This window comes from Scophthalmus maximus, chromosome 14 (assembly GCF_022379125.1).
Source record: "Scophthalmus maximus strain ysfricsl-2021 chromosome 14, ASM2237912v1, whole genome shotgun sequence".
Classification (NCBI taxonomy): Eukaryota; Metazoa; Chordata; class Actinopteri; order Pleuronectiformes; family Scophthalmidae; genus Scophthalmus; species Scophthalmus maximus.
In genome coordinates, this window is record NC_061528.1 from 5,003,623 (window position 1) to 5,288,508 (window position 284,886).

The 284,886-nt window shown below is 44.0% G+C and overlaps 15 protein-coding genes and 5 long non-coding RNA genes across 45 annotated transcripts in view; 10 read left to right on the forward strand and 10 right to left on the reverse strand.

Moving 5' to 3' along the window:
* Positions 1-6,573: 6,573 nt before the first annotated feature.
* On the reverse strand, positions 6,574-9,455 carry LOC118283196. Of its 2 annotated transcripts, none has more exons than XR_004784452.2 (4): positions 9,336-9,455; positions 7,504-7,610; positions 7,166-7,247; positions 6,574-7,078 (listed from the first exon to the last, which is right to left on the reverse strand). It is a non-coding gene; the product is annotated as an uncharacterized LOC118283196 (long non-coding RNA). The 2 variants fall into 2 exon arrangements; XR_004784451.2 differs by having other exon boundaries at positions 6,574-7,088.
* creb1b (cAMP responsive element binding protein 1b) lies at positions 8,582-18,284 on the forward strand. The gene is made up of 8 exons (XM_035604930.2): positions 8,582-8,755; positions 10,987-11,093; positions 11,279-11,425; positions 11,541-11,641; positions 11,787-11,938; positions 12,884-13,063; positions 13,286-13,439; positions 14,053-18,284. The coding sequence occupies exons 2-8, from the start codon at positions 10,995-10,997 to the stop codon at positions 14,195-14,197; spliced, it is 978 nt and encodes a 325-aa protein (XP_035460823.2). The 5' UTR covers positions 8,582-8,755; positions 10,987-10,994; the 3' UTR covers positions 14,198-18,284.
* Positions 18,285-19,543: 1,259 nt separating this feature from the next.
* On the forward strand, positions 19,544-28,039 carry ccnyl1 (cyclin Y-like 1). Its single transcript, XM_035604928.2, has 10 exons — positions 19,544-20,564; positions 22,277-22,351; positions 22,672-22,715; positions 23,278-23,378; positions 23,768-23,803; positions 23,913-23,964; positions 24,493-24,612; positions 25,030-25,196; positions 26,931-27,093; positions 27,464-28,039. Exons 1-10 carry the CDS (start codon positions 20,402-20,404, stop codon positions 27,578-27,580), a joined length of 1,038 nt encoding a protein of 345 aa, XP_035460821.2. The 5' UTR covers positions 19,544-20,401; the 3' UTR covers positions 27,581-28,039.
* A 66-nt stretch (positions 28,040-28,105) lies between these two features.
* On the forward strand, positions 28,106-37,901 carry LOC118283194. The gene is made up of 6 exons (XR_007032065.1): positions 28,106-29,334; positions 29,545-29,615; positions 29,751-29,948; positions 35,598-35,664; positions 37,053-37,123; positions 37,250-37,901. It is a non-coding gene; the product is annotated as an uncharacterized LOC118283194 (long non-coding RNA).
* Positions 30,226-34,902, reverse strand: fzd5 (frizzled class receptor 5). Its single transcript, XM_035604927.2, has one exon. The coding sequence runs from the start codon at positions 34,079-34,081 to the stop codon at positions 32,327-32,329; it is 1,755 nt and encodes a 584-aa protein (XP_035460820.2). The 5' UTR covers positions 34,082-34,902; the 3' UTR covers positions 30,226-32,326.
* Positions 37,902-39,842: 1,941 nt separating the features above from the next.
* On the reverse strand, positions 39,843-71,717 carry plekhm3 (pleckstrin homology domain containing, family M, member 3). Of its 2 annotated transcripts, none has more exons than XM_035604926.2 (8): positions 71,668-71,717; positions 68,647-69,655; positions 64,412-65,527; positions 56,985-57,130; positions 56,339-56,532; positions 52,355-52,418; positions 45,430-45,587; positions 39,843-43,716 (listed from the first exon to the last, which is right to left on the reverse strand). In XM_035604926.2, exons 2-8 carry the CDS (start codon positions 69,170-69,172, stop codon positions 43,551-43,553), a joined length of 2,370 nt encoding a protein of 789 aa, XP_035460819.2. In that variant the 5' UTR covers positions 69,173-69,655; positions 71,668-71,717; the 3' UTR covers positions 39,843-43,550. The 2 variants fall into 2 exon arrangements, with proteins under 2 accessions (XP_035460819.2, XP_035460818.2); XM_035604925.2 differs by lacking the exon at positions 71,668-71,717 and adding an exon at positions 69,867-71,072.
* LOC118283195 lies at positions 43,578-46,389 on the forward strand. The gene is made up of 3 exons (XR_004784450.2): positions 43,578-43,753; positions 44,464-44,493; positions 44,709-46,389. It is a non-coding gene; the product is annotated as an uncharacterized LOC118283195 (long non-coding RNA).
* A 4,415-nt stretch (positions 71,718-76,132) lies between the features above and the next one.
* On the forward strand, positions 76,133-78,807 carry dnajc15 (DnaJ (Hsp40) homolog, subfamily C, member 15). 2 transcript variants are annotated; one of them, XM_035604144.1, is made up of 6 exons: positions 76,133-76,292; positions 76,515-76,566; positions 76,671-76,750; positions 77,564-77,640; positions 77,741-77,811; positions 78,301-78,807. In XM_035604144.1, exons 1-6 carry the CDS (start codon positions 76,188-76,190, stop codon positions 78,369-78,371), a joined length of 456 nt encoding a protein of 151 aa, XP_035460037.1. In that variant the 5' UTR covers positions 76,133-76,187; the 3' UTR covers positions 78,372-78,807. The 2 variants fall into 2 exon arrangements, with proteins under 2 accessions (XP_035460037.1, XP_035460038.1); XM_035604145.2 differs by having other exon boundaries at positions 76,671-76,744.
* A 238-nt stretch (positions 78,808-79,045) lies between these two features.
* On the reverse strand, positions 79,046-94,112 carry sestd1 (SEC14 and spectrin domains 1). Of its 2 annotated transcripts, none has more exons than XM_035604142.2 (19): positions 93,830-94,112; positions 92,461-92,530; positions 92,244-92,352; positions 91,525-91,615; positions 91,308-91,421; positions 88,508-88,621; positions 88,312-88,406; positions 88,173-88,228; positions 86,831-86,923; positions 85,587-85,744; positions 83,601-83,723; positions 83,185-83,379; positions 82,951-83,065; positions 82,679-82,844; positions 82,459-82,540; positions 82,247-82,369; positions 81,863-82,054; positions 81,641-81,744; positions 79,046-81,354 (listed from the first exon to the last, which is right to left on the reverse strand). In XM_035604142.2, the coding sequence occupies exons 2-19, from the start codon at positions 92,528-92,530 to the stop codon at positions 81,066-81,068; spliced, it is 2,289 nt and encodes a 762-aa protein (XP_035460035.2). In that variant the 5' UTR covers positions 93,830-94,112; the 3' UTR covers positions 79,046-81,065. The 2 variants fall into 2 exon arrangements, with proteins under 2 accessions (XP_035460035.2, XP_035460034.2); XM_035604141.2 differs by having other exon boundaries at positions 93,751-94,112.
* Positions 94,113-94,877: 765 nt separating this feature from the next.
* Positions 94,878-100,959, reverse strand: LOC118283067 (solute carrier family 22 member 5). The gene is made up of 11 exons (XM_035604722.2): positions 100,354-100,959; positions 99,003-99,209; positions 98,627-98,730; positions 98,240-98,394; positions 97,858-98,029; positions 97,631-97,757; positions 97,456-97,556; positions 96,853-97,067; positions 96,463-96,645; positions 96,170-96,305; positions 94,878-95,847 (listed from the first exon to the last, which is right to left on the reverse strand). Exons 1-11 carry the CDS (start codon positions 100,561-100,563, stop codon positions 95,745-95,747), a joined length of 1,713 nt encoding a protein of 570 aa, XP_035460615.2. The 5' UTR covers positions 100,564-100,959; the 3' UTR covers positions 94,878-95,744.
* Positions 100,960-104,830: 3,871 nt separating this feature from the next.
* znf385b (zinc finger protein 385B) lies at positions 104,831-140,228 on the reverse strand. 3 transcript variants are annotated; one of them, XM_035604642.2, is made up of 12 exons: positions 139,900-140,228; positions 138,295-138,373; positions 126,495-126,632; positions 126,245-126,388; positions 126,017-126,130; positions 110,485-110,621; positions 110,234-110,344; positions 108,518-108,695; positions 108,003-108,383; positions 107,715-107,899; positions 107,447-107,542; positions 104,831-107,171 (listed from the first exon to the last, which is right to left on the reverse strand). In XM_035604642.2, the coding sequence occupies exons 3-12, from the start codon at positions 126,628-126,630 to the stop codon at positions 106,905-106,907; spliced, it is 1,749 nt and encodes a 582-aa protein (XP_035460535.2). In that variant the 5' UTR covers positions 126,631-126,632; positions 138,295-138,373; positions 139,900-140,228; the 3' UTR covers positions 104,831-106,904. The 3 variants fall into 3 exon arrangements, with proteins under 3 accessions (XP_035460535.2, XP_035460534.2, XP_047193399.1); XM_035604641.2 differs by having other exon boundaries at positions 126,017-126,133; XM_047337443.1 differs by lacking the exon at positions 138,295-138,373 and having other exon boundaries at positions 126,017-126,133.
* A 4,206-nt stretch (positions 140,229-144,434) lies between these two features.
* cwc22 (CWC22 spliceosome associated protein homolog) lies at positions 144,435-155,010 on the reverse strand. 6 transcript variants are annotated; one of them, XM_035604502.2, is made up of 21 exons: positions 154,904-155,010; positions 153,830-153,883; positions 153,495-153,724; positions 152,975-153,249; positions 152,591-152,845; positions 152,198-152,326; positions 151,814-151,982; positions 151,309-151,362; positions 151,046-151,181; positions 150,714-150,920; positions 150,545-150,607; positions 150,353-150,448; positions 150,015-150,096; positions 149,264-149,324; positions 147,281-147,358; positions 146,628-146,780; positions 146,235-146,362; positions 145,990-146,091; positions 145,719-145,882; positions 145,039-145,286; positions 144,435-144,996 (listed from the first exon to the last, which is right to left on the reverse strand). In XM_035604502.2, exons 2-21 carry the CDS (start codon positions 153,879-153,881, stop codon positions 144,694-144,696), a joined length of 2,985 nt encoding a protein of 994 aa, XP_035460395.2. In that variant the 5' UTR covers positions 153,882-153,883; positions 154,904-155,010; the 3' UTR covers positions 144,435-144,693. The 6 variants fall into 6 exon arrangements, with proteins under 6 accessions (XP_035460395.2, XP_035460396.2, XP_035460397.2 ...); XM_035604503.2 differs by having other exon boundaries at positions 144,435-144,990; positions 145,033-145,286; XM_035604504.2 differs by having other exon boundaries at positions 144,435-144,954; positions 145,024-145,286.
* A 277-nt stretch (positions 155,011-155,287) lies between these two features.
* Positions 155,288-190,602, reverse strand: itprid2 (ITPR interacting domain containing 2). The gene is made up of 22 exons (XM_047337076.1): positions 190,437-190,602; positions 186,435-186,563; positions 185,511-185,675; positions 184,658-184,700; positions 182,609-182,658; positions 182,330-182,383; positions 178,651-178,690; positions 178,214-178,309; positions 175,483-175,630; positions 175,077-175,137; positions 168,512-168,619; positions 168,022-168,424; positions 167,624-167,843; positions 167,338-167,389; positions 166,191-166,273; positions 163,738-165,576; positions 161,047-161,106; positions 160,602-160,726; positions 160,402-160,498; positions 159,787-159,849; positions 159,311-159,661; positions 155,288-158,914 (listed from the first exon to the last, which is right to left on the reverse strand). The coding sequence occupies exons 2-22, from the start codon at positions 186,454-186,456 to the stop codon at positions 158,807-158,809; spliced, it is 4,188 nt and encodes a 1,395-aa protein (XP_047193032.1). The 5' UTR covers positions 186,457-186,563; positions 190,437-190,602; the 3' UTR covers positions 155,288-158,806.
* A 3,689-nt stretch (positions 190,603-194,291) lies between these two features.
* neurod1 (neuronal differentiation 1) lies at positions 194,292-199,150 on the forward strand. Its single transcript, XM_035604506.2, has 4 exons — positions 194,292-194,449; positions 196,397-196,677; positions 197,663-197,892; positions 198,002-199,150. Exons 2-4 carry the CDS (start codon positions 196,409-196,411, stop codon positions 198,562-198,564), a joined length of 1,062 nt encoding a protein of 353 aa, XP_035460399.1. The 5' UTR covers positions 194,292-194,449; positions 196,397-196,408; the 3' UTR covers positions 198,565-199,150.
* A 3,029-nt stretch (positions 199,151-202,179) lies between these two features.
* On the forward strand, positions 202,180-222,832 carry cerkl (ceramide kinase-like). Of its 2 annotated transcripts, XM_035604505.2 has the most exons (13): positions 202,180-202,548; positions 203,308-203,420; positions 207,549-207,779; positions 213,316-213,444; positions 214,395-214,458; positions 215,945-216,075; positions 216,196-216,270; positions 218,147-218,324; positions 218,540-218,605; positions 218,748-218,879; positions 218,990-219,086; positions 220,608-220,813; positions 221,058-222,832. In XM_035604505.2, exons 1-13 carry the CDS (start codon positions 202,226-202,228, stop codon positions 221,134-221,136), a joined length of 1,824 nt encoding a protein of 607 aa, XP_035460398.1. In that variant the 5' UTR covers positions 202,180-202,225; the 3' UTR covers positions 221,137-222,832. The 2 variants fall into 2 exon arrangements, with proteins under 2 accessions (XP_035460398.1, XP_047193139.1); XM_047337183.1 differs by lacking the exon at positions 221,058-222,832 and having other exon boundaries at positions 218,990-219,064; positions 220,608-220,791.
* A 548-nt stretch (positions 222,833-223,380) lies between these two features.
* Positions 223,381-241,932, reverse strand: itga4 (integrin alpha 4). Its single transcript, XM_047337184.1, has 28 exons — positions 241,733-241,932; positions 241,341-241,459; positions 240,590-240,690; positions 239,272-239,404; positions 238,438-238,505; positions 237,986-238,118; positions 237,087-237,172; positions 236,830-236,892; positions 236,602-236,742; positions 236,333-236,441; positions 235,282-235,376; positions 234,889-234,979; positions 234,733-234,778; positions 234,295-234,449; positions 234,017-234,171; positions 233,763-233,912; positions 232,861-232,937; positions 231,894-232,035; positions 231,548-231,649; positions 231,154-231,230; positions 230,954-231,043; positions 227,350-227,437; positions 226,857-226,964; positions 225,821-225,946; positions 225,193-225,318; positions 224,899-224,997; positions 224,377-224,496; positions 223,381-224,017 (listed from the first exon to the last, which is right to left on the reverse strand). The coding sequence occupies exons 1-28, from the start codon at positions 241,930-241,932 to the stop codon at positions 223,916-223,918; spliced, it is 3,102 nt and encodes a 1,033-aa protein (XP_047193140.1). The 3' UTR covers positions 223,381-223,915.
* Positions 238,114-242,197, forward strand: LOC124850990. 5 transcript variants are annotated; one of them, XR_007032104.1, is made up of 5 exons: positions 238,114-238,904; positions 240,616-240,679; positions 240,936-241,000; positions 241,284-241,598; positions 241,709-242,197. It is a non-coding gene; the product is annotated as an uncharacterized LOC124850990 (long non-coding RNA). The 5 variants fall into 5 exon arrangements; XR_007032106.1 differs by having other exon boundaries at positions 241,293-241,598; XR_007032102.1 differs by lacking the exon at positions 240,936-241,000.
* Positions 242,198-263,958: 21,761 nt separating this feature from the next.
* Positions 263,959-266,535, forward strand: rpl8 (ribosomal protein L8). Its single transcript, XM_035650927.2, has 5 exons — positions 263,959-264,136; positions 264,238-264,379; positions 264,905-265,123; positions 265,230-265,345; positions 266,338-266,535. Exons 1-5 carry the CDS (start codon positions 263,999-264,001, stop codon positions 266,494-266,496), a joined length of 774 nt encoding a protein of 257 aa, XP_035506820.1. The 5' UTR covers positions 263,959-263,998; the 3' UTR covers positions 266,497-266,535.
* Positions 266,536-268,069: 1,534 nt separating this feature from the next.
* On the forward strand, positions 268,070-270,141 carry LOC118320326. Its single transcript, XR_004796290.2, has 3 exons — positions 268,070-268,373; positions 269,355-269,453; positions 269,544-270,141. It is a non-coding gene; the product is annotated as an uncharacterized LOC118320326 (long non-coding RNA).
* Positions 270,142-271,998: 1,857 nt separating this feature from the next.
* usp9 (ubiquitin specific peptidase 9) overlaps positions 271,999-284,886 on the reverse strand; it is a 37,212-nt gene continuing 24,324 nt past the window's right edge. For 5 of the 10 annotated variants that reach the window (XM_035650917.2, XM_047337485.1, XM_035650921.2 and 2 more), the window contains 19 exons: positions 284,683-284,829; positions 284,406-284,552; positions 284,102-284,309; positions 283,783-284,003; positions 283,401-283,588; positions 283,140-283,313; positions 282,912-283,053; positions 282,044-282,800; positions 280,244-280,367; positions 279,921-280,146; positions 279,596-279,725; positions 279,290-279,475; positions 278,762-278,982; positions 278,574-278,662; positions 277,915-278,071; positions 277,488-277,700; positions 276,656-276,685; positions 274,813-274,911; positions 271,999-274,287 (listed from right to left, as the gene is read on the reverse strand). In XM_035650917.2, coding sequence (XP_035506810.2) covers positions 274,000-274,287; positions 274,813-274,911; positions 276,656-276,685; positions 277,488-277,700; positions 277,915-278,071; positions 278,574-278,662; positions 278,762-278,982; positions 279,290-279,475; positions 279,596-279,725; positions 279,921-280,146; positions 280,244-280,367; positions 282,044-282,800; positions 282,912-283,053; positions 283,140-283,313; positions 283,401-283,588; positions 283,783-284,003; positions 284,102-284,309; positions 284,406-284,552; positions 284,683-284,829 — 3,747 coding nt within the window. In that variant the 3' untranslated portion in view covers positions 271,999-273,999. Of the gene's footprint in view, positions 274,288-274,426; positions 274,472-274,586; positions 274,640-274,812; positions 274,912-276,655; positions 276,686-277,487; positions 277,701-277,914; positions 278,072-278,573; positions 278,663-278,761; positions 278,983-279,289; positions 279,476-279,595; positions 279,726-279,920; positions 280,147-280,243; positions 280,368-282,043; positions 282,801-282,911; positions 283,054-283,139; positions 283,314-283,400; positions 283,589-283,782; positions 284,004-284,101; positions 284,310-284,405; positions 284,553-284,682; positions 284,830-284,886 lie in introns of all 10 variants that reach the window. The other 5 variants (XM_035650920.2, XM_035650926.2, XM_035650924.2 and 2 more) reach the window with 4 other exon arrangements.

The window sequence follows — 284,886 nt, forward strand, 5'->3', positions numbered from 1 at the left end:
TTGTGAAAGGTGTCCCGGCCGCCATCCACGCTCCTCCACCGGGGCCATGAATAATGCAGGATTCACATTTTCGTACCACTTCCTCTTCCCTCCCTCCGTCCCTCTGCCTCCCTCCTCCCCCAACCTCCTCCCCTTGTGCCGTAGTAAAAATAGAACCGTAGACCTGCAAGCTTTCACTCTGGTGTTTATACCGTCGTGACCCTCCCCATTGCTCTCTCCCTCCTGACAGTAGGGTTATTGCGCTCATTCATCTCAGCCCGCGCTCGCCATCCTCCACGGGAGCCGAGAGGAGCAGAAACAAGGGAAGAGGTTGTCGGGCCAGACCGGGAGCAGAGAGACGGTCCTCCGGTAGCATATAGATGCTTCATCTCCATATCTTTATTATGTGCCTCGTAAAAATAGCCCTGCTTAGGCCTGCGCCGCTGCCTCCCCTCACCTCCCACTCCTCCTCCGCCGCGCACTCAGTCTCTGCTCAGGGGAAATGAGGAGCCGCTCTTCCCAGACATTAAATGGAGAAACTCGGGAAGCGCAGACAGAGAAATGAGACGCCCGCTCCTTCTCCGCGGATGCAGAGCAGTAATAAAGTTCCTTGTCAGTACATGAACGTAGTCGGCGGCTAAGTGGGATGTGGAAAAACCCATGTGAACTCATTTTATCTAGATTTGTGTTTGGTAAATGGAGTGTGCTCGACTTTGAAATGATATGGGATGTGTCAGCTTGTTTTTATATCATGCGTTATGGTAAGTTATTACTTAACCGGTTAACTCATGGAAGGGATTTTCTTGTGGTAACTAATTATGAAGAGTTTTGGAGCAGAGGCAGTCATAATATCAGAATAACTAACGAGATGAGTGCTTTAATGTCAATGAAAATTAGCAATTTAGATTTTGTGGCATGTTAAAACTCGTCCAATCATAGTTTAGCAACCGTAACTAGGCACGGTAGGCTTGTCAAGTCATGCTTGTGCAAAATCAAGACCACTGTGGTGTCCCAATTCAGGGGCCGCCTCCCTCGGAGGACGCGGTCTACGAAAGGCAGCTGGCCTTTTGTCGGCCACGTAGATCGCGGAGGCCATACCGAATTTTGACTGTCTGGTCTACGGCCGTACCGTTGTCGCCGAGCAATGGACCTCCAGTTGCCCACGGTGCGAGAAAAGCTCTTCACCGATGGGTCTGGTTTTCCGAAGGATCCACCCGTCGGATGCCTCTCGAAAATGGGAGGAGCCGAATCCTGCCAACGCAATCGGTCCGCCAATGAGGCCTCTGAAGGAGGCGGCCTTTTGAATTGGGACACACACACAGCACAAGAGTGAAAGTGAACGGTGTTCGTCTGCTCTAATGTGAGCCTCTGACAGTAGCATGTCTGGCTGCCTCTGCCGAAGTAACCCATACACCCATAGACAGCATAGGCAGCGACTTGCTGTGAACACAAAGGTATAGGTTTGGTGCCACCGCGACATCTAGAGGCAATCACAAATCGTATATATAACCTTCACATTTGATGCTTCCTTCTTTCCACTAATTTCTGAGCTTGCTTAAGATCTCATAGAAGTCATAAATGATGAGCTATTTATACAGCGGATGGGATAGAACAGCTTTTCCGCAGCAGGGAAGATCTAGTTAGTGAACACTCCTGGGTTTTTTTTGTGTGAAGGAGACAGACAAAGTGGGGAATTTATGAAATGAGGACACACTCCAGTGATAAAAGGTCTCGCTTCTTCTCCTCCTCCTCCTCCACTCTTTTAAAAGGTCACAGTGGAAATAAGGAAAAGATAGATGAAGCAGATGAAGCGACTCTTCTGGAACACCGTCTCTATTCTCTATATTGAAGAGGCTCCCGCTCCGCACAATTTACTCAACACACACACACACACACACACACACACCATGACAAAGTGAATGTCAGACTGTGACTTCAGGTATGTTGGTACAAGATGAGTGTGTTTGTGTGTTTGTCAGACAGTCCGCCACTATTAGAGCCCATTAATCAGTTTGGAAATTCTAGCGAGCGCGGTCGGCTACACATTGGGGAGAGAGGGAAACAAGATCATAATCTATGGGACCCATAGATTTTAAAAGGATGGGTGTTGTGTTCGCCATTGCTGAGCAGTAGTTTTGTTTAGTGTGCGTCCTCGCTGTTATGATATTTATCTCTATGTTAGTTTATCACCTCCGCCGATGAGGTGAAGTTTTCATCTGCGCCTTTTTTGTAAGTTCAAAGCTGCTAAAACATTTTTTTTGTGGAGGGCTGAGACATGACCCGAGGAAGAATCCATTCAATTTGTGGAATATGGATCAACAGGCAGATGCAAGATTCAGAGCGTGAGCCATTGGCTTTTCGTCTGCGGGACAAATTTACTGTAGAGGACCCTTGAGTTCTTTAAGGTGTCCCGACGTTTTCTCCAGCGCTTTTGTCTTGTGGTGTTTATTCTACCAATGCGATAGCAAGGACTACCAGAGGCATGGCAATATTATCCATATCGGTGGTGGGAACATTTCGCCCGCTGCTCATGTCCGTAAGCGTCTGCAGACTACGAGCGGGGCTGAAACCACGTGATCTCTTCACCTCAGTCCTCTGCTGTTCAGTCTGTTCGCACAACGCGCCGCCACGCTGTTAACAGAACTATCCGGTGACCTCAGATTCGTTTGGCGCTGAAGAGGCCGTTAAAGCACAAGAGGCAGCAAACGGGGGGGGCGGGGGGGCTTAACCGTTACCAGGACTTTTCCATCTATGGTGCCGAATGAAAAATGCTTCCACATGTTGCCTATTGTCCTTATTACCTGTCCAGCATGACGCGTAGGATTGCCAGGGCCAGTGGATCGAGTCGACCGCGTTTTTCCACGTTCAAACAAAACTTGAAATAACGCACTGCAACGTGAATTATGATCTGTTTCTGTGCCGATCCGTGTTCATGTTTCCTCTCTGTCTGTGCTACTCTCTGTGTCTTCTTTGTACACATGGAGGGTCCACAGGCCCGGACGCGTGGACGTGGATATGAGTCGAGGACATTCATATCGTGCTGATCTGCGCTTGGCGATTGCAGACATCGAAATTCCAGCTTGCGAGTCCAGCACACAGAGGGAATTTTAAACAGACACCTGTCTGTGTTAGAAGACTTCAATAATTAATCTGGTTTGATTTACTTTAGGGTTTTTTTGGGGGTTTATGAATAGTGTGATTCAGATTTTTCTTCAGGAAGTTCTCACCGGAATATATGTACATGTCTCAGAACAGCTTTTCTGTTTTTTATTTTTATATTTATTAAATACCAGGCTTTTATAATGTGGTCATATGATACTGTATAGCTTGTCCGAATCTTTTCCATCTTTTTAAGTTTTGTTTTTGTTCCGTTTGGTTTCCGACAAAACACGATAAAACAATTGATCTCAATAAAATATTTCTGCCACGAGGCGGCACGGCGTTTGATCAGTCGGCTTTTGTTCTTTTCTCTTCTTTTTTTTTCTTCATTCCCGGAGATTCCTTCGTCGGGACCCTTCAATTCCAAACCTCTCAGTGCTTCTTTTTTTTTTAACCACCGTGGCCAGTTGAATGTTGTCAGTGTTGTGCTGAATGAACAGGATGCCGTGGTTTTAAAGTGATGGCTCCTTTCATCTGCAAAAAAACCCATCACAATTTCAAATTGCCCCCCCCCCCCCCCCTTTTTTTTTGTCTCTGAACCATGTGATTCTGGAGAGAGGATGAAAGCGCCGGAGCAGAAAAAGAACGACACACGCAGATTCAAATCACGGCAAGTTACTGTAAGTGCATTTCCACACATTGTGGGGAATCGACATCTGTGGCTTCGTTCGAAAGGCCAAGGAAACGCTCGTCTGCAACACGGCGCACTGAAGCATGCTGGTACAAGCGTTTCGAAGGAATCAAAGCACTGTTTTCGCCTCCTGTGTGAATATGAATCATATCACAGATAGACTGTCACACCTTCTCTTTGACCATTTACCACGGCTGCTTTTTTCTCCTTTTTTTCTTTTTTTAAATCACCCCCCGGACATCCTGCCATCTCCAACGCTTTTCAAAGAGCCTTTAGTTTGGCATTTGATTCCCTGTTCTCTGTTCCGTTCTCTTTCATGCAGAGCACCTTGGCTGCTGAAAAGGAGTGTCGGAGGAGTCCACATTTATTCAATGTGAAGAGACATGACATGCAGGGAGAGGAGAGGAGAGGAGAGGAGACTGGATAGAATAGGGACATGAAAGGAGAGGAGACAAGGAGACAATGGGAAGGGAACGGATACAGAGAAGGAGGAAAAGATGAAAGGGCGCAAGGTGGTAAAGGGGGAGAGAGGAGGAGATAAGTGAGAGAAAGGAGGAGAGGAAAGAGGGAGGCAAAATGGGAAAGGGAAGAGACAGATGAAAAGAGAAGAGATGAGAGGAAAGTAAAGAGGATGGGAGAAAAGAAAAATGATAAGAGAAGAAGAAGAAGAAGAAGAAGAAGAAGAAGAAGGAAGGAAGGAGAGGACAGACGGAGAATGAGAAGCCAGTCGTCCTTTACCCAGGGGGGAGGCACAGCGTGGGGCGGGGGCGGGGGGCGGGGGGGACGGGGGAGGTAGGCTTCTCATCCTCCTCTCCTCCAACTGAGCCTCCTTTCTCAAGGTCAATCATGCTCACACACACACACACACACACACAAGTATACGCACACAAGCATGCAGGTTGGCAGACGTGGTACACACGCGCACACACACACACACATGCACACACACACACACACACGCGCACACACACATGCACACGTTTCAGTCGAGCTCGAGTAGAAAAGACGCCTTCTGCCTGCTTTTCTCTCTCTGACTCTCTGTACCAACCAGCCAAGTCTCAGTCAACCATCTGGAGATAAAAAACACTATTCTTCCCACACACACACACACACTGTGTGTGTGTTTATGATAATAGACCAAATGCCGCTATTGATTCTCCCTCTCTTTCTGTGTCTGTCTGCGTGTGCGCATGTGGAATCGGTTTTATTTCTACACGGAGAGCACTTCCCGCTCTCCTCCTCTCTTTGAAATATTCCCCTTCGCTTCTTGTTTGGTCAAAAATGCACCACTTCTCCATCTTAATAAGTCATTCTCACTGTCTATACTCCCAGAAAGTTCATTTCCATAGTAACCATCTGAATATGGAACCTTGGAAAGAGGAAAAAAAAATGTGCGTTTGAAGAAAACCCCGGTGATCAAGTATTTTTTCATGAGGTTCTTGCAACAGACACATTTATAAAATAATGGTGCAAATTGAAAGAGGAGAGTCCAAGATCTCCTGGCTTTTAGTCTTTCTATGGACCAAGCTCAGGGAACACTATCCAACACTTCCCATAATGCAACTGGATGGAGGCCTTTCATTTAGATCCTGGCATTTTTTTTTTGGTTCAATCTTTGGAAAGCTCCCTTTTAGCGCTGCAGAGGGCATCATTCATCTGTTTCAATGGATTCGGTAGTTCTCCGTGTAACAAGTAGATTGAACTGCATGTGAAGAATCTGCAGCGCGTTTGCCTTTAATGCATAATGCACCGCTATTAGAGCTGGATTGCATAAAACCACTTCATGGCTTCTCCGATGGCTCCACTGTGTGCATTAATAACTCTGCAATCTTGTTTTATCTTTTTGTCTTTGTGTTGTGTCCCTGTGTCTTCCTGTCCCTGACTCTAGCTCTTCACAGAGTGAGCCTGGATGTCGTCATTCATCCAAACGAGCATCCTTTATTGTCCTTTCTTCTTTTAGATGTGTTCTTTGTCCTGGTTGATACAGATTGAGAGGTTAAACGGTGCGATTGAAAGCACCGCCGTCGGTCCCTGACACGGGATTAGGTGTCGCCTTCTGAGCAGACGCCTCAACGTAGTTCCTGCAGGAACTCTTGCGGAGAACGGCGGCAAACAAATGCAGGAACCCAGGCAAGTAGAAAGTGTTGGTTCACCGCAAACATCCCGAACGGCTTCAATGCTCCTATGAGATAAGCTCTGAAAATGTCTGAACCATCCTCATTTCTGTTCTTCTTTTCCTCTTGTTGGTTTCCTGCTTTGTACCACTGCAGTAATCCAACAGATGGTACATCAAATAAATACATGTCTGATTACAGAATGCCATTTAGGCAATAACGTTTTTGTGTTTTTCCATACAGCTCAGTGAATGTTGATCCATGGACGATTACTCTGCAAAGCCAGAAAAACAGCAAAAAAAGAAAAGAAATGTGCATTGTTGAAGCGTCTAATGGAAAGTGGAGAGGCTTCCTCCCCCCTCCTTTAAAATACAAAATATTCCTCCTCTCCTCTCTGGGTCAAAATGGTCCAACCCCCCCTGAACCTCTCCACCCTCCCCTCCACCACCCCCTGTCTTATTTTTTATTTTTTTATAACTAGCTGCAAAATCACTGCTGTTCATTACCCAGGCAGGGTCAATTCCCCAAACAATGTGTTTGGTGTCACAATAAAAAGGCTGTTTTTTATGGTGTGCAGCAGTAAAATGCTATTAAACAGATAAAACACCGGCAACGAGCATCAGGAGGATTATAAAAGGAATTGCCTTGATAAACTCCACATATCTGCGTGATGACACACCGGCAGCCCTGTCGCCGGGGAGGGCGGAGCGAGGGGCCAGAGAGACTTGGGGAGGAGCACATGGTCGACAGGGTCGACGTAGCTTTACAGCGCCACCATCTGGTGGAGGTAAACAAAACAAAAGAACAGCCTCGACCTTTTTGCTCTGGTTCCAAAGAGAGATAAAAAAAAAACACAATCATGTGTGAAATCTTCCATCATGTGAAGCAGAGACTTGAATTCAAAAGTAAACGTCTTGCTTATGGACAATATTTTCAGAATTCGCTGAATTCTCAAAATCAGTGCAAGCGAGTTCCATCCATCTTTGGTGTTGAGGATTGTATTCTTTTTCTTGTAAGCCTTTCTGAATTTCTACATCACATAAATTTGTCACATCTGTACACTGTTAATGTGTTGGTGGAGGTGTGAATGTGCAGCATTGGTGTTTCTTTGTCAGCCCCTGTGAAAGACTGTCGACCTGCCCCGGGGTTGTATCCCGCCTCTCGCCCAATGTCAGCTGGAATTGCCTCCAGCCCCCTGCGGATACCTCAAAGGATAAGCATATAGATAATGAATGAACGAATGAATGAAAATTTCATGTGTGTAAATCCATTGTACAGATACCTGCAGATCCCACAGTGTGCATCAAATTGGTCTTCTGCTGCTCCCTGGTGGTGACGTTGAGAACGGCTTCACCAGAACAGGCCTTTATAACAGAAGACTCAGAATTATGCAAAAAAAGAAAAATAAACAGAACACCAAATACAGCGAGCGGCAGTTTCTTGGACAGAAACGCCTCGTTGATGAGATCAGGTCAGAGCAGAACGATCAGCCCAGTTGGAGCTGATAGAAAGGCTTTGGTCATTCTTCATCAACTGTGCAGAAAAATGCATCTCAGAATGGACAACATGTGGAGCCTTGAGGTGGATGAGCTACCACAGCACTTTCACTCACAGACTCACCAAAGCTGCAAACTGGAAAAGCGGTCGCCTGCTCTGGATTTCTGCTGAGGCTGCAGATGGTCGGGTCGGAATTTAGCATCAGCATGAATCAATGGGCCCAACCTGCCCTGTGAATACAACAGTCCAGACCAGAGGTGGTGTAATGAGTGGGGGGGGGAACAACCTCTGAGCTCTCTTCGATCCCCTTAATACCACTTGCTTTGTTGCTGACCATGTGCATCCCTTTAAGATTACAATTCACCTTCTAAGGGCTATGTATGGCATTGAAATGAACCTACGTCACAGGGAAAAGGTGAAACTTGTATCATGAACGTTGGCTGCACCTCCACAGGAACCACATCGGAGTCCAGTAGAACCTCTGGGGTGTCTTGAAGCGTGGTTGTGCAGCTGAGATATTATGTGATGCGTTCATGTCAACATGGAGCAAAATGTCAAAAGACTGTTTCCAACATCTTGTGTTTTGAAAGGGGAGGATTTCATCTGCTATTGTGCAATATTATAATTCTCAAATATGTATAATGTTTGACTTTGTGTTTTCTATTTATCTGTTTGTTTTTTTAAATGTATTTTTTAAATGTTCGTCTTTTAAGCCTGTTCAGCACTGTCGTCAACTGTGGTTGTTGTCAACGTGCTACATGGAGGTTAAGAGGTGAATCGCCCAGTCATGGAAAAACCCGACTGCTTGATGCTTTTATTTATTTATTTCAATTAATTTTATTAAATTTTTTAATTTTATTTTTTGTCTTTTATATTTGATAAAATATAAAAGACAAATGATGCATGTTGATATAAAGTTCTGAAAAAATTATGTAAAAATCAATAAAGAGATGTTTTAAAATTTAAAAAAAAAACGTGCTCCATAAACTTTCACTTGACTTGAATGAGAAGCGTGGGTCTATTTCTTGAGGAGGAACAGTTTAAATGGCCATCAAATTCGATAATACTATTATTATATTGCTTATTTACTGCTTATTGTAAAGTGTTTTGCCGTTTTGCCAAAAACGCTCCACGAGGCAGGGAGGCGAGCATCGTCGCTTTCCGTCCCCTCTCGGCATTCTCCGGCCGTCTCCGCTCGCGCTTCGGCGATTTCCGGTCGTCGTCGCCATCTGCTGCCTTCTCGTCCTTCTCCAATCTCCGTGTTGTTGTTCCCGGTGACGCGGCGGAGGTGTAGCCTGACGCGGGCTCTTACGTGTCGGCCGGAATAAAAGTGGAGCTCCGGAGGCCCGGGAGTGACGAAGGGGAGTCTCTATCGGTAAGGACGGAGCTGGTGTCCGCGGCCCGGAGCGACGGCACGCGGCCGCGGGGAAGTGTCGGTCTGGTCTGGTCGGGTTCGGCCCGAAGGAAACAAAGAGATCATGGCGCCGCGGTGCGTTTGTAGCAGGACGGAGGGTGGGAGGGGAGGCTGCTGCGGCGGCGGCGGCGGCTTGTGACAAACCGGAGCCAGCGTGCGGCTCCTGGAAGGGAACCAGCGGGACAGTGTGTGTGTGTTAACCCCGCAGATACTGTAACGACACTTCCGCGGTGCTGACACTCGGCTGTCAAACGCCGCGATGGCGGAGAGATCTACGCGCACAGATTCGCGCTGTTTTTCCTCCATGAACGGTGCATTCAGATCCCACCAGCCGCGATATTCTGTTATAAACTCGACGTGATTAAATGTGGACTTTTTTTCTTCTTAATAATAATTCTATATATCTGCTCACATCACCGCCGCCCAGCCTACAACCGGGATGTTGCTAGTTTTATTTTCCAATTATTTACTGTTGTCAGAAATCGGCCCTTGAAGGCCGCAAGTTGAGTTCACGAACAGGGGGCCTGGAGAGGAAACGTACCCACATGTTGGTGTCCGTGGTTCGGGGAAGGTTTTGTCAGTTGTCCGCTCATATCTCCCGGGATGTGACCGGTGAGCGTTGAGGGGGCGTTGCCCGGCCATGTGTCTCTCTGCTGTCACACACACACACACACACACACTCGGTGATTTTTTGAAAAGCAGAGGGAGAAATGCGTAAAGCCAATCATGCAGCGCAGGGAAGCTTACGCACAGTGTGAGATCACTGAGCTCCGTGAACACGTCGCAGGTCGACACCCATCAGTGTGTGCGGCCTCTGATCCAGCAAAACTATAATAATAATAATAATAATAATAAGTTAAAGATACTTGTTATTCCAAGCAAAAGGAATTTAGCAAACTTATTTTCATATAAAATTGCCCTGAAATGTAAGAGAACTAAGAGAAGTTTTTTTAAGCACAGGAAGTGGAGAAACAAATCGTTATAATGCATTAGCTGAAGATTTGTGGTTAAGAAAAGTTTTTGAATTTGACCATTGGATAGAATATAACACCGCTTTTTTTCTTTTTTCTTGGCATGCAAATCAAACAACGTGAAAACATCTGACTTTGATTTGCAATCTCTGTCTGAGCATCTTCATTGTTTGCACATTTTTACCAACCAACAAGAGAGTGTTGTTGTATTTAAGCCAATTTCCTGTTATTTCATCCCTATTCATATATCGTACCTCAGACATATACAAGATTGTTATTTAGTTATTCACAAATATTTAAAGGTTTCACACAAATCAAAAAAACCAACCTAATTATATACTGTATGTTCTTGCAGAATCACACATCTGAATAAACTATACAGATTGTTTCCTCATTTTATTTTAAGGAAAGTACACTACAGATGTGGAGTCGATCTGTATCTCTGATTTGTAATTCCCTGATGATACATAATGTGATCAATCAAACATTTGAGTTGCTTTTATACTTTGTGTTGTAAGTGGGAGTTAGATGGTAAATGTGTCTATATGCTCACACTCGGATCAGTTTTTACTGAAGAACATTCTTGGAAAGGTTGCATAAACATGAGCCTTGATTTATCTAATTCATATACACCTTTATTATAATGAGAATGTACTCAGGTACAAGAGTTGAAATCCCAATACATCCCACATATGTTACAGCTAAACTATGTTTAATCCAATAAGGACAATATATATATGTTTTCCTCCTATAAAATTGTAGTTTGTTATTGTTGGTAAGTTTGCTTTAGGGATTCTTTATGCACATTCCTACTAGAGCCTGACCGATATATCGGTCGATGTGGGGCTTTCGCAGACAAATTGATACCAGAGCTTATGTTTACCTATATAAAAATATTTTATTATACAGAATAAATAATGCAAAAAAATGACATTTATGTTATTTAAAATAGATTGTGTTCATTTTCTTAATTCAAGTTCTATATATTTGGTTGTATTTGTGTTTTTTTTTTTGTTATTTATGATACAGTTTATGGTTAAACTACAATATCAAGCCTCAGTTACATTTCATTGTCATAGAGGTTTGATAAAGACATCTTAGGAATCATTGACAGATTTTAATATACATATTAACAGTTGGTGATCGAGGTATTTTTAGATGCTGCGGCTGCAGCTCCACGTAAGTTAAATTTTGACAACCTTTCTTAAAAATCTCCCTCAGCTCAGCCAATGAAGATGGAGTCGATAGCAGAGGCTCAGCAGGAAACTGCTTTGATTGAGACGGATGGTCAGCACATCACCCAGGCACAGCTCGCTACATTGGCACAGGTAACAAGCGACGTTCATCATTACAAACTACTTTCACTAAGCTCTGCAAGTTTGGTGAAGTTTTTTTGATCTGTTTTACAAAACATATGCTTACTCAGCAAAGTAAGGTAGAAATGTGTGATTTCTCTGAGCGGTTGCGGCTCTACATGACAGACAGCAAGGTCACATCAACTTTTGAATTTCAGGTAACCATGGCAACAGGCCACGGCTCAGCAACGGGTCCCACGGTCACGCTGGTCCAGCTGCCTAATGGACAGACGGTTCAGGTCCACGGTGTCATCCAGGCAGCGCAACCGTCTGTCATCCAGTCCCCACAGGTCCAGACTGTGCAGGTAAAAAACACACACACACACACACACATACAATCTTTATAGATTTAGATGTTTCATATTCTGCCACAGCATAAAGAACATGAAGTTAAAAGTATGGTTTATTTCTTCGTTACAGATCTCCACCATAGCAGAGAGTGAAGATTCACAGGAGTCAGTCGACAGTGTGACCGACTGTCAGAAACGCAGAGAGATTCTGTCACGACGACCGTCTTACAGGTAACTTGTGACAACGGGGCAGGGCTCACTATTCACCTGCATGAATATATTAATATTATTGATAATACAAGATATGATACATTACTGGGTCAAAATTACATTTTACATTTTGTGAATAACTCCCAACGGTTGTTTCTCCCACCAGGAAAATCCTCAACGACCTTTCGTCCGACGCGCCGGCTGTCCCTCGTATCGAGGAGGAAAAAGCGGAGGAGGAAGCTGTTGCGGCCGCCACACACGCGATCACCACCGTCACTGTCCCCACACCCATCTACCAGACCAGCAGCGGCCAATACAGTAGGTGAAAGCAGGTTGATGTAATTCAACCAGTATAATTGGGGTAGTGAACTCACCTTTCGCACTCTATCACAGACACAGAGGAACAGCCTGCTCTTTCATTTCGTGACACCTGAAAAAGTTTGCATATTAACGCTATGAGTTTGACATTAACAGAAACGCACAGGACGGTGAAAACAAAGGTAAACACATAGAGACATATTACGTAATGGGACATCTCTGACTAATTACCTGTCGGGTTGTCAAGGCAGTTTTAAGGAGACATATGATGCTCACATTCAGATTCATAATTTAAATTTTACATACACAAAAATATATATATATTTCTCACACTAGAGAAAAAGGAAAAACCAAAAAAAAACATAATATGTCTCCTTTTAAAGCGAGAGTTGGTGAAGCTCAAGCCAGAAAGAAAAGGTGAAAGAAAAGGATTTTCATATGTCTCACGTGGACACTAAAAATGACTCCAGCGGGATAAACATTACGCTGTGTCTGCAAGTCTGTGTTTCTGTGAGCTTGTTTTTGCAGCGTGGCTCCTTCCCCGGCAGACCAAAATAGAATCTGATAGAGAAATGTGGCGATGATTCTGGGAAATGTTTCAGCTGTCCTTGTTTGGCTTTTAGTTTCTTTCTTGGTGCACTACATGGGGCTAATTGTCTTCTTCTAATAAGCAGCTATTTGTTTGCTTAACATTAAATGTGATGACATCATGCATGAATAAGGTGTAAGGCATTAAAAGCAGACAAAAGTTTAATCGTAATGTGTCTTCGTGCATGTTAAACAAACAGAGCGGGAGAACACATTATTTCCTGGCTTCTTTGTGCTGCTGTGGCTTCCCACCCAAAGTTACAAAATTAAATGTGATTATACCATAATCTGAATATATAACAAGTGTCTAATTATTTCTGCCTGCCGTCTGTCCCTCTCTCTCTCCAAATCGCCCAGTTGCGATCACGCAGGGCGGGGCCATCCAGCTGGCGAACAACGGCACAGATGGAGTCCAGGGCCTTCAAACCCTAACGATGACCAACGCAGGTGCCCAGACCGGAGCCACCATCCTCCAGTACGCGCAGACCAGCGACGGCCAGCAGATACTGGTTCCCAGTAACCAGGTGGTGGTCCAAGGTGAGAGCGGGGGATCCATTATCCTTGATTATAGCCTTTTTATTTTATTTTGCATCCTTGCAGAAAATATTTCTGCCTAATCGGGGCAATTTTCTGCTGCTGGCAGAAAAGACAGAAATCACTCAGCTCCTGTTTAGTCAGTGAACAGGCAAATGAAACTCTGACTGGTTTAATCATGAGGTAAAAATTTAACATCCACTTTCTACCATCTGTACCTTTCAGCCGCCTCCGGTGACGTCCAGGCCTATCAGATCCGGGCAGCCCCCGCCAACAGCATCGCCCCGGGGGTGGTCATGGCCTCTTCCCCCGCCCTCCCCACCGGGGGAGCCACCGAGGAGGTCACCCGCAAACGGGAGGTCCGCCTCATGAAGAACAGGTACGAACCGATCAAGAATCCGTGTCTGTTGCTTCTTAACAATGTATTTGCAATCGGGAATTTCTCGCCCATCCACAGCCGCTGCCATCTGGAACAGATGTAGTGTATTACAAAACATGGAAGCCTGCTGTTACACTCACAGAGAATTTTGTTAGGAACACCTGTTCATATGCTTATCAATGTATTCATCCACTCAGCCAATCACGTGACAGCAGTGAACAGGTCAGGAGCTTCAGTTAATTTTCATATAAGAAGTGGTAAAAAATGTCAGTGACCCAGATCAAGGTATGATTGTTGTGGGCAGTTGGTTGGCTGGTTTGAGTGTTTCTGAAACTGCTGGGACTCTCACCTTCAACAGTCTCTAGAGTTTTTACTCCGAATGATTAAAAACTAAGAACATCCGGTGAGCGACAGTTGTCTGGATGGAAACGCCTCATTGACGAGAGGACGGAGGAGAATAGTTAGAGTGGAAAGGTTACAGTCTCGGATAACCACCTCTTTTCAGCTCGACCATGTTTGGATGGACAACACAGAGGCAGATGAGCTACAGCAGCAGAAATCTGCCACAAAAAAACAAACAAAACCCCATCATTGTGTCTTATCCTTCCTACAGAGAGGCGGCGCGAGAATGTCGCAGGAAGAAGAAGGAGTACGTTAAGTGTCTGGAGAACCGAGTGGCCGTCCTGGAGAACCAGAACAAGACGCTAATCGAAGAACTGAAAGCCCTTAAAGACCTTTACTGCCATAAATCCGACTAGTTTGCGTTTTCCTGAACCACCGAACTGGGCCAAGTAGCATTTCAGTACCTTTTCAAAAATACTTTTGACTGTTTGATTCTGCCCGTCTGGCCTTCCAGTTTACACACAGCTGGCTCTCTTTTTTGACCAAGCTGCCCTGATTCAATTCTGATCAGACTACCATTTTAGTCTGTCGGTGTAATGAATTAAAAGAAAAAATAATAATACCGTCATCCAGGTTGGATGATAGATGATGCTGAACTGAGACTTTATTAAAACAGTTACAGCATCATTGACAGGGTAGAATCAGCTGCTGACAACAGCACTCAGCTTCATCAGTGAGGCCGCAACTTATTGTCGTACTTTGGCTTGAACTCATCACGGTCATTGTGCAGACGCTTCGCTGCCCGTTCAAGCAACTTCACCCTCAACACTGCATTGACCAATACGCCTGTCCCTTCTCCGCCATCGCAGTCCAGCTCCACTTTTCTTAAAACCCTAGTGTTCGTGTTGCTGTAAATTGTGCGGGGGCTGTAAAGTGTAGTTCTGCCTTTTTCTTTCTCGAGAACCGCTTGTCCAAAAAATAGTAATAATAATTCCACAGTCGACACTGCCCTTCCTTGGGTCCTCAGCAATACACAAGCTAAGTTTGACGTTGAAAGAAAGGCACACAGACAGACATTCCTACATTTATAGTTGGATTATGGTTTTAACTTTTAAAAATCTGTTTGACCTCATTAGAGCATTTGTGGTTACAACTGTATGTAAGCAATAACGCACAATAACTGTTCTCCAAGCATCACCGTGGTCGCCACTCTTGCCCGAACTCAGTGCTAAGTATGTTGGCGGTGTTTTGATTCATGATTTTACAGACACATGCCAAAAAAAATCATGAATTAATCTTCTCAGTTGCCAGTGTAATGTTACATTGACGGTGGTGAGTTCAGTGTTTAAACAGCATACTGCCACAGCTACGACAAAAAGACGCAGCCTGCTAAAAATGCTTTGCCTTTGATACAATTACAATTTAAGACATGGAAATTGTGATAGTCTATGTTTTTTGCCTGCTGTATGCTACATGTGACAATGTGTTCAGAACATAGTTAATCCTAAACAGTTTGTATAACGGCTAAGCCTCAGACCTTTGACCTTTCAGGCAAGTCCAGTCAGTTCCAGTTGAAGGTTTTTTGAATGAATTGTCTCCACTTGATCCACGTCCTGATGTGAACCAACTGTTCAACAATGTGGCCGCTTGTATCGGGGGCTCTGCAACCAATTTGGCACAAACAAGTACACATTTTTTATTGCTTTTCAAGATGCTACCAACTGCCGGCGGGGAAGGAAGTGGATGTCAGCAGACAGTGGACTGTTACGCTGTTTTAAAAAAAGACGTATTTTATTAAGACATCACTATTTTCCTTTTTTTTTTTTTTTTTTTATTCATCTCTCCACAACAGACGGTTGACAGAGCTGCTGTTCAAAAGAGATTATTAGCAGGCAGAAGACGAAGCACAGTTTTTAAGAGTGATTGTTTGTTTTCACAACCTGGGGGCCATGTTGTCTTGACAAAATTGTTTAAATCTGAATGCTGATTATTCCAAATGTTGCTGATCCTGGAAAAAAAAAAGAAAATTTAAAGAAAACTTTGCAGGAATACTTCCTGGTTTACATTGATTGGCTGTATTTGCTGCAGTTCAACGCACAAGTGTGTTTTCCAATTTCAGTTTTTAATGGACATGCGCGTGTGTTCGTGGTTTATGTAACTGGGGGTTTGTTTATTACTCACTACTCCCGTTTCTCACAAAAACTGAACTAACATCAGATTCAAGGTCAAACGTCATCTCGTTGTGTTGTCAATAATGATGACCACCACAAAGTTGTCATTTTTACATGATTTCTTCATTAAGTGTTTTTACAGTATCGTGTCTGTTTTGCAGTGTCTGTAAAATTGTGATAAAATAATGGATTTCAACAACATGTGAGGTAAAGGAGCAACATTTCGAGTATGTAGCAGATTGGAAACATTTGTGAAACCTGCGGAAGATACACAGTAGGCGACAGTTACACGAGTTTCAACACTAATAATAATAATAATCCACGAAAATGTGCGTTCTGTCGAATAGAGATGGCTTTTGTGGTTCTTGAGAAGATACATGTTTCGTATTTTTGTCTGTTTATTTTTTTATATATGTACATAGTCTCTACAGCATGTGTAGACCTCACGTATTTCTGTCTATTTGATATGAAAATTTGTTCTTATATGGCTTGTACGAAACAACTTTGCATATTTGTAACATACGTCACTGTATAATAGAAGACAATTGTTTGTGTTATGTAAATCCACCAGGCCTACCACCGTCATGGCAGCTAAGTGTATGAAAAGAAAAAGGGCCTTTGTTGGACGACTATATTTTGGAGTTGTTGTACTGTTTAGGATCGACTGTGTTTATTTGTAGAGAAGAGTGAATCTGTTGAGAGCAGTTGGGGTCCACGACTTATATTAGTCTCAAATTTAACAGATTTGTTTGATGGAATCCTGTACAGACGAGTCCCAAGTGGCTTCAGACTCAGCCACACGTTTGTTTTTAACTGAAAATGCATTTTTAATCTCATAGACCTCAGCAGAAATGGCTCCATTGGTAACATTTTTTTTAAAGAAATATCTGCCAATTTCATCTTGTGAAAGCACACATTTCCTTCCCACTGGAGCCCTTTCTTATGTTTGTTTTATTGTGCATTTATTTTTACTACAAAGTTACATGAGATGTTTTATATTTTTCATTTTTATCTCTTATTGACATTGGTTGCCGGTGGTAAGATCGATGTCAGTTAATCATGCCTCAATTCAGAATACAAGCAAAAGAAAAAAAGAGAAAGAGATACCCTCTGTGATTTTGTTGATATTTCCCCCCCAGCTCACTGTTGATGTTAATAACTGAACATAATCATAAAGTGAGAGTTGTACTGGTAACTTTTAGTTCTGACTGGACGTCAAAGTTAATTATTTTGACTTTGGAAACGAGTGGTTTAAATCAACTTAACTCAAGGTTGTTTCCAATAGGCCTGTCACAATAACATTTTTTTGTTGCACGATATAGTGTCCCAGAAATGATTACGATAAACAATATTATCGTAATTTTAAGACCATTTTTTTGATAATGAATCATGATTGATTTCATAATCATGTATCATATGATACGTTTTAATTATTGTGACAGGCCTAGTTTCAAAACCTCAATTGTGAGCTAAAAGGGCATCTGGGGTCACTAACGGTGGCTCTAACAATCAGTGTGTTGTTGTTTTTTAAGTGTTTTGTTTCTTTTGTATTATTTTTTTTAAATCATTTTTATTTTTCTAGTTTAAACATTTTGATATTGTACAGTATGCACTTATATAGATGATTAAAGGGTTGAATTGGCCACATTGGAAATACACACAGCACCTCACACTTAGAGTAATTTATCATCCAGTCAGACAAACTTATTTGTAAGACTTATTATGTAAAACTTATTTTAGAGGAGAGGAAGCAGCAAATTTGATACCTGTGCCAAAAGTGTAATTCAGAGAATAAAAGTGCTGGTGCTGAAAAAGAAATATCTAGTAATAATCTTTTTTCTGTTGATTTGATATGGTGAGCTCAACTTTGTGATGTGATTACACACAACACTTTCTATCAAAAACCAACAGTTTTTTCGTTTCTGTGCCAGAATAGTTTATACCCGCAGGTCTCATATTTGCATGAAAAAGATTGATATTTCTTGTGTGTAAAAGTATATATACATATATATATATATATATATATAAAGCGAGAAAGAGAGAATTTCTAGAACGGTGATAATAACATTTTTTTCTAACTTTTAATGTGATCGGTTTGTATATGGACACTTTTACAACTCATCAATTTAAAATGCCATGTATTGTATAGTATCTTGTAGAGACGAGATCGCCCGATGATGCATTACGTACTGTTTGGTTTTTAGCCTTGTTACATGATAAAATGATACCAGCCCATTCATTGAAAGTGCTGTTACTCTGACATCACAGTACATCACTCTTTTGTAAACACTTAAGTATGTTGCAATAAACTGCTCTTGAAGATGGTTATGAATTTTGTTGTTAATGGATCATATTTGACTGTTTTATTCATGACGGACATTGATGAACCAATAAGTCATTTTTAGATTTGAAAGAGGTACGATTTTCTTTTGGGGGGTGGGAGTCTAATAATGTGAAGGGAACTTCTAAAATCTTTGTTACGTTTACCTTTATACAATCACAATGAATAATAATCATAATAAAAACTATTTCAATCAACATTTTAAGAGCCCAGAGTATTAAAGTAGCACTATTAAAATGAAATTGAAACTTAGTAAAATATTCATAATGTAGATTGTTTTCTTTCATGCATGGTAATTTTTTTTTTGAATAATAATGTGGAAGTAGCACTTACTGGTGGATCTCATTTTTACTATTTACATTCTGTATGTCCGCGTGTTTGAATCCATATCAATGAATCATGTTTTATGAAGTGATCACATGTTTTCAATGTAAAATATATATATATTTTCATGTAACTACTAAATTACGTCAGTTTAATAGGTACACCTAGCTCAAACTAATGCAGTCTAACCACAACAGTCCTGTTAAACTGTATCATGCGGAGAGGTGTTTGTTATTTGAAACATCTGTCCATATAACACAATACAGTTTAACAGCATCACAAACTACATCCTCCAAAGTTATCATACAATCGAGTCAACACCAGTTATAACGGTAAAACTTATTGCAGGATCGTTGTATTAGACCACATTCGTTTTTAGGCCGGTTTACATTATGAACCGTTTTCATTTAAAAAACAGTTTGGCATGTCACGGGAGAAGAAGCACATGAGCAAATAATGAAATTAACTACATGACCTGTGCTCATGACACATGGGCCCTTCTGACTGGGACAAGTCAAAATGTCTGCTGTGGAAAAGGTTAGTTACAGATAAACATATTCAAGGAAAAAGGACAAATGTACCCACCTTAAATATGCCACCAAGTATGGTACAAGTACGCCAAAATTGTACTCAAGTCAAACATTTTGAATATTGCATGAATCAGGAGGGATGCAGTGATTGACAGGTAAGACGTGCAATAGAGAACCGGCCTCAGTTTTGATTGTCGAAAAAGGGCGTGGCTCGGTGCCGATACAAAAATAGCAGCGTTGTAAATACATTTCGTCGGTTTAAATCGTCTCAAACAGACAGCTCCTTTCAACCAATGGGCGGCTCTAAGAGATCTCCGTTTTCATTTTTTTCAGCCAATGCGATTGAATTAAATTCCCGAGGGGGCGGGACTAAGGCGTCTCCGTGGCCAAGTAGTGCAGTTTGGGAGCGCCGGCCCGGCAACAGATGGCGGCGGTGGCTGGTAGGACATCCAGCACAAATCTGACCGGGTGTAGGCACCGATGTCCGGACCAGCGAACAGAGTCAGTCGTCTGAAGAAGAACCAGGAGACGACTTCCATATTCTGACCTCATTGAGGATTTCTTGACTTGACACTCTTGGATTTTTCCTCCTTTTTTATTTATTTTTTTTTTTTTACCTTCGTTCTCTGCTGGAGGCCGCAGAAGCCTCGGGCTAGATTTGGCGATACGCCCGACCGGGTGCGAGAAGGCATCTGAGGAATTTTTCTTTTAGGGAAAGTGTCATAAAATGTATTTGCCAGGTTTTTACGTGTCGGAGTCGTAACACATGTGTCGTATAGAGTCGGCTGTGTTTACCCGACGGACAAAGGCGAAATTAATGTTGAGCAGAAGAAAGTTAAGTAGTTAGCTAGTTAGCTAGCTTCCATGCTAGTTAGCCACACAGCGGCGAAACTCTTGGGTGTTGAATGAATGAATGAATGAATTGTCGACAGCCCGCATCTTACTATAGCAGCTGATCGTTGTCGTTACACGAAGACGTCGAAAGATACATCGTCCATTAGACGACGGTAATTGTGCCACAACGGGGCGAGCCGAGCACCACATACCCACAGATGGACAGGAATGCGAGTCCTGGGAGTCGGACGGCGGTGGTTCATTAGCGCACAGAGAGATAGTGTAGTGTCGGCACAGACTCGTCGCCCTGTAATGTGTCTGAGGCCGGGCGAGGCTTACTGCAGCTAGCCGTCGAAACTATTTGCACCACTCGGACTCGGCTGCGAAACAAGCGAGAAGCGCACAGCCCGGGTCCGGGCCATGGGGAACACGGTGTCGTGCTGCGTCTCCCCCGAGTCGAGCCCCAAGCTGCCGTCGAGGCAGCCGGCGGAGCGACTGGAGGAGATCCAGACCAGCACCGAGGTGAGCGACGACAACACCGTGCCCTACCTGCAGCACATCAGCGACAGAGAGGTGCCCGACGGTGGGTCGATGGACAGACGCACGCACGCACGCACGCACGCACGCACACACACACACACACACACACACACACACACACACACACACACACACACCTTGAGCTGGAAGTGCATACGTTCTGTTTGTCTATGGGGAGGTTGGCTGTCTTGTTTGATCCAGTCACAGAGAGAAGAGGGAACAGGGATCTCACCGAAACACACACATTCCAAATCCGCCCCATCCATGTGCAAACACACACACACACACACACCCAGTTACTATTGTCATGATATTATATAATCACAACTGCAGAGAGAGTGCACAGCAGACACCCTCCCATGTTGCCACCAGGCTTGTTTACCTCCATCCCTCTTGCCAGCAGTGCACCGTTGATGATGGTGAGGAGGATGATGATGATGATGATGACATTCTTGGCACTCTGGAGCTGAACACTGCATCAAATCGATCACACACTGGCTTCATGTTACCAAGTCAGACATTGACAATGAAAACAAACCACTCATCTGCCCGGCGCCCACGTTAACCACGCAGCCATTTAGCAGTAAAATCAGTTCTTGTCAGTTCATATACCAACCCCTCAGTTTTGTTTTTCCATGGCTCATCAGGCAGTGAGTTATCGTGCTTCTTTAACCAGAAGTGAATTTTGAAATGTGCCAAAGTGAATAACATGCTGTGACCCGTGGCCCCCAACGGTGCAACTCCTCATTGACCCGCAGCGTTCATTACATTCATGCTGTTCTAGGCTATTACACCTTGTATGGGTGCAGTGTGGTGGTGCGACCAGCTGTCGACAAGGCCAAGGGTCAGAATGAGACCGACCAGCAGTCCTCACCGACATTCCTCATGTCTCTCCTCTCGCCTCGTCCCCGCGTCACAAACGCCGCCGTCGCCTAATCCCTCGTCTTTTATGTAACGTGCTGTCTGCACGGATTTGGATGGGGAACAATTCTCTTAAGTCAGGCTGGTGTGTATAATCCAGTCAGTGCTCTATTTTGTTTGCATTTGCTTGACTTTACAGTTGGTACATACTCAAGTTGCTACATTTCACTGTACTTGTATATTTAGTTTGAAGAGTAGCTATACCAGCCACAATAATGTCACTTATTCACATTCAACCTCGGAGGGGGAAATGCTTTTAATACTATACTTGATCACTCACATCTATTTTTGGAGGGACAAAAGGCTGGTCGGTCTATTCTTACTTCAAACACAGTTGCCCACGTGATTGGTGAAACATTCATGCTAATGAGACAACATTTTGGGCTGTTTTTTGCTTCCACTCAGGCAAACTGGATTTGAAATCAAACAGTTCTCACAAGCATAACTTTCCGACTCTGACCAGCGAGTAAACTGTATAGGAACTTTAGCCCTTTTTTTATACACTGTCCATCAGTCGATCCATAAGTTAACATTCATCTCTCAAGTCTGTTTTGTTGTCGTCAACTCACTTTGGTCTTCGACCCACAGATATTATCAGACAAGATTTTCCTGGGCGGTGCTCTCGTCATATCTGCAGTCAGCTTCGCTTCCTGTTTGTTCAGATTGGTTCATGCAGAAGACAGTCCTACGACTCACTAGTTCTTCATGTCGCATAACGACGACTTACAGATTTATGCTCTCACCAGCATAGTTGATCGACGTGTCCTCATCTTTCCCTGGGCTCTTGACGAATTGTCAGTATAATATACTTAATACACTTTTTTGTTTTGATAGAGCTGGCACTGGAGTCCAACCCTTCAGACCACGCCCGAGCGAGCACCATCTTCCTCAGCAAGTCTCAGACAGACGGTGAGCAACGTCAACACGACACACACACTCAGCAGCGATTCACATTAACTGACTTCCCCTAAGATCTTTTGGAGAGCGAATGCACACATCCGAAACGCTTGATGTAGGATTAAATATAATGCTTCTCCAAGGTCCTGTTTTATAGTTGTTACTGTTCATCACTGGCTTCAGTGTGGAGCGCGATGAAGTTGCATCACACACCCACAGGAGCCACAGGCGTCTCTAACAGTCAAGTCCACGAACGAGTAAACAGTTTCTTTCTATACTCAGACTGATGTCTGAGTAATTTAATTTGTTGAACATTTCTCTTCCTTTTACAGTTCGAGACAAGAGGAAAAGCAACCACATAAATCACATCAGTCATGTAAGTGTTGATTATGAATCTGATAGCTGATTTTATCAATGTGCTAAACTATATTGTCTTTACTGACCTGAAGGTGAGTTTACACTGTAATTTAGGCAATTCAGGTTTATGAAGGCTGATTGTATCCATTGTTATTCCAGGAAGTATTGCAACAAATTGGCACTCATCATAAAGGCTAGTACATCTAGTTCTAAACTACGTTAAATAAGGTCAAACAAGACAACAACAATCTTGTTATTGGCAAAACTGATAGCATAATATTTTTCTTTGTGTTGCCTTTTTACCAAATGAATCACAAAAATAACACATTAAATGTGACAAGTGACGGCATAGAGGTAACATAAATCTGCTGAAAGTAAAGATTGTTATAGATTTTTTAAATATAATCTAAAAAAAAAAGAGAGATTGGTGCACTTAACTGTTCACACAGATTTTTTAAAACTCCGAGTCATTTCTGCCCGTTCTTTTCAGCATTGTTTTCCCTCAGTCACAGAAAGGATGACTTCCCCCTACTTTTTTATCCACGGACAAAGCTCTTATTTTGCGGTTCCAATGTCTACAGGTATCTCCTGGTCCACTGTCAAAGAAATACAGCTCCTGTTCCACAATCTTCATAGACGACAGCACCGTCAGCCAGCCAAACCTCAAAAGCACAATCAAATGGTGAGAGAATCGCGCACACACGCACACCGCTGTTGTCCAAAAGTCATTAATTTCACATGATAAAATCCTGTTGCATCACAGCGTTGGTAATCCTTCAGTAATACTCAACGGGTGCGTGACTGAAACAGATGTTCTTACACCTAATTTAGGAAATTAATTTAGTGGGAATCTGGATAATCACAATTCACCGGGATTCACCGGGATTATCTCGGTGGTGTGTTTTTAAGGGAAATCTCCTCGCTGGATGTTTGCAGATGTTTTGTCGCACCATAAGCTCTGCTCTCTGACAACCACACACACACACACATACACATACACAGACATTATAATACCCTTGAGATTGTTTTTATTGAAGCTATAAAACATTCTTTTTTACTCTCTGTCTCCAGTGTCACATTAGCAATATACTACCACATCAAAAACAGGTGAGATTACATCTTTAATTTGATATTTACTCTATAGTATGTGGCACTTTTATGGTGCTGAAATTATTCCGCATTAAAGTTGTGTTGTGGTGTATTGCTTGTTGTTTAGGGACTCAGACAAGTCACTGGACATCTTTGATGAGAAGTTGCACCCTTTATCAGTGAGTATATTGACGAGGTTTCCACAAACTAACAAACGTTTGCCAGTCATTGTCTGTTGACCTGCCGTCCATCAGTAAAATTTCCACAGGCTAGTCATTTTTGATTCGTTGAGTCAAAAAAGATGAAGTGTAGCACTTGGTAAAGAATCATTAAAAAGGGATGATTCACAGCTTTTTAAAAAACAATCAATGAAAAAGAAGGAAAGACACTCCTGTCTCCTTTTCATTGGCAGTCTCTGTAAATGAATTCCATTCAGTTATAGTCTTTGATAAAGAGGCAAGAGTTGTGTCTCATTCCTCAGTGAAGTTGCCAAAGCTCTTGGCTCAGATTGAGGAGGAAAACTCGAAACTGAAAACGAAGAGATAATTCTACCACAAGAGATAAATCAAACATTCTGAACAACTACAGGCCTGTTCGCATCCACACGTGCTTGTAGCCTTGTATGTTCACATTGCAATGAAACGACCATGATGCTTTCAGACGCGGCTTCCCTCACACATGTCTGTGTGTCTTCTCATCCCACACAGAGAGAGCCAGTGCCAGACGACTACTCCCACGTCGACCCAGAACACAAACTGATCTACCGCTTTGTCCGGACGCTCTTCAGTGCTGCACAGCTCACAGCAGAATGTGCCATCGTCACTCTCGTAAGTGGCTGTACATCTGCGTAAAGTTGGTCCAGCATTTTTTAAAGATGCTCTTAAATGTTCATGCAATTGTCCCGTGATTTATAGAACTTTGGTGAAGTGCAGAGCAGCGGTGTGTAGACCACAACACATGTCGGTAAATACTGTGATGTTGGATTGTCCTGTCACCAGAGGGCAGTAAAGTCATGTCCCAAATACAAGTGACGCATGACTGTGGATGATACGGTCAAAATATTGTCACTTTTCATATTGGATAATATCGACGTCAACATTTAACCTTTTAATGATGAAGGAATTGGATTTAGCATTGTTTGTCATTAGGAATTAATAAGGAAATTAATAAGGATTGAACTGCCATGGCCTTTTAATTTTTTTTTATATATATCTTTTTTTTTTTTTATTCCCTTCTTCCACAAGGTGTACTTGGAACGCCTGCTGACCTACGCCGAGCTGGATATCTGCCCCGCCAACTGGAAGCGCATCGTCCTGGGAGCAATCTTGTTGGCCTCCAAAGTCTGGGATGACCAGGCTGTGTGGAACGTCGACTACTGCCAGATCCTGAAAGACATCACGGTGGAGGACATGTGAGTTGTTGTTCTTTTCGTAAAGGGACATGAGGTCGAAAAAGTCGCATCTGTCGGTCGGCCAGAGCGACCGCAACACGTGTGATCACAAGAATGAAACCTGTGGTTTTTGGTCGAAGTTTGGACGTCAATCTAAAGGTGTCTGTCGATCAAGGTGTCTTGTGGGTCACCTGCTGGTACTAGAGGAATGTGAGGAACAGTGGCCACGGTGCACACTCTCTGATTGGGAGTTTCCCTGGTTGGGGTTCTGATTATCATTAACAGAACCTCTAGGTGTAACCAAACAGCCTCGTGTCCATTGGACCATAAAGTCCAGGGAGCACTGCAGTGTTTTGCAATCAAGTGTGAACCGGCTGAGATTAGATTTAGGAGTCAGAGAAAAGCCGTCTCTCAGAGAGAAGGCAGACCTGCACAAGGATCATGTCAAACAGTACAGAGACGGAGTGGGTCTACGAATGACGGCCACAAAAGTGCATTAGAGGGCTCAAACTAAACTCCAAACTCAGACTTTAATAGATCTATATAATGTAGATGTGCCAAGGAGGAAGGAAAGTCCAGGGAAAACCCAGTTCTACTTCTGGCTCGGAACATGTTGGGATTTAACATTCGTCTGCTGACAGTTGTTGGGGCATCTAAGCTCCAGGTATTTTCTATGTTCCTAACAAATAAAGCAGGTTTCTGAAACTACATGTTTCTTCCCCCCCGCCCTAATAGAAGAAACATAACAACAAAGATGCACTCACAGCAGACAGCGGAAGAGAAGTGCCGGGACAGATGGAAGCTGTCGCATCTTTTCTCGCTTGGCTCTACGTGAAGAGGCCAGAGGGCTGCACTTGGAGCAGCCAGGCTTTATTTCCTACAATTGCTTCTCCGTGTATTTGTGTGTAGTTGTATATAAAAGAGGTTGAAAGTGCCTCCTTGTTTTTTTGTGATTTGGAAAGCCGCACTGCCTGCGTGTGTGTTCTATGTCCGAGAGCCCCCTATCTCCCTACCTCCTCTCGTATAGCATTACGTCTGACCTACACTCGCTCTGTTTCCACTGCTGCCATTGAAGTGTCTTTGTGAGCCCCCGGTGGGGTCTGGATGGAGGGATGGGGAAGAAGAGTAGAGAGAGAGAGAAACAGAGAGAAATGGAGGGGAGGGTCTCAAGTGCTCTCACTCCTTGTTCATAATGGCCCTGGCTCTCGCCCACTCCATTAGTTGCCCTGGGAGACCAGACATCACACACACACACACCACCTTTGCTGACCAACAAAGCATCCCGGATGCTGTCTCCTTGACGACCACCTCCCTTCACTCTTCTCATTGCCGTGATGATGAGGATGAGGAGAAGAATGTTGGAGCCTGTAGTCTCAGAAAACAGACGAGCTGTGATCCTTTCGCCGTGCGCTCGGAGAGAGACGCGTCTGATTTACCTGCGAGTGTGAATGTGTTTAACTCTTTCTGTGGAAGAGATTCGATTCCATCTTCATAATTTGAACTTGAAACGAATAACACAAATAAATGCTTGACAGGTTTACAGTGCGACCATTTCTTAAGGAACTGGATGAGATTGTGTTCGTCTTTCACATACTGTACACTGATTGTCTGTGTATTCAACTGACCTAAACCATCATGCATCTGTCCCCCCTCTCCTTGGGTCTCTTATGTATTTTGCTCTGTTGCACTGCTCAGCTCAGTTGAAACAGATCAGAATCCTTGGAATAACCCTCAGGTGTCTCTTCTCGCCTCCAGGAACGAGATGGAGCGTCAGTTCCTGGAACTTCTCCAGTTCAACATCAACGTGCCGGCCAGTGTCTACGCCAAGTACTACTTTGATCTGCGGCAGCTGGCCGACGACAACAACCTCAGCTTCCCCCTGGAGCCTCTCAACAACCAGCGTGCCCAGAAGCTAGAGGTGAGCCTCCGACCCTCGGGACCTTGACCGGTCGTTTACCGGTCTTTGACTTTGACTCATTAGGATTAATCAGTAATATTTAACTTGCCCCCGCAGCGAGCCCTCTGCACTCTCATTGATCCGCCTCTGACCTCAGATTAGTCGCCGTCTCGGTGTAGACGGTGGCTACTTCAAAGTCTGAAGTGAAAAGAGAGTAACTTTTTCTCTACCGTCCCGTTTCCATAGCTGAATGTTTACAACTGAACTAGGTCACGTCACTGATTCTGCTCCGTGCTTGAATTCACAAACCTCCGGTTCGGTAACGATGTATTTACATTTTCTATCAGTTTTCAATTACCTACATCTCTGCTATTTTTTTTCCCTCTTCCAGGCCATTTCAAGACTATGTGAAGACAAGTATAAGGACCTGAGCCGTTCCGCAATGAGACGATCCTGCAGCGCAGACAACCTGATAGGTATACGACGCTCCAATGCTGTGCTGTCATAGGCCACACTACCGCCGCCATTTGCCCCTCTTGATTCCCCAAAGCCCACTTCACCCCGACACAAACACGGCCGCCTCACAGGGTTCGACACAGCCGCACCAGGCAGTAATCAGGCTAGAAATGTTACTGTGTGACTCGCCCCTGGACAGTTGTTCTCATCACAGCCGTAGAGCTGCATGATTGTGAAATCTAAAACTTCCCACACAGCTGTTGTTGTTTTGTTTTTTTTTACAAATCCCTAATTTATTTCTTGATGGCCCCTCATGTCCATGACACAGTGTGGTAGGAATGACTCTGGTGCAGTCGATCACTAAGGAGTAGTCTTGGGATTGTCAGAAAAACAATTTCAAATATTGTCCAAGGTAGCCTTAAAGGGGCAGTAAGTGATCTTGATCCAATCCACCACAAAACACTGTGTGCAGTTTGTAAAAATCACTCCTGACACGTTAAGAGACGTGCTAGCGACAGATGCTACGACTCGGGGTTTTGTCCTCGTGGTTAGCGCGTCCGTCTCCCATACCTGAGGCTGCAGGTTCGAGCCCCGACCAGTGCAGTCAGTAAATCAACAATCAATCAATAATCAATCATTCTACGAAATCGCTTACTGCCCCTTTAAAGGACGAGATTGGTGTTGGACCATTTCTTTTTATTATTCACCAAATCCCATGGGGGAAAAATCCCAACCAACTCTCTGACCGTCCTACCGATCTGTGTCAGTCACTGCAGTCAGTTGTACGGAAGACAAATGATGACTATGGGTAACAAATTCATAATTTAATTCACCCAAAAGGTTCAGAAGTTTTCCTAAAAAAAAAAAACCTGCAGCTGGAGGTTTTATCAAACGTGACTCAAACAGCAGGAAGACACTGGTAATGTGACTATTTTTAAGAGGCAGATTAATGAACATGTGATGTTCTAGTGAGTGTGTGTTGGCACAAACTCAAAGTACACAACAGAGTGTGACTGATCATCTCACTCATATCAGATGTCACACACACACGCAATCGTTCTTAGATCAATTCATTGCAGGTGTTGTTGGAAGAAAACTATAGAATATCACCAAAACACATATTTAGGCGCAACAAATGCAAACTGCTCTTTCTTGTAAACTAGAATTAATACCAAAAGTTACTTTTGAGAGTGTAAATCAAACTTGTTTACTGTTAATACCAGTGGTGTTGCATCCTGTTTGAGTAAACCATGTACCCATTTGGATTTAGCATTAGAGCATGTCTCGGACGAGAAGTATTAAACTATAAATATTCTACAGGAGCCTGCTGAAGTGAGCACACCTTCAGTCGGTCGTTGTGCGTGTGTGTGTGTGTGTGTGTGTCAGGAGCGTCAGTCTGGTGACAGATTACCAATCCCGTGCTCGTCCCAGACCCTGACCGGAGCTTTTGAACGAACTACATAGATAATGAGGGGAGAGAGAAAGGATAAAAAAAAACAAAAGACACTGATGGAATCTCCCCCCTCCTTTTTGCTTACTATGTAGGCCACTAGCTGTGAAACTTGTCTCGTTTTTAATGGAACAAAAAAACATTTGCAGATGGAGTATTTTAAATAAACACTAATCATGTAACAGAGATGTGTTGTGGTCATTGACAGTTGTTTTGTGTGTTTGATCTGTGACCGTGAGAAGATCAATAATGCGTGTCAGTGTTGGACTCCTGGATTCATCCTGCAAACGCAGCCTACGTCACCTGGAGCAACCTCGCCCGAAACAAAGACGACGTCCAATGACATCATGAGAAAAGTAACACAAATACATATGTGTCTTTATGTATATTTACTGCGACCACTGCGTAGGCTGTCTTCTTAGAAGATGGTGCAAAAAGATTTACCTGGACGAGTTGTCAGAATAATGATGACTAACGGGGCTTTCTTCATTTTGTTTTTGTTGTTGTCGTTTTTGTTTTTTATTAATTTGAAATGTTTCTTTTATGATACAAACACTTGTTGAAAGTGAGAACGTGAAGGCACCAGAGAATCGTTCACTCTCCTCTCATCATGAAGATTTGGTCATTGGACCTTCAGGTAATGTACTCAGACAGTTTGTCCATACGACCACAATACTGAGGGGAGCTTTTAGTACGTTTAACTAAACTCCTCTATATCTATTTCTGCAATTATAATTATTATAAACAATATTCTGATTGCTACTCACTACAGAGGTACCAACAGGAGTTAAGTGAATGAATGAGTCAACGTCTGTCATGTCGCATTGGATTCTGCTCTATGATGAGATCATCACTCACCAGTTCGAAGATGGCGGATTCTGCTATGAGCAAGCGAATACCAGTGTGGTTTCACCCTGCCAAGAAGACGACGACACAATCGAGAAGGAAAACTGGAGTCAGCAGAAATTAGGTAATAACAAAAAAAACTTCCATACTTTTGATTAGTCGTCATATTTCGACCAATAAAACTGTTAACATAAGTTTTCCACTGAAATTATTTGAATCAACTTTTCTTCTCGTTGATATTGAGCACAAATTCAAATTTCGGTTGACAAACTAGTGCGCACACGTCTTTATTCTTGCACACTTATTGGAACTTTTTAAAAGTTTGTACGCTCTTCAGTAAAAACCAACACATACAGAACAGAATGTCCGATAAAGAAACAAAAATGTTTACGAGTCGTGCATCAAACTCGAGATCAACTCAGTTTTTTAATTCCACAATATGAATCAAAACCTACAATAATCTTTTTTTCAAATATCTCGTGAGGGAATTTATCAGCGTGAAATCAGATTTACACTTTGACAAAAAAATTTTTTACCATTCGTCGTCACTCACACGATCACATTCACTCAAATCAGACTAATAAATTAGACATGTTATCTAGCACATGGATACGCAGTAGTAAAAAAAAAAGAAAAAAGAACACAACTGGCCAACGACACCGAACGACCACATCACAAAACATCACAGCAGGAGGGAGAAGGCAGGAAACAAACCCAAGATTTAATCTGCTTCTGTTTCTTTTAGTAATTTAATACACAGACTGGTTTTCGATGCTGTGACTGTTTGCAGCGTCTCTGTTTGTAGTTTGTTTCTCTCCGTTTCAGGTTCAGTTATATTAGTACACTTCTAACTCCCGACAGAAACACAAGGCGAGCGGTTCATTCAGTTTATGCTGCTCCTGAAATCAGATGATGCACATTAGACCACAGGTCCCTGCAAATATAACGTTGTTGACAACTGAGAAGAGTTTCGTTGGTTCATACGACTCTGTTGAGATTCACACGTTTCAAGTGTGAAAACAGTCAGTTTTGATTTATCTTCCAAAAGTTCCTTAGATGTTCTTTTTATTTATCAACAAAATTACTGCTCTAAGACATAATTGTCAAAAAAATAACGTGTTGAAACGGAAATAGATTTTTCTTCTATAGATTTTAAGTGATTATCATTTTTTATGAATTGCTTGACCACATATGTTAGCAGTTTCCTTTCAAATACTGAATATAATTTTAAATCGGAAATCCTGATTTCAAAAAATGTTTTTGACTCTCACCTGTATTACACAATATAATCTGGTTTTCATTATCAGTTAATTAGTTGTTTTGCTTGATCTATAACATTGTCACGTTGACATCTCCAAATGTTTCCAAAACTAACGGTATTCATTCAGTTTATTCCGGTTTTAAAGCAAAATTGCAGCAAATTTTTCTTTCTGAGAATCTGAAACAAAGCTGTTGGTGGTTCATTTATCATTCAGTTGAGGATAAACATGTGACCCTTACGTCTTATGTCTGTTCAGCTTCCATGACACGAAATCATAAAAAAAATGTGGAGCAGTGGTTCCCAAAATGAGGCCCGGGTACCAGTTAAGGGACACTGAAATGCTATCTCGTGAGCCCATAGCAGAATCGTGAACAGAAATCAACATTTAAGATGATTGATTTAGCATAAGAATAAGTTTTCCAATGGTAGATTTCACTTTTACCACTCCTTTTTGTAATTCATACTTTGTTTGATGTAGAGTTTTGGTTAAAATAAAAATCTATGGTCTTGTGTTAATCTGTTGGGGGGGTCCATGTTTGTGATCAGTTCCGCTGTGAACCAGCAGGTGGGGGTAAAGGCCAAGGGGCAGTTTCATCCCGTTAGTTCACATGACACATACAAAGTTAGTTCACTTTTTCATAAACGGAGTTGCTCATTATAACGACTAAATTTGGTTCTGTTTGATTTTCACCTGATGTCCAAGTCTGAGAAAAACTTAAACAAAGATTGATTCTCTGCAGTTTCAGTTTGTAGTTGTACAAAACGCACTCGGTCACACTCGGACACTTAATATTTACAACTTTATACAATTCAAATCGAACGAGATTTGATACTCTGGTGTCGTAACACTTCTCGTGTGGCAGTGTCATTGGTTGGTTACTATAACTAAACATCCCACTATACAACTAATCTTTTTTTTTTTACAGTAAATGTATACAATATATACATAAATAAATATGTTTTTCTTTTTCTCAGTGCTCTGGATAAACAGATCTGTTTCAGTTCTATCGCTTAGAAAAGCAGTTTCAATTGCTGAAGACATTTTTTTTTTTTTTTAAATACTTCAAGTTTGAATTTTTATCATTATCCAGGTTTTTCCCTTTTTTCATTAGAGCTGATATTCAGAGTCACAGTCCTGTAGATGTTTGTCCACACTGGATTCTGTATTTCTGAGTCCAGAGAGGCGACTATTCAGGATGTCCTTCTTTTTTTTTTTTAAATGTTTCACCTTGTCCGTCAGTTCATATATGGGACGGAGCGGCTTTATGATAGATCCCTGACGTCAGCCCAGTTCCAGTATGTCCAGTCAAAGCCGTGCTGGCCTCGCTGTACATGGAGGGCGGAGCCGTGGCTTTCTGCAGCCAGCAGGGGCAGCAGCGAGCCACGAACCTCCTCCAGGACTCCAGGGTCTTTCCTGACCAGATCCAGACCCCCGAGGTGATGCCCACCACCAGGCACATGAAGTACTTGAGCATGAAGACGGCGTAGTCCGGGCCCAGGCCCGAGCGCTGGCGTTCGGACAGGCAGGAGCAGGCCAGGGCTCGCTCCCAGCCGGGCCGGTAGTGCTGCTCGTAGACCAGGCAGGCCACCACGATGGTGGCGGGGACGGTGTACAGCACGGTGAACAGGCCGATGCGGATCATCAGCCGCTCCAGTTTGTCCGTCTTGGTGCCACCTTGCTTGATGATGCTCCGGATGCGGAAGAGGGAAACGAAGCCGGCGAGCAAGAAGAGCGAGCCGGTGAAGAGGTAGACCACCAGGGGTGCCAGTACGAATCCCCTGAGGTTCTCCAGACTCTGGTTCCCCACGTAGCAGATGCCCGCCACGGGGTCCCCGTCCACGGAGCTGAGGGCCAGGATCACGATGGTCTTGACGCTGGGGATGAGCCAGGCGGCCAGGTGGAAGTACTGCGAGTACCCCGCGATGGCCTCGCTGCCCCACTTCATCCCCGCGGCCAGGAACCAGGTGAAGGAGAGCACCACCCACCAGATGGAGCTGGCCATGCCGAAGAAGTACACCAACAGGAAGACCAGGGTGCAGAGAGCCGGGCCGGTGGTGTCGTAGAGGATGTGCAGCTGGTCTCCGCCTCCGCCACTGCTGCTGCTGGCCCCACACGCCACCCGCTCGTGACCTGCCACCAGGCGAATGATGTAACCCAACGAGACGAAGAGGTAGCAGGCGGCCAGGAAGATGATGGGCCTCTCCGGGTACTTGAAGCGCTCCATGTCGATGAGGAAGGTGGCCACGGTGGTCAGGGTGGAGATGAAGCACAGCACCGACCACAGTCCCAGCCAGAAGCTGGTGAAGGCGCGTTCGTCCGCCGAGAAGTAGTGCTGGTGGCAGGGCTGGGCGCAGTTGGGCAGGGGCCCCGTCTGGACCCGGCCGTACAGGGCCTGGGACTCCCTCTTGATGGGGACCAGGGGGTCTCGGCAGCGACACTCCCTGTCACACTGCGGCGGGCTCGGGGGTCTGGTCCGGCCTTTGGGGGTGGGCTTGGGGAACGGGGGCGCGACGGTGGTGGCCTCGCTGCTGTTCTGGTACATGCACAGGGTCTCGTCGCCCAGCTGGGGCAGCCGCTCGCAGCTCATCCTCTCGGGCCACTCGAAGCCGTACTGGCTCATCAGCGGCGAGCAGCCGCGCTTGGCCCGCTCGCACACGGAGCGGCAGGGCGGCAGCGGCTTGCGGTAGTCCGGCAGGCAGATCGGCGTGTACATGCTGCACAGGAAGAAGAGCAGGTCCGGCGAGCAGCGGATGCGCACCAGGGGCCAGAACTGGTGCACCTCGAGCCCCACCTCCTCCTGCGTGTCGTGGTTGAACTGGTTGGGCATGTAGGTCAGGTTGTAGCCGATGCCCCTGCACATCGGCACCGTGATGGGCTCACACACCAGCTCCTTGGAGGCGCCCAGCGTGACGCCGGCGCAGCGGAGCAGCAGCAGGAGCACGAGGGGCCCCGGGGGCCCCGGGCTGCGTGGCGCGCGCCTCGCCGGTGATGCCATGTGGAAAATGACAAGTCCAAACTAAGAATCTGGTATATTAATAGCGAAGGAACAGGGGCCAATCAGATTATTCTGCATGAAAGCTTCTTTTCTCCCGGATAAATCACAGTTTCGTTTTGCTCCAAAAGTTTACAAAAAGAACTTGACCGTCGACTTCAGCTGCTCGCGGTTATAGATCCAGTCGGTCGATGCCTCGGGTCCTCGGGGCTGAGCCGCTGGCTGTCAATCATTCACCCGAGGTGCCGCAATCATCGTGGAGAAAGTTCATCTCCGGACCGGTGGTCACGTTCCAATCAATTTAACAGCCCTGGAACGGTTTCACCAGCAGCACCGGTGTGTCCCCGACCCCGCCGGCCGCACACGCCAGGAAAAGTCGCATCGTGAGACTTTGGAAAAGAGAATTAGAGTCTGTCCAGGGAGATTAATAAATAGAAGGAAAAGAAAAATCACAATTTAAGTCGAACAGTCGAGAAGAAGTCGGGTCCGTGCGTCCGGAGCCCGGTGCGTAAAACCACCACTTGACGTCTCCTCTCCGGGTTTATTCCGTCAGTGACGCGAAAGCAACCTGTGCGCGCACGTTTGTTTTTTAATCTCCTTGAGAAAAGTTTCTCACGAGTTCACTTCTCCCGCGACAACAACAACACGCTGATAATCCGACGAGTCCTCCGGGGCCGAGTAGGGAAAGAGGGACAATGCAAAGTTGTCCGGTGTCGTCGCGGTGCGCGCGGCGGCTGCAGCCTCGTCCTCTGAGCCCCGGGACGAATAACGTCCCCGTGAAGCTGCTGCAGCTCCTCATCACGCCGAGGGGCCGCTGCGTTCAGGGCGCGTCGGAAATGTCCCCACTCGAAAACTGGAGACTGGCAGACTTTAACTTCTGACGCCCTCCTCCAAACCAAAATAACAGAAATAGAGATGAGATGGTTATGGATATTTGGCCACATATGTTATTAATCACCCTTTTTTTTTAAATTGTGAATTGTTAGATCTTTGTCACAGACGACATACAACTCAAATCATGTTTATATGTTGGCTATGAAGTCCTTTATATGTGAGGCAAATTAATAAATCAAATTACAATTAAAGACAATGTAAATACATGTTATTTTATATTATAGGCTATCAACCATTTGTATTGATGCAAAAACTCATACAGTTAGCAACATATGTCTAATTTTTAATAAATCATTAAGCTATTTGGCGGTTCATTTTCTGATTCTGACCTGATGGATTAATCAAGCAAATGTTTTAACACTAGTTTTCAGATCAATTTACAGTATATAGTCAAAATCAGGTCCAGCGCAAGTCATCCACATTTAAGTGTTGCGTTAACACAATGTATCATCATATAATAATCCACTAATGTTAATCAGTAATCATGTGTACAATAATTTCAGGTTTCTGGTCTCCATATAACCCCTTAAAATCTTTTAATCCTAATATGGATTTGTCATTGCTGAATGCGATTTGCTGAACATTCAAACAATTTCCTGGATTTTATTCCCTCTTTATTCTGCAGCTCGTTGAAGATGCATCTGCTCAGGTTGTGAACGTCCCACCAGCAGCAGCAGCACGTGAACGCATCGGTGAGTTGTCTTTATGACTTCCTGCATCAGGAGGTCGGAGTTTGCCCTGACGGGAGCTTGAAGGCATCAGATGATGGATAAGGTCTCTCCCACCCACCGACGCCTCTCAACCAAATGACCACACACATTGCACCATTTTTCTCCTCCTCAAAGTTGCAGGCTGTATTTAATACTTTGTGCATTATTTCTTTATGTTTGGGAATATTCTTTACTTCTTTTTCAGATCTTTTCCTCACTCCAGCGCTGCTATAACAATCTCCTGTATGTACATATAACATAATGTGCTGGTCTCAAACAGTCGGTCCCCTTAGGCTGAATTATTAATAATTGCTCATGTTTTCCCAATTATGCTATAGTTTCATCCCTTACACTGAGCCTTTCACGCCGGATGTTCAGGTGCACGTATAGAGGAATATTAATATTTAATCTGTTTTTCAATTACACCTGCAGTCAGTGAAGGTGACACCGGGAGATATTGTGAGGGGAGAAGGTTAAAGAATTAAACAATTTTAGAAAACATCTTTTTTTAACGGGTGTATCTGAGGGCGTGAGTTTGAATTTACAGAACTACATCAGTTTGTGTATCAACTAATATTGCAAAGAAAAGACTCATAAACTCATCATAATTTCCCTAGCTGCTTATAGGATTCTGTATTTTTTTGTATTTCTTGAAATAATCAGTCAACACAGTGTAGATGACAAACCTGATCAGACATTTGTTCCATATTCAGTCAAGTCCAGTTCCCAACATGCAGTGTGTGCGTGCGTGTGCGTGCAGGTGTGCGTGCAGGTGTGCGTGCAAAGTGAATAGGTGCTGGCAGGTGAAGCTTGATGCACGTTCAGAACGATGACGTGTAAACACATCTAGGTCAAAATGATTGAAGAGATCTTCTGACTCTGCTCTCGTTCTCTGTCTCTCTTCCTCTGTACACACATGCAGCAACATCCCACATGGGACAAAGGTCACAACGCTCTCTGGGGGACAAAGGTCCCATAGGGAGTGTGAGTGTGTGAGTGTGTGTGAGTGTGAGTGTGAGTGTGTGTGAGTGTGAGTGTGAGTGTGTGTGTGTGTGAGTGTGTGTGTGTGTGTGTGTGTGTGTGTGTGTGTGTGTGTGTGTGTGTGTGTGTGTGTGTGTGTGTGTGTGTGTGTGTGTGTGTGTGTGTGTGTGTGTGTGTGTGTGTGTGTGTGTGTGTGTGTGTGTAACATATGAGCCAAGACGAGTCTGTTTCGGTCTCATTCACCTCCACTTTGATAAATGAAAGCAAACAGTGAAGAGTTCATGTGTAAAAGCCTCGATGGCATCAATGTCTCATGTGTACACACACACACACACACACACACACGCGCAAATATGTAGATATGTAATTGCCTGTGGTGATTTTCCCAGGTGCCAGGCCTGTTTGACTAAGACTTAGGCAAGAACACAAGGAGACGTGACCTGCATCACTGGCTGATGAGGTAACTATGGGATACACACACACACACACACACACACACTCTTTTGTGTTCACCGATTGACTCACTGAATCACTCGCTCTTGTTTCTCTTAACCAACTCATTTTAACCCCAACACGTGAAAAACAGGCCTTAACTCTCAAACGTCCGAGTGAGGAAGAGCAGATCACCGGCGCCTTGTGCGAGTGAAAACCATCCCGGGACCAACTCGTCACTTGATACACACAATAATGTGGGATTGTACGGATGTAGCCTCGGCACCCCCCCGGCATCAGGACTCCGCGACTTTTTGTCGAGTCAAGGTATGAAGTAGCATGAAATGGCAAAGTACAAGTACTTAAAAGATGTAACTTTCACGACAGAACATGAACCAAAGCCAACGTGCAGAGACTCGGGGGCTCGTTCGACGGAGGTGATCCGTCAGCGTCAGCAAACATCACTCCCGCTTTTGTTGTCGTCGTCGTCGTCGTCGTCGTGGTTGTCGTGTGGCGATGTGTAGTTCCGCCTCCTTACTTCAATCTGTAGACGTAAAAATTTGGGGGCGGGGCCTGACTGAGAGCTCGTCCACCGCGCGCCCACCTTCACCTGCAACCGCGCACCGATTGGACGGAGCAGTTGTCAATGACAGCGTCCACACGCCGATGTGAACAGTGTTTTATCATCTATTGTAGGGCTGCGACTAACGGTCGTTTTCATAATCGATAAGTCTGTCGATTGTTTTCTCGATTAATCGATCAGTCGTTTGGTCCATAAAATGTCCACCGAGATGATGATTTGTTTTGTCCACACCCCAAAGGTATTTAGTTTACTGTCACAGAGGAGCAAAGAAGGTGGGAAATATTCAAATGTAAGAAGCTGAACTCAGAGAATTTCTAACATAAAAAAATCATAAAAAACTACTCGAACCGATTAATCGATTATCAAAATAGTTTGAGTAATTTAGTAATAGATTACTAATCCATTAATCGATCAACTGTTGCAGCTCTAATCTATTTTGACACAGAGAGCATGACCTTAGTATTTGGGGATTTAGCGGTTTAACACCACGAAGAGGAGTTCACGACATACACGTTTTTTATGGACACTTTTATAATTTGACTTGTTTGTTGGCAAAACCTGAATTGATTGAAATAACCACACGTGTACAGAGAGACAGAATTTACAGATCGTACAACTGAACAGCTGAATGAACTTGTGAAACACGGAAATTCTTGATTTCCCTTCAATACGCAGACAATTATAACGGGAAGTTGTTTTATGCTCGATTACAAATTGACAGAGAAACACATTTTAAAATCTGAACAACAGCGGCCCTGCCCTTCAACACGGACAAAAAGGCCCCACAGACAATCTGCTCAGCTCAGACCTGCTGAAAGCCTCGACACGGCCAACGAGCCTCTGAACAACCAGGTCACCGGGAACACGGGGGCCCTGCCGGCTTTTGTGTAGCGGCTCGCTAAATGTCGGGGTGGAGGGGGGCACCGTGTGTGTGTGTGTGTGTGTGTGTGTGTGTGTGTGTGTGTGTGTGTGTGTGTGTGTGTGTGTGTGTGTGTGTGTGTGTGTGTGTGTGTGTGTGTGTGTGTGTGTGTGTGTGTGTGTGTGTGTGTGTGTGTGTGTGTGTGTGTGTGTGTGTGTGTGTGTGTGAGTGAGTGTGTGTGTGTGTCAAAGTCATACACTCTCCTCATGTTGGGAGAGTGGAGGCCCGGCCCTTCCCTCCTCTGTGACCGTTGTCCCTCCTCCCCTCCCTCCCTCCCTCCCTCCTCCCCTTTTTCTTTCCTCCGTCCTCTTTTCCTCCTTAAACTGTCTTTTGTTTTCATTTTCATTGGCATTTCTGCCCCGTCGTTGTTCGGGGCCTTAAATGAGTCTTGACTGGCCCGCGGGCCACTGGAGAAGCACAAAGGACTCCGTTCTACTCGCTACAGTTGATCCATTGTGGGCGTCCCACAATGCGCTAATTGGCGATGACAATTAAGCGCGGTCGACACTCAGCTTCAATTTGCCCGCTGCTCGACATCCATCACGGGCAAAATGATTCGGCCTCCCTGGGACTCCTGCTGCCTCACAAAGACAATATGCGTATTCACTCGGGCAGTTGAAGTGGTTTGGAAGTTTCTGTCTTGACCTTCGGCACCAGCGGTTGACAAAAACGGGTCGCGACGAGAGAGGTCCAGTCGACGACTGCTCTGGAGGTTTCCGATCATATCGCGTGAGTTTGTCCAGTTGTCATGAAATTGTAGATGTTAAAATTGGCGTTTGAATTTCCTGGCTGAAAGCTCGTCCACCTGCTGCCCTGCGCCGATTGGACAGTAGTTTAATTGTCTATTTAACTCTCAATGGGACCACAATTTAAAACACGAGCATCATGTTGTGTTGAAGAAGACTTGAAACTATAGATTCAGACCAAAAACCCGATGAGAAAATGAATCAAGTGATTCATTTTCTCATCGGCCTCGATAAAAACGGACATCTCTTTTTGCATCCAGTGGAGTCGCCCTCTGCTGGTCATCTGAGAGAATATAGGCTTCAGGCACTTCCGCATTGGCTTCCGGTGACTACGTCCATTTTTTAAATATACAGTCTAGAGCGCTGTTAGCTCAACGACGCTAGCAAACATCGCTGTGTGTTATTTAGCTCTACAACTATTCAATTAAATCAAACTTGCATATTAAGAGTGATAAGACAAAACCATATTTGAATGTTTCTCCAGAAAGAATTCGAACACTTTCATCTTCAAGACGTTCGTCTTTATTGGCATCGGTGGCGAGCGAACAGAGGCTTTGAGCCAAACCAGACGCGAGGGAAAGTGCTGATTGAACAGAAGAATCACCTCCCTTGTACTTGCATAAGTATTTGTCTGCAGTGTAAAGAAAACTTGAAAAAATAACTTAAAAAGTGCAAAATAGAGAAGTTTCAGTCCAGTTACTCTGCTTAAATACTGTACAATATATTCTCCCCCAAGCGCCATGTAAAAATACTGCAACGATCACAATGTGCCTGCGACATAAAGAACATTTCCAGTTCTGCACTCATTCAACCTGTAAACACAATACAATGTACTCATAATGAAAATCAAAACTTATCATGGAAAAATTATCTTAACAAAAAAAAAAAAAACAACAAACAGAATTGAAACTTTGTTCATATTTATGCTTCTAAATCCAGATAGGAATAAAAGACACAAGAAAGACATTCAAACAAAATCAACTGAACACAAACCTGCACTTCCAAGTTGTGTGGACATGATGCATAAAACAAATACAAGAAAATTAATTTAAGTTTTCGAGAGAAGTGAGCTGCTGCAGCTACGTAAAGGGAAACTACTCAACCCAGCAGAAGTTGGGAGTTCAATCTGCTTAGGGCTCATTTGTGCATACAAATTAACAATTCATGTTCACTCAATACGGGTTTATGACAGAAAATATGAAGAATTTGTCCCAAATACCTGAGTCTCCTCACCAGGCAATCAGAATTAAAGACGCCTAATACATAAGACATAATTTTAACGCATCTCAAGAAACTCTGTGCTTGTACATGATCTTAAACTACTTCATTTGGATATTTACCTGCCCTCAAAAAACACATTTTACATGGCATCATAATGTTCTAAGACGTATTTCATTAATTCATAATCTGAGAAACTGAAAACGGCGGCCGTCGGGTCGAGGCTGCTTTGCTACGTAAAGCTCCGGACTCGGCCCAGGCTCAGGCTTTTTTCTTCTTATCAGACTAACCAATCACCTGTAACAAATAGTAATGAATGACATAAAGAAAAATTATAGGGCTCCGGTCTGAAATATGGCAGTTACTGAGTCTGGCTCAGTTAGGTTTGTGCAGAACATACAAAACACGGAAACACAAATAAATCCCGACGTCGGTCACACGCATACAAAAATGAAATAAATGATTTTTAAAACACAGCAACAAACAAACAAAACAAATACATATCAAAAAATACTATTTCTTTTATGCAGCAGGCACAACCAGTCAACAATAACTTAATACCACTTCACTTCAGTTTCCCCCGACATGACTTCATCTTCAAAACAAAGTCAAAACAAACTAAAAACACATTAAATTCAACTCTACACGTCAGTGCACTTTTCCTGCCACATTTAAAACTACGGGGTTATTTAGTCTCAGTCTACAGTCTAGTTTCCTACACACTTCATAAACACGAATAACTGTCAGTCTGTGATCTCTGCAAATACATATTTCCCTCATAAACTGGGGTTCGTAAGTCTTGTTCACAAATAAAATTCCCTTTTCTGACCGGTTTTATTGCTCGAAAAGATGGAAAAACAGACGGAGCCTCAGAGTGAAAAGGGAAAAGAATCCACACTGAAATGAAAATCAGGAAAAATGGAAAACAAGTCGCAGGAAGAGGCAGCAGTCACATTTTCATCCAAAATATCGGAAGTTATGGCAAAATCAAACTTTAAAAGCTGCACACCGTGAATCTATTATGATAGATTATTCAAAAATATGTGATCCGACGTTAGCTGGGAGAAGATTTGTGAAGTCGGAGAAACTAACAAAATCAGGTTGTGCAGCTTTTTGAAATTTATTTCTCTTTTCCAAAAGGTTTTAAATTTTTAAACATTTTGGGTCAAATTTTGTTTAATTAAAATCATATTTTAGATTTTTGCAAATTTTCCTTTTGAGTTAGTTTATGTCTTTCAGGAATTCAATCAAATTGATTTCATTTTTCCAACATTTCTGTAAAATGTGTTTTTATAACTGTATGGACACAAAGCCGTCGTGATAAAGTGAAGACAATGTGAACGGGTGTTTCCGGACCTGTACGCGTATGAAAGCAGTGAGTCATTAAAAAAGGCCGTCTAGGTTGCATAGAGATACTAAAAGCTAAAGCCGCTATCAACGTTTGATAGATTCTGCATGAGTCAAGCACAACAGGAAGTGGAATCACAGAGGAGCAGGGAAGGCAACAACGAAAGAGAAGTTACAGTATATTATTGCCCCGGTTATTTTACAGTAAGAACGATAGAGAGAAGAAAATGTGCTCAAGAATTTAAAGTCTTCACATTTCCCATTTACATAAAGAGTAACTGATGAAAATGAGATGAGTTAAACGTCTGTCATTGCACATCTACGGGTGAAATTACTCAGTCTGAAGAGAATGAGATGTGATGATAAAGGAAAGAGGGATTTCAGTACTTACTAATTATTATTATTATTATTATTAGGGCCCGAGCACCAACAGGCGTAAGGCCCTATTGTATCTGAAGGAATTATCTAATGGTTTAAGTTAAATCACAAATAAGCCCAAAATCTCAGAGATTTGAATGTGACTGTTTGTATATATTGCTACATCACGAGCAGCAGCAGTTGTGGTCAGTTTGGATTCAGTCTGTAAGGATCATCTACTACTGCTGGTTAGAGGAGCTTTTTTTCATTTCCAACATTAACAAACAATATTCCCTTTTTTTTTGGTTCCCTTAAAGGTGTTTCCTTGTGGGACAGTAACACAAAAAAGAAGAATAAATTCATTTGGATTTTGTGTTGGACAGTTTGACGAGGAGGAAAGAGATTCTCTTTCAATGTGCATGAGCACGTGACGGTGGTTTTAAGACGGACTTGACTAAAAGTGAACATTTCCTTAAACATTAGATTCCATTTGTCATAACCGACGTGAATCCAAGGGGACGACAGCTGCAAATATCTTACAGCCACACCATCACTTAAACACCCCATGATTATTCTTATTAGATTGATCAGTTGGTAATTATTTAGTCTGTAAACAAAGACAATAAATCCACACGTTCCCAATCAGCTTCTTTTGTTTTCACCAAAAGAAAAAGGAGCAAAGCGTCGTCTTCACCCGACGAGCTGGAACCAGAGAACGTTTCGCCAGAACTGATTGTTCAAACATGTTCGGTTCGGTTTCATCTCTCCTCTCGTGTGTGACCTTGTGAGAAGGGGGAAGACGTTGGCAAGAGTTCTTCAGTTTCCCAGCAGTGATTCCACATGTGTAACCCCCTGGGAAGGAAGTGGGAAGTGGTGAAGGGGATGAGGAGGACGTGGACGATGATGTGTGAAGATGGTTGACTACAAAATACAAGTAGTTCAGTCTGTAGTTGACCTCCCTGCTCTGTACAGTCGGACAAAGCTCAGCTCAGGTAGGGGGGGGGGGTGTGTGTGTGTGTGTGTGTGTGTGTGTGTGTGTGTGTGTGTGTGTGTGTGTGTGTGTGTGTGTGTGTGTGTGTGTGTGTGTGTGTGTGTGTGTGTGTGTGTGTGTGTGTGTGTGTGTGTGTGTGTGTGTGTGTGTGGAACGCGCAAAAACGCAAACCAGATTGTCAGAGCTCGTCCTCCGAGCACAACTGTCCTGGACACACACAAACGCCAATCAGGAAAAAACAGACACTTTGTCCAGCATCATGGCCCGGCGTTACTGTGTCCGAGTGTGTGCGTCTCAGGTGTCCTGGTAGGGCAGGTGAAAGCACCCGGGGCTGTCGTCGTCGTCGGGCGACCAGAAGGAGGACGGCCTCTTGTGGTGGAGCTCCCGGCGAACGCAGCGGGGACACGGCTGGGCTTTCTGACGACACGCGGTGTGGAAAACGGCGCCGCAGCCGCCGCACCTGCGGAACACAAGAACCACACGGCGCCAACGGTCTGGTAAGCTTGCTCATTCATTTTCACTGCTTTACTTTTACACATCGTAGTCTATTTGATGGTGTTGGGGAGTTATACTGCATGAGAAGTTGTAGGAAGTCATAATTAATCATCAGTGAGCCCATGAGGACAATCTTGGGTAAATGTTCCCTCTGTTGTGAACACATCTATCCCGCAAAAACAACGTCCTGCTGCATTCGTCAAACTCCGGAGGATGTCCGGAGCCAGTTTGAGCGTCGTGTTTACCGTAACGTCATCATGCCCCCAGCTCCCAACAGCAAACCAGGGGCCTTGACCGGGAAGCGGGGTTTGTGGTTAGCGAGGAAACTTCGAGTTTAAACCTGGGGTTTTAGTGCAATGAAACCTGTTCACTTCTTACGAGGAAAAAATCCACCAAGATAGCAGATCAAACCACCAAACAACTGACCAATCAGATCACTAGAAAAAACACTTTCATTATTCCTGCAAGATCCTGTCCGGGACAAAAGAGTTTGGAGTGAAGTGATAAGTGGAATCATTTGCTGTTCCAGATTTAACTGAGACAGCTGATAACGAAAGGATATCTTGGACCTGCTTCGTAGCACAGACCGCTGGTTGAGTTGACCCGTACAGTATTATTATTACTGACAGACACAAACAAATAAAACGACCCAGCAGGGTGGGCTGTTTTCATTAACCTTACTAATTGCACATTTCCTGTCCTAAATCAACAGAGCTCGGTGAATATTCGCCGCTCGCTTCCAGTAAGTACAGTAGACGCGGCCGTTATCAGTTAACACCTCCTTCAGGAGCCATAAAACACAACTCAACAAGGTGTGTGTGTGTGTGTGTGTGTGTGTGTGTGTGTGTGTGTGTGTGTGTGTGTGTGTGTGTGTGTGTGTGTGTGTGTGTGTGTGTGTGTGTGTGTGTGTGTGTGTGTGTGTGTGTGTGTGTGTGTGTGTGTGTGTGTGTGTGTCAGTCAATGTTTCCCCTCCTCGGCTCAGACTCTTCTAGGAATCAGTCCTGATCGGCTCTTATCGCTCTGCTGACTTGTCGGTGGCAAAAGCTCTGGACTGTGTTAGCCGTACATGTCGTTCAAATCCCTCGGGCCCTCAGCGGCCGACCGGTGTTACTGACGAGCAGCGGTGCCTCCAACACGAGGGCCAGGAGGGGAAATAAATCTATCTTCATCATTTCTGGTGTCGTATCACTTTGAGTCCTCACACCCCTGTGAGTTTTCCGACGCCCTCTGTTCTGGAGGCTTATTACAGAGGAAAGAGAACATTCGGTGAGTCTCCAGAGAAGCATAAAAAAGTACACGACTTGTTTGATGTACAAGTGCTTTTAGGTGCACTCGGGGAAAAAAAAGAAGAGCAAGGTTCTTGAAACAACTGGCTGCCTTTTGAAGAACCTCTAGAGAAGCTTCTCAGAAGCACATTTTAAAGGTTAACCCTAAAACACATGCTGACTCAGAGTCAATCTGGGCAGCACAAACTACAATAAAGAATATTCCACTTTAGATAGGAATACTTAAAATTGGGTAGAAAAACCGAAAGAATACGTACACGCTGATTGGCCCTGAGACGTGTCTACCTTTGACAAGTTAGAGCAAATAAAATCTAAATCAGACATATGTACAAGGGATATCCAGCCCTAGTAAATGTTCAAACTATATTGAAAGGTTATCCGAGGGTCCGTACCTCCTGGTTGCGTTGTCCTGGAAGGGGTAGATGACCTGTTCGTTGTGGCAGAGCTCGCAGATGAAGCCTTTCTCTCGACACAAACTGCAGCTGAAAACGTGGGAGCTGGCGAACTTGATGACCTTGGACAGGAAGGGAGCCAGTTTGCCATCGATCACCTGGAGGGTGAGGAGAGGACGGTCAACAATAACAGAGACTCTCAGCCGTAGAAAAGTGTCAACCATACAAGTTTTGATTACATTCAGACAATTTTGTCAAATTTTGGGGGGTAAAAGAAATGTATATTGACATATCATCTGCATAGAGGTGACATGATACACCTTTAAAACTACGTATGGAGAAGCATAAATGAGGTAAACAAGACGGGGCCGAGCACAGAACCTTGTGGAACACCACTTAAATGTTCAAAGTCTAGTTCACACTACAGGATTTTTAGCCTGATGTTCCACTCTCCAACAAGTTGTCAGTTGTTACAGGTCAGTTGTGTAGTTTGAACTCGCAAGACCTGTAAGACAGCAAGTCGTGTAGTCTGAACTTAACTTCAGAGGCAGTGTGAATTGAAGACTTGTCTGTATGAACCTTTACTTGTAACAACGTATTCCTATAATATGGTGTTGCCCCCCTTTTATTTGAGTTAAAGTTTTAAGTAGGTCTTCCGCCTCTTCATTTAAAGACCAATTTCAAAATTACCACAAGAAAGTCGTATCCTCTTTGGCTTTGAGGAAAGACTGGAAAACAGGAGGAGAGGAAACTTGAGGGGAAGGAAGGAGGGAAGACAGCAAATGAGGTTGAACGCCTTTTAATGGCAACGCTTGGAAAGTTCCTTAAAGAACTGAGGGCGGGGGGTTTTGGCAGCAGGGGGTTCTAGTTGTACTGTAGTGAATAGACAGTAGATGACTCACAGTTAGTGAAAAGAAAAGGCTGTGCAGAATTGTTCAGAAAATAAACGATAAATATGGTCATAAAGCTTTGTGCTGTCGTGATTATAATGCAGTCAGAGCTCTGAGCGTCGTGGACGAGTGAATGTGAGACATAGAGAGAGAGAGAATGTAACGGAGGAAAGTAAGAGAACGAGTGGCAGAGATACAATATACGAGAGAGAGATCTTGAGAGAGAGAGAGAGCGAGAGCCTGTATTCAGATACAAGTGGTTCCACCTGGCAGAGCTCTGGACCTCCCAATTATAACCTCCTTCATGCTGTTTGTGAGCTCCGAGGACGAGGGGAGAAGAGGAGGACGCGAGATGGAGAGAGGAGGAAGAAACCGCACACAAACAGAGGAGGCATTCTGATCCAGTTCACAGAAAAAATGATACGTCACAGACAAACAATGCTGCACTTTACACTGAGATGACTGAGGGTTTTACACTCAAACAACCCAAACTGCACAAAATACGACATAAGAAGACCACCGATCAGCGTCAGACCAACGTGAGACCGATGTTTTAGACAAAGTTTTCAAAAGGTCACGGGCAATTCTGTTTAAATTGATGCTACTTGGCTTCTCAAAGGGATATTGTTGATGTGAATCAACTTCATTTTTTTAACCAATGAACAGAAAATCAATCTTGTCAGTCAAGTTAGTCGCCAAACATTTAATTATCCCACCTTTTCAAAATAGTTTTTATTGATAGTACATGGAATATCTTTGCGGATTGGTCCGAACCAACTGGCAACCCAACGTTTGTGAGCTGCCGTTTTGAAGACGCTAGTTTCACATTTTGACCAGCGCCGTGTTCGGTTTTTTGAAACAGGACGTAGAATTGGGGGGTGGGTCTGACTGCGAGCTCCACAACCATGCACCAATTGGACGGAGCAGTTGTCGATCACGCTGTATCCACACTTCGGGACGTCTATTTTACTCTAAATGGGACCATAATTTACAAAATGAACATCGTGCTGTGTTGAAGAAGACTTGAAACTAGCGATTGAGACAATGAACTCCTCAGCTAAATGTATACTGACGTTATAAATCAAGGGAGCAGTAGTAGTGCCATTTACTCATAGATTTCTATAGAAACAGTTTTCTTTGCGCAACCAGGGAGTCGCCCTCTGCTGGTCATTCCAGAGAATACAGGCTTCAGGCACTGAACGTACGCATGGGCTTCATTTTCCGGTCCATTTTCATTCGCAGTCTATGGGCCAAACGAAACAACCAATCTGAAGACATCACCTTCAGGGCTTTGGGAAAGTAAACTTTTTTTTTAAAATTTTACAGACTAAACAATGTTGTTGCCTTGAAATTAGCCTCATCGTGCGCAATCAGATGGTCGGTTGAAAATAAACCGGTTTAGGGTTAATAAAAAATTAACTTTCTTTCCCCCAAGTATACGAACTGTGTCCAGCACCGCCCACACACCAAACCTACAGAGACGGCTCAGCCCGGTCCAGCCCAGTCCACATGACGAATGGTTCTCCTGATGGAGGCTGACAGCCGCAGTAATTAAGGTCCTCTATAATTGGACTGGGCAGAATCAAACGACTGGCAGAACAGCTCTGGTGGCTGACGGCTGCTCTGGAGGGACGCCGGTGACGACGGGGAGGGAGGCACAGCAAGATGGATGGAGGGTGACAAAAGTAAAGGGACAGATGAAAAGAGGGGAAAGGGGCAACGGTGAAGAAAACATGTAAATCAAATCGAGCCTCGTGTAGGACGCAATTTTTCATGATCAACACAGAATTACCCCCAGAAACAAAAAGCCCAGGACATTAATTTCTATAAATTCCCGAACCCCTGCTGGGACGGCTCGCTATAAATATCAAGTGGACATTTCTTATTAGCTTAATCAAAGTGGCGCTGACCAGCAGGGTTGACGCCGGGACAACCCACTCAGAGAGCAGAACTTCAGAGTTCAACCCATTTTTAATTTGCACACTCGCCCATTCAACAAAGACGAGGGCGAAGCCAAATATCGATGGTGCCGTTCTCCGAGTGTCTGGGTCAACCAGCAGTCAGACCGCTGGCAGATCTCTCAGCGCTCCGATGGGCGTTCAAGGTCGACTGGGTCGGGTCGACTTCTGTCTCCAGAGTGTTATAAGTGAGAAAGGAGGTCAATTTGCCAATTTCCTTTTCCTTCCAACTTTATGAGGTTAACAGTAATACAGTAACTGCAGATTTTATACAAACACATTAGAGCCGTCTAAACAAACAGGCTGTTTCAAGTTAAATGTCCACCAAACTTCGCCCGGAAAACGAAAAGGAAGCGAAAGAGCTGAGTGAGAAAAAAAGTAGTTGTTTCTAACTGTAACTGTAATTGTTCAATCATGGTTACCTTCCAAAACAGAAATAAATAACTAACAAACATCTGACAGATTGAGATCTCATGAACATCGGCCTACAATGAAGGTCACCTCATCATGCCAACTCAACATTTATTCATGACATTCAACTCAATTATTAATAAAATAAATACGACAGGGTTGTTTAGCTACCGTCATGTAAAAAGCTGTCAATTCCTAAATTCTAATTTCAATACCCGTCGTCGTCAGTCTTCAGATGCTGTAGATATGGGGCCGTCTGAAAGTTGTGATTTGGGTGCTCGCTTACAAGTCAAATTAAATAATTGACATTATTGTCAAGCCCCCTTTCAAACAAACTTTTCACTTCCAAACGGACATAAGTCTGTATTGAACACTCGCTCAATACGGAGAGAAAAATTGCAAAAAAATAGAGGGAAAACAGTTTAATCAGTTTAATAAACCAACAAGCGGATCTTCTCCCTCTGCCCTTTCACCAGATTCCAGATATCGCACGAGCGTAGCCGCTCTTTCTGAAAATGTCCTGTCAGGTTTGAATGAAGTGAACTCCTGAAAACATTTCACTATGTAGATCATGATACTTTAAAAGGATGAAGCAGCAGCAGCAGCTAAATAATTTGGGGAGTTTGAAAAGGTGGAAAATTACTATTCACAGGATGATGGTCACAATATCAATCTAGAGCCGCCTACAGGACAAAGCTCCCAGATGTATTCACATCCTTTAACCTCTTTCCCTCCAAATAACCCACCCAACATACACACACACACGCCGAACACACACACATTTCACCTCCTCTCCCTCCACTCATGCCCTTAGACTCCTCCCCCTCCAGTTCAGCCTCTTTCTCTGCTCCACGTCGAGTCTTTGTGCTCCAAAACCTCCTAATCCCCTAAAACTGCTGTTTAACAGCCGTTCGCCTGCCCTCCTCTCTCTCTCTCTCTCACACACACACACACACTCTCACACACACACACACACACACACACACACACGAACACACACACACACACGAACACACACACACACACACACACACACACACACACACACACACACACACACACACACACACACACACACACACACACTACCGCAGCTCCATTGACAAAACTAGAAAGCCAGCTGGGATTACAGGGCTGGAAAGACCAGGGTGAGCTCTGTTTGGATAACACCCTCTCCCTCTTGCGCACACACACGCACACACACACAGTGAGGTCGCTCTTATCAGGGGGTTCCCAAAAAAAGTTTGGTAACCAATCAGTTGAGAAGTTATATGTAGAAGCAGGACACTTTTTTTGTGGTGATGCCGTCCAAATAATTCATATAATACAAGTCTTTAATATGTGTCTTTATGACAGGAGATAAATGACAATCTAACTTCTGGAAAATGTCCGGAGCAACATTTGCACTCGCACCAACAGGCCCTCTGGAAAGTGTCTGTTCTAAGTAACCCCTTAATGCAGGAAACTAAATTAAGATTCATCCTAAGCTCTTTTATCTTTAAACCTACAAGTTTCAATCTTTCACAATATATATCGTCTTATATATGTTTCAAATTCCCCATGAGAAATCCTGTTTGACCTCATCCTACGGGTCAGCGTCTACAGTCGACCTCACCTCAGGCTCTACCTGAAATAAAGGCCGTGTGGAGAAACTGGAAAATCTTTCTGATAACATGTGTCTCTGTGTGTCTGGACAATCGAGGGGATGCCAGGGTGTCACTGTGGGAAGCCTGTTGCACACACACACACACACACACACACACACACACACACACACACACACATATCTACTTTCCTACTACTTACACCCCTGAGTAACAATCCTTAAAACCAGTGGAGGAAAAGGGCAGAGTGGCTAAACAAACACATATGGTCATTGCAAAGTGAACTGGTTCCTAATAGGGGGATATGGGTGGAGGCTATTTGTTGGGAGGAGTGTGGGCCAGGGGTTTTCGCCAGGGGAGTTTAGCCTCCGCTGACCTCTGGGCCGCAACAAAAAAAGCCATGTTGATTAAGAGCACCATTTTATTCAGGAGGTGAATCAAAAGAAACAAGCTTGTTATTATGGAAAACCAATTAGGAGGAAGAGTGCTTGAGAATCTCCAAGAGGGGAGGGAGGGGAGAGGGGGAGGTTAGAGGGAGGGGGGGGAGACGACTCTACTAAAGTATAAAAAATAGAACTAAATCACCAGTTTGAGGTTTTATGAGTTTATGTAAGTAGAGTGAAGAACACACACACACACACACACACACACACACACACACACACACACACACACACACATATACACACACGATAAACCGAGTGTGTGTGAGGCCGAGGGGGATGTTGGGAAAAATGCAGGGATGTCACGCTTTGTTTTTCTGCCTGTTGATTCTGAATGTGACCAATTAGTGGAGCAGAGAGACACAGATTGTGGGGGGGAGGAGGGGGGGGTCTCCAGTCCCTTTCACCGTGAGACTCTGTGGCCGAGCTCCGAGTCAGAGAGGGGTGAAAGAAAAAGAAATGGGGCAGGGTACAACATAATGAACATAATGACAAACAAAGGAACTTTTGAGTCATTTGTAGTCGCTTTTCCTCTGACGCCCACGCCCCCCCAACCCAGAAAAATCAGTTCAACCACTAGATACTGAACTGCTGAAAGGCCCTGGTGCGTTTCCCCCTTTTTTTCAGTGTTTAATCTAAAAAAAATTAACAAATTTAAACTGGGAGGTGGGCAGTGTAACTGTTACCCACAGCAGGACCAGCGGTAGGGATATGAAAGTTTGCAATATAATGTGCATATATAACATGTGACAATGCACATCGAGAGTTGTTGAGAGATTTTTTTCCTGGATCAGGAGGTAACCCCTTTTTAAATGGGACCATTAGAGGGTATTAGCTGCTCTCGTCACCACTGTGACATGGACACTTGCCAACAAAACCAAAGGAGATGTTGTGTTTACTTAAAGGATAAAACAAGAACTATACTATATTTGTTCTTTCTTTCATTAAATCCCGTGGAAAGACTCAAAATCGACAATGTGTTGGTAGAAATACTTTGAAACCCATCTGTGGCCCGTTTTTGTTCCTATTGAAGGTGTAAAACAGATCACAATCGGAAATGGCCCATAGCACCGCCAAGGCCCGACAGTCTCCTTAGATTCAATCAAGCCGCTCAAAATTATAAATATCCTGGATCTGCTCCAAAATTTGGTGGGTTCTTTCTTGGCCTTCCACCAAGTTTTATGGAAATCTGCTCAGTAGTTTTTGTGTAATCCTGGTGACAAACAAACAAACCGACGGACCAACCAACAAACAAACAAACGGACAGGGCTGACAACATGACCTCCAACAAGGCTCAGTAAATTCCTAAAATAGCTGTCGTAGTGAATTTAGTCATTCAGCAAATTTTAATACATAAAAGGAATTATTGCAACAGCAAGAAAAAAAGTATCTGTATATTTGGTCGAAGTTCAGACCAGAGTTTTTGACTCCTTACCTTATGTATCACTGACACAATTTAAAATGTGTGCAGAAATTCTGAGATCTTGAACTACGCTGCAACACCCAGCGAACATTTAAGTTTAATAAGGCTTAAACGAAGCATTAAACTTTGGATATTCACCTAAAATTTTCCTAAAGTACACATGTATGTCAGGATGTATATGTGTGTATGTTTGTACCTGCTGCAGGTCTGCCATGGAGTATAGGTGAATATGTTGGAGCAGGTATTCCCTGGGGAAGATCCTGTGAAAAGACACAAGAGGAAAGTTTGAATGCATCATATTCTGAGAAGCAGTTCATGCATGAACAAACAATCTACAGCTCTGATTTGTTGAGTGAAACTGGCTGCCTATATCCAGTGTGCAGGCCAGATTTTAAATCAAAGCCTCAGTCTTGAAAAAACACACACACACACACACATGCACACACAAATGGATATATATATATATATATATATATATATATATATATGGAACAATGATCACACACTGTATTTAAATATCAGCAACTCACTTGTTAAATGTTTAACCACCAATGTTTCAGTTCACGCTGCTCAACAAAGTGATGATGTTAATCTTGAGTCAGTGACTTTCCACCGTCTAACGTCAGGTGACAAAACACAGACAGGAGGCGAGTTCGGTTGAAGTGTGTGTGTGTGTGTGTGTGTGTGTGCTCCTCTCAGAGCACTAAGATGGATGGCACCATGTTAAATCCTGTCTAAGCTCTGATGAGTGTCACCAAAACACAAGTATGTGTGTATGTGTGTGTGTGTGTGTGTGTGTTATCCAGACGCCTCACGGTGATAGGCACCACTGATTAACCACTATGTTTGGCACGTTACCAATGGTTACCACCTCAGCATTCATAAGACAACACACACTCGGCTCCAGTAATCAAACACACTCACACACATACAGTACAGTACACACGTACACACACACACGTACACACACACACACACACACACACACACACAGATGTGTGCTGTTTATTGTGTAGTCAGTGCCCAGATGAACACACCCTTGAAGTGTGTGTTGATCTTGATAAAAGCTCTTGAGAAGTAAAACATTTCAGGAATTAGATTACAAACGGACCCACACAAGCTGACGAACACATAATATTTATTTAGGACCTGATTGTATTTAATTCCATATTTCATTTCCTTATTTCCAAACGCTCCTTCCTGTCCAGAAGACACGCCTTTCATTAAACTTCAGTTAGGATTCAGAGGTTTGGATCGTTTACCGAGGGCGCGTCTCACCTGATTGTGTACGTACGTGCGTGTGAACCAACAGTTGTAGGAAGTCCTGTAAATGTGTGTGTGTGTGTGTGTGTGTGCCCAGGGGACAGTGAATCAACACATTACAATCTAATGCAAACCAGGACAATATCTCTGCAGTGGACTCTTATCTGTGTCGTTCACTTTGTGAGGACTCAGTGTCAGAAAAGTGCTGATACATTTGGAAGCTGCAGGTTGTTAACGTTTTAATGACTTGAGTTGTTGACACACACACACACACGAGGTGGATAAGAACTGGGTTTTTGAACGTTTAAGTACTGAGGCACTCTAACTGCTGTTACCATAACTAACACTACTACTATCGAGACCGAGCAATTGGCCGATAATATCGGCCAATGTGAACCTTTCACAGAAATATTGATATCAGTATTTAGGTTTGCCGATTTGCACCAATATGAAAACTTTGATTTTACAAAAAATAAACGATGCAGAAAAAATTGATGTTTACATTTTATGTAAATGTTTATTTTCTTAATTCAAGTTCTATATATCGGGTTGTACTTGTGTTTTCTTTTTATTGAGACTGTCATACATGACACAAGATTAGGATCAATATTTTTTTATTGATATATATACTGTATATGGCGATATACTGGTATCTTTTCAGGAAGTTCAGGAAAACCACTGACCAGAGTGTTAATAACAAAAGACTTCCTTGTTGTTTGTGGCCAAGCATATGAATTTCTAAAGACACTTTCGCCTCCGTGTTACATTACAACAAAGCTCCAGTCGTAGGATTCAGTTTTCAGGATGGCCTCATTCACCACAAACAAAACTACCTGCTATTCTACTGAGATTCATTTACACCTTTGCTGAACCGCGTTGTCAATGATCTCCGATAGTGAAGAACTGCGGCACGGGGTCATAAACACAGTCCTCTCTATATTCACAGCCTTCAGTGTTCCATGTGCTTATTATGTGCGCGACTGTGTGTTTCCGCGGCTCCTCGCCTGTACGCAACAGACATCTCCCCTCAGATTCCCCCTGAAGTAGATGGATGACTAGGGGAAGGTTTTAGCGCCATGGCCCTCATCAATCCTGCAGTGTTTGGAAGTGGCGGGGCACTAGCCGGCACTAGCTAATGGGACAGAAGTAAACACAGAACGGCACGATGCTGCTCTGCTTTGCTTTTGCAACAGGGGGCTGGACTAGTGTGGTTTTTTTTTAGGTAGGTTTGGTTAGAAGCTACTAGTCAAACCTGGGAAAAAAAGGTTTCTGAAAATGTTCTGAAAAATGACCACAAACTAATCAGATTTTACAGTTAAAGCATCTCATGTTGGTATTAATTAAAAGTCTGTGTGTGTAATTCTGCTTCCGTACATTTTCCAAATATAAAAATTAGAGAAAGTAAACTAGATTTTCATCTTCCTCGTAAGTTGCTTTGGATAAAAGCGTCTGCCAAAGGAGAATGTGTAAATATGAATGTAATCGTATCGTTTTATCATTTAATGGATCATCAACGTATGTCGTAAAAAGTGTGAACATCAACAAAAGCTAATTGCAGTCACGAGTTAGCAAAAAAATGTGAGTCATTTTAAATCACTCAAACATTTTGAGTGCATCTGTTGATGTGAACGGTGCCTCGCAGGAAAAGAGATCTCAGACGACGTCCAATCAAGAATTGATGATTTCGCGTGAAGCTGGAAATGGTTAAAAGGTCATCACCAAAAGTTTAGATGTGTCCACAGTTAAACAAACTTGTCTATAAATAGAGATGATTGAGGTCAGTCAGCGGCTGCTCCAACTGCACGGCGCAGCAGAATTATCAGTGAGGGTTAAAAACAACCACAGGGACTTAAAGGAATCACTGGCGCTGGTTAACATCTCCCTTCATGGTGCACGGTGTCTGTGGCAGGAAGCACCGTGACAACTCCAAAACACTACTGTGAAAAATCTATAGGGACTGATGAAACTAAGGATTAACTGTCTGTTAAGAGCATGCAGCTCTACCTACGTACGGGGTGAAGAAGGGAACTGCATACCAACATGAAAACATCACCACAGCAGTGAAGTAAGACGGACGGAGCATCGTGACTCTGGGATTCCTCTGGGCCTGGACAGCTCATCTTCATCAAAGTTAGATACTGTTACTGGTACGTGAGAAAATATGGGGGTTTTTTTGTGTGTGTTTATCGTGATATGATATCAAAAAGAATTTCCAGTCTGTTTGCTGAGGTGGATGCTTCTCCTTCAGACATGGTCCATCACATCAGAGTGTATTAGTGACCTGGACCGGGGGCGAGGAGCATCCATCAGCTCACAGACGAGGCTTTCAGTGTGGGACTCCACTCAGATAAACAGTCACCCCCCCACCTCCTCTTCCTCCTCCATGACCATCTCACTCACACACACACACACACACACACACACACACACACACACACACACACACACACACACACACACACACACACACACACACACACACACACACACACACACACACACACACACACACACACACACACACACACACACACACACACACACACACACACACACTCAGGCGCACATCTTTTGTGTGTGCAGGAATGCACACCATTAAAATTTACGGCAATATACACACATGCACTCAGACATACACACATAAACACATACACAGATCATGCAGGGAGATGTTAACGTTTCTGTGTAAGCAACCATCCGGTCATCAATGGGGGGGAATATAACAAATATTTAAGTTCATCTGTCCGCGTGACTGATGACACAGGCTGTTACCGTTCAACATAAAAATAAAGCTGAGAAAATAACTTTTAACCTTTTTATAACCTTTATTGTCAGTGTTGCCCCAAAGCCCATTATTTTGGGTGTGTGGCCTACACACACATTTCTTGATCACATGCAGATTTCAGCGCTGACCCACCTTCGTCGGAGGTCCTCGGCAATGGTTGCCCTGCAGCTGAACAGGTAGGCCCGCAGCGACTGCAGCTGCTGGCGGAGACGCAGCACCGTGCTGAGCGGCTCGCAGTGCTCGTACAGACAAGGGTTGAGCTGCTGCACGTCGAGCAGCGGCTCCTCGTACACAAACTCCAGGAATTCTTTGGCCTGTTTGGAAACCTGGAGGAGCACAACGGAGTCTACGTCAGGCACAATAATGCAAAAGTTGTCCTATGTTTCCATGGAATGAAAAAGCTAAATTGAATGAGTTGATTGGTGAACATTGAAGGTGTGATCATTTTCTTAACGTTTGGATGAAGCCAGGCGAGCTGTTCCCCATCGCTTTCATTATGCTAAGCTAGGCCAACGTCTCCTGGTTGTAGCTTCAGGTTTTAGTTAGGAAGCAAATATGTAATAATTTGCGAAAAATGTCAAACTGTTTCCTCTCATCTGCAGCGATGTGCACTTACATGAAGTAAAAATGAAACCAGATTTTAGTAGGCGTATAGGAGGCGTTTGATTGTCATCATGTACTTTACAATACATTGTAAGACTCTGCTGATGTTCCAGTCGCTGGTAGACAGCTGGTACAGTAAGTATGTGGAGGTGATGTGTAGTGTGTGCTCTCCCACCTTGTGCTTGCTGGTGTCCCAGTTGTGCAGCAGGCGAGCTGGGATGAGGAAGGAGTTGTCCTGATGGCAGCTCTGGCAGTAGTACCAGCCACTGTAGTAACACACCTTTGCCTTTCCTCTGGACAGGCCGACTGGACGCTGACAACCTGAAGAGAAAGTCATCGGGTAAGAGAGTGTGTGTGTGTGTGTGTGTGTTTTAAAGTATTGGATGATGCTCTAGAGAAAGTCTGAAATTCTCTAAAATCACTATAAAACCACTTTTATGAAAAGTGCGTGTGTGAAAGAGGGATTCAAACAAATGCAACAAACGTCGTCAAAAACAACTCAGACTTATTGGACAACATTTATGGGTCCTAACCTGATAACTGGCCCTCAAGTGTTGCACCAGACAGCTGCTGGTGTCAGCAGTCTGCTGGAGCAGGACGATCGAGAGAACACAAAGGTTGTGGAGCAAATCACTTTGGCGTTAATATGTGTCAGTTTATTGCCCCTCACTACATACCACACTAATCCATCCGAATAAACCTGTAGATAATAAACGAGATAGTCTGCGTCTTAAAAGAAGTCTGAGCCCAACATAATACAATATGCATCTATCACATTCATTTTAGTTATATTCTGATTTATTGCGGGGGGAAAAGACTATTTATAAAAATACTCAGGTGAACAGAAGTTATTTAAGAAAAAGAAACTAATGCATCAGTATGCTTTACATCACGTATTTTTTTGAACTTCAAGATGGAATTGGTAACCAACAATTTTGTGGATGTGTGGACACTTTTCCGCAGTTGATTTCCCAGATATGTGGGAGGTTAAACTGCAAAAGTTAAGAAAAGTTAAGCTGTGTCCGAGCTTCTCTCTCAGACTCTGTTTTTTTTAAATAATCAGCTATACACATGCATATGGACAAACGTTTGCAACACTGTGAATGTTTCAGGATAGATAAAGTGTCACCGTATTATCACCATACTTCCAACAACTACTGCATCTTGCCCCTCTTTATGACAGCCGGCTTCGAGCGTGGCCTTAAGGACGAACAGCTATAAAACTACTTCAGTCACTCATTCACCAATTTAAGTAACCAAAGAAATTGGAGAATAAAACGATATAAAGATCTTAAATTACTGTCATGTTGTATCTTTTATGGTTAAAGTTCAGGCTACAGTAAATGATCTATCTTTTTATATCTCAGATTTCTAATCACAAAACAAAATGTGGCGTTCTTACGCCAACAGTTTAAAATCCAATTTCATCATGAGGTGTCATTTGCTAGTAATGTACACAAGACTATCTGAGTGAATTTGGTCCAATCAGGCCCTAAAACTCATAAAACCCACATGATTGTTCTTCAGTATCATGACTGACCTGCTGATGTTCAATATTTTCCCGACAGTTCATATTCAACACTTCCTCCAATTTCAATTTCCAGGTCTGCAAAAATCTACCTGCCACACTCATCTGAAGTAATCCCTCAGATGAGTGTGTAGTCTCGCCTCCGTCCAGTAGTCACAACAGCAGACTCTCAAGACAAAAAGTGTTTTGTGGAACTAAAAGACCAACAGATCCTCTGCTCTATTCATCCCGATCGCTGCCCCGCGGCCTGCTTTGTCTGCCAGACCCTTTAAAGTTCATTTTCACTGTGACAGGTGTCCCTTATCCTCGCAATCTGGGGAGGGAGGCACATGGGGCCTGGAAGGAAAAACAGCAAGCGAAGAGAGGTGGAGAAGAAAAGAAGACGGGAAAACCTTTATCTCGGGGTCTTTTCGAAAACAGAGGCCTGGAAAGAGAAAAACAGAGAAGAAGAGGAAGACAGAGGAAGGAGGAGGACGTGTGTCGGCCTGTTTTGTCAGTGGAGCTTCAACACAAGAAGCAACCCCGGGCTGAAAGAAGGGAAACAACAGAGAAAAAACCCAGAAAGAATGAGTTGGAGACTGATCGAGAGATGGGAGGAGAGAGAGAATTGAGTGAGAAGAGAAGAAGCGCAAGATCAAACAGGGACAGATAAAGAGAAGAGACTGAAGAGAAGTTAGTTCAGGTCCTGTATCTAACACAGACAAGAATCTGACGTCTGAAAAAAGACAAGTCGTAATCAGCTCCGAGAGCTGGATCCTACTTGATCTGACCAACAGAGAGAAAAACTGTCCTGTTTGTCAGCCGCACATACACGGACTACAGCTGTAACTAATAATCACTGGCACCATTGATTCATCAGATGATTTATTTCCTAAATCACTGGTTAATTCGAATATAACCAGTGGTGATAATTCCTATAATTTTTGTCGTTAAAACACAGACATTTAATAATTTATCCACCACAGACAGAAAATGTATCAACTGTAGAGCTGCAACAGTTTATCAATTAGTTATCAACTTCTAGATTAATCGGCAACTATTTTGATAATTGATTAATCGATTAAAAAAAAGGAAGAATTCTCTGATTTCAGCTTTTTTCACCATTTTATGACATTTTATGGACAAAAAACTGATCGATTAATCGAGAAAATAATCGACAGATACTCGATAATGAAAATAATCGCAAGTTGCAGCCCTAATCGACTGTAAAATGTCCAGCTCGTGTTGACACTACATCATGGGACTTTGTATCTAACAACTGGTATAAATAAGTCTTATCTGTATCTCAATTTTTCCCCATGTTGCGATCACAGTGATCACACATCCAGGGAAGTTAGTGCGGGCGTCATAGGCCTGAGGGACGAGTACAGTTTGCAGGGGGAAGGTCGTGAGACAGATGGAGGCGGCTGTATGAATCTGTAGACGGCCTACCGATGGCCTAACAAAACATCTGCAATTACAGTGCAGAAGGTTTTCCACCACTGGAGCTGACTCAGTGACCTCCGTCAGCCATACGACGGTCGTCATATATCGGTCCCTCGGGAACTTTGCAAAAGCAAAGCTGCTGAATGGGCTCTACTTATTTGATCTTTTTCAGGGTTGCCCGGAGCTTTTGGACGAGTGGCTCGAGTCAGGCGGCCTTTTATCTTAAATGTTTTTCTTGAGAGTGTGGCCAAACTCTGCAAACGGCATTTGCATCTGAGTCCACCTCCCAAAGCCCCTTCAGATGTGGTCTGGCTGTTCACATTCTGCAAAGCTTTCTGCCATTTTCACTGTACCCCAAACAAACCGATGGAAGAGCTATGAGCTATCCACATCCATTTTCACACACTGTCCAAAGTTTAAACAAAGGATGTGTGTTTTCCCTTTGGATAAGCTGGAAAAAGTCTTATCTTATCTTAAGGGAACCATGATCGAACACGTGTGGTACCCAGGCCTAGGTAGGCTAATTATAAGCAGTGAGCTCATGCTGTTGTTGGGGTGGATTCTCTTTCAACAAACCTCAGACCACGGGTTGGGAGCCAGCAGGCAGAGGGGATGGTCACCAGTCAGTAAAAACAAGTGTGTCACTTCGAGGACTCAGCTGACCACCGGGGCCGACGTTCGGGCCAACTGTGGCCTCAAATTTGGTCTGTTCCTCGCACGACCGGAGGAACAAAGACGCATATGTATATGTAGCCTATAAAAAGAAACAACGCAAAACTAAATAACAACCTTTAACCTTAACCTCAAATTCTATATCATGAGGACAAGAGGAGAACACACCCACATGTGCACAAACATGACGGCCAAAGTATACTTCTACCGCAGCGGCAGCTCTGCTCAACAGATGATGTGGGGCAATGGAAAGAAAAGACCTAAACCTCAACAAGTAGCCAGAGCAGGAAGTCTCGCCAATGAGCAGAACTCATGTGGACAGCATGTATTTGTTTAATAATTTCAAATAGGGGGCACAGGAAGAGCCTTAAGGTGCAGCGGTCGTCCTCGAATAATGACGGACAAACACAATTAGCTATTTACTCGACCGTGCATTGGAAAAACAAACGGTTAACTGCTTCTGACTCGACACAAGGCCTTGTGTGAGGAAATTGGTGTTTTAGTGACTGATCAGACAGAGTGTGAGGGACATTGCAATGACGTCGACCCTCTACGGAGAGCGTCCAAGAAGAAAAACATCGCTGCAACGTTTCAAACATTGCCAAAGGAAAAAATTAAGAAACAAAGAAAGAAAGAAAGCCTGATGAATATTGGCAGAACATTCTTTGGTCAGTGATATTAGTTAATTGATCAATAGCAGTATAAACATTTTAATACAAACTAACTTCCTTCAGGTTTGAAGACATTTTATGTCTGAAAAACAATTATCAATAGTTAAACTGCATCCCAAAAGAACACAAACAAGAGGCCAAAATAATATTCTGTGTGCTGTTTTCTTAAATGTTAAGAGAAACCTTTAAATAATACTTTCCGCTGGAAACTACTTCCACTGTTTCCAGCACAGAGCAACAACCGCTTTCTCTGCTGGTCTCTCTCATCTTTTATGGGTCTTTCTGGGAGGAAGGGACAGAGGGAAAGATGAATGGGAATTGAAACGTAGCTCAAAAGGTCTAACGATTGTACTGCGGCTCTCTGTAGTGTGAGAGAGAGAGAGAGAGAGAGAGAGAGAGAGAGAGAGAGAGTCACATTGACCTCCCCAGGGTGAGAGAGAGAGAGAGAGAGAGAGAGAGAGAGAGAGATGACATTGGGGCAAAAAGGGGCTCACGCTTTCATCTGCCCGCCGCTGGTTCAAACCACCACACCTCTCAGAGGACACTGGTGTGTGTGTGTGTGTGTGTGTGTGTGTGTGTGTGTGGGTGGGTGGGTGGGGGTGGGTGTGTGTGTGTGTGTGTGTGTGTGTGTGTGTGTGCGCGCGCGGGCGCGCTCGCGCTATGTACACGTGTGTGTGAATTAAAACTGGAAAGACAAGCGAAGCCCCGAGCTTTGATGTGTCTCATTCACACCGACCAAACACTCAAATGATAATATGCACAAATGGGGAGTACTATGAGTAAGTTCATGAATGTGTGCACGCACGCCCCTTGTGTGTGTGTGTGTGTGTGTGTGTGTGTGTGTGTGTGTGTGTGTGTGTGTGTGTGTGCTTTACTATATTTGTCATTGGGGTCTGACAACCAAACTTTGAGGTTTGAGACTTGGTTTTAGGGTTGGGGGGTTAGGGGGTATGGTCAGTTGTGATGGTTGAGGTTAGTGTTAAGAGCTAGGGAATGCACAATGCCAATGACGGGCCCCCACAAAAATTGTCCAAGGGTGTGTGTGTGTGTGTGTGTGTGTGTGTGTGTGTGTGTGTGTGTGTGTGTGTGTGTGTGTGCGCGTATGTATGTGTGAGTTGAAGAGAGAAACTGTGTCGTTTGATGTCAGCTCACCTCCTACTTCCTCCTTTCCCTCATATCTCCTGACTCCCCACTCCCCCCACTCCCCCCCCCTCCCTGCCACCCGCCACCACCACCCCCACATCCAACAGATTCACGTGGGGTGTCAGGGGCCTGAGAATGTGCTCCAGTGCAACAACAGGGGTCACCAAAACCAGAGCAAAAACTCTACACAATGCTTGTGCATGCGTTTTTGCGTGCAAGGTGATGGGGGTAGCCAGGGTCTTCAAACAAACGAACATGAACTGTTTCCTTTCAAAAGGAATCAGAAACGCAGCGGCTCCCATGTGTAATTAGTTGAATACATTTTAACATTTTGATGTTAAATAACCGATCGCTGGATATGTATGGATGGACGTAGCATGCATATGCAAAGGGGCCGAGCTGAATCAAGTTCAAAGAGAAATGAGTTGAAACGAAAGTAGCACACTGAACATTAGGGCTTTTGCTTGTCGCCACCATCAAGCAGATCTTTCATTAGATTAGTGGCTTCATATATGAATAATCAGATGTGCACTCAGGTTAAGAACAGAGGATGAATGCGTTTGATGAATCAGGCTGATGGAGTTTGGATGGCCTGTGTGAGTGTTTATCATAGATGGACAGGTCTACAGGTCAGACAATATTCTATCTGTGTAAATGTTATTTTTTATAAGACGACAGCAGCCACGTCAAGACTGATTTACCAGTGACGGGAATATTGTAGTAAGTTACAGAAAAAGGCTATGGAAGCAAAGAACATTGGCATAATTTTTTTTAATTGAATCAACATTTGAAATTTCAACACTACTGACAAGTGTTGAAAATTAAATACCACTGAAAGGACTTAAATGAAATATATTAGACTTTGAAAACCATCTGAATTCATGTGGTCTGAATTTGACACTGGGACATTTTCAGGAGTCAATATCAAGTTGCGCAACACAAACAATTCTTCCTTGGTCATCTCAATGTTCTCAAGTTCTGATAGATATTTCACCTGCTACATATTCAGAAGCTCATGTGTTCGGTGAAATTCAGACCTGCAAATTCCAAGATGTAGAATTCAGATTTGAACATCCAGGACACAGAGGAAAAACAAATGAGCCTGCATCTTAATAATCCGACCACTAGCGAGCATGAATGTATTATGGAGAGCTGCATGTCGCATTCAGAGATGGCGCCATATTCCTTTTTATGACAGCTAGATTTCCACGGGTTTTTTCACATCTCAATAAAAATTAGCCAAGAAGAGGTGAGAGTCGGGGGGAAGGGCAGTGGATAGAAAAACAGCAAAGAGCACGATTTATTTAAAATTAAAAAATTGTAATTCTTTAAATTGATAATTTTTTGATCTTTAAGAAACCTCGTGGATTTAGAATACAGTACAATACATTTTTTTCCAAGACCTGCTAAGAAACACTGCAGGAGACGAAGAAGCTCTGAATGAACTGGTGAAAGGAAACCGAAAGAAAGAAAAAAAGGCGGGAAATAAATGGGAGCGAGCGAGCTGAAGGTGTGCTCTGTATAGAAAAATGGACATATCCAGCTGTCCCTCACATCCAGCTCCACCCGGAGACCCTTCAATCAAACAGCCACGATCAGGCCTGACCACCGCCGCCGCATCCCCAGGCCGCTTTCATTCGCTCTCAATTCATTCATTCATTCATTCATCCATTTTTTCCCTCTCCTCCGGTGCTTTAAGCCTCCCAATTATCATCAGTTGCCCCCGGACGGCCTCGGTCCTTGTTCCCATTTCAGCTGGCCTTTCAGGACAGCCTTGCATTAATAAGCCAGTTGTTACAAATAAAAAAGGAGGGTGAGCGGTGATTATTCAAAGCCCTCCTAAGAGAGAGAGAGAGAGAGAGAGAGAGAGAGAGAGAGAGAGAGAGAGAGAGGAAACCCTCATTTCACACCCAGGGAGAGTAAAAGCACCGCCTGCCATTTGTGGGGCTGTCAAAGGGCCTGGTGTGGTGTGGTGACGGAGAGGAATAATAATAATAATAATAATAATAATACTAAAGGAGGAGAGAGGCTGTGATGGTCCTGGATATGAGATAGGGTGAAGACTAAATACTGGAAAAACACCAAGGAAAACGTGCATCTGTTCAACATTATTTAAACAATCATACAACTTTGTATATATATGCGTGTGTGTGGGCCACTCACCTGCACATCTGAAGCTCTGAGCGGTGAGCCCCTTCTCCACAGCCAGACACGTGAGGATACTGAGGAAGCTGGTGGTGACCGACTGCCTCTTGGCTCTCTGGGCCTCCCGCTGCCTCCTCTCACGAGACGGTCTGGATCTTAACAGCACTCCCTGGAGGCCTGGAGCTCCGTCTCCCGACTCGCCCCCTCCTCCTCCTTCTCCTTGTGCAGGCCTCTGCGCTCCCACTGCCTCTCGCAGGGTCTCCACCCATTCCCGCGCCTTGAGGTGATCGTCAGCCCGCAGTCGGAGCACGTCTTTGGGGAAAACTACTTGGAAATGTTCCCTTCTGTCCTTCCACGTCTCTCCGTTCTCCGGTTCCTGATCCTGCTGCACGGCCAGGCAGGAGGCCAGGGAGTACTGGTGGAGAGACTTGGACACGGACCCACGCCCCTCGGTGGGGAAGGCTTGGAGAGCAGATCTGGTCAGGACGAAAGTGAAGCTCCGCCAGTTGTTCTGGTCCATCAGCTGGTGCAGAAGACCTGCTCTGAGGACGTCCTGGCAGCGTTGGGTGAACAGCGGGAGGGTGGTGGGTCTGCTCATGTTGCCAGAGTTAGACTGGAGAGACAGCGAGGCCTCCGCTGAGGTGGGGGTGTCGCTCTCTTCGTCGGGCCTGGTGTCGAGCCCTGAAGGAGAGGGGGACGACGAGGGGGACATGGGTGCAGCAAACTTGACCTGTTGGTGTTCCACCGCCGTCTTACACGGGCGGTTTTCCTGCCTCACCGGTCGGACCGCCTGCACCTTCTCCCACATCAGCCGCCTCCACTGCAGAGCCTCCCATTGGCTGGCCGCCCTCAGCTGGAGACGCGTGCTGTTGAAGAACAAAGCCTGCAACGTGCGCTGATCGGCGGGCTGGCCGATCTGGCCCGGCTGGCCGTAGGGCGCTGGCGAGATGACGCTCTGGCAGTGTGACAGGGAGTAGGCAGTGCCCAGCTGGCGGTTGGCGCTGCTGTCCAGAGTGTAGAGCCGGAGCTCGCACGGCGTCAGCTCAACGTGACAGTGTGTCCAGCGGCCCCGTGGCCCCTCACGCTGCTCCATCGCGCCCTGCTTCACCACACTGCCACTGCTGCTTTTATCAGCTGGACAGAGCCACCGAGGGAAAAAAATAGATGAGTAAATGTTTGTGTTAGCACAGCTGACACAACACAGTTTTATTTTCAATAAACACCTTCCAACCAGGGAAAGGTCTTCAGATTTTCTTCAGTTTTGATTATTTCGAGAGATATCACTTTGGTAGTGGAGAACCTTTTTAGGTATCCAACATTCACCCACTGAAACGTTTGCAGCTCGATACTTTGTGAGTGTTGGCAAAAGCAATTATTTGAAGCCATGAAAAACAAACTTCACCGCACACCACACCACAACGTTTCACATTGCCCAGTTGAACCAAACACTGACAAAGATTTCATCAGTTACAACTAGTTCCTGTTTTGTTTCAATCTCACTTCCCTAGAATGAGAAGCGGAGAGAGAGAGCAGAACCTTCTCCTACTCCTACTCTATAGAACAGGCCAGAAAAAAAAAACTTCAGATAGTGCGGAGAAAAGTGAGAAGTGAAAACATATTTTAAGAGCTGCAGTTCTCTGGTTTGGTAATCATTAGACCAAAAGATGTGCAAGTGTCCAGAATAAGACACAAGTCGCATTCGGTTTTAAAGTCACATTTTTTGACATCATTGTGTAGACAGTATTTCATCAATACGTAGTTAAGTTGTACTTCACATTGAAATACTTCAATCACCACTGTTCCAAACATCAAGACATATTTTGACCTGCAAATCTTTAAATCGGTGCTTAATGGGCAGATGGGTTTACTCAAAAATTACAACAATGACCTCCATCCCTCCCCTCACCCATCCTGATTTAATTGTAAACCCCAAACAGAAGCCGTCTAATTGACAGATATTGACTTTTGTTTCTTTAACGTCCTGAATCACTCGAGGGGGGAAAAGGGAAAAAAAATGCTAAATCCGTCCCAGCTCCTGTTAACTTAAAGGGTGTGCGAGTCAAGAGCCTCATCAATCTTATCACAACGGCAGCGGACGCGGTGTCACTCTGCGTCTCGGACTTTGCATGTTAACAATTTTTCCGCTAAAAGGAACAAATGGATATGCAAATAAGTCGAGCAGGAGTCAAGTCTGGTTGATTGGCGGTCTTCACGCTTGGGAGGGTCGAGATGAGAATATTAGGCATTGTGGCGAAGAGAACTGCTCTGTTCAATTAGCCTTCATCACCACCTGGTAGGTTTTTGACAACGCACTCCGATATTAGTCTAATAAACACATGCAAGCCTTTCAACCAGAATTAACACTTTCCCCTCAGTGCTGCAGAATGAATCTCCAGAACCACTGACTCGATTGACCCCGAGTCAATCAAGACACAAAACCTCCGCTTCAGCCTTAAATAAGCAAACTCACCCACTGATTAGGGAGCCAATCATAATATAACACATTGTTTTTAAATCAGATGGCAGTGGGTTCCTGTATACCAATCTACATAAAGACTGCAAATGAAAAGTGCATCTGCATACACACATCAGTGATATCCATCTACAGTGTTTCTACAGGGTTCACCAAGGGCGCTTTCACATCTCCTGTACCTTGTTTGGTCCGGACTCTGGGACCTTTTAAATTTACTCCAAACCCAAATAACAGCTGAGAAAGGTTCCTCACATCCAGAGGAATGGTATGAGCTGATTTGCTGTAATTCCTTTTTTTCTTTGCAAATGCAGTCCTTAGAGTTCAGTAGGCACTGTTATAAAACATAAAGGAGCTTTAATAAAAGCTAACGATTAAGACTGTTTGGTCTTATATACACGTGCATAGTGTGTATATGATAATAATCATCATTTCCATTTACCATCTAAACATCCCCAGCTGTCACTAATGGAAAGGCAAACCGGACAGGGTTTTTTTCCAGTGTGAATGAAAAGATGAGGGCTGAGCCAAATCACTTTGCCTTCTGCTTATTACCGTCCCTTTTTTCCTACTTCTCTCCTTTTCAACGCACATCCAGCCAAACTAAATAACCTGATGCCTTTTCACACATATGCTAATACTAAATAATCCTGCCAGTGTCAGGAGGCGGGTAATTGGGTTGCCTCTTCTTTCGCCTCATTTGAGTCCATTTGCTGACAGGATTATAGGCTATTATCCCTCAGGATCCCTCAGGATCTCCTTAGGCCGTCGGATTGGCCAAAACACACAAACAAACTGTGTGTGTGTGTGTGTGTGTGTGTGTGTGTGTGTGTGTGTGTGTGTGCGCTCTCTCTCCCCGAGCAACAGACTATCATAGCACAGCTGTGTCATTTCAAGTTATCATCATCTTCTGTCATTATTGCTTTCTCTGAGGATGCTTCAACATGAGTAGAGCATACGCCCCAATCTCCAGCACAAATAGTCCAGGACGTCCGTCCTCCCGAAGCCTCTCAAAGGCTGAGGCGGCCTTCCAGTGAATGGACGGTCGACCACATCACAGCGGCAAGGGGGGGGGAGGTGAGCACGTTTGTGAAAGGCCTTGTTTCTCGTGTTAAGCATAAAGAGATAGTCACCTCAGATGACATTGTATTGTTGTTTAATGAGTCAAAGCAACAACAGCTCTTCACACCATAAATCCCCAATCAGGAAAGTCCAATGCAAATAAAAGGGTCAGTTCACCCAAATTAGAAAACTTAGCTAAATTGCAGATCGTTACAAGGAGGATACATCACTGTAGTGGCTTGATTCAACATGATGTATTGTGATTTTGGACAGTTAACAAAAACAGAACAAAAACACAATACTGAAATTTGCAAACTATTTAAACAAAAAAAGTAAGAGAAAAACATGGGAAGTTATATTAAAAATATATATAATTTACTGTTTAGACACGTGCTGTTTATTGTAGGATTTCACTGAAGATGATCAGTTGTAAAGTTGTTCACATTTCTCTATATCCAAACGCAAAAGGTCTTCGCCTCCACAGTTACTTTATTTTCATGATGAATTCATCTGTTGTTTGTTTTAGATTTCCACCAGAATTTTTCTGAGCTCAGCGGGCATCTACAAATTGCTTGTTTCATCTCCTCAACTGTCCAAAACCCAAAGATCATTTCAGGCCATTGATTAATCTTTTCAGCTCTATTACATGCCTCAAAGATTTGGACTCACAAATTCATAACAACAGCTCACACAGAGACTAACAAGGTGTGTGTGAACTCACCCTCTTGCTGCTGGTGGTTGAGGATCATGTTCTTCAGGGTGCTGCAGTCCACTGTGGGCAGCCCGTTGTCCGTGTAGGCAGACGGCCGGTAATTGAAGTCGGATCTGGACCGGTTGTGTCCCTTCTTGAAGGCCGACTTGGACGAGGTGTTGGCGGTGTTGTTGGTGCACTCCTTGGTGTGGGCGGCCAGGTCGTTGGTGGAGCGCGCCCTGCTCCTCTTGCCGTGCCTCAGGCCCATCCCCAGCCCCAAAACGCTGAAGTTGTCGGCCCACGCCAGGCCTAAAGGCCCCACCTCCGGCTGTTCTCCAGCCAGTAGGCTCCATACGCCGCTGGAGCTCAGCTTCCCCAGTGCGGCAGTGGACACCTCCTGCAGCTGCTTTGGCTGCCTGAGAGGCTGGACGTTCCCTGGGTGAGCCTGGCTTGAGCCTTGGCCTTGTATCCCATCCATGCAGTGGACAAAGTCCTCAGTGGCCTCCAAGGCTGGGCTGATGTCACCCACCATGTCAAGCTGCTCAAGACCCTCCATGGCTGGGTCTCTGTAAACCTCACAACTAGATTGTTTTCCAAGACTGGTACAGAAACCGTGTTGGCAGGATCCACATGTCCAAACAAAGCAAGTCTCTCAGGTACTTTGATGAGCAGACGGCTCCGCAGACGGCTGAAGCCAAGTCTTGCTCCCTCGAGAGAGAGAGGGCCTTCGTCCAGGGTTACAGTCTAACGGCGCGTCTCTACCTCCTGGGGCAAAGCTACTGCGGCATCGTGCCAGAGCTAAACAAGACTGGCAGCAGCTTGGGACTCTTCAAGTCGAGCCAATTTGGGCGGCGAACAAAGATACTTAGCCAGACACATTTTAAGGCTGCGAAAACAGTAGAAATCCCTCTGCTCTGTGTGAGACGTTCAGGTGTGGGAGACAAATTGTGGAGGATGTGAACCACCGGGTTTATTATTGTTCTCTTTTGGCCTGTCAGGTGGCTGTGAGGTCATCGGATGGAGACTGTCTGTGGCTGAACTGTAACAAAAAGGAAGAGAGAATGAGGAAATAGTAAAGAGGAAGCATCCCGAGCAAACACAAAGAATGGAAACACTGCTGACGGATAAAAATACTGTGATCAATCTATACACAAAAACAAACTCATGCTCCAGGCTGCGCTTGCTAAGAGAACAGCGACGCTACAATTTTGAAGTCGAAAGTTTACCAATCAGACCATCAGACTACCTACCAGCCTACAGCATGTCCCACACACGGGGAGCTTCACAGATTCTTCCTCAGCAAAGAGAAACAATAATCCTCCTCCCTCACATGTCCTGATGAAATGAAACTTGACTTCCTCTTCAGCTGCTTATCACACCACTGAGCGGGCGGAGAGGAAACAGGCCTGGGTGGGGTTCCCATCCATCTGCCGGACCGTCTGTCTCTTCTGATTCCCCCCTCTCATCTCATCTCTGTCTGTGTCTCTCTCTCTCTCGTCTGTCTGTTCCTCTTTCTTTCTCATTAGTGCCCTCTCTCTCTCTCTCTCATTGATTTTTTCTCTCTTCCAAAGCGCAGCCCCTTTTACTTTTCCCCACATATAAATTATTTAAAGGCCATTACATCAATACAATTCAATTTCTCAGTCAGCTGGCCCGACGTTGAACATTAACGATTTATTTGCGATTATTTGTCGGGAATACAAAAAAAAGGTACATTATCGAAGATATCACGGTGATTTTATATCCTCTTTATGGATTTTTCCTCTTCTGGGCTGCATCGTGAGTAAACAACACCGACATTAAAACAAAGCAGCTGAGACACACAAAGAATCAATTCCTCTCTATCTATTATATATTTTACATCTAATTCTATTTGCTGATGAACCAAAAACTGAGAGGGCAAAAAAGAAAAATGAAATAAAAAATGCTCTACTCTCTCTGCGACATATTGTCATACTGACATATTTACTCTGACGTCATCCGCCTGCAGATTACAGCTCTGACCTAACTGAGCGTCGTCATCATGGTCGGTTACTCATTGATCTTCTCACTGAGCTCATGTTGACTCAGACATTCTGTCAAGACAATACAGTCAACATGAGCCTGTGTGCACAGATTTGAGTACTTCTGATCAGTGATGAAGTTAACTCAAGAACAAAGCATGAACCCCCCATCCTCTTTGAGATCATGATTACTGAAAACATGAGCCTGAGGTCACCACAAGAAAAACAAAAAAAATATTTTTTTATTGTTCTCCCACGACTACTGCTTACATAGGTGCATTTTATGTAGAGAAAAAAAATAGGAAAATAAAAATTTGTGAAGGGCTTTGAACACACCACCGGTCCTCAGTAAGCAGGACCGGTGGTGATCATCATGATGATGATGATCATCATCATCATCATCTGAATTCCTTAATCAAACGTTATACAATGACACCAACTGGCTCTGACAAGACTAGCTGCACATTGTGTGTGTGTGTGTGTGTGTGTGTGTGTTTGTGTGTGTGTGTGTGCCTCAGCTCCAATATTTGTAAACACACAGTCAGCATCATCTCAGCAGAACACACACACACACACACACACACACACACACACACACACACACACACACACACACACACACACTGACAGAGGTGAGGCCAGTAGCCAGAAGGTCAGTCTGCTGGTTAGCAACATGAACCTGCTGACTGAAACACACACTGCATGTCCGCGCGCGCGCACACACACACACACACACACACACACACACACACACAGTGTGTATATAAATAAGTGAAGTGTTGTGACAGCTGGCCGAAGAAGGCCTGTTGTTGTTGTTTTTTATCCCCCAGCTAATAGTGAAGTGAGCTGAGGCTCGTCAGCTAGCAAGCTAACAGCTAGCCTCTCTCCATCCGTGAAGGATGTGATTTTAACTCGAGATAAAAAACTGTTCTTTCACTCAAATTGACACCGTCCACCCGTGGACCTGAGCTGGGATTGTGTTGTCGTTGTTGTTGTTGTGAAACCAATGACATTATTAACAAGCTGTAGAATGTAAATCGAGACTCACCTTACTTGTGTTTACCATTATGTCATCTGGCGGTCCGTCGGCGAAAAGAGTCCCCCCGAAGGAAGCTGAGGCTTCCGGATAAAGGTTCCGCGCACCGCTTGTGTACAAAACTATTTACACTAGTGATGGAGAGTACTTAGATCCCTTTTCCCCACCGTGTATAAATACTCTGCTACAAGTCCTGCATTCAAGTTGATTTCCTCCACTGGCCAAGAAATCATGTTTACCTTTTTATTACTGCGCCTGAAAATACATTCCCTCATAATATGGACAGAGAAAAAAATGAATGAATTGATTCATCGATACATATGTGATGAATACAAACGACACGTCTGCCATGGTGAAGATAATCTGTACATCGCAACACAATGGCCATCATCATCACTGTCACGTGATAATCGTCCTTCTTATTATCAACATTTGGCTTCTCTTCTTAGCAGCAATTTTTTACTTGACAAAAACATTTTTGGCATATTTAGATTTATTAATTTCATTTCAAATTTCATGACATGTTGGAACTACTCCAAAAAATTGCTGAGTTTTTAATATTGTATTTTCCATTTCCTTGCTATAGATGCCAAGGCTGTGCAAGGATCAAACAAGTTTTACCAAATCTTATGAGCTTTTTACATTTCCCAACACCCGTCCTCTGTCCCTCGCTAATGTGTTCCGCATGAAGCCGATTTTGCTACACACAGGGGCATTTCCATTATTTTCATTATCCTGAAATGGGATAAGAAAAAAAAATCCCTTAAGGACATGGTCAACACTATGGTTAATAGCAGGGGGTGGTGCCTTTATTTAGTCTGACAAAAAGAGGTCGTGACTTCCATCTGCACAGAAGAATCTGACCAAGATGGGAAAAGGACCGGAGAGTGGAAAACAAAGCAGAGGTGGAGAATAGTTTCTCCCTAATGGGCTGCTTGAAGTTGCCCCAGCATCCGCAAGTGTCAGTCCAACAGAGAGAAACATTATCCAAGATGGACAAGGAAATTCTCCTCCAACCTGCGTGTTCCAGCAACAGTATTAAAAACACATATCTGTAAATCAATATTCTCCACCTGTAAACCTTGAGAAAATTAAATTTGAGTATGTTTGGGTCAATGTTGCACTGGATATCTGCATGGATATTCTTATATTACAGTCTGAACCCAGTTTCTACCCATTTTTTTGAATAGTAGGAAATGGATGGTTATCCACAGACTGTCTGAATTACACAGGCTGCTCCTTTTTTGCCTTATTCCATGAAATATGGGTTTTGTATGTAAATGCTTGAACAGGATTTAGGTTAAATGCAAAAACAATTTTTAAAAAGTACAATAAAAATAGAAATGTTAAGGGACTAAGATCATTTCTAGCCATGTATCACACAAAATAAATCTTTGGGGGGGTGAGGGTTGTCAAGAAGAGAGAAAGTTTAATCAGTCAAAATATCAGCCCAAAAAAATATATTTTCAGTAGCTCCAACCCAAGAAATATCATTATCGACTTTCAAATGTCCATTTGAGAAAACCCCTGTTGGACCCCCCTCCTCCTCATCCTTTGATTGCTCTTTGTCTGAATTTGTTTAAAAAGTCCTCCATGGTGAAGAAGAGGAGGGCCCCGCCGCCCTAATGGGCTCCACTGTGTTACTCTCCCAGTTTCATTGTCACGGGATAATAGTCCTACATGTCTTGGATACAAACTGGTAGATTCCAGGGATTCTTTGAACTAATGCAGAACTTATTAATCTACACGGACAAATCATTTTCTGGTTTTAATGAGCAAAGAAACAGTGGTCAACATTTTGGTCCTCCAGATATCAATGATCTTGACGAAGTCGTTGTATTTTAAACAGTGTAGCTGCATCTGAGCTTTAGAAATCCTTTTAAGCGTAAGTGCCTGTGCTTGGATATGGGGATCAGGCAACAAATAAGCTTTAGGAATAAGACGATCTCTGTCCACGAGGCTCCATCATTTTCCATCCAACAGAAATCTCACATCCCCTTTTCCTCGACTCATGCACTCGTGTCTCTCTCTGTTCTGTCAATCCGGCCTATTTACTGCTTTATTTTGATCATACCATCTTCTAGTGATGACTAAATTATGATTAGATTTAAAGATGTGCAGCGCTTTCATCTGTCTAGTGCGTTGTTTAATACTGCTCCCCCTGTAACCCCTCTCGAACTGCCACCCCGACCCCCCAAACATACACAACACAATGGTCGACTACCTCGACTCACTCTCCCACTATTGAAGAACAGAGTGGCTGCTTGGTCCCCATGGAAACACCGCACGTGTATGTGTGTGTGTTCAGTAAATGTATCTCCCTCGCTGAGATTAACCTGGACATGCACACGCGCACACACACAGGCTATTTTTTTTTATATGCAAATAATATGCTTTCCTCTATTGCAACCTGTGTACTGCTGCATTGCAAATCTTCATATGACCTGAGAGGTTAAACAAGGGGAATAATCCAAACACTTTGATACTAGTGACTGAGTGTCATGCTACAGATGTATTTGTTCATGAGAAAGAGAGCTGCTGTTACTACTGCCAGTATTTTTTCAAAAACATTATTTTGAAATGTAAAAATTAAAAAAGTAAATCAACAGTTATTTACAGTATATCTAATATAATTTACATTACAATTTATATTACAATATTTGGTAGGTATACAGTAGGATAACTTTGCAGTAATTATATAGTATATACGAGCGTGTTACTGTTTATTTACAACGGGTAATGAAACCACAAATTAAGAAAAAGCTGACTTGACTATGACCAGGTCCGATTCACTTACAGTAAGTAACGCCCCTCAGTTCAATAAGTTTTGCTATAGCATACTATATTATTCTGGACGATGAAGAAGATATTAAGCTGTTGTCCCGTTCGGTGAGGAGAAGAGCTTTGAAAAAATGATTTGAAAACAAATGTGTGGGACGAATGATGTTTGACATAAATACAGCAATTTCAGATTTATCATCAGTGTGTGTATGTGTGTGTGTGTGCGTGTGTGTTCGTTCAGCCCTGGCACCACACGTCTCATTCACACCTAATGATCGCAGCCTCTCGCACTGGCAGTCATCTCTCCTCCCAGACCAAATCCAATTACTGGGGACAATGGAAACCAGCTCCAGGCTCGAGACTCCATCAGCTCCTCTGTGCTCATGCTTCCTGCCCCAAGACTCCTGGTGGACCCCTAATCATGTCGAGGGTCCACAAGGGCCAGAAAGTACACCTGTACACGCACACACACACACACACACACACACACACACACACACACACACACACACACACACACACACACACACACACACAGAAGAAGCAAGTACAAAGAGAAACACATATACAAATGTATACAAATAATAGCAGTCAACAAATATATACAAACGTATATATAAAACAACATAGGCAGAAAATGCAAACACAAATATACACATACTCATAAGTCTGAATGCTGCTAACTTCCAGTACAACGCACACTACTCAAAATATATCAATACATATTATTCAGGAGAAGCCTTTTTCTTGTTCTGTGAAAGGCATTAACTCATTTTACAGCTCCACACGTTTCACTGATCAATAGCCCCATCTAGTGGCATAAATATGAAATGGCAACTGTTGATTCAAGATGGACAAGGATAAATTCCGGAATCCTCCATACAGAACTGTTAAAAACCCTAACCCCTTCATTTGAAAAACAAAGTGAATAAAAGTTGGAAACAGCAGCTGACAATACAAGAAAGGTTTTATTCGAAGATTAGCTTTGACGGTCACATATCCAGAAACTTTAAACTGTGCTCTCGCAGTGTACTTTACACAACATGACAACTCAGCATTGAGACTGTTCTGTCAAGAGATACATTTCTTTTTGTTGTGGTGCTGATTAAAAAGGAAAAGAGCCCACCAAAGTCTTTACCTTCTTACTCAGACTCTTATTCTTCTATTCTTGCTTTGGTCTATTTCATTGACACCCTCCCCCTAAAAAAAAACAACTTAAAAAAAAACAGCATTAGGTATTCCACCTTATTTTGAACGGTATAACGCGAGAGACAGGTACTAAGAAGCAGTCTGGAACTTGTCTGAAATCAAACACATGGACATGAAAACAATTTTTGCAAATAACTGCGGAAAGTCTGTTTTAAAACATGTATTAATATCTACCTGCAAAATACAGGACTGATCTCAAGGATACAGGTAATACCTAATTGAGCCAGATGGGGATGATAATGCTCCACGTGGTTGCGACTCGCCAGTAAAACAAGAAGAAGAAGAAGAAGGTATAGTGACTTTTCAATAGCTACCTTTTTATTTATTTATTTTTATTTTGTTTTGTTTTGTTCTGGTTGTTTTGGTTCTTGTTTTGAGGAGAAAACACTGCAGTCTCACACTGCAACATAGCGGGTGGCGGTAATGCACCATAACGCTGGTTGCCACCCGCCAAAAAAAGGAAAAGGAAGAAGAAGAAGAAGAAGAAGAAGAAGGAGGTGTAGTGACTTCCGGTTTTGTATCCGGGACACGGGGGAGACAACATGGCGAACACCGGCATGACCGCGGATGGAGGAGATATGATGCGATATGCGGAATATTCTTCTAAATCAAAGGCCAACAGCGACGCGGAGATCGACAGGGGCCTCGTGAGTATCTGTTTTTCACACCGGAAACATTTGTGGAGTCTGTCAAACGAAAAACCAACGTGTGTGTGTTTCACCGGCTACAGTCCGTGTGACGCAACCTCCGTGACCGCTAATGTAACGGCCTGTCACGTCACCTGCACCGGGCGGAGGCGGATCACACATCGTCAGCTGTGATACATGAGTCGTCTAACAGTGGTTTTAAATGGTTTGTGTCGGTGACAGGGAGGGACTCTGGTCGCAGTCGGTCTCGGCGTGGCTGCTGCGGCGTTTGCAGGTAATTAGCAGTAGCAGTTATTAGCATTGTCGCCTAAGCTAACAAGCTAGTTTGTTCTAGTAAACAAACGGCGTCATGTCACGTGTCGTGTGTTTGATCCACAGGCCGCTATGCGTTCCAGCTGTGGAAACCTCTGGGACAAGTGTTCTCCGAGACCGTCAAGAAGATGCCCACGTCAGTGAGTGTGAGTCATTAAAAAAAACCGAATAAACTAAAATGACTACAAAATAGAATTTAAGCTAAAATGTCTGCAGCACTCATATCATATCGGATAGTGTCTAAATCATAGAAAATCAAGTTTTTACAATTTGATAAGTGTTGGCTACATTAGCACTATTGGTTCATTGCCCACCTACGTGAGTGTGAGTGTGTGATGTTCATATTCAAGATTCCTTTATTTGTCATTTTTATGCTCCACCTGAAAATTAAATTGTGTTTTACACGTCCACCATTCAGTAAATCAGTGCAAGACAGAAGACTTTAAAAGTATAAGCTCATGAATAAAAACACTGAATAAACTAAAATTACTATAAAATAGAATTTTTAAAAAATCAATTATTTAGTTTTGGTCAAATATTTTTAAGAGGATCAGTCTCTTGTGTCCAGATCACATTCTGTAGTTAAGCAGTCTGATAGCTGTGGGAAAGAAGCTGGTTAACAGTGATATTCTCAGGTCAGAATAAAATGGAGGATGATCCCCCGCAGCATTAAATGACCCAGAACTAAATTGAAACTGTAGTTTGTTGTGACATACAATTATTATCCAGTTTTCTATGCAGAAGAAAAGAACTTCCCCTGATTGTTATTTTTTTGTGAGCTGAAGGTCTTTCAAGTTCAAACTAAATTCACCTGTCTATTTTTTCAAATTTCAGATTTTGATCAGAAGAGAAATCCCCAGCGTTGTTTCACATTAGATGATGTCAGAAGAAAAATGAAAAAAGACTTGTTAATAATAATAATAATCATCAATGCTTTCATTGCTCTTCTGTCGCCGTAGGCTTTCTCGGCGTATTACAAAGGAGGTTTTGAGCAGAAGATGTCCAAGCGAGAGGCCAGCCTCATTCTCGGCATAAGGTAACAGAATGGGTTGCTGCTGTAAATATTTGACGTTTTATCTTTTTTTATAAAAAGTAAAGTTCTTCTCACATTGATGTATTTTTTTTTTTATGTCCAGCCCAGCCACCACCAAGCCCAAGGTGCGTGACGCCCACCGGAGGATCATGGTCCTGAACCATCCAGATAAAGGTACGTTTAAACTCACCAGTGTGTTGTTTTCTACCTCTGACCCTCAAAATGTCAAAGGCAATACAAAACTTTTCTGCAGCACTCATATCAGATCTGATAAAGTAGAATTTTTTTTAGGCGTAAAGTGTCTAAATCATAGAAAATCAAGCTTTTACACTGTGATAAATGTTGACTACATTAGCACTATTGATTCACGACATTCACGTGAACTCATGTATATTAATACATTTTGTAGTGATGTTGTTTCTTTGTTAATCATTCACTTTGGTTTGGCTTTAATTAAAAAATATATATATTTTTCTTTAGGAGATCACAATTATCCAGTGACACCCATTACCAGTTCACCACGCTCATAAAACACATACGGTCCTAAATTGAAGACTGTAGCCCCTATAGGACATCTTTTTAGAACATTTCTAAAAAGCAATACATTATAGACTTAAAAGTGGCTTGATCAAAGACGAGTCTGTAATTTGAGGTTGTGTGCAGGTGGATCGCCATATCTCGCTGCCAAGATCAACGAGGCCAAAGACTTTTTGGACAAGGAGAGCCGGCGATGACCTTTCATTGGAAACACTTGAAAGACTTTGAACACTCACAGTGCAAAATCTTCTCAGCACTGTATCACTGCTCCATCAACATCAACACCTCACCTGGACGACCTGGGAGATGAAAAGCAAAAATACTACTAATATGACAGCATCCGTTAGTTACAAGCTGGTTACATAATTCATCTTGAACTGTTTTTTTTTTTAAACTTGAAAAGATATAGATATGGATGTCAACCAAGAGTTGATGGCATGTGTTCTGTTATACAGCCAAGACAAATAAGTGCTACTTGGTGTACATACTATGAGTATGTAACGTATTGCATAAAGATGTAATCTGTGTAATTACAATAATACATTTTAATGTTTGTCACGGAGAACCTGGTGAAAACAGATTTTATGTAAATAAACATTCTTTCTTTTATGTTATTAAATGTGGAAAAATCAACCGAATGAACTATTTTACCTCTGAGGGTAAATAAAGAAGAGTCTTCCTTCGTGTAAGGTTTCGCCTTCTACTCTAAATAACAAATAGCCTGTCGATTTTTACATTTTATAAAATGGTTACACGCTGACAGCTGCAGGTAAAAACTGCTTAGAAGTGCTTAAAAGGAAAACCTTATTAGTTGTAGAGTTGACGCTTGTTCGTATAATCAAATCAACATTAAAAAAAACATCTCACTCAGCAACTTCAAAAATCTTCTTTATTTAGGGGATGAGGTCATACTGATGTCGTTGGACTGAGAGGACAGAGCAAGACGCAGCGGTTAGCGGTTACACTTAAAAGCAGCAGTTACTGGTCAAAAACAGCAACAGATTACAACAAGGAGCTGCTTAAAAAAAACATAACATCAAATAAATAGAAAATGAATCTGTCTTATTCTGATGTGGACAAACCAAGTGTCAGTGCAGCCAGTCAGTCTGTGGACTCGACTCCGGTGGAGTCAGAGGTCACTTCGGTCCCTGTGGTCAGTTTGGACCAGTGCGAGCGGCACGCGTTCGAGTTCCATCATGAAGGCAGAGGGGTTTATTTAGAGCAGCGCAGCGGTCGGAGCCTCTGGGTCTGATGTGGCCAGCATGGACACGGTGAAGTCACAACTTTGTTGACTGCAAATCCCAGAGACCGTTTCAACGAGAAACGGGCATAAAGTGGAACTGACATTAAATTGCATTATTTTGTTTCCGCATGTGTATTCATTTGGTCAAATTAGGATTTGCCATAATACAGAGCTCAGGAGGGATCTGTGCACCGAATTTCATAATTCATCCTCTTGACTTATATATCATATTATATAGGTTGTATCATCAAACTTGTTTGTTTTTTTTAACTTAAAAAACAGTCCATTATCCTGTAAAATGCATAACATTTGATTATGTTATGTTTAGCAGCCAAACCCCCGATTTATAGCCACATACATTGATCCAAGATCAAAATAACATCGTATAAAATCCAAGAAAACCGTAGCAGTGGTTTGAAGGCACGCGACGCAGGACCCGAAGTTTATAGGTTTTGCTTAATTGACATTTGAAATTATTAAATTGTGAGCACACTAACCTAAAACGACAAAAGTTAATTTCACTGATGGTTCACCAGTGGGTGTGAATTTCTTGGTACCAAGTGACGATGTCGGCTAAGTTATTTGATCGGTACAATCTTTGAGAATGGAAAGTCGTGGATTATGTCACTTTTTTGGATCGCACCACCTCTTGTAGCGGCGAGGGGTCTGACGCTGTAAGGCACTGCTTGACCCCCATCTGTGACAGATGGCACTACATTTGTTTGACTGTGTTGTGGCACTGAGCTCCACAGCACTAATCTTCACTGAGACTCTTTTGGACAGTCTGGTCTTTTGGGAATAGCACTTTTAGTTTTTTTATTTCAGTTTAACTCAAAAGAGAATACTTCAAATTTGGGGGGGAAGTGACAGTTTTACTTATAGCTGATTGGTTGTTGTTGTTGAGTTTTTGCTCTTTGAACCTTGCAGTTGACTCCTCTGCACAAGTTGCAATGGAAACAGTCTTAAAACTTAAAAAAAAAAAAAAGAGTTCTGTAGGTGAAACATTCAGGACGGTTGATTCGGAATCAGGATCAGGTCGCTGCAGAGTTCATCTTTTGAAAGAAGAGGCGAATAAAAGGAGGGGGGGAGCGACGAAGCAAGAAAAGAGATAAGGAGGCACAGACAGAAACCATGTTAGAACCATGGAAGCTCCACCCACTTGGGTGAACGAGAGGCATGCTGGGAAGGACGAGTATTCTTATCCAAGAAAAAAAAAAAGAGGTTATTTTACAGTCGGTCATCATCGACAAAGCGTCAGGGAACATGGGTTTTCATTTTTCCAGGAAATAATTCCAGTATTTTACAGTTTTGTGATCCAGAAGGTTCCATTTCGAAGGAACAGCAGAACCGTGTTAGAGGGCGCTGGTCTTCCAGCGCAGACAGTGCTGAAGCTTTTACAGGAGTGAAAGCACGATGGAGAAATCACATCCAACGAACATGTTTATCCTCTTGAAGGAAGGGTTAGCATTGAGGCTGATGGATAAGGGATTCGGATGCAGATGAATGGCAGCAGTAAGTGTAAACCTACAGCTGCAGCGAAACAGAAGCAACCGGTCGAGGGCTTTCTTGGCTCGGGAAACGCTGGACACGAATGAGCAGCCCTTCATTGACAATCTTCGTTAAGGCTGCTCGGGTTGAACGTCATCCATTAGCAATCCTGCGTCGCCCTTTCTAATTCCTCATCCTGTTGCCCCACCTCTTCCTCCACATCCTGCTCCACCTCCTCCTCCTCCTCCTCCTCTTCTTCTTTCTCGCTCATTTCCTCTCCGATCACGTCTAGCCGAGACTCCTGCCCGTTCAGCACCTCCACCTCGTCCTCGCTGTGAAGCCTCGCCTCCTGCAGCTGCAGCCGCCGCTCCTCCACCAGCAGGAGGCGCTCTCTGACGCCCTCCGCCGCCGCTGCCGTTTCGCTGGGACTCCCAAAGTACTGCTCGCTCCTGAAGCGGACAATTGGAGTTAGGGAACATGTGAGAGATCAGCTGTTAACAGCAGCCAGGAACACAACTCTGAAAAAATAAATGCTCAAGTTGTCCTGTATGTTTTTTAAATGTATAAAGATCCAAAGGTGATGGATGACATGTCAGTGTGTCCCCGACTTGTTTCTGGTGCCTCCAAGTAGCCAAAAGAAAGGGCTAAGTCTCCATGGAATGAATGTCATCCAATGCAAAGTCATCTGGAGCGAGAAAATCAGGTGTTTGTGTGTGTGCGTGTGTGTGTACGTACCCATCGGGGAAGATGACAGGAATGGTCAGTCTGTCCAGCAGCGTTTTCCCAGAAGAGTCGACTTCATCCAGAAACTCGGCGTCGACACATTCCTGCTGTAGCACCTGAAAGGCGGCAAAAACACACCAGCTGAAGGCAAGTCTATATCTTCAACTGTCTCTTCACTGCCATTCTGTTAACACACGAGGTCTGTGTCCCTCTGTGTCCCTCAGCCTGTCTCACCCTCTCGGCGTTGGTGTGGAAGTTCAGCGCGAGCTCCAGCCTCTGTTGTCTCTCTTCGGCGCTGACGCTGAACTGCTTCCAGATGCGGTTGAGTCTCGGCAGGGTGTCTCCGGACGAGCGCGTCGTGCAGCGCAGGGACTGACAGAGGACGACGGTCGCCTGCAGCAGCTGCCGGCCGTAGTCGTAGGTGCTCTGAGGACAAACAGAGAGACAGAGTTATTGTCAGGGACCCATGAATTATCGGATGGACTGCCGTGAAGTTAGGTACAGACATTCATGTCCCCCTGAGGATGAATCCCACCGACCTTGGTGATCCTCTGATTTTCAGTCAGCAACAACAGTGTGGTTAACAACTGAGGTTTTGAGTCTGGGTTAGTGTCTCACCTGAGCGACGTCCACAAACTTCCTGTGTTTGTCCAACATGGTCCTGGTCTCTTGAGAGTCGTCGCCCAGTCGGACGTGAGTCTTCAACAGGGCGTCCAAAAGCTCGCCAAGCCACTCCACTGACTGAACACACACAGACACACACACATCTCATCAATACAGGAGGCACGTGTGTGTGTGTGTGTTGTGGTTGTTGTTGTTGTGCGTCTCACCTGTAAAGCATCTTCTTCACATTTGAACAGTTGGACCATCTGCAGCATCTTCAGCCTCCTCACGTCCACCATGTCCTCACACCTGCAACAACACACACAAACACACACACCATTAGCTGAGCAATCTACTAGTATCGGAGCTAGAATACAGAAATGCCTTGTCAAGCTTTTGGTTTTACTATTCAGCCAAGAAACCAAAGAAGGCGAAGAAGAAAGTAACCTCTGTTTGCGGAGCTGCATCTCCTCCATCACGGCCTGTATGTGCTGAACGTTGTCCTGCTGTTCTCCGGCCGGACTCTCGCTTTCCTCCGGAGACCACGCCGGCTGGCTGCACATCTGCTCCATCAACAACGAGCCCTTCTGACGCAGCGAACCCAGACCTGCCTCTGCATGGAGGGGAGACGGTTAACGTCACAGGGGTGTAAAAGTTGTAGATGTCCCCGCTTAATACCACAGAAAAAGATGAAAGAGTGACTAATTGGGAGCACGAACCGACGGACTGCAGCTTCTCCTCCAGCAGTTTGAGGTTTTGTTGAATGGAAGCTCCGTCGGACGGAGCCACGTCGGCACAGAGCATGCCCAGCAGACCGTCCAGCTGCTGGGACAACTGCAGAGACAGACACACAGCGTTGATCACTCAGAAACCATCACATTCACTAACTGAAAGAACAGAAAGACAAATGTACAGCCTGTGTGTGTGTGTGTATGTGTGTGTGTGTGTGTTACCTCCTGCGTGGTGTTGTGAAAGCCCTGCGCCGCCTGCAGGACGTTCTGCCGGCTTTCCAGCTGCGCCGCCTGCCGGTAGCAGACGTCGCTGAGCTGCTGCTGCAGCGACTTCAGCTCCATCACCTCCTCCTCCTCCCCGGCACTGAGCAAGGCGGCGATCTGCTGGTTCAACTCCACGTACACCGCGAACCACTCCTGCTCACACACACAGCGATACAGAAGAGGAGTTTTTTTCGGTTTAAATCTGAGCTAATGCTAAAGCGGCTTAATGTAACGCCCCTGACCTTTTCACAGTCGAAACTACAGAGTGGAAGCATCAAAAGATAAATCCCCCCTAAGATCTTTTTTTAACCACAAATCTGAATTATCAGTTTGCCCTAATCGCATGCGTGCACGTTTCATCGTGTTGCATTTACACTGTGCTGGCTCTCGATCTCCTCGTGTTTCTGCTGCAGGGCCTGAGCCGCTCGAATCGAGTCGCCGATCGCCTGGTGGGTCTTTAGCAGCTCTGAACCTGGACCCTGCAACCAGGTCACCACCTGGGAGAAACACAGACAGAGATCATTTTACACTTATAAAAGAATTTAAGTAATTACAGATTTTGTGATCAGACAGAGAAGTGGGAGGAAGTATTTCAGAATATAGGTTCTCGTCCTATGAAAAGTTTATGATTTCCTGCTGTGGCATGCTGTGAAAAAATTATGTTTTTGAGGATCTTCTTCAGTCTCAGTGAAGATTATCAAAGAAGAATGATGAATCTCTGAGCTGCAGTACTGTGGAGCGACCAGCAGGAGGTACTCAGGCTCTACTTGCCTCCATGATGGAGTTCACATGATATCAAGTCATAACCATATCAAGATTTTCTTTGATGTTGACTGTTCATAAATCTTTTGATTTGACTTAATCCACTTCTTATCGTCCTTGATGTGCCGTGGCAACACAGGTTTAATTATTTACATGTAAGAGTGAAGGGAAATTGAAACATGAAATTAAAAAATTGAAGTTGATTTCCTCCAGCTGAAGCACATGGGCTGATCAAAGATCATGACTCGGCTATTGAAGGGGGTTTCCAGAGATTTAGCAAATCAAGTTGGAGAGAGACACAAGAATCTGATTTAAAAATCGCTGGCAACAAGAAGATTTTCTGACTTTCAGTCTCTCGTGTGGGTGACACTCCAAAAACACTGGATACTACATTTCATCAACATGGCATGATTTTTCACAATTTTATGTCCCAACAGCTGCCTGTTCAAAATGTGAAGACTCAACTTCAGTCCGAGTTAACCTAAATAACATAACCTGTGACAAGAAATCTAATCTTCATGTGTGAAATAAGTGGAATGGCCCTTTAAATTTCACTGGTGTAAATGAGTGTGATAGATCTCTGGGAGCAATTGAAAAAAAAATCATTATTTGTCTACATTAATGCTTCCTTTAACCTCTACTAATTGTATTCCATTATCTAATGAAAATATTCCTATTTTCCACAATATTAACAATTTGGGAGCTTTTGTGGAAACAGTGTGAGTGTGTCTTGTTTGGTAACAACTGGATGTTTAGTGGACTCTTATTTGTTCAATAGAGTAAAACTAAATAAAACAAGCAGCCTGTGTGTTTGTCAAATATGAACCAAAATCAATATCAATCAATAAAAGAGTGATTTTGATTTTATCGTGAGTTGAAGGTACTACATAGTACAACATCTGGATCAGTCGAACCAGATGTGCATGTGTCAGTATCATGATCTTAATTGTATTTATTAGGTCAGTGATGCCTTGAAGACCACACACACACACACACACACACACACACACACACACACACACACACACACACACACACACACACACACACACACACACACACACACACACACACACACACACACACACACACACACACACACACACACACACACACACACACACACACACACACACACACAGTTTAGATCCAGAACTAGGCCGCCGCCACCACCAGCCCACCCCCCACCTCAGAAACCTCCAGGCAAGTGACCGATATGTTGAGGTTACCATGGCAACCCCAGGCTCATCTCCAAGACTTAAGTCTCGTTACCCATCAGCCCGTGCGGCTGCTCGAAACCACACACTGCATAGCAGTGATGCTGCTCACTGACACCGTTTCTGAGGGTCAAAGGTCAACGTACGGATGATAAATAAAAGGCCCTAAGAGACTTTTTTTAAAGACTGAAGATTCAGGAACAGGACGATGTCTTCACCTCAAGCAGACATGTTTTACTGATTTGTCCTCCATTCGGGCACAAACTTAAGATGGCCTTTTAAAGAGTAAAAATATTAAATCTGGCTTTATACAGACAGACGATAGTGTGTGTGTGTGTGTGTGTGTGTGTGTGTGTGTGTGTGTGTATGCGCACGCATTACCTGCATGACCTTGGTGTGGATCTCGTCCAGCTGGGTGCGCTTGTTCCGCTGCCTGCAGATCTCCTGGTATCGGGTGTACTGCTCCCTGAGCGAGTCCAGCAGCTTCATCACCCGAGGCTGAGCCAGCAGCTCCTCCTCCATGGGACGCCAAGCCGGACCTGCAGGTCAGAGGTCAGAGAGAGAGGTCAGGGAGCAGACCTGTGGGGGGGGGGTTATAGTCCAGGACGTCTCTCCTAAGATCTGGTTCAATCATACCCTGCAGACTTATATGCAATTGGTGAACATGTCATGAGCATTAATCTGCTGCTGTAACCCCCTCCACCCCTCGGTGTCCAGGCTTAACGGCAGATTTTGAACCTGGCCGCTGTCACGCACTAAAACATCAGTGAGGTCCAACGCTGATGTTGGGTGATGAAGCCTCGCTCTCAGTCTGTGGCTACATCCACACCGCTACGTCTTTTTTCTCATTTTAAAACAAAAAACGATCTCGGTCCAGATGCGCGTTTCAGCTCCTTATCAGTTTTAATCTCCGTCATGGGTCAGGCGGAAGACAAACCTCACTTTGTTCCCTTTCTAAATACAGCACTGTGCAAAAGTGTTTTGCCCTGTCCTTTACGCAACACCATCGAGGAGGTCCGACGTCTGATGTAACTCGGACTGACGTTGACACTTAGTGCCGCCTCTGTGGAAAGTGCTGCTGTGAGAGAGTCACTGTGGATTGTATCCTCGCACTTTACCTCAGTGATTCTCAGAGATCATTTCTTGAGGTCGCCACATGGTTGTGGAGAACAAAACGAATTTAATATATTCAAAGTGAAATTACATTATTTTTAAGACTGAGAATTGTTTTGACATTAAATTGTCTGTACCAGTGAACAAAGGTTGTCAAGTGTGTTTTTGAGAGTTACAGTCTGTGTGCACATGAGAGATTAAACTTATTTTATGAAATTGGTTTCATGCGCCACAGATAAACTTGCCTGGCAGCTCAAGGGAAGATAGAATTTAAAAAAAAAATTTTTTAAATCACAGATCCTCACACCCCATTTAATCTAATTGTGAGAAAACTCCGCACCAGGCTGAATATTCTGGTGGGTCTTGACTCGATAAAGGTTTGAGAACTACTGCTCCACTTCATACTGTAGTGTACTCACTAGTACACAGCCACTCCAGAGGAAAACATGAAAAGAAAACACTACAGACGACCGGCACAGACACTTCTCTGTGACTGACAGCTGCTTCCTCACCTCCCTGTTTTCCTCCTCCTCCTCCTCCTCCTCCTCCTCCTCCCTCGGAGCCATTAAAGCGACGCTGCTGCAGCTCCGACAGCAGCTCATGACCTGCACACACACACACACACACACACACACACACACACACACACACACACACACACACACACACACACACACACACACACACACACACACACACACACACACACACACACACACACACACACACACACACACACACACACACACACACACACACACAAAGGGAGAGAGGGTCGCCTCGAGACGTTAAAAGCCGTGTTATTAGACCGTCTGAGACAATAACACGTCAGTGTTTGGTTACATGCCGTGTTACAATATGAAAGGAGCTGGTGGAGGGACGAGGGTGGTACCACAAACAAAGACTCCTTTCACCTCTGCCCAACAAACACACACAAACACACACAGGCTGCTCAGTACAGTGAACGCAGCCGGCCACCCATCCATCATTCATCCACCCTCCGTGTCTATTTAGCTCCAGGTCCTGGTGGCAGCAGACTCCCCCACACCCTCCAGGTCAGGGTGAGCCCAGACACAATGACAGGGAACTTGCGTTAAGCAGCTTGGATCCACGATTCCAATCTTTAATTTACTACTCAGAGATCATGATCACAAGAAGTAAACGTGTAATTGTGTCCACATGTAACGGGATGAATTCTTACATTGATATAAGGCAAAAACATTTAATGTTATACCATGTTAAGTTGGTACATTGTAATAATGTAAAAACATCTTGTTATAACAAAAATGGCATGGCAGAATTACGCCTCCGTAGTTTCCCACTCGCTATTCCGTACTTCTCCTCGTGAGAGTCCACAGGGAAGATATGACTGGTCACTGAATTAATAGTTTATTTCTTCTTTGTGTCATGTGCCTGTTATGCACTTATTATTCCACAATAATTGATTCTTGTATGAGTATTAATTGTTTTTTAGAATTATGTTCGGTCCTTTTTTGGTTTTTGTATTGCAATTGTCATATTTACGTAGCTGTTTTCAGGCATGAACTCCGGAAAATTAGGTTTTCTGGAGTTTGCCGTTCACATATGGAGAACGCAGCAGGAGAAGGTCCGAGTCAGACGCGTTCACTGCAGCAGGAACATTTCCGGAACATTCGCACAATCAGGAAGCACACTCGCACAATCTTCTGAAGATTTTCCTGCTCTATTCTCACATGGGAATTGTTTTCCTAGGGGGGCCGGTAGGAAAAGTTCCGGAAAATGTCCGGAGCAGCATTTGCGTGTATAATTACCGCCACATTTACATAATGACGTGGCTGTTTCATTGGAGTGTAAAGTAGAGAAGATGATAGTTACCGGTCTGTAGAACAGTCTCAGGGTCAAAGGACGGCAAGAGGGCGCAGTCAGCTGATCTGCAGAGAACAGACAGTCACACATAGCTCTGGATTTCATCTGTGTGTGTGTGTGTGTGTGTGTGTGTAGTGTGTACACGTACTTGTCCTTGTCCACCGAACTGCCCTTGTCACTGTCATTGATGATCGACAGCTCGTCCAGCAGTGACGTCGACTCCTTGGTGAACTTCTCAAAAACCTGCAACCAAAACGAACAGAATGAAAACAGGTTACCACGACAACAAGCATTTTAGGTAACGTCGTACTAAAAATATACACAAATTCATCAAAAATAAATACCAGTCTCTTGTTGAGCCAGTCGTTGTGGTCGTAGTCCAGACTTCCCCCAAAGTCGTCCGTCAGCTGACAGGGCTCGATGTAACGAGTCAGCTTATTGGCCGAAACCAGGATCACCTGACGGGAAGCACGGACACAAGCGCACGGGGAGCATAATGAATCAGACGATAACGATAAAGGGACCTCGTGCAAGAACATTTTCATAGTCTCATCCTCAACGGTTTGTTGATTATATCATTAGTATAATATTCCAACTGGCACCATGTTCCTCTTTCAGAAGTGCAGAGATGCGCTTGTACACTATCAGGACGCCTGGGAGCCACAGTTGGCCATCGCTGAAGGCAAGTGTTCCCAGAGCAGTGACACACACACACGCACCAGATCGTAAACATCCACTCGCTGGCCCAAGAAAAACCACAGACGCTGTCGCCGTCTCATAGAGAAATGTTCTGGAGAGATAGATTAAATGCAGTCGTCTAAACAAAAATGAGTCGTTCACTTTGAACCTCTTCTTGAAATGGCTAAATGGGTATTTAATTGTCAGGAGCCACGTTCAACGAATGGAGAGAGTGACTGAGGTTCGTCACTGGAGCTGTGGGTAGATTCAGTAATTCAGACAGAACATTTATGTAGATGTAACAGAATGGTCCTTGATTTCTCCAACTTTTTTTTTTAATTTGACAAACTCAAATTCTACGTCCGTTCTTAAAAAACATCTTTTGGATGATTTATACATATTCAGCACTGATCACGGATTATTATGTCAAGTATTGCCTCAGTCTATCAACCAAACAAAATTCTTGGGTCACAAGACAAACTAAATCTGGAGATAAGAGGACTCATGTGTGTTCATGAGTGTGTTCATGAGAGGCCTGTGAGCGAATCTTTTCCTTCGGCGAAGAAAAATAACGACAACCAACATTTTGGTACACACAACAATGTGGCGACTATGTCATGATATATATCGTGAAGAACTCCGGGCAACATTTGTATGAGGGATCGTTTTCACAAATACCTGGACAGTCAAACAGCTGGTGGTCTCCCAGTTGTCACGGCAGCAGATGCTGTCAGAGATATTGTAGTCAGCTCAGTGTGTGTGTGTGTGTGTGTGTGTGTGTGTGTGTGTGTGTTTAAAATGTTAGGTCAGAAGGTAGAGCAGCTGTTCGACGCACACCCCACACACACAAACACACGCCATAGTTAAGATGAGTCACATTTCAGCACAGTCACTGAAATCTCCCTTCCAGCAGCTGTGTGTGTGTGTGTTCAAATAAAGTAAGGATCTCTAACTAACAGAATTTCACTTGAAGGCCGCTCAACGGGAGCATACCTCCGCCGAGGCTGTCGCCCTGTCTCGCCACGTTAAAGAATGTGATCCACCCATTTTTTTCCGGATCCGCTCCAGAAATTTAATGGGCTCTTCCTCGGGGTCGTGCAAAATTTCATGGAAATCAGTTCAGCGGTTATTGAGTAATCCTGCTGACAGACAAATTGCTATGAAAACATAAAGTCCTTGGCAGAGGAACCGACAACGCCAGCACTTAAATCAAAGCAATAAATAATTCCCCCTTACAAAATATATTCAGTATCTACACAATCTGGCAGACCACAAACATGGACATTGTGATTGGAAATAAACTGTTGGTGTCTGTTAGCCGACTCTTAAATGTCGGAGTGTCCTTGAACGCACCATCAGTGAGAGTTTTCCCTCTGAGCCTGAGCACACAGCATTAACCCCACTCTGACTAAAAGAAGAAAAGTCAAGTAATCGCAACGATCACTGTGATTATCCATATGCAGCAACATTTCAAGTTACACGAAGGACCCGCCGACTTGCTCGAGTTACCGTGGCAACTGCCGCCGGAGCCAACATGGGCGTAGAAATCTGGGTCACAATAACGACTGATCTCTGTCAGTAAAACCATCTGTTATAAGAGAGTATAATAGAGGAGGAGACTGGCCCCAAATCACACACACACACACACACACACGTACACGCAAGCACACACACACACACAAAATTGATCCTGGCTCAGGTTTCCAGCAGCACTCAGGACGGATAATGATGCCCAAGGTTATTATATTTGTCTCTGTTTGATATCAAGTAACAACACATTTAAGGAGTGTGTGTGTGTGTGTGTGTGTGTGTGTGTGTGTGTGTGTTTGTGTGTGTGTGTGTGTCTGTCTGTCTGTCTGAGCTCTTATTAAAATCACAAGCACTGCTCTCTCTCCCGTCTCTATGATGGGAGGCTTTTTTTTCGAGTGACCTTCCAGTGCAGCCAATCAAAACAGGCATACGGTACTTATGATATTTCAATCTGGGGCCACGTGGTGGAACAACTGACCAGCCGCTAGAAATTCTACAGCCATGCCACATGCTGCATTACTAAAAACAGAACTACATGGTTAAGACCTGTCGCTGTCTCTTTAATGACCGTACATCTTCAGAGTCGACTCAGGGACGAACTTTAAAAAAAGCCTCAAGTGGTTCTTAAAACTAAAGCTCATGGAAAGGCCAAACGTCTAATTTCCTGCGGTGGAAAAGGGAACCGAAGCCCACATCAATGTCCAGAGATGTCATTTTACATCTTTTGAAAATGAGAAAAAAAACCCATGTTCTGCTGGAGTGTTAAAAACTCTGTGGTTCAAGTGAACAAAGTCCTTTTCAAGTCAGGCACACACACATTTCTTTCGAAATTTCCACCAAGACCACAACTTTCAAAATCATTTCGGTCACCGCTCGGCGCTCAAAGCTGGTTTTGTCCTGAAGCAGTTTCAGCGGAGCGTCGGCCACGAGACTCACCTCAAAGCCCAGCCGATCCTTCTCCTTCCAGAAGCAGAAGTGTGTGACCTTCTTGTCCCAGAATTCATCGGGCTTCACCACGCAGACCAGCGACACCTCGGCCGGGATCACATTCTGAAACGGCATTGACAAGCGTCAGCGTTAATTATCCCAGACAGAGACAAACGTCCTGGTGTAAGTGCGTTTCTCCGTACGGAGACGTTACGCGTGTTTGTACCTGCAACATGAGCACGACGGTCTTCACGATGGTCCACTGAGACTTCCGTCCGTCCACGATCACGGTGAAACCCCGAGCCTTACACTTCTCACTGTGAGACAGACGGGAAGAAAGATGTCGTTAAACTACACTTGACAACACACGTCAACATTCACATACAGTCAGATGTTTTCTTTGTAACACCAGCTCCTTACAGAGAAGTGTTGCATTATGGGCTTGTAACGCCTCGTGTAATCCGACGAGAGGGAACAAGTCCGAAGAACATGCTCACATCTTTACTGCCGAAATGAATCAGCATCCGTCAAGCAGCCAAAAATTACAGCTGTCAGAAAGACCCAAAAGATCCCTCGTACAGTTTTCAAGAGTAGAAAGTGCGAGCGTGTGACTCGCCCTTTGTTTAGTTTCTACACAACTAAACAAATACAGATCTTCCCTATCTTATATTCAGGGTCGTCACAACTTTGGGCCAAGAAGGCAATGAGAAACAAGTTGTAATAAACTGGAATCATCCTTTAAGCCTTTTCCAGAACCTCTGAACAAGTATCCGACTCTGGAGCCAAGAGCCTGGTACAGATCAGATCAGTGACTCCAAATATGTCCAAAGGCTTTAAAAAGACACAGACACATGACAGACTGTTTCTACTGCAACTGCTGCACACACATAGATATATATATATATATATATATATATATATCTATGTGTGTGTGTATGTATGTACCTGGGGATGCTTAGAAGGTAGTCCAGTGTGGCGCTGAGCTCCTCCATGCTGGTCTGATCTGAACTCAGAGGGATGGTCAGGATCAGACCACTGCGCCGATCTTTGCCCCCTGAATAAAAAACACAACATTAGGGAAAAATGAGAAAAAAACAACTTTATTGCGTGTGCGTGCGTGCGCGTGTGTGTGCGTGCGTGTGTATGTGTGCGTGCTTTCTACCTGACAAGAAGGCCAGTTTCTTCTTGAGGATCGGGAGGATGTTGGTGGCTTCCATGCTTAGGTCAGACATCTGTAAACACACGTGTAAACAATTCTTAAAAAGGAAGCGCTCACAGAATCACATTCACATGCCCACATGAACAGAGAAACCAGTTTTGGTCGCTGTCATTTCTCCTCCTGTCCATTCTGCCTCTGTCCAAAAGCCCAGACACTAGTCCACAGACTCAGACACTAGTCCACAGACTCAGACACTAGTCCACAGACTCAGACACTGGTCCACACTTTCAGACATTAGTCCATGGACTCATACACTAGTCCAACAAGCCCAAATACTAGCCCATAGGCCAAGACACTAGTCCAACAGGATCAGATACTAGTCCAAAATGTCAGACAGTAGACAAACAAGCCCAAATATTAGCCCATAGGCCCAGACACTAGTCCACAATTTCAGAAAGGAGTCCACAGGCTCAGACACTAGTCTGTGGGCCCAGACACTTAACCATTTCAGACACCAGTCCAACACTAGTCCAACAGGCCCAGACACTAGTCCAAGGGCCCAGACACTAGCCCAAGAGCCCAGACACTAGTCCAACAGGCCCAGACACTAGTCCACAATGCAGACAACAACTGCAGGATCATTGTGACACTGCTACCACCTCCTCTCTGAAGCATCACACGACCACAGAGAGAGAGATAATCCTTAACTGAAGTCACACAGTGAATTTTTAGAAGACAGCTGCGAGCTTGTGCTGTCAATCAAATCTGACCAAACCACACCCACCACACCGTTCTGGTGGATTAGATTACGTATGTTGGATTAAGCTTCATGGACTGGATATTTCACTTTCCCCTTTTTCTTTACTCACTGCACTTTTACCAAGAACTCAATTGTTGATGTTCGACTTTTCTACTAAACTTCATTTCAGAACATAAAACGCAGATGATAAATCATGTGGTTCATATAATAATTATCATCATCTTCAGCAGCAGCATGTCTGATTAGTCAAGTCACTGCAGCAGCAGCAGCAGCAGCAGCAGCATCAGTCCTGCAGCATGGCTTCATCTGCATCTTCATCATCCTCCTCCTCCTCCTCCTCCTCCTCATCCCCCTCCTCGTCAGCGGGCCTCGCTGCAGCCGCAGGACGGCCCGACCCGACCCGACCCGACCCGGCCCGACCCGGGTTCGGTTCCTCTCGGCTTGGTTCGGCTCGGCCCACAGACACAATGCCCTACATTCACCAGCCCCCCAGGCTGCGGCGTTTGCGGCTCCAACCGCCCCACTGACCTCACCTCAGACTCAATCCCCTCAGTATCGACAACTTCGGGATCGATCGGCATTAAGTATCGATGCGGCGGCGTTTCCTTTTACCTCCCAGTCAAATCACAAGCATTTTATTTTGTCCCGATTTTTTTTTTCCTCCGATCCCCGGTCCTCCTCTTCTCCTCTGTCGCTCCTTCTCTCTCCTGCAGCGCTTCCCTCTCTTCCGCTTCCTCTTCTCGGGATGATTTATCAGCAGTCACAAGAAATATTTTTCCATTTAAAATAAAAAAACACTGAAGATCTCAGTTTCTCGTTCCCTCCCCGTTTGCTCCTAACAACAGTGGAAACACAAATAACAGGCGGCGGAGCTCGCTGCTCTGCGCAGCCTCAGTGAAGCTCAACAGAAGAATGTGACTTCCGGTGAGGCGACATTCAAAATAAAAGCCCAGAGGAACCGTGTACGCATGCCGCGATGGAACCCCTGTCCTCCGGCCTCTAATGACCCGACCACTTTACAGGCTTCGTTATCCAGAGTATGAAATGATTAATGGTTGATCAATTAGTCAATTGATTTAAAATGAACTGGAAACAATTTTGGATGAATTCAGTATTTTATAAATCACAAAACTGATCAGCTTTTCAAATATGGACATAATCTTCAAAAAAGTAAATTTATAAACCAAACAATGCATCATTAAAGAAAAAAGTAATCAAACTGTCACAGGTTGAGTTTCAGGGTAGCACAAAAATACAATAGAAAAAATCTAAAGAAAATGTATGTATATTTATTTGTATGTCTGTAAGTGAGAGCCAGTGCTGCTTATTTAAATGTCTTGAAAAATTTGAATATCATTTTTTTTCCGCGATTTTATTCTGAAGGCCTCTTTTGCCTTTTCGCAGTAAAACCCAAACACGTGTATCTTCATAAAGCTGGAGCCGTATTTCCGGGGGTGGAGCCACAGCCAAACAAGCCACGCCCTATCCAGTTCAGACCACTGAGGCGTTTACGTGCCCTCAGAAACTGTACAACCTGCGTCCACGAACAGAATCATTTTTTAAAAATAAAAAAACAGGGAATTAAATAATATAAAACTATAATTTTTAAGTTTCTCAGTGCACAGTTTTTTATTCTGTGAATTATGAAAATACACATGGATGACTTTTTAAAAATAAATTTATACATCACATTAAATATATACACAAACTAATGTTTGTCTCAATCATACAGGTAAAAACAAAACAAAACATTCTTATAAACACAACTCAACATTCAAGTTTGTACAAACACATTTCACATTTCTATAGCAAAGTCTTTGCATTAACGCATGTTAATGTTCACAATCATACAAAAATAATGTTCATGATACACAATTCCTTTCTCTTTCATATTCATACTTAGACTGATTGTCACATTCACATTTATGTTTACTGTTTACTGTCCAACGGTCGAGGCAGGCGGTCATCCAGCCCTGTTCGAGGTTTCTTCCTGTTGGAGAGCATTTTTTTCCCCCACTCTTGATGCGAACTGTTTGGGTTCCTTTCTATCATACTATCATAAGGTTTTGACTTTGCTCTATAAAAGTGCCTTTAGATTTAACTCTGCATAAATAAAACTGAATTGAATTAACGTGCCAGTGTTTCAACCCATGTGCAGCAAAACAGTAAAACTAGATTTGCATTGAGCAAAGTTATCTGTTGTGTGATTTTAAATAATGCTTTTCTCATCTCATTGACTTTAATGGGGGTAAAAAACATTCAGTTGTTCTGTGACTTCATTTTTAGTGAAGCTCTGCATGAGTTTCCCATATTGTATGGAATTTCAATAAGCTGATTCATAAGGTGCCGGTGAATGCATCACTAAGGGCTCTTCAAGTTCTGTCCCAGTGTGCAAAAGTCACTACTTCGTCAGGACACAGAGAACAACACCACCACCCTGACAAAATAAGAATCTTCTTTATAAAATATAACAGTTTTAGCCTCGTCAGTGGTTTTTGTTTTTTTATTTGTTTATCTGTCAGGAGTCTTATAGGTGAGTTGTGCAAATGATCTCAGGTGCAGTGGTCTGACTTTTAGCTGACTTCCCATCATCCTTTGAAGGAAGGTCCGAGGTCCATGGCCACCTGAACCTGGAAGCCAGATTAAGAGAGGTGCGTCATTCAGACTCCATTACAATGTACATTTTGTGTCCTATTTTCAATATAATTAAGCGTTGGTCAGCTTACACTCAACACTATATTTTCCTGGTAATATGCCCTAGACTTCTGTAGCTCGAAATGCGCACAACACACAATACTTGAAAGCTTGTAGTACTCAAAATATTGAAATACTTTTTACATTGAGAGGTCTTGGTATAGACGGAAGCAAAATAGCACTTGGACCTCCCAGCCAACGGCACACATTATAATACAGGCAGTGAGCATTGTACTGTGACATCATGGGCCGACTCACCTCTGTATGGGCGCCAGCTGTTGGATGGTGTCAGGAAGCGGCTGCCTGAACGTCTCCGGCAGGCAGAGACAGAGAAGAACACTGAGCATCGACAGCGAACCCACCACGATCCACGGCAGGAACTGATAGAACACGGCTGGAGAGGCAACCAGACCAGATCAAGTCAGACCAGACCAGAGCAGATCAAGTCAGACCAGACCAGACCAAATCAGACCTGATTAGATCTGAATATGTCAAATCAATTCAGATCAAATCTCTTCCACACAATGGCGTATGAAGGTGGAGGGTCTCACCCAGCTGCAGCAAGTATGGGGAAACAGAAGACCCCACTCTGGAGAACATGGCACAGGACGACATTGCTGTGTTCCTGATGACCGTGGGAGAGAGCTCCCCCGTGTACATGTACATCACCCCGCTGCCGGCCAGGATGCCAAATTTGCCGAGCAGCACCAGAGTCAGGGTCAGAGCTGGATTACCTGCAGGGAGGACGAGAGCTGTGAGCCAGTGATCACATCATAACCATGCATGAAGGGGCCTGTCGAGCTCGAATTAAACAACATGTTTGTCTGGTCCAACATAAATTGCAAGCCAATGCTACCGACCTTGGTACATAACTTCCTGCCCTTCATTTGAAAAAAATTGGTAGAAGGAGAGTACAGCTACCCCGTACTTGTCCTACTCACTGCGCGGGATGGCCTGAATGAGGAGCAGCGCTATTGCGCCCAGCACGGTGAAGATGATGAACGACAGGCGGCGCGGAAGGCTGCGCGCTGCCAGCCAGGTGGTCACATATGCCGGGAGCTCAACGGCGGACAACAGGAAGTAGTTCAGGAAGGGGCTTCCGTAGAGGCTCGACATGTTGAAGGACAATCCAAAGTAGCTCACGCTCGAAGAAAGCCTGCGAACACCAAGAGAACAAGGCTGAAAAGCTTAAAAACCTGTGAGCTTTGGGGTTGCAGTGTGGGTAAGAGCCAAAATGTGAAGCTCATGAACAGCTGGAGCTAAACAAAAGTTCGGTATGAGGTTGTGGCGCCAATAAATTCTAAAGGGTTCATCCTCTGGAGCACAGGAATATGATCAGCAATTGTCTGGGCAACGTTAAATTACTTTGGAGGGTAATTTGAAGGGTCGTCAAAATCATTTGTAGTCATCCAGAGTAGATTTGAATAGAATGGACAACCAGTCGTCGAGAGACAAACCAACTGACCTTGCGAGGTGGTACTACCAAGAAAAGAAGGGGGGACATTTTCTGAACACTAAAGTAAAAAAGGAGGTCTCTCATTTACCAGATGAGCCACAGCATGAGGGTGATGTTTCGAATGTTCGTGGTCCTCAGCAGGTCCAGGATGCTATGGGACTCCGCTTTCTGGCTCGGTGCCTTCTCAGCCTGTCGGAGAGACGGAAACTATGGTAGAGGAGCCGCCGTCTTGGTGAGAGAAGAGTGAGGCTTCAGGTTCTTACGTTAGCTGACGGGAAGATGACATGCGGAGGTTGCACGTGGTTCTCCAGAGCTGCCGACCTCAGCAGGAGTTCTGCCTCCTGCGAACGGCCGCGAGACACCAACCAGCGAGGAGACTCCGGAATCAGCCTAGTGTGGAGGGAAAAAACAAATATACTTTTGGAATTATAGTCGTATACTACATTATAAGATGGATTTGTATCTCGATAGCACGCTGAGGTCGTCTTACCACCAAAGGGGGATGCAGGCCACGCCGGGCAAGGCCATGATCAGTGACAGGTGTCTCCAGTTACTGACCAGATAGGCAGTGACAGCCGTCAGCATCGTAGAACTCACGTAGAAAAAAGGCAAACCCAGGCTGGAGAAGTAAACTCTGGTCGAACCGATCAGGATCTCTGAACCTGTGGAGGAGCCGCTGTGTTAAAAAGGCCAGCGCAAAATTGGTGTTTTCATTTTTTTGTCTTTTAAAGACTCAAAGATGTGACGGTGGAATTTAAAAACATTGGAGGGGACATGGTCTTTCTGTGGCCCTCCAACGTAACTCCATGGAGCTTATCAATAGTACACACGACCAGGTTACAGTATCCTGGAATCGGAAAATAGCCCCTTACCCAGCACAAACACAACTATGTAGCTGGCAATCTGACCCATGCCCAGCATAAAGAAGAGCGCGGTGAAGACGGGCCAAGAGGGGGCGAAAGCCACAGCGGTGCTGAAGACGCTTAGAAGGCCGATGCCACCGAACAGAACGGGCTTCCTGCCAAACCTGAAGTACAAATACCACAGAGCGGTGTCAGCAACAACAACAGCAGCGTATCACGGTCCCCTGTTCATATTTTGATAACAAAGAAGAGAGAGACCCTGAAAGAGGATGACATTGTTGGCAGGTAAGAAGACGTTCATCTAAAGAAATGGTGGATGTTTGTGGGGAAACCCTGTAGAAGCGGAGAGGATTGGCTATTGGACAGTTCAAACTGAAACTTTAATAAAAAAAGTACCGGTCAGCCATCTGTCCAGAGATGAAACAACCGCACAATCCTCCCAGGAAGTAGAAGAGAGAGGACAGGGGCTGTTTCCACTCGTCTTTGCACACCAGGTTTAACTGGAATGGACAAGGGACATATGACAGTTCTGCGGCAGGCATAGCTGAGCTTCCTGGTTGGTCAATGATTGGTGACACGACAGAAGCTGTTCTGACAAGTCTGGATCCTCATTATATAACATGTTGGACACTAAACAGTAATGTACAGTAGGCAGGAGGCGGGGCTGTCACTAATAGTACAGTAGGAGTAGTGAAAACAAGTACAAATCATTGTATTAATACTCTCAGACGATGCAGTAGTAAACGCCATGGCAACAGTAACAGTTCAGTACCTCGGTGACTACAGTGGACTGGTAGTACTCAGTACTGTAGGTCCATCCGTCTTTACAGCCCTCCTGCTTCAGGTCAGAGAGGTGGACCGGCACAGACAGGTTCTGGATCTGGTCCAGGCTGAGATTGGTTCCCACTACTGCAGACAGGTTCTGCACCAGGTCCAGCTCGTAGCGGCTACAACTGCTCCTCTCAGGCCGCCCGGCCGCCTGCCGACCAGGAAACAACACCACCGTTATTATTTCAACCTGTGCTGCAACAACAGTGGTGGAGCGGTGGGAGCGGCGCACAGATGCTTAAACCACACCAGTTTGAACCTGCATGAGGATCAGAGCCCGGATTTAATCCAAAACTATACAGTGAATTATTAGCTGACTGCATTTAACAAATAACTTAACCTTATCTCAAAATCCTGTATCGCACAGTAATGGAAAGTACTCAAGTACAGGACTTTATTTCTGCTGCTATATACTAACTTATACTTTATACTTTTTACTTTAATTTTACTTATACTTTATACTATTTATACTACTGTACAACATTTTGAAAGTAAATATTTGTTTACTTCACTGCTTTTATTTGATATAGTTATATGATATGTGATGTTTTACCCTTTAGGTAATTAAAATGAGCTCTTATTAATTACTATTAAAAATTTAAAAAGCTTCTTTAACATTTATGCATCGGTCCTGATAGTAAAATAATCAAACATGTAATCAGAATCCTAATAATACACAACTAACAGCATCAATTTGGCTGCATAATTACTTTTTTATATAATACAGTATATCTACCTTTAATTGATTGGTCTCCAGTTTTAATTGAGAAAATTTGTCATTCGTTCTTTGGTCTCGAAAAAAAAACATGTTGCTATTGAGTTTTATTTATTTGTGCACAACGTTTCCATTCATCCCCGATGTACTGGGATGGGGGAGGGGGTTAAAGTGGCAAAGATCACAAAACACGAGACCTCAAAAGGAAGTGACTGGGGTTTCTTGTATCAGATTAAGATGAAGTGACATTTGCAATGGGTGAAGACCAGCAACTCTTGTTCTGACTACAATTCTATTCTCTCTGTAATACTCTAATCAGATTGGAGTGTGCCACCAGAATAAGGATGAACCTTTGCAGTGGTTTGAATTGCCAAAAAGGCAAAAAAACAGAAATTCTGATTTGGGAAAAAGGTACATAAATATGAAATTAAGGATGAGGGCGAGGAGTGGGGCAGATGTTGAGCAAAGACAGATGATGGAATTAAAAATCTTAATTTTCCCACTTCATGATTACTTTGTTGACCACGTTCAGAATCATTGAGTCTGAACGGGCCCGACTCCAGCGCTGTCTGGTTCTGACCTGTACCGGGATGCTGGCCTGAATCCAGTCCTGGCTCAGGTTGCTGTGGGCAGGGATGTGGCAGCGGTGAGGGGGGCTGGCCAGCAGGAAGATGACGGACAGGATGTTGTATCCGCTCGGAACGGCGGTGAGACAGAGCAGGAAGAAGATTCTCCTCTGGAACGGGCCCCAGGTCCCCAGGAACGACACCGACTCCTCGTAGTTCTGCATTTCACTCTATTCTACCTATATCGTCTGTTTGTGACTTCACACCTGCTCCGTGCTACTGACACCACAGGAGCAGCTACAGTTTGACCATTAGGTTGACCGAACGTGCAAAGATTCTCTGTCTTCAAACCGCAAACACTTCAAATACTAAATATGGGAATATCACTGCTCTTCCCCTGTACTATTGTTATGATAGTTGTAAAAAAAAAAAACTAATCAATAAGCAATATTACAACAATGAGTACAACTACTTTCTGTTACTATAATCAACATAGCTTCAATTACAGTTCCCCCACCTCTATAAGTTCGATAAAAATATGAAAACAATGGCTCGATGACTAAAGTTACGATTAGTCCTCCTGTTGTTGCGGTGTAAGCTTCTCTCTGCAGGACCTATGTGGCTGCTTTTATTGAGACAAGACAAAACACCTCCTCCTCCTCCTCATCCTCCTCCTCTTCCTCCTTTCACAAGTCAGTGCTGATATGTCATTGTTCCCTGCAACTTGAAATGAAAAAAATATGAAACCATGGTAGCCTCCCTGCATTGACCAACTGCGTCTTTTAGAATTCATTTTAAAAATACTTTTCATCACCTTTAAAACACGCTGCCATCCGTCCCAAAGTCTAAAAACCAAAGCTGACTGTGCGTTCGCCATTAGAGCTCCCACCGCAAAGTCCTGCCCGAGGAGATCAGGCATTTTGAATCACTGCTCAAAATATACATGTAAGAAGCTGATTCTATTTCTTGACTCGTTTTTTTATTTGATCCTTTTCACAGACATTTTTTTTGTCTTATTCTTATATTGAATCCACCTGTGGTCTTACAAAGACCCCATAGACTCACTTCCCCATAGTGGATTCTTTCATGGTCTTTCACACAGTTGATTGCAGATGTCACGTTCCCCGGCTTCTCACGTTCCATGCAAACGCCGCATCCCAAATAAAATCCAAAATAAGTTCAGGGTCAACACTAGGATGGTAATACACGTGAAGAACTCAATGGGAATCAGAGCTACATTGTAAAATGACATTTTGTGTCAATAAGCAGTGACGGCATTCAAATTGTTCCCCTGCTTCCTGCCTTAAATTGACTTTGCACAGTAGTCTGGTTCCTTGTTTACATGTGAACGTCTCGCAGCGGGCCGGTCCTTGTGTGTTTAAAGGCTCTGCGTGTGTTTGTGTGTGTGTGTGTGTGTTGGTGTGTGAGGTGGTCTGATCTAATGTGGTTCAGTGCGGGCTAGACAACAAAATGCCCCGTCACCTTTTAACCGGCCTGATCATTGATTGACAAGTGTGCCGTGCCAGTAAATGATCAAACGCCTCCAGTCCAGTCCAGTCCGGCTCTGTGTGTCCGATGACCCCAGCAGCACCAGTTTGTTCAGGTCCGAATGACTCAGGGTTTTTCTTCCTCGTCAGATCTTGAAGCTGCAGACTGTAGGATCTCTGGGGGGTAAAAACTACCGAAACAAAAGAATAAACCCTTCCTTGGAACTTGCAGCTCCAATAAAGAAAACAATATCCATACTCGAGCAGATTATGCATTAGGTGACACAAGTCCGACTCATTATGATGCCACTCATATGGAATGGCATATAGGGGGGCTAATATTCTGTGTGCAATTGTGTGGATCCAAATAAAAATCGGGATCTTTTAGTGTAGTCTCATTTATATTGTGAAATAATGCCGTTCTTAGTGTAACTTGATGTGTCTATTTATCAACCTATCATTCTTCCAAAGATGGAGATTATGATTTCATCACCTACTGATGACTGTTGGCGCCTTGGCAGAGGTCTGCGCTCTACTCAGTTGACATTCAAGTGTTATTATGTCCTCAGTCTTCCAGGTTTTGTACGTCGGCCTCTGTTGTTGACTGTGATTCACTCGTATCACTGACTGACCATGCGATGAGATCGAGACCAAAAAAACCAACGGCTAAATATGGAAGTCCAGACTCATAATCTGCAATTACTGGAGGAGGGAGGAGCAAAGGAGCGAGCGGTGTCCTGTCCGGCCTCACTGCAATACCCATTCATGGTCAAATGTGCAACATGTTGTCAAAGGAAAAGGTCAGACGCTGTCGTTTCTGGTCGCCGACTGGGTTTACAGCGGCGGAAGTTAAACTTTCAGCAGCTCCTCTTCGTATTAACTCACTGAGGAGGGTTGGTTTCAGTCTGGTGCCATTAATGGGCCAACATGGGCCAACATGTGGGCCAAGTGCCCCCTAGTGGACGCCACCTGAGTGGCATAATAGCCGCATGACACTCTTTGGGAGTCATATGAGAATAATTACGGTCTCATCAGAACCTTTAAGGTCTCCTCACTTCAGTCATTAAAGATACATGAGATTCGTGAGGTTCACATTGAACATCATGTGAGGTGTTTTGACGTCTCGTGACTCAATATTTCTTGAGACTAGAGCGACGGAAGCCACTGAAGACACGGAGACTTTGGGGTTTCATGAGACTAATGAGAGTCAAGGATTCATAAGTCTTTAATGTCACATTTGACTGGATAAATATTAGAATTACCGAGGCCACAAAAGAGGTCCAGAGGTCATGTGATAATCTATAGGATTGGCCAAAGGTGTTTAGAGTCTGACCAGTCCCACTGAGGTTGACTCGAGGTCACACGATAGACTTGTGATAAAATCACATTCTCATAAATCACAGTCACCTCAGCAATTATTTTCTATCATGATCTCTGAAATTTACTTCACACGGAACGGAATGTCTCAAAGATAAAATTGCACGAGAATCTCTTTCAGCCGCCATGAGACTCTGCATCACATGAGAGAGAGAGAGTCTTTCATGTCAAATGAAATCCAGCAGTGACAAGACTTGAATTCAACAAAAGTTTCAGTGCCAACTTAAGTTAAGAAGTGATGACGTTAATGTGACGGAGTTGTGTCAAAGTCCAGTCAGTCAATACCTTTATGGGGAAAAGACGGCAGGACGGATGGTGAGCAGTTTTTTTTATTGAAAACAAATTAAAAGAAAGTTACAGAAAAAAATTGAGCAGAGACATTTTACATAATCTCAACCTGACAAGTTTGGGTTTGCATATTTGCATCATCTTCGTCAGCATAAAAAAAAAACACAAGCCCAGAGAATAAATACTGTACACGAAAAAAAGTCTGTGAAGGTTCTTTGAAGCAGAAAATGACTCGACACTGAGATCACATCTACAGAAACTATGTGTGTGTGTGTGTGATTGAAACTGAAACATTAAAAACAGAATTTACGTTTTAAATAGACTGTACTTGGTGAAAAAAAAATGTAAAAAATGGGAACAATTTTGACTTGAAACTGGATTCACGGTTTAAAAATGTGAAAGATAAACTTCAAATTTCAAACCTGCTCGCACGAATAACTTTCCGACTAAACTAAACTTAACTGAACTCTACGTTTTGTAGTAAACAGATGTGACAGATGTCTGCCTGGATCAAAGAGGAGTGTGGCAGTGTGTGCAGAACACAACACACACACACACACACACACACACACACACACACACACTCACGTGCTCACAATCTCAGTTTTCAACAAAAACTTTACAAAAATTAAAGCATAACTGACATGTTTACAACACGTCAACTCGACGCTTCGCTTTCAGACACTGCATCCCCATTCGATTTATTTTCCAGTATCAGAGCTCGGACTGGTACAGTATGGAGACGCTCCGGCCTGCGTATTGCTGATGAGGAAGCGGAGCGAATAGAAAAGCAGCAGCTGATCTGTACATTATTGCATCATGATGACATCATTAGACAGAGGAGGAAGTTCAGGCGAGCAGCTGAGAGCTCCCACTTTGTCGTCTTTTTTTACAGTAAAACTGTAAAAAAAAAAGACGAGTTATGCCGATGAGATAAAAGACTGCATAGATAAACACACACATTATGATAGTCATAATTATAATAAAATCTGTTTGTTCATTGTTGGAAGACTGAGATGCTTCAAGTTACTCAGGATGAAGCAGGACGACGAAACCAGAAAACACACAGACCAAGTGACACCCACAGAAAAAAACTGTTGGATAATTGATTGATCAGTTGAGTATTTCTGCTCATATCAAAATCTTAATACAACAGTCACATGCTCATTTCTAAAGATATTGGTTCCTGTTGTTAAGCTGACAAGCTGTTCATGAAATATAACCATGTTCTTTAAAGCAAAGTTGTCATGGTCTTGGAAAACCTGGAAAAGTCAGGGGGTTTGTGTTTCCCAGGCCTGGAAAGGTTTTGTAAAATTTAAGCAAAATAATTCTATAAATGTTTGTTCATCACGGTTTAATGATTTTCAATTTTAAACTCACACACATAATGCTGGTGAAGACACATCATCATCCTCATCAGCCCACATGACATTGACCAATCAAAGCTGAGGCCTTTTCAACTCGACCAATCAGATTTTTTAGCAACGTTGTTTCAACTCTTTGTATTCATCTCACTCAACATGTCACTCTCCTTCAAGGTAGAAGTCGGTTCAGCTGGTTGGTTACTGATTGATTACTGACAATGTCGACAGCCAATAAGAGAAGCCTCGTCAGAACCTGGAGACCAACGGACTCACAACAAAATGTCAGTCTTTGACTCTGAGTCCAGTTATTTCTGGGTTGTTTTCTGTTGTTTCACCTGCGTCTGTGAAGCCTCTTCACGACCGTCCAACAACCTCCTGATCATTTAAAAAATGTCCTGCCAGTGCCCCCTACAGGCAGCAGTGTTCATTACAGCCAAGGTACGAGAGTGATGGACAGACAAAGCAAAATACTGATGTTGAGCATTGAAGACCATTTACATATTCACAGCCCCATACAGCGTTTGGTCAGTTCGACAGTTTGGCGATGTGAGCGTAGACTTCCCTGAAAAAAGAGAATTGTTTACCAACTTTAAAAAAAATGACTTCAATTGGCAACACACAAACGAATTAGGTTTGTTCAACTTAAAGTTGACAAGTTGAGATGATTGAAATCTTTAACTTGACAGATGAACCTCAGTAAATGACGATTGAACCAAACATCAGATTGCGCAGTTGTTTGAAGGTCGTGGAAAAGCTTTGGGTGGATATTTACAACGTAAAATGAATTATCAGAGCACAGAAAAAGCAGTGAGAGAAATGTAAATATGTTCTTTTTGTTCATGGAAAGTGAATAACCACATATGAGGGAAAATGTTCTCTTGCTGTTGCCGGTTGTGAAAAGTTCCAGTGATGAGTTAAAGTCTTTGTGAAAAGTTTCCTCTCTTTTTTTGATAAAAGCTCAAGATAAACCTTTCCGGCGTCTCAAACCCCCAGAAAGTTCCGGTCGGATCCAGCGACAGCGGGAGGAGGGTTGAAAGAAATAAAACCAGGAAGTAGTCTGACTCAGAGTCCAGAGTGAGCTCGTGACGCGACGGCAGTGGAGACGACAGGGACGACATCAGGTACAGGCAGAGGTGTGGACGCCAGACACACGGGGATGGAGGAGTCTGTACTTTAGTTCCAAACATACAGCAGGAAGTGAGGATCCTGAATCAACCCTGAAGTGACTTTCTACTGTATCAAAGGATTTCTATTTGGGGTTTTTTTACCAAAAGGAGCAAACCAGGATTTTTTTTCCATAAATTATGAAAAAATTAAAATACTTTAGTTCAGTTTAAGTTCTTGAAATCAATTAACACACAAATGTAAAACATTTTTTTAAAGATAATACATATATGTGATAAATGTGACTGTTAGAGCACAAAAAAAACATGTAGACCAGGATGTAACAAATAAATGAGATGAATGAAAAGGGGTAATTTCTCATATATTTCTTTGAAATTTTGAAACCTTTCCAGGGATTTTTTTTTCACGGTGTTGTAGTGCTTGTACCCGTGACTTTGAGTATTACAGTATCTCTTCAACAGGAACCAATAGAGCCAGCGTCAGGGTGACGTCATTACAATACAGTCCAGTTCCACACGAAGAAGACGACAGACGTCACGACAGTAGTGTTTCATGCTTACTAGAAAACATTTGAAATTCAGGAATTTTTCCACATGTGCATAAATAAAAAAAATCCTGTTTTTCTCACATCCGTGGGAACCTTGGAGCCTGCTGAGGTTTCAGCAACACGTGCTTGCAAGGTTTGGATAAAATCGTCACAAGTTGCTTCAGGTTGTTTCGGACCCGAGAGAAAGTCGTCTGATCCCGGCAGAGGGAGAAGGTTTCATCCTCATGTCTCTTTGTGGAGCCTCAGTCAGAGGGGAGAAGGTTGCAGGTTTGAATCCCTGCAGCACAGAGCTGACGTCTCATCTCTCGTCTTCTGCCCCTTTGGCGCCGACAAAGTGGAGGTCAAAGGTCACCGATTCGACTCCCCCACCTTTGTCATCAGTACGGTGCGAAGAGAATCGATGCCTGGCTCGCCCTCATTGGTCCGGGAGCCGGGCGCAGGAAGGAGGCGGTGAAGAGGGACGGGGAGGCCGGAGGGCGATGGTGGAGGGAGATGGCGGTGGTGAGGGGCGAGGAGGTGGCAGTGAGGAGGGGGGAGGACGAGAGAGAGGAGGGAGGCAGCGAGATGGAGGAGGCGAGGGAGGAGGGCGCAGGGGCGAAGGGAGTGGTGAGGAAGGAGGGAGAGAGGGAGGGCTTCACCAACTCCTGAGGAGAGGAGAGGAGAGGAAATAAGAAACGTGGAGTTTAGGAGTTGCGACGAGAAAGGATCATTGTTGAATAATTGATTTATATCAACATCTGTCTTTTGTATTGATGGTATTGATAATATTTTTCAGACTGGCTTCTGCACAACACTGTTCAATACTGTACTTAATTTAAAGTCAATTTATTTATTTAAAGTAAGTAATTAGGAAAAGATTTGAATTTGAATGTGAGACAGAGAGAGAGAGAGAGAGAGAGAAAGGTAGAGAGACACTTACTGTGAGAGCGTTCCTCTGTGGTTTGTTATAGGGGCTGTATTTGGGTTTGCTGGGTTTTCCTGCCACTCTGTCCTTGTGCCTCCTGCTGGAGATGTGCTGCACCGACAACAACACACACAAACACTTCAGACCGACAACAACCCTGAGCACGGAAAACTTGGTGGATAAGAGCAAAACCGATCAACAGGAAGTCTCGCTTCTTGTTTAAGTGTAACTGAAAAAAAATTCATTTAAAATCTTCCCAGTTTACATCTTGGTGTGTTTCTACCTGTTTGAGTTGGATCTCCGAGTTGACGTGGACGTCACAGATCTGACAGTGGAAGGTCTTGTTCTGCAGGCCGGAGCCCTTCAGCCCGGTGCCGCTGATGTTCTTCAGCTTGGCCCCGGGTCGAGGGTAGGCCTTGATCGGCCCGGCGCCGCTCCGAGCCTCCAGCATCGTCTTGTGCTTCGAGCCTGAAGGCAAATAGACGGACACGCTGAAACAGGAAACCAACTTCTATGCAATGAGATACATAATGATAAAGAGATCTAATATGTAACCCCCCACCCCCCTCACCTGCGTTGTGAGCCTCCAGCTGAGACAGAGAGTTGACGGCAACTTTGCAAAGAGAGCAGTACAGCAGCTTCTTCGCCTTCTCCTCCTCCGACTCCGCGGGGAGAGGTGCATCCTGGGAGGAGGGCGGGGGAAGAGGCGCAGGGGTTGGAGACGAGGTGACAGGAGCGGGAGGGGAAGCTTTGGAGGAAGAGGAGGAGGAGGCGGAGACAGGGGAAGAGAGGCCCGGAGCGGGCAGAGCGGAGGGAGGACTGGAGGGAGGAGGCTCGCTGCCTGCTCTGCTAGAGGAGGGCGAGGAGGAGGAGGGAGGGGAGGAGGAGGAGGAGGCGGGGAGGAGGAAGGCCTTGAGGGGAGTTGAGGAGTCTGTGAGGATGGATAAGAATTCTGAAGGAAGAGGAGGAGGAGGAGGAGAAAAAAAGAGGAGGAAGTAATGAAAAACATCCCATGACTCATCCTGGGATATTAAAGATAATCAGTGACAATATTCAAGTCACTGTTGATCAGCCGATGAACTCAACCTGTGTGCTGATTGGTGCTGCTGTTCACTGCGTCATGAGGGGCGGGGCCTGCAGGCCCGCAGCTGCTGCTGCTCCCGTTGGTCTCCGCGGTGATCGACAGCCGGGCCCTGGACTTGTTCTCCTGAGACTTGAGCTTCTTGGCGTGACGACTGCCTCTGTAGTGGGCCTCGGCCTGGGACTGACCACGGGACACACAGAGAGACGGGGAGGTTTTCATTTTCTGTTCTGGGGCTTTTCTCATCTGGAGACCCCCCAGAAATGATCTCGCGCCCCCTGTGGGGGCCGGAACCCCCAGTTTGAGAATCACTAAACTAAAGTTTAGCTCATAGAAGAACTACCACTCCAACTATGTTTTGCAGGCACAACAGTTTTAGCATCATAAATCACAGTATTATAATAATCAGTGATTTCCACCCACGCGCTCTTCTCCTGTTTAAAACTCTCAGCTGTTATCTCTGCTGTCGAAAAACAAAGGCCACATTCAGACTGAATCTATACATGGAAGAAAAAACCCCCCACATCCCCTCTTCTTCATTGTACGTCTTTGCATACCATGAATTTTAGATGGGGTCTGGACGACCCGAGCGCATTCTGATCGCGATAAAATTTGTGCCTTTACGGTCGCATCGAACAAATCAACAGTGTCCTCATGTGACTGAAAACACAGCGACGCAACTTTTACACTTCAATAAACCTCTTCCTCTCGTCTCCTGTTTTCATGTTCGCTCATGAATTATTTTGGCCGGCTCATGAATTAGTCACGTTTGATTGGCGTGTCGCTAACGAGCGGCTCCGTTCCCTCTCGGCGGCCATTATGTGATCAAGCTCAGTGTCATTTACACATGCGGCACCGTGGTAGGAGGGCTCAGAGGGTCACACCTGTTTCTATACACCTGCAGGAAGGAACTGCGGCATTGTAAAAGTATCGCACAGCCTCGGGAAATAACAGATAGATCTTTAATTTGACAAAACGTTGTGAGATCCTGGCAGGGCTGCACTGTCGTCATCCACAAATAGGACGAGCTATGCCGGTAATAACTAGCAGGCTAACTGTTACTGTATGTTAAATAATGTTGTTAATGTGATTAATGTGTTGCCCTGGTCCTGAAACCAGTAGCTAATGAGCTCGCGTTTATAAGCGAGAGCGCAAACATTACTTTGCAACCATGTTGGCTTATTATCTTATTAACAAGCGCCCGAGGGGTTTACCAAAGGAACAGTCCAACATTATGTAAAATGAACACTAGTTAGAAGAGGTAAAAGTGGATCAGTTTCATCCCTGCGCAGCCAGAAATACAGTCGGTGTCGGAAGAGGTAATATTTCACGTTTTCAGGGAGCGAGGCTCGCAGTTTCCCCTGCTCACCAGTATTTGTAGTGGTTCGGTGTCCCGCTGTGGTCGTGTTGTGTCTTTTCGCAGTTATTTCTTGTCTCTTAATAGTCGTTGTGTGTCTCTTTGTAGTCATTTTAATTATGTGACTTTCTCCAGGTGTAGCCAGTAAGCCCGTTTGCTGGATGCACAGAGATTTAAACTGATATTCTCATGGGAGATGAGGATCAGTCAGACGTTTTTCTTTAAAAGAGCTTCATACATTTTGAGCCACAGCAGAACCAGAATGCAGGTGAATCACATTAGAGGACACTGATCATTGAGGCATATGAGCCAAACAACACACACACACACACACACACACACACACACCCACACACAAACTTACATCAGAGTTGAACCTCAGCTGACAGACGTTACATGAGATGACCTGTTTCTTTTTGGGCACCATGGTGACGCCAAAAGTGTGGTTGATGACGGCCTTCTGCACCGGGTCCATCTGCAGCAAACACACAAGAGGTGAGACAGGACTTGACATCACAGTCAGTCTGTACTGTCTGCAGCTACAATGCAACACACACACACACACACACACACACACACACACACACACACACACACACACACACACTAACATACCGTGTTGAAGTTAGGAAAAAGTCCAACGGGTGATGTTGTCTCGACAGAGTAGGACAGGAACGGTTTCATCATCACCGAGGGACCAGTGGCACCAATAAGCCCCGGCAACGCCCCGCCCACTACGCCACACCCGCTACCTGCAAACAGAGGGAAAAAGACCTTTTGAATTATTGACACAATTATTAATTAGAGTGCTCTTTAACTCCTGACGTGTCCCCAGAGGTGACCGGTGGCCTGTCTGTTCAAAATGGCAGAACTGGTAAAGATGCGGCCGCTGGTTTTTGGGAACTTCATAGAGTTGCATAGCAAAACTTCAGTCGGAAAAAAAAACAGATTAATTCTTCAGATGTTCTTAGAGAGAACATCTTTTATGTGAAAATGAGAAGCAGCAACCGCACCCTACTAAGCCAATACATATCAACTCAGCCTCTCTTTTTTTGGCAGATATCACCATGGCTGCAAACACTTTGTGGCGCCAACAAGGGTCCTTTTATTCTTGATTTAGGATTTTTCACCCACTCCTCCCGAGAACTTTTTAAGTTTGTCTTGTGCACGTTTGAGATCTGCCCGTGCCAAAAGTGCCGGCTTGGAATAATTTGTGTTGGATCGGGATCATTGTCCAACGCGGCCATCCTCTTTTCAGCGTCAGTTTATTGACTGCAGCAGGACATTTACATCCATTCTTCCGTCTTCTGTCTGTGCAGTGTTTCCTGTGCCACTGTTTGCCACACAACCCCCAGGCAGATTATTCACACCCCAACAACAAAAGCTGGCAAAGGAAGAGAGTTACTAAGTACTGACTATGTAAACTTTTGCAAATGCCACAATGTGTCTGCGTGTGTGTGTGTGTGTGTGTGTGTGTGTGTGTGTGCTTGTGTGTGTTCATAGTGGGTGCGTGCTTCCACTCCAACTGTAAACCAAACATTTAATTTGCCCATGGCTGCCAAAACATTTGCATACATGGCTGATGTGACTGGGTTTGCCCACACACTGTTCGTAGCCACTGTCTGTAATGAATCATAACATGAACACGCAGAATCAAGTGAAACCCTCATTTTAACTTTTACAATGGCAAGGCTCATCACCGGCAACAACCAAGTGTGATCATATAACACATACATATATACTATACAAATAAAACGTAATATTATTTTAAAGCTACTGTTCATACGCCGAGGCTTTACTTTGGACGAGTCACCGTTCGTGTCGATACGAGCTGGTCCGTTATGTCCGACGACGTTTGCGTCAAGCGACACACTCACTTCTTGGCAAAGCCATCGAGGAAACAAATGGAGGAAATTCACTCCACTCAAAAGCTTTATATGGTTTCAACCTGGGGACCTGGGCATCTGCTTTACGGTAACACAAGTGAGGAACATATGGAGCTGCAGCTGCTGGAGGCTGAGGGAGGCAATAATACAGAGAGAGAGAGAGAAAAAAGAAGAGAGATGGCGAACGAGCAGCTCGCATAATGAGTCCGTGTGTCCGGTCGCCACAGGGCCAGAGTACGAGCTGCTCCGTACATCTCCTCACTCTCAAACTACATTCAGACTGTCGCAAAACATAACCGCTGTGAAACTTTAAAGGGGAAAATATGTCGTTCAAAAGTTACACAATGATCATAACCTGAACCATTATCGACAAAAATATTTAGAAGCCGAATGGAGACATCAGCTTAGTGTCACTCATCTGGGCAGTTGTCTATTCCGGGAAATTTAAACCTATTACATACACAGTACGTCCACAGGACAGTATTTTCCGACAGAGGCGAAGTGCTTTTCTCCTATCAGAGTGTACATTTATAGTCACAGCTTATAGAAACTCGGCGGTGAATTATCTCATAACAAACAGATTGTGGGTGGAAACACGGAGAGGAACGGATTCAGGCCTGACGGAGGAGGAGGAGGAGGAGGAGGAGGAGGAGGAGGAGGACATAGAGAAGTTTTGGGGTTCTGGCTTTTATCCATCAGTCCAATTTTAAAAACACACTTACCTCATCCAACCAACTACAAATTCCTTATACTTAATTCACACCCATTCTGACTTATGACTTATAATGGACAATTAACTCAGCGACATCCATTCTGTCAACACCGTGATCTACTGTAACCCATTCTGAATTCACGACGACCCATTGAAACCCATTCTAAACTCCTTGTCATTCATTCACACCGATATTCTTTAGGAACTGTGAACCCATTTCGAATCATTGTAAATGCACCATATCCCGTATGAAGGCACTGCACTGAAACTCATTCTCATACATTTCAATTGCAGCGACTGACTGTAACCCATTGTACCTGATTCTAAATCTACTTATAGACCAATTTAAATGCACTAAATGAACTATAACCCGATGTAAGGAGTCGTACATATATCCAGGTCAGGACAGGCCAGGCCGGGCGATATGTTCTCAGGCTGACATGAGGCTAGCGGTGGATTAGCTGCATGCCACACTGCTGCTCTCTGAGGTTTGGCCTCATATAGCAGAGCTGGAGTCAGCGTCTGCATTTATCTCTCTCAGCTCTTTATCAGGTCGAGAACAACGCGACACGCGACACAGTGCCGTAGTCGAGACACATGTAGCGCGGACACACAGACCACACAGGCGGGGTCAGCTGTTATCAGCTGAAAGATTATTCATGATAGTAAATACAGATTACACGGCCTATTTATAACAACGGTGTAACGCCAACTTGAACTTGATGCAAAAATAAAAGCTTCACCTTTCGATAGTGCAGCCACAATGGCGATGTAATGCAAGTTAGACTGGATGTGAGCCCATGCCGACTTGTCATTACTAAATATACTTCCATTGTCAAGGCAAATTTCAATATTTATGTCGGTCCACAACCTCAATATCTTTCCATGCGCAATCCCTTTTATATTGCATAGATTACTATTATATTGCATGCTTACTTATTTATTGCTTTTTAATGATACTTCTTTCTTTGGCTTTCTCCTTTTCTTTCCTCTTACACTGATCTGGGACTGAAAAAGGATTATCTCAACTTATTTTACTTTATTTAATCAAAAAAAAAAAAAAAAAAGGTATTAACACCCATTCAATTTTTCCATCAAGAATTCCTCTCAAATGTCCCCATGAGCCTCTCCACTAGGAACGAATTAGATCGTACAATGTGTCGTCCAACAATGTCTGAAGGCAAATGTTTTACCAAATTGTTGCACTTGAAGTTGGGGTGAAATGTCTTCTGTCGTACAGAGGGGCACCAAAGTCTGACAGCCTTTCCACAAATGCATTTATCATGTATCACTGTTTGTATATCGAGGAAAAAGGAGAGTAGAGGAAGTAGTTCAAACCAGAGCTTGATAACAAAGTTCAAATCCATCGTCGAGTGAAGCGAACACGCCGGCGAGACGACCTCCTCAAAGACCGTTTAAATCCCCCAGAAAAACACAGAGAACCTCTTGAAGGGCAACTCCCAGAACACCAGAACCGATCAAGAGTGTCCAAACCATCCCAAGAAGCCATAAAGCATCCAAGAGGGCGACTATTTAAACTTCTGGAGAATGTCCCAAGTGAGTCCATGTGAGCAGATGCCACAGAATGTTCCAGAAAGGACTGTGTTGGTGTGAACGTCTTCTGCTCCTATTTGTCAAATGGGAAAGGAAAATGTTTGGACCCCCTTTGCGGGACACTTGTCTTTGTCTCATCGCTGTCAAACATCGTTTCACTGATTTCCGATAGTGAGCATCAACCCCATCTGTGTTGAATATTGAATTGTGGGACAGATGCAACCTAACAACTTCGCCAGCGGCCACTGACACCACCTCGTAGACCATCAGAAGGTTCTTTAACAGCCTTAGAATCTGCTCAAGGAATAAACCACCTCGAGGAACATTAATGGTTCTCTATTCAGCGCAGGAATCAGCTCCAGGACGACTCAAACCTCCTCAAGGACCCCTGGAACCTCCTCCTCAAGGACGACGTAAGCCTCTACAAACCCCGTCTCTCAATCTGTCTCGCCACCGACCTTTTTTTCCCCCGGCGTTAATCTTTCGACATCCATCCACACAACACTTCAAATACCTGGTGATCTTAGTCTACATGCTGGTCTGGTACTTTTTGTACGATTTAGTCTTTACAGAACGTTTTACGTACTGTTTGTCATCTGTAAAGTTGAGCTCCTGTTCTTGTCTTTATGATCCGTATGGACTGACGATAATTTTCAGTATGTGTGTCTGTGATTAACAGTGTGGTGACAGAGTCATCTTAATTCTGTCCCTCTGTCCTCTGAGATCTGGTTACCACACACACACACACACACACACACACACAGGAACCCTTCTCTCTTACAGTAAGTTGCTGTTCTAAGAAGCTGCTATAAATACTGATACACGTCTGCTGCCGTGTTCACAATTATTTCAAACAACCCCTTTCCATGCGCAGAGCGAAATCTGTGACTGTACTGCTGCAAGGTTTCACACTCGTATGACAAAACAGCTCAAACCAGTCTGACAATGGAACCAGATCCGAACGGTTAAGACCTAGTCCGATACTGAATCTCACTGGTTTAGACTATTTTCGCACCGAAACGGTCTAATTTGTCCACAACTGTTCCTGAAACAGTTTATTTTAGTCAGATTTGGAAACTGGAAAAGTACGGTTAAGACCACTGGATACTTGAACTGGCACTTACGAGTTTAGAGGGGAAGGGGATTAGTCTACTCTTACACTGGAACTGGATCTGACTGAATTTAAAACGTCTGCCACCGGAAGCAGAATCAACTGGTTTTAATGACTCTCTGACCATTTTAAATCTGATCCAAAGAGTTTCATCTGTGCATCTTTCTGAGGTATTTGGTTTTCAGAGCTTGGTTGCACGACCATATAGTCACGAGGCTAGTTGGGAAGCTAACTATATCAGACTGCAGCTCAGTTGTTAGGTGACAGCGGAAAGGGCGAAACCCGCTGGTGATAGCACATATGAAATCCGTCGTAAACTACTTACTATCATTTCGGTTCGGCCTTCGCGGCCTGTGCAGCCAAAGAAGACTAGCCGTATCGGGGACATAAACTTCACTGATCACAGTTCAATATTTGAAATGAATGGGCTTTTGTGCAGAATTTCACCTCGATAAATACTTGTGTGACCGGGCCCTTAGATAATTATAACACCGAACCATGGCACAGCCCCACACATCCAAAACGATCAGAGTTTCTCTCCTGGTGCAACATTTGCTGCTCGGCGGTCGGGATTAAACGGTCTATAAGTTGATCCGAAACTCTTTTCTAAGTCGTAGCATCCAGTTTCCAGCGGGTCAGTCTCTGATCTCTGCGGCGGGCAGATTTATGACTTGGCTGCTATCAGGGTCATCTCTGGCATTCACACCCCGCACACAGACACAGATCACACACACACACACACAACTGTTTCAAACCACCTTCATATTTTGGCCTGCGGGTGAAGCTATACTAGAAAGTGTGATTGCTATGTAATCGCTCACATCGCTCCGGTATTTAAATCCATGTGGGGCTGATTAACTTCAATACAACTTTTTATTTAGTTGCAGAAACTGGGGCACGGCCTCCGGCGGCAGGTGGAAAACTTTGTTTGCTGAACTTGTGTGTGTTGATGATGCATATATGCATCACAGAACAGCTGTAAAGATCGGTCAATTCATTGATTAGGCAATCAGCATGAAATTAATCAATTACATATGCTTGGTACAGGATTTGATGCTTTGACATTTGTGACCTCGAACTGAATCTTTGAGATTCGGACAGTTTGTCCCAAAAAGGCCTGGCACACGAAGATGTAAGCCTGATTTTCAAAAAGCATTTTTCAGTAATTTACAATACAGCTAATTGATTCATTGAGAAAATAACTGATCTGATAGATTAATAGCGGAAATAATCCATTATATGTCGGAATAATTCAGATGCAAAAATCGAGGAGAAGGTATCTGAAGCACCACTCACACACCACACACACACACACACACACACACACACCCGGGCGCGCGCGCACACAGTGCTAGGTAGTTGTAATTAGAATAAAACTATTACGCCAGCAACAACTCGGCCAATAACAACTCATCTTTCAACTGCACTATGCACTCCTGACGTAGGTGTGTGTGTGTGTGTGACGCAGCATCGTTTTTCATTACACTCCAAATATGTGGAAGCAGATATGAAAGCGTCTTGAGTATCTCAGTCATTCAGAAATACACTGAGTGACTGAGATACTCAAATATCCTCCCGCGGGGCCACAAAGCCAGTTAATCAGCGCAGGCTCGACATTGTCCCACAGACAACAGCGTGATCGACGGCAGGTCGTGTTGACAGCGCCGACCTTCGACGGAGCCATTAAGCCCCAAAACACAGGAGGACGAGACCATCGTGGCTTAGTAGCGCCGTGCAGTCTTACCTCGCCCTGTTCGGTCCGACAGTTCAATTTCACAAATCAGTCGCTCGAATAAATTGCGCAGATTAATTTGTCTCTTTCGCTGCCGAGCTAATGTGCTCGATATAATCCACAGTTGAATAATTCACATAGACGTCATTATCATAAATAACGAGCAGAAGGATGAAAATGAGGCGTCTTCTGCCAATCAAACGGCCTCCTTGGCAAAGGTAAAAATAAGTTTTGTGTCCCATTGCTGCAGACTTTAGATACGCAGAATTTACAAAAAACACGTATTCCTCCTTTCCTCTAAAATACCTAATTGTTGCTCCCTTAATCCAAGTGGCTTGGTTTTCTTCCCCTGTATCTGTGCGATGAAATTACACTGTAAATTGTGTACCATAACTTCAAAATACAATATTGACAACTTAAAATCTCTTCCAACTCCCCAACAATTTCAGAGTTTGGCGTATAAAGCATGGGGCCCCGGTGAAGAGCTGTGCGTGACGTAGACGTCGGCGTCTCATCATTCAGCTGTTGCGGCCTCACTGTCTCATCTTCCCAACTCGGCGGAGAACAGCGAGAAACATCTGGCGCCGTTGACCAGGCTGTGAAGCGGGTCGAGCCAGCGGAGAGGCCGAGGGGATCGCACGGCCGGCGGAGACGCTTTCTCGCCCAGCGAGAGCAGGGGCGGTTTCGAAGTCACGGCCGCTCACTGCGTCACACATCGTTCACACTCTGGCAGAACGGCCACCGGGGCCGACGCAGCGTTCATCGCCTTGCCCAAGGACACTTCAGCATGCAGACGAGGAGGAGCCGGGGATTGAACCGTCGACCCATTCCGACTCACAGGAAGTGATGAAAGCTGAGGATGAGGAAGAGGAGGATGGCTTGATTTCCATTAAAGCTTCCTACCTGCACCGGTCGTCCTTCTTTCTTTATCTCGATCCAGATTTTCTTTAGTCTTTCTTTAATGTTTCTCCCCTCCCGTCTGCACTTGTTGTATATTCTATTGTACTCTACTGCGTCACGCTCTGTCGTCCGCTGCACGCCACTGCTTTCTCTCCGTCCGTGTTACTCTGCTGTCGCCTTTTCTTTTTTTTTTACAAACCAAAGAGCAGGAGCCAAACACACCCACCACTCACTTTGTGTGATTCAGAGAGAGAGACGGAGAGAGAGAGAGAGAGAGAGAGAGAGAGAGAGAGAGAGAGAGAGAGAGTGTATCAGGTGACTGGAGAAAGAGTGGCATGTGTCATCGCTATCTGAACCCCTGAACCCTTAGCGTCAGGTGTGTGTGTGTGTGTTTCTTTGTGTGTGTGTGTGTGTGTGTGTGTATGTATGTGTTACTTCTTAATCCCCTGCTGCCATTTCCTCCAGAGACAAGAAATTCTATCCCTGAGGAACGACAGAGGGGGAGAGAGAGAGAGAGAGAGAGAGAGAGAGAGAGAGAACGACCCCCTCACACTCTCTCTCACACACACACGCACACACCACCAGATCATATTGGAGGATTAAAGATGAAATTACGCTGCTGCACTCACTGCTTTTTGTGTGTCTGTGTGTGTGTGTGTGTGTGTGTGTGTGTGTACGATGACATCAGAGAGCAGTTGTTGGTTCACACCATCTCCCGTTACACAGAGAATAGTGCGCGTGTGTGCGTGCGTGTGTGTGACAGACAACAAAACCAGCTGGTTCACAGTTAATGTAATAAACATTAAAAATAAATAAGGCGTGATATGAGACATTTCAGTTGTTTGTTTCTCTCCAGCCGACACTGGGACTTTGAGTGGGCTCGCGTCCGAACGTAGAAGAAAATTCTAACTGAACTTTGTGGAGATCTGCAAGAAGAAAAAAAAATGCAAATCAGCTATGCAAATATGAATAGTTTGAGATGGATAAACAGCCGCTGGTGGTACATTTCCAGTCAGTGACATTCAACCATTAACATTTGGAATGTAACAGTCCGAATGTTTTTTGCTGTTAAACCGGTAACAGTGAATTTGAACACATCCCGAATGCACTTGCTCCGTGAACCACGCCCCGACTCAAATTCTGTTCTGCATCTCATTTCACTCTCACAATCGAGTGTTCCCCAGAATGTTTGAATGTGAATGAATACATTCATGTGACTGCAGAGGAACAGTAACTGCAGGTACTAGTGGAGACAGCATTGTCCCAGTTTGGCCGTCGGACGTCCCGACGACACGATCACTCACTCTGGTTTCCCCGCTGCAGGAAAAAGCCTGCTGCTGAAATAGCTGCAGCTGGAGATGAAGCCTTAGAAGAACGCTGGATATTAATACACCGCTGATCCTACTGGGAGGAGAAACCATCTCCCTACCTTCTTCTGCATCTTAAACATCTCTCATCCACAGAGAGGGAGGGAGAGGGAGGGAGACATAGGCTGAGTGTGGTTTCTGCTGACAGCAGCATTAGACATCACACCGCATTATTATTATTATGCAGAGAAACATAACGAGTGTGTGTGTGCGTGCGTGTGTGTGTGTGTGTCTGAACGTGACCTACTTAATCACACACACGCAAACCCCCCCACGCACACACACACACAGAAGGCCAATCGGGAGTATGCAAGCAGACAGTCTGAGACTCAGTAGAAAACAGCAGAAAACCAACAGAAACACATCAGCATTATCACCTGCGGTGGAAATTTCATTATGAATTCATGTAACATTTTATATGAACGTGTTGGACGGGAAAAAAGTTAAAAAAAAACTACGTACAGAGTTGTTTACCAAATTGTGGAGCTAGAAATGTAAAGTTTGTCCTCAGGGTGGGCGTTAGAGGAAAGGTCAAGGAGTTTGATTGACAACAATTCTAATAATTAGTTAATAATTTTAGTCAAACCGGAAAATAAATCTCCCGGTGCTTATACTTTTTTTACTCAGATATGACAGTAAACTGAATATCATAGACTGAATATGAAAATGGACGTTGTCGTGATGCCTGATTCTGAATGAGAAACCACAACTACTCTGAAAAACCCAGCAAATGAAAACCCCGACTGAGCGACCTGCAACTGCAAGTGCCACAAAAAAAAAGGTCACCACAACGAACCACCGAGGAGACAACAGAGCCTCAAGGTGTACATTCACAAACTTATGAAAATCAAACAATATGTATATATATATATATATATATACTGTACTGAAAACCTAAGGGGGGGAAGCTTAAGTTTTTAATCTGCAGAAACAGATCCAGACACACCGCAGACAAGGGAATTCATTGTGTGTTTTTGTCTCACACAGACACACACACACACACGCACGCACACACGCACGCACGCACACACACACGCACGCATGCACACTGCGCTGTGGTGGTGATGAGCAGCAGTGTGTGGGTAATCACAGCAGTCACGCTATCTATAATGAGAGGAATGTCAGACAGACAGATAGCGAGTAGCAGCAGATTCAAAGGACCAAATCTCAGTTTACATTATCTTCCATTCCAAAACACTGTTTCTACCAGGAAACGTCTGGTTCCAGCTCCCTGTGCGAAGAAAAAAGCATTCGGATGCTCGCTTACCTGCCGCTGAGATACCTGTGAATAGTCGAAGATTTCCAGGCCGCAGCTCCACTTGAGAAGAGCCGTGAAGTTCAAGAGAGGGCAAATAAAGCAGGAGCGGCTGCACAGCGTGTCGTGGCGTTTGTAGCAGCGATCTGAAGTGAGACAAAAAACCCTGTTCCTCTGAAGTAGGTTCATTTCAGTACACCTGCTCTCAGGTGCATATTCAACGTGCGCCCGGAAAAAAAAAAATTCACGGTGGAAAGAATGCCAGACTTTAGAAAAAGTTGGCATATGGAGAAAGAGACGCTGACGGCCACTGAAGAGCCACGCTGCTTGCGAGAAGGGCTCCATTGGGAGTCTGTCCACTTTGGCCCAGTCTGAAAATATCTCAACCACCATTGAATGAAGACCTTACAGATTTGGTACGCACACATTCACGGTCTCCAGAGGATCCGATCGTGCTCACTCTGGTGATCCTCCCCCTTTCCACTATTGCAACCAAATGGTTCACACTTGTGGACGGATTCTAGTTCCTTTTCTTCCTTCGTGAGCATCAACGTGGTCAAATGCTTCGTTTGTCCGAGACTTTGGTTTTTGCAAAATTAGGCCAGAAAAGCACCAAAAAAGAACGTTCCCCATCAGTTTGTGTTGAGAGATAATTTTGCAAATGTTAGCATGCTAAGCAAATGAAACTAAGATGGTGTGAATAGTCAACGTTACCTGCTTAGCACGTTAGCACATTAGCATTGTCACCGGGAGAATGTTAGCATGCAGACGTTGAACATTCAGCTCATGCGGTACCAACAGTGTTTTGTGATTTTGATATATTTTCAAATACTGCCGGAATACTTTGCTAATAATTTTTTTAATTCTGCTGTTGCGACACAGGATTTGTACGGACGCATAAATGTGAAAACAGATGGATAAAATGTGGGAAAAAAAGGAAAATTCAACATTTAATTTCGATGAGTTTTTAATTGCCGGACGATAATTATAATCACCTTCTGAAGAACAGCTGATTTTGTCTCTTGGAATTTTGCAATTTACACACGAACCACCAATCACCACAATGTGAGCGGAGAAACTACAACCTGACTACGACCTCAGTTCAAGGTTTGGGTCCGGGTCACGACCTCAAGGTAATGTTACCCCCCCCCCCCCCCCAAAAAAAAACCCCAACACACTCACACATAGCAAACACCTGTATGCAGGCAGCGTGATACGCTGTGAAATCACGCAGCCGCACACGGGACAACAGATGCAGTATTGAAATTGCGCGGCTCAAACAGAAATGGACAGGAGAAGGATTTCCTACCTCGACTCAGGAAACTACTCCACATCATCAACAGGGAGACGGCTGTCTCACCTCCTCCTCCTCCTCTGCCCTCTCCTCTCTATCATCTGCTCCCACGACAACAGAAAAAAAGCAACCAAGAGGAAACACAAACCAAACAGTGGACAAACGCCGTCCGACTGTCTGACCGTCTGACTGTCTGTGTAAGAGTGCAGAGAAACACGTGTGTGTGTGTGTGTGTGTGTGTGTGTGTGTGTGTGTGTGTGTGTGTGTGAGGAGGAGGTGGGTGACCGACACACAGCGAGGAAGAGACAGTGTATGTGAGTCACTGAGGTGATGATATTCAGGGTGAGCGGTGGTGACAGCCCCCCTGTCTCAATGGAAATCCCTCGTCCTCTGTCTCTCTATCTCGGTGCAGCTCGCTCGCTCGCTCGCTCGCTCACAGCCAGTTCGTGGCATCGTGATTCCAAAAAAAAGAGAAGAAGAGGAGGAGACGAGAGGAGAGGAGAGGAGAGGAGAGGAGAGAAGGGGGTGTAAGCTTTGAGTTCCTCCATTCTCAAAAACAAAATACAGAATGAGAATAGAGGAGACTGCAAAAGAGAACTAAACTAGAAAATGAATGAATCAACAATTTATTTAATAAAATAAGCAACAGGGAATAAAAAGTCAATTAAACAGATTTACTAGTCCCTAGACTAGTTTTCTGCAAGTCCTTTACCCTCTGACCTAGAATAGTCCTCCCACTTCTCTACTAAGTCCTACCTTTCTAGTAGATTTGGACTAGTCCCATCAGTCCTCTGCTAGTTCAACTGCGCCTACCAGGTTTCTACTAGTCCTTGATTATCTTTCCTACTTGACTAGTCCTTGGGCCACTAGTTCTAACAGTTTCCTACCAACCATCAACTAGATCTGTCAGTATAAAATCTTTTCTACTAGACCTTACTACCAACACTAAATGTACTGTACTACTATACAACTCTGAACTGTTGTCTACTAGTTTCTCTATTCCTACTACTCTTCTACTAGTTTTTCTCGTAGACCTTGACCAGTCCTGGCAGCGCTCTACTACTTATGCTGGACCTTAACTAGTCCTACCCATTTTCTACAAGTTCCACTGGTAATACCAGTTTTCTAATAGACCATAACAATCTATTTTAAAAGAAATTCTAAATGTTTACCCTACCCTGACTAGTCCTCCAGCAGATCTAACCATTCATCTACTAATATTGGTAAGACTAATCTTTTATTCGGTTCTTGTAGTCTTTCCAATTTCTTTTATCATCACCATCCAAACCTATACCGGTCCTCCAAAGCTCTTTAAATCATTCCAGTCCTCTACTATCTGCTAGTTCCTGAGTTTGCTACGTGTCCTTTGCCAATCCCACCAGATTGACAAGTTCTGTACGAGGTCGCCCTGGTTCCCACTGGTCCATTAGCGTTGCAACTTGTCCTCACCGGTCTGCTTCTGTCAAAGCTCCAGTCTATCGACATGGACATGTTGGTTGGTTTCCTCCAGCTCTTCTACCAGCCCTCCTTGAGGAACCCCACTGTAGTTCATCTTGTATTACAAGGTGTCTACCGGTGGTCACAGATGTCGGTCATGTGGACGCAGCATCGCCGGTCATATATACCCCCGCCTGCCCCCACCTCCCCTCCCTCACGCCCCTCTCTGAGCCATTTGTCGACCACCGTACAGGACTATGAGTGCGTGGATCTGTCAGCAGAGTCTATTCATACACCGCTGAATACATCCATGCAAGACAACACATCAACACCTGCTCAATCTCTCCATCACACACACACACACACACACACACTGCTGCAAAGTGTGTCTATTAATAACTGTCTATTTTTCACCTCATTATGTATGGGGTATTGGGACAACATGCTACCTTTATTAGCCCATCAGAACTAATTAATGAAGAGAAGAGAAGAGAAGAGAAGAGGGAGACGAGGAGAGAAGCCAGAGAGTAGGAGAGGAAACATGAGGAGAGCAGCTTTTAATATTGTAAAGGTTATTAGACTCATGTGAGCTAATCTCTTAATTTGCAGTGAGCATGTTGATCATGGGAATTCACTTCTTCCATTAGTGATGGAGTGTGTGTGTGTGTGTGTGTGTGTGTGTGTGTGTGTGTGTGTGTGTGTGTGTGTGTGTGTGTGAGCTGCCGCCTAGTGGTCACTAACGGCGTCTGAGGAGAAAACTCAACGATGTTTTTGATGAGAGCAACTGTAGAAATAATTAAATATTTGCTCCACCTTCACTCCAGAGATCATTAAAATGATGCTTACACATGAATGCATCAGTGATATAATATATAATAACATTACATTGACAAGAACCATTATTATAAATAATTAATACTTTTGCCTTTGATATTTTAAGTAGAGGTTGATTGTAAAAAAAAAAATCAACGTTGACCTTTAATAATAAAGTATTTTTACACCGTTTATTGATTTAGTTTATAAAGGATCTAACCTCTTCCTCCACTGGTGAGATATAATTTCATGATATGACGTAAAAGTTACATGACATAGTGCTGATTTATTTCTTAGTGCTATTGCTATTGACAACGAAAAGGAAAAAAAAGTCACAGCTCTGATTCATCGATCAACTGACCGATCCCTATGACTCAAAGAATACACAGTGATCCATACAAAATAACTGACTCCAGCTGATTGAGGGGCTCACATATCGTGTCGCCTGACCCCCTGCAGCACAACTGTCTGCATTGGCTGTGATGTCATCTGACCTGAACGCTGATAGGCTGCTGAGCCAGCCAGGTCACTGTCACACACGCCCACACGCACACACACGCACACACATACACACGCACACACACACACGCACTCAGCCTGGCCTGCAGGAGCTGAGTTCAGGCCAAAGAGCTTTTCATGGTCGAGCAAGCATCACATTATAGACACAGAGAGAGAGAGAATGAGGGAGAAAGAGAGAGGGAGAGAGATATGACCATTTGGGCTGAGGTGTGTGTTTGTGTTTGTGTTTGTGTGTGTGTGTGTGTGTGTGTATGTGTGTGTGTGTGTGAGTGTGTGTGTGTCCGTCCAGCTGAGAGAGTCTTAATCTTTAATCAGTGTTATTTCAGCCTGAACACTGATATGGACTAACAGTATGTAATTACAGCTGCTGCACACGCACGTGTGTGTGTGTGTGTGTGTGTGTGTGCGTGTGTGAGTGTGTGTGTGTGTGTGTGTGTGTGTGTGTGTGCGTGTGTGAGTGTGTGCGTGTGTTTGTGTGTGTCTCAGTTTAAAATTGTCTTTTTGTTTCCTGTCTCTCCTGACATCATCATCCTCTCATACTGTATTTAGGTGTGTTTGGATGTTTTTTCTCTCATTTCCAGACTCTTCCCGTTGATCTTAGATTTGATTTCAAATTAAAATTCTTCCGATGGTGAAACTGAAAGTCAGGACTAAATTTCCGGGATTGCCAGTGGAAGTTCTGCATTGTGTTTTATGATCAAGAAAATCAGAACAACGTACTGGAACACCACAATGACAGGTGCGTGACATGCAATAAAGATGTCACTGCAGTGGACACAGATACTTTAAGGGATTGCCACCAGATATAATGTGATGATAAGGATCAATGCAGGCGAGTTTTAGCGATGTCGTTGAGGAATGTCAGTGTGGTTTCAGTGCAGGGCTGTGTCCCAGTTTAAAGACCTGCTGTTGTCTGCTCCACTTTTTACTCTGTTACATCTCACAGCATGTTCTCACTCTGTTGACCAGCAGTTTGACTTGAAAAAAAAAAAACTGGGTCTGAATCACTGAAGACTCAAACAATCTAAAAAACTTAATTTCACCAGTAGAGGGTGTTGGAACTACTTGACAACTTACATGACAGCTCCTCAAAAGTGAAGCCAAATCATAATGATCGCCCCCTGGTGGCTGGCTGCAATTTATATCATAACACCCCCACCTCCTCCATGTTAGCAGATGGGAACTAAAAAGTAACAGTACATAAAAGTACATGTTAAATCCGCACGCACGCACACACACACACACACACACACACTCTCTTTGACCTCTCCCAGGGGGCAGCAGCTGTAGATGATGGATGAGCCAAAGTCACTCTCACTCAGCAGACGGACAGACGGACAAATTAATGTCCCCTTTAGCTCTTAATGGCCACCCTCGTTCCCATGACGACTTGCATGACTTTCTGTGACGCTGTTTGGATCAGCAGCACGGGCCGACCGCCAGGTAGTTCCTCCCGCGCATATGCAGATTGCACGAGCGTGGCCGCTGCAGTCTTTGTGGTGTGTTCGAGTGTCATTTCTTTTGCCAGAAGACAAAAGATTCCCGACGAACCGCTCACCGGTCTTACCTGCAGTCGCGCTGGGCGGAGCGCTGAGGCCTGGGCCGAGGCCCGGGGTCGGAGTTAGTCCTGCAGGCTGAGAGCTGAGTCCCGTGGCCCGTGGCAGAGACCTGGGCTGAGCCCCTGCTGGGGTCAAAGACATCCCATCAAAACGCGAACAAGAAGCTGACAACGATAAACTGCTGCTCCTACAGATGCTACTGTTGTTAGTACTGTCACGTGTTGGTCGTAACGTACCGGCCGCGTGTTGTCCCGTCCCTCCGGCCCGGAGCTGTCTCACTCTCCGGAGGTGAGACCGGCCGTTGCAGTGCAGTTGGGCCTGAGCATCCGAGGTCAGCTGCAGGTTACACACCTCACACAGGGAGTAGGCCCCGCCCGGACCTGGGACAGAGCAACAAGGATGGGTTTTATACTGTAGAGAGGAAAACTACAAAGAAGTCAGACAATGGAACGACAGGAGACGTTGGTGCCGCAACGTGTCGTTCACCTGGAGATGGCGTCTGTGGGACAGAAAGACCGAGGCTTGCGGGCGCGGGCGTGTCCATGAGCTCTTGACACATCCCTCCGAAGGCAAAGATCTGCCCACTGGCCAGGAGCTGAGAGGGGCGGAGTTGAGTCTTCATAACTGAGGAAGGAGGAGGAGAAACAGACTGATGTTGGACACATTTCTAACTGATAAAAATGATAAGAGCAGATTCAAAAATTGAAGTGATGCATTAAAATTGAGAATGAGGCCTTATTGCCTCCGATACATTTCTGTCCACCTGGGGAACTGTCAGAGACGTATTGCGATTTACTTGCATGTGTTATGACACAAATGACCTGTGCCCATGGGTATAGTCACTACATCAGAATGTAATTCCCTACACACACCATATCTGTCAATAGCAAGGATACATTTTTTTAATTGAACTTAGTTTTTATTCACTCTTACACACGAGCGAAGCAACGCTGAGAAATGGCACAGGAAAAAGAAAATGTCAAAACAAAGGCCATGATCCCACGCGGCGGCGCTGCTGCATGACGTGACGATGCAGAGGTGACGGCGAACATCCACCAGAACACAGTAACCAGCGAGAAAAAAAACGAGAGACGGTGAGGCTTGAACAACGACACGGGATGAAGAGTGTGAAGCATCAAACGCTCACAGGGGGAGTGATGCAGTCATGAGTAAGAGCAGTGCATGTGTGTGTGTGTGTGTGTGTGTGTGTGTGTGTGTGTGTGTGTAGGTCAGTCCGTGACTGTGTCCATCTGCCGTCCTCTCGGCGCTGCCAAGTCACATGACCTCTGACAGGACACACACATTTCTTTTTCATGTTCACTTTGCTTTATTGGCCCGACTTACACACATCACTACTGTGTAAACGGTAATAAAAACAGAAATTCACTTCAGGGACTTCGGATCAGATTGTGCCGAGCCCATCGAGGTAATGATGGTTCACCGCTGAGCGATAGCACAGAAGCAATGTGTCACCCAAAGGTGGATTTTTTATTTTGAATGTGAGGGTGTAGCAGCTGCTTGTGGCCGTAAGACCGACCCTGAGAAGAAGAAACCAAGGTCTCCACATCTCTAGAAAGAATTCACCAGCTGAGCCAGCGACGATAACTGGAAACACATTCAAGGCCGATTAGCAATTTGGATTTTAACCAATTTTCGAGGAAATCGTAAAAAAAGAAAACAGACGATTGCACAAATTCTCCCAGAGTTTCCCTCAACTTGAGGATTTATTTGATACTTGAGGTTTATAATTGTTTCCCTAAACCTGTTTCCGGTGCACTTTGTCGCATTTTGCTTTTATCGACAACTACCTACAAGCGTAGAAGCTGAAGATCTCAAGATTTTCCACAAATGTCCAGTGTTTCCACTCCTGGTCTCTTGTGAAACATGTGAAAAATTGGTTAAAATTATTAAGACTCTCTATCTACCTGTCTCTCTCTCTCTCTCTCTCTCTCTCTCTCTCTCTCTCTCTCTCTCTCTCTCTCTCTCTCTTCCAGCTGGTTATTAGTAGTCGACTTAATGTTCTGCAGACAGCTGGTTAATCTGCCACTGTGATGAATTAGCTGCAAAAAGTGCACACACACCCACCCACACACACACACACGCACACACACACACACACACACACACACACACACACAGAGTAAGAGAGAGAAAGAGAGCCAGCTGATGCTGACATCAGCTTTAGCGAGGAAAGGATTAAATATATCTGCTCTATTGAGCTAGGAATTACACAACACACACACACACACACACACACACACAGGTTAATTCAGACACACACATACATTCACATATATATATACTGGCTGTAGATTCAGATGCAGACAAAGGAAGAGCAAGTCAGTGAACTGGGGATTCAGCATCAAAATGAAATGAAATATGTGTATTTACCTTTTCTGTTGAAGCGTGTGTGTGTGTGTGTGTGTGTGTGTGTGTGCGTGTGAGTCTAATCCAGGCTGACCAGGCAGTCAGTAATCAGAGAGGCCAGCTGTGGTTTATAATCCCACACGCACACACACAGGCACACACACGTAACAATATGATTCCCGACTAAAGAGGAAAAGCAGAGATATTCTCTTCTGTGCGACGAAAGCGGGTCAGTGCTTCACCACAAGCCGAAGACGTGAAAGTCTCCATTTCTCACCACTTCAAAAAAGAGACGCTGGGAGTTTCAGTTTCACCGCCTCGTCTCCGCGGCCCCGCCGTCGATACCTGGTGGAACACAGGCCTTCATCTCTCTCGGACCTACTGTATGTGCCGCGGCACGTTACACCGCCGGTGTGAAAACCAACTAGTTGTGGTTGGATAATGTTTCCCTCTGGGACAGAGTCACGCTCGCTTTCCTCCCCTCGACGTCAGTGTTCATGATGAGTTGAGCAAACTGTCCGCTGGTGGAAGCTGCATCTACACTTATTTTTCCTCATGCAACGCTTGACAAGAAGAACATGCATATTTTGAATATGTTAAACTGTTCCTTTAAATGGCTCCTGTAAATAAGTTCATCGGCGACTGCCAGCTCCGCTCACCATCACAGTTATTTAACTGTTGTCGAGTACAAAACCTTGTATGTCCGAAATAGATGTCATCTTTTGGGGCCAATGTTCGGTGGAGGTTTGGAGGCTTTTACCAGCCATTGTTCCGGGACGGAGGAATCTAGTTTGACCCCTTCGACTCGTCTGACCGCACACATGCGAGGTTTTCACCGTCAGAAAAGAAACGGGTTGTATAATCTCATGTTGCGTCTTGGTGCCAGCGAGCGAAACCAACGAGGAGCTCGGATGATTGGTCGAAATCCCTGAATCCTGCCGGTGTAAAAGATAAAGAGAAGGCGGCGCTGAGAGGGGGCACTAATGTATGTCTCTTTTGCCCCAGAGAGAGAGACTGTACAACACACAAACACACACACACACACACACACACACACACGCACAAAAGTAACCTTAGGGGACGACAGGACAAAGAAACTAATGGAGACGTGACGAGACAGAGAGATAGGTCTGAGAGTGGCTGTCTCTTACCCTAAGGCCAATAGCTGGTAATGACAGTGGTCAAAGACACACACACGCACACACACACACACACACACACAGTACACAGAGCAGGGGCCAGCGGCAGCAGAGATGCCTTTTACAAACTACTTGCTCCAGTTTGATGTGTGTATGCTCGTCCCCGCAGGAATCTGAGACCCTGGTGAAAACTCGGACCAGCAGCTCATAATGTGCAGTTTATTATTTACTCGTCGATATTACTTCTGCAAGAAAACATATTTCCATTTCCATTTCTCCCCCCATAAAGCAATCATTCTCTGAGCCGTTCATACATTTTAAAACAAAACAAATATTGATGTAACAATCCAATTTACTGACGAAAGCGTCATTATCGACTGCTGATCTGATTCCTCCCAGGCCGTGTTTGACCTCAAGTTCAAATCTCATCGAAACCATTTCATTTCTCACCTCACAACCTAAACTCCAGCAGCACAAATGAAACACAAACACAGTTTTTTTTTTTCCCCTGAGCTTGTTGGGGAGGAAGACCAACCTGACAGACTGAATTCAGGGCATGAAATTTTGATGGACGGTTATTTTTCCTGGCTCACTCTTGAAGCGGCGACCAAACCGTCTCACGTCTTCCTCACAGATCAAATGTTGTTCAGTGAACCGGAACCAAACCGTGTCTCAGAGAAAAAAAACGTCGAGTCAGAGTTAAAGAGCCGGTTGTGGCCACGGATCAATTAAATCGCTGGTTTTTCGAAAATAAATAGTCTGGCTCGTGATGTAAAATATCATATTTATTTTTCTAGTAATTTCTCCATTATAAGAGCTAAACACACACCTAGTATCGGAGGTTATGATCTCCTCTACAGCACCATTCTGGTTATTAATGAGTGTTTTACTGACGACCGATCGCAGCCCGTCGTGTGAGAGGAAGCAGTTTGACAATGGCAGGGATTTCGTTTGGATCGCGCTCAGAAAGTGATGTAGAGTGTTTGTGGGGATTTTAATCCTCTCATGTGTACAACTGACATCATGTTGTGTGGTTTACATACCGCAGCAGGCACTCACACACACTCACACACACACACACACACACACACACACACTCACCACACACACTCACCACACACACACACACACACACACACACACACACACACACACACACACACTCACACACACACACTCACCACACACACACACACACACACACACACACACACACACACACACACACACACACACTCACACACACTCACACACACACACACACACACACACACACACTCACCACACACACTCACCACACACACACACACACACACACACACACACACACACTCACACACACACTCACACACACACTCACCACACACACACACACACTCACTACACACACACACACACACACACACACACACACAAACACACGAACACACACACTCACCACACACACACACACACACACACCCACACACTCACCACACAAACACACACACTCACCTCACCACACACACACACACACACACACACGCACACACACACACACACACGAACACACGAACACACACACTCACCACACACACACACACACACACACACACACACGCGCGGCAGGAGGCACGGGGAGGTGATTCTGCCTGTCCAACCTTCACTTCGGGACACCGTGACTTCTGTTCTGTCTTTAAATAGCTGCTCTGCTCCACCAGGACCTGACGCGTGCCGCGCAAGGTGAACCTCGTGCTTTCCCACTAAAAAAGTGAAGTGACTCCACCGACGCCGCCGACGACGAAAAAAAGGGTGCAGACCCGAGGGGGACGTGACACCAATGAACCGCCTCACCGTCGCTGGCGACTGACGCTGAACTCAAAGAGGAAAAAGGAAAAAGAGTCCCGGCTGCGTGCAAGAGATCGGGGCAGTCCTGGTACGTGGACGTACGTCGTTGATTTCTGAAGTGAAAAGAAAGAAGTACGACCCCCAACAGGCAAACACGCATCAAAAAATGACCTCTCAGTGTTAACGCGCCGAGGAAACACGGCACAAGACGGACGGACGAGCGGATTCCACCGAGTATAAAACACCTTCTCGACGTGAACATCATGCGGTCGGTCAAGAGCGTGAAACTGACAAGATCCAGGAGCAGACGCCAGCGACCAAAACCCCAAACCGTGAAACTCTACATCCAGTGACCTCGCGGTCGCCTGGTCTCCAACCCGCCGTGCGTGCGTGTGTGTGACGGCCTAAAGAGCGCTGGGAACATGAATGAATCAAGAATAGGAAGAGTCTTTCCTACACCGCCGGATCTTCCGACAGTGTATGAATGTGTATGAATGTGGCAGAAGAATGCGGTGGTCAATAGCAGCGCTGTGTGAATGTGCGTGAATGGGTGAATGTGACTTCCCCTGTAAAGTGCTGTGCGTGGTCTATATGACTATAGAGCGCTGCATAAATGCAGTCCATTTACCAAAGAGGAGGCTTACTAAATAGCACTTATTTAGTGTTACACATGCCACAATTACCGTTTAATTGTGTCTATATGTTTTTTTTAAGTTGATGAAAGGAGAAGTACAGTAGCGGAGGCTGTTTGCCGTAGGGGTTGTATCCATTCCTCTCATCCGCTTTCGCGAACCGCTGTAACGGTTCCTCTGCTGCTTTGACGCTGCATCCAGATTCAAAACAGATTCATCAGCATGAATATAAGGATATGCAGAGTTGAATATATGCGAGGTGAAAAAGCAGCGGCAGTCGGAGATTAGTTTTCCCTGAAAAACCTTCACGTCATTGTTGCAGTAGTTTGCTCCGAAATCTATCGCGGGGCTTTCTTCACATCCACCCCCACCACCTACACACTTAAAGGATTAGATCCAACTTCTTTGGGGGGTAAATGCTCTAATTTGCCAAGAGTTAGACGAGACGTTGTCTGCACAGTAAATATGAGGCTACAGCCAGGAGAGAGACTGGAAACAACATATAAATTCCATCCACCGGCACCTCTGAAGTTCACTGTAATGACGCATCTGATCTCTTTTTTAATCTGCAAAACCAAACTTTAAAAACCAACATTGGGGTTTTTTAAGAAGCTTCGAGACTATTTCTCTCACCATCTCGGGAGTGTTGTTATCACAAGAAGCTGCCGTGTAATTAGTGGAGATGATAGGAGGTCACTGCACGTGACCGAGAAAGAAAAAATCCACCTTTAAATTTGCCGGATTTTTAAACTTTGGTCAAAGTCAGGCTGGTTATTCTCCCGTCTCCCGTCGGAACACTGAACAAAGCATCTCCTTCTCGTCCACCTTCTTGATATCCATATTGTATGTAAACGTAAAAGAAGCATTACTGGGATATGAAGAAGGAAGACATATATGTAAAATGTTTGTGACTGATTCTGTTTCCTGCCTGAAGCAGGAAGCTTCAGAGTCTCTGAGATAAACCAGATGTTCCTCCATTACAGACTGCCAGGGATTAACACACACACACACACACACACACACACACACACACGCACACACACACAAATACGCACACACACGCACCCAACACGCAGACAAGTCTTAACCTCCCTCTGAATTTCAGTCAGATAGTGGTTCACTTTCAGAATCAAACTGGTTCTCGTGACGTGTTGTCATACAAACACACACATGTATACAACCCAACTGCATGTAGGTTACCCAGCAGGCAGTGCAGGATTTCGGTGGGACGCGATTGGTTCATCCAGACGGGGGATTGTGGGATTGGGATTATAATCCACAGATAAATGTGCGTGTGCGCGCGCGTGTGTGTGTGTGTGTGTGTGTGTGTAGCTCAGTTAGTATAATCTGTGGTCTAATAATAGAGATTACCACTCGCATTCTTCTGAACATCCACAGACAGTCCACTGACTTCGCCCCTTCCCACGGAAGCGTTTCTCAGAGAAACACTCAACTCCTTTGACCTCTGATCCCATTACTCTGCGCGTGTGTGTGCGTGTGCGTGTGTGTGTGTGAGAACATCAGTCTGCTGAAGATACGCACTTTAAACACTCCACTCAAGTGGTATATGGACTTGCAGTAAATACTTAGCACATATATTCCAGAATATCTGTCCCTAATACTTCATCTCTGGCTCAGTATATAATGCTGAGAAAAGCCCCGGGGGCCCCGAGGCCCCGCTCAGGTCCGGCAGGTGAAGGAGACGAACGCATGTGTGGATGTATTATTTAGCTCTTGTCTGCAGCTGCATATCTAATCGCAGGCCAAAAAAATCTGGTTCCAGCAGCAGTGCAGTCTGGATCTGCTGGACTCTCAGGGGCAAAACACACACACACACACACACACACACACACACACACACACACACAGGCAGCATATTGTTATTTTATTATTTACACGTGTGCTTTTTCTATTGGGTCAAAATGCCTTTTGTATGAATAAGCAGGTGTGCAGGTGTTTCTAATAAAACGCTCGGGGAGTGAACAGCGATTTGATCCAAATCTGGAAGCAACATCCGGACCAGAGATGCCCCGACTCTGTCCGTCCCGTCCCGTGTCCGTATCTCAACTACTGGGTAGATTACCCCTCGGCCGCACTCGCAACCACGCTGACTTTGTGAAGTGAAGACGGCGGGCATGTTAACCAATACGCCGGAAGATGAGGACTCGGACAAAAAACACATTGACCCCCCCCCCACCGCCCTCGTCCCGCCCAGAAAGACGAGAGGACCGCGGTGACATCACTTCCTTCTCGACATGCCGACTCATCAAACATTCAGCAGCCGCTCCACTCGAACTAATGGAAGAAGAAACACGAGACAAACGCGCAGAAACACACACCTCGCCGGGGCGGGTGGACACACTGATTCGTTTCTTCTCGTCATCATGGTCTTCAGAGACAAACCGAAGCCGACAGAGTGACACCACCACCACCGGAGGAGGACAGGACCATGTGCGCGGCAAAGTTGTGTCTTATATAGTATGAGTGTCTATGGAATTTTCGTTTCTGTGTGACTTTGTGTTTGACAGGATTATAGTTTGGGTTTTTTTTCCTGCTGACACACAGAAGCTGTCTCTCTGACTGAAACTCGGAGTCACGTCAAAACTAAGCTCAGCCGCATCCGACAGCAAATCCCTCTTTCTTCACGTCGCCGGCCCCTCTGTGCACACGACGGAGACGTTCACACCCCCCAAAACAGTGAGCTCTTTGGGGGGGGGGGGGGGGGGGGGGGGGGGGGGGGGGGGGGGGAGTCTCTTTAGCGGACGGATCTGAAAAAAACACGCCTAAGTGTTCCCGCTTTTGTGAACGCGATTGACTGAAAAGTTTTCCGCGCCCAATCTTCCCGACATTTCCCCGAGTTCATGTCTGAAAAGAGATTTACTGTCGACAAATTCAACGAAAAAGACCAGAAATGGAAATGAAAAAGTACTGACGCTGCGGGAAAAAAAATTCCTTTGTGCCACAGAGCTCCAGTGTTAAAAATAAATCAGTGAGCCACACTGTTGCACTGGCTGACATGTTCCTCTACTGCCATGAACACACACTGGTTTATTTTGGATTCTATGCGGACGGGGGGGAAAAAAAACTAACTACCAACCCTGTCTCTTAAAATATTTGCACTATATGTTCTTAATTTGGCAAGATGCACATAGGTAATTACTGACTTGTTTGTTTTCCTCCAGAATAACCGATCTGGCAGTAAAATATCGTTATTATTATATCATTATAATAGCATTATTCAATGTGTCCTTGGTGAGGATCAGGGAAACATCACGCTCGTCATGGTCACATTTCATTCGAACCAAAAACCACCATCTTTCGCCGTCTCACAGGTTCAACTGCGACTTCCTGCGGCCTCCCAACCGATGACACAGTGTGTGTGTGTGTGTGTGTGTGTCAGTGTGACCTTCATAACCTCAGTGTGTGTGTGCGTGTGTATGTGTGTGTGTGTGTGTGTGTAATACCTTAGAGACCTATGAGTCGTGAGGAAACACTCCATCATTGCCGTCCTATTTACAAACACTTTGTCTTTCACACACTCTTTTTCCTTTACACACTCTGTCCCTTTTTGTACACACTTTCCCAGCCCCCCTGTGTCCCTCTCTCTCTGTACCTCTCTCTCTCTCTCTCTCTCTCTCTCTCTGATCAGCGCCAGGCCAATAATTGTGTTTTTGACGATAATCATCCAATCACATTTGATTACTGTCATCACTTCCTCTTTGTCACAATGATGATGGGACATTAATTAAAAGTTCCTGAAAACGCGAGAAGCAGCTGCAGACACACACACGCACACACACACGCGCACACACTTATACAGGTAGCTCCATAAATCACAGCGGACAGAATGGGAGTAATGAGGTGTGGCTATCTAGACAGCACCTAGTGCGAGTGAAACACACACACACACACACACTCACACACACTCACACACACACACACACACACACACACACACACTCACACACACACACACACACTGTACTTCACATACTGCAATACTCTGAGTAGTACTGCTACGGCGACACCTCTGGGGGAAAGTACAGCAGTTAAAGAAAGTTGTTAACACAACTAGTGTGTGTGTGTGTGTGTGTGTGTGTGTGTGTGTGTGTGTGTGTGTGTGGGGTGTCAACAGCGAAATCACTGAGCAAGCACCAGTGTTTCCCACAGGGCTGAGTGAACACACTCGCAGCTCAAGGAGAAAATAGCGGTGTTGTGACGACGTCTCCCTGCAGAGTACAATGAAGTCGTTCTGAGTTTTTCCCGACGGCCGGTCGGGCCACAGATGCGACGGGTTTTTTACCATTTATCATAATTAAATAGATGCAACATTCATGTTCCGCCTCTTTTAATGGAGACAGCAATAAAGTTGTTACGATGAGCTCATGGCACCTGCCTGCTGCTGCTGCAAGTGTGTGCGTGTGTGCGCGTGTGTGTGTGTGTGTGCGTGTGCGTGTGCGTGCGTGTGTGTGTGTGTGTGTGTTTATGTGCGTGCGTGTTCTCTGTAGGTTTCCAAACTAATCTGTCCTGACGTAACAACATGCTGCTTCTCAATCTGCCCACTGCTGGAGTCCTGGCACACACACACGCACGCACACACACACACACACACACACACACACTGTTTAGTAATGTTGTCATGCTCTATAAATAGGTAAAATTGATTTGTGTGGAGGTGAATAAGAGAGAGAGAGATTGTTACAGTAGGATGCATCTATCTTTACTGTACAACTGGACAATGTACAGTAACAGTCAGTGAGAACCTCAAACGAAACACAGAGGTTTAACTCTTCAGTGCATCCTAATGTCCCTGGGTTCGTATTGACTACCGACTAGTTGTTGTGGTTTAACCGCAGCACCACATCATAATGAGTGGTGACCGCCCTCCGCTCTGGTTCTGTCCTCTGATCAGGCTGTTCCTCTCAGTGTGAACGTGTCCCTGTCAGCTTCCCTCTTCTGCTTTGATTAGGTTGATTCCCCTTAATTAGACTCACAGACGCCCGAGACAGAGGTTAGGGTCCAAACACCCAAACAAAGACCGGCAGGCACCACCTCAACAGGAGGACGGAAGGAAGACGTCTTCTGATGGGAGGGAAGGAAGGAAGGAAGGAAGACGTCTTCTGATGGGAGGGAAGGAGGGAAGGAAGACGTCTTCTGATGGGAGGACGGAAGGAAGGAAGGAAGACGTCTTCTGATGGGAGGGAAGGAGGGAAGGAAGGAAGACGTCTTCTGATGGGAGGGAAGGAGGGAAGGAAGGAAGGAAGGAAGGAAGGAAGGAAGGAAGGAAGGAAGGAAGGAAGGAAGGAAGACGCCTTCTGATGGGAGGGAAGGAGGGAAGGAAGACGTCTTCTGATGGGAGGACGGAAGGAAGGAAGGAAGACGTCTTCTGATGGGAGGGAAGGAGGGAAGGAAGGAAGACGTCTTCTGATGGGAGGGAAGGAGGGAAGGAAGGAAGACGTCTTCTGATGGGAGGGAAGGAGGGAAGGAAGGAAGACGTCTTCTGATGGGAGGGAAGGAGGGAAGGAAGGAAGACGTCTTCTGATGGGAGGGAAGGAAGGAAGGAAGGAAGACGTCTTCTGATGGGAGGACTCAGTGTGTGTGTGTGTGTGTGTGTGTGTGTGTGTGTGTGTGTGTGTGTGTGTGTGTGTGTCCGGGGGGGGGGGGGGGGGGGGGGGGCTTTGTAATGGATTAACTGACAATAATGAAGCATGTTCAATACAGATTAACATTACGTCTGTCTGTCTGTGTTTCAGCCCTGATTTCAAAAGAGCCAGTTACAGTCATATTATATCTCAGTACAGTTTTCTAATGTTTTGATGTCATCTGATTCATGAACGAGAACGAGAACTGTCACTCACGGTGTGTCGGTCTGCCAGATCCAAAACAACTGAACTTTGAATGAGAACGAGCGGGAGCTGTCAGTCACATCCTCTCTCCAGCACAAAGTGCAGATAAATTCATGAAGAAAACAGCACGAGAAGGACGCGCGCGTAGTTACAGCATCAACTACTCACTCATTTATAAATCTAATCATCTCATAATCTCCTGGGTTGTTTTTTTTCTCCTTCCAATCATAACGCCCATCACAACTTCCTAGAGCCCATGTTGCCTCGTCACATGTCTACTTGTGCCTGACGAACAGCTCAACACACATGTACGAATGTACGACCACGTGGATCAGCAGATCCTCAGGTTTGAGAGCATGGACGCGTCAGTGGGAGGTATCGTCCACACACTTCTCAGTTACCGAGTCCTCTCCGGACACCTCTGGCACGCTCGCGCTCTTCTTCACCGGATCTTACTCGGTCTCATAGTTCTTACTTCAAGGCCTCCTCCTCCTTCTCCTGTGCGGAAGCTTCAGTGTTGTCCACCAGGTGCGGGTCGCTTTGGATGAGAGCATCTGCCGAAGGAGTAAATGGGAACGTCGGCGTCAGTGTCAACGTTCCCTGAACTCACAATCTTGATGTGCAAAGTTAGTGGCCGCCGACATGTTCTGCTTCAACACCACTGCGTTTCCAAAGGAAATGAAATTCTTCTTTTTCTTTTACTTTTACTGCATGTATCTGACAACTGGTGGTACCTCATACCTCTTTATAATCAGATTTATGTGTATAAAAAACATGAAAAGCAACTGTATTAATTAAAAACATGTATATCAGAGTACAGCAATACTCTGAGTCATTATGTGGAGAAGATGTAGCTACGTTACACAGACAAAATATTCCATTACAAGTAAGAGTTATATATTTAAGTTGTTTTTTATTAAGTAAAAGTGAAATACTACCTAAGCTTATTGTGTTATTATCAACATAATTAGTTTTGGGATTTTCATAACTGATGTCTGTGAGAGTAAATCTCAATTTGCCGTTTTCTCAGCAGACATATCAACGTGTAGGAAAAGGAGCGGTGTAAATAATGAAAACTGATTCCATTTGGCTGCATCAGCGTCAGGGTGTATATGTATACTTCTTCTATCACAGTTTTAACACAGTATTTATGTACTCGGCTTGATTATTTTCATTTTACTTTACGTTCTCACGTCGATGAATTCCATGAGGGACTTCTGGCTGATGAATAACTGATTTATATACTGCACAAAAACAGATTATAACATATATTATTAAACATCTTATTTGGCTTTCAAGTCATTTTTAGTTGTGGAAGGTAACTAAGTACATTTACTCATTGGAGACAAATTAGAAAGTCCCTTGTCAAATAGACATCACTCCCTATACATTTGATTAATCGAGAAAATCGCCGGCATATTGGTCCGTAATGAAAATTTTGTCAAAAAACCTTATATATGTTTTAGTTCCACATCAAACAACTACAAAAGACAATTCTGCTTACAATTGAATGAATAACATACTGATATGCAAAATAACCCTATATCAGTATCAAAAGAGCCTATGACACTTGCAGTATTGTCCTGGTAATGTAACATGAGCTATTGGTCCTTTTTACCTTATTAAGGTAAATGATGTGAATACTTTCATCTCCGGTCTTTTACTGTTTTTATTAGAGAATAAACGTCTGGGGGATTCTTCCTCCTCCTCCTCCTCCTCCTCCTCCACTGTCCCACAGACTGAACAATTCATTTTGATGTTACATATGTAACAAGTTGATATTGACAAAAAAAAAAATCCACGGCAACACAAATTGCAGACACGCACTTCTCATAATGATCGACGATAATAAATAGCAATAGAGAAGAAGAGGCCGAGACCCAAGAGGCAAACGACGCACGAGTCGGACGGACATTTGTCTCCGACCGACAGAAAGTGGTCCGGACTCGAACCAGCGGACGGACGCTCTCACGGTGGCTCCTCCGCTGCTGCTCTGTAACCTTCACCTGGCCGAGGAGGGACGGAGGAGGAGGTGGAGAGACGAGGAGCGAAGAGGAGGAGGAGGAGGAAGGAGACTTACCGGAGGAGGTGATGGAGGAGGTGATGGACGAAGAAAGTCCTGTTGGTTTGACGCGCTGAACTCCGCTCACGCAATCTGTCAATAACCAATAAGGATCAACGCCGCACGGGCCCGGGGCCCCGGGGGCGGGGCTGAGTGCACGTGGGGAGTTTTGATTGACGGGTTCATCGATCGTCCGTCCGTCGGGTATCACTCCGGAGTCGGACACTGATCAAGTCTGTGGGAGCAGAGCGGAGAACCGCGCGCCCCGCGCCGCACCGAGAGCCGAGCGGCGGCAGTGCGCATGCGCCGTACTCCAAACCCACGCACGCTCTCACACACACACACACACAGAGAGAGAGAGAGAGAGAGAGAGAGAGAGAGAGAGAGAGAGAGAGAGAGAGAGAGAGGCTTAAATTACATCCAATAAAAATAAAAGAATCACAGTTGGGGGGGTGTGAGTGAGTGAGTGTGTGTGAGTGTGTGTGTGTGTGTGTGTGTGTGTGGAGAACAGCAGGTTCTGGTTGATTCACTTCCAGGTTTGTTGTTGGCAAAAAACGGATCAAATCTATTATAAAACTGTAAATACTGGCTCTCTCTCTAACACACACACACACACACACACACACACACACACACACACACACAGAGAGAGAGAGAGAGAGAGAGGCTTAAATTACATCCAATAAAAATAAAAGAATCACAGTTGGGGGGGGGTGTGAGTGAGTGAGTGTGTGTGAGTGTGTGTGTGTGTGTGTGTGTGTGGAGAAAAGCAGGTTCTGGTTGATTCACTTCCAGGTTTGTTGTTGGCAAAAAACGGATCAAATCTATTATAAAACTGTAAATACTGGCTCTCTCTCTAACACACACACACACACACACACACACACACACACACACACACACACACAGTATGTGTCCTACCTCTCTCTCTCTCGCTCGCTCTCTGTATTTACAGTCAACTCACCTGTCCAAGCTGTCAGGTGGTGTCGGGTTAAAGGATCATTTCGCAGTTTTCCCTGTAGCCACGACTGAAACTGTGTCTCTTCTAACAGACTCTGGAGCCGGTGTGTTAACGTGGTCGGTTTTTGTTCCTGAGGTCGTTTTGCTGTCACATATTGTGATCTACATCTCTGTGGCCCTGCTGCGTGTTTCATTTTTCTCCTCTGTGAGTGGTCACTTTGGTAAACGGACTGTATTTATATAATACCTAGAACGCTTGTCAGGTCTTATCAGCCACCCAAAGCGCTCCACAGTGCAGCTGATGTAACCCATTCACCCACACATTCATGCAGAGAGCTGCAACATCTAGCGCCCGGTCTCCTAGTCATCATGCATCTCATTCACATTGCACCGCCAACCCTCCCAGTTGGTGGACGACCCCCCCCTCTGCTCCATCTCCTGAACCTCTCGAGGGGTCATTGTGTCTCTGCGGCGTTGTTCTGAGACTCTGGTCTTTTCATTCTGCATCTCTGCAGTGTTTGTTTTTCTCTCCTTGCGCTGGTCTCTGTAACGACAGTGAAACTCACGGGCCCAGTGTTCAACCTTTCGATTTCCAGGGTGCGTTTCCCCCATGCAGTTTCCAGGGTCGTAGGGCACCTCGGAGTGTGGTGATATTCACTCACCGCTTCTTCAGTCCCCGAGTTCAGACAGACGGAGGCTGAGGTCATGTCAGAGAGATGAGACATTTCACACCCGCTGCTCAGAGAGAGAGATATACCTCTGCCCGTCTCTCTCTCTCTCTCTCTCTCTCTCTCTCTGAAACTCACTCCCTAATGCATGCTGGGAAACTGCAGACTGTCCCGCTTTCAGGATAAGTGCGGGGATATTTGGTAATTCTTCTTACTGTCGCCAGAAGCCATGAGACTCAAACCAACACAACCGGTTGATCCGACTAACTGGATGTGGGTTTTTTTTGTGCAGCCAGAGCTTCACATCAGTAATACTTACTCCTCTGTGCCACAGAGGTCCGTAGTTGTCGTCCCAAAAAACAACAACCCCACATCAATCCTGCAGAACTACTGTCAAGAATCCAGTAGGCTACAGTCTCAAATACAGAATATCAGCAATAATCTAAAATTAAATAAATATGTCTATCAACACTGTATCACATTAAAAGGGACTTGATGAATGAGTTTTCTTGATTGTAATGTTTCTGCCTCAAGACGTGTGTCAGACTTGGTGACAAACCTACAGAGAATAATCAAAACCTAGGGGTTTTTCAGTCAAGTGTTTTGTTTTCAAAAAAAACGGTTTGCTGGTGAACTCACCGCTCACATACCATTCTTTTTTTCGACTGCAGCAGAAAGAGGAAGTCAACGGTACGGGGAGCCACGGTAAACGACCTGCCCAACACCAAACAGCAGACGGACACTCAGGAGTCGGTGGAGACCGAACCGGAGCTAAAACAGAGTTATCTTCAAGACCAACGGTAAAAAAAAAATCAAAAGTCAGTTTTTAGGCAAAAGAAAATATTCCATATCTTTGCATCATTTTATAAACATCTTGCCAGAATTCAGGAATGTGGTGTGACCTTTAGGGGTCATGGTGAGCTGAATGATTTTACCATTTCATTAACTAACTTACTATCCCACCCACCCTCCCCCTCTTGCTGGGCCTCACTGCTTTTTCCCAGAGTTCCTTGCAGCGCTCGGGTCCCAGTGGATCTTTTTCCTGCATTTGCTGCCGCAGCAGACCAATCGGACTCCTGTGCTCCTCGGGACATCCAACCTATCACAATCCAGCACTGCAGCGACCCACTTACACACACACACACACACACACACACACACACACACACACACACACACACACACACACACACACACACACACACACACACACACACACACACACACACACACACACACACACACACACACACACACCTCTCACCTTGAACGTCATATCAAGGTTGTACAAGGATGCAGCTGCGTGTGCGTGTTGGGAGCTTGAAGACACTCCTGTATAAATAGGACAAACACACACACACACACACAGAGTAAACAACCAATTTTGGTTCACGAGTTTCTGATTCCAAGATCCTTCTTAGGAGGGAAGACAAACAGACAGTTAATCAGATGTAAATATACATTGATTTTATGTATAACATATTAATCATGTAAACAATGTGGTAAGTAAATACTGTATAGAGCTGGACAAACTTGGAGAGATCAGAAAATCTGATAAATAACGGATAAAGGTGAGCAGTCGTCTCCTCTCAAGACACGAGGAGAATCTTTGAACAGATTGAACTGTTCAATATGAAGCTATAGCCGAGGTCTATCTGCTCAGCTTAGCACAGTGTGTGTGAAAGGGAAGACTCACAACATTAATACAGTTGCTTTCAGGTCAGTGGTGGGTCAGACTATCAATGTGCAGTGAAGCGACATCGTGATAAAGGAAGGAGAGAGAGATTCAGACAGTCGTCTTCCACATCACCGATCACAGGACCGCCAGGAGAAACCACGCAGGTGCGACGGCAAAAGTTCAGATACTGTTGTTGCTGCTGTCGGAGGGATGAGAGGCGAGAGATCTGCAGACGTCAGCACATTCTGAGGTTTACTGTCAACAAAAACGCTGCTTTCAACAACCTACAAAACCGGTAAGTGACGAGCCGCTGTCATTTTTGAGGTACTTCTACTTCTTCACTAAATGTCAAAGGAAAATATTATATAGAGTAAGAAGTTAACGTTAGAAGTTATATGGACTATAAGCTGGTAACCTTAAGGTTGATCCAATAAATGATCTATAACATACACTGGTAAATAATTTATTAAACAGTAATAAAGTCATCAACTACTTATAAACCTTCTTACATATTATATCTGACCCTATCAGAAAGCTGTACTTACTCATCATACAAATCATATAATCTGCTCTTAAAATACAACATACACAAATTCAACTCATCTTAAGTCTGTAACCGGATCTTTAGTCTTATCGTCTTTAATAAATTTGAAATCCGACATAGTAAGATTATTCCTTCCCTTTCTGTCATAGTTTTGAATATTTCATTTTTAAAAGAAAATGCTTTTCACAGTACATGTGCAGCAACCAGTCTTGTTTTTTTAAACAACTTAATTTAACAGTTAAAACTTACTAAAATCATTTTTCTTACTGCACCGACCGATTTTCCCACTTGTGTTTAAATAAAAATAAGGCTTTTAGGATTTGCAACTTGGCATTGAGTCATTTTTCGACAAATACATAATATGCATACATTTAAAAAATATATATTTAGGTGAGATGGGTGAGGGAATGTAAGTTTTGGGTGACACAGCATAGAAGTAGGGGATTGCTCAGCCTTTGCGGTCTGAACACTTTGTGATTGTGTGGATGTTTTTCATTTCCCTAGAGGAATACGTTTGTAAAAATCTGTGTATTAAATTGTCTGATGCGCAGTTTCCTGTCAATGTGTCACGTCTATGGTAATGATGGTCGTCTAATCATCGATGGTAGTAGGTGAGATGTGAACCAGTCACAATATTCCACAAACTTCCTGTGACTCTGCAGTAAAAGAAAACACTCCACAGAACAGGAGCTGGAAACAGTTGTAACAGAAACATCTAGAGCATCTTTAATGTTTTTTTTTTTTTCCTTTCTCATTTCATCAACAACAAAAATCAACAATAGAAAAAATGGACAGAAAGATGGAAGGAGGGAGGGAGGGGGATGGGGAGAGATAGAGAGAACGGGTCCCCTAATCAAGGTGAGAGTGACAGGACGGGGTGAAGTAGAGAGGGATGACAGAAGGAGGAAAATATTCGCTTGTCTGTCAATCATCAGTCCATCAGGACGGAGGGACGAAGAGTTTTATCTCCTCCTCCTCTCCTCTCGCTCTCTGTTGCTGTTCTCTTTGTTCCCTCTGTCTCTCTTTCTCTCTCTCTCCCGGTCTCCATCTTCTCTCTGTCGGCCTTGAATGGCCATTTTTCGCCTCTTCTCCTCTTTCTGCTGCCTGTCGTCGTCGTCGTCGTCGTCGTCGTTGTCCTCCACCTCACGTGCATGCCTGCGGTCCTCCACCTCACGTGCATGCCTGCGGTCCTCCACCTCACGTGCATGCCTGCGGTCCTCCACCTCACGTGCACGCCTGCGGTCCTCCACCTCGCGGTCCTCCACCTCACGTGCACGCCTGCGGTCCTCCACCTCGCGGTCCTCCACCTCACGTGTGCGGCCTTTCCCTTGCTTCCTCACCCGCTTCTCGTCCTCGTCGTCGCTGTCATCCTCGTCGACCTCGTCCTTCTTCTGTTTGTTTTGCTTCTTCGTAGCGGATTTCAACTTATCCTTCTTCTTACCCTTCTTCTTGTCCTTCTTCTTATCCTTCTTCATGTCCTTCTTCATACCCTTCTCTTTCTTCCTAGCCTCACCTGCTTTTCTCTTCTTCATCTTCTTGCGTTTGGAGTCAGAGTCTGGAGAACAAAAGGAATGAACAATCACTCGTCTCTCAACCTTTCACTCCTATGTGCTTCAATATTTAACCGGCGTTTCTGCAGGTTCACCAAGTTAAACTCACGTCTTCTTAGACCTTTTTAATATCACACTAAAAGCAATTTAAATCAGTCATTAATCTATCTTTCAGAACTAATTTCAGTACATGTCAATCATGAGTTTATGATCTGCATGTCTATTGTAGCAGCAGTAGTGACGGTGTTTGCAACAGGTTTGATGATTACAAGTAACTGGAGCCTTAAACAATCCCACTTTTACTTCATAAGCGTCAGACCTCTCCCTACAAGTTTGGTTCTGCTCAGGACTTCATTACCCAGAATTCCAGAGGAAGCACGGTAAGCGTCCGGCACGTCGGGACATATCGTAAGTACAGAAGATAAATAAAGACGAACCCGAGCTGCTGCTGCTGCTGCTGGAGGACAAGTCTGACTCGCTGGAGGTGGACGAGTAGGAAAGGGAAGATGAGGACGAGGAAGAGGAGTCAGAGGACTCCACTTCCTGCTTCTGCGTCATGATCATCTTTGGAGCGTTCTTCAAATGTTCCCTCAACTCGTCCCTGAGAGAGAAAAAATTATGTAGTTATACAGTGATGTTGTAAAAGGGCATCAAATCACTTGAGAAACATTGACAGATGATATAAATGTGTGTGTGCGTCTCTCTTACGTCAGTCCTCCCAGACCAATGGAGGTGAAGAAGTTGATGGCGAAGCGAGTATTTCTGGGATTATCACGAGGAAACAGACCTTCGAAGAACGGCTGCAGAGTCCTGTAACACACACAGTTAAAAGTTAAACATTAATACAATTCTATTTTGTGTTTTATTCTACGGTAACCCTACAGGATTGTGCCGACACATCATCATCGTGTGGGCATAGTTCTGCTCTTTTGTGTGTTCGCGTGTGTTCGTACTGGTCTTTGAGCCTCTGGTTAAGTCTGGGCAGGCCCATGTAGGCACAGAGCTCCTGGAAGAGGATCTTCACAAAGATCCTGCTGGACGACGTAGTGGTTTCCTCACTCATCCTGACACACTCCAACACCTGGTGAGAGAGAGATAGAGATCGAGAGAGGGAGAGAGAGGGAGAGAGAGAGAGAGAGAGAAAATAAGATGAGGAAATTCAATTAGAGAGAAACAACCAGATTCATTTGAGTTTACTTTGACTGTAGTGGATTTAATGGATATGTTGCTGGCTGTTGGGGTGTGTGTGTGTGTGTGTGTGTGTGTGTGTGTGTGTGTGTGTGTGTGTGTGTGTGTGTGTGTGTGTGTGTGTGTGTGTGTGTGTGTGTGTGTGTGTGTGTCCTTACACTCCAGGGAACAGAGTCCGTGTAGAGCAGGTGAGCGAACAGTCGGGCCACGTTCCTCAGTTTGTTGGTCTCCAGTCGGTGAATCGTTTCGTACTGCTCCGCGAAAATTCCCTCAAAACTCTCCATATACTCTTTCTTCAGCAGACAGAACCTCTGAAAATACACAATCACACAGACAGACAGACAGAGACGCACACACACGCGCGCACACACACACACACACACACACACACACACACACACACACACACACACACACACACACACACACACACACAGACACACACAGACACACACACAGACAGACAGACAGATAGACAGACACAATCCATCAGTTCAATCCAAAATGTTTTTAGATGTTTTGCTTCAGTGAACATTCAAACTAGAACTTGACAGAACAAGCTCCTGAATATAAATGAGTAAACATTGTTAACAGAGTTTTGGACGATCCGCTGAAACAGAACAGGAAATTGCTGTTGCAGCAGGATTTAGAAAATGTAAATTCTGAATATTATGAGCAACACAAGTCTCAAATAAAGTTCTGTCAAAACCTGGACATATAAAACCAAAACTATCCGATTAGAACAGATACGACACGAGGGAAGAGAGAAATGTGATGTGTGTGTGTGTGTGTGTGTGTGTGTGTATCTCACCCCGGCCAGCAGACCAAAGAACTTCTCGTAGGTCCTCTGTTGAGCGCAGCAGTCGAGGATCATGTTGCACAGCTCTTTCTGTTCACACAAACATCAACCGTCTGATCAATACAGGGAATCACACACATTCATACAAAAACAATCACCACACAATTTAGATCTTACAATGGAGCGTTGATGTTTCAAGTGTGTGTCGGATGAGACTGAGCGGTTTCTTTCAGGTTCATTGTCTTTTCATTTCTTTTCTTTTATGTTGCACGTGTTTGTTGTTCTTTCTCTCATGATCAGTCAAACGCTTGTGATTCCATGGGAGTGGGTTTTTAGCGGCTGTTCAGTTCGTCTGAGACAGAGGCCGTGAGAAAAATATGTCAGAGGACAAACATCTTCAAAGAACCAGTGTGTGTTTTCCAGCTGTTGTGTTGAGTGATTCAGTCCTGATGCTGATGAAACTCTGGCTGACTAGGCCATCAGCCCTGGACCCCACACCCACACCCACACACCCACACACACACTCAGAATCAGGCAGCTCTTGGTCCTCTGTCAAACCAGTAAGCAACAAATCGACCTGTCGTTTCACCAGTACAACCACAACACACATGTTCATCCAACATGTTCTGATCTTTCCATCTTTTTTACTCGAGTGTTTATCTGCAGGTTCAGAGTGAGAAGCTGGGGACAGGTGTTGAAACTTTGAGCTGAAGTCAACAACAGGTGACGTGTTAATCTTTATACTGGAGTACACATTGTTTAAGTTGTGAGCATTTGAACATTGTTGCTATTTGACGGACTATCAAAATAAAAGTTTCTCTGCTCCAATTTCAAGGAGTAAAAACTTGTCACACAAAGGCCCTGATCACAACTCACATTAACACTAGTCTACTACAATAAAGTAAAAACCCTGTCCAAGAAAATAAAAACACTAGAGTTGTGTTCAGGTGACAGTGCAGACGAAAGATGGAGGCGGAAGCAGTTGTAGAGTTCAGACTCTATCTAGATGCACCCTGCATGCTAAATACAAGGTCCTCATATTTTCAGGTATAATCCGAAGGAAGGGAGTCTTGATGTTCTAACTAACTGAAGAGGAGTCACCGCCTATTTATACACAATGAGATCCTTTGATCGTAGGAGTGGTCTGTTCTAGATCACAGGAGGGTGCGTGACTTTGAGACTTTGATCCGCGCGCGCGTCTTTTTCGTCTTGTCACAACTCGTCACCGTTTCAACTGACTGATAAAATCCGACCATGACCGTTTTCTTTTAAACAGACAACTTGAATGATCGTCGCCGACAACTCTGCTTTTGTCCACCTCCGTCTGAAGACGTGTTCGAGGAGCCACGTGTCGTCATCCACGCATACTGGTCCTCACGAGGACACAAACGACCACATGCCACACAGAGCTGATTGTCCTCTGACACACAATGTTTCTCACAGCGTTTCTTCCCTCGCGCACACACAGATGACCTGCGACTGTCAGCGTCAGAAACCAACTGTTAGTGTGACGTAACCTTGCCGGAAGAACACGCGCGCACACACACACACAATGTTTACACTGATGTGGAAACTACATTTTTCTAAAGCTCTTCCTCAAACTTGAAACACCTAACAAAAAAATCTCTTCTACAACCTCCAGCTATCAAACAGTCAACTTGAGCATCAGCGCCACCTTCTGGTCGGTGGACGACCTTTGGAGAGAAATAAATAAATCCTCACATTTTCAGAAGCTGGAACAAGTTTGGCATCATTCCTTGATACATTACTTCAAACATATGGAAGTTCAGGGCAGATAACTCATGATTAACCGTTTGTTATGTAACTTATAATATTAAACCTTACAGAGTTATAAAAATGATAGGAATGAATAATAGGAATCACTAATGTGATTGTATTGCTGAAGCCTTTTAAATCAGAAAAGTGTGAGTGCGTTTGTGTGTGTGTGTGTGTGTGTGTGTGTGTGTGTGTGTGTGTGTGTGTGCGATTACTCACCGTCTGGCTGTCAGGAAAGTCCATCTTAATCAGCTTGTGGGCGCACTCCTCAAAGTCCAAACTATAAAAACAATCAGTCAGTAACTGCGATCCCTTCTTCAATTAAACCATGGTAAGTACACACACACACACACAATTAAATATTAATCCAAGCCCACCAAATTTAGTAGGAGCTGTAGGAGCTGATCCTAAGGTGTGGCAACAATCGCTCCAGGGTGTCGGGTCAGGACACTAGAGTTGTGTTCAGGTGACAGTGCAGACGAAAGATGGAGGCGGAAGTAGTTGTAGAGTTTAGACTATCTAGATGCACCCTACATGCCAAATACAAGGTCCTCATATTTTCAGGTACAATCCGAAGGAAGGGGGTCTCAAAGTCTAGGTATAATCCGAAGAAGGATTCTTGATGTTCTAACTAACTGAAGAGGATTCCCTGCATATTTATACACGATGAGATCCTTTGATCGTAGGAGTGGTCTGTTCTAGATCACAGGAGGGTGCATGACTTTGATCCTTACAGCAACGCTCAGTAAACGCTCATAAACACCTAAATCTGATAAGTAAAATGCATAACTCGGAAATACCATTACATCTAAAGAACAGAACAGTACATAGTGGCATGGCCTTTTTTACACACACCATTAAATATTAGTCCAAGTCCACCAAATTTAGTAGGAGCTGTAAATAACTACAAATGCCCCGCGAGACAATTGAGTCACTGACTTTCTCTCTGCGTGTGCGTGTGCGTGCGTACCTGGACTGTATAGCGAGGTAGATGGTTCTTCTGAAAGCGACCAGGTTGACTTCAGTCTGATCATAGATGGTGACCTTCTCATCTGAGGCACACGGGGGGAGGGGGGCGAGAGAGAGAGGACGATGTACGAGGCAGTTTGACTGGTTGTGTATTAGGTTAAAAATATGAGAACACCACAGCTCAGGTAACACTTTTAGTTTAATATTTGTAAACTCAAATAATCCCAACAGCATCACAGTTACATTTATATCACCAGGGTTGATTTAGCTGCCTGAGAGACATAGACGACATTCTACATTGGTTTTCACCGGCTGAGAAGTAAATCAGGTCTGTCTCACCTTCTGCCCCCTCCTCGTTCTCAGCTTCCTCGTCTTCATCCTCGTCGCTGCCGTCTCCTTCCTCCCCTGAATCACTGCTGCCCTCGTCCAGGATATCTATCGGGAGAAGGTGGCGGCGTATTTGGTCAGACAGTGTGGGAGGTGACGGCTGATTGGGCCACAGAGTTGCGAAGTTTGTGCACATTTTCTCACCTTTTTTAAGCGTTTTGTATTTCTCCTCGTTCTCCAGGAAGTCCGGGTCCAACTTGAACACGTCTGAGTGGACACAAACACACGTGTTATAGGATTTTCACACTAATTTCTGCAAAGAGAGTTGTGGATCCAAGGGGAACCCACCCCCACCTCCCTGCCCAGGTCTTACTCAGTATGTCCTCAGTGGTGTACTCGTCGTCCAGCGCCATCACGTGGGTGAACTGGTCGTCCTCGTCCACCTGGTCCAGGCCGTCTGGGATCATGGGGTGATCTTTGAAACCGTCCTTCCTGATGGCGAACATCACCTCGATCATGTACTGGACCCTCTTATCGATGGTCGACTCGTGGAGGACGTTCCTGAGTCGCTCGAATATGGCTGAAGAGAGAGACAGGAGAAAAATATTTTAAAAACTTTTATGATCGATTGTGCCGATATTTGTCATCCAGCTCGGAAAAAGTTATTGATATAACAAAGGCAGACGGTTTGTAGCTGCAGTTTACCGTTGATTGCTCGGGGGGAGACCTCGGTCAGTTTGAGTCCACACTCCTTCAGGAAGGAGATGGTGACCTCCACGCTGTCGTCAGTCGGCCGCTCCAGCAGCAGATTGAGCATCTCCAGACACAAAAGCTCATGGGCCTGAGGGCGTGAGACACAGCAGCAGACAGAGACACAGAGAGAGAGCGAGAAAGGGGTAAACACTTCTCATCAGAGCCGAGTATCAACTCTCGCACATCGATATTTCTGTCAGAACGGCATCGCTTACCACGTTCTGGTTGAGGAGGTGAGCCACAAACTTTGAGGCCGTCTGGCACTGAAGCTGGAAAACAAAACACAGACCGGGTTAAATACATCACTGGCTATAAGGTGGCTAATATTCAAATCTTCCATCATAATTCATCTGGAGATTTTTTTAAAACAGGAAAGGTTTGATTTTTAAACTTTCATTTATATTTGCACTATTTGGGAGCTTCCCACATTCTGGGAATTCAAAGCTTGCACTGTAGTTATACGTGTAATTCTGCACAGAAACTGTTTTGAAGGGTTGTATAGCTGCAAAGAAGAAAAAAAAAAACGTGCACAATGCTGGGCACCCAAACACCACACAGACACATACAAAATTAATTTCAACGTCAGGAAAAGAAACGCTGCTAGCTCTGGTTTTAACACCACTAACTCTACTGATCCACAAATCAAGACCGCGTTCTACTATTTCACTTAAAAATCTAAAAGCTGTCGGCCCCTCGGTGCAAGTTTTCTTGCTCGGGTACCTTTTGGTTGCGGCGGTAGCTCCTCCTGAAGGCCATGATGAGACGTTTGAGGATGAGCTCTCCGATGTTGGGGAACTTGGAGTTGATGATGGCGACGACAGCGGCGTAAACATGGGTGAAGATTGGCGACGCGGCCTGAGCCTGCAGCACCGAGCGAGCCAGCAGACCCCTGACAGACAGACAGAAAGACAGACAGTCAGACAGACAGCAAGTGGCCTTCCTTTCTTGCTCTACATTAGTTTCACTTTAATTGTTGTTTTAAAGTTTTCTACTCGTCTCAAACATACATTTATAACAATTTATAAACTTCACCAGTGTTTGTGATGTTGTATAAGTGATATTTTTATACGAATATCGAGTGTTAGCGTGTGTGTTATTGTTCACCTCCCCCTGATGATGTTCTCCTGCAGCAGCTCCTGGATGATGTTGATGATGTTGGACACGTTGACTTTGTTGATCAAACCGTTGATGGACTTCTTCAGCGCCTCCCAGCTCATCCTCTGATAGGCCAGGCTGCGCAGGAGGCGGGGCATCGGAAACATCACAAATTATGACAATCCAAGCTTAGCGTAGTGAGTTCCAATGAAAATTAAGCAAGCACACACAAACAAACACACACACACACACACACACACACACACACACACACACACACACACACACACACACACACACACACACACACACACACACACACACACACACACACACACACACACACACACACACACACACACACACACACACACACACACACACACACACACACACACACACCTGCTCTTGTCAGAGATCTGCTGCTGCATCATGCGCAGCTTGGCGGGGGGGATGTACGCTCCACCAGTCCTCGTCAGGATCGGGTCGATCTCCTCCTTCTTCTTCTTGACCGGTGGCTCCTCGCCCGCCGCCGGCTCCCGGTCCGTCGGAGGGGAAGCAGAGCGGCCGCGCCTCCTGTGGTCTGACTCTGCGTCCCGATTGGGCCAACGGTGAGAACGACCGTTCCTGTCATCGCGCCGATCGTCGTAGCGATCTCTGGGCGGTGCAGAGGAAGAGTAGGGTGTGAGGAAAAGGGAATTCCATGACCCAGTTTCACAACATTTTTAACATGTTGATCCTCAAATAAAACAAGCCAATCACAAGCTGTGTGTGTCTCTCTGTTACCTAGCATAGCGTCCTCTGTCGTAGCGCTCCCGGTCCCGCTCCCTGGATCTGGATCTGTCTCGTCCCCTGGAACTGGATCTGTCTCGTCCTCTGGACCTGTCCCTCTCTCTGGACCTGGATCTATCTCGTCCTCTGGACCTGGATCTGTCTCGCCCTCTGGACCTGGATCGGTTTCGCTCTCTAGAATTGGACCTGGATCTTTGGGATGTAGATCTGGATCTATCTCGCTCTCCGGACCCGGATCTGTCTTTCTCTTTGGACCTGGATCTGGATCGCTGGAACAAACAAACAATCAGAGAGTGAACAGTAATTCTTTCAATCTCTGAAAGAGCGATCCGATCTTCTGGATCGATTTATTTGAATGCATGATCAACTTGGACATGTAAAATGTCTGTTGTCTTGGACATTAGGTCAGAATGAAACAAGATATTTGAAAATGTCCTCCTGAATTCTGAAGTTCAGAGCACTCCTGAATTCTGAAGTTCAGAGCAATTCAACGCGTAAAATGTCAGTAACGTACTTTGATCTGGGCCACACTGCTCCTGATCTTCCTCATCGTCCCATTATGTTCATCGTCTTCATCGCTGCTGCTGCTGCTGTCGTCCGAGCTGCTGGAGGCCGGGCTCCCGGAGGGGCTGCGGTCCGCAGGGGTGGCCTGAGGGGAGGGCCCGTCTTTGGGGCTTCCCTCGACCGAGCCGGCCTGTTGGGGCTTCACTGCTGCCGCTGGACTCGCCTCCTCCACTGAAGGTCCTGAAGACAAGACAATGAGGATGGATATCAAAACAGACAGTTGCTAATAATGCTACTGTTAATAGAACAACGTAAAGTAGTGCGGGTACAGCGGGATTTACTCACCACTGTCTTTCTGCGCAGAACTGGGACTTTGACTTTTGCCTGGAGAGTCCATACCTGAAAGCACACGTTGTCAATATCCTTTTCTCGTGATTGATTGGTGCATTAAATATAAAAAATAAAAAAAACATCCATCAAGATTTCCCAAAACCCAAGTTAACATACTACAATATATATGTTTTCACTTTGTATTGTTGGAGCAAACAGCAAACACTCATTACCGTCAATCAAACTTTATTCATTAAGCACCTTTCAAACAAATCAAATGCAATTCAAGGGGCTTTAAAGGTGGTTGACAAAACATAGGATGTCATAAGGGAATTTAGAGACAAATTTATTTATTAAAGTTGGACACAGAACGTCAAATTATTAATTGTTTATCAAAACTGTAAATGTCTTTGTTGATGGACTAATCTATCTATCAATCAACTAACTGTACAGCCAACAGAGATTCTGTTATTAACCAGATTCAGCCTGAGACCAACTTTCAGTCATTTTTCTTGTTGACCATAATACAAATACAGGAAGCTACAATGTGTGAGTCTGTGACTCAAAACTTTGCTTTTAAACAGTGAAAACCTAAATATGCAAAAATTCCCCTGCGATCCTGTGATCGATATCTTTGACAATCATTGCAGCTGTGGTGTGGACGCACTGTTTGTGTTTAGTAAATATTGAAGATGAAACATTTTGAAGTGCTGACGTTTATAACTCAGCCAAGCAGAGTTTAGTTTTACCTGTAGCTAAACTCCAGGAAGTCGTGATCAGGACACAAAGTGACCGGCTATAATCCGCACGTTTGAATTATTCATTCACAAGTTACTTGTGAGAAGATACTTAAGAAAGAAAATAATAGTATAGCCTGTAACTATGAGATCATTCCCACAAACAGACGCTTCAAGAGTTATCGCCATGTGTGTTTGGTTCGTGCACAATTAGCTAACCTGCTAATGCTACACCCACTGCACCTGCTTAAACTGCGGGTTATTTGATGTCAGGAGCGGGGGAGAAACGGTGACTTTTTCCTCCAGGAACTCGACAAACTGCTATTCTTCTCGTTTTGAATTATCCTCTTACCGTTCTGCTCCCGGACTTTTTCGTCCGTCCGTTAATTCAGTGTCGTTTTGTGGCGGAAAACTTCCGACGGTGACTGACAACTGCTTCTGGGTCAGGCACAGCTTCCGGATTTCACAATAAAAGTCGCTAGGCGGCGGCTGTTTTTGTATCGCCCCCTGGTGGTGATAGTGATAACTACCTCCTCCGAGGAAGCAATACTGGAACATGGGATGCTGATTAAAAAAAGTTTTGGGGAAGAATATACAGGATTGTGCAGAATATTTGAAAAAATTGTTATTTGAAGAGTAGTAGTAGTAATAGTAATAGCAGATGTATTGATCTCTTGAGTTTGTCTGTTTCAAAACTACACACACACACACGGTCGTAAGTGATAACACGCAGCTGTACTGAAAATAAATACATCTTTATTATTCTCATCTCTACAGTGATCCCTCCCTGCATCCCACTGACAAGACAACGGTACAAAATACACATCGATATTAATAGGCGACAACAGAAATAGGCATCGATAGAAATTAATAGACACCAACAGTCAAAACAGTAGAGTGAAATTAGAAGTGTGTGTGTGTGTGTGTGTGTGTGTGTGAAGAATCGGTGAAAAAAGAAAACAAAAAAAGAAGCATGAAGAGCCTCACAGTGAGTGTTTGTCCAGCAGAGCAGAGTTTGTGATGGGAGAAATATGACAAATTAAAAAAAAAGTTTTTCCTAGAAAACACATTCAATAAACGATCAAGAGAATCAAAGATCAAAGGTCCAATCAATATTTGATTTCCTGAGCCAACACCCACTCCTGATTATGACTCCCGATTGTTTAAGTCAATGGACCTTTTGAGTCCAATTCTCTTTAAAATTCCTCCCAATGATCAAGAACGGACGTCCATGCACAAAGTTCAGCTTTCAGTGGATAATATCAAAAAATATCTAGTGTGAGTCTGTGTGGAAGTTTCAGAATCATTGAAAATTCCCAAAAAAAGAAGTGGTTTGTTTCACCTCAGCTAGAAATGTTCCAGTCTTCCGTAACTGACTGTGCATCTGGAAACCTCTGAGTGACGACACAAACAATACACAAACAAACACAGGCCTTAATGCTGAAAATAATAATAAAAACGGATTTTCAACGAGTGGTAATCAATTGTTCAGCGAGTCAGTCCTGTGGAATCTTTGTGAAGAGAAGGAAAATCTTGAGTTTCTCCCATTAAAACCATCAAGTTTCAGATTAATGTGTGTTCAACGTGCAGGTAGACAGTTTGTGCTGATCAAGTGGTGATCACATCTGAAATGTTAGCAGTGATTTGAATTGTTGACAATAATATTCGTAATCAGAATATGCTGTATGTTCAAATTATTGCACACAGATTTGTCATCAGACAGCGTGAAGCTAACGCGTTAACACCGCTAAAATTCAGGCTGCGCTGCGCGCTCTCTAAGCCCCTCCCTTCATAATCATCATCATCATCATCATCATCAACACTGTCACCATGGCAACTTACCAAAACCTGCTGCTGCCGCAGGGCAACCTTTGACCTCCACAGTACCTCATGACATCACAATGACCTGCTCATTTTCAACCAATGTTAAAGGAACAGCCACAAGTTTGAAAAGAAAAAGAAAAAAGGAATAAAATAGGACATGTTGAGCCTAGCTTAGCACAAAGACTGGAAGCAGGGGGAAACTGCTAGCCAAGCTCCACAAGGACAGAACACAATCCATCCTCCAACAAATCCACAGCGCCGTCTGATTTACATGTCGTATCTTGCTTACAGGTTATGAAATAGAACTTTAGACAGAAAGACATTGTGGGTTTAGCAGCGACTGTACGCAGTGTATGAGAACTTTTTTTGTTTTCAGTTACCCTGACAAGGATACAGTATGTTTGTAGGCCTACTGAGTTTCATGAACTGAAATGAACAAAACATGGAAGTGATGAGAATCAACTTTGAAGGAGGCCAGGAGCAGAGAAGCATGGACAATGACACTGATGATGATGATGATGAAGGAATGTTGACAGCTGCAGCATCATAATCCGTCTAAAAACCTCTCGCGTTAAGGTGAAATGTGCATGGAATGAATAACTTTCAGATATAAAAGAGCCGAGTTTGACACTCAGCTGACTGATAAAAAGATTAAGGAATGTCACCTCTAACTAAAAGGTTTCAGGTGCAAAGATAAATAAAAAAGACGATGAAGGCATTTATAGTATTATTTTAGAGAAGGTGATCTCCCATGCGTTGCTCTGACAACATATTTAGCATCCGGTTGCATTTCTTCGTGCTAATAGTTTTATTGCAATATCACAAAATAGTTATCTGTCTCTCAGAGTACTGCCTCCACCTCAAGAAAATGGGATTTCATTTCTGTTGTTCATAGCATTGAAAAATTACTTTTGAAGTTATAAATCTTTATATTTTAATGAAATCAAATCCTGTTTTTGTGATGAATACTTTGAAAAGACAGTAATTCGGTGCATTTACATGCTGTCATTACCTCTTTACATAATAGTTTTCAGTAGTAATGGCTGAATCCATAATTGAGTTGTGGCTGTAAGTTTAACTCACTGACCTCAGCCTCACTGTTTGCTGTCCTACAGCCACAACAGAGCTGAATTTAATTATCATGCACCTACTGCTTCACATTACAAACATTAATCTGGCCAAATAGCAGGTAGATTTTATCGTGAAGATTCCACAGGAAAAACAAACTAAACAAAAAAATATAAACTGTTACGAAAAATTCAACAGCAACATTCTCAGAAAAAGGATGTCTCTGTTACTCAACACTTGAACTTCACCTACTGAAGAAATACTTCCTATGAAAACCGCTGAGAGCAGCTCGTTTGAGGATTATTCAGAATAATATAGACATGAGATCTTGTAAATATCATCTTTCAAAGCTGTAAGCGGCAAAAAACCCCAACTAAATCTAATCTTTCTGTATTGTATTGAGGTGTAGACAGAAATCTGACGGGCAGTTAGTTCAAAAACTGTAACTAAGGTTAAGAGGAAATATCAAATATTTTAAATAATTTGAGTGAACCAACTGTTTAATTGCTCTGAAGAGTCAAGACCGTCTACATTTAACCCTGATGAGTTGGTGCATAATTGAAAAACGGTGTCCTACTGTACACAGACAGATTTAGCCACAGTTTGAGCAATCCCTATTTTTTCAGTTACGGATTTTTATTATTATTATTATTATTATTATTATTATTATAGTGAAGCTGTATTAAGCGGGAAAATAGAAATCTCAGGACATGAATTCTGCTAATGTCCTGATCCAAACTGAGATCAACCGCAACTCAAGAACTCGATCATGACACCTTCGGGTCCCGGGTTAGTAGTGGTGGCGATGGTAGCAGTACTGTTAGCAGAACTGTTAGCAGTACTATCAGTTGTATTCATAGTATTAGTGGCAGTAGTAGTAGTATTAGACCTGGCATTTGATCACTACACTTTAGAAAAAGGATAAAGGGTGTGGGGGGAAAAAAAACAAAAAAAAACACATTTCTGATGGCTCACAGGAAAATTGATGCTAGAGGAGGCGGCGAGAACAGGCTGGTCCAGACTGGCGTTCCCAGCATGCATCAGACCACCTCAGTCAAAGCAACTAGACCGTGGGAGGCGTCCCCTCTTCGTCCCGTCTGAGGCTCCTCCGCCTCCACCTCTCACCGACCAGCGTTCTCATTCCGAGCAGGGCCGGGCCACGGGGGAGGTGGGCGGGGCTCATCGCGTGTAGGCGTTGATCTCATCATCAGTGTTACAGACATACAGTGTTACAGACACATAGTGTTCCACACAGACAGTGTTACTCAGCTATACAGTGATACAGACAAGACAGTGGTGCTGCTCAGGCTGTGGTAACTAAGGGCTGAAGGCCGAAGGCGGTGCTCTGCTGTTGTTGCCGTGGCTACAGGGGGTGTTGTCTGGTGGGCAGCGGCGATTGCCGCGGCGACACGGCAGCCAGCAGCTCGCTGTAGATCTCCCGTCGGACCTCCTGCGCCACGCTCTCTCGGATCTGGAAGACGCAGACGGATGAGAATAACCTAAAGCTTCTTTGAGATGATGGAACATCGCTTCACTTTTTCTGGAAATGATTCATAACTAGTTGCTTTATTGGATCTTGAATTATTTCAATTGTTTATTATTTATTGGGCCCTGAAGCAAAATATGTGACAAAACAAAAAGAAAATAGTTTTCTTTTCGCCTGTGTCTCGAAAAGTTTTTCCTCTGCACACAGTTTGACATTTACATAATGATTTAACCTTCACTTGTGTAACTCATGATTTGATTTGTGTTTTAATTCTGTATTGAAACTTTCAACGAATAAAGTATTTAAAAAATGTAAATACTGATAATAGTAGACAAAAAAGTTGAGTCTCTAACTTGAAAGGTTTCAATAACTGACAGTTACCTCTCTGATGAGCTGCTGCAGGTTCTCCACTCTGATTCCTCCTCCTCCTCCTCCTGCTGCTGCTGCTCCTTCCTCCTCAGCAACTTCTCCACCTCCCTCTCCTCCTCCTCCTCCTCCTCCTTCGTCCCTCTCTCCCTCCTCCTCTTCCTCTGGTTGAGTGTTGGGTCGAGGAGGGGGGGCAGGGGTTATGTTGATCGACGCCCGGTACACGCCTTGACTCTGCTCACTCGGCTCACCTCTCCGTCCTCGGACTGGACTGGACGATCGGGAGGAGGGGTTGGTGGAGGGAGTGTGGTCGTCGTAGCTGAGCTCTGATCGGAGGAAGAGCTGCTCTCCGAGGAGATCCGACACCTGGACACACCAGGAAGAAGGTTGTTCACCCAGACAAACTTTCGCATTAGTGTGTCTTTGTGCGTGTGTGTGTCTGTGTGTGTGTGTGTGTGTGTGTGTGTGTGTGTGTGTGTGTGTGCACTGACCGGCTCCATGGCTCTAAGTGCAGAGGCGGTGGACAGACTGTCAACACTGTCTCTATGGAGACCCTGAGGAGTAGAGCAGGGACAGACAACATTACAGCAATGTCATGTCACATCAACTAAATCTGTTTAGTCAAAAAACATATACAGTAGCTTTTTCTAAAAGTGTCTCGTTCCAAACCTACTGCAGTGAACAAATCAGTCAAAACATCTAGACCAGCTTCCTGACATCTAATTTGTGATTTTTGCAATTTGCAAAACAGCACATGGATTCATTATGATGATATTGCCATAGTACCGCACAGACAGAAAGGTGGAGTCTCCTTTTTGTCCTGAAGAAAAAGGCAGGACTTGAAACTAAACTAAAAAGCCCAATTTAAATAGTTTTTTTTACCAACTGCTGAATATGATATGATGACAAAATCATCAACTACAATTCCTATTTTTGTTTATTTTTTATTTGTTTGGTTATCAGGTTCAGTGGCTTTGATTTTGCATTTAATACCATTCTGTGTTTTATTTTGCCAGCATTAAAAACAAGTGTTTGAATCACACAAAGTAGATTGTACAGTATTTAAAACATATATATACATATATATTTTTATATTTATTTTTTACCCTGTGTTGTGTCAATCTGTCTTCCAGCTGTTGCTCCAACTCCTGCAGTTCCTCTCTGACAGCTGATCTCAGAGACTGAAGCTGCTCCACCTCCAACCTACACACACACACACACACACACGGTTTGCTCTCTATCATAATATCACATATTATCACAGCTAAGATTACTGTGAAACACGTTGTTTGCCGTTATAGGTCACCTGTCGGCGGGACTCAGGTGTTTGTAGACCTGGGCTTGCTGTCGCATGATTGACAGCTCCAGATCCATCATCTGACTGCGGAACAAGTTCAGACTCCGCCTCCTCTGCTGAAACTCTGCCAAAGACTAAAAACAGAGAGAGAGTGAGACAAAATAGAAAACATTTCATTGATAATGGCAACAACAACAATCCACTATGTTGCCTCCAGCATGGAAAGTCTCAAACTGACAGTATGTAAATTCTGGGTTATGCAAAGTTATGTTAAGTCATTATACAGTGTTACATGGAGCACGTGGTCTCCGCGTTGTTCCTTGTAGTGTTGACCTAGTCAGAGAACACGTTCTGCCTTTAAAGGCAACTTGCTGCGTCATGGTAGTTTAATTACTGCAGTGACAGCATTCAGGGAAACTGAAGTACATTACAGGGGTGTTGAGGGACGTAGTACCTGGTGGCTGGACGGAGCTGCTGTGTGCTCACTGAAGGTGTCTGGAGTGTCGGCTCGGTTCTAGACGGAGAAGACAGTGGTGTCAGGATAAGAAGAGGAACACAACAAGCTGACATATGAACAAGCTGGAGCCAATGGTGGAGAACGGCATTATTAGGGCCCGAGCACGAGGTGCGCGGACCTGGGGCATTGCATGCACCAGGGCCGCATGCACCGAGGTGCAAGGCCCTATTGTTTCCGTAAGGATTATTATTATTATTATTATTATTCTTATTTTTCAGCATCGTTCGCTCAATTTGCACCCTGTTCCCATATGGCGAAACGAAGGAAAATTGGCACACACGTCAGAAATTGCTCCCGCTACTCAGGCCCAGAGGCCCGGCACAAGTTGAGCCCCAGGGGCTCCATAGCGCCACCTTCTGTCACTTTGTCTTTTCGGGTGCATATAGCATCTGCTATAAATCAAAGGCGCATGGTCCAATCTGTGCGAGACTTCTCAGGCATGGTACTAGTCCCGCCCTCAACACATCGCCATGTTCGCATTGACCATAAGTCATAGCGCCACCTACTGACAACATAACGTCACAAATCCTACTTTTATTTCCCCTGCATTGCAGATTCATCTGATCCACCTCAAACTTACTCACAACAGTTATACCAATGGGCCGATGTCATATAAAAAATTCTGCGACGTTCCGTGCGACGCCCCCCCCGGGGGGTGTGCGACAAAACGTGCTAACGGCTAGCAAAATTGTGAACGTCATAACTCAACCATATTTGGTCATATCTCTACCAAACTTCTCAGGCATGATAGCAGTCCCGCCCTGAACAGATTCCCATGTCAATATTGGACATAGGTCATAGCGCCACCTAATGGTAGGAGGACGTTAAAAAATGTTACTTTTACGTCCTGTGCCTCGCAGGTTTACTGGAGCAACCTCAAATTTGGTCAGCTTAGTTGTGAGACAAGGCTGATATGATACCATGAAAATTTTGACCATGTGTCAAACACTGTTGCCATGGTGACGCTTTGTTCGCCATCAAATACGAATACATATTTGAGGCACTTATGATGCTTTGTTTCTCACGAAACTTGGCAGACATGTTCAGAGTGGCAATTCGATATGTCCAATATGTGTCTTTTGTCCAATTGTGTCAAAATGGCTCCATAGCGCCCCCTACAACACTTAAAATTCAATTATCTCACCTTTAAATTTGACGTAGAAGAACCAAATTCGTTGGGCTCATGTACCTCCCGACGACCTACCAAAAAGCCTCTTGGAGCAATTAGCTCCGCCCAACCGGAAGTCCGCCATTTTGATTTTACCTTGGCGTAAGCAGCGAACGGAAGGCGTCGTACTTTCGCGAACTCCTCCTAGGCGGTTCATCGTATCCGTCTCAAACTTGTGCAACGCGTAGAGGAGGCTTTCTGGATCAAACGATATCAAAAGATTTTGTCTAAATCGAAAGGCGTGGCCGCGGTGAAGCGTGATTCGCCATGAACAGGATGTTGCTCCAAATCAAAGGTACATCGTCTAATCTGATCCAAACTTCTCAGGCATGATAACAGTCCCGCCCTAAACACATCTACATGTCAATATTAGACATAAGTCATAGCGCCACCTAATGGTGATAGGAAGTTTGAAATTGTACTTTTACGTCCTCTGCCTCACAGGTTCACTGGAGCAACCTCAAATTTGGTCAGCTTAGTTGTGAGACATGGCTGATATTGTACTGTGAAATTTTTGACCATGTGTCAAACGCTGTTGCCATGGTGACGCCCTGTTCGCCATCAGATACGGACACATGTTTGAGGCACTTGGGATGATTTGTATGTCACCAAACTTGGCAGACATGTTCAGAGTGGCAAGTCGATATGTCCGATATGTTTCTTTTGTCCAATTGTGTCAAAATGGCTCCATAGCGCCCCCTACAATATTTCAAAGTCATGGCCCCCGCCTTTAAATTTGACGTAGATGAACGAAATTCGGTCGGCTAGTGTATCTTCCTCCGACCTACAAAAAAGCCTCTTGGAGCCATTAGCTCCGCCCAACCGGAAGTCAGCCATTTTAGATTTTATATGACTAAACATGGAAAATCAAAGGTGTCGTACTATTACCACCTCCTCCTTGGCCGTTAATCGAAACCACCTCAAACTTGGGCGAAGCGTAGATGAGATCTTCCCGATCAAACGACCTATTGGGTTTTATAGTCTACGACGAAAGGTGCGGAAGCAGCGGAGCGCGATTCGCCATGAAACGTGAGCTATTTTTTCACTGTGTCAGGGATGCTTCTACAGGCACGAAACACAGCACACATATTACAAACATGGACAGGTTCGATCGGACATGAGTTTTGAGTTCGGCCGTTGCAAAGCAGCTCCTTAGCGCTCCTTACAACACAAAAAAACCAAGCCACCCGAGCATATGAAATGTCACCAGTGAACGTATCTACAGGCCGAAGTCTGTCGGTGCCACGAACTGAACCCACCAGGAAGACAGCATTTTCAAAGTGAGGACACGGGGAAGAGAAATCCGCGCATCCCGACCGGCTGTCGCGAGACTCGGCGGACGCGTCGAGAGCGGCGACCCGCTCGTCCCCGACGGCGAGAGTGCGAGGGCCCGATCATCGCTGCTTGCAGCTTTAATTATAGATTACAACTACTAGACTACAGCGTAACAGATGACTAACCTGACTCAGACTCTGCACCGTTCCCCTGATGTCGTGCAGGACTCTCCTCAGCTGCATCTCGGTGCTGGACGGGACCTGGCTGGGTCCGGGACCTGGAGCGGCAGGAGGGGCGAGCCCCGGGTGGAGGCCGTGACCTTGGCCGAAGGCAGAGACCAGGCCTGGGAGGAAGCCTGGGGGAGTAGGACCACGACCCGGGTGGAGGCCGTGCTCCGGGGCAAACAGCGGACCCTGGGCAACGTGGTAGGGGAACGCCTGGTGTGGGTTTGTGTTGTAGCCATGGTAACCAAGGTAGGGCGAGGCATACTGTGAGCCGTCAAGAGTAGCGTGGTAAGGTGACTGATGACCACATGGATGGTTGTAGCCCTGGTGGTGCATCATCGGAGTTCCGTGATGCAGGTTATCCAGACTGGCGTGGTGAGAAGCTATGGAAGTCTGCGGCCGATGCAAACTGGAGAGGCTGCCATGCCGCGGGATTGTGGAAGTTGGAGGCTGGTGGAGACTGGTCAGACTGGAATGGTGGTTGAAGGAGTGATTGTGCTGGTGATGGAGGTTGGTGAGACTGGCGTATGGATTGAACTGGGAAGGGTACTGCGAAGGAGGGTTGGGAACGAAGGGGTACTGGCTGAGATTGAGGCTCGGACTAGGACTTGGACTAGGGTTTATGTATGGAGCTGTGGGACTGGGATAAGAAAACATCGTCTGCCCCGGATTCCAACTTTGCTGGTTTTGGTTGGCGGTCATTTTTTGTTGGGAGTGGCCCGGCAGCTGGTGATTTGAGGAGAGGTCGGAGATGCTCTGGGAGCTCCAGGAGTTGGCGCTGCCTCCTGGTGACCAATCGGGAGGAGGGCTGGAGCAGTTCAGGGAGCAGGATGACCTCATCAGGTGGCGTGGGATGGGTTTCGGTGGGACAAGAGTGTCTGTGGGAAGCCTTGGTGGTTGTTTGTTGGAGCCAGACTTGGACGCAGGGTTTATGAGTAGAGTAGATAAACACGTTGTTTGTCCTTCCTCCTCCTCATCCTCCACCTCCTCTCCGTCCTCCTGGGTGTATCTGAAGGAGTACCTGGGCTGGGTACAGGACGCGTCGCCTCGCCCAAACTGGATCCTGACAGAGGACACGACCCTGGAGGGGGAGAGGAGCGAGGAGGGCAGAGAGGAGGACCTCTGCATGGGGAAGCGACGTCTTCCTTGTCCTCTTCCCAGGGTTTGGGGCCTCTCACTGGGGTTGAGGTCAACGTGCAGCCCCGCCCTGCTCAGGTGGTTATGTTTGGCTCGGTTCAGAGCGCAGAGGACCGGAGAGGACGGAGCAGGGAGACAGGAAAGACCAGAAAGGTCCATGGATGCGTGCTCTTCTTGGGCCTTGTCCTCAGCTTCCACTCCCTCTGTGTGCGGCTCCGTGTCCGTGGCGGTCTCGGTCTGGTTCTGAGTGTGTTGTGGTTCGTGTTCTGCTGCAGACATGCTATGGGGAATCTCAGGTTCCGGTTCCGGTTCTAGTTCTGGTTCTAGTTCTGGATCAGTCCTGTCCCCTCCCTCAGCTGGCACCTCCACCTCCTCCTGGGTCTCATCCTGGGTCTCATCCTGCTGCATTGCTGTTGGAGTGTTCCTGGGGAAATGGTGAGATGTATACTGCAGAACCTCCTCTGAACTCCCGTCGGGCTCGTCTTCTTTCCTGGAGCTACCCGTCCCGTCGGCCTCCCCGGCAACACCGGGCCCTGGTGCTTCCTCACTGACATCTGGCAAATCGAACGCCGGCTGGTCCAGTGCGAGGGGCGTGGCCACATCTTGTGACGGGTGCGATGTCACGGTGGTCTCACTGTCACAGCTGTCGCTACTTTCCTGCACCTAGTCAGAATTAAGTAATAATACTTTAACTCATTAGGGAAGAAATGCTCAGATCCTTGCTTTCAGCGCAACTAATAAAACTACAATGTAATAATAATTACTTTGGCATTTCCCAGGAAATTGCGTAATTTTTATGATGTCATTATCAAGTTCGCAACAGGTTTTATTCTATTAACCCACAGAGCTACTGAATGAGGACCTCTGAGAAAAATTCCGTCAAATTGTGTACGCACTTAAAATATTTTCACAAATTTTTTTTGCTGTGAGCTAAACCTGTGACCTTTAAAAGTCAAATGTGGTTTATGACCTCAGAATTGCCTCTAGTTGTGATATGTATGGTCAAGAGGTTGTGGTCAACTGAAAATGCATTTTTAACATAAAGATATAATTTGATGAAAAATCTTGAAATTTCACATAATTTTTCTGCAAGAAGATGATTTCAATAAGCTTTCCAACAGCACAGTTCCCATCTCTATACGTTCATTGGTCTATTAGATACATAAGATACTATATTTGGGGGCTATTTGGCCCTGGTGATCTTGACCTTTGACATTGGTGACCCAAAATTTGACCAAAACTGAGATAAAGACCTCGAATGCAACACACAAACGTACCTTGAGGTAGCTGTTGGAGTCGGCCGAGGGCTCCTCAGCAAAACCACTGCTGTCCGACTGCTGACTGACAGTCCTCAACAGATCTATGACACACACACACACACACACACACACACACACACACACACACACACACACACACACACACACACACACACACACACACACACACACACACACACACACACACACACACACACACACACACACACACACACACACACACACTCAATATTACTGCAGTGTCTGATATGTCCAGCAGATGGCAGACTAGACTAATTCATACTGAACGTGAAGGGACAGGACAGTCTGTCCTCACTGAGATCTGAGGAAACAGAGACAAAGGAAACATGTTCCCCACATAGAGAAACAGACTAATCTCACAAAACATGCAGAAACAAGCTCACTAGATCCTCACGTGTAGGAAATAAAGAAGAAAGACAGAACCGACGGTTTAAATTTTTTACTGTCACATCTGGTTAGAAAAATAGAGATTTTAGACTAGATTTTGAAAAAAAACATAATATGTACATCTTCTGCTCAAATGGTGCATTTCTGTTTTTACCAAGATAACTTAAAACTATCTGAAAGTCAGTTGCAGTTTGTATAAATGCTGCAGCCAAGACACAGCGCTGAGTGCGATTAATTAAATTATGTAGAGCCAAGTGACATGGAGTAGGTCTGGGGAATTTGGGGCCTGCAGGGGTTTGGGGACCTTAGGCATGTTTCCACTAAATCCAGTCTTGGGCCCCTTTTTTTAAATTTTGTTTAATGCACATGTTCCTGTCTGGTTTCACAGTATTCCTCTGATGTACAGGTGGCGACGATGCACCAATATACACAGGCAATACACCAACAAAGACAGGGAAGAAGAAGTCTGTCAGGAAGAGAAAAAGCTCAAGACAAGAGGCCGGTACGGCCACGGCAAGACTGAGGTCGTTCAATACCTGCCACTGTCAGAGGCAACAGAAATACCAATCGACTGTACAACCAATGGCTGCAACCAACGCTCCAAAACGAAGCTGGTTTCAAATGTTCATCTTTTTTAAAGGTGGGTGAAATTGCATGTTAACATGTGTTTGTGTAGTAAATATCTTGAAAATATGTTGGACACGAAGGTCAGAAGTTGAAATCATAGTGAACTCACCAGCGTCTCTGGAAGTTCTGGATGGCAGACCCTCGTCCTCGTTACTCTGGATCTGAACGACAAACAACAGACTCCATTTTAAAATAAAGAAACAGGGACGCAAAAGAAAAAACCTGACACCTATTGATTTAATTGCTCTATCTGCTCTGATTAAGTGTCACAAGTCCTCTGGAAGGGGATTTACACAACTGGTGGGGACACTACAACTCTGTGTGGGACGAGTTTGGAGAAGGCTGATATCAACAAAGTACAATGGATCCAAGAGGAGCGCCGGCGAGCACCGTACCTCCTCCATATCGAAGGAGTCTGCGTTCTCAGTGCGGAGCTGCGCCAGCTGAGGTGGGACCAGGGAGGGAGGAACCTTCACCGGGGTTGAGGTCAGGCTCTTCTCCTCTTTGACCACCTGAGTTGCCTCGTCTGCTCGCTGATTGGCAGACTGAAGATCAGATGACTCTGGCTGATGCTCTCTATTGGCTGCTGATCCGCCGGTGCCGCTCTGCTCAGGACTGATGGGAGGTCAGATGTTAGTCACCGGCAACAACACAGACAATACAGTACATTAACTCAAGTACTGTACTTCAGTACAGATACACAAGTTCTTTTACTTTGATATTTTAAATGCATTTATTAGCTAAATATTAGCTACACAACATCATCTACCATTACCAGTGTCTGCAGCAGTACCTGTCGTCTGTCAGCCAATCCGTCTCACCATCCCCGTTGGTTTCCTCGGTAACCGTTGCCAAGGCGCAGGTCTCTTTCTTGCGGAAAGACGGTTTCTGCGGACTTTCTTGGTGTTTCGGTCCGACTGCGTCCGCCTGGTGGTCAGGGTCGGTGCTGCAGCTTTCCTGCTCTGGAGCCGCGTGTGCCTGACCGTTAGTGTGTAGCGTGTGATCAGAGGGGGTGTGTCCGTTCAGCCGCGTTTGTTGATTAGGTGTTTGCGCTTCAGGCGACTCGGAGGCGGCCGCGAGCAGGTTGTGTTTGCTGATGGTTTTCTTGAGGAGCTTGGCGACGTTCAGGGCCGAGTTGCTCCTCTTCAGAACGGGAGTCGACTCGTCGCCACCTCCTCTTCCTCCTACTTCTCCTCCTGAGAGAGATACGAGACAAACAGATCAGGAACAACATTTGCATTAACAGGGACGCAGGAGATATTATTAGTAGTTGCCATGTTTACCTCCGTCCCTGGAGTTGATGCGTTCGACAGGTTGACCAGAGACCTGACTGTAGAGCTGGAAGAACTCGTTAGCTACTGTGGTTAACACCTCGATCTGACGGAACCGACCTGAGAGAGACGAAAACAAAACGTCAGTCACAAAAGTGATTGATATAATGGACCATACTGTACATAAATCATATAAAAACCCTGAAAACAAAAGACGTAAGCACATTTCTTGTTGTTTTGTTCGGCAGATAAGATATCAAACCCAATCACCAGTCTACTGACCAATCAGATCCCTACGAAAACCAGCGTCATCGTTCTACAGGATCCTGACTGGAACAAAAGAGTTTAGAGTAACGTGACAAACAATAATGCGCAGCAGATGTTGAGCGGCTCCGGCTCCGGAGGGTCGGTAAAAATTCTCAAAGCCATCTTATAAAATCATTCCCTACTTACTTGATAGGGAACTACATATAGTGTCCACAATTTAACATGTCCAATGTATAAATTTAGATGCAAATATTATTAAAAAAAACAAAAGCAGAGTTTTGGATTAATTAAGTTTCTGCAGTTAAACTTAAAAAAAACCAAAAAGCTTCATGTTGCGACCGAAGCCATCGGTGCCACTCCGCCCTCCTTCCTCCTTCTTCTTCTATGGTTATGTAAGTCGAGCTGTCAGTCTCAACTTGAACAGGATGATGACTTGCATACTTTCCTTCCTTCCTCCCCTCCTCTGCCCCATCGCTCGCTGTCTAAATACTTGTCAGTCGGTTATGAAACGCAGACTTCTGCCTTCTGTCCGTCGCTCTGTAAACGCCTCATAACTTTGCTCTGATGTTGCACAGCGACCCGATACGGCAACGGGCCTGCGCTGTCCCGCTCTTACTGACTCACCCCTGACCCTCATCCCCGTCGATCTAACTTCACATCTGTCGGTTGATAAATGTCACCGGTGGCTTTCAGCGACATCACCGCTGTCATGTGAAAATACAGATGAAGGAGTGAAATGGACAAAATGGCCCTGGATTGAGGAGCATTGCTGGAATCGCTGTTGCTTTATACCGGCAGTGGTTGTGCAATTAAAGTTCATTCATTCAGAATTGTAGACACACAGGCGGACAACATGGGGAGAGGGTGAGAAGCACGCACATGAAAGATCCCCAGGGTGTACATATACGCATTTTTGACATTAGGCTAGGATGGCCAAAAAAATCAGAAAGGCTTCACAGTTACAATTAAACCTGAGATATTTAAAAAAAAAAAAAAAGGTATTTTAATCAATAAAGTTACTTATAACAAAGCTACAAACTAGTTCAGAAGAAATATTATACTATAACCAAGTCTAACCTGAAACCACAGGTAGCGGATTTTCAGACATGAACTCCGGGAGATGTCCGGAAAAGCTGTGTCCGTATGGCGAACGCAGCAGGACACTGTCGGAGTCAGACGCGTTCACAACAGCAGGGACATTTCTGCGACATTTTGTCACATCTGGGTAGAGCGCGCAGGAGGCAGGAGATGGCGATCATTTTGTCCATAGTCATCGATGACGCACACTCGTTCGCCCGAGAACTTTCTCAAGATTTTCCTGCCGTATTCTCGCGTGGTCTCACTTGGAAATTTTTTTACCAGGGGGGCTGACAGGAAAATATCCAGAGCAACATTTGTATTCTCACATTCTGCCCTCCTGGAAGATTTCCAAAAGAATGTCCGGACTTCATGCATGTCTGAAAGCAGCTTATGATATTCAGCTCTAAAGTGATGACAGAGATGCCCTTTGTGCAGCATCTGGATGTACAAATAGGCAACTGTTTGCAAATATGTCAGCCATAACGATTTTGTGAGGTGATAATATGTCAATGTTTGGCTTTCAGCTTATTCCGCTGCCACAAAATGGACAAAATAAACCAATGATTGTACCTTTAAAGAAACTGTGACTCTGACAGAAGCTACAAAAACAAAAAAAAATAAGAAAACCTTGAAGTTAAAACACACATTAAACTAATTATTGTATCATAAACTACGAACCAGCGAGCCAAGTGAGTTATTTCAGTCACATCTGCGTACGACTACAGAACATGAACCTCTTATTACAGCAGCCATGTGTGACCATATTAATACTGTGCGAGTGTGTTTCCTGCCGACTGCTGACTCTGCACCAGCGCTCATTCTTAGGATCCTCAAACAGGAAGCGAGGAATAAGAGAAAGCGACATGTACTCCCTCTTTTTTTTTTTTTTTTACTACACTCCATCCCAAGAGATTCTTGCTGATGGTGAGAACAGCGCTTACGTAACACACACACACACACACACACACACACACACACACACACACACACACACACACACACACACACACACACACACACACACACACACACACACACACACACACACACACACACACACACACACACACACACACACACACACACACACACACACACACACACACACAAACACGATCACGCCTGGGATCCAGGCAAACGATGGGACAGTATGAGAATGTTCTGGAAAAGAAGAAAGCGTCCAAGAACCACAGACAGAACAGAGACTGTTAAAGGAGCAGTTCACTTAAAGAAAAGAAAGAAAGAAAAAAACAGATCCTGTTCTGTCAGCGCGGCTTTTCATAGAGTGACTTCTAATCCTGACATTTACGACACTGCTCACGTCTTAAATTTTACACACACGCGGGCAAAAAGTCTTTTCGGTGTGTATCCGCCATTTCACAGAACTTCTGTCACCAAAATAGAAGACAATTGGATATTCACACCAGCTTCATCGCCAGGTGTTCGGAAGTGAGAGAGTCACCAGGGTTTGAACTTCCTCGACACAGTTTCTTTCATCACTTTTTTCCGCGCGAACAAACGAGCGCAAACACCGTCGAGGAGAGACCGTCCCAAAAATATGCACCGTTAACCCCATCATGTTTCTACCCTCTGTATGAAACACTGGCACCTTTACAATTATAAACAGGACTGTGCAAAAGTTTCAGCCACGACAGATGTTTAGATTCTTATCCACAGTATCACGCATCCGGTCGGTCCCAAGGCAATTCTGCAGCACACAACAACCTCTTACGTACAGACAGACTCATCTATTTTTTGCAGCCTCAACATCATGGAGTCAGTCTGGGATCATATGAAGCGACCAGAGGACACAGAGACCAAATCCCCAAAAGAACTGGTGTTATTTCAAATGTAAGATTGACCTGCTGACCACATATGGCTACCGACGATGCGCTGGTGAAGCCCTTTCCTCGTCACCCGGGGTCCAAATAGAAATCATTGTCATGGAATGTTGCTGTTGTCCAGCAATCTATATCTCACAATGAGTAGCTTATGAAGTTTGCTTTTATAGTATACTGATAATGAAGAATACCAGGCAATGAAACAAAGAGTTAAAATACTTTCAACAAAGGAGCAATTAAAAAAAAATAAAGGAGCGCAAAAAAAAAAAATGTATGTTGATTTTTTTCTGAAATATTTGAAATCGAAGTTAAATATTCGCGTGACACAGTGTCAGGAAATCCAATCAACCTTTAGAGCATCCCGACGTCACCGACAGAGAACGGGCGGATATTCGCCGGGATCCTGCGGCCAAACTTCGCGCGGGAAAGGAAGTTGAAAACTTCGCGCGGGAAAGGAAGTTGAAAACTTCCTCTCATTACTTTCATGACCCGGCTGTCAGCTCCATCGAAGGTGCCTTCACACTGCTCAGCGTATCCCCACTGGAGTCCACTTGGAAGCGGATCAAGACCTCTGTTTCCAGGCCGTCTCCGCTGGGTTGGGAGTTCAACTCCGACCCAAACGAACTGACGGACCCAAACAGACAAACAGCCCCGTTACGGCTGTGTGCGCCGCTCCCGTCTTCTTCTCTTTTTTTTAACGCACTACCACGGAGGGGCACCAAAGATGGTTACATTTCTCGGCGTGTTTACGCGATTGCATATTAGTGAGTCGGCGACACAGCGCAGCGCATGCTGACAGGGAGCAAACTCCTCTTTGGCTCGTTCCCTCTCTCTCTCTCTGTGTCTCTCGGCCTTCTGATGTGCACTCCCCTCGCTCGCTTCTCGTCATCGTGAGTTGTTTCTGCACAAACACTGGCACCCTCCTCTTCTCCTCCACTCGGCTCACTGCGCCTCAGCGTGCATGCCACCAAACTGCTTGTGACTCATTTAGTTGTTATCTGCTGATAGAGGGAAAATTGGTTTATGATCCGGAGATAAGCAGCTGGAGACGTTATGGACGTATGAGCAGTCGCGGCCACTTTGGCTCCTTTAGAAATCCGTCAAACAGATTTGTTAATTGTTGTTTTTTATTGCAGCCGCTCACTATTTTTGACAGAAAAAAAAATCTAATCTTTACATTTGTTTTTTTAAGTGAAATATACAAATACAGATTAACTTAATTGCTTTAGATGTTAATCAAACTAAGCAGGTCAAGAATGTCCATCTTTCTCCAATAAAACATCACGTGGTCACTTTTCTATTTAATATCGTCGAGTTACCTTGTGGAATGAAAATGTACACTTAACGGATTCCACTGTGTCATTGTCTGCGTACAAAAAAGACTTAATCTTTGATTTAGAATGATAATTATCTCTCTTCTAATCTGTTTATTCATACTGTAAATATGACGTTTATTCTTCCCTCTCTGTTTTTTATCTGAAACATTATACCAATAATACATGTCCAAATTTCTCTGTAACAATAATAAATAAACTTTATGATTGATTTTGTATATTTTATACTTGGTGTTATCTTTTGGGTCTGGTTTTCATGCCGGTTTATACCAAACTAAAACATAACTAAATCAACACCTGGTGGCCTTTGACTAACAAACCTGGATCTCAAACATGATCCGTTTGATCTTTATGTGGCTTCTCAAGTGGCGGCATGCAATTCAGTAACAAAGAAGTTCTACGTTCTCCGTTGTTTTGTCTACGGACTTCCTGTGTCGCTTGGTGTAGATGGGCATCTGATGCTTGTGATAAGGTACAGTATACAGTAGGACTAGTCTCACAATGAAAGCCAGAGGATGACAGATGGCCATTCACAAAAGTCTGACAAACACTGACCGCACGCTTATGAAAGACGACTCTTGTTCCTCCATATATCTTTTCCCTGTGCAAATAAGGGTTATATAAATGAATAGGTTATATTTAGTGGTGCTAATTATATCATTTCTCCTCCTCAGAGCTGGAATCATGTCACTGTTACAACAGTCGTGGTGTTTGTGTTAATTATGTGTTTGTAACAATATGATATCATAACAAGAGGTTGTGCAATTATGGGAATTCACAGGGATGTTTCCTTATCCAGATAGACTGCATTTAAATAGCATTTTCCTAATCTTAACTCCCATGCTCAAAGAGAATTTTGAGGGTAAGTATATTGCCAAAGTAAAGTTCGACATGTGGACTGGAGGAGCCAGGGATCGAATCACCGACCATCCGATCAGCGGATCACCCGTTTTACCGACTGAGCCGCAGCCGCCTGCAACCTCCTCAAAGAATTGGACTTGTGAAAAATGTGTGGGAGGCAGAGAAGTTTCACATGTATTAAGTTTAGACAGCAACAGCAACCAGGGGTTGAAGGACAAAAACTATAAATGGAGCCAGAATGTAAAAAGGCCAAATCGGGTCAATAAGAACTGCTAATCTGGAGCATAGTGGCAAACATACAAATCTGCTGCACTGAAAAACGACAACAAACAGAAAAATTGCCAACCAAAATAGCGGAGATACAAATTGACGTCTTAACCAATTAATGATGGAGTCAAAAAATGTTGAGTCCACTTGGCTGAGCAACACTCGGGCAAACTGGGACCGATGATGAGCTTCAAACTGGTCAAACGGTGATCTTTCAACGACGGAGTGATTCATCTTCCCCCACACAGAGGATCTTTGGTTGAGTCTTATTTCTTAACAGCACCAAGGCAGTTAAACTGTCGAGAAGAGGAGAATCAGCCGCGTGTGTGTGTGTGTGTGTGTGTGTGTGTGTGTGTGTGTGTGTGTGTGTGTGTGTGTGTGTTCAATTAGCGAGCCGGTACCTTCATGCAAACACAAGTTTGAAAACAAAAAGGGGCCAGGATGTCTGTGTGTCTGTGTGTGTGTGTGTTTTTGTGTGTGTGTATGTGTGCATGTACGCTGTGTGATTATGTGTGTGTGTGTGTGTGTGTTCGTGTGTGTTTGTGTGTGTGTTCGTGTGTGTGCATGTGTGTGTGTGTGTGTGTGTGTGTGTGCGTGTACGCTGTGTGTGATTGTGTGTGTGCGCGCGCATGCGTCGGGGACAAACAGATCTTTGTCCTTGCTGGCTTGGTTGTCCAGGCAATTGGCAGAACAGCTAAAAGGGCTGAAGGACCCCCACAAAACGCCACAATAAAACTGGGAACTGGACACACACACACTCTCTGAACTTCACTTCCTCCGTCTACGTTTTTTCGGGACATGAACCTCTGAGCTTCTCGTCACCAGCATGGTTAACCCCTTCGCCTGCAGTAAGGATGTAGAACGCACAGTAGCAGATGTGGACAGTAGAGTCATAAACACTAGAACCGACATGATAGAAGTACATACTAGTCAAAGCGTAGTTGGGGTTCTCCAGCTCCATACGCTGCATCTGGGCTCCCAGGTAGACCTGCAGGTGAACCACAGGAAGTGATGTCAGGCCAAAAATCTCATCTTTCTAGTGAAATATCTAAACATCCAGAAGATGGATTAGCACAACATGTTGCACAGAGATTCATGGCTCCCAGAGGATAAATCCTTACGACTTAAGTGATCCTCTGAAGTTTCCTCTGGTGCGACCATGAGGTTCACATTTGTGGTTTCACGTGAAATGTCTAAAACATTTGACTGTCATCAGATTCGCTACAACATGTTTGCATAGCCTGAAACACTGCCTCGTCTTTCAGACATCTTCAAAAACAACTTCCGTTCGCGGTTACTCTCCGGGTGTTTTTCGCGCCGCTGTCGTCAGTACCTTGATGTCGATGCCTCGCGCTGAGGAGGTGTTGTTGAAGAACCTGGTGGGAACCTTCGCGGACAGGTCGGGTTCCTCGCGACCAAAACCGAGATTCAGCAGGATCTCTTCGGGGTCCTCCTCGTACAGGTCCAGCAGCTCCGACACACTGCGGACACACACAAGCAGTCAGTCGAACCCGGTCAGCAGGTCAGTCGGCCAGGTCGGTCATTAAGCTGGTGAGTTAGTCTGCTGGTTAGTTTGCTCAGGCTAACCGCAGGGTCAGGGGGATCCCCTCTGGGTGCTCCTCTGTCTGCGCCGACAACTCTGAAACTCTACGAAAACACAGACAGCCAGTTAGTACTTCTCACACACAGCTCGCCGTCAGTGGGTTAGTATGTATCCCCAGCTCCGCCTAAAGCACCCAGAGGAGGAAGACACCCGACCAGCAGCAGAGGACCAGTCCCTCCAGGAGATGGTTTTGCAGTGGCTTAAAGAAAAAAAAACTGCAACCTTTTTTGGTAATTTTGCCTCAAGTTGCAATATTATTAAAGAGAAAAAAATCACGTGGGATTTCTCTGGATCTCAGGGATCCAATGTTTAGCCAATAACCTGAAGTTTGCCAACTACACAAGGCCCCCGTAGCTTGTTTTTCAGCTGAACCGTCTCTATAGGGACAAGTCATAATGTTCCACAATATAAATTCTCAATTTTACACATTACGCCATCAACTGCTGAAGCTTTGTCGCAGCTCCACCACCGGAGCGACGCAGGCCGGGTGAGCAGCGGTCGAGCGGTGCCACTACATATGCGGATTTCCGAACATTGCAATTTGTCACACAAAATTACAGGGGCCGAGTTGAATTGATTCATCGCGATGACGAGATCACAGATTCCTGGAGGGAGCGCGAGGTGTGCGGTGAAACTGGGGCTTGCGGCCGGCGCTGCCCAAAAATAACAGCAACAGCGGGGGTTTTTCGTTTTGTTTGACCGGAGTCAGCGGTGCAGTGAAGGTCAAGTGCAACCCGACTGGCATGCGAGCGGCTTCTGCAGCTGTGAATCATCTCAGCTGACACTGAAGGTTTAGATATATACGCGTAAAGGACATCTTCTTACATAATAATCACAATCCCATATGTGCACTGAAACAGGGGTTTTTTCCGCCGTAATCATTCCCCCCGTTCTAACTGGTCATTAAAAGACATCTTCCTAATGTGCGTCTGCAGTCAGTGGTTTATCTGAAGCTTACGCGTGGCTTCAGCTGCCTGAGTCAGACACATTCCCTGGACTGTGTTTCCCTGCTGAGCTGCAGTGAAGCAGTGAGGAAGGAGGGCTGTGGATTTTGCTCCTCCATCACTTACAGTGAAAGCACATTAAGAAGAGGTGTTTTTAATGGCCAATTCACGGAGGAACAATTGCAGTAAGCAAAAAAACTATTTCCCCTTTTTCATATGGGCCCCTGAAAATATGTTTGAAGACAGACTCCTTCAATAAAGCTCAAGTGGCTCCCCGAAGGACTTTTGTCCGTTTGTAACTCCGATGTTTCTCCACGTCAGCGCTCTTTTTGTGAATGGATCTTTTCCAGGAACCTCCAAAATCCTTTAATCTGCTGCAAAACCTTGTCACACTGAACAACAGCCCAGGAGCCTCAAACTTCTTATCCACCACACACACCGGAAGATGGGTTAACCAATGATGCACCAACAATTACACACAAGCACACAATTCACCTCCCGCCCGCCAACCACCGAGGTTCACCCTCCCCGAAACACTGATCTCCTCCACAGGCGGTTAGTTCAACGATGAATCCACCAAACACACATCTACTAAAGCTCCGACTGACGAAACTTGCTTCAGTGAGGAGGAGATCTGGAAATGTTTTTAAAAGCAACATTTCTGGCAGATCAGTGGCACTGTGAGCTGTTACTATTATTCAAACCAGTCGCAGGAGGTCTGAGTAAAGTCTTTGCTGCTGTAGGAAGTATAGACGAAATAAAAACAAACTACACTGGATCAAATTAGATGTGTTTACATCCTTATACAGTCACTTCACACCATTCAACATTAGAAGTTGTGTTTTACCAATACAGCTCTGACACAAAATTAGTTTCATATCAATCAGATATAATTCCAAAGAATAGCATTAACTAGATTCAGAGATTAAGGCTTTTTAATACCCTTCTTTTTTTATATGTTCACATAAATTCAGTGATTTTTTTAAATTTTCCATGACCATACGAAACCCTGTGGATTATAAAATGAATGTTTCATGTTAAACTTTCCTGCATATTAAGGCAATTTAAAACAAGCACAGGAATGGTGGATGCTACCACCTACGATAAAAACTAGAGGTACAAACAGAAAATCTGATTATGGAGAAAATTATTTTTTCTTTCAGATTTGTAAAGACCTGAAGAGGTGAAAACTATGTTAAATTATGAGAGAAAATATTTATGTGAAGAAAATCTGGGTGGAAAAAAATATTGTAATTTTGTGTAACGGAATTTTTCTTTCTTTCTTTCTTTAATCATCCTTTAACCCCTCGGTGAGGAGTCACTGCTCTTCATCCCTGTGCCTCCATAACAACGCCTCTGGCTGCTTTTCTCAGTTGGGTACGACCGAGTTCTCTTTTTTTTGCCATTGAATTGGTTTGAAGTTTAGTAACAGCCCGTGTCTCCGCCCCCTCGCTACCTGAGATTACTGCGTTACTTCCTGCACAAGCCTCCGTGAGTCTGACTGAAGGTGGACTGACCTGGACACAGTGCTGCTCTTCCCAGATCCAGTGGAGTTCATACTTCTTCCTTTCTCTTTATACTGACTCCTCTTCTGCTCAGCCGCAAGACCAAAACTGCGCACACACACACACACACACACACACACACACACACACACACACACACACACACACACACACACACACACACACACACACACACACACACACACACACACACACACACACACACACACACACACACACACACACACACACACACACACACACACACACAAACGTTATCACACACCAGAGTGTGTCAATCAGAATGACAATTGTTTCCTTTAATAACTAATTGATTGTTCAGGGTGTAAAATCTCAGAAAAAGAGCCAAATCCTTATCCCCTAAATAAAAAGGAAGTAAATCTGGCCATGACTGAATGTAAATTAAAAGAAAACTGAAGTGAACTTACCAGGAATCAGTTTTATTGTTACTGGAATGAAGGTGGTTGGCTGCAGACGAAAACAAGGAAACTATGATTAGTCATATGTCATTTAAAACAAATTGTTCGATCACACTGAAGATAACATTAGAACTAAGAAGTAATTACCTTGACAGACAGACAGACACACAGACAGACAGACACACACAGACAGACAGACAGACACACAGACTGACACACACAGACTGACAGACTATCTCTATTAATTGTTTATAACTATTATCTTTTAAAAAGTGGTGATTTTACGACTTGACTGTTTTATTGCAGACTATATTGATGCACTTTGTAATCTGGAATTTGAAAATTTCTCTAAAAATCATAACTTTTATTATTAGTAGTAGTAGTAGTAGAAGTAGTAGTATCCACAGTAATTAGAATAGGGATATGGTTATGTTAGAACATAATCACTGTATGACATTTTCAATCATACCATGAACCACATGGTGAACAAAAAAAACACGTATATACAAAAAATATAATCAATAGTTTTCGGCTTAAACTGCTGAGCCGCTTTTTGTGGCAAAAGAAAGTATCTTTTTGTTTCAAAAATCACTACAACGGTTTATGGTAAATCTTCTGTCATTCTGACTCCTGGAATAAAAGCTGAGGCGCGTTAACCTGCTTCATTCTGTCAGAGAAATGAGAGTCACCACCAGCTGGAGGTGTGACAGTGGTTTTCTTCTCCAGCTAAGAAGAACCTGTCGAGACCTGTCGTTTCAGCTCAATCCCTTCTCCCTTCTTTGAATGTTTTCCCCCTTGATGGACAGCCAGATTAACGGAGCCCAACACGACGATGACTTGCCTACTTACACTAATTCACTCTCATTCACTTCCATCCTATTCACGCCGACCCCCTTCAATTTACTAATTCACTTCCATCTCGTTCCCACTTTAACGCTTTAATCCGCTCTCATCCTGTCGTGATAACGTCTGACATCACCACAGTCCATCAGGAGCTGTTCATACATGACATCTCGAAAACCCGTCCTGTCAAATATCCCTCTCAGCCAGATTAAGGCATCAACAGTACGGAGAACATCATGAGGTGAGATTTAGGCTGACGCAGGAAGTAGACAGGAGGCACTCAACTAAAGAGGCAGCTCAGGTTTTTGTTCACCCAAATCTAAAAAAGGGACCATTATCTTTTCATCCTCGAGTCTCGTTCACATGAAACACACACAGAGCTCATCTAAATTCATAAACCACGATAAAAGATTCCTAAAACGTGAGAGGAAATTTACAACAGATAAAGCATAAATTCATAGAAACATTAACGGACACAATCGGATGCAGTGGCGCTAACTGAGGAGACGTTATTGAGTTCTAAGTCACACCAGAATCCCTCAACGCTATTATTTATTTTCTCTATATGCAAAAAAAAAAAGATTAGATGCATTTATGTAATTCCTTGTACACTTCTTTTCCCAACCTTCCCCCAACCCAAATGTTTTTCTATTACGTACATTTTGTTACGTGATCATCTAATGTGATTAATAGCCGTGGTCAATATCTTTCATCCTATGTCATACTCACAGATAATTATCGACGAAACTCTGCAGTTCCCCCACAACTCTAAATCCATCCTTCAGCTCTTTGTGCTGTCGTTGAACTGAATGTTTTTGATCAGATCTACGCGACCTCCGACCTCTCAGCATCAACTCATTAGCATCTATTCAGTCCCCGGTTCCACCAGCGGACCCTCCGACCACACACACACACACACACACACACACACACACACACACACACACACACACACACACACACACACACACACACACACACACACACACACACACACACACACACACACACACACACACACACACACACACACACACACACACACACACACACACACACACACACACACACACACACACACACACACACACGCACGCACACACACACACACACACACGGACCCTCAAACAGCCAGTCAGTGTTCAGCAACATAAAGTCATCACAGTCTATTGTACACTCAATAGCAAATGCACCGTCATGCTATCAGCGCCATTACAGAGGTATTCACCGCAGATCAGAGGAATGGGGAAAAACGCGCGCGTGGGCACACACACACACACACTCCGAGGACTGTCAATCAAGCGTGCATTGTGTTTCCACACCTCTGTTTACTTTGCCGTCACACAGGAACAGCGATGAGGAATGAAGATGGAGCAGGGAATCGCACAACGTTCTGTTGATTCTACTGACACTGTTGAGTTTTCACAGGAGGGTATCAAACGGGCGGGAGTTTGGGTACACACAGAAATCAGGGGTGTGTCGGTCCGAACTTTTAAAAACTTCAGAGATATTTAGTAATTTCAAAAGCCGCTGAGTGCTAAAATGTTCTGAAAAAAACAAAAAACGGAGTGAAATTTTGAAAAAGTCAATTTTGATGGCAGATGAATAAATAGATTAAATCAGCTCCAAAACAACTGTTTCGACAACTTTTCACTATTGTGACTCTGAAAAAAATGCCGTTTGCAGCCCTCTGTAACAACTGTCTATCTATATATCTATTTATCTATCTCACATGCCATATTCTTCAAATGCAACAAACATCCAAAGATAAATTCAACGCACCCTCTGCTCACTCCTTTGCTGACACTTGCTGCGGGTTTCCAGTCCCCCCCCCCCCCTACATGGTGAGGTTTTCATTATCACTGGGAGTGATGTGGTCGGAGCCAACACAATGCGAGGTGCCTGGCAGAATTTTTGTGGTTCCTTCTTGTTCTTATTTACAATTCATAAGAAAATTCCATCAGGCAGGCATCTGATTATTCCCAAAGCCGTTCTGCATCATTGCAACCACCCCAAACATAGTCATAAAGCATTTGATGCCTAATCTAGTGCTTTGTTTACACAGTATTAAATACCTTTCATGTTTTAAAACATTGTTACTGATGCTTATCAATCCATACACATTTTGATTGGCCAGCGACATTGCACTAAATAGCAGTCACCTCAAACATAGCTCGTGCAACAGCCTTACATGGGAAGCCTCAGAACAACATATCTCATGACAATCAGTTTTTCAGTTTGTCCCGAGCAGGAAGCACAATTATTGCGAGACGACGGAAATCAGCTACACCTTCATCAGTTGCACACTGGATTGAAGTTATATACAACGAGTCGCACTCAGACTCCAAGACCTGTATAAGACGATATTGGACACTTTTCTTCTTTCTTATACTTCTGATGGTTTGCAGGTTATTTTGTTATATTGTTTGTTTATGGATTTACAGTAAATGAGGATGTCGGCGTGATATAGAGTGATAGCATTTTCACGCCCTGCAGAGCTGCTCTCCTGATTGACCGCTGGCAGCACAGATGACGGCGTTGGGCGGACGAGCAGATATGAGATACAGAGCAAACAAGGAGCATGCATCGTCATGGTCCGTCCCTCGTCTCGGTCACACTTCTCCGTTTCCACCGCAGCTAGGTCCGTAGTTAATGATTCGACTGACGACATGACTCGCGTAGAAAAGATAACCGGAGAAATTTCCCAGAATGTCACACTGTTCCCTAAGTTGGCGGCACCGGTTAAAATATAGAATTGGCAGAGCGTGGGGAGCGAAAACTGTTAACAATGAGCCAAAATCTCTAATCTTGTTTGTATTATGTTTTATTTTTCCTCTGTACTGACCTTCAGCTCCCAGTGAAAGGTCATCTTCGAAGCTGCAGCCGTTCCTCGGCGCTCCTGTTCTCACACATACACGGAACACACCAAGCAGCGTTAGCTATGCAATCCTTTCAGTGAACTATCCATAGAGGCATAGAGCAAGAAAAGCAAATCTGGAGCAATGCTGACGCATTACTGTACGCCTGTAGATTAACCAAGCTTTAGAACGACAGTTGCGTTGATTGACCGCGTCCTGACAATACAACAAACAACACACACACACAGAGAAAAAACGTCCATTACCTCTGCTCGGAGAAGCGCTCCGGTCATCTAGAGAGGCTCCAAGGGGAGTCCTGGAACAGAGACATTGGGAGAGTTACACATCAACCCGAACCATAAACTGACCATTTATACAACAATTTAGGGCCCAACACACCTCTGTCAGTGACATCAGGTCAGCTGCAAAACTACAGGGACCGAACGACCCCGGTTAGTCTGGGTGACCCCGGGTCCCAGCAGATATAAAACACTAAAGAATTCACTGTCAAATTATCTCCTTTTCACGACAACTGAAATAATCACCGTAATATTATGTTTGTTTTCAGCGCTTACATATATTACTATACTGTTCTTCTGTCGCCACTCATTATTACTTTACCCAATATATAAATGTAAAAAAAAATGCACCATGTGTCTGAATTCAATGCTGATTGGGCTAACTGCCTGTAAAGTTAGGCTACCTATGACTAATAGGCTAACTCCTGCTCAATCCAGGCTACAGCACTGTAGTCAGCTGACGTACCCACACATATCCCAGGCCAAATCCTGTTCTTGGCACCTATCCCAGGACCAGACTAGGTATCCCAGGTTAACTAGTTGACAGTAGCAGCAAGCGAACAGGTCCGAGCTGCAGCCTGCAGCCGGACCCTGAAAAACAGTTGAGCTGTTACACAACCTGCAGCTCTTATCGACAGGACAAACTTCATGCCACCATTTAACACACACACACACACACACACACACACACACACACACACACACACACACACACACACACACACACACACACACACACACACACACACACACACACACACACACACACACACACACACACACACACACACACACACACACACACACACACACACACACACGTATGGATGGATGGTTGTGTAACAGTGCGCAGCTGCAATGTTCACTAATCCTCCCACTTTCCGCCGGCGGCCATGTTGGCCGCTGGGTTGTCGCTGTGGTAACCCAGGGATTCTGATTCTGCTGGTCATTGTTACCACAGCGACGCTGCCGCGGACACGTCAGAGCCGCGCGGCTGCGTATGCTGTGCGTGCACGATAAGAGTGTTGACTCAGCAGAAGGAACCCCTCCTCTGTTTACCCTCCTTTCTTTTTTTGCTGCCGTCCTTTCCGTCTTCTGTCCGCTTCTTCCTTTCTTTCTCTCCTTTTTAGTTCTCATTCCAAACTCTATATTTGACCTATCTCTGGGCGTTGGTCTGCTGCTGTGTGTGTGTGTGTGTGTGTGTGTGTGTGTCAGACTTGGTTTTATGGTTAGGGTAAGAATTAGGTTTGAATGAGAGTCAAGGTAAGGGTTGGGGTTTGGCATATTGTTGCGATGGTTAAGGTCAGGGTAAGGCGCTAGGTAATGAATTATGTCAATGAGTGTGTGTGTGTGTGTGTGTGTGTGTGTGTGTGTGTGTGTGTGTGTGTGTGTGTGTGTGTGTGTGTCTGCGTGTGTTTGTTCTGTGTGTTGTAAGTCTAGGCGTTGGCTGCCTGTAGGTTCTACGTCAGTAGCTGATAACACAGCTCCTAAACACAGACACACACAGACAGACAGACACACACACACACACACACACACACACACACACACACACACAGACAAACACAGACAAACACACACACACACACACACACACACCTCTAGAAAATCAGGAAAACACATCAATGAATAAATCAGTCAGCGTGAAAACCAGTTGGTCAGTCTGTCGCTCAACCAGCCATTCAAGATAGAAAGGATCTGAATTACTGGGTCTGTTTGATGGACATTCTTGCTGATCACTTCTTAACCATCCGTCAGTATGTTTTTAATGTATTTTCTTTTCATAGCGTCACCGGTTTCAGTTAATTTCCAAAAAAAATCAACCGGCATCAACTTGAAACTGGCTGCGAGAAATAATCCATCACTGTCAACATTTAGTCTGCTTCATCACGATGAATCACTACTTGAATGAATCACTACTTCAACATATATATGATGTGTAGTGAACAGGCCACAACAGAGCATTAGAAAAACAGTGGCATAGTCCTTTAATCGGGTGGTGAATGAATATTGTACCTGCATTCAATCAGCCAGCTTGTGATCTTGTTGGGAACTCGCCCTGACAGAGAGAGAGAGAGAGAGAGAGAGAGACGGGTGAGCGTGTTAGAACAATGAGCCAGCAGCCATAAGATGCATGCAACAGTGATTACAGCATACCATAAAACCATTACACCGGTGACAGACACCATATATGACTTTCAACATATGATCTGATTAATCTCATGGCGCCAGCGATGATGAGCCACATCCAGCTCCCGTTCACACCACTGTGGCTGCAACGAGCTGTTTCTGAACACATTTAATCAGTACGTCATTGCAGCACTGACTCTCTCCCAAAACCCCCACGGGCCCTGTGCTACATATCTGCTAATATTTGTATTACACTGTAAGCATTTAAATATATTGTACATTTTTTGAAAGGTTATTTAAAAATTGAGACCAAGACGTACTGAACGGGAGGTTTACACGCAGAAAACTTGACAAAGCCCTCAAGTAGATAAGCTATATAATGGAGACACTGTTTCTAAGGTGCCTTGAATACACTTTACCACTGGCCTCTCTGTTCTGCAATTTCATGTTTCTTATTAGACGACATATACGGTGATGGTGATATAACTGTGAGATGATATACCGGTCTGACAACAGGCCCTTTTTTTTGGCAAAAAAAGCACTGACTTTTTAAGCATTCCGCTAAGGTGGCGGCTGGATGGCAGGAAGTGAATATTGCATGTAGTTGAATATCAGAAATACCAGAGCAATGTGAAATATTTTGTTTGTGGATTGAAGTGTTAGGATTCAACACAACAACAACATTCAGATTATCCCAAGTTAAAACACTGCTTTGGTGACAAACTGAGTTTGGCCTTACCTGGTTCTTCTGAGGGTCTCTGCACATCCCCGCCACTCCGGCTCTGTTGGGGCCCCTGGGGGCCACAGCTCTCCGGTTCCGATTCAGCCCAGACGGAGTCTCTGCTCTGGGCCCAGGCCCGACGCCGCAGACAGGCTATGTTGCAGTCTGACTGCACTCTGGGATCTGGGGATCAATTAAGCAAATAATCTGTCTGTCAGCTGGCCTCCTGTGAAGTCATCAATCAGGTTTGGCAGGTATTCAACCTGATAAACAGAAACTACAACTGATTCAATACAAAAACACACACGCGCACACACACACACACACACACACACAGTGCAGGTGAGCTGAGCTGAGGGAGCAGATGCATCAGTCCTTGCCCTGCACATGGAGGCCGTCTAACTGTTTAACCACCAGCTTGATAAGGAACAATAAGGACATGACCGAGCCAGCATCAATGGCTATGTTTTATAATAGTTTATTCCAATACTGCAAACAGCAGCGAGGTAAATCTGTCACCTGAAGTTCAACTCTGGACTTTCAACCAAATGCGACACATTCATTTGCATTATCAAACAACAGCAAGCCATCAAAACCTATGATGTAGCCCCACATCTCTATCATCGACACCACTATCATTTCTAACTGATTTCCAGGTCGATATTGCATAATAATTTAAACATAAAAAAATTTAGTATTATCATACTGTCAGTATTTCTGGTAAATTTGGTCAAGTTTGCATTCATCATCCTGATACTGTTTGGAATAGCAGAAGCTGGATCTTTTGACTATTTCAATGCTTATCCGCGTCCACTGCTAATCCAGCAGATTCAGCTACGGATTGAAGTTGTTTAATCTTTAATCTTGGCCAACTATTTCAACTGTTTATCCGTCACTTTTGGCTAAAATATTTCAGCAGTTGTTTACTCAGAGACGACCCACCTGCAGCAGCACTGGTGTCCATTTCCAGAGCTCCACTCTCCTCGTCCGCCAGTCTGGGGTGTCCGGTCGGGCTCAGCCAGTCAGAGAAGACTGACAAGGCTACAGTAACATCAGCAACAGGTAACAAACCTGGAGAGAGAGAGAAAAATTCAAATTCAGATATTTATTAGTTTATATAGCAGGGATGGTGCACATTAACAAACATTGGAGTGAATGTGGCGGAGTTCTTTTCAGCTGCTGTTGATGTTTTTACTGACAAAAGTGAGTCATGATGCGTGTTGGTGAGGTGAGAGGTTAGCTGGTTTAAGTGATCGCTATCAGTCGACACTGACAAAGCATACAAAAGTCAACTTGTCATGTGCCTGAACTCTGCCAAAGACAATCTGTGAGGGAATAAAACTCCACCCTGCACAATCACGAGTGTTTTGCATATTTCCAACGGAGCGAGACGCCTTCTCCCTCAACCAAGTTGGCTTTTTAGGCTTTTACTTCAACAAATTGTGAAATTGTTAATTGCAAACATAATCAATAGATCAACGGTTTATTAAAACGAAGACTTGTCCGTAGCACTTCTTCAATTTCTTCTGGCACTAACTCCCTCAGCTCAGTCTCCGACGCAGTCAGGGAGGAGAAAAAAGGATGGAGGGGAAGAGAGGGACCAAAAAAAGAGCAGAGCGTGCAGCCAAATCCAAATGGGAACGTGTGAAACAGGAAACGAGTGTTTAGAATGAAGAACACAACAAATTCCTGTCCGAGCAAGAGTGTGGGGGGGGGGAGATTTATTTTTAGATTACTCTTAAAATATGCAAAACAAACCAGAATGTCAGAAAACAACAACAACAACAACAACAACAACAACAACAACAACAACACATGCAGGCGGTCTGCACGGAGTGGGTCCTCTGCAGCGGTCCGCAACGCACACACCAGCGCTCGCGACGGCCGACGGTCCTTCACCCAACATCTGTCTTTGCATATCAACTGCTCGGCTCCTGCAGACCTCGAGAAAGAATGTGTCGTATTGTTCTGCACAGATGAACAGAAGTTGAGTGGTGATGAAAAGCATCACAACATCTGGGTGCCGATTCTCAGTGTCAGACGAAATGTGTCCAGAAAGACACAGAAGTGCTGTTAGATGTCATGCAATGTCGGGTCAGATTTTTTGCTCCGATAACAAAACTAATTCCTAATTTGAAAATAATGGTGGGCTGCACGGTGGTGTAGTGGTTAGCGCTGTCACCTCACAGCAAGAAGGTTCTGGGTTTGAATCCCGGTTCAAACCAACCAGGGCCTTTCTGTGTGGAGTTTGCATGTTCTCCCCGTGTGTGCGTGGGTTCTCTCCGGGTTCTCCGGCTTCCTCCCACAGTCCAAAGACATGCAGGAGGGGGTCAGGTTCACTGGAGACTCTGAATTGACCGTAGGTGTGAATGTGAGAGTGAATGGTTGTCCGTCTCTGTGTGTGGCCCTGTGATAGGCTGGCGACCTGTCCAGGGTGAACCCCGCCTCTCGCCCAATGTCAGCTGGGATTGGACAGTAAAAACTTTATGGATGTTTCTCCCGATCACAAACAAGTCCATTGTCCGTTAGTGAGAGAGCGAGAGAGAACATCTTCTGTGTCATAATGAGAAGTGTAAAAATATCTTTGGTTCATAATGAACCTGGCAGACTGATAGTCTGATGTCCATGGAATTGAAATATGAGCAGTGTCGTACATTGTTGTTATCGATTAATCTGCTGATTCGTTTCTCAATGAGTCGATGAATTGTTTGTTTGTCCCTCAGAAAATAGTCTACGGCAACAATTTCAGATGATTTATCCAACAGATCATCATTCATGCTTGAAAATGAGTAAAAACTTATTCAGTCATCAAAACAGTTGCTTAATTGATTAAATTGATTAATCGACCAATAGCTGCAGCTCTACTCTACGAAAAACACGTGGAATTCTTTATTGTGCACCCTCGCAATAAAGATTTTCAAAAATTTGAACATTTTCTCTCTCCCCTCTGTTTAATAGCATTGGTAAACCGAGTGCCTTTGAGAGACGACGACCAGCATGTGAACCTGTCGGCTCCGACACAAACCACACTGAGACAAAGGTCAGCGCCGTGTGAACGGAATCAGAAAACACTCCAGCTGCTGTGGCACTTGAGCCTTCAAGTCACCGACAGGGATCATGGGGGCAAACACGGTCGAACAACAGTGTGTGTGTGTGTGTGTGTGTGTGTGTGTGTGTGTGTGTGTGTGTGTGTGTGTGTGTGTAAGTGTGTGTGTGTGTGTGTGTGTGTGTGTGTGAAAGTGTGTGTGTGTGTGTGTGTGTGTGTGTGTGAAAGTGTGTGTGTGTTTGTGTGTGTGTGTGTGTGTGTGTGTGTGTGTGTGTGTGTGTGTGTGTGTGTGAAAGTGGGTGTGAAAGTGGGACACACGGAGCCTGTTGTCGTTGTTATGTCACTGGCACAGAAAAGTGCACGGTGACACGCTGGAGGATCAGAGGAGAAGACTGCCACGCCAAAAAAAATTTCTTTTCTCGATTTATGAGCAAAAGCAAACAATTGGTCACTCACCACAAACAAGAGAGAGGTGAGGCCAGAAGCAAGAGAGAGTTGGACTACACCTCTGAGGAAACAAACATGAGAAGCAGTGGTGGAATGTAACTAAGCACATTTCCTTACCAGTTGCACTTTACTCAAGTTATTACAAATCAAGATTCTTCAGACAAAAAAAACAAGGACCTTTAAATATGATGCCCTTTAAAAAGTAAACTACCTAGAAGTGTATCAAATTAAAGATTAACGGTTAATAAATTAGTTGCTGCTTGACTATAAATAATCATCTAAAAAATATACTACACATTATAAGAGTATATTGTAGGTATACTAAATGAACTTATTGAGGTGTCTCTGTACTTTTACTTTTGCCATTCAAGGACATTCACCTGTAATGGACTATTTTAAAAAAAAAGTTTTGGGGGATTTCTGAATCCTTCCTCCACAACTGACTACACGTAGGTACAATTTTGAGGTACTTGAATGTGTTTATATATTTCATATGAATACATCTACTCCCCTACACTTATAAGAGAAACTTTATGAGAACATTTTTGACAATCTTCTCCCAAATCCCTCTTGACTTTTGAGATTCGCTCGTAGCAAACACCAAACTCTCTTTGAAACGCCCAAACTTGCGGCCACCTGTGCAAGATGTGACGTGAAATTCAAAGTTCATTAAATAATTCACAACTAAGTACGTGCAATTATAGGGTACTTGTATTTCACTTGAATATGTAATTGAAGTTCATATTTCAACTCCAGCTTAAAATCCCTAGAGAAAACATTGACTTTTTTACTCAACTATAATAATTTTAAAACTTTAGTCACGAACTACTTTGACGATTCAGATTATGAATACAATATAATCACAACCACAAATGAATAGAGTGTTAAGTATCACCCTGCAATATTCCATGTAGAACTCCAGAGGGAGAAATCTGCACAGCCAGTACTTTCATTGGAAGGCACCAAGTATCTTTGGATACTAATACTTTACGTGTCGCGTGTACACTTGTGGTACTTTGACTTTTTACGGAGGTAAAACCTCATCCAGCACTGGCACGCTCACGCTCACTCGTGCGTAATGGCAACACATGAGCATAACGCAACATCATCTGGCGGTGTGAGCAACACACAGAACCCCTGATGCTTCTGTTTCCTGGTGTGAGAAGAAGCACAGAAGCACAGAAGCACAGAAGCGCCGCTCTTTAGAACTCATATTCATCATCATCGTCGTCATCATCATCATCATGTGACAGGCAAACTTTCCTTCTCTTTGCCTCGGCTCACACCACTCGTCGAGTTGTCCCTGACACGCAGGACGTCCACTGACAGCAGAGACGTTAAAAAAAACCAACTCCCAACAAACAGCTTCAACAATCACCTGCTGCAGCAGCAGCAGCAGCGGCGGCGGTTCTATCACCGGCGGCTGCTGCGAGCGCTTCGCCGACACTCACCGACATGTTGCTCCGCAGTTTGTGTCTCGGCGGACCCACCCCCTCGAAAAAGAAACTTCTTTGGTCTTATCTCCAAACTTTTCTCAACTTCACTTCACTCCGACATTCCTGCTTCCGCTTCCTGAAACCAGCAGCAGCAGCGGCGGCGGCAGCGTCGTCGGCGTCGGCAGCAGCGTGGAAGGAGAGGAGGCGGAGGGGAGGCGTGTCCTGAGCGGCCTGCGGCGGAGGACGGACACCGACACCTGCCGGTCCGAGCCTGTGCATTACAAAACAGTCTATGAGTGTGTCAGTATTATTATTTGAATTATGAGAAGCAGCTTAAAACAGTTACACTACGGTTCTATTTTTCTTTTCTCCCCAATTTCTCTCCTCGCCCCAACCGGTCGAGGCACATGGCCAACGTTTTTTTTTTTCTCTCTCTCTCTCTCTCTGTCGTTGACAATTGTTTGCTCATTGTGGGAACTGTTAGGTGTCTATGCAATATCGTGAGGGTCCTGTCTGTTGTGTTAAGACCCCCAGCTTCTATGGGTCTGATGGTCAGGGCCTGTACTTCCGAGCCTCTTCACTATCTCTCAGGCCAGCTTCGTCTAACCAAAAGGGTATAAGATTTTTCTGTACATCAGCCACTGCTTCTATTCGTTCGTGGGTCTTTTTCAAGCCATGACTGGGATTTGATAGGCAGTGACATTGACACTACCGCAGCTGCATATTCAAATCACTATGCCAAACTGACTATATAGAGCTATAAAACTAAACAACATAAGGCAAATTTGCATAATATTTTTTCATACTTTCTGTGTGAGTGTAGGTATCAAAGTGTGTTCAGACAAATATTGATTTAATGTAGTTTTTGTTGGTGGTGGTGGTTTTGGTTTACTGCACTCTGTGTATAGGATTACCTTACATGTACATGCAGTGCCTCATTTTACCACCAGGTGGAAACCAAGCACTGTTAAACACTGATGAACACTGCTGCTGTTTCATCTGTTGGTCAAAAATGCAGATGATTCAACATCAGCCAAAGACATTGATCAAACCAAACTGTACCTCCCGCAACAGACATTCAAACTCAATGGCTGGAGGCTGCTATCACTCCTGAACTGCTTAGGAAAATATGTCATCACTTGTACTGACATGTACTGACTATTTTAGAGTGAATGTGGAGTAATTTCCAAACTTTTTTCCAAATCAAAATAATTTACCTTGTTGTAAAATTACTATTCGTCCATTTATATTCTGAAATGTTCAATTACACAGCCAAACAAAGTTTTTTTTGTGTGTTGTTTTTTCAGTGGATGCGTAGTTCTTTGAATGATTAGGGTAATCTGACCTTCTCTCTCTCCACACACACACACACACACACACACACACACACACACACACACACACAGTCCGCAGTATAGAATGATACTTCTTATTCAACAGGGAGTTGCTGCTCTGCTGCTTCCTTGTTCCTATTTTTGTCTTTTGTTGATGAATTGAAGATTTGAAATTGGAAATGTCAAACACTTTCCTTGTGACGTACAGCTTTCCACCGGCAGAAATTACAAAAACATATAGTATTTACATTTTAAAATAAGCCTCTTTACAGTATATAAAACACATCTTGAAACTCACATTGTACAATTCAGAACATAGTATGTTAAATATCAAACATGTAATTCTGAAATAAATTCTGTAAATCTCACCTAGGGTAAATTACCATTCAAAGATTCCAACATCATAGCTGTTTAAAAAATATAATATAATGAAATTAAAAGAAAAGGCAGAGCGTTAAAAACTATACGCTTGCTGTCTCTTAGCAGCTCTACAGAGTTTTAGTTTGTTTTTTTCCATCACATTTCCTGTCTGGATCAGTCTCTCATGAATCTGTTTAAAGTGAAAAAGCCCCCCAAAAAAAAAAAGCGAGGGGACGCCACCTGCTCAGCACAAACCAGCAGACAGACACAGGTGATCAAACGGTCAACTCTGTCTGACCTGTTTATGAGTATCTGTGCTTTCATTCCAGTAACTGTAAAGGAACAATCATCTGTTTTGAACCTTTTTATTTCCTTTCCTTTTCCTTTGTACTGTTCTGTTTTCCATTCATCAATCCTGAAGTGAACAGCAGAGAGATTGATTTTGCGTTAACCATTAGCAGTCGGACGGGCCACAGTGATGGACAGACGCACAGGTCCTCCGAAGTTGCCTGGTAACCACCTGGCAAACACCTTATCGTCACCATAGCGATCTCTCCGAATGGAGAACGTCCTGGTCCAAAGTCCGCGGCCTCTTTCCTGTGGTTCGGAGCTGATGCAGCCGACCGTGATGCAGTCACACCAAAATCCACCTGGGGGAAGTTTCCTTATGTGGTAAGGCCCAACCGAGGACGGGACGGAGGAATAGTGTAGGACAGGGCTGTAACCATAACCACCACTAACTGTAGCCAAACAGGGATCACTGATAATCACTCACAAAGGACAGGTCACGTTGACACAGCAACATCAAATACATCTGCACTAATGTTAAGAGGGCATGCTATCATTGCCTCATAAGAAAGGATCTGAAAAAATAGATGTGAAGGGGGGAGAAAACACTGATATAGGTAAGTTCACACACAAACCGGGTGAAAACAAACTCGTCAGGTAAGTGCCAAAATCATCCAAGAGGTTTTCTTCAATTCAGAGCCGAAGAAGCCTCTAATTATCATCTTAGCCTGATGATAATTGGTCCTTTGTGATTCATGAGTTTATAGGGAACTTGTGAGTAATACGTAGAGGAGGAGGTGGAGTTTGCATGTTCCTCATCCCTGTGTCTGCTGGGTGTACCCTGCCTGGTCAGATGGGATTAGCTCCAGTCGTCCTGCGACACTTAAATCACAAGCGGTACAGAGAATGGATGGATGGATGGATAGTGGACTCCAAGACAACACCACCTTTAGTAGGCTCTCTAAACTACCTTCGCCATACCAAACAAGTCCCTAACATCAAATCGGACTGGAGCCTCTGTCTATAGCAGCGCCCATTCTAGTTTTTCTAGCAGCTCGCGGCGGTTCCAGAAATAAAATGCAAATCTTTGCCTCACTACAGCAACGAGCCAACTCAGTGAAGTAAGCCGCAGGCCTCTGCTCCATCCTTATGGGTGTTGGCGCCATCCTGGATAACCATGTTACTAAAACTGGTTGTGGAGTATTCCTGGATTCTCTGTTTCTGCTAATGTGATGCCAGCACCTGGTTTTAGCCTCCTTGTCGGAAGCCCTGTCCGTGGATAGATGGTAAACGGGTGGCGGGTAATGCTAATGTACCCCTGATGACGATGATGATGATGGAGTCCCCAACTCCTGCTATTGTTTAACCCTGTCACCTAAGGTGGAGCAGGCACGCAGGTCTATACGGAACTCTGCGAGGGACGAAAAGGAGAACACGACAGCAGCCTGCACGTGTGTCGGCCCCCCCGTGGAGCCCTCCACGCCTCCAGGGGCAGGGGCGGGCCCCCGTGAGTACGGCCCTGAGGGAGCCACTGATTTCATTTTTCTCATCATCATCAGCATCTTCTTCTTCAGTAATGATATACCTATACACACACATGCAGAATTCTCTCAATGTCATCATCACATACAACACACATTATGTTAGTGTGCGCATGCGTGTGTGGACAGATGGTCAACTTTACTCACAAAGAGAGAGAGAGAGTCTTTGGCTCATACAAATGGAAGATTTGTCACGTGATCCCCGGGACCTTTTTAATGACGTACGCACCATATGGCGCGTGCCGGGGGGGCGGAGCACCGATATGCTAATTAACCTCCCTCCTCCCTGTGTGTGTGTGTGTGTGTGTGTGTGTGTGTGTGTGTGTGTGTTTGAGTGTGTGTGTGTGTGTGTGTGTGTTTGTGCTTTGGGTATATAAAAGCAGCAGCATCACCCGCACACCCCTCAGAAATCTCAGAGCAGGTCACCCACAATCACGCACGGACACGCACATCGAGGAGCGAACGGGATGCGTGCGATCTAACGGACATCAGCTTTTTACAACAGGTAAGTTGATTTTCTTTTTTTCATTAGCAGATTAATAAGCAATATCAGATTGATCATTTCCCCCCCTGATATGTTCCTCAGATGTAATCTGACCTCCATGCTGATACATCTGATCATTTATATCGAATCTATATTCATATTTTAAAGCTAATGAGGGTCGTTGACTCCAGAATCAGCAGGCGTCAAAAATAAACCAAGATAACCTGTTTTAAACATTTTAATTAGCATTTGGTTTTCCCCTTTAAGTCATTTATTTAAGTTGTATAAATTTAATCTTAACTATCCACCTGCTCCCCGGCTGTTTACCAGAAGATATTTGTCCTAAAAACGTTTGTCTTACATGGAATTTATTATCTTTGTATATGTTATTAATTCAAGATTCTTTGGTGTGTTCTTTGTTTTCTTTTCTTTTATTTGTCTTTGTCCCCTCTGTCCGCTCACCTCCACCTGTCTCTCGGTCTGTTAAATTAACGGGACCAGTCAGCTGGAAACGGGGAAGGATGAAAGACGGATTTGATTCGTCAGCATTGCTTTAATTATTCTTGTCTTATTCTTGTTCAAAAGCATCTATACTAACGACCTACTAGTTTGAATAAACAATTTTAGCTTTTTTGCTTCACTTTCACTTTATATATATATATATATATATATATATATATATATATATATATATATATATATATATATATATATATATATATATATATATATATATATATATATATATATAATTATTTCAGACGTAGATATTTAAAAGTACTGTGATTTGATATTTCTCGTTTAACTGAACAAAGCTGTAGATTTGAAACGTTCACCAGTAATTCAAGTGAATGAAAAGCTGATTCCGTTTCTGTCCGGACAATCTGAGACTGTTTCGCTCGAAGTTCTGGATTTCTCTAATAGTTTTATGATTTCTTTTCATGAAGCTCACGTGTTGTCGCCTACAGACTGTAAAGTTCTCACAGGGGAATTTGAAAGATCTTGAAAATTCCATATAGAATAAATATAAATTGAAATTGAGTCGCAGTTCTCTACTGTCTCCGTTCGCAACAGATTGATAAAGCTGCGGATATTTTTACTTTCCCAGCCCGGACACGAAAGAGGAATCACACTCGAGCTGATTAAATTAAAATTAATTTTCTGTTCTCCGGGGATATGAAGGGCCGCGTTAATTAGGATGAAAAATAATCGTTTTGAAAATGTTTTAATAATTATCTAAATCCGAATAAGCGCGTGGTCATGGATATTTCACAGGGTTTTTATAAAAACCACACGGCTTTGAAATCTTTTTCACGTTTTCACTCTAAATTTTATTTCACAGCAAAGATGTAGTTTTTTTTTTATTGTTCTATTTTATTTAAAAGAAAATAAAGATTAGAATATCCATTCATGCTCCATCCACACGTCTGCTGATTCTGGTAAAATATTCTGAGCCGGGCCTCATGGGAATAAAACTTTTCACATTTCAATTTACTTCAGTACAATTTATCTAAAACGGTAATTCAATGCTGTAATAATCAAATTGTAATAGAAACTATCTGTGGAACAAATATACATTACAATATAATCTGCACATAACCATAATGATAATTTTTTTTACAATCATGATATAGAATAAATACCAACAAAAACAGCTTTAATCTCAAAAAGTAAAAATTTTGATGATTACTTATTGTTAACAAAAATGTGTAAAAATTCTGCTGTTGCATCCTGGATATAAAATGTTTGTATTGAAGTAAATTCCATCTGTTCCTTTAGCAAAAGTTAGCAAATTTTTTGGTTATTTATCACCTTTGAAGCATTAAAATGACAATAACTGCACAGGGATATCATAACCAGGGCTCTGATTCGGTACATTATTTTCTATTCATAAGGTTTGTGAGATAACGAGCTCTCTGCTGGAGCATTTCATCGTTGTCTAATGAACACGCTTGTTCTGTCTTTCAGAGAATCAGCATCATGACCAGGTCTGTGCAAGAGGAGCAGGGGTCGGTGGAGTCGGAGGAGCAGCAGGAGCTCCACAGCCCCGCAGGAGGAGAAGCAGAGAGGGGAGGAGGAGGAGGAGGAGAGGAGGAGGAGGAGGAGGAGGACCACCTCCACCATCTGGACGAGGACGACGATGAGGACGACGACGAGGAAGAGGAGGAGGAGGAGGAGGAAGATGGCGAGAGCAAACCCAAGAGGCGAGGGCCGAAGAAGAAGAAGATGACGAAGGCGCGAGTGCAAAGGTGAGAGACATGAATTTGTTTTGCTTCTTCTAGTTCTGAGTTTTGAGGACAAATATTTTTCAGCATGTGAGCTCATCAAAAGTGCAAAATGTGAAAAGTTTGTCTGGATGGGTGGCACTATAGAGGGAAGGTGATTAAGATGTAATGGGTTTGGTTCATCCTCTGAGGAGCAGGACTGTTGGATGGACAAACATAATCATCCATCTGAAGAGGCTTAACATCTACACCAAAAAAAATTAGGCAGTAATTTCTTGAGAAAAAAACCGGAATAATCAAAATTGATTTTGTGGAACATGTTGAAGTGAGAATGAACCTGCTTTTTAAAGAACAGAGGTAGCAGCTACAGGCTATTAGCTCGGCACATGATCTGAGACCAAAATTTAAATTTTACCATTGTCTCAGTCTCTTTTTCTTAAAAGCGTTTTAGGGCTACATATTCCATCTTGTGAGCCTTCTTAGTCACTGTTATCTATATTTTTCAACTTCTATATATATCAACGTCTCAGATGACAATGTGATCAATGGCACAATGAGAAAGGAGTTTGCTCTTAAAAAAATCACCTGAATCTGCAGCTCTCCTCAGCTCGATTGAGTTTTACAGGGAGTTTTTTTGCGCAACTTCAGAGTGTTGGTTCACTCTTTCTGCTCTCATAGCGCGATGTCTTGCCACAGCAGGGAAATTAATTCAGAATAAACCTCTAAAAAGAAACTAGCTGGTGCACAGTGTGGCGGATTTAGCCACTAAAGAGCCAGATATTTCCTTCAGGAGTCGGTGGAGACCCAAAACAGAGCTAAAAGAGAGAAAATATTGGACCAGAAACATGACTCCAAATCACTGACTACTCGTGGTTGCCCATATTTGTATAACGACCACATTCAGTCTTACTCACAAGTGACACTTGAATGACGATTATCTCTACCAAGATGTTACAGATATATTGATAACATGGCTAATGATGGATCCCCCCCCCGTGTGTTTCTGCAGGTTTAAGGTCCGTCGAATGAAGGCTAACGCCCGCGAAAGGAATCGCATGCACGGGCTGAACGACGCCCTGGAGAGTTTGCGCAAAGTCGTGCCGTGTTACTCCAAGACCCAGAAACTGTCCAAGATCGAGACGCTCCGCCTCGCCAAGAACTACATCTGGGCCCTGAGTGAGGTCCTGCGATCTGGCAAGGCGCCCGACCTCATGAACTTCGTCCAGGCGCTCTGCAAAGGTCAGCATTGTAGGAAATAAACATGAAGGGAAAGAAATGACAATGTGGCCTTTTAGTGATATTAAATATTTTGATCAGCAGTGACTGATTATTGTCTCTCTGTCCTCAGGTCTCTCTCAGCCGACCACTAACCTGGTGGCGGGCTGCCTGCAGCTGAACCCCCGGACCTTCCTGCCGGAGCAGACGCCCGACCTGCCCGCTCATCTTCCGCCCGCCGGCGCCGCTGCCTATCCCGGACACTACTCTTACCAGAGCCCCGGTCTGACGGCCGGCCTGCCCAGCCCGCCCTACGGCACCATGGATCCCTCCCACATCTTCCACCAGGTCAAAGGCCAGCCCTACGGCTCCCTGGAGCCCTTCTTCGACGGGGTCATGGTTTCGGAAGCCCCGCCGTTCGACCCGCCCCTCAGCCCGCCGCTCAGCATCAACGGAAACTTCTCCTCTTCCTTCAAGCACGAGGTCATGGCGCCTGCCGACTACGACAAGAGCTTCGCCTTCAGCGTGCACTACGGCGCGGGTGCAGCCGGGGGACACAACGCCATGTACGCCAGCGGGGGGACCAACCCGCGGTGCGGTGAAATGCAGGTGGACGGGCTGATGGGCTTTGATGGACACACGCACCACGAGCGGCTGATGAACGCCCAGTTGAACGCCATCTTCCATGAGTCCTGAGGAAGCGGAGGACGAAGGACTGAGATACTGATGTAGACCAAGAGACGGACGGACAGAACATTGTATAATCTTTCCCTCTGTCCTCCTTTCTTTTCTTCTTTCCGTCTGCATCAGGCTACTCTCTTCGGTCATGAGGACGGAGGTGTCGGCGAAAAAATATCACGTTGTTGATGTAACCTTTGTAGCGCTTCATACTGCGGAGATCCTCTCTGAATGTCTCATTATTATCCATATTATCACTTCAAAATAATCAATCACCAATAAGCAATAATCTGGAAGAAACTATGCAATTTTGTTGAAAAAAAAAAAACCTGAGCACAGCTCAGCTGATGATTCCAAATGTTGAAAGAATAAAGATTCCTCTATTTTTGGGTCAGTGTGTCAGTGTGGCGACGTTGGGCCGGCGCTGGGCCGGTTCTCAAGCCGGGAGCGGGCTGGAGTGTTCCATGTTGTTCGCGTGGTTTTTACTTTATGCTTTTTATAATGTTCCTGTAGTCTTCTGTTATAACATTTCATGTAACTCTCGTTCATATTTTATAAGATAGATGTTTATAAAATGCCTTTTATTAAAAGGAATTCAATGTGATTCATCTGAGAGACTCGTTCATCAGCAACAACACAAAAACAACACAACACCTCAGTTTAGTCCAGTTTAATGTTATTCCCAGTGTATTGCAGTTTAAGGTTATTCCCAGTTTGTGCTGCTCATGTATTAGGATATACTTCAGTTATCAGTTCTTAAACAGAGTTTCATCTTGGGTATCAGATAAAAAAATCTTTCTTATCAAGCAGCAGATGATTTCTTTTTTCATTGAGATAAAAAGAGTCTTTCAGGGTTTAGAAAGAGTTTTGTTTGAAGGTATGGATTTTCAAACATTGTGGGTTAATTACCTTTTAGAAAAATTGATGGCTGCCTTGCAGTTGGGGCTACTTCCAGTCTAGTTTAGTTTCCTTCAATCCAGTTTTGTTAAATTAAACAATACCAATAATGTCTAAAAACAATACACAAATGAGAAATTCAGTGAATAAACACAATGTCTTGTGTCACTTAAAAACCTTATCTTTAGTTTTTCATTGTGCAACGCTGTAGGAGAAGATTAATGCTGCTGCAGACACTGTAAAGATTAAACCTGAATTCATCCCTGAATTTGTTGATTCTGACTTTTTAAAAAGCTGGAGGAATTTCCAGCGTGTCCACTGTCAAATTGCCCAAAATATCAATGATCTGGTTGTTGGATGATAAGATGGATTTTTTTTAAATTGAAATGAAATTTTCAATAAGCAAATCCATCAGCAGGAATTTTGAAAGACTTTAAGTCATTAAAGTTGTTGTAGCTGAGTATCTTTGGATTTTAGACTGTTGGTCAGACAAAACAATGAATCTCAAGACCTTGAGATCAAGGAAATTGTGACAGGTAATTTCCTATTTTTCCTAAAAAATGTTAATGAAAATAATCTGCAGTTGCTCTGGCCTGGATCTTACATGGATGCTTTAACTCATCTATTAGCAGGAGCTTGTTTTGATATTTTGCTGTAAGTCCATTTTTCCAATTTTTTTCTTGTTCAAAATGGTTTCTGACAAAGCAATGCTACCAACAATGTGTTTTTTAAGGAGGAGCACCCAAGTCATATAGTTTTTGCGTATATAAAAAGTAAGTAAAACAAGTAGTGTAACATAAGATTTATACACCAACTGGGTTCCAGGCTTCTATGTGATGAGAGCTTTACGTTAAGTGGATTCGAAGCTCCGAGTATGATACTTAACATATGAGGATAAAACACATATCTCCTTACAGAGGAAACCCTGTTAACATGCTAACAGTATTATCACACCGACTGAAGGACAAAACTAGGATTACCGTGTGTGTGTGTGTGTGTGTGTGAGTGTGTGTGTGTGTGTGTGTGTGTGTGTGTGTCTGTCTGTCTGTGTGAAGGGCACAGATGTTCGTTCTGCAGGCAAGACTTTAATTTATGAAAATGATCTTGTTTATGCATGAGAGCCCCCCTTCCATACATACTGCTGTCCTGCTGAGTGTGTGTGTGTGTGTGTGTGTGTGTCTGTGTGTGTGTGCGCGCAAGTCAACAGGGACAATATGGTGGCCATATCCCACCATTTAGCCTCCCTTTTAAAGTGGAATAATAATGAGGGAAAGTCAGACTGCAGCATAGAAATTCATCTATCCTGTTCAAAGCAGGAGCATTTGAAGCATTTGAACGACCTATTTTAACACCTGCTACCTACAGATATCTGGAACAAAAATGTCAAGCTACTTCGTCACAATATTATCAATTAAAATAAATTCCAAGATACCAAATGTCGAGATCTGAAGGAAATTCAAAGGAACTTTTTTCAGACACCTGAGCTTCTCATTCTGAAATTGACTGTTTATTCTTACTTGGGGGGAAAATGATGAACATGAACATTGTGCGGACGTTTCTCAGAATATGGCGACTGTGGGAGCAGGGGCAGTATCAGAGGTATTAATAGCATGATTAGCAGCCGTCTTTGTGACAGAGGTTTTGTGTTTCAGTCTGTTGGCTGATCATAACACTGATTAAAGCAGCTTAAACTCAGCCATCTGTCAACAACATACACGCTGTGTGTTTGTGGCTCACAGTACGGCATCGTTCTGTCCTTTGATTGGTTGGCAGGTGTCTGTTAGCATCGTATATACAGTATGGTGACAGCTTCAACAATCAGGGCTCAAGGTATATTATCTTTGATAACATAACAACAGTGCTGACATTTCAAACCCTTTTGGCGCTTAAATGAAACTAACCTAATCATGAGTTAAACTGACAACAAGCAGAGTTTTGTTTTCACCTGTGTGTGTGTGTGTGTTTGTGTGTGTGTGTGTGTGTGTGTGTGTGTGTGTGTCTGGGTGTGTGTGTGTCGGTCAAAGGTCAAGGTCAATAACTACGGTCTGAAAAACACATTTTCCAAGATATTTCAGTTTTTATTAGGGCTAGTAAGACAATCCAAAGCTTATATTGATCAAAAAAGGTATTACCTTCATATGATATCATATGATAAGTCAGAAAATGACGGCATCCATAGTTCGAAAAGTTATTTTTCAAGGTACTGCTGCACCATACAGGACTATAGACACGACCTGAAGCTTAAATACTGTCAATCGAAAAAATAATTTATGATCATATGATAGGAACGGGAGAGACACGGTGATGTGGTGGTAAGCATTGTCAGTAACAAAAAATTGTGTCTATATATATATATATTTACAATACCAGCTTTTCATCAATTACTTTTGTTTTTGTGAGTTAATTTGTAATTTAAATAACAGTAATAGTTAAATTATAATTGTGACTATTTTATATGCTTAACATGAATTTGGTTTACTTCAAGTACTTGTCCCTGATAATACTCACATACTTTTACTTCTGCCTTTCACAATCTAAATAGAGTATTTATCCATGATGGTATTGGTAGTTTTACTTATACCTGAATACTTCTTTCACTACAGCTGTTTTATAATCGGTCCATACAGACAATCAATCATAAACTGATGGAAAGTCGCGGGTTGAGTTTACTTTTTTTTGGTGCGCGCGCTCCCGTGAAACCGAATACATGCACGCGAGAACGCGCCCCGCCCGCCGTTTACTCACCGCGTGCCCGAGCCGTCTCCGTAGGGCTGATGAAGCCATGTGCTGTCTCCATGGCGACAAGACCCCGGAAATACACCGCAAACCTGCCCGGAGGGGTGACTTTGGTTGGTTGATCAGCTTACTGCACGTTCATCTGCCGCTTTGTTTATCAGAGAGGGAGATCGATTTGTTTGTTTTGGTCGAGTCCGTGAACATGTCGGAGTCCGAGAAGGAGCTGGGCGAGCAGAGGGACAGCACGAAGAAGAAGAAGAAGAAGAAGAAGAAAGAGACGCCGAGCGGGAAGACGAAGAAGAAGCAGCAGCAGGGGGAGAGGCGGGAACAGGAAGTAGTGCAGCGGGAGCAGGTGGAAGAGGAGCACAGGTGAGTGGTTCTCCTGGGGGTACAAGTTCTTCACAGAACCACGGAGAGATGGTTCCGACAAGAAGTTTAGGGCTGGAGGATCCTTGAAATCCGAAAAAAACACACAGCTCCTTCAAAGTAAAAGCGCCGCGGCAGTCACCAAAATAAAAGAATGGAAACTTTGGAGGAGCAATGCTCCACTCAGCATGTACAGTATACTGCGTTCCTCGGTTTGACATCAATAATCTACAACTCTTCTATAGTCAAGTTTGTACAGTGGCACAGTTGGAACTTTTATCTTTCTTGTGTTTGCTGACAGTATGAAACAGTTTGACTTATGAGCAGCATTTAGAAAATGCGCTGCCAAACACCGCAAAACACGAATCGGAAGTGTTTCCAGAGGACAGTTAAAAGTGATGCGCAAGTCTGGCCACGCTTGTTGTTGCCGCGGATTTTGACTCACAGCGCTGTTAATGTTCTTTTTCTGTCAGTGGTGTTGTAAAATGAGATAAAAAGTAAGTGTTTTTGATGTATTTTAACATTGTGATCGCATGATTCAGATCTGTGCATCACTTTTAAGTGTCCTCTGGAAACACTTCCGTTTCGTTGCGGTCTATTTGCAGCGCTTTTTGTTAATGGGTAGATTAATTGATAATGAAAATGATTGATAGTTGCAGCCCTTATCATAAGTATGACCTGCTTTATTGATAAATGTATGTAAATAACTTCTAATTGGTTGAAATAAACTGTGTTTTTTTTGTGTGTGTGTGTGTGTGTCAGTGACTCTGTTGTGCTGCGCGGGATCTTCAAACTGGGGAAGAAGAGCCACGACGTCCTACTCACCCGAACCAGACTGACCTGGACCCCCATCACCCCTGAAACCCCTACAACAGGTCAGTTACTACGGTGGCAGGTTGTCATGGTGATCGTCGCCAACGGGCAGACAGACCGGTCTGTGTGTATGTCGAGGCAGCTGGCGCTGTAATGGAGAAGTTCTCTCATGTTGAGACCAACCTGAAACTTGACATCTGGACGCACACGTCCTCTTCACGGGGGTTGGTGTGGATGCTCCGCGTTGGCTCTTTATCAAACATAGGACATTTAACCAGGGCCCAGTTTCCCAAACAATGATTGATCGTTTTTCTGAAAGCAATTTTCATGAACACTCTTTTTTGGGAAGTCTTTTCCCAAAGCAGCAATGATCATTTCTGTGTCAGACCTGCTGTGTTTAAGCGGTAAACAACAAATGGAAAGAGAAGGAAAAAGAAAAGAGAAGATATGGACATTTTTATCATCAGTCAAGTAGAATTTCAGGCAGAAGAGAGAAATACACAAATCAATTGTTGAATTGATTTGTCGTGTCCTAGTTTGGTTTTATTATATTATTTTACAATCTATACTCTTACCTCATTTTAACTTAAATATCACCTAACAAAGAAAATGAGCATTCGTGATAAAAGTATAGACTTTAAAATTGTGAAAAACAGTTAAACTTGTAGTGTCTGGTTCCTCCTGCAGGTTCTGGAGCTTCTTAAGATGCCAAGATGACAAATTTTTTAAAACGGCAGCTCACAAACCAACGGGTGATGTCATGGTGGGTTGCCACTTGGTTTATACAGAGTGATCGATCCTTTAAACGTAACAGCGTCTGGTTCGGTCTCGTTGTGGTGATATTTTGGTGTGTGAGTTTGGAAATGTCTCGTGTTGTGTGTTAGTTTTTGGTTGAAATCCATTCAGCGAGAACCGGTTAGTGGAGCACGATGAAGGAGTAAATACAGTGTGTGTGTATGTGAGTGTGTATGTGTGTGTGTGCGTGTGCACGCGCCAATCTGTTTTGCTGTATTTCATCCAAGATAATGTCATTAAGCCAGAAGTGTGTGTGTGTGTGTGTGTGTGTGTGTGTGTGTGTGTGTGTGTGTGTGTGTGTGTGTGTGTGTGTGTGTGTGTGTGTGTGTGTGTGTGTGTGTGTGTGTGTGTGTGTGTGTGTGTGTGTGTGTGTGTGTGTGTGTGTGTGTGTGTGTGTGTGTGTTGGCAGTAGTATAGAGAGCAGTTGGTTCGGCCCGTGGGGGGTTATTAGAGTCTCTCAGTGTGAGGAGATTAACACACACACACACACACACACAGTATGCTGACAGGCTGACTGTGTGTGTGTTGATTATATATTTCTATATAAATGGATCAGCTGTTGTTGTTTATTTCTACACTTGAGTTCACCACGTCCCACACAGAGCAGCCTGAGGTGAGACCTGAGCTGTCAAGAGTTTTGTACCGAACCTCAGTTATTATACTCGCAACAATATGACAGAATCTATACTGACACAGATCATGCAATCTGCAGTTATCATACAAGAAACAAATATGTTTAGTACTGACGTAAAGCCATGGATCATACAGCAACAGTGAATTTAGTCTGAATTCTGTCTTTCAGCAAATTTGTGTGTGTGTGTGTGTGTGTGTGTGTGTGTGTGTGTGTGTGTGTGTGTGTGTGTGTGTGTGTGTGTGTGTGTGTGTGTGTGTGTGTGTGTGTGTGTGTGTGTGTGTGTGTGTGTGTGTGTGTGTGTGTGTGTGTGTGTGTGTGTGTGTGTGTGTGTGTGTGTGTGTGTGTGTGTGCGCGCGCGCGCGCAAACGTGTAGGCTAACTACAATCCATAACTCCCCACAGTCGGCCACATGGCCTGGCCACCATGAGAGTGGACTGCCACTGTGTGTGTGTGTGTGTGTGTGTGTGTGTGTGTGTGTGTGTGTGTGTGTGTGTGTGTGTGTGTGTGTGTGTGTGTGTGTGTGTGCGTGTGCGCGTGTGCGTGTTGGCACAGTGGGTTGGTGAGGGCTTGATGGGTAACTCATCACCATCTGGAACAAAGCAGCACACTACAGTACCTGTGTAGGGCAATACGCTCTGTGTATGTGTGTGTGTGTGTGCGTGTGCGTGTGTGTGCGCAGCACGGTAGGTTCTGTCAACTCAGATAAGTCATCTTCATTGAGGCGGATAGATCCCTGGAACAGTTTAATGTTGTTAATATGACAAAGTCACATATCTGCAGAATTTATTTTATTATTTATATATATTTTTTCTATTTTAGCCTCATTATCACAAAATCTGTCCATGGTCTGTCCTGCATTATCTGTTGTGACATAAATAAATAAAAACCCTGAATATATCTTTTAATAATTTTCAATATTAAATCAATGAGCAGAGAAAGAAGTTACAACAACAACCGGCTGTGACCCTGACATATGGACGCTGACCTCTCCGGCTGGACGAGGGGCGGGTGGTTATATGATATTTGATAACAGCAGGAGCTTATTTCATAGAGAGAAAGGGTTAATCAGCCACCATCAAATATGTCTAGCAGAGTTGACTATGTTTTTTTTAATGTGCAAAGGTCAGAGAGACATCTTGGTGTCAAATATATAGAACTTGAAAAGAAAAAAACAAGACTCTGCGGAAGCCTTATATCAACTCACATCCACTTTTGACATTTGTCACTTACACTGAAATCACATTAGGGGGAGTAAACAGTTCGTCTGTTTACATGGGTCCCATGAATAATGTTGTGAATATTTGAATATTTTCCTTGATAAATGAGTATAAAATGAATTGTTTATAGCCATGGTGAAACCAATGGCTATTAATATAACCTCATTTAAAATCCCGTAGACATTTGTAACTGTATGCTAATAACTAAAATGCAGCTACGGAAAAAAGTCTCCATCCTTCGCGATTTTATTGTTATGTTTGCTTCATTTGGAAAAAATGATCGAATTTATTTGTTAATTTAATATTTACGTTTATAATTGGCTTTTTATCGAACACCATTTCCCATAAGTCTTTTTACATTTTGCAGGATTAATGCCACAGTTGGGCAGAGGAGAGTGAAAGATGCTTGGTTGCCATTAGCTCAGATATTTCTTTCTTTTACAAATTTTACTCATGTTGGATCATCGTGGTGTAAATCAAAAATTCTGATAAGACTAATAACTGGCCTGGTTTGCAGTTGGATGTGTGCTATGACTATTTCCAGAAATCTTTGCTTTTGGGGCATATTTAAGTTGTAGTACCGCAGTCGGCCACCGGGACAAACAACAGACTTGAACAGGCTGCTGCACTGTGTAAGCTTGGTTATTAATAAACATGGTATGGAAAGAGTGTGCGTGTGTACCTGTTTGTGTGTGTGTACGTGTGTGTTATGCAACTCTGAGCTCCTCTCACATTATCCTCAGAAGACTGGATGATTCATTGGACAAGGACCAATCACATTTAAGAATTCCTCTGATTAGACTGACAGGTGCTGCTACACGTTCTGCTGATCAATGGATCAGTGATTGATAAAATTAATGATCTTATGCAAGATAAACACAGAGGAACCGGCAGCAGCACCTTACATTCACAGTATACTATGACTGACGGGAGGGTGGACAAAATAATGTGAACTGTGTTGGTGAATAGATAATGTTATTCACAAAATTAAAAAATTAATTACACAGTTAATATTTAATAAAAAATGTAAAACATACAACAAAGGAAAAATGGTAGACGTACAAAACTATCAAACAGTGATCTATAATAGCAATCATAATAGTCATTATAATAATAATACTCATGATTCTAAATAATGATGATTCGAATAGAAAAATAAACGAATTACAGGTCACAGATCAATATAACAATGTGATTGTTCAAACATCATGGTTCCTATAACTGATTCATCAGACAGAAAATGCAAGGGAGTAATTTAAAAAACATTTTGAAAATTGAGTAAATCCTCTCTTTTTGGTATCTGCTCAAAATCTGATTTATATGAGTTTTTCTGTAATTTTCATCTCCATGCATCCAGTACAGAGATATTTCCTGGACATTAGTGTAGCCTAGCTAAGCAAGAGTCTTGTTTCTTCCCCTGCAAAGATTTTTCATCTGTCATATAAGTTACAAATCAGATCTCTGTTCAGAAACATGAACACAGCTGGAGTAATCTTTAAAGAAACCAAAAAAAAACATTCTACACCCTTCCTCTCCCTCTGCAGGTGAGGCGTGCCCGCCGCAGCCAGGCGTGTTGCTGCTTCGGGACGTGTACGCGGTGAAGGTGAAGCGGCGGCGATCGGCGGGCCAGGAGTCGGGCGGAGCCGTGCTCGGCGTGGCCCTGTTCTGCTGCAGGAGGAGAGGCAGGAGGCTGGAGCAGGACACGCTTCAACTCCACAACGCCTCCGCGGAACACACTCACACCTGGTACAACACCCTGAAGGAGCTGCTCACAGGTGAGACACACGTTCAGCCACGATCATAATAATAATAATCATAATAATTATTCTCAATGAATTAATGTTAAGTAATTGAAATTAAGATTATTTGTTTTTATGTTTCAAAGACAAATTTATATATATAATTCTATTCTATTATCCTTATTCTTCCTCCTGTATGAATAATAAAACATCATATAGTCATCTGGGCGATATACATACAAAATAAAATCTTAATAATAAATATTAAGAGTTTTTAATAATAAAAACATACCATGTAATAGCATAAATCTTATAGATGAATGATTTTCTTTAAATCCTCGTCAGAACAAAACCCTGGTGAGCTCGGTGACGTTAAGTTTGTCTGATACATAAGTTACATAAGTGCTGAGAAGCACTGGAAACATGACTCAGTAATTCTCTGAGTGTTAGACTGTAAGATTGATGATGATGATGATGATGATGATGGAAAGTATTAAATATGTCTGATCCAAAAACAATACAGATACATTTGTGTTGATCAACACACTGTGATTAAAAACTGATTTTAGGTAATTCAGCAGAAACTTAATTTTGAACCATGTCACCTGTTATTACATTGCTCCAAGTAACCAGCAGTATGGATGGTTAGTGGCATGATCTGAAAAAATATAAATGAATAAATACAATTGCAAAACTCTCACGTGTCCGGCGATTAGCTTCATGTCAGACACGTGTGGTGCCGCTCATGCTCGGATTATAATTTCATTGTTTTCCATGAGTTTGCTCATCACTTAGTTTAATGAGGTGAGTCACAGTTACATCAGACAGGAGAGCTGCTAATCTGCTAATCCACCGGAACAAAGCGAGACACGCTCGCACACATGCACGCACACACACACCAGCAGCTAAATAATGTTGTCTGAGAGAGAGATTATCTAAAATACTGTCTATATAATCATGTTTGTGTCCAGTTCAATTTAATTCAAGTTGAAAGCCACCCTGCAGGGACTTGAGACACTTTGCCAAGACCCTCTACAGGGCCAAAAGTGTTTGGACATTCAAACATGATAGTTATAGAGCTAATCTGCCTGCTGTTCTAATGTGAAACAGTGTGTAAGATAGTACGAGCAAGTAAATGGACAAAAGCCCTTTCATTTTGTTCGGGCGGTGGCCTCTTTCTCCGACTCTTGTGACTCTTGTGTCTCGTCTCGTCTCTCCTCGGAGTGTATCTCACTGACTTAAATTACAATGATTGGTTACGAAGCATCACATGAGATGATTTACAACGTATGCAAAGGTTCTCTGAGTGTTTTCGGCCCACTAAACTAGTACAGGTTAGAAAAGTTGTGCAGGTTAAAGTAGAGACATGGTCTACATTTAATAGTTCAAGCAATCAGTCAAGTTGTGGTGATGGTCCCTTGGCAAAAGCCTCAGCCACGATTGCGTCTAGAATAGAACAGAAAGCCTTTCTGTCATTGTGTAACTCTTCATACAATGAGATTTAGGAGTGCAGCTCCCGCTGGTGCATTTGTATGTTGTCAGTGTCAGAAGTGGAAAAAATGGGAATTATAGAAAATATATAGTCTTCCCACTCCCTCTTCTCCCTCAGTGTTGTCTGCCATTAAGGTAAGTGTGTGTGTGTGTGTGTGTGTGTGTGTGTGTGTGTGTGTGTGTGTGTGTGTGTGTGTGTGTGTGTGTGTGTGTGTGTGTGTGTGTGTGTGTGTGTGTGTGTGTGTGTGTGTGTGTGTGTGTGTGTGTGTGTGTGTGTGTGTGTGTGTGTGTGTGTGGAAAATCACGTTTCTATGCTTGAACCTCAGCGACACGACGGGTCCTCAGAGGACCTGCTTAGTAAAGTTCTGGACGTTGCCGCAGGCTGAATTTCCCAGACGCCGATTTTCCCAGGTGCACTGTAGTGGGCGGTGCCTTGCTGACACTTCACACACAATAGAAATGTTGGGAGTGCTGGGTGTGATGTATTTAACTCACTCACACACACACACACACACATTACACTTCAGGTTTTCTATGTTCATCCCGTGATGTCAGGTCCAACAGAGACGTTACAAGCCATCCCTAAATGGAGAGGTCGAGGGTCACGCACACACGCCACCGTCGTCCCGTCACCATGGCATCGGTCTGACACATTATCGCTGGTCACCTGTCCGTCCGTCAGTCTGTCCATCAAACCAGATTACCCATGAGGCCCCTGCAGCGGAGAGTCACAACTTCTTTAGGTGTTGGTCCGTGGCCTCGCACACACGCACGCAAGCACACACACACACACACACACACACACACAGACACACACACACAGACACTCATGAATGGCTCACAGGTCGTGTGTCAGCTCGCATGGTCACACTGCACATCAAACTGTGAAGGCTTTTGTGATTTCGTGACTTTACACACTGCAGCGGAGGAGTCTGTGAGCATGAGTGTGTGTGTGTGTGTGTGTGTGGAAGGTGAACACACTCTGTCGCGCTGCCGCTGTGTGGACATTAAGCCTATTTTCCAGCCAGAGGTCAGTGTGAAAAGCGTATTGTTTCGTGAATCATGGACGTTGCGAAGCGGGCAGTCCACTGCCACTTCTTAACCTTCGGGTCCGAAACATTCAGCCGCACAATGGCGAGCGGAGCGCAGACACTTCCTGTCTCCTGTGAGCGTTATTCTGTTTTACCGTTTGCTGTGGGAAGCAGCTGCGTGACACTGTGCAGAGAGTGAATGGCAGTCAGGGTGACAAAAGGGCGAGCGGTGACGCTGTATAGAGTCTGCTCCCATACGCGCACTCAGACGGCGGGATGGATTGACTGCAGTTGTTAAACGGTGACTGACAGGACAGTGGCGGTGGTTTGTGGCAACGCTCACAGCACGACTGTACTGAGCTCGCCCATACTATTGAGCGTGTTTAATTCATGTATTTTTCTTCCTTAAGTTAGTTTTTTAACGCCAAGCGCAGCCACATAAGAAGTTAATACAACATTTTAACATATGCAGTAGTTTAAAGAGTTTGATGTGTTACATCAGTGGACTTCAAAATGACATGAGGTGCCTAAACTCTTACTGTCATGTGACCAACACAACCAGGTGAATCACACAGTGAGCAGCGTGTGTGTGTGTGTTACATATTAACTCTTGTCTGTGGAGTCGAGGACTGTATCCATGGTGACATGCCTTCCTATCTCTCTTTCTCTCTTTCATATTCAGGTTTTATTAGTTTGTCAGGAAACAAACTTTATTGTGCAGCACACATTCATATACCTCACTCACCTTATTGATGTATGCTACAAGAGATCGAACTTTACGCCCTCCACCTGTACTTCCCTGTACTTGGTCATCCCTTCATTTCTCATTCAGAACCATCATCAGATCAAAAAAAAGCTCAAATACTGTATATTAAATTCAGCGTGAAATGAAATCGAGAATAGCAGCAAATGTTCTCATTGGAAAAGCTGGAACGAGACAACTAGAAGCGTTTACCTAAGAAAAAAATAGAGTCTGATTAATTAAAAGCCTTTAATTGATTGAGCCCGAACCTAAATATAATCTGTTTTGGTCGACAATATTCAGAAGCTCAGTCTTCGGCGCTTGGGATTGTGTCCGGGATTGTTTACCATGGTGATGCCTCATCAGCACCATAGCAACCGACCGCTCGGCCCGATGCGGGGAGATGATCTGATGGACACTTGATCTCTCCTTCTCCTTCTTGGAAAAATATCAACAACTAGAATGACATCATGTCCTATGAGACTGTATGTGAGAGAGAGCATCAATCATGCATAGAGAGAGAGAGGGGGGGGGGGGGGCGTGGAGATAAAGTGGTCTGTTTTTGTTGTTCAGGATCAGAATAGACAATAAATATTTTTCTTGTCATGGAACTGTGATTTTTAGATCAGTCGGTCAGAAAAGCTCTGAGAATCAATCTGCTTCTATTAACAGATTAACAGTTTACTCTGCTGTTCAGCCACTAGGTTAGTTTTACTATAACCTGAAGTCTTGTATATATTCACATTATTAGTCAAGTTTTTGTTGCCTTTTTTTGTTGTTCAAGTAAAGTAAAAACAAGTAAACCTGCAGCAAACGTTTGAAATATCTTTCTTTTTATTTTTATGAACTTAAAGAGATAGAAAAATATTAAGTGGTAATTGTGGCATCACTGGTTTCGAACTCTTTGCATTGCCTGGTAATGTTTAGGATTTTTTCAACCACTCTTCCTGAAAGATCCACCTTCTAAATTCTAAAATATTTTCAAACGGTCCTCGCACACACACATGTTCACTTCAGAGGATTTTGAGATCTGCCCTCGATCACTGCCCTTTTCACTTTCACTCTCTTGCTGGCTGCAGGACATTTCACATCCAGAATGTACTCGTATTTAGATGAAATCATTCTTCCCTCTCTCCCCGCGGTGCTTCCTGTGCCAACGGCTGCTACAGCTGGCATAAAGTGCTGCTCCTCAACAGATTTATGGACATGCATTTGTGACCCGGGGAGTTAAAGCCACACTGAGTGAGTGCATCATGTCTGTGTGTTCAAATTGGACTGGGCTATGAGTCTGAATTAAAAGTTGTAGTCATGTACATTTGGGCTCACACATGAATCATGTTTTAGGCCAAAGGAGTGGAGCTTCTGGTAATGGTGGGGGTCCAGTAGAGAGAGAGAGGAGTGGTGGGGGCGATGGGTAGATCCTCTTCACGGGAAGTCCTGAGAGCCCGGTCCGAGCTGTGGGGTGGAGTGATGGCAGGGGGTGCACGTGTGTGTGTGTGTGTGTGTGTGTGTGTGTGTGTGTGTGTGTGTGTGTGTGTGTGTGTGTGTGTGTGTGTGTGTGTGTGTGTGTGTGTGTGTGTGTGTGTGTGTGTGTGTGTGTGTGTGTGTGTGTGTGTGTGTGTGTGTGTGTGTGTGTGTGTGTGTGTGTGTGTGTGTGTGTGTGGGGTCATTAACAGGGCGAGGTCATGGCCTGTTGGGAGCAGCTTATTGTAATGAGCTGGATAATGGAGCTTGTGTGTGTGTGTGTGTGTGTGTGTGTATATTGATCTGTGCTGGTCTATAGGGATTCATAATGCGGTTTCAAAATCTGCCTAATGATGAGCTGTACAGGGGGTTAGTGTGTGTGTGTGCGTGTGTGTGTGTGTGTGTCTGTAGTTAGGAGTCAATACCATGTAACCACACACACAATCTACCAGCATTGAAAATGATATTTTGAGTATTTTGCATCATACAGGCCATCAAACAGAAATGATGTGAAATTGTGATGGGTATTGTCCTCTTCTTTTTAACATTTGATAGACTAAACAGTTGCACACCAGAAGTTCAATGATGAGCAAAACCAAAAACTGTTTCCCCCGTGTTCATGTATCATTGTTCTCTTATAGACTCAACGTTTGACTCAGTACTCAACTGTGTGTGTGTGTGTGTGTGTGTGTGTGTGTGTGTGTGTGTGTGTGTGTGTGTGTGTGTGTGTGTGTGTGTGTGTGTGTGTGTGTGTGTGTGTGTGTGTGTGTGTGTGTGTGTGTGTGTGTGTGTGTGTGTGTGTGTGTGTGTGTGTGTGTGTGTGTGTGTGTGTGTGTGTGTGCAGCGTTCAGTCGTCCCAGGTATCTGAAGGTGTTCATCAACCCCAGCAGCTACAAGAAGGAGTCGGTGCACATCTATAGAGAACACGTGGCTCCGCTCTTCAAGATGGCCGACGTCCGCACCGACATCACCGGTCTGTCCAGCCGCCTGTTCATTTTTTTGTCCTGATCAGTTTTACGACAAATGGTATTGATTGTTACGTTAAACCTCACACTGACCTTGGGTCACATCATACATCTCACACACATATTATGAGAAAATTTTGTGAAAAATTGTTGCAGTAGTTCGATCCCGTCTTTATCGACATCACAGAAGATGGGAAATCTTTTTGTGTGTGTGTGTGTGTAGGAGGTCCATAGGTCAGAGTTAATGGCAGTCTCTGGTCGCTTGGTAACCTGATACAGAGGGCGGAGCCAAGCCCCATCTGTTGTAACAGAGGGAGACGGCCTGCTCCTCTTCTTTCCTTGTTTCCTTTCTCTTTCTCTCATTGTCTCCTTTCCTTTCCTTTCCTTTCCTTTTCTTGTTTCCCTTCTTTCTTGTGTCGCTCTTGTTGTCTCCTCCTCTTTCCTGTCCGTTTCTTTTTTTCACCTTGTTTGCTCTTCTTTCCTCTCTCTCCTCTGTCATCTCCTCCTTTCTTTCTCTGTATCATCTCCTTGTTTCCTCCCTTATCGCCTCTTCTTCCCTCTTCCCTCTGTTTGTCTTTCCTTTCTTTTCCTCTTGTTGGCTCCTTTCCTTGTCTTTCCTTCCCTTTTCCCCTTTGCTGTCCTTGTTACCTCCTCTTGTTTCCTCCTTTTATCTCCTTTTTTCTCTTTGCGGCTTTGCTGTTCTTATCCTGGCTTCCTCTCCTCCTCCTGCTCCTCCTCCTCTCCTCCTCCTCTCCTCTCATCCTCTCAGCAGATGGTGTGATATCCGTTGTCCGACTTTTTCTTGGCAGCCATCAAACACACACTAGTGTACATGTGACCACACACATGCATGAACACTCTCTGTCTCTGTCCGTCTCAATGTCTCTCCATCTGTTTACCCCTCTCTCTCTCTCCCCTTTCACTCGTTCTCTCTCTCTCTCTCTCTCTCTGTCTGCAGTGACGGAGAGGAAGGGTCATGCTCTCTCAGTGATGAAGGAATGCAAGCTGGATGAATATGATGGGTTAGTTGTCTCTCATCCCTTGTCTCTCTGTCTCTTGTGATTTTAAAAGGTCTTTACTTCTTTTTCCTGAAAATAAAATGTTATTTCTTGCCATAGATTAACTTTGTTAACTAACTTATTTTAATAAAATGTTTGTATTTAATCTTTTTTAAATTAGATACAGTGTCCTTTCAATTTTACAGTGGAAAATAAAGTCTAACATTTTGAAAGCTAAATGAAGTTTGAGTTATAAGATGAAGACCCAGTTGTTAAATTTAAGTGTCAAGTTCACCTTAAACTGTGGCATCATCCTTCCACAATAGGCAGAACGGAACCAGATAATCAAGTTTACTGTCAGAGGCTGACACTAAAACACACTGACCCAGACTGATTACACGCTCACAAGTCTCCACACACGCACACACACACTCACAAACAGGGGAGGTCAAACACCAAGAGCTAACTGCGCTTACCTCTCTAATATAAGTAAAGAAAATTGTTTTTTATGAAACAAACAAATAAATGAAACAAATAACAACAACAAACACAAAACACTGATCAAACTCCCATCACTCTATCTGGTCCGTGTGTGTGTGTGTGTGTGTGTGTGTGTGTGTGTGTGTGTGTGTGTGTGTGTGTGTGTGTGTGTGTGTGTGTGTGTGTGTGTGTGTGTGTGTGTGTGTGTGTGTGTGTGTGTGTGTGTGTGTGTGTGTGTGTGTGTGTGTGTGTGTGTGTGTGTGTGTAAGCAGCTTTTGTGCTCAGCCCTCAAAAAGCTTAATGTGCTTAGAGAAGATTAGCTCAGCACTGCTAAGCTAGCTGCTGTGTGTGTGTGTGTGTGTGTGTGTGTGTGTGTGTGTGTGTGTGTGTGTGTGTGTGTGTGTGTGTGTGTGTGTGTGTGTGTGTGTGTGTGTGTGTGTGTGTGTGTGTGTGTGTGTGTGTGTGTGTGTGTGTGTGTGTGTGTGTGTGTGTGTGTGTGTGACTGCTCTGGCGAGGATTTGGTTGAAACCTACATTTGCCAATTAGGCTGGCTGTCACCGTGGCGACCGCAGCTTCAGGTAATCCCGCACACAGGGGGTGGGGGAGGAGGCGGAGTCTGTTCACCTCACATTTGAGGATGAGGATGAACCTTATCGCTTTTCGGTGAACTCCTGAAAACAAGGATAAGACAGACCAGACCAAAAAAATCAAGTCATGATGATTACTGTTATCACTGTTTTTGTATTTTCAATACAATATCTAGTTTTGATACTGATAAAAGAAACAATACAATAATTTGATTATTTAAAACACATTGATATAATCTGTTGTTGTTTTTTTGTTCAATAGCAGAAGTGTTTTCAACATTTTACTCAATAAAATAGGCCAACTTTTGATTAAAATAAATAAATAAAAACTTTAAAAATATTTTTGGGATGGCGGCCTTTACAAAAACATAAGTTAAATCATGTTGACACCTGTTTGATTCTACCTGTCTACCTATGCTGACACCTGACTGTCTGTCTGTCAGGGTGGTGTGTGTCGGGGGTGACGGTTCAGTGGCCGAGCTGTGTCACGCTCTGGTCCTCCGAGCTCAGCTGGACGCAGACTCTCCAGAGAAACCAGTGAGACCAGTGCTGCCGCTGGGCATCATTCCTGCTGGTGAGAGAGAGGACATACAAATAGATTCCACAGCATGTAGATCCACACACACACACACACAATATGTATCACACATTTTTTCCTTTTATTCACTGTCTGTTTGTCTGTCCGTCTCTACAGGCTCTACAGATGTGGTTTCTTGTTCTGTTCATGGTGTCCGAGATCCAGTCACAGCAGCCCTCCACATCGTACTGGGTAGGTTCTACTTGTTCTAGATCACATCATCGTTCATTGATCACGCCATCCTAGCTCCATTGGCCGTGGTGGACTCTACCTGTTCTTAGTCTATACTCAATCTGTAATAAGATTTGCGTGTTCTAGATCTTTCGGTGCATTGTACTGGGTGAGTTCAAGCTCAGGGAGCCAATCAGGAGCTTGTGTGCTTGCTGAGGTTTGATGTGATTGGCTGATGGTTCCTCAGACAGGTTAGTAGTCTGAGACAAAAAAAACCCCGGAATAACAGAAGGGCAGAGGTGGGGGCAGATGTCTAACAGCAGGATCAGTTTCACACTGAATCACAGGTTTACTCGTTGTGACCACGCCCCTTTTCACATCAACTCCGCCCCCCCCCTCTCAGGTAAACCTGCCTACCAATGATGGCGGTTAATTAACACTAATTAACACTGGAAGGTGTGTGTGTGTGTGTGTGTGTGTGTGTGTGTGTGTGTGTGTGTGTGTGTGTGTGTGTGTGTGTGTGTGTGTGTGTGTGTGTGTGTGTGTGTGTGTGTGTGTGTGTGTGTGTGTGTGTGTGTGTGTGTGTGTGTGACAGATGGGAATCTTCTATGGATCTAATGAGTCTAATTCCAGAACAATAGTGAACATTTAAAATTCCCAGGCAGGATGCTGTTCCCACAGACATCAGGTGAGGTTGGATGTGGTCACGACACTCCCAGGTGGACAAAGTTTAATTTTTTTAGTTTATAAATAGAATTCGGCAAGCACATTATCTGCTGTTTATATGTTAAAAATAAATGAAGGGGGCACCTTTTTAAGAATAGCTGATCTCATTGACACACTGACTGTCTCATCTTTAATCCTCACCACAAACGCACGCACAAACACACACACACACACACACGCACACACACACACACACACGCACGCACACACTGATAAAATGCCATATGGTGAGGAAATCAGATTCTATCCAGAAAGAAAGACAGGCAGTCAGTCAGTCAGACAGGTGGGGAGACAGCAGTTCAGTAGGTTACAGCAGGTATGTGGCCAGATGGCACGCTGTGTGTGTGTGTGTGTGTGTGTGTGTGTGTGTGTGTGTGTGTGTGTGTGTGTGTGTGTGTGTGTGTGTGTGTGTGTGTGTGTGTGTGTGTGTGTGTGTGTGTGTGTGTGTGTGTGTGTGTGTGTGTGTGTGTGTGTGTGTGTACACAGTCTGTAGGAAAACTAACAAAACGGTTTCTGCTGTACTGTATATTCATGCTACTTTCAGATATCAGGTTCCGCAGTCTGGTTGTCTGGGCCGTTCCACACTGAGCAATCTGAGAAAACATTTTTTAACAACAGAAATTACAAAATAGAAAGTTATCCGATGACATCCCATTTAATTAGCAATATTCTGATCATTAAAGTGACTGTTGTTTAAACTGGGAATGTGCAGGTCCAATAAAAAAGTAGAAATTTAAAATGACAAAGGTCTGATTTATTGTTTCTTACCTGCAGTAGATAGTAACATTAATTACACATCCATAATATACTAGTGGAGTTTTATTATTGGTCGTGGTTTTTCAAAATGTAAGGTAGCTGTGAATGTGTGAAAAATTCGACTGAAAGAAGTTTATAGATATTCACACGCACACACACACACACTCCTGACCTCTTTCTGTGGTCCATATTTTGAGTTTTGCTTCTCATGAATATTAATAAGATTCTCACCATCAGACCACTTGGCCTCCTTACAGACGGTGTGTGTGTGTGTGTGTGTGTGTGTGTGTGTGTGTGTGTGTGTGTAGAGGGTGCTAATGTTTTTCTAATAAATATTAAGATCTTTTTTTAAACATCTGTATTTAACCCCGCCTCTCTCTCTCACACACACACACACACACACACACACACACAGGTCACAAGCAGCAGGTGGACATGTGCAGCTTCTCGTCTCTCGGTCAGTTGGTGTGTTTCGGTTTCTCCGCCATGTTCGGCTTCGGCGGGCAGAGCTTGGCGCGGGCGGAGAAAAAGCGGTGGATGCCGACGTCGCGGCGACGAGAGTACGCCCTGGTGAAGACGCTGGCTAGACTAAGGTAACACACTTTTTTTAAATTATAAAGACTTATTATTATCTCAGGTCTAATTTATTTTGGGCTAAGATTGTTTTGGTGCTTTGGGCTGAATGTTTCTTAAGTGTGGAGTCGTGCACTACTTAATTGTCATATCTATAAGATGCTAAATCTCGCAATCCCTGTGGGAAGTTGTCAGAAACAAAATTTTCCAAAATTTCTGTCTGTGTCTCCCTCAGACCAGAGGACTGTCAGTTGTCTTTCCTCCCGGCGAAGACGTCAACCAGGAATCTGTCTGAGCATCGGTAAGAATCACACAAGACAAAATGTTTGTCAAAGTGAGAACTGTACAGAGTAAAGTTACCAAAACTGTCAAACTAAAACTAACAGTTTGTTTCCCAGAAGTTAGTCATGTTTCAAAACAAAGTTTCATCTCGTGTCTCTCAGAGACAACCAGGATCTGGACCGCGGTCCAGAGGAGACCTGGACGACCAATCAGGGCCTGTATCTGAACATCAGCATCATGTCCATCCCCTGTCTGAGTCCACATGCACCTCGAGGACTGGCTCCCAACACAAGGTACACAGACTTCACAATTTGTTTCAAGTCACCTGCGTTGTGCGACCTCGAACACACCACCAGGCATGTTACCACCTTCAAAGTTCTCCTCCACTTCCTGTTTGTTGCAGTTTGGCAAATGGCAGCGCGGCACTGATCGCAGTGGGAAACACCTCCAGGTCCGAGTTCATCAAACACCTGAAGAGGTACAGCAGCTCCAGTGAACCGGTGAGAGCAGAGCTGTCAATCAAACAGTCCTCCTGTTCGTGGAGAGGCAATGTATCTAATTCAAATTCATCATCTAAACTTATCACGTCCTCGTTTTGCTACTTTTACTTTACAAATTAACCTGAGAACTTCTTCCACCACTGTTCGCTCTTGACTTCGCCGCGCTAAAAGAAGCAAATTAGTTAATGAGTAGATTAGCCTGGGTCAGCGTGGCCTGGCTCGGCATGTGAGACTGCACACTAACCCACTTACTAAATTTACTGCGTTCGTGTGTGTGTGCGTGTGGCGTTCACAGTCCTGTCGGGTAAACAGGCTGTTTACTCGCTGACCTACATCCAGACGGACAGCTCAGCATCAGACATGACAAGACGGGGGCATCCTAGTGGTGCAGGAGACAAGTAACCATGACAACCTCGGTTTGTGTCCCACTGCGGCTGCTGGATGTCACCCGAGTCCGACCGGCCAGGTGCCGTCCGCGTAAATAAGATTTTACCTAAATTTACAGCAGTGTGATTTTTAAAAAACAGCGTCAGAAACATCTTCTCTGCCTTTAACAGCTCAGTCACATTTTTATTAATATCTATTGAAGTAGGTTTCTTCCAAAGTTACAGCAACACACACACCTGAGGAAGATACCTTAGAGGAATCATACCAATTGAAAATATATGTACAGTAAATATTATCTGGAAACATACCTCCTAACTCAAGTCGGTACTAAATGTAGAGAAAAGACCCCCTACGAGTGTGTATAATGTGTATATCATGACATATATATACTGTTACTTCCTGTTATAAGTAACAGATACATTAATGTTCAAGCAGTTCGACTTTTTCCATTATGGATCAATATCCATGGTTGGTTGTTTTTTTTGCATTGCAACATATTTTAAAAGATGTAAATATAGTTTTGTCTGAATTTTCTTAATATGTAAAGTAATTTAAAGTTAGATAATTATGATGTAAAGCACTTTGAGATTGCTTTTAGCAATGAAAAATTAGATATAATAATATATTATTTTTCCTCAGGAACATGTTGGAGTAGAAGTAAGTGCCATGAAAGTAAAGAAGATACAGTATGTGATAAGTTAATGAATTATCTTTTAATAAGTAAGATAAAAATAAGTAGGTGCTAACTGTAATGGTGTAAATGTATTTACACTATAAACAATGAAGTTGTTTAAAAGACATTCTAGAAAAATTGTGTATCCAGCCTGACAGCTTCATTTTAAGAAAAAAACCCAATGAGGAAAGAAAGAAGAGACACAGTTCGTCCCTCTGTCTGTGTTTTGGTCTTTGCTGCCCCCTGTTGGAGCTGCACAGTGTTACAGTGGAGGCAACAGGGCAGTAAACAGGAAGAAACCAGGTCACTGCTGCAGTTTAACAAGCTGCTTAACGAGGATCCCAAATAGCTCACCTCCTCATGTGACCTTTGACACACCCACTAACACACACACACACACACACACACATACACACACACTGCCTGTCTGTCCTGGTCACTGTCTGATTTTCCCTCTGCAGTTCAGCTTCTCCTTCGTGGACACGCACGCCGTGTCAGCGGTGAGGATCCGCCCCCGTTCCCTCGTTGGTTGGACGGAGGAGGAGGAGGAGAGTGAGGAGGAGGAGGGCGAATCCAGACCAACGCCCATCATCCAATCAGAGGGGGCCGCCTTCCCCTGGAACATCGACGGAGAGCTGGTGGAGATCGCTAACGAAGTGCTCGTCAGGTACGACGACAAAAAAAATCTTCGAAATATAATCATCATAAATATTCTTATTGACGGTGTATTACAGAGCGAAACGGGGACGAGTCTAATGATTCATTTGATTAGCAATTAACATGTCGGCCATTTTCTTGAGAAACTAATTTAGCTTGTTTTATAAAATGTTTCTAAAAATATTTGCAATATCAATTTCTGAAAGTGTGTGTGTGTGTGTGTGTGTGTTTGTGTTCGTGTGTGGTGCGTTCAGGGTCCACCCGCGGCTCATCACTCTGTGCGGGGAGGAGTTGGATGAGGCTGAATCAACCATATCCTGCAGTTGCTTCTGAGTCCAGCTGAGGTGTGTGTGTGTGTGTGTGTGTGTGTGTGTGTGTGTGTGTGTGTGTGTGTGTGTGTGTGTGTGTGTGTGTGTGTGTGTGTGTGTGTGTGTGTGTGTGTGTGTGTGTGTGTGTGTGTGTGTGTGTGTGTGTGTGTGTGTGAGACCAAGACACATCGCCATGGTAACAATGACTCAGCAGTCCCCTCTAGGTCGTAATATTTTCAGTAGAGTTGAGAACTAATGTCGAAGTTTCCCTCACAGCTGCATTAACTTATGTTTTATTTTTTACCCCATAAGTTAACTTATGAGCTACCTTTATTAACTGTGCTTTATACGTTTGTTACTTAAAGATTAATGATTTATATTCAAATGAATGTTTACATTTTTCTATGTTGTAATTGGGCTGCCAGCTTTTCTCTGATGACTCTTTTTTTTAAATTAATTTGTGTTGCATTGTTTTTGTTACAAGTTTCACTTTTTAATTCATCTCTCTCTCTGGTTCTGCAGCAGTGATTGATGATTTTGATTAATTCTTTGAAAAAAAGCACAAAAAAAATCATGTGAAATGTTTATAAGCATTAGTAGTGACAATAACATGGGAATTTACCAACAATGGGAGATATTTATGATAAATAAAGATCTAAAGAGAGTTCAAAATATAAATGTGGGCCAAAAAAAACTAGTCACATAGTCAAACTGAATTCTGCAAAAATAATGACAGGGTGAGTTTATTGTGTCCAAAGTCTGTAAAAGTTTTATATTTGAATATTAAAGAGCTGTTTGCACAGTTTTTTTTAAATGTAGAAGCTTTGTTAAATGAGATCATCTAGATTTTCTTCAAGTCACGGGGAAAAAAATGTACAAGTTGTTGTTTAAATAGAAAAACTTTTGTCTTTTTAATAGAGAAGTGTTGATAAAAAGCAGTGAGACTCTCCAGTGCAGAACACATTCACATAAACAAAAAATAACAACAAACTAATTTATTAAAGTAATTAAAACATCTGTGTGTGTGTGTGATGTGCATTTGTACTAAACAGATAAACAGACGTGAGGGTGGCGGCTGTTTTAACCGTCTGGATTCACAGAACACAGACGGATAAAACAATGCTTTTTTAATACTTTCATTACATTAAACATTTTTTTAAAAGCTGATTTTCAAGTTCATATGATTCAACTTCATGGCTCAATGTGTTTCTGTCTGTTACTGTGCTTTGGCGACTGTGAAGCTTCTTTTTTTTTACAAACAAGCGGGAAAATCCAGTAAAACACACATTTTAACACATAAACATATTTTTACGAACATTTCTAAAAAGCGCTTTGTAGTAGATAAAAGTATCACTGATGTCAAACAGACAAAACAGTTGAAACCGAACTTGATGTCACATGATATGTGTGTTTCTAGGAGCGGAGCTCTTGTTTTTTTCTGACATCTACAGTACAGGCCTCCAGACGTGCTCATGTGGCTCCGCCCGGCTGTACTTTGTTCCCATTTTTTTTGTTTTTTGGCACAAAACGGTTTCCTGCTACATTTCCCTGAACAGAATAACGGCGGAGGAAAACAGTCACACAGCGCACCACAACATCAGACAACAGTGTGAAATCTGACCGAGGATGGGGGGGGGTCCATTCTGCTAAGAACGTCTCCATCTGTCCTCCATCCTCTGACCAGGAAATGAATCAAGATGGATGTTTCCAGACGGCTCGCTGTTGTTCAACGCTGCACATTTGCGCGTGAAAAACACAGATTCTCATCACCCACGTGACCAAAAACAACCTATTGTGAGACGTTTTACCAGTTTAAATGCTGTTGTGACCAGGAACTCAAACAAACAGACAAGGGTGCAAACAGACAAAAGACAAAAGACCAAAAAAGGAGATAAGTTGTTCACTGTCCAATAAAACGCAGCACAGGGGCGACTTGACAGCCAAATGTTTGGGACGCATCCACATGCAGTGTGTGTCCTCAGTTCGACTCCTTGTCCTCCATGTCTTTTCCCCCTCCTCCCTCTCACCTGCGTTTCCTTCTCTTTCCACTGTCTCTTATTCAATAATGTTTGTTTTCGACACAAACTCATGTTGTCCCAGCTGCCGGCGCTCGACTTCTTCTGTCTGGACGACGACGACGTTGTGTGTGTGTGTGTGTGTGTGTGTGTGTGTGTGTGTGTGTGTGTGTGTGTGTGTGTGTGTGTGTGTGTGTGTGTGTGTGTGTGTGTGTGTGTGTGTGTGTGTGTGTGTGTGTGTGTGTGTGTGTGTGTGTGTGTGTGTGTGTGTGTGTGTGTGTGTGTGTGTGTGTGTGTGTGTTGGACAGCGGCCGAATAACAATACTGTATAGAAAAAAAAAGGGGAGGCCTCCCAGAGAGCTATGAGCCAATCAGAGGGCCAGGCTTCCATCCCCTGAGGTTGAAGGTCACTTCCTTTGGTTCATTTCCTCTTGTAAGAGTCCAAACGGAGGCCGTCATCATTATCCCAGGAAACCCTGAGACTTGACTGGTCCACATTCGAATGGTTCAGGTTCACTTCCCTTTTTTTTATTCATCCTCCGTCTGTACGTAGCTGCAGACTTTTTCCAAGTCTTTGATTTTCTCTGTAGTTGTGGAGGCACATCAGGCAAAAATAATTTAAAAGTTCACAGTCAGGGGGGTGGGGGGCGTTCACTTGAGACGTGTTCATCAGACAGGTCTGACTTCAAACCTCTGACACAAGTTCGGACACGTTTTCATTTTGGCCGTCGGTGTCCAATGTCCGTCACGGGTCGAAGGTCACGGGTGGAGCAGAGGTGACAGCTGGGGTTAGGAAACGCTCTCTCGCTCGCTGCTCTTAGGAACGTAGTCCCAGCTGTGTCTCCTGAACTCCTCCTCCTTCTTCTGGAGTTCCCTCTTGAAGAAACCAGCCTGAGAGACAAACACAGACGCGCAGTCAACACATGCAGCAGGTGACGCTCCTACTACGTTATATTGTGATTTACTGTAGTTCCTCTGCCAGTGTACTGCAGTTTACTGGAGTTTAGAAGTACCATCATGCATCTTCACATGAGAGTCTGTCTGAAACGTCAGCCTGGTCGATCATCATATAAATATCAGTAATAGCAGACGTGTGCCAAACATCTTCAATACATCCTTTTAGAAAAATGTTTCTGAAAAGATTAACTCTGTCAGAGAGCTTCAACCGTAAAATGTCAGCGAATCCAAGATATTTGTTTATCAGAGGTGTTAATTCTTTCCTTTTTCTATTTTATCAAAATCGTATTTACCTTCCATAGACACCAGATGAGAGCGGCCAGGATCATCAGACCCAGAACTAAACTGACGACGATGATGAAGACCTTCACCGTCGTCGAGGGCTTCTGGGTAAAAAGAGCTTCAACCACCACCTGCGAAACAACCACATATGCAATATATCTAATATTATTACAAACACACCGCAGAAAGCACATTGCAGAAGGAATATTTTATTAATTTACAACTCCTGCAAATGCGTGTGCTGTATCTTCTGGCTGCTAAAGATGGAAGAAGTTCTCAGATTGTGAAGTAACAATATCCATTCCAAGTAAAATATTTGAGTAAATGAGTGCGATCAAAAGTAACTATGCAAATTCTGCAAAAACTGACTGATCTATCAATAAAAACCGAATGATTAGGTTGACTAAACGCTGAATATGATGATGATGCAAGTGTGAGATGTGAGAAGATCTCGTTCCAGATGTGATGCTGAGCCGTGAAACCTGTTTCGATCGGTCGGGCCGTTGGCCGTGATTGGCCGCCAGGCGTCTCACCTGTACTGCAGGATGTTTCTGGACGAGGATGGTGTGGGGATCTTCTCTGGGGGACGAGATCGTCGCTGTGCTCTCCAGCGTCATGATACTGTGACGACCCTGAGACACAACACGTCACAGCGGGGTGAGTCTTAAATGAGCTGGTTTGACATCGCGTTCCTTGGTGGCGTTTGAATTGACTACTGCCGTTTCTCCCTAGTTCATTCTATCTTTTGAATTTCTAGATTGTGTAATGAATTATGTGTGTACGTGTCATTCGGGGGGACGCATGTATGAGAGTATATATGCGTTTACCGGAGCTTGCAGTAGCACAGTGGGGTTCAGTCTGGTCTCCAGTTGGATGGTGGCGTCTCTTCCTGCCTCCAGGCTCCCGAGGCGACACACCAGCCGCTCACACAGCTCATCGCCACGGCCACAAAACTGCACACACACACACACACACAGAAAAGGGTTGACGTTGATAAACACACGTCACACACCAGCACTAAGGCTCTAAGGACAGCAGGGCTGGTTGATCCAGACTGAACTATTGAGTGGACCAGATATTCATGGTCCCCAGACCAAGTGTCCTACTGTCGATTCTGATGTATCGTCAACAAATCTGGTAAAGATGTTTTTTACTTTTTACGTTGTAAAGAATAGATCTAAAATGTTACTAAAAATGTAATTCATTTTACAAAATTGTACTACGTTTAACCCCTAACCTCACCAAGTCATTAGCCACATGGCAACAGAATTGAATGCGCTCTGATTGGCCGTTTCATATGATTCAACCGATTGACAACATTTCAGGCTAACGCTGCATGATGGGTTTTTTTGAGGATATTAATTAAAAAGACTATGATGACTAGTATTTCTATCTTTGTAAGGACCTAGTTCAGTGTGTGTGTGTGCGTGTGCGTGCGCGTGCGTGCGTGCATACCATTCTGCGTGTGGAGCTGAAGGAGAAGAAGAAGATGAGTTGTTTGATGAAAGAAGCTTGAGGGACGTCACAGTCCTCGATGACTGAAACGGTCGTGTCGCTGATGGAACACGCACCATGAGACGACTGCAGACAGAGAGAATTAATAAACAGATTAATACTGACGTTCACTACTGTTACCACAACTCCTATTGTACGTCCACTCTTACTTCGACCACTGCTGCTGCACACGAGTGTTCACCATTACTAACACTGCAACTGTTACCCAATCAGCAACCCCCCAGGCTGAGTGTTTGAGCCAACGCATTGTCTCATATAAAACGCCCTAAGAACTCTCTGAAACCCAGGACTCAGTATCCAGCGCCAAAATGTTTTGCAGCACTGACCAAGCATTGATTATTCCAAAACTCCCAGGGACTGAAAGTTGGCGTTGATGGTCTTGATTAATTCTTGGAATTAGTTCCTGATTCAAATATTTCTCTTTGCCAGCAACTTTTATTGAGACAACGGTTTTGTACAGCGCCATTTCAAAATGTCGCCTTCTTTTGTTGAGCGAAAAGAAAGAAAACATATTCATACTTTTCAGAGAAAGCACAAAAAGAGAAGCCTGACATTTACTGTTGGTTCTCACTAAATCAGTTCGGTGGTTTAATGACTTGTGAGAGCGGCAGTTCCTTTAAAGTTCACTAAATGCCGCTGCTCTCTAAAGATAGGGTCAAAACATTGTGTTCTGCAACGACTTGAGGTCTCAGTAGATAGTTTCACTCCTTCTAATGTGCCTCTGAGTGGAGACTTTCAGAGCAACTGTTCCATGAAGATGACATTAAAACCTTTGAAGGGGTATTCAGGGCCGCGATAGCCTTGATGGTAAACTGTTACAGGTGACTCAACCGATCGCACTCAGCCATGGTTTCTGCTGGCTGCTTGTCCCACCTCAGGTTCAAGCCAGCGTTACCCAAATTCTCTGGCTCCAGTGACCGATGAGGTTGGCGGCAAAGCGTCAAAGGCAAAAACCTGAACTGCTGGTGCCTCATACCTGCAAGTCGATCACCTGCAGCAGCCTGTGTCGGTACGGTGTGAGGATCTTCGGTAGCACAATCTCAACCACGGTGTCTAGAGACCTGCTGGGACCGGAGTTTAACACCTGCACACAGACAGAATAAGAGATCAGTATAGAGCAGGAAATACATAACTTTTTTAGATGATATTTGTTAAAAGCAGTTAAAGCATAATGAGTTAACTATTAGCTGTTCTTGTTTGCAATGTACACAAGAATGTACAGACAATTATCACAGAATTGCTTTTTAACAGCAGAAAACCTCAAATTGTGAGGATGCTCAGGCAAGTTCTGGGGAAATTAAGTGTCTTTCTGTTTCTGTTGTAAAAGTTCACTAGTGACGAACAGTGGAAATGTTAATATCTTCTAAGAGTTTAAGTAACGCTGAAACTGAAAATGTGTCATATGAGTTGTGTTTAGAACTGACTGTTTGTGCTTTGCCTGAACGCATCGGAAGCAGACTGACGTTTACCTTGTACGTGTAGTTGAATGTTTCAGTGTAGCAGTTAACCGGAGTCAGGTCTTCATCTCCGAACACGAAAGAGGTGGGATTCACAAAACTGTAAGCAGACAATCAGACAGACATGAAGTCAAACAGGACCGACTCAGCAGAGTTTCTGTGTCCACCTGCATCTCCAGCCTTAACCGGACAACGTGTCCAACATCTTTGAAATCATTTTGTGCCGAGCTTGGTGAATGGATGGGGCTCGGGCCGGAGGAGAATCTAATAAACGTTGATGCGGATCTGCGTAAAAGGAGATGAGGAATTTTTGTTGTTTTCTCCGCAAATAATATCTGGATTAGGGCTGTCACCATCTCAGAATTTCCTCTAGAATGCTTCTGCCTCTAGAACGCTTCTGCCTCTAGAAGGCCTGCTTCTAGAACGCTTCTGCCTCTAGAACGCCTGCTTCTAGAACGCTTCTGCTTCTAGAATGCTTCTGCCTCTAGAACGCTTCTGCCTCTAGAACGCCTGCTTCTAGAACGTTTCTGCCTCTAGAACGCTTCTGCCTCTAGAACGCCTGCTTCTAGAACGCTTCTGCTTCTAGAACGCTTCTGCTTCTAGAAGGCCTGCTTCTAGAACGCTTCTGCCTCTAGAAGGCCTGCTTCTAGAACGCTTCTGCCTCTAGAACGCCTGCTTCTAGAACGCTTCTGCTTCTAGAATGCTTCTGCCTCTAGAACGCTTCTGCCTCTAGAACGCCTGCTTCTAGAATGCTTCTGCCTCTAGAACGCTTCTGCCTCTAGAACGCTTCTGCCTCTAGAACGCTTCTGCCTCTAGAACGCCTGCTTCTAGAACGCTTCTGCTTCTAGAATGCTTCTGCCTCTAGAACGCTTCTGCCTCTAGAACGCCTGCTTCTAGAACGCTTCTGCCTCTAGAACACTTCTGCCTCTAGAACGCCTGCTTCTAGAATGCTTCTGCTTCTAGAACGCTTCTGCTTCTAGAACGCTTCTGCCTCTAGAACGCTTCTGCTTCTAGAACGCCTGATTCTAGACCGCTTCTGCCTCTAGAACGCTTCTGCTTCTAGAACGCCTACTTCTAGAACGCTTCTGCCTCTAGAACACTTCTGCTTCTAGAACGCTTCTGCTTCTAGAACGCTTCTGCCTCTAGAACGCTTCTGCCTCTAGAACGCCTGATTCTAGAACGCTTCTGCCTCTAGAACGCTTCTGCTTCTAGAACGCCTGCTTCTAGAACGCCTGCTTCTAGAACGCTTCTGCCTCTAGGACGCTTCTGCCTCTAGAATGCTTCTGCCTCTAGAAGGCCTGCTTCTAGAACGCTTCTGCCTCTAGAATGCTTCTGCCTCTAGAACGCTTCTGCCTCTAGAACGCCTGCTTCTAGAACGCTTCTGCTTCTAGAATGCTTCTGCCTCTAGAACGCTTCTGCCTCTAGAACGCCTGCTTCTAGAACGCTTCTGCCTCTAGAACACTTCTGCCTCTAGAACGCCTGCTTCTAGAACGCTTCTGCTTCTAGAACGCTTCTGCTTCTAGAACGCTTCTGCCTCTAGAACGCTTCTGCTTCTAGAACGCCTGATTCTAGACTGCTTCTGCCTCTAGAACGCTTCTGCTTCTAGAACGCCTGCTTCTAGAACGCTTCTGCCTCTAGAACACTTCTGCTTCTAGAACGCTTCTGCTTCTAGAATGCTTCTGCCTCTAGAAGGCCTGCTTCTAGAACGCTTCTGCCTCTAGAACACTTCTGCCTCTAGAACGCTTCTGCCTCTAGAACACCTGCTTCTAGAACGCTTCTGCCTCTAGAACGCCTGCTTCTAGAACGCTTCTGCTTCTAGAATGCTTCTGCCTCTAGAACGCTTCTGCCTCTAGAACGCCTGCTTCTAGAACGTTTCTGCCTCTAGAACGCTTCTGCCTCTAGAACGCCTGCTTCTAGAACGCTTCTGCTTCTAGAACGCTTCTGCTTCTAGAAGGCCTGCTTCTAGAACGCTTCTGCCTCTAGAAGGCCTGCTTCTAGAACGCTTCTGCCTCTAGAACGCCTGCTTCTAGAACGCTTCTGCTTCTAGAATGCTTCTGCCTCTAGAACGCTTCTGCCTCTAGAACGCCTGCTTCTAGAACGCTTCTGCTTCTAGAATGCTTCTGCCTCTAGAACGCTTCTGCCTCTAGAACGCCTGCTTCTAGAACGCTTCTGCCTCTAGAACACTTCTGCCTCTAGAACGCCTGCTTCTAGAACGCTTCTGCTTCTAGAACGCTTCTGCTTCTAGAACGCTTCTGCCTCTAGAACGCTTCTGCTTCTAGAACGCCTGATTCTAGACTGCTTCTGCCTCTAGAACGCTTCTGCTTCTAGAACGCCTGCTTCTAGAACGCTTCTGCCTCTAGAACACTTCTGCTTCTAGAACGCTTCTGCTTCTAGAATGCTTCTGCCTCTAGAACGCTTCTGCCTCTAGAACGCCTGCTTCTAGAACGCTTCTGCCTCTAGAACGCTTCTGCTTCTAGAACGCCTGCTTCTAGAACGCCTGCTTCTAGAACGCTTCTGCTTCTAGAACGCTTCTGCCTCTAGAACACCTGCTTCTAGAACGCTTCTGCCTCTAGAACGCCTGCCTCTAGAACGCTTCTGCCTCTAGAACGCTTCTGCTTCTAGAACGCTTCTGCCTCTAGAATGCTTCTGCCTCTAGAACGCTTCTGCCTCTAGAACGCCTGCTTCTAGAATGTTTGCTTCTAGAACGCTTCTGCCTCTAGAACACTTCTGCTTCTAGAATGCTTCTGCCTCTAGAACGCTTCTGCCTCTAGAACGCTTCTGCCTCTAGAACGCTTGCTTCTAGAACGCCTGCTTCTAGAACGCTTCTGCCTCTAGAACACTTCTGCTTCTAGAACGCTTCTGCTTCTAGAACACTTCTGCTTCTAGAACGCTTCTGCTTCTAGAATGCTTCTGCCTCCAGAACGCTTCTGCTTCTAGAACGCGCCTGCTTCTAGAACGCCTGCTTCTAGAACGCGTCTGCCTCTAGAACGCTTCTGCCTCTAGAACGCTTCTGCTTCTAGAACACTTCTGCCTCTAGAACGCCTGCTTCTAGAACGCTTCTGCTTCTAGAATGCTTCTGCCTCTAGAACGCTTCTGCCTCTAGAACGTCTGCTTCTAGAACGCTTCTGCCTCTAGAATGCTTCTGCCTCTAGAACGCTTCTGCCTCTAGAATGCCTGCTTCTAGAATGCCTGCTTCTAGAACGCTTCTGCCTCTAGAACACTTCTGCTTCTAGAATGCTTCTGCCTCTAGAACGCTTCTGCCTCTAGGATGCTTCTGCCTCTAGAATGCTTGCTTCTAGAACGCCTGCTTCTAGAACGCTTCTGCCTCTAGAACACTTCTGCTTCTAGAACGCTTCTGCTTCTAGAACGCTTCTGCTTCTAGAACGCGCCTGCTTCTAGAACGCCTGCTTCTAGAACGCCTGCTTCTAGAACGCGTCTGCCTCTAGAACGCTTCTGCCTCTAGAACGCTTCTGCTTCTAGAACACTTCTGCCTCTAGAACGCCTGCTTCTAGAACGCTTTTTTTTAATGTGCACCATAGAATAAAGAATATTATCAATCGTTGTAATAATTATTAATACAATTTTGGCAGAGTAGTAGTTATGTGTGCTGACTCACCCGTGGATGTTGATGTTGACTCCATATTTAAGAGGAAGGAGGAGACTCTTGGAGTTGTCATGGAGATACTCGCCTCGCTCATAGTTATCACTGAGGAGAAAACGTTGATACATGATACATGATTGAATCGTGTCTCTGAGCTGTGACGACTCACAAACTGAATGTGACTTCCCAATTTTAGGGAGGGGATGTGTTCTCACCTGCTGGTGTTGACATGGATGTTGATATCACCAGGCGTGCTGTTCTGGTTCACGTCCAATAGGAAGTTGATATTCAGCTACAGGGAAACAAGTTTACATTTTCTTTATATCTCCGCTTTAATGACTGAAATCAGCAGGATGTAAATGAATGTTCTTTTTCATCTTCGTCTGTTCAATTATTGAGTTCATATTCATATAAATTGCACTTGAGAACTGCTGCTCTGTAATTCAACACTTGCACAATATTCACACAACAGTAAATATCTGCTGACGAGACAAAAGCTCGAGAACAGAAAGTACAGCAAATGTAAACTGTCCAGCCTAATATGGCGAACGTGTCTGACACGCGGTGGCTCGCGCGGCTGCAGATGCTGTGCGATTGGCCGAGTCCTACCTGGGCGTCGGCCGGCAGCAGGAGGCTGGTGACGCTGCAGTCAACGACCACCATCGTACTGTTGGTCTCCTGTGTGACGTCACAACTGACCAGGTTGTCCTGCTGCGCACACACACATACACACAGTCTGTTATTTATTTATCTATTAGTCATCTATGTTGTTATAAGTTATGAAATCAAATCTTGTGTCTGAAATGTGCCAAATTGCACAAATCACACATTTTACACATGACAGTCAGCCATTAGACCCTCAATTCTAATGCATCAACCAGGTTTGAAATCTTAAAGATTATTACTTTTAAGTCCATTTCCCCTAGATGGCCAATCAAGCATGAGGTAAACTCACGTTCTGCAGCACTTTAATGTAGTGGATGTTGTTCGGGAAATGCAGCGTCAGACGCGGCAGGAAGGCGTCGTCTCCGGAGTTCACCACGGAGGTTTTCAAAACGATGGTCTGTCCAGAGCCGAGAGCAAAGTACTGCTGCTGACTGAGGGGCAGACAAAAACAACAACACTGATGTTCCCGTCACAAGCAGCGGACAGGAAAATACAGCTGCTCACGACTGACGACAAATGACACACAGCCTGGATACAGAGACAGTTTTTAAACTTGGCATAGAGATTTTACCCTGATAAGAAAATAAGACTCTTTAATGCGTTTATTTTACAGAATTGCAGAAAAGCTGTTGGAATGCTACGTTAAAAAGTAGTTTATTGTCTTGATTCAACTTCTATTCATTTGGTTGCACTTTTATAAGAAGAAATCATTGGCAATTTTTTGGGGGAATATATATATTACATATATATATATATATATAACAACCTCTATATCTGCATAGGCCCAAAAAAATCCTTATCAGTCGGGCTCTACCAATCCCATCACACAATCTGAGGCAAACGTCCCTGGCCAGGAATATCTGCCACCAGGCATATGTGAGTGTTTTGAGAGCGCACAACACCACAGCATGGGCGAGCTCGGGCCAAGAGCGTCTGCTGCTGACTGATGCTGTATCTTAATAAACCCTCTTGAATTAGCCAGCAGCTAATAAGCATCATGTGTTAGCCCGTGTGAGGGCAATAACCTTCTTGTTGTGTGGTATTTTTAGAGAACTGGAGAGGCTCCTCCTGCATTATTTGCACGATTTAAGGCCGAAGTCATCATAATGTCCTAGCTGAGTTAATTGAATGCATTACTGATCCTGTTTCAAACTTATCCTCTCTTATGTATTTTCTTTGTGAATCACACACACAACTCCCTGCTCTGCGTGTGTGTGTGTGTGTGTGTGTGTGTGTGTGCACGGTGGTTTTCTTACTGTGGCAGCACCAGCTCAGCCGACAGCTGCATGTTGGTCGAGCAGTTCACCAGAGAACAGGAGCGAGCAAACTGAGTCTGACGGAGAGAAAGAGACAAAAAAAGAATGACTTGTAATGACATCGATAATGATAAGGATTATTTTACAGGCGACTCCTCTGACCCCTGACCTCAGTCTCGCGTCCCGATGACTAACTCGAGCTGTACATTCCTACACGTCAACTCTTTCCACTCTGCTTTTTATGAGTCAGTGAGACGTGACGGCGACACAGGATGAGTTGACTAATGACGGTTAATGTGCTGCAGCTGTAAACACATCTGGATTAGCAGGAAGTCTGGATTATTGTGTGTGTGTGTGTGTGTGTGTGTTGGGGGGGGGGGGGCGCTGATATGTGATTAGACGTTTCCTTCCCTGGGAAAACAAAAGGTCACTCGGGTGATAGACAGGTTTCACACTGGAGCACCACACAAACAGCTCTGTACAGTAGTTGTACATGCCAGTAAAGTAGTAAAATATACAGTGGGGTCCAAAGGTGGGGTCCCTTTTGGACCCCACTGCAAAAAACTCTAGCCTAATGGTGCGTTCACACCGATCCGAAGTCAAGTTTTTGCGCGGTGAGATTTAATACAAAGTCAAGGCGAAGACGCAAGTGGACACGTATTCCGCGCCATTCGCGCCAGACGGAGATAAGACGTGAAACTTGGGTCATTAGCTTCACTCACTCGAGTTGACATATTTGAACTCGAGCAAAAATATCCGCGTGACACGATGCCGCGAAAGCCAAATAGCGTTGAGACTCTCCCGACGTCATTTACCATCCTAGCCTGGAAAAGAACAGGCGGATATTCGCGGGGTTGGTTTAGTGTTAATAGCTGGTTGGTGTCACTGGTACCGGTCGGTACCTGGTTGGTGATAGTGTTCTGGTGTCCAGCACTCTGCTGCAGAATGGGTTTCAACGGAGGGAAGGTTTTGGAAGAGGCTCTGTGGTTTGATTCTCTGAGGCTGTAAGAAACTTCAAACTGGACTGGGGTAAAAATGTCCCTCACGTCTTTCTGTGGGAGTACGAAACAAACAAACAGGTGGAAGATCATTAACACGGTATTAGGCCAATATTAAATTCAATTTTTGTGTGTGTTTTTGCGAGTGGGTGTGATACCCTTTGGTAAGCCACGTGTGTCGTACAAGCGAGCTGGCCATGTCGCGCCCTCACTTGCCCCCTTGTGCTGTTGGACGACCCGTTACCATGGAAATAGAAACGATGAGGGAAGGACGGTTTATGGAGGAGGTCAGAGGTCAAATTATACTGAAGATCTGGAGAGAGGAGGAGAAGAAAAACTATTTGAAATATCAGTAGGTAAATCATTATTAATCACATGTTGAAGTCATATACATAGAGCTGCACTGGGAAAATCATGCCATTCAGGTCTACTGTACCTATGGCTCCTCGGAACTGTCTGGACCAGACACTGAAACAGACGGTGACGTTGAGGCAGACCGTTGGCGTCTTGTGTTCACTGCACAGCGCCACCCGCTGGTCAATCTGCTCAGGCAGAGCCAGAGACGCCTTCACCTTAATCACGGGACGGGTCCTGCAGCAAACGCGACACGTTCAGAGGAATTCTAAAGGCATCGTGGACTGCAATGAAACTCGGTCATATGATGTTGACGGTTTTCTTATAGGAGTTAGAACAGTAGATGGATTTTATTGTTTGTCAATGTGAATCTTATTAGAGGCATGAAACATTAATATCCTGCTTCCTCTGTGGAATAGTCTCCTTCGTGACTAGACAAACGTAAGAACATGTTCTCCCTTTAAATCTCCATGAAGGCAGACAGAATTACACTACATTTCCGGGCGCTGTGCAGTTTTACCTGAGAACCACAGCTGCGTCCGAGAGGAACGCACCGACCGCCACATCTGCAGAGACAGAGGTCAAACCGGTTTAAAACAGATCTAATGTGCACATAAATGTACAATAAGTTGAAAGTTGTGACCCAGGAAGTGATTGTGGTGACAGTGGCGCTTACCCTGGTAGCCGTTATCGTCGATGTCAATGCCAGAGCTGAGCGACTGGCCGAACATCCTGAGGTCGCGACCCAAGGTGGATCCGGTGATTCTCTGAAGACACACACACACACACACATACAATATTTTGGAAATTACAGAACTAATGGTGCAGTGCAACTAAGTACATTTACTCAAGTACAGTACTTAACTTGATGTATCTATACTTTGTTAAAGTACATTTCATAGTACTTTATGTTTCTACTCCAGTATATTTCAGAAGGAATAAATACTTTTGTCCTCATGCTAATTTCATTGATCAATTATCAGAAAAAACAACAATCAGCAACTATTTTGCTAACTACATGATATGACCTAACATCACAGGTCTTCCATGTCAGTGTCGGTGTTTGTACCTGGGATGGAGATGGTGAGATGCCGTCCTTCCTTCCGTTATAGATGTAGACGGCTCCTTTCAGGTCGTCTTCCTGTGGTGCACCGACCGCCACATCTACAGACGAGCACAGATGTAAATATTACTTGTGAGGACTCTCGACGTCTCCACCATCCCACAAACCCAACCTCAACCTTTCATCTACAAATGGATTTCCTTCCTTCCAGTGGGCCATTAGTTCCTTCATCACTGAAACTGTCACAGACTTGAAACTTGCTGTAGAAGATAAATCATTTTGAGAGCAATTGTAAATTTTTTGTAAAAGCACACTTTTTACCCTTTGATACAGATCAACTAGCTTCAGGTGTTACCTCAAGCTCTTTTTTTTTAATACGTTTTACAAACTGCCCTGTTGGATATTGTTCAGCAGGATGAAGGTGGTCAGGACTCGTACATAAACATGGGAAAACCCCAGAATGGTCCTTAATATTTAACCTGAATCCTTTGAAGTTCTGAAACTAAATCTCTTTTACTTTTTTTTTATTATTTTTTTTTTTTTACAAAGGGTGAGCTACTGGAACACACACACACACATACACACACAAACACACACACACACACACACACACACACACACACACTCTTTTATCTTACTGTGGCAGATTAGAAGGCAGGTTCGGGGGGTTCAGTTAAGGAGCAGAAAGAGTTTGTCATTACATTTTTAATGAACTTAATAACACATTCCACCCCTCGCAGCAGCAGCACCCCCCCCCCCCCCCCACACACACACACACACACACACACACAGAGGTTGAGGGGTCTGTTTGTGTGTGTGAGGGCGTTGTATTAAAGCCAGAGTCACGTCTCTTAGTTATCGTAATGTGGCAGCTATACTGTTGGTGTTGGGTGGGTTCTGCACCCTTAATGAGATAGTACTGTCGTGAAGTCATAGTATTTACATTTGCAGTGGTACAAAATATAGTTGCAGTAATAGTGGTCGTATCAACATGAAAAAAAAGTAGTATTTGCAGTATTGTTAGCACAAGCAATAGTAATGGTTGAATGATTGTTACCATGGTAGCCATCGTCATCCAGGTCTCCCAGGTCAGCGATGGTCTCCCCGAACCGGGCGGCGTAGGCGTCGCTGCCAGTCAGCTGAAACTCCGCCTCCAACAGTTTGGCCTGAGACACGGTCAGTTCGTGAGAGAACACAAATGACACGATGACATTGTAAATAACATTAATGAAGGATCAGCTCGATTTATCTGCCTCAGTCTCTGCGTTCTGGGTTTGTGTGTGTGTGTGTGTGTGTGTGTGTGTGTGTGTGTGTGCGCGCGCTCACCTGCCCCTGGTTGATGTACACGTGGACTCTTCCCTCCTCCCGGACGGCGCCCGTTGTCAAGGGTGCACCGACCAGCAGATCCGACAGACCATCAGCGTTCAGATCCACCGCACACAAACTGGAGCCAAAGTAAGATCCCAGCTACACACACAAACACACACGCGGTACAGTAACTGCTAAGTGATCCACTGTTTGAATGGAGGATGCTGAGGCCAAGTGGCTACCTACCTGATTTCCGGACACTTCAGAAACGACCCGAAGCAAATTGCTGTCGAGGGTGAAGATGAAGACCTGCACATCACCGAGACACAGACACACACAATCAAACCTCCATTGTGACAAGTACACTACAAAAGATATCAAAACAAACTGGACAACAACTTTAATCACAACCAACAAGGGGTAGAGAGGAGTCTTGATGTTGCACAAATGTCTACAACTCAAAGTGGTCAGTGAACAGACACACAGGTAAACCGGGGTCCTACCTTCCCTCTCTGGTTGTATTGCGGAGCTCCGCCCACCACCTCCGATGTAACAGGGCTCAGGAAGTGACCGGCTCCAACAGAGTAACCTGAGCAGCAGCAGGACACAGTTGTTGCATAGTCAGACTTCATCGGTGGTCAAAAAAAGTAATTGAGTGCATTTATTGAAGTACATTTCAAGGTACTTGTACTTAATTCTACTTCTACTCTACTACAATTCAGAGAGAGAAATATTGTTCTGTACTTTTCACATCAAGACTTTTATTAAACAGCTGCCGCAACTAGTCACTTTTCATATTGAGAGTTAACATAAGAGATGTGATGAGCTTATATACATCATGTTGCCAAATGTAAAAGCATAAGTATTTCAATACAGTTGGCCTGTGTGATCTGCGTCAGTTGTTATGGTTATGACCGAGGGACGTTTCCAGGAAATGAATGAAAGTGTGTGCAATGTGGTATGACAGAAAACACAACCACAGCTCTCACGTGTTCACACCTAAGCCATTTCTTTCGGTTGATCTTTTTTGTTGAGTTCAACTTCTGCAGGAACACGTGTAAAACACGAACACGCCTTCAGCTGAAGAACATCACAGCTCTCTGCTCGGCTTCCTGTTTGTGTTGTTCAGTACAGATACTGAGAGGTTGATGGTTTCATGGCGATATATAATAAATACACAGTTTGTGTTTCATAATAGGCCTGCTTCTTTTTATACGCAGGATTTTTCTGCAGCATTCGCCAAGTAACATTTGACAAAATAAAAAGTTTTAGAGCATTTCAGTGGTGCAGTATGTCAGAGGAGAAACACCACTGTCTGTATTTCTTCCTCTCGTGCCAGACCTCCCGTCCGACAGACACTGTACAGCGGTGTATTGGTGGGATGGTAGCAGGTGTCATTTACCCAGGTAGCTTCCGAAGCTGACTGCACCAGCTTCATCATCGAGGTACACTGACATCCCTCGACTGGTCGTGTTGAAGACCAGGACCGAACCCGTCCAATAAGACGTCCCCGGAGCCCCCATGATGATCAGATCCTGTGACAGATAGGCAGCATTCAGAGTCTCTGTGATATGATCTACCATACGTCTCTAACTCCATATCTTAATATCACCGAACCAAAGTTACGTAACGTCGGTTGCATTAAAATTGAAGTTGTGAGCTCACACAGGAAACTGACAGGGCTTGTTCTTCTTTTCTAAAGCGGTGAGGAGTAACGTTTACATCTCGACAGCAGTAGGAGGAACAAGAAAAAGGGGACAAGGCCTCTGTGGACTGCACAATCAGTCCGCCGAAATCGGAGAAGACAAACAGCATTTTAAAATAGCCCGTTGACCGTGCGTGTGTGCTACTGACCTCGGTCAGGAAATTCGAAATGCCGGCCTGACATGACCCGTAGTCCTCACCGAACTTCCTCTGGTGGTCTGCGACGGACGAGAGACGGAGACAAACAGACGTGTTGAGAGGCGAAGGCTCACAAACAAATACCGAGATAAGACACAGATGATTTCCTCCTGCAGCTGAACAAGTGCTGCTTTCACTCGCACAAGTGAGAACTAGACGCAATCTAGAATTTGTAAATTTGAGAATATCCTCACTTTTCAAAATTCAACTGCAGAGAGCTCTCTGTTCCCGCAGTCGTGCAGAAAGTGTGTGAGAGACGTTGTTTGAAGTGTCTATGATCAGTATTTTTTTTTTACTTACAATTAATCAAGTGACAGTGAAGAAGCAAATTCACAAAGTCAATGCGGCTCGTATGAAGCCGCAGAGGATTATCACCTGAATCTGACTTTACAGAGCTCCGCAGACATACTGAGTTTCAGGTGAGTGTTTACCTTTCCTGTTTCACTCTCACTGCTCACAGAACACTGTGTTCAGATGTGGTACAGTAGGCAGCGGTGTACAGTGAATAATCTCCAAACAAAACCACAGTGCACTCTCTTACCAGCACGAGGCAGAACACACCCACAGTTAGTGACAGTCAGCAAGTGGTAGAGACCAAAAACCGAGGTAAAATAAGGTGAATATTTGACTGATATTAACTTAACTCATGCAGTGTGTTAATGGTATGGCCACACGTTGTTGACACAGTCCCCGAGTGGCCAAAAAGAAATCAGAGTTTGCCGCTATCTCACATTGATGTTATTGTACGAGACCTGCTCAGCATCGCTCCCTGACGTGTGTGTGTACCTCTGTAGCAGGGGATGATGTGCTGGCCCTGCCTCAGGTCGCTGCCGTAGCGATAACAGACTCCGTTAGGCAGCTTGTTGTTCTGACTGTCCTTCTTTGAGTAGAAGACGTTCTTCCAGCGGTGAGCGCACGCCTGAACGCACACACACACACACACACACACACACACACGCACGCACGCACGCAGCATGTGACATTGGACTCATTACAGTCAATAACACAATCACAAGTTAGCAGCAAGGCTGTTATTCCCATGACACTGTGACAGAAACCCTTTGTGTTGAACTTCCTATCAGCCCTGTTGTGCAGTCATTTCTCTGTCACTCGCTGCGTATTAGAGACGATCACAGCGGGAAAAACAGTCGATGGCGTTAGAAGATTTTGCCCGGTCAGTAAATTGAAAGCTCCGCTCCGACATGGAAATCTTCATGGCGATGCCTGTGAGGCTCCATGTTACGTGAAAAAAGGTCTCTTTAATTGGCTTCATTCGCACATGACTGGACCAATAAGGAGAGTATATGCAAAGTATTGAGAGGAAGTTCTCAGTTCTCTCGAAAGCTTTCTCACTGATGTAATTACAACTTTACTTTCTTGCTTACTAAGAAAATATAAACAGCGTCTCGCGCCTCAAGGCTTTGGTGTGTCCCGTCACAGTGGTCGACTGCCGTGTTAGTTTGGGTGTCATTACAAGTTGCTCTACAGAGTGCGCTTGTCTGCTGTTTGCAATGTAAGATGAACCAAACCCCGAGTGCTGCTCGTCCCGCACTGGGACACAGAGCTGTGACACAGAACAGCAGAATGAACTCCACTTGAAGTCACGCTGCTTCGTCTACGTACTAAAGTTAAAAATAATCCTTTACTCATGATTTTGTGCCTGCGTGTATGGTCGGTACATGTGGGTCGTGATCGTGTAGTTTTTTATTTTTTATTTCTTAAATTGTATCTTTTCAAATTAAAGTCAAATTCTTTGCAGACCTTTGACATACACAAAAAAAAACTGGAAAGGGGAAAAATTGAAAAAGCATAATCCTTTTTCAATTGCCAAATTTATGACCCAGTTCGTAAGAAGGTGACAAAAGGAAAACACGTACTCTGTCTGTGTATTAACCTTGAGCTGTCGAGAAGCCTTTGCAGCCAATGTGTTTATGACAGTTCATTGTCATACACATGCAACAGGAAACGCAAAGGGCCCCCGCTGTTCGCCTGTGGCACCTCTGTCACCCTGATGTGTTCATGCATTTCAATGGAGGTGTGTGTGTGTGTGTGTGTGTGTGTGTGTGTGTGAGCGAGAGGGAAAGAGAAAGTGTGAGTGTGTTACCATGATGTGTCCTCCCTTGTCTCCAGGTTGTCTGGACAGACTGACTCCCAGCCACTGGTGATCACTTTCTCCTTCACACGTCTTCCCGCAGTACGACACATCTGCACACACACACACACACACACACACACACACACACACACACACAAATGAATTCACTGTACTCTCACACACGCAGCCTCGACAGGTAATTCAGAGGCGCTCTACTTTTTAAAGTGACCAGCTGAGTCCTCGCGGGCAAATCTCACGAGCGAGACGATACCGGTGGTGCTCAGGATATGAAAATATCTGTTTGTTCCATGTATTCATTTTAGGAATGTTACGATCTCATCTTTGCTCCACACAGATCTGTCGTTTTGGCTGCCGCTATTTTCCACCTCTTCAGTGGAAGGATTAGGTCACGTGCTTCATGTACGCCATGATTCATTTGCTAAATCTGTTCCCATTGCAATATTATTACTGACTATTTTGCTTTTTTTATGATACACCTCAGCTAAGCTATAACAACTGTTAGTAATACAGTGACGCAGGAGATTCCCCCCCTGCATAGTTATAAAGGTGGAGATCATTGTATCTGTGGTCATTACGACAAAGTAATCTACCAGGAATGTGCACTTATATGTATGTGTTTGGCATCCAGGCGCACCGCCTGATGACGTCACCCTTCTTTTTCTTTTCTTCTTTTTCCACAAAGAACTTTCAGATGCTGGAGAAAAGATTTTAACAACAACACCGATAGAAAAAAACGCACTAGCACGAATGGGTTGGCAGTGCTGCGACTCCGCAGTGATGTCGCAGCGGAAAATGGCTCCCGGGGCCCGAACGGACGGATTGGAGGACGAGTTCGCTACCGGAGCTCCGACCACCAACCTGAGAGAGAGAGAGAGAGAGAGAGAGAGAGAGAGAGAGAGAGAGAGAGAGAGAGGGTTAGATTAGATCGGCCTGTTCTGTGTCTGAATGGCATCTGTGTGTGAAGCATCAATGAGCTTCTGTTTCTGAAATGAACTGGGTAATTAGCATGCACACACACACAGACACACACACCGAACACATAAACACACATACACACACTGCTACTATACTAAAAAGTTTCAATAATCCAATAATCGCTCAACACAGGATCAATAGTGTCAAGGTCCGGACCATTTGTGAGATTTGTGGCGATGCAGCAGGACTGAGTATCCGAACATGGAGGAGGGGGGCCCGCTGAACTCCAGACTGTGGTCCTGGTCCAGACTGTATCCTGCCACGGGACAGACCAGCACCAGGAGCTGGACGAGGACCTGAACCAGCACCAGGAGCAGGCTGCAGCGCGCGCACACACCGACCGCCGAGGGATACATGACGGGAGGACGAGCTGCGGGACACTGGAGAGACACAAGGATCCACACTCAGAGCTCCACATCCCGCCAAAGTCATAAGAATCATCAGCTGCCGACGTTTCCGTCTTTACAAACGCCGGTTGACTGTTCAAACCAACAGCTTAGTCGACCAGTTAGCTTAGCTCAGGGTGGCCACATCTGGTATTAATGTCATAACATAATACTCCTCAAATATTCAACTGTGAGTTATGGATATTATCTGTTAGAGAATAAAGGGTTGTCAAGAGACCGACCACTTCTTTTAACAATAACTGTCAAACTAATATTATACTTTTTTTAAAAAAGACATGTCTAATTCTGAACTCGTATATTAATTCATTCATTCAGCTTCGATATATTCTGTTTAGTATAATTCTTTTAAAACTGAGGGTAACATCATCACACGTCTTGTTTTGTTTGACAAAGTAAAAAAAAAGAAAATTCAGTTAAAATGAAAGAAAAGCAGCAACTCTTCTCTTTTGAGTAATGTTTGATGTGGAATCAGACAGATTAATTTAGAGGGGGGCCGCTGACTAAACGTGCCCCCAGGGCCCCCTTACTTTCAGGTACGGCCCTGTTAAGAGAGAAGAAGAAAAAATCCCTTAACATTTCAGTTAGTGTAAATCTGATGGCAAATCATTTTTTTTTTTTTTGTACAGATTAAGGATCAGTTTCAATGAATCTGACCAACAGCACAGAAAAGGGTGAAGAGGACTGAGAACACATTCCTCTCTGTGTTCTTCTATCCACCAGCTTCTCGAGCGGTCGAGCGACCGTCAGTTGACTGTACCGTGCACACAGCAGGGGCCCGGGTCCGACCGTGGTTCCCCCCGAGCAGAGGCCGCGTCAGCAGCGGCTGGACATTACAGCAGCAGACGCCGGTTCCGTTCGGGTTCAGACACGTGCACCAAGTGGTCCATCCGTTTCTAGATCCGCCCCTGGTCCGCGGCGCTCGAACCTCCTGCTGCTCCGTGAACCGTGAGGGCGCGTGGACCTGCTCGAGGCTCCGGGACCGTCCGACTGTCACGGACGGGACGGGAGGAGACGGGAGGAGAGGAGAGGAGAGGAGATGAGAGGAGAGGAGATGAGAAGAGATGAGAGAGAGAGTGGGGGGAGAAATCTGGGAAAACTAAACTTCAGCACATGAAGTCAATGAAACTGAGGAGTGAGCGCGCGGAGATCCTCCCTCTCTCTCTCTCTCTCAGTGTGTGTGTGTTTCTATCTGTGTGTGTGTGTGTCTCTGTGTGTTTCTATCTGTGTGTGTGTGTGTGTGTGTGCGCGCGCGCGTGAGAGAGTGAGTGCGCGTGTGTTTGCGCGCGCGTGCGTGTGTGTTAGTGTGTGTGTTTATGTGTGTCTGTGTGCATGTGTGTGTGTGTGTGTGTGTTAGTGTGTGTTATGTGTGTCTGTGTGCATGTGTGTGTGTGTGTGTGTTTATGTCTTTTGTGTGCACGAGCGTGTGTGTGTGTGTGTGTGTGTGTGTGTGTCCACGGCTACCTTTGGTGACGCATTTCGAAACTGGTTGATGTGGGACAGGTCATGGTTTGGTTCAGTGTGCAGGACATGAATGAATGTAATGGCCCCTAGAACTGGTGTGTGTGTGTGTGTGTGTGTGTTCGTGTGTGTGTGTTCGTGTGTGTTCGCGCGCGCGCGCCTAACGGTGTTTCCTCTCCTCCCCCGCAGTGTCCGCCTAAAAAAAACCCAAGCACGCCAAGACTCGTGTGCGTTCAGGGTGTTTCCTCCTCAGTTATCACTGCAGTGTGAACGCGGTCCGTTGCTGTGTAATCTGATTCAACTGTCTGAAACACACACATTACTCAACAACCACACACAGGGAGCACTTTATTAGGAACACCACATGTGGTTCCCTCCTCGGCTCCCCCACCATCAGAAAAAGATTCCATTCGATTTTGGAAATATCATTCCTTTGAGACTCCGCTTTGGCAATGACACGATTGTTTCACATCATGTTTTTTTTTTTGTCTGCTGCCAATCTGCTGACTGTGTAACGCCACTGAAGTTACACTGAACTCATTGTCACGTTCGTGGAACCGGTTTGAGACTTTTTGTTTCGTGGCATGGAGCATCCTCATGCTGGAGGTAGAAGGTGTCCATTCTGCAGAACTGTTGCTCACTCACTTCGTCCTAAATGTTTAATCATTGTAAGGTAAAAACTCTAGACAAATCCCAGAAGCTCAGCACAAATCCTTAAACCGACCCATCTACCAACAACAGTCATGTCACATACGAACAGGCATGTCAAATAGGTACCTGCGAGTTAAAACTGAGCCCTGACGTCACTCTCAAATCGACTGACTGGTCTTGATAGTAGTGTTAAATAGTAACTAAGTGAAAAACTCTACATCATAAGTTCTTTAAATTATAGCAATTCAAAAAGTATGATGCAATATTTGCAAAATGAAGGTGAATTCGTTTCCAACAAGTCCACGTCCAGATTGGAACTTAAAGGTATAATCAAAATACATATACAAAATGTATAGCTGTATAGAAATGTATCTTTGGGATAAAAACTGAGTGATTGGTCTTAATTCAGGGATTTCTAATTATAAAAAGTAACTAATGCATCACAGGAAAAAACGGGGGAAAAATCAGCAAAATCTTTAATAGCAACAATACACAGTATTCATTATTCTTTGATGGGTCATTCTGTACTTTTACTTTAAGTGTGTGAAGTATTTTTTTGATGCGAATATTTTTTTGCGCTTCAGCAAAAGTTTGAATTTCCACACTGTGGTGTAGCGCGACTTTTGCTGAAGTTACAGATCCGAGGAAGTCCTGCTGCCACTGCTGCCGGACCACAAGTGAAGAGAAGACGTGAGCTTTTTTTAAAAGGTTTTTATACATGTTTAAAGTATAATTCCAGTACTTGGCGTGTGACCACAGTGTAACATCACCGAAGTCACACTTGTCACACGCTGACAGTATAAAGTAGAATTATGGCCCTGGTAGACCAACAGCCAACACTACCTCAGCGTGAATCAGCAAGAAGCTTGATGCAGAGGACCACAAATATAAATATTTGAATCTATATGCCAGATTTTAGGCTGAAAACAGCACTGTGTTATAGTATGATGACCAAGGACGTGTCTGGAGTCAGTTCCTCGTTTACGCGACATCAAATTAAATAAATACAGTGTATGCAGAGAAAAATCACGTCTAAAATGTTTGTTCCAGTTCTCTACAATCCACTGAGTAGTTGTTGATATTTCACCGAGGACCCAAGCGGCGCCGCGACGACGGGGGCCTTTTTTTTCCGCGGCTCCCTGGAAACATTCACCGAAATAAAATTGAACAGAAGAACCACACTTCACGTGATTCAAACTGCTGTAATCCTCTGTTGCGGGACTCATATAAACAATCGGCGGTTTGAGCTATGAAGTAAGTGATGAACAGCTGGTGTTGACTAGAAGTCCAGGGGAAGAATATTTGTCCTGAAAGAGTCACTTAAGAACCGTAATCGCTCTGATTATTTACAGACCTTCGACCGTCACCCATGAGTCAATAAACCGCAGAGACAGGAAGAAAGGAAAAGAGGCAAAACATTTCGTTTTTAATTCTAAACACTCTTGGACAAATAATGTTTATCGAGGAATACACCAACATTTCTTCAATGTAATAATTCATTCTGTTCATCGGCCAAGAAAAGTCTTTCTTATCGGAGATCTCCATTCGTCAAGTTGTCTAACTGCTACATCGGCTATAAGTCAGATTTTAGAAACCGATAACAATACTTCCAGACAGAAAGACACTTGTGGAGCAGACTGTTTGCGTAAATGTCGGACAGGAACTCTGCGCTACACTGTTTGTTGGTATTTCCTGTTACTGACCCTGCAGTTATTATGCTGGAATCTGACCAGCTACTGTTCCCACCCTCCCACACACTGAGTGTCCTTAAATTGTACGTATAAAAAAAGAGCGAGACATGTTTCCTCCTCCGAGTCGGCCGTTTGTTTGGTACCAGAACACCTGGTAGATCATTTTTACCTTTTTAGATCAGTACAACAACACATTCGGCCTCAATGTGACATGTGTCGCACGACTGCCATCTTTGGAGATACAGACTTCTCCTTTTCAGGATCCTTCGCTTATTAAGTCTTATTCAACAATCCGATTATGAAAAATTCCGCCACCGCCCAAACATATCTGTCGTTCAGAGGCCCCGTTAGCTGTCGCATTACCGCTAATGAGAAGCATTTCGTATTCAATAACGTTCTGACCCCGCTAATAGTTTTATCTGATGCTAGCCTACCACTTGCTGGAAGAAACAGATGTTCGATGGAGGACAATTTAACTTTCCAGTCGGCTATTTTTTCTATCCTATCAGAAGGAATTGGCAAGTTCCTTTGAACTGCCGCACTCCGCGGTATTTCGTATCGTTGGCTAGCTTGTTAGCTTCGTCGGCCATGTTTGACGGCGCCTTGCAAATGTAACACAATCGTTCTTCAAACGCAGCCTGCGAAGGATGCGACCCCGGGACTGGGACACAGCCGTAGACTGAAATATTTGTTTTTGGCGACTATCTCTTGAATTGTTAGTCGGGGTTGCTGAAGCAGTAACCTGTCAACCCACAAACTAAATGAAGCAGGTTAATAATGTGACGCTTTGCCTCGGAAGCAATGCTCATTTAAAAGTGTAGTCAATAATGTAGTTAGCTGTGGCGTGCTAATGATTACAGCTTACATAAGATCATTTTTGGTTTAATAAAGGCAAAAAGAAAAAAGAGGACGTGACCTAAACTGTTTATATCCTGAGTAGATACTCGTACGCCTGATGGCGTCTAATCTGCGATTGGACCGTTGCCATTCGAGGCAGCGTTGAAATGACCGTTACTTGTTGGCCTCATTAACGAGAAGCTTTCATGGGCCGCCGTCACATGTTTCTTTGCCCCGGTTATGACGAGAAGAGCGACAAAACGTCCAGTGCGAACACGCTGGTTGTTTAACTCTGCGTTTCCGCTAAAAGCTGTGCGACGGTTCCGCTGAGGTCACCGTGAACCCTCCGCCCAGCCGGCGATTAGGGAGGGGCAGAGGTCGGAGGTCGACGGACGGGAGGACAGAAGATGTGAAGCAGATAAAGTGCCACAGTGTACGACAAAACACTGTGGCACTATGCAGTGTATACAAAGGAAAGAAGTTGATGAGTCAAGTTAGTACAGAACAACCGGTGTGAGAAGTTTTCTCTCTCACATACATAGAGAGCAGCAGGTGTGGCACACACTCATCATGTACTCATCAAATATCTGTGTGTGTTTATTTGTGAATTTGCTGAAGCGCACAGCAACGGACACTTCCTCTGTTCTCTTTCATTTCCCCATCTTTCCTCACAGTTCATTTTTCTCCTGCCTCTTCTCGTCTCCTGTCCAGAATGAGTCCCTTAAAAACAGGGCTTACCCGAAACGATGACACAAGCCCTGTGAGGGCGGGTGGGAAGAAAGTTTCACCCATAACTTTCTCTATCGTGGGTAGAACTCATCACACAGCTGTTGTCATGTCGAATGTGTCGGACGGTATCCATGGCCGCAAAGTCAAGTAAATGTTGGTCCTGTTGGTCTTTAAAGACAGATAGTCCCGAACAGATGTTGGCTGTGTTTGTGTTATTCAGCATATCAATGATAACAGGAACATCTGTCGGCTCAACGATGATTAATACAAATCAGCAGCAGCGCAAACTTCAGCCTCCGTAAGGAGGAGTCGAGTCTGTGTGTCTTCTCTGCCGATGGAGCCCCTCGTGAAAACAAACACATTCGCCGATTAAAGGGTGTGTGTGTGTGTGTGTGTGTGTGTTATCTGTGGTATGCTAATAGACGGGTGATCCCCGCTGTGTTCACATCAGTTGATCACAGATTAGTCTGATCAGATCCAGATAAGGGGCTTTGATCTGTGTGTGTGTGTGTGTGAGTGTGTGTGTGTGTGTGTGTGTGTGTGTGTGTGTGTGTGTGTGTGTGTGTGTGTGTGTGAAGGAGGAGACGGTATGGGGTCAAGAGGAGACAGGGAGGAGGTGGGCGGGGAGCTGCTGACATTACTGAAAATGGAAGGAAATTACTGTTTATTCCCCTGCGCTCGTGCGCGCACACACACACATAAAAAACACACACATACATATAGATACAATGAATTACTGCCCACATCTGATATAAGCACATTTTTCTGTAAATGTACATTTTTATGGTAATTGTCTGTTTAAGGAGCTATTAGAGCTCCAGTCGATCAAGTTGTGATACAGTAAAGTTTACGGTCCTAGTTTACACATATATGGGAGTTGTAGTTAACTTCGCCGTTGAGGTTTTTATGTACAAATGCTTCCAGTTGTACTGTCCACTTCCAACTGCGAATCGGAAACAGTGTCGAGCCTTTTGTCCCGATGATTCAACCGAGAGAGGCTCGTGCCGATCCAGGGGGGCCGGCATTGTTCCCGCATCCCCCGCTGCAGCGGTATTGTTCCCAGTTTTACCTGCGAAACAGATGCCGGAGTCGTTTCTTGGCAGTGGTGACAAAAACAGAAAACACAGTTCGGAGAAAACGGTCTGATTTTGATCATGAGCAGCAGCGTCGCGAGGCTCTGTGTGTTTACAGCCTTATATGGACATGTTCCTGTGGCTGAGGTCACCAACAGGGAGTTAGCCATGACATCTCTCTCTCTCTCACACACAAACACACACACACACACACACACACACACACACACAAACAGATGTAGGTCAGTAATATAAACTGTAAAGCAGAGAGGACTGTAAATATTTTAGCAGTGATGTATGTGCAGTGACACACACACACACACACACATATGATTTCCCTCTCTCTTTCTCTCGCCCTCTCACAGACTCACAGACCCCCTGGGGGAAGGGGAGGGGGGGGCGTGGGGTGTCTGAACAGCTTGTGACATCTCCAGGCCATGATAACGTCTGCTAATTGGTTCCATCAGGCCTCAGTGTGTGTGTGCCTGTGTGTGTGTGAGTGTGTGTGTGTGTGTGTGTGTGTGTGTGTGTGTGTGTGTGTGTGTGCGCGCTCCGTTGTCACTCTAGTCATTACTTGATCCAACTCACAGTCGGTCGGCTAAACACAGCCCACTTCATGTGTTTCATGTTCAAGGTCTAAAGCAAATATCTCCCACCTTTCTCAAAGGCACTGAGCAATAGGGGGAAGCTACCTAACGCAAAGTAAAAAAGTAAACGCAAGTAAACAACAACAACAACACGCAGCTGTGGCGTCGGAGTGCAGTCCATTTTTACACGTGGCCACAGAGGAGACTGAGCACTGCCACGAACAAAAGAGCGCTTCGCCCCTGGAGGAGGAAGAGAGGACGAGAGTCTGGCACCACGTCAGGACATCCCTCCCAGGTGGTTTCACACCAATTTACACCTGGATGAGTGTGAACAACTCTGACATGACTGCAGCGTGGCCTGTGTCCCAGGTGACCTCACCAACACAGGCCACATCAGCTTGTGACCGACCCAAAAGGGGCTGGCAGCGGGACGGAGGCAAGAGGCAACCCACCGTGACGTCAGCCTTTGGTTTGGGAACTGCCGTTTTGAAGCCTTAACATTTTGACCGGCGCCATTTGACTTGGAACTGGTCCATTTTCGCTCCGACCTACACCTGCAACCATGCGCCGATTGGACAGTACCAGTAGTCAAACGCGCTGCGTCCACGCGCCAATTTATACCGTGCAGGACAACTGAAGAAGCCTCTCGGAGCAAGAGAAACATCTCCCACAATATCCGAGCAATGGTGCCATAACCTGAATAATTGAGCATATTCATGGAGGAAAAATAATGTGCGCCTCTGTTTCCTAACTGGAAACTGGAAACTGGAAACTGAAAACTGAAAACTGAAAACTGTGAAAGTCAACACAAAGGAACTCGGTCCAGTGAACAGGGCCGGAGTTCATATCATTAGTCTGTTTTAATTTCAGTACAACAGTAATTACTGACTAGATTGGAAGAATTAGACTGTTTACAGCGTGTGTGTGTGTGCGTGCGTGCGTGCATGCGTGTGTGTGTGTGTGTGTGTTAGTGTGTGTGTGTGTATGTGGCCATATGTTGAATCAGTAATGAGCTACAGGCCTGCAGCAGTTATATGTGTGTGTGTGTGTGTGTGTGTGTGTGTGTGTGTGTGTTGTCCCACAGGCAACACAAGCTGTTACTGAAAAAGATGCCTTCGGACACACGCGCACACACACGCGCACACACGCACGCACACACACACACACACAGGAAATAACTACTTACAGTGACTCAGACTCTTTGACAGCTCTCAGTCTGTTCAGATAAAATGAGATTCACAATCACCATATGAAAAACATATGATTTAAGGAAAATATGAATATTAAGTCACGTTAATTCGACCATTAACAGCTTGTTTGGTCACAGCTCGAGTAAAAAAAATTAGCCTGTTGAGGTTTTAGAAAAGGAACAAGTTCATCCTTCAGCGAGAGAAACATCTGACCAGTCAAAACTAAAGCCCTTCATATTAATAAACACTTTTTTGAGCAGCATTTTTCGGTGCCCTTGGAAAACTGCTTCAAATCTCTGTTGGGAAAAAAAAAACATCAGTTTTATGATGTGACAGTACATAAGAACTTGGTCAGGTCAGGTTAGGAACAGATAATGGTCACGGATAAAAGAAAATGTTCGGAAGGAAACAGGAAACAGTGGCTGTGTCAAAGTGCTCGTGTCGTCGGGGGGTTTGTCTTATGATACGAACGAAGAAGAAGAGTGTTTCCTGTTCTCTCATGAGCTTCATCGCTCAGACCTATATTTTGCATCTGAAGCCTCAATAAATAATGGATATGGCGAGAGATGCTTGTGAATGCATTGATACATTTAGTCATCACTCCCTTCCTTTGAGTAAGTGTTACTCGGCTTCCTGTTTTATCTGCCTGTGATAAGACACTAAGTTTGAACTCTCGTTTGATTCCTGTCTGCTCACATGCTGTGTGTAAAGGTGATTTGCTGGATATTCATCCCACGCAGATCATGTTGAAAGTTGAGATATAAGGAGGGAGACGGCGGGTGTGATTCTGACATTGGTTAAGCAAGTTTTACTTGTCACACTATAGTTGTTTTCAGACATGAACTGCAGAAAATGTCTAGAAAATTGTGCGGGAACAATTCCCGGAGTTTGCCGTTCCCACATGGAGAAGGCAGCAGGAGATTCTCACATTTAGAGATTTTTTTCAGGAAATTTGACTCGGGGAATGACAGGAAAAGTTTCCAGAAACTGGAAAAAAGTTCAGGAAAATGTCCAGACTTCAGTGTATGTCTGAAAGCAGCTATATAGAAACGCGGTTTTACAGACTGATCCGACATGGGAATAATAGTTTATTCAACCGATTGTATTTCATTTAAGCACAAGAGATGAGGCTTAGGTGAAAAGAACGTGACTTTTTTGAAGAAGGGCCTCGGTCGTTGCTTCAAATATGAGACCAACGTCTAAACCTGCCATCACATTTAAAATAGTTGCATGTCTGAGAGGAGTCTCGCAATTTGAGCAACGCCTTTGTCGGTCTGAACTAACTGAGGTATGACGACTCCAGAGTCTGGAGTGTGTCTCACTTTGTGTGTGTGTGTGTGTGTGTGTGTGTGTGTGTGTGTGTGTATTCAGTTTGGAATCTTTTTTTTTTTCAGGACGAGCAGAGAGTGATGCCTGAGCCGTCGCACTTTTAACTAAACAGAGCCGGGATTTATGCTCCAGTTGGGGGGGGGGGGGTCGGTGCGGAGAGTTAAACCTGTAACAACACATCAAAGCTGCAGGGGATCTGTGATCGGTCAACTGGGACCTCGTCACGTCTTTCATGTCTCTTCTGACGAAGGGACGAGCGGCAACCAGAGGACGAATCAGCGACGAGACTCCACTACGACCAATATTAAATAAATAAACACAACATCGGGACATAAACAATATAAAATAATAATAATCTGCGGTGCTTAATGAACACACACTGCTGAAACGGGTTGGTATGTCAGTGTATAAGAAAACTTTTTTGGGGTTGTTTTATGTAATTTATTTATGTTATAGTGGCCATTTTTGGTCCCATACAAACTGTAAAACCATGTAAATCCATGAACCTAACCCTCATCGTCCTTGTTCCTGTTATCCATACAGTGAAAGAAAGAATGTAAACAGGATTTCTCTGAATACAAATCACGACCTGATAAAGTGCGACACGTCTATCCCCTGTGTGGACGTGGAGCAGAAACTGCAAGTGCAGATATGACGCTCTGTCCTTCCACTTTACAGGAGGAGTCTCACCACTCATCAGCTCCATCCTGTCCCAAAGTCCTTGGCGATGATGTCACATCCTGTCTGAAAACAACGGGCATTGTGCTCGCCAGGAAGTGAGCTTCCCACAGACGGCCCCGCTAAATCCCCTCCTAGGGTCACTCGGCGTGGTCCGACTCTGGAACTGGTTCAACAGGAAGCGTCGGCGAAACGAATCCGCGGCTGCTGCTGGTGTTTAGCTGCGGCCTGTTCACACCAGCGCGGGTCAGGTGAGAGCATGAGGGTTTGTTTTCTGTCCTCATTTTGATGATTCATAATGAAGATACATGCGGTCCAACACACTTTCATAGTCACAGCCTTCCTCCTGTCTCCTTACATGAGTAGAAAGGTTGGTGACACTTCATGATACATCCTGTCATTTACAGTCGGACTGTATGAAATAGGTCCCAATATTTACTGGTTCATAATAAAATGTAGGAACAGTGGAAGAAAACAAGACTGTGGAGAACAAGGGAGAATCAACTGGACATTTTAGAGTAAAGGAGAAATAAATTATAAGTAAAAAATGGAATAAACCTTTTTCTTACTGTGTAATTAGCGTATTAAAAAAGTGGAAGAACATTACAGCCCATATTCAAGATTCAAGATTCAAGAATTTAATTGTCATAGTGCTAGCACAATGAAATTACGTTAGTGTCATCCCCAATTAAGAATTGTGCATGTTTTAAGATTTACAAATGGAAATAAAATATAAAAAATATTTTAAAAAAATAGGCATCCATAAGCTAGAGAAGTATTTTATAAACTTCTTAAAAAATATTGTTTTACTTCTATTTTAGGAACAAAAATCCTAAAATAGAAGTAAAACCAGGTTATTTATCAAACATTGGATATGTTTGATGCCCCTACATCTATTTATTATACAATTACATGACTTTCATGTTATTGTCAATTGCAAGTTTGACGCAATTATTTTTATTGGAGGTGGTGTTTCCTCCAAGACCGAGGGGCCTCATTTAGGGAATTCTGTTATCAGAAATGAACAGCCCCCTTTATTATTTACCCTGGTGTGGGTTTGGTGGTTTTTTAGTGCAAGAAACAATGGAGGGAGTGGCTGGGCACTGCTCGCCGTCTGAAGAAGGAAGACAAAACATTACCTGACATATTCACTCACATTCCTGAAATTACTAAGTAGCATGTGTAATGTTAAATGATGTTATTCTGTATTTGTCATTAATATGTTGTTTGCGTTGTTTTAAATGTCACATCGTTAATGAGCGGCCATTTTTCACTGAGTGTTTGCACATTTCATTTAGTTTGTTAAAGTGTCAAATGAACTCCTGTGCTGCGTCAAGTCTGAAACGAACGCCACCGAAGACGACTTTGTTCTGCCTGTTAACCTGCAGCTTCATTAAGCTAACGAGACTCAATTAATTATGTTAATGAGCTGCCACTAAAATCCCTCCCGGTGGGAAAACTGATAACGACCAAGTCTGTTAACGAGCCGAAGGCCGGGAGACGATGTGATTGGTTCAAACGGCCGTTAGAGCTGGTGTGTGTGTGAGTGTGTGTGTGTGTGTGTGTGTGTGTGTGTGTGTGTGGAGGTGGGGGGGGGCTTCATCCCCCCCCCCCCGCCTCATATCTCTCTGTGGTCTTGACCTGCTTATCTGTGACAAGTACACACACACACATACAAACACACACACACACACACACACACACACACAACCTTGTTTGTCTCTGTGCTCCTGCCAGACAGGAAAAAAGTGTGTGTGTATGTGTGTGTTGGATCCAGCTGTTGGCTTCATATCTGTGACCTCCTGTAGTGTGTGTGTGTGTGTGTGTGTGTGTGTGTGTGTGTGTGTGTGTGTGTGTGTGTGTGTGTGTGTGTGTGTTGAGGGGGGGAGGAAGCCATAATGGGTTCACACTAAAATCTTCCCTAATGAGGCTTGTGGAACAAAGTCAGAGTTGTGTCGACGAAAGCACAAATTCAAAGTGTTAACGACAAAGAGCATCAGCAGCCGAGCGATGTGTTCAACGTGTGCTGACGAGACTAACTTTAAAACACCATCATTTTCTAAACTGAAATGTAAAAGCAAGTTCAAGCCCAATTGACTAAATTTCTGTACCGCAAAGGTTGTTGAACTGTCGGAGGTATGAATAAATAAACAACAGCGCAGATCTCCGCCAAAGGCTCAGCAATATGCCGTTTCACCCAGAACGTACATTCCAATCTCTCAATTTGACCTAACACAATGAAAAGAGTTTAAGAAAATCTTGTTTAAGAAAATCCTCATTTAAAGCTTCCTGGTCATCAACTCTATAGCAAAGACAGCGTCTTGTCTTCATCCTTCTTTAGTGTTGCATCATTGTACAGTCTGTTAATAGAGTTAAAACGGTTAATGCACAGTATGTAGTTCACTGTGTCGGTATGTAGTGTGGAACAGGAACACAGTGCATGAAATGACGAATGTTTAAAACTGTCGGGGTACAATTAAAAACGGACGCGTCTAATTTTTCTCGATGGTCTCAGAGGCTTTTATTCATTCATTCCCTGTTAAAGCCTCATTTACGAAAATGGAAAATGATGTCAGCCAGGGCCGAGACAGAGACTCCAGTGTGATGTCTTACTGTGACTTTATCTTCAACACACACACACACACACACACTCACACTCACACACACACGCACACACACGCGCACACACACACACACACACACACACACACACACACACACACACACACTATCTCTCTCATTAACAGCTGTGTTGTCTCCCACAGCTCTCTGACTGGTTTCCAACTGCTGATGATTCATTAACAGACTCTGCTGGAGGTGGAACTCCACTTTTCCCTGACACTATGCTTTTGTGCTAAAGCTCTTACACGTTCGTCCTCTCTGCCTCGAAAAACACTTCACTGTTATCTGATATCTGCAGCTGCATTTCATCATAAAAACCCAAACTAGGAAGTGACACAATCAACGTGCTCCTGGGCGCCACGGTCCGGCTCAGACTCCAGCTTTGGAGAAGCAGCTCCATCTTTCAGTTGCACTACACGATCAAGCGAACACAGAAATGTCACATCATCCACATTATGGCAGGATAATTATATCAAGGTTGTTCCGTCAGTGCGACCAATCTATTTACAGAGCAAATCAGTCTGATTTGTCGATGTTTGCTATGTGTGGTGTTTCTGTATGTGTTTGGGTTCCTGTCACTTGACTTTCAGGACCTCCAGGACTTTACACAACACATGACTGAAGACAGTCCTTCAGGAATCACAGAATCACATGGTGAGCTGAATGCAACATGGCTATCACATGAGACACACACACACACACACACACACACACACACAGTCAGTACTTATTTTTACAGAAGAACAAAACCACAAGACAATAAACTGTTCAAAGGGAACAGATCTGAATGGACTGAATTAAAAAAACAAAACATTAACATAACATACATTAAAAGGCTGCTTGTTGTACAGAGTATTTAAAAGTGCTGTGTGTTAGGAACTCGACTGACTGAGTATTATGTACAATTGAGTTGTTGAAGGAAATGAAAAATGCGAATGTCACTTTTAACAAACAGTCTAGGATTAGTCAGATTCAGTCAGAGGTCAGAGGTCACCTTGCTGACCACTGCTTCCTCTCAGCTGGTTGTTGGTTGCGAATCCCTCAGTAACCATGACGATTGCGTCGCACTTCCTCTTTTGCTTTTTGACTTTTTTCAGCCCATGGGCTGGGGAGGTTAAGGGCACCGCCGTTGCCCCCGGCGACAGATGTGGACTCATCTTCTGTTTCCGCTATACTCCCTCTCTCTGGCGTCACAGGAAGTTCACCTCGGTCAAGGCCATCGCCGGTTTAAGGACGCCAAAATAAAAGTACTGAATGCTGACCTCCCGTCAAAATGAGAGTTGAGTCCTTCAACTCTGCTGAGAGGGAAAATAAAAAAACATCCTGGACACCCCCCCCCCCCCCCCCCCACACACACACACACACACACACAGGTTAGTCTTTCAGTAAAATGAGGACCCTCATTGACATAAAGCATTCCCTAGCATTTTACGCTTATTGCATTAATTAACAGGTAGAGGTCGAGGACAAGTCAAAATATCCTCAATTTGCAAAAGAAATCTCACACCCAAGATGTAAAACTCTAAATGGTTTTACAGCTTGGCGGTTGCCACCATTTTGTCCACCCCTTGAATATCCACGAGGGTATTCAGTCGAACATTGCCCTCCCTGAAACAATTTCAATAAAAAGAGAACATTACAACCTTCATGTAGTTAGGATTTATTGGGGGACTGATTTCTAACGTGTGTCCTTGTGCACATTCACATACGGAAGACAAAGTCCTTTTCTCCAGACCTCACTGACGGAACAGGACTAAAAAAAGACATGGGGAAACAGCCATTGGTCTAATTTGGTTTCTATTGTTCCTGTCTAGTGTTTTATTTTGAAAACCACTCAGACCCTTTATACGTGATGCTTGTTGAATGTTTTCCTGACAACATCTTCACTGTTCATTCATCTCTCTCCCAAACAACGAGGAAGTCTTCTCAAGCAGCTGACAGCTGCACTCGGAGTTTGCATGTGTGTGTGTGTGTGTGTGTGTGTGTGTGTGTGTGTGTGTGATCTCCATGGTAACAAGCTTCCAAAAAAAATACATCCTGCTGTTTATTGTTTTTTTCTTGTCTCAAATAAACAAACAAGAAGTGAGGCAGAATGGCAGGAAGGGGACGTCCTGTGAGGGGAGAGGGCAGCAGTGATGATGACGTCCAATCAGAGATGAGTGTCACAGTGAAGTCACTTCCTGTACACTCGGCGCCATCAGAGGAAAACACTGAAAACTGCAACTGATTTTTACATAACGGCTTCCTGAGGTCAGAGTGTGTGACAAGACAAAGATGTTTCATTCACATCCTTTACTAAAGAAAAAGTAGCAACACAAGTAAGTCCTACATTGAAAATCCAAAATCATCATTATTATTCGTCTTTATCACTATTTTATTATAATTGATTATAAGTTATATAATTTATTGTATATGATTTTTATAAATAATCTGTTTGTTGCCATACACAAACATAACGAAAGCAAAGCAGACCAAAACTGACCAAGTCAGGAGAAATTAGAAAAAAGATAATAAATAAATAAAATGATGTTCAGGAGTTGTCAAATTCACCTTCCAACAAACCACAGCAAAATGAAAATGCATGATATTATAATTTCATCCTACAGTAGGTTTGTATGTAAAATCTTTTAATTTGTGAAGTTACTGTAAATAAAGCTGCCAGATAAAAGTTTCATTCTGAAATGTTGAGGAGCAGAAGTAGTAATAACGTGGCATTGACTCAAAATACTAAAATAAAGTACTTCAATTCCATTAAAGTTGTCCTCAAGGACGATATTGGAGTAAATGTACTTATTTAATTCCCACCTCTGATCATTACACACACACACACACACACACACACACACACACACACACACACACACACACACATTGTCCTGTTTTAAGTATTTATGCAAACCAAGGTTTCACAAATCGCGGTAGAGACGATGTTGACGACAGCGATGTTGTTTTCATTGCGGTTGCCAGTAGCAATGTTGACATCAGGAAGTAGAACAGCTGGCGTAACTGGAGGCATCGCCACAGCAACACAGACCCACAATGTCTCTGGAGCAAAACAGCTGTTCTTGTCCAGGGGCGAGAGACCCAGAAAAAGTCTCTAATAGTCACATGACGGCTGAATTAAAAAGAATTACAAAGCCGGTCACTGCCCAGGAGCCCGAGACCCAGAGGGGCTCAGAAGGGCCCCAGGTTTAGTCCATGTAATTTCTGTCTATATAATTCAATCACCAATCACTAATTTATTAAAATTTTTGCACCACTGAATATCAACGATGACATCTGGCAGCTACAGAGGTCATGGACAGATACAGGGCTGCAAGCAGAAGAAGTTAGATGCACACGACCAGACAAACAGGAGCAGTTCTGTGATTTTTAAATTGAAAATGATGTGAAGTCTTAGAAGCAGAGGTGGTTCGTCCAAACTGACATAACAGAGAATCCACAGGTCAACAGGAACTAAGCAGATAAAGGTCACAGTCAGGTAGAGATGTGTAGGTTCTGGTGCAGGTGGTGTGGTGGCCTGTGATTGGACCACTGGCCTTCAAACAGGCCAATCCGAGGTGGATTCGGGTCTGACCAAGTGTGTGGAATCAACCGACTGCCTCTGCAGAGGATGATGATGATAATGATGAAATTAATTCATGTTAAAGATTAAACAAATATTTGAGGGACAATATATGGTATTTTATTTATGAGGAGCGTACGTACGTTCCATCAAGACACACTGATGGAAAAACTAGTTACACTCAATCGGCCAAGTCATGAGAGCTCAAAGAAAAACACACAGAGAGATCAACACAGAGTTTAAATGTGAAATATGAATCAGGACATACTGTGTGTATGTGTGTGTGTGTGTGTGTGTGTGTGTGTGTGTGTGTGTGTGTGTGTGTGTGTGTGTGTGTGTGAATGTGTGCATGTAAATACCGTGACTAATTAAAGTTTAAATTTATCCTTCCTGTTCGTGGTTCCCATGGCGACCGTGGGAGAAACCATACAGTTTTATGGGAGAGACTGAAGGGATGTTTGATTGTCTAGCAACGTGCATGTACACACACACACACACACACACACACACGCACACACGCACACACACACACACACAGGCACACACACTGTACTCTACAGTACAGGACCCTTGTTGTTCTGTATATTGAGAATCAGCATAAAGTTCATGTTGTGGCTAAAATAAAGCACAAAGTGTTGATTTTATTTCTCAACCTCTAAATGCAATTTTACAACATATCGGAAACTGCCATGTAAAACGTTTAGGTGTGAATTTAACGTCAACACAGCAATAATCAATATATTTAATGTTGTTGTTTGTTGAAAAGTTAAAACTAAAACCGACTAAATTTCATTTGGTTTCATACAATAGTCTGGATTATTCTGCCTGTTTTTGATCACTTGCGTATCTGGTGTTGTATTCAGATCTTTGAAATGTAAACGTAATTTTGTCTATTTTAACCATAAATAATGCTAAAACTAAAATAGTTTTATAAAATAGAGTTTATTAATCTGTTCCTGCATGATCGCAGATTAACTCCTCCGTGCTCTCTCACTGACATTTTTCTGGGTACATCTGTGAGGAACGGCATATGAAACTGTATAACACACACAACAGGTCTGTGTGTGTGTTATTAGTGTTTCAGCTCTATTGTTCTGTTTTGTCCCAGATCTGACAAACTAACTGTATTAATGATAAAGAGGGTAACACACACACATGGAACACACACCCAGGCGGTGTAGTGTTTAGTTGTAGGACAGCTGAATGGAGCTCTGTTGTCACATCTGCAGCTCTGCATTTTCCTTCTTGCGAAGGCCAAAGGTTATTCCACCACTGGGAGGTCAGGGGTCAAAGTCCACCTCCTCCTAGTCCCACAGCCGCTCCCCTCTCTCTCTGAAGTCTGAAAGTTTAAACTTGAGTCGCAGTGTAACCGCGCTTTATGCTCTTATCCTCTACGTGAGGAAACAAAGAACTTTTCTCATCATCTCCCATGCGGAGCAGACGTCAGCGGATGATATGTTACATACATGGAAGGATATACAGCAGTACAGTGTATATACATGACTGAGCATTAAATATACAGACGATGAGAAGGAGACACTGAGGATCAGCAGGCCTCTTTGAATTTATCCTGTGATTCCAAAAAACACACGTTCTTTCTTCCAAACAAACGTTTGGTCCACAGAGTCTGTTTTCGTCTCCACAGTTAATCGATCAGTTCTTATAAATGTTGTTCCTCTCTTTTAGCATTTCATCTTTTAATATTTTATTGTTTTATCTTCATCATTTTATCTTTTTTATTTTTTTTACTTGCCTTTGTTGTTTCCTTATTTCTGATTTACAATTGCGTTTCCTCACTTCCTGTTGATATTGATATGCTCCAATATTCACTCTCTGGTTTTGTCTCCACCAACTCCTGAGAAAAGAAAAATCTGTTTCTTGAGCTGCGGAATGTTCCACAATATTCACCAGATACTTTTGTGTGTGTCTGACTGTTTGGTGCTGAGCAGGTGTCAAGGTAACAGTGAGTTTCTCTGATTCTCACTGACTGAAGCTCTCTCAATCTCTTAATATCGCAACCCGATTAATTAAATGATAAACATTTGATACTGTAATTTTTAACAGCATGCAGCTAAAACCTGCCGCACTAAACAAACTGAAAGTGTGAAAATGAGTACAAACAGATGGTGATGCAGAAAAGCTATGATTGTAGGTCCGACTTTCAGTCACAAGAAGAACTCTATGTAAGACATACATGTTATTTCTGCAAAGTATATGTCTACTTTTAATTATCTGGAATAGAAATTTGCTGCTAGTTTGAAGAATAGTCATCTGTAAGCCTGTCATCATCATAATCCTGCCTGCATATGGAGTCCTGGTCCCACCATGATCAACACAACCATCAGGGGTCCCGCCGTGCTCCACAGCTGCACCATTAGGAATCTCACTATGCTGCACAACATTGTAAGATGGAGTTTCTGTTCCTATTCCACTTTCTCAGAACACAGTCACTAAAAAAAATATCAGATGATTTCCATCAGTTGGAAGATCTTAATCAAAGTGAATTCTGTGTCTTCACAGGAATACAAACCTGCAGATGTGTTTATGTGAGAGAGAAAAATACGAAAGAGAAAAAAATGGACAAAAATAGTGTGTGTGTGTGTGTGTGTTTGTGTGTGTGTATATGTATGTGTGCAGTAGTTTAGCATGTTATACCAGTGGGACAGTATAAAACAATGCAGCATCACAATAACTGAACCTCATATTTATCACCTGCAGTATCAGCCGTGTTGTGTGTGTGTGTGTGTGTGTGTGTGTGTGTGTGTGTGTGTCTGTGTGTCCTCTCATTAATCACAGCGGTGTTGCTGCTCCAGCGGGACGCTGTGATCTCAGGTGGGGAACCATCTGTTGCTCAGCACCTTTTTCTTCTTCTGTGGTGAGAAGACACACACACCGGACTCCCGAGCAGAACTCATTAAACACCAGAGACGATAAAAACCCAAAATCTATTCACACGCAGACCACTTGAGGGAGAAAGAAAAAAAAGATCATAAAGCGAACACTTTAAGCTTTTCGAGAAAATTAAAAGATACCTGTTCATTTTCACAAAGCACAACATTCCATACCAACACATCACTGGTTACAAACGTTATATCAAACATTTCAAACATCACCTTTCGAGATGATGGGAGTAATGTAATGGTAGGCAGGACATAGTTTATGATATGAAACTCTGTACAGATTTTGTGATATAAATGTTTGAACAACATTTATGTGGATATAGGCTCCCAGGGGGAGGAGTTCATGGACATTTCACTCTGTGAATCTGAAGTGAGTCTACATCCAGAAGCTCTTTGCCGAGATCCTCCATGATGGCTCCTGAGAACAGACTACACATTAAAAAATCTAACAAAGCTGCTCAAGTAACAGGAAGTAAGTTGTTGTTGCTGCTCAATAACTCCCGCTCAATTTAGGGATGCATCATTCTCAGGGGAGCTTCAAGAGAATGTATTGTGATATGTTTTCTGAAATTTAAAATCAATGTCAGACTTCTATCAGAGCTCTGTAATATTTTTTTTTAAAAGTGATCAGTTTTTATATTTAGCTAGACCACTAGAATTCTGATTGACTGTTGTTGTTTCAGGGGTTTGTCCAGCAGATGTCACCATTTTTACTTGCTACGAAACAGTGATGCCTCTACAACACAACATCAAGTTTGAGTTCTATAGACAGCTTCTTTTTTTCCCCCACCATGGCTGTTGTCATGTTCACAAGAACTCATAAAAGTTGAACTCACTTCATTGGCTCAGTGTGACTCAGTAAAACACTGTGATTTCCCCTCTTCTTCTAATCAAAGTTTGAGTGTTGCATTACTGCCATCTTCTGGAATTAGTTACATAAATACATACAATTTATTATTAGGAGGATATTGGACTTTAGGATGTCACAGCTCATTAAACGTTTTTGACATTTGTTGACGTTTTAATTTGCTACATTTTTTTTATCAAACAACCAAATAATAATTGGCAGATTGTATTGGTTAATATTTTCCTGGTACCAATTACAATGAAATGACCCACATGTAAACTGGGGTTGTTATTTAATTATATTTTAAATAAAAACGTTTTTTTTTACTTTTAATCTATAATATATTTGTTTCTTTTAATAGTTATTAATAATATAATCATAATTTTATTTATATAGCACCTTTCAGAAGTAGCTTCACAAAGCGCTTTCACAAAAAAATAAGAAATCACACACAATTAAAATCAGCATTCCAACAAATAATACGGTTTTCAGGTCACATATCTGTATAGAAAAATATAAAAAGACGATATAAAAAGACGATATTTAAGAGTTCATAAATTAAGAAATATATAATTATTGTAAAATGAATAATCGGTTGTTTTTGTTTTTTTTACACACTTTTTGATATTTTAATTAACAAATAAATAATCTAATCATCTAATCTTTAATCTCGACCTAGTTCCTCGACATCAACCCATTTCTTAATCTATATATTCAGTATATATGACTACAACTCCCATCAGCCCCCTCGGCGATTTCTCCGGAAGAAAACCTGCGCTTTTCCCCGTGAACTTCCTCTTTCCGTCAACGGAGTTTAGGTATGATGCCGGACCTCTGATTCTCTTCTACCAATCTGCTTTAAATCTGGTTTTTCCTCCATCATCCACGTTGTACCGCCACCTGTAAATGTGCCGTGAGCGTAGAAGAACTAGAGCCGCCGTGTATTTGAACAGCAGACGTGTGTTTTGACGCGTTATTGTGGTTATGTGTCGCTCGTCTGGTGACAGCGGTGCGAAGCGGCTGCCGGCGCGGCCTCGGAGTCGCTTCCCACCGGACACGTAGCGTGTGATGTGATCCCCGAACAAGACACTGGAAACATTTTTAAATGTATATATTCCGACATCTGATTCAACAGGAAGTTGACCCGTGGCTCCGTCTTAACTATTTAAACCAATGTGTTTCCGCTACGTTAAATGCTAAGCTAAGCGTGCTAGCTTCATAGCTTGCTAGGCTAACTGTAGAGTTTGTTTTGACCATGTGAGTTATATATATATATATATTTCTCCCCGTCGCTGTTAAGATATTTTCAGACAGGAAGGTGAACGTGTTCGGACAAGTCAGTAATGTAGCATTAGCCTCATGCTTGACGTCTTAAGTTACACATGCTAATGTGGCTAATACATGTCACCTGCACGTTCCATAGTCTGGAACTGTTCAAAAAAACTTTATTAGCAAATCTAAAGAGTGTCAAATATTTCTTTTGGCCTCGTGTCGCCAGTAATGTTGTTGTATAATCCTGTTGTCTCAGGTTGTGGATTGATTGATTGTGACTCACTTTTAATTCAGTCATAATTAAATGAATCAAATCGTAATGAAGTACTGAAAACAAGTGCCCAGAATCTGGAAATGATGAAACACCCAGCTCATTGAAACACAATGATACATTTTGTTCCTATATTTTCTGATCCAGATGTTGCACTCCTCATGGGGCCTCATACTTTAGGCTGCATAGTTCAGGGATGTGGAGGAATCACTCGGTTGATATTAATATTATTTTTTCTTAAGCCTGTCCACGCAACTTTGTGAATCTGCAGTCGCTGTCAACTAACGCTTGAGTGTTTGTTTGTTTCAGTGCACGATGGGACGTGTGATCAGGGGACAGAGAAAAGGTGCGGGCTCCGTGTTCAAAGCCCACATCAAGCACAGAAAAGGTGCCGCTAAACTCCGCCACATTGACTTCGCTGAACGCCATGGTTACATCAAGGGGATTGTGAAGGTAAGCGAGGACTCTTAACCACTTGTTTTTAGGGGGCGAGTTGTTAACGTGGCCCTGTTTTGTTTGTGAGTGTTACAAACCTTGTGGTTTCCCCCTCTCAGGATATTATCCATGACCCCGGCCGTGGTGCTCCCCTGGCCAAAGTGGCCTTCCGTGACCCATACCGCTTCAAGAAGAGGACGGAGCTCTTCATTGCTGCCGAGGGCATCCACACTGGACAGTTCATCTACTGTGGCAAGAAGGGTAAGAGGGTGGGAGTAGACTTTCTAAGGTTCCCTCTGGAATAAAAACGATTAATGGGGTGGGGAAACGGGAGACGGGTTGTGTTTTGGTTCAGTTTTGTTGTCAAGTTACTCATCAAACTGGTGTTAGTTGGTGACAGGTGAGAAACCAATTTTTTTCAAATTGCTCTGGGACATAGCAGGCACCCTTTTCTTTTTAATGATTTTTTTAGATTTTATATATCCACTCCATTTTATATACTAAATTACAGATATAAGTTTAAGTTGCATCCCTGCATTGATTTTCCCAATACAGCTTTGTCAGCGTCAGAGATCAGTGAACTTCGCTCACCCTGGTATCACAATATGACACTGATTTTCTGATGTTGTGGAAGATTAAAATATTATGATGAACATGAGTTGTGGCCCACGTTTATTAGAACAACACGTGGCATCAGAAGCAGTGAAATGGGATTGTCAGAATAATGTTAATATTTGTTCTTAATTGTGACAATTGTGTCTCAACCGTCTTTTATTTATCCCACAGCTCAGCTGAACATTGGTAATGTCCTGCCCGTTGGCACGATGCCCGAGGGAACCATCATCTGCTGCCTGGAGGAGAAGCCCGGCGACAGAGGCAAGCTGGCCCGCGCCTCCGGAAACTACGCCACAGTCATCTCCCACAACCCCGAGACCAAGAAGTCCAGAGTCAAGCTGCCCTCAGGCTCCAAGAAGGTCATCGCCTCTGCCAACAGAGCCGTCGTCGGTAAGGACCCTTTATCTCTTTATTTACGGCCTCCATGACCCACTTTAACGTTCATCTGCATGTTTGTACCAGTGCACAGTCTGACCAGCTCTTCTGTTTGTTAAAGGTGTGGTCGCTGGAGGTGGTCGTATTGACAAGCCCATCCTGAAGGCCGGTCGTGCCTACCACAAGTACAAGGCCAAGAGGAACTGCTGGCCACGTGTCCGTGGTGTGGCTATGAACGTAAGTGAACACGAGCATACGGAGACTACTATTACCCATGATGCAAGGGAGGTGAAACGTAGAGTAACATATGAGATGAGGACAGTGGTGAGAGTAGTGATTCCAATGATGGCTTCAGATTTTGTAACGTGTTCCCATCAAACAGCCTTATTTGTAGGTTGTTTTATGCTGTGTTTGCTGAATGTGTAGAAAAGTTTCATAGTGAGGGACTGAAATGATTCACTGTAATTAAGGAAAAGAGGAAAGAAGGTTAATGTGCTGGAAAAGTAGCAGCCTCAGTTCTGTGGGACTGGAAGAGATGCTGACTTTTTGTCCAACACAAAGCTGATTAATCAGTTTCCCCATCAACTCTGAAACACAATCTCATTGTGGATCTGCCCCAACGCCAAAATATTTTGTGAATATAATACATTACAACGGTTATTTTTTACCAACCTCAATTTTAGTTGAGCTATGATGGAGTTATCACGTCAGTGGTAAAAGTTAAGATAGTTGAAGATGGCCCCTTTATTTTTTTGTTTTTAATCAATTAACTGCATTTTAAGTTTTGGTCTTTTTGGACAAAACAAGAAATATGAAGACATAATGTTGGGTGGAATTATTTTTTTATAGCAACTCTGTCCAACATGGTGGAACTAACACAAGCATTGTGTCTTGAATGTAGACATTGTTAATGTTTCCTGATTGGATCATGTTGCTGAGTGTCTACATTTTAGAAACACCCTCATGTTATGAGTCTTTTTTCTCAATGTAAAGCACTTTGTAGAAAAAAACTGTTTATTGCTGCTAGATTCCTGCAACTGAGATGAAGTATAATGAAAGCACAAGATGAGTTTAAAATGGAATCAGACAGATGTGTCCACACATGACCCTGAAGGAGGCTGGAGGTCTAAATGTGAGAATGCAGCTAAGTGCAACATAACTAGGATCCTCAGACTGACGTCCTTGTTCTCTCTCTCTCTCTCTCTCTCTTTCCCTCTCTTTCCCTGCAGCCCGTTGAGCATCCCTTCGGTGGTGGTAACCATCAGCATATTGGCAAACCCTCCACAATCAGGAGGGATGCGCCTGCTGGTCGCAAGGTCGGTCTCATTGCTGCCCGTCGTACAGGCAGACTGCGTGGAACAAAGACCGTCCAGGAGAAGGAGAACTAGATCTGAATTTCTTGATAATAAAAACCTGTTCCAAAAGAATCTGTTTGCTTTCTTAAATTATCCTCAAACAAACGCAAGAAGGTCAAAATGTTAGATGGGTTTAAATTGGGTATTTTAGAGCTGCTGTTTGTGTTTTCTACCTCCGCCAAGGAGGTTGTTTAATAGCTGGAATATAATAACTACTGGAGGGATTTCCACGATACTTGGTGGAAGGATGAGATATGGTTCAAGAAAGAACCCAGTAAAATTTTGGATTACATTACATTAATTTTGGATCAGGAGAAATTGGCTGGTCATTTACTGGTAGCGGATAATTCTTTTAAAACAGAGCCCCAATTTAAGTTTCACCTAAAGCTAAAACTACTGGCTCATTGCAATTGTACAAGAAATGTGTTGTCCTTTCAAGACTATTGTAAATTCATCCATCAACAGGCTGGTAGCTGTCACCTTCAAATTAGAAAAAAAAGTCAATTTTTTTCTTTATCTGATGTTTGATGTGAATGTTACCTGAAGCTTCTGATTGCAGCTCAAGAGATTTTATCCCCAGCACTGCTGCCACATGAGTAAGTGGGTGTTCTTAAAGTGCTCAGTGGGACAGGCCACTAAATAAGGCTTTGTGTCCTCGAGTGGCAGCGTTTGTTTACTACCTTAATTAAGTTCAGAATTTGTTTGTTTATTTTTTCTTTTGCTGAAGGCACTTTCATTGAAGAGGTTGGGAGCTGAGATTTACTGCAGCAATGAAGGACTGCATTAATTTTTAACTGTGTACCCAATAAACCTCCAGCTGAGTGTGTGCGCGCACTGGAGGGAGCTCATACAGTTTAAAGCCACAGTGTAATATTTAGCAGAACTTATCAAATAAATTGAATATATTGTCCATAACTGTCCATATATTCACCTGCAAGAAAGAACCAATGTTTTTTCATAAATTTTAAATGAGTTAATGAGGTGGACCTGACTTTTTTTCTACTTTTTATTTCAAACTGTCAACAACAACAGTAAGTAGTGAAAATATAAAAACGCTTACATTACAATACATACATTCAGTGAGAATTGAAAATCACTAACAGCAACACAAAACAAAAAATAAGAAATTAAAAAAACTGAAAACAAACGCAAGAGTACCGAAATTTTTTTGTAAAGTCATTAAACATACTGCAAACATGAATTGTTTTAACTGCTTTTCTGTTTTGGACAGGGGGAATTGTTTTTTCAAGGTCAAATATCATAAATAACAGGTAAACTCTAGGTATACCATTTAAAAAGTAACTAAAGTAACGAAAAGTAAATAATAGTAACTAACTAACTAATAGTAACGAAAGGTAACTAAAGAGGATTGTAGTTTTAGTTAAAATAATAACAATTTAAAAAGCACACAGACGTCTTTTCAAGAATATAAACACACGTATACTAACATTTTATGAAATATGAGTACAGTGGGACTGGATTATGGTGGTCCCCGTCCAGCGCTGATCGAGAAGGTGGACCCAACTTCTGCGCATGACGCCATGTTTGCTCCGTCGTGTTGAATACAATACGGGTGCCCAAAACGGACAAAAAACACTCGGAAACCGGAAGCGGAAGTAGCGGTTGCGCGACTTTCGTGGCGGTCGCTCGATACCTATGGTCGGGCCAATAACAGAGTTTTGAGAAGCCAGAGTTCGCGAGAAAATGGAGGATCACACGTATTCATCGGGCAACAGGGACGGAGAGCGCGAACGACGGCCACTGAACAAGAGGAGCGCGAAACAGATCCACGACCAGCAGCGGCAGAGGACCAGGGTCTACATCGGCGGCGCGCTGCGCCGGTGGAGGGCGCTCATGAGGGACCGAGGGTTTCAGAGTCACGCGGAGGTCGCTGCTTTCCTGATGGACAGGTGATCAACACGTGATCGACACGACCAGGGTGCATTCAGGGTCTAGTGGTGTGAACCAGAGCGAGGCCACGTGCATAGAGCTGTTGTCATGTTGACAAATATCTATATGATGCTTCTTCTTTCCTACTGCCATCAGACTCCAGACTATATATATATATATATATATATATATATATATATATATATATATATATATATATATATATATATCATTTTCTCAGCAAAAGTTAATCTTACATAAATGTCATATCCTAAAAATAATAAAAATGTTCCTGCATTTTCAAACGATAACATTATACAAACTAGAGCTGCAAAAGTTAATCGAATTAGTAATCGATTACTTAATTAATCGCCAACTATTTCGATAATCGATTAATTGGTTCAAGTAGTTTTTAGGGAAAAAAAGGTCACATATATGACAATAAACCTGAAATTGAAATAGGTCATTATCAGAACATTACTAGTTATTATTTTTTATAATCGATTAATCTGTCGTTTATTTTTCTATAAAATGTCATAAAAGTTAGAAAAATGACGATCGTCTTTCCCAAACATTTTTGTTTTGTCCACACACCAAACATATTTAGTTTACTGTCATAGAGGAGACAAAAAAATCTGAAAATATACACATGTAAGAAGCTGAAATCAGAGAATTTTATAAAAACTACTTGAACCGATTAATCAATTATCAAAATAGTTGGCAATTAATTTAGTAATCGATTATTAATCAATAAACCGTTGCAGCACTAACCATTACCGTGTTTGATATTGTCACATATTAATATGACCTTTCTCTATTGTGCATATTAAAGCCATAAAGTATATTCATGGTTATATTTTATCTGGGGAGTGGGGGAAGGAAACTATCAGACAAAGGGTCACAAAAACCTAAATATTATGCAGAACTACAAAAGGCAGTGTACATATTCCAAGATAGAATAGTCACACTCATTTGTTTGATGTTTATGTTTATTCCTCCAGCTACGAGAGAGATCCTGCAACGTCAACTTATATCAAGAGGGAACAGGAGTGATTGTTCCTGCAGTGACCAGTCATCGATGCTTCCGGTGGGACAGAAAGGTGAGACACGGAAAATAAACGATTGTGTTGACGAAATATGTGTGATTACAACCAAAAGTATCAGATTTAGATTTTATTTCAAAATCACAGCATCGGAGCCGACGTCACCAACACACTGGTAAATAAAGCTGGTTCTGCTGATTGCGAGCTGGAGACCGTTGAAGCTCTGTCGGAGCGGAGGACGCTGAACAATCTCTATCTATGGATTCTCTCCACCTCACGCTGGACACGACAGCGGAGCTCCTTCTCCAAAAGACTCATTCAGCTTCACCGCCACAAGGAGCGTTACAGGAAATCTTTCCTGCCACGAGACGTTAGACTGAACAACACCTCACCTCTGGACTCTGTTCAACACGAACACCGGCACCTTTGCACCTTCATGTTACCATGTTCTACTGCGCATTACTGGTAATTGATTGCACGCTTGCACTATTTTATGTACATTCTGTATATTTATAATCGTTATTTTTTAACAAATTTTTGCAATTCTTATATTTTTATATATATATTTTATATATATTTTGTAAGGTGTGTCGTGTGATGGATACTTGCTGCTGTAACACCGGAATTTCCCATTTATCTATCTTATCCATCTAGTCTGTTTTCTGGTGCATTCAATGTTTGATTTCAAAATAAATATCAGTGAATAGTAAATTATCGCTGTTCCTTGTTATGAAAATACACATAACCTGAATTGGGAAGAACCATGAGGGGGGGTACTATCGTACTTGTACATGTATATATGTACATGATTGGAATACATACAGTACATCTTATATTTGATTATAGCGAAAAATACACATTGTAGCTTTTATGGAATTGAATCATGTATCATGACATTTGGGGGGGAAAAAACGTTTGCTTGTGTCACAGACTGTAGACGACAAAATGGTGCAGTGATCCCCAACCAATTAAAACTGGGTAGTTTAACAATTTATTTGAGGGAGTTTCAGAGACATGATTAAAAAGTATTTCACGAAAATAATCATTTTTGTCACAGAGAAACTGAATTAAACGAGATCAAATCATAGATGAATTAAAAAAGTAATATGAACTTTCAACAGAAGTTGGGAGACAAAATTAAAAAAGTGGCTTGACTTGAAGTCTGTAAAAGTCAGATTTCCATAAACATGCAGGATGTCTGCCCAAACTGAACATGTGTTGACTGCCTTATACTGATGTACACATTCACAGAGATGATAATGAATGTGCTTCGTCCCACGTTAAACTCGAATGAACCCTGATGACATCATCTGGGTTATTGTGTTTTTTCAGACATCATACACTCGGTTGTCAGTTTATTGGGTACACCGAGCACATTGGTGCTGCAATAAATCCAACCTTCACGAGTAGTTTGTGGTTAAATCTGTTGCAAAGAGGTGTTGATCATTTTGAAAACTGCAGTTTGTTGTGCTGTTAGACTGACGATGACTAAACAACACTTCAGAAGCAGTTGTTTCCAAAGTGATCGTACAGTCTCAAAGAAAACCTGTAGTGAGATATTTTAGTGGCGCAACGTGATTGGTTGTACAGTAAATTCGTATTTCAGATATTCAAAAATGGGGGAAAAGTGGCAGAAGAGTGTTACGTTGGCGTTAAACACATTTAGTGATAGTTTGTTTTTTAAGAATAAGTTTTTTAAGAATATATTCTTCTTTTTCATAGGCAACAACAACGAACCCTGACACTTACCCGATTGAAGTTAAATGCAGCATTCAATTTTCTATGAATTTAAATCATAGAAAACGTATGGATTGATACATCGATTGACCGCCATCTTTAGAATTCCAGGAGTAACGTGACAATACGCATACGTGAGAAGTGAACCAATGAACTTCCTCATTCTTATCGGGTTGTCGGCCTCGGACAAACCTCGTAGTAGTGGCACATGACTGAACTTGATGTGTAAAATCAATGGAAAGCACCAGCGTGTAGGATTCAGGAGGATGGAATAAAAATATAATCTTCATAATGATGTTGTCATAAGTGTTTAATCACAGTTATGTACTTTCTTTACCTTAGAGTGAGCCTTCATATCTACATCAGGAAGCCGCCATGTTTCTACAAGTCCTTTTGTGTTTTTAATTGTCGCCTGAAGGCCACCGTAGGTGTTAGGTTGGTTGTAGTACACAACTTCACCACTAGTTGTCTCTAAATCCCGCACACCGAACCTTTGAGGGGGATGTCCTCTCTCTCTACGCTTGCGTTTAGTGCAGATTTGATAAACCATAAATGTCTTCACATAAATCAAGTGATTCAGCACGCAAATCTAACTGCTGTCACAAATCTAACTGCTGTAAATATGAAAATAAATGTGGCGCCATGATTTACGTTGCTAGTGTGTTTATCAGAGCTGAGATTTAATTATTTTAACTGCCAATAGTCCAAAATTTGTGGTTGTTACTTAGTTGCACAAAGCTATATCTAATATGAAACTTGTTGGGCATTTTCCTCTATAATTTTACATCACAATTCATCAATAATGAAAATAATGATCAGCTGCTGCTGGTTTTTTGCATTACCACAAGTAAAAATGAGACACAGGCAAGATTCCATGTTCTTTATTTGCTAAGGGCGCAATGCTTTTTTTTTTTTGTTATATTTCTGTGCACAAAAAACCTCACAAAGTGAAAGTCCACATCGCGACTGTAGCTCCAGAATTCAACGTCACACCATGGCCAAAACAAAAGTCGGCAAAAAACAGGGCGCAGAACTCTGTACAGTCAAATATCTTCTTTAAAAATAACACAAGGACAAAAATGTTCCTCTTAAATCAAATTCTATTTTTTTTAGTGAAATACAACAAAATAAATTCTATAAAATAAGAGCAAAATATTTAAATATAATACGGTGGGCAGAATATTTTCATTTGCAGGAGTATTTGGTATGTTTTAGACAAAAAAGAAAAGAAAAAAAAAAAGAAAAAGAAAATTTCAAAAATACACGCATTCAAGTTACCAATTAAATACAGTATTTACTGATGTTTTACCTTTTACTCCTACAGAATTACAAGTTAGCTCAAGTTGCAACGTGACTAACCAGCTGCTATTCTCACGGTGCGACCCTGCCGCGGAGCCTCGTGTCCATGGAGCGAGAGGGACGAGGGTCTCGCTGCCGCTCAGGATCGGTTGCTTCATCCCGAACCGCAGCCAGACGGGCAAAAACCTGACCGGCTCCATGGGCAGAGAGGAAGCTGACGGGGAGCCAAACGGGTCTCGTCTACAACTAGGCTCTATTGAAGAGACAGAAGCAAACCACACAGTCTATTTTTACACACCAGAGTAGCCCAGTGCCGCGATTTCTGTTGCATATGTGTTTTCATTTTATCTGAATTTCCTATAGATGAAAAGCTAAAGCTGTCTAATCCCATCAACACTGGCTGCCGAATGTAAAGTCGTAGGATTATGATGAGCAATTGAAAAAAAGCCACTTATTCATACATTGGTTCAAAAATATCGCCCTCATTGTAGATAGGGGTAGATGATGAGTAGAAAATAATAATTAAAAAAAACAAAAACCTAAGGGTAACACCCCTCTGGAGATGTTGGATTAAGAACAGCTTTAAGTTGTTATGATCACAAGTCTTCCCTTGGGCTACACTATTCTGGTGAGAAGCCATGCTAAATGTTACAGCATATTAACTAGAGCTTCGAAAAAGGGTTGAATTAATTACCAGAACAAAACAAAAACAAAAGAAGAAAAGAAAAAAAGAAATCAAAGAAAAAGAAAGGCAATGAGTTTCAGAACAATGTTGCATCACTGCGTTTTCACATCAACCAAACACCGTAGAAGTCCACCCAACCATTCCACATCTCACAAATAAAACCAACCACGGCTCGTGAGTTGATCTGGCATTGGGGTCATGAAGTCGCCGAGGAGCTTAAGAATAATAATATTAATTATGATAATAACAATGCGTCTTTCTACAGTTGAATGACCAGTAACCTTCCGATGGTGGAACAAACTTTACTGCCGAGCATGGGTGATAAAACAAAGAGGAGTTGTTGTCTTCTTACAGTTTTGTTGTGTTTTTTTTTTTTGGGGGGGGGGGGCTTTTTTTCCCCCTCTTATTTATAATATCCATTTTTGTTTTTCATACTATCTGCAACAATCTCCCAACAGCAAACCACACAGAGTTATGCTACTGGGGGACCTGAACAGTCAAAAACATTAAGATACTATGTACACCTTTTTTCGTCGTGTAGACAAGCGCATCAGCATCGTCAGCTCGGACTAAATTTGTTTTTCTTTATTAGAACTCTTTGTCCACTTCCCTCGCCTCTGCAGCCACCAGCAGGCCCCTGTCACGAGGCCAGGCAGCCCCAGGCCAGGGAAGAGCGCCTCCCTCAGGCTCGACGGCAGAGAGAGGCCGTGGCCTGGAGTGGGGGTGGGGGGGTGGGAGGCCCTGGCTCTGCCCTGCCCTGGGGCCACACAGAGAGAAAGAGAGAGAGGCCCCCGGTCGAGGAGCTCTGCTGACCGAACGATGAGAGGAAGGAGAGCGGGACGATGGAGGCTCGAGGCACAGCAGAGGGGAGGGGAGGGGATGTTACTCCTTAGGCGGGGCAGGTGCTGGGGTGGTGGAGGAGGTGGTGGTGGTGGTGGTAGAGGTGGTGGTGGAGGAGGTGGAGGCGGGGGCGGGGGCGGGGGCGGCGACCTCCTCGGTGCTCTCCCAGTTCTCTTGTGCTCGCGGGCCTGGGCCGGGAGTGGGACCAGGGCCTGGGGTGGGGGTCTGGGTCGGGCCGGGAGTCGGGGCCGAGGCAGGACCGGGACGCTGGGGGTTGTTCATGTGCTGAGCAGCAGGCCCGGTGTACGGCTGCCCATGGGGGTGGTTGTTCTGTTGGAGGAGGAGAAGAGCGGACAATAATCATTGGCTTGAAAACCACCAAACTGCTGCAACTAAAAATATTACATCCTCTGAACACATTTTATTCATGAATTCCATTGAAGATTCACCAACAATAAACTGCACTTACAAAACCTGATATCTCACGGTTTCATGTATTTTTAAAATTGGCCATCTGGGGAAACAATATATAGAAATAAATCTTATTCTGTACTTTATTAAAACAATATGCCACAAGGTGACATGTCCCTTCATTATCAGAAAGTTGCTGTCGTGTGGGTTCGCATTACCACACGCTGGCTGCTTGTGTGAGCACTTGGGCACGAAGTGACACTTCACGATGCTGAAGGGGAAAATGAATTGTTGTCATGGTTACTGGCACTCAACGCTAACTTCCATATTAGAACTCTCTGCTCTGCTCTTATTGGGCGAGACGCGAACAGTGAATGCGACCGTCACCAGTCGGCGCGAGAGAAACACGCGTCGAGACGAGGCTGCGAGGTTCAGCAGCTCTACCTGCTGAAACTGGGCGGTTCCAGGAGAGTGCGGGTACAGGGACGTGTCCTCGGGCGGGGAGGAGTCTTGATCGTCGGGCGCTTCCGTTTCGTCGGGCTCCTAGAGGACGCGAGGGAAAAATATCACCGATTAAGTTCCGACATTCAAAAGAGAATAGACCAAAAACAGTATAAATGTGTAAAGCAGGAACTCCCTCGTCTATGTGAACAAAGCAGTGGGTGTGACTTCAAAGCTTCGTCATTTCAGTGAGAAGCGGCTGCGTGGGGACGGTTCAAAATGTTCCAACTGTGTTGCGTCGTCTAGTGAACGAGGCTTTAAATGAGATGTGATAAATGTGCGTGGGTGGATTCTACACCTGGGAGCGCAGAGGGCCGCTGGTGAGGCTTTAGAAACTGTACTACTGGGGAGGTTTGCTCAGTTTGACATTTTTGAAAGGATCATTTGTATTTTTCTTGTCGTTTTAAAGTTGAAAATATTACTGAATTAAAATATCCTGATCCTAGAAACTGTCTGGTCATATATCTGTAGTGCCTGACATCAGTGTCGGTGGTTAAGTACACTACTATGACTCATGAAGATGTCATCACATAATCTTGTGTCGTTTTGCCTCTGTCCTTTAAAACTAATCATTATTCATTATTTAGGTTTTATTTTTAACTATTAACTAGTTGTTGCCCAAAGTTTCTTCAGTTTTTGCAAGTTCAAACTATGAAAATGTCAAAAGTCCATAAATATGTACCATATTGGCTCCAATAATATCATAAAGAACAAAATATTGCTCAAGCCATCGTCTCATAGTTGAAATACTGTAACTACTATTGAATCATGAAGTGTAGCTGAAGCTATAGAGTTTTTCAGTGAGAAGCAGGTGGCTGGAGGCTCAAGCCTCAGTTTGAGATGGTAGACCGGCTCCGTCTGGGCTGTTACTTTGGCGAATAAGTGGCGCTGGGCAGCAGGACAGAGGGAGAACAAAGATCTGTTCACTGTGTGCAGCTGCATAACTGGATTTATTCTGCCAGGTCCACTGTAACACTACACTCTGACCGACAGCAAGTCTGTCAAGAGTGGACAACAGCATGAATGATGAATTTTATATATATATTGTCTGCTTTATTAACATGCATGTAATTCATGAAGTTGAAATACTAATATAGATAAGACAGAAAACTAATTATATCAATGTCAAGGGGGAAGATGAAATGGTAATATAAGTGCTGACAAATTTAAGTGTTAATCAGTTCACCGTCTATAAAATAGGGCTGACCCGACAGCTTTGAAGCTTTGACCAGCTCTTAATTAGTTATGTTATTGTTCATCAATCATTTGATTATCTTTATCATTATTGTTATGTATGCACTACCACAAAATAGTTACCAGCACTGAGCGTAACAACGACACCGGGAAAGTTTCAACAAGATGTCGGAAAAAGTCCGAAAAAGTCCCCCCCCCCCCCCCCCCCCAATAAATTGATAATTTAGCAGATAAGTCGTCACCGGTTCTGGTTCTCACTGAAACCTCGAAGTGTCAGAACGATACTCGGGAACAGCTTGACTGGAAAACTGTTCAGCAGTTTGTATAAACACACAGCTTTAATCTAACCTCCTGTTTTTAACTTTTTTTGAAAAATATTATATTTACATGTGTCCAAAAATTTGAAATGGGGGTCGAAGTTAACTAAGTGGGTAAAACCACCAGGACTAAACACGATATGTGTTCCTAGCCTCTGCGACGACCTGGAGGCCTAAACACTGGCCGACTGTTTCACTGCTTCCCTGCTTAATTCTTTAATTCAATTTGTCTTTGTTCATTCCTTCCTTAATGTTGTGGTGCCTGGAATACTGACCTTCCCTGGGCTTCCCTGAGTACACTTGAGCTGTGTATGGAATATTACAGGAGAAGTGTGTCATTGGACTGGATTTGTCAACATAAAAAAATACAAGTAACTTCTTTTATGTTAAAACAAACAAAATATTAAATATAAGATATTTGAATGCATTGTGAACTACAGCCATGAATCAACACAAAACACACTCAGCATAGCAAACATGTCATAGCTGTAGCTCAGGGTTTATCGGCTTGTTGGAAATACTAAATTAATGAATACAATTAGAAAACCAATCAATTATGAGGTCTATGAAATGTCAAGGTTTAGAAACTTTGTTTATAAAATAATATAAAATGCAAGAAAAAAAAAGCAACAGCTTAACATTTATAATGACATGAGAAAAATAAATCATTAAAATAGTCAATAATAAATATTCTGGCAGCACTCTAGTCATCTCCTCAGTTTCGTTACACATATGCAACCCAGTTAAAAGCCAATCGTGATATTTTATTCATCAGGTTGCCGTGGTGACGTGACGTGTTTACACATCAGTCACTCAGTATTTCTGTGGGATGTTTCTGTTCCTTTCACCACCTTTCATTATTAATCTGTTCCCATAGCAACACGGGTCACATCTGTATGTTTTCTATGGCGGTATTTTTCCAATATTCATAGATTTTTATCTTTTTATGTTTTTTGTTCTTTTAACTGTACACCCCATGATCACATTCAAATATTCACAGATTATTTAAGAAAAAGTGTCTTTTAGTTTTCAACACTGGAAGATAATGTGAAATTAGGCAACGTGTGCATTTTTGTGTAAAAAAAGGTACAATGACGATGTAATTACCTCTTCGGGACAGAGTTCACAGGCCTTGGCCAGGGTCATACGTGCACTGTGCGAACGCTCCAGGAAATATCCGTTGGAGGTCTCGTTGCTCTGGACCGGAGGGGACCAGTTGTTGTAGGTGTACTGGGGGTTGCCCGTGTAGGGCCTCCTCTCCAGCTCGTCCCCTAACCACTCGACTGCCCACGTCCACTTTCGTTTCAGGTCACCGTTACTCTGTGTGCACACGGAGAACATGCGGATTAGCAGATATGATGCATTAGGAAGTTTTTTCTTTTTAGTCTTGAGTCTTGAGTACATTTTAGCTAGAGTTGGTTCAGTCTACACACATGTGAGAGGCAGGAATTGCTGGAGATGCATGAAATGGGTTCTGACAACAGGAATTTTTTCTGTTAAATCACAATCACAATTCACTGCATGAGCTTTGTACCTGTAGGATCTGATAAGCCACAGAGCAGTTGCTGAACAGGGCAACCATGCACTTGATGCACTGGTAGGCCCGCTTCTGGTAGTGGTTCTTGGAGCGCTGGATGGTGTCGAAGAGCCCGTCTCGATCATCTGGAATTCCCTTCAGCACATTGTGGATCCTGCACGAACCAAAGGGAGAGGGGGGAAATTGGAACTGTGATTAAATTTAAAAGGAATCCTTGAGGCTTTATGCCTCTGTCAGGCAGTCAAGGATTTAACATCTGTTATGAGTCAGAAAAGGGTTTTCGACTTCTTCTTCATTTTATCCTTTTAGTGAATTAACTCTTGGGTTAAGGCCAAAAACGTGTTTTGTGATGCTCCAGTGACAGTGACCTCAGACTCTAATATAAACTAATTGGATTTTGGTGTTCAAAGTGAATGTCTCTGCCTAATTTGAAGAAATTGAGGAATCAAGTTTTGTAAATTGGTGATCTTGACCTTTGACCACAAATTATAATCTGTCTTTTAGTCCAGGTGAATGTTTTGCCGAGAATCAACAAATTCCCTGAGACACATTCCCGAGATGGATGGACAACCCGAAAACATAATGATTCTGGCCGCGGCTGTTGTCGTCACAACTACGAATCAGTAACAACATACACACGGAGCGATTCGTCTGACCTGTGTGTCTGCCACGAGTCCTCGATGAGCAGGATCTGTAGCAGCAAGTCCAGGTAAGGCCTCAGCTCGTAGGTGTAGGAGTATGCAACCTGCACACAACACATGTAGAACTAAACATAGACTCTTGGGAGCACATGCGAGTGTCATGTTGGTCAGAAGAAGCGATTTGTTGTTGGGTTTTTTTTTACCTGCCAGAGCAGTTCACTGAGCACAGTGGAGGAGAACTGGGGGTTCTCCCAGCAGCTGAAGCGAAGCAGCTTCACCGTCTCCTCAGAGTTGCTGCAGTCTTCGATGATCTTTTTCACGTAGCTGGTCCGAACAAACAGAATCTCTGCCACCAGCTGCTGCACGGGCATCACCGGGGCCGTCAGGTTGGTGTCCCCATATGGGTTAGGAAGAGGAGGGTTACCTGGAGAAGGTAGAAGAAGAAGAGGAAGAAGAGAAACTGAAATGAAACAAAAAGCCCATGTTTGTTGAGTGCCGTCATTCTTTCATTTCTGGAAGCCCTCAGCTCCAAGCTCTGCCTACACAACAGAGGCTCAGAGTGGCTGGTGTGTCAGTCACTAGATCCTGAGCAAGGATGGAAATCCTCATTGGGCTGTAAACTCTCCTCCCTCCCACCATTACCCCCGAGGCTGTTTCACAAGTTATCACTGCCTCACGTCAGCTGAGTTCAAATCGCATTTTGTGTGACTGAAGATCTCGGACACACTCACCATTGATGGAGGACTGCATGCGCGTGGACACGTCACAGCAGCGGACCAGCTGCGAAACCACAGTGTAGAGCTTCCCCAGCTCAGCGTACTGGTATTTGATTGGAGGGCCGGGACCCTCGTCCAGGGCGACCAACATGAACGTGGCAGGAACGTTTAGCTTGAGCAGCTGGGTCTTTTCTGCCAAGCCTGGGAATGTCAAAAATTATGAAACCATATTTTGTATTAACTGTACTTCATTCACAACAACAATTCACAGGGGAACAGATGTCCGCGACAGACGACAGGTGATGACTTAGTGCTCCTTACCTAGATTGGCGTACATGACAAAGAGGTTGAAGTACTGCTGCAGGTGACGGCCGTGTTCAGAAACCTCTCTCCTCAGCAGGTTGAGTACAGCTCTTAACAGGTGGTCACTTAAACTGAGGTTATCACAGCCCTGCAATACAAATATGGAGAAGCAGAGAGAGAGAGAGAGAGAGAGAGAGAAAAAAAAAGGTGGGTTACATCATTTAGAAGTTGGGAGTATGTTCTCATTGACAACCTGTGATTGAAATCCAAGAAACTTCCAAGTATCTTCTTCAGCTTCTAGTATCTTCCATAAAATTCTTATAATATTTTGTCCGGCACCAACCTGAGTAGAGGGTCCAGGCGAGGCGGTGGGGGAGGGGCAGGGGCCGTCTTGCAGCGAGAAGTGGGCGATGAAGACGATGAGCTTGGCGAACGCTCCGCGGACCTCGGCGCTCGGGCACTCGAGCAGGTACTCGGAGAACCGGTTGGGGTATGCAAACAGGACGTTGTGTGCAAACCAATAGCGTACATTCTTACTGTGTCTCAGCAGGATGCAGAGGGCGTCGTACCTACAGGGGGAGGACGAGGGGAATAAATAGATTTGTTTAGAGAAGGATGGAGAACAGAGAGAAAATCAAAAATAAACATGAGGTAAAGGGGGCTCACCAGTCACTGGCAGGACCCCGTACTACTTTCTTGGTGTGGAAACCTGTGCTGAAGAGGAACTTAGCAGCCAGCTGAGCACTTATCATAGCAATCTCCTCTGCCTCTGGCAGAAGATGGTCTTGTCCTGATAACATAGGAATGACAGGTGGGAAAAAAATGTTGTCAGGTCATTTACATAGATTTGTCTTCAGTGCAGTAACATAGGCAAAAAAAAGGGGGAATATGTACTCTGAACACACTGGATTTAAAATGAAATCACTGAGGTCATAGAACAGACTTTCAGCTCTAAGGCTGTTAATTCTAATATTATTTGTCCGAAGACATTTTGTCACCTAAATTAAGGAGAACAAATAAAATCGGTCACAATTTTCCTAGGGAACAGAGTCAACACAATGAAAATGTGTCTGTCCCACATTCAGACTTCATAGTGATGTAAAAGATACTGACAACAACAGATAATCTCACAGTAAAGTATTATTATTCTTGTTCTATCCTTTTACGGGTTGTTTTTCTTCTTCTACAAGAATAAACTAAGATGAAACACGACACATAAACAACAACGTAGCAGCTGAGCAGTCGTCAGGATGTGAATGTGAAACGAGCGGCTTCAGGGCAAAGATGCATAACAATGAGTCAACTGGTCTGAGTGAAGCAGCTCAAAAATATATTGAATCGTAATTTCCAGACCTTCATACTGGAACAGCATGTTCGGTCAGGAGGTGAACCTCCTCAGACACACAATAGTTTTGTTCTTCATAAAAAAATTATTTAAAAAAAGAAATCATGTAACTGCTGCTGGCTGGAATGGTTTATGAAAGTGAGTGAGATATTGGCCCTGTGTACACAGCAGCAAACAGACTGACACTGTGTATTCATGATTATCTGAATCATTCAGTACAGATCAAGTGCTTCGGCAGTGATGACTGCCCCTAAAACATGTATTTCGCTGTGAAACCTAACTGGGCCCTGGCTGCATTAATAATTCATCGGTGCTTTTTAAACAACCAATGATAGAGACGGCGAAGTTCTCGGCATCCCCATGCGAAGGCCATCGACCGCGAATGCTTTCCACAGTGATGCTGCGTCATTTTGAAATTTAATTTTCTCCTGTGAAATCTGTGATGAAACTACAACAGCAGCAGCAGCAGCTATATCTTTAAGAGAGAAGCTAGAAATCCACAGCAGAGAAATAGTGAGTAATTAAGTTCAGATTAAAAGATCAAAGATCTATTAGGGCTATTAAATATTTCTACAGTCATACCTGGGGACACCATACTGTGCAGCTTTAACAGATCATATTACTTATACAAAATTTTGTTCTTCTCAACTGTATATACGAGTTTCAACCATTACCATTAAGGTTGGTTGTTAAACCATGACGCATCTACCCATTGTGGGGAAACAATACACAAGCTAATTACTTGATAAATGGTTTGTATGTTATTAGCTTAATTTATCTTTCCTTGTTATCGCCTGTGTTTTTTTTTGTCACTCTCAAAAGTAGCGCTGCAACAGTTCATCGATTTGGTAATAGATAACTTGAAAATAATTGTTAGTTGCAGCCCTACTCAAAAGACTTAAATGGAACCTAACTTGTTCAAAGCGTAAAAACAGCTAAACAGTGTGTGAAAATGAAGACAAAATACAACGCTGTGCTTCTGTAACACCCTCTTTCCAAAACATCAGATTTAAAAGCTAACGAACCTAATAGACTCACTTCTAATATACAATAACAAATAAGATCAACTTATTTTTGCATTTAACAATCCACTCAGCAGACGACACAGAAGTGATGCGTACCTGGAGGAGGGTTTAAATAGACACTGTTACAGGTCAGAAGTTTCTTAATGAACTGGAAATATTCCAGGCTGTATTGCATTCGGTTGTGCATGAATTGGACGTTCTGCTTGCGGACGCTGCACTCGATGACACCAGGCATCTTGACCTGATTCGGCTTGCTGGAGGAGATGGTCAACTCTGAGATGTATTTGACAAGCTCGCTGTCCTTGTCCAGTGAGTCCATGCGCTCGTAGAAGAGGATGTAGGCGTTCCACCAGCGCTTCTGCCTGCGATACGACATCCTCTTCATCATGTGATCGAACACCTCGCCCATGTACTCCCCGCCGAAGCACTGGTTCTTCATTTCCTCCTCGTCGTCCATCTTGCACTCGGTCACATCGCCGTCGTCAAACTTGTACCAGCGGTTCTTCTCGCCGTCACCCCCATTCCTCTGGATGATGTAGGAGTAGTAGTGTCCGCCGCTGGCCTGGCCTGAGTGGACCAGCACTCCCACCAGACGATACTTGGAGCTGCCCGGAGGTGTGGGCTCAGACGGCTCGTTCTGCTGGATCACCTGGTTCTCTGGATTGACATCGTCCCCCTCCAGCTTGGCCACACCTGCTACCGTGTACGGCTCCATGTCCAGCTCCCGGGGGAACTCAAAGTAGTCGTTGAACTTGATGGCACACTCCCTCTCCCAGTCGTAGTCGAAGCGCTTCAGCTGGATGGCCAGGACTGGTGGCAGCTTCTTAATCAGCAGGCGCTTCACCGTGTCCACCTGACAAGGAGAGCAAACGTTAGATTGAAACTCTGGCCCTTTACAGAAAGCAGTTACATTTGATTCAGTCATGGCACAGCCACGTCTTCTCTATCTTCCCTTGGTACTCACCTTCTTATTACACTTCTCACAGTGGTAGGCATTGGCTCCCTCCAGCAGATCTCCTTTAACGTACTGCTCCATGGAGTCCAACAGGTTCTGGTGGTTTCTGATGTCTACGTTGAGCGTTGTGAATGACTCCTCGCACTCATACCTGACAACACAAAGAAAAGTATTTCTTTCCGATACTATTAAAATGATTTCCAGTAAGAAGCACCGGGAAAAGGACTGTAACTCAACCTGTGGGGGCATCCCTGACAGATCTTCTGGTCAGCGAAGGACCCTCCCAGCACCTTGCTGAGCATGGCGGGGTGGCCCAGGGCTTTCAGAGCTTCATCTAAACTATCCACCAAAGAGTTGAAGAACTCCAGAGCATCGTGCTGCTCCCTCAAGTTCACTGGCTCACCCCATAACCTAAAAAACAAAATAGTGAATAAAATAAGAAGTCTTCAACTTCAAACCCAGTAGCCAATCGAGATGGACTGTGAAACTTCAAAATACCTGAACTGCTTCCAGAATCCCCTCGGGACATAGTACTGCAGTCTGGATGCAGCTAGATGGCCAAAGATGACCTGTAGGTGGCGCAGGACCCCGATGTTGTACTCTTTCCTGTCCTCTGACTTGCTGGAGGGCTTATCGTCAAACTGATGGTGGTAGCTGAACACCTCGTCACGAGGATCCACGTTACTCTGTGGAGACAAAACGCAACAGACAAATTAACCACGTCTCCCCCTGAGTTTTTTTGGGGCCACCATTTCGTTGTGCCATCTTAACTGTGGGGAATGAACTTCAGATGTAAGAGTAAATGGCCTTCAGCGTCTCTGACGTTGTTTAATCACTTGAAACATTTTGTGTTTATTGAAGCGCAAAACTCTCTCAATACCTCGTTCTCCTGCTTCTCATCCCCCGACATGTCGTCGTCCACGTCGGTGCCCGTGCCCTCGATGGCCAGGATGCCATTGCGGATAGGAGGGATCATGTACAGCTGCTGGATGACAGAGTTCATGTAACAGGTGGCCCCAGCGTTCTTCAGACCTACAAAGCCTTTGTTGGGCCGCGGCCCCACCGGAGGCAAATACTCCCACTCGGTCAACGTTTCACTACCTGGAAAGAGAGGGGAAGGGAAAATCAGATTTATACATATACTGTAATTTCCAAATTTTGTCAGTGGGATCCAGTTATAAAAAAATGCCTCTCCCTACCTAAGTAATACATGTCAGTCAGAGTGTCGACTATCTGTTTGAGGTTGCGGACACAGCCGACAGCCAGAGCCACCAGGAGCTCAAAGCCAGCGTTGATGGAAGCGGGGGTGCTGCACACTGGGATGGCCTGCTCTGTGGGGAAATCCCCACTCTTCATGTACTGCAGGTAAACATTAGACGCTGGGAAAATGAAGTCGTCAATCAGCTCCTGCACAAGAAGGAAAGGGAGAGATCATTTCTAGGTGATATCATAGGATTTTTTTTTCTCCTTACCTGTTCAACATAAACAGTCTATTTAATGTACCTTAATGAGGTTGGCTCCTCCCTTCTCACAGCCAATGTAGTATTTCTTTTCTGGTGTCTGGAAAGCTAGAAGTTCTTTGGTGACCCCGAGGTGGCCCTCCAGGATGGTCTCCTCCACACCTGTCTCCCCTGTCCTCTTAACCTCATCCTATGGGAAACAAACATTGTTTACCATCAACTCGTGAGGGCAAAACTATAGACAAACTTTTAAGATTTTGTCCAATATTTAAAAATACAGGCATTAAAAAACAGGATTGTGAACATATGGGCGGTTTTACCCGTATCCTCTTCAGCCAGTCGATCTCGTTGTTGAGCAGCACCTCAGCATTTGGCAGGTTGATGTTACTGTTGTAGGCATAGTTCAGCAGATGTCGGAGCAGAGTGAAGTAGTCCCCAGCGTGTTTGGCTCGCTCCTTGGCTGTACTCTGGACACGGACATGGGCAATTTGAAATTAAAGAAATGAATTATAAGTTAGACAATA

Coding starts and splice junctions, on each gene's coding strand:
- creb1b (XM_035604930.2), top strand. CDS start 10,995: ATGAAGATGGAGTCGATAGCAGAGGCTCAGCAGGAAACTGCTTTGATT. Junction 11,094..11,278: donor AGCTCGCTACATTGGCACAG/GTAACAAGCGAC, acceptor TTTGAATTTCAG/GTAACCATGGCAACAGGCCA. Junction 11,939..12,883: donor GACCAGCAGCGGCCAATACA/GTAGGTGAAAGC, acceptor CAAATCGCCCAG/TTGCGATCACGCAGGGCGGG.
- ccnyl1 (XM_035604928.2), top strand. CDS start 20,402: ATGGGGAACACGGTGTCGTGCTGCGTCTCCCCCGAGTCGAGCCCCAAG. Junction 23,804..23,912: donor TACTACCACATCAAAAACAG/GTGAGATTACAT, acceptor CTTGTTGTTTAG/GGACTCAGACAAGTCACTGG. Junction 27,094..27,463: donor AGCGTGCCCAGAAGCTAGAG/GTGAGCCTCCGA, acceptor TCCCTCTTCCAG/GCCATTTCAAGACTATGTGA.
- fzd5 (XM_035604927.2), bottom strand. CDS start 34,081: ATGGCATCACCGGCGAGGCGCGCGCCACGCAGCCCGGGGCCCCCGGGG.
- plekhm3 (XM_035604926.2), bottom strand. CDS start 69,172: ATGGAGGGTCTTGAGCAGCTTGACATGGTGGGTGACATCAGCCCAGCC. Junction 52,419..56,338: donor GCCGAGGACCTCCGACGAAG/GTGGGTCAGCGC, acceptor GTCTTTTCACAG/GATCTTCCCCAGGGAATACC. Junction 45,588..52,354: donor CCATGGCAGACCTGCAGCAG/GTACAAACATAC, acceptor CTCACCCTCCAG/GTGATCGATGGCAAACTGGC.
- dnajc15 (XM_035604144.1), top strand. CDS start 76,188: ATGGCGAACACCGGCATGACCGCGGATGGAGGAGATATGATGCGATAT. Junction 76,293..76,514: donor CGGAGATCGACAGGGGCCTC/GTGAGTATCTGT, acceptor TGTCGGTGACAG/GGAGGGACTCTGGTCGCAGT. Junction 76,751..77,563: donor AGATGCCCACGTCAGTGAGT/GTGAGTCATTAA, acceptor CTGTCGCCGTAG/GCTTTCTCGGCGTATTACAA.
- sestd1 (XM_035604141.2), bottom strand. CDS start 93,798: ATGCCGATCGATCCCGAAGTTGTCGATACTGAGGGGATTGAGTCTGAG. Junction 92,531..93,750: donor CTGAGGGGATTGAGTCTGAG/GTGAGGTCAGTG, acceptor GTGTGTTTACAG/ATGTCTGACCTAAGCATGGA. Junction 88,622..91,307: donor AGGATCGGCTGGGCTTTGAG/GTGAGTCTCGTG, acceptor GCTTCCCGTCAG/GTGATCCTGGTTTCGGCCAA.
- LOC118283067 (XM_035604722.2), bottom strand. CDS start 100,563: ATGCAGAACTACGAGGAGTCGGTGTCGTTCCTGGGGACCTGGGGCCCG. Junction 98,030..98,239: donor CATAGTTGTGTTTGTGCTGG/GTAAGGGGCTAT, acceptor GCTCCTCCACAG/GTTCAGAGATCCTGATCGGT. Junction 96,306..96,462: donor CCCATACTTGCTGCAGCTGG/GTGAGACCCTCC, acceptor TTGCCTCTCCAG/CCGTGTTCTATCAGTTCCTG.
- znf385b (XM_047337443.1), bottom strand. CDS start 126,630: ATGAAGACTCAACTCCGCCCCTCTCAGCTCCTGGCCAGTGGGCAGATC. Junction 110,622..126,016: donor TCCGCCCAGCGCGACTGCAG/GTAAGACCGGTG, acceptor CTCTGTTTGCAG/GTAGCGGGTGTGGCGTAGTG. Junction 107,900..108,002: donor GCTGGAGGCTCACAACGCAG/GTGAGGGGGGTG, acceptor ATTTGCCTTCAG/GCTCGAAGCACAAGACGATG.
- cwc22 (XM_035604498.2), bottom strand. CDS start 153,881: ATGGACTCTCCAGGCAAAAGTCAAAGTCCCAGTTCTGCGCAGAAAGAC. Junction 150,097..150,352: donor GAACGAGGAGGGGGCAGAAG/GTGAGACAGACC, acceptor CGTGTGCCTCAG/ATGAGAAGGTCACCATCTAT. Junction 146,363..146,627: donor CGGACTCTGTTCCCTGGAGT/GTAAGGACACAC, acceptor CTCTCTCACCAG/GTGTTGGAGTGTGTCAGGAT.
- itprid2 (XM_047337076.1), bottom strand. CDS start 186,456: ATGGACACCAGTGCTGCTGCAG. Junction 167,844..168,021: donor GATTGGCTGACAGACGACAG/GTACTGCTGCAG, acceptor ACCTCCCATCAG/TCCTGAGCAGAGCGGCACCG. Junction 159,850..160,401: donor ACAGATTGACACAACACAGG/GTAAAAAATAAA, acceptor TCTACTCCTCAG/GGTCTCCATAGAGACAGTGT.
- neurod1 (XM_035604506.2), top strand. CDS start 196,409: ATGACCAGGTCTGTGCAAGAGGAGCAGGGGTCGGTGGAGTCGGAGGAG. Junction 196,678..197,662: donor ACGAAGGCGCGAGTGCAAAG/GTGAGAGACATG, acceptor GTGTTTCTGCAG/GTTTAAGGTCCGTCGAATGA. Junction 197,893..198,001: donor CGTCCAGGCGCTCTGCAAAG/GTCAGCATTGTA, acceptor CTCTGTCCTCAG/GTCTCTCTCAGCCGACCACT.
- cerkl (XM_035604505.2), top strand. CDS start 202,226: ATGTGCTGTCTCCATGGCGACAAGACCCCGGAAATACACCGCAAACCT. Junction 202,549..203,307: donor CAGGTGGAAGAGGAGCACAG/GTGAGTGGTTCT, acceptor TGTGTGTGTCAG/TGACTCTGTTGTGCTGCGCG. Junction 218,606..218,747: donor AGGAATCTGTCTGAGCATCG/GTAAGAATCACA, acceptor CGTGTCTCTCAG/AGACAACCAGGATCTGGACC.
- itga4 (XM_047337184.1), bottom strand. CDS start 241,932: ATGTATCCCTCGGCGGTCGGTGTGTGCGCGCGCTGCAGCCTGCTCCTG. Junction 234,450..234,732: donor GACGCAGCTGTGGTTCTCAG/GTAAAACTGCAC, acceptor CGTTTGCTGCAG/GACCCGTCCCGTGATTAAGG. Junction 232,036..232,860: donor GCTGAGCTGGTGCTGCCACA/GTAAGAAAACCA, acceptor TCTGCCCCTCAG/TCAGCAGCAGTACTTTGCTC.
- rpl8 (XM_035650927.2), top strand. CDS start 263,999: ATGGGACGTGTGATCAGGGGACAGAGAAAAGGTGCGGGCTCCGTGTTC. Junction 265,124..265,229: donor TGCCAACAGAGCCGTCGTCG/GTAAGGACCCTT, acceptor TGTTTGTTAAAG/GTGTGGTCGCTGGAGGTGGT. Junction 265,346..266,337: donor TCCGTGGTGTGGCTATGAAC/GTAAGTGAACAC, acceptor CTTTCCCTGCAG/CCCGTTGAGCATCCCTTCGG.